The sequence below is a fragment of the Calypte anna genome, chromosome 5A, assembly GCF_003957555.1.
Source record: "Calypte anna isolate BGI_N300 chromosome 5A, bCalAnn1_v1.p, whole genome shotgun sequence".
In the NCBI taxonomy this organism is placed as follows: Eukaryota; Metazoa; Chordata; class Aves; order Apodiformes; family Trochilidae; genus Calypte; species Calypte anna.
Genome location: NC_044251.1, coordinates 42,478,180 through 42,766,537, shown reverse-complemented (window position 1 = coordinate 42,766,537; position 288,358 = coordinate 42,478,180). Strand labels below are relative to the sequence as shown.

General features: G+C 46.6%; 1 protein-coding gene across 1 annotated transcript; it reads right to left on the bottom strand.

The window, feature by feature from the left end:
- Window positions 1-66,727: 66,727 nt before the first annotated feature.
- MDGA2 (MAM domain containing glycosylphosphatidylinositol anchor 2) lies at window positions 66,728-282,180 on the bottom strand (the record flags this gene model as incomplete). The annotated part of the gene is made up of 16 exons (XM_030452508.1): window positions 66,728-67,222; window positions 68,018-68,123; window positions 72,854-72,984; window positions 79,953-80,111; window positions 81,630-81,785; window positions 86,601-86,621; window positions 94,786-94,963; window positions 117,602-117,750; window positions 140,549-140,818; window positions 176,476-176,769; window positions 185,495-185,824; window positions 206,404-206,673; window positions 222,124-222,256; window positions 226,223-226,419; window positions 257,555-257,729; window positions 282,034-282,180. Coding segments are annotated over 16 exons (2,805 nt in total), but the record flags the coding sequence as incomplete, so codon positions are not given.
- Window positions 282,181-288,358: the final 6,178 nt, after the last annotated feature.

Genomic DNA, 288,358 nt, shown 5'->3' with positions numbered 1-288,358 from the left:
GTTTGTGGTTTTTGTTAACTCCCACCTCTCTTAATTTAATCATTTTTCCATTTTAAAAAGTCTCCCAGTTCAAGGCATAACCACCTCAGCCTCCACTTAGATGGTTACACAGCTCTGCCATATTAAATTATTTTCACAGCCATTAAAGATGAAAGGAAAAGGAGCAGTGAGGAGCAGGGGCTGTGGCAGGACAGCACCAACCTCCCAGAAGGGATGACAAGCCCCACCAGGTCCTTTGCAATTCCCCAGCCCTAATGAAGTTCTTCTCAGGGTTAGCAGCTGAAAAAGCCATTCAGGAGGAGTTTGTGTCCCAGCTTTGCTCAGTACAGAACTGGCTGTGCAGGGGGGAAGGAACAAATAATGTGCAAGGGGAAATTCCTGAGAACGATGTGAACGGGAGCTAAAGAAAAGAAAATCAGGGAATAATTTGGTATTTCAGGTCCCTCTGCAGGTCCCAACCCCCCTGCAGTATCAGGGACACCCTCACCTAGATCAGGTTGCTCAGAGCCTCCTCAAGCCTCACCTTGAATATCTCCAGGGATGAGACCTCAACCCCCTCCCTGGGCACCCTGTGCCATTGTGCCACTGCCCTCAGGGGACACAACTTGTTCCTCACATCCAACCTAAAGCTGCTGTAATGTCAATATTATCATATATTATTATATAATAATATAATGATTCCTTTTTGTGTTGCTTAACAGGTTTCCTATGGGCAAAATACCCTTGGCAGTGCCAGCTGAGGGCACCTGACAGAGCCAAACCAACTTGTGTCCTGTTCCACTCCTGAAGGGCTCTGAGAGGAGATTTACACCCAGCTCCTGGTGTGCTCCTGGAACCCCAGTCTGATGCTGAGGTAAACCAACAAAAATCAAGTTTTTAATGCTGGTTGTGTGCACACACAAAGTAATTTCCATCCCTACATCCTGCTGCCTTTGAATGCATGAATATACTTTGGGAAAATGTATAGGTAACTCCAGAGCAGTGGGAATATTAAAACTGAGCTGAACAGTGGGGAGACCAGGCTGCACATCTAATCCACTATAACAACACCCTAAAGTTTAATTCCCTTCTTATGCTCTGCTCCTGGCAGATACAAAGAATAATTTTCTTTGACTGAGAGCTTTTTTTTTCACAGACATTTCATTTCAGTTGCATGAAAAAAATGTTTCTCCAGAACTGAAATTGTCTTTGGGAATGTTACCCTTCTCCTAATAAAAAAGATGATCTTATGGAGATACTTACTTTCAGGTCATTGAGAACTGAAATAAAATATTTTTACTTTTTTTTTTTTTTTTTTTTTTTTTTCAGCCCAGTTGTGGTTTCTGCACTGTTTCTTCTATGCAAAATCCCCAAAGTCTCACTGGATTCCCAAGCCTTTGATTTTTTTTTCCTGTATTTCTCTGGCAGTTTCCCAGCCCTTGGAGTGATTCCTGCCTCTGGTGAGCTTGGTATTCCGAGCCCATCCCCAGGGCAGGCCTGGAGCCAGCAGCCTGCTCACACACAGGTCACCTCCATCAATTTATCCAGGGATAAATTTCTCCATCTCAGTAGACAGTGTCAGGATATTCAGCATGGAAATGCCAGGGATTCAGAACTTTGCTTGGTTTTACACAAGACAGAAAATTAAATGTTTCTCTGCCTGGGAAAAGAAATAAATAGAAGCTCAATAACTTGTCCAGAGTATTTCCCCTCTTAGCATGGGAAGGATGCTGCAGAGGAGCCCAAATCCAGCTGTGCTTTGAAGTCAGTGGATGTTTTAACTCCTATGATTGTTCAGGTTGAGGGGAGAATAAGGAATGGGGAAAGCACAGAGACTAAGGAATATGCTAAGGAATTATTAATCAGATTCTGACCCATGAAAATTACAGTTTTAGACCTGGTGTCCAGAACCAGCCTTTCTGTAATGACTTACCAAAAATGCTCTAAAAATGAACAACTGGGGTTTGGGGTTTGTTTGTTTGTGTTTTGTTCTCTTTCATTAGTGACCATTGATCATATTTTCCATCAGGAGGTTCTGCCTGCAGCTCTTGGTCCCCTCTGACAGAATTTGCTGTAGCATTTGTGAGCTCAGTGGAGCAGAGAAGCTTCACATTGCCTGAGCCTCCCACTCCCAGAGTTTTGGGAAGCTGGATCGATGGTTCTGGTGGCTTTTCAGCCATCTGAATGCTCAAACAGCTGCAGCAGCTGGAAAATGGCAACCCCAGGGATACAATTTTGAGTTATTCAGGAGATGCTCCTCAAGCAGCTGCCAGGGCTCCATCAGCAGAAGTTCTGCAGCAGTGCCCAGGCTGCTCACCAAGCTGCTGCTCACGTCTTGGGGCAGAAACCCTCTCTGTGAGATTGTCCTTACAGCAGGTATTGAGAACAATTTCTCCCTGGAAAGGGTTGTCAAGGGTTGGAGTGTTGGTCCTGGAGCAGAGGAGGCTGAGGGGAGACCTTGTGGCTCTCTGCAACCCCGAGAGGAGGTTGGAGCCAGGGGGGGTCGGGCTCTGCTCCCAAGGAACAAGGGATGGGACAAGAGGAACTTTTGGCCCTAAGTTGTGCCAGGGGAGGTTTAGGTTGGAGCTGGGGAACAATTTCTCCCTGGAAAGGGTTGTCAGGGCCTGGACATCCCTGTAGTGAAATGAGGCAACCAGGTGCCACTAATTGGCAGGGAGTGAGCATGAGCTTGTGTCAAGCCCACCTGTGCCTAACTAGGGTGGGCCCCCACTGCCCATGAGCAGAACCAGGGGGCCACACTAATTAAGCACAGGTGGGCTTGACACAAGCTCATGCTCACTCCCTGGCAATTAGTGGCACCTGGTCGCCTCATTTCACTACACATCCCCAATCCCCATCCCCATCACTTTGCCCATCCCCATTCCCATCTCTTTCTCATCCCAATCCCTTTCCCCATCCCTTTAGTGGTGGCCTTGGCAGTGCTGGGTGAACAGTTGGACCTAATGATCTTAAAAGGTTTTTTCCAACCAAAATGATTCCATTATTCCAGTCCAGGAATGGAAACTTCAGGGGAGGCTTTGGTTGGAGCTTAGGAACAATTTCTTCCAGGCTGCCCAGGGCAGGGCTGGAGTCCCCATCATCCCTGGAGGGGTTTCAGAGCCCTGGAGATGTGGGGATAAGGGACATGGGGCAGGGTTGGCCTGGGCACTGCTGGGTTATGGTGGGACTGGATGATGTCAAAGCTCTTTTCCAACCAAAATGATTCCCTAGTCTGTGATCCCCTGAAACCCCAGCCCTGTGTGCAGAGCTCTCTGGGTCCTGCATCACCTCACTGGCAGGGAGGATACTCTTGGGGACGTGTGGGCTAAAAGGGAACTGTTTGGTGTTAAAACATCACTTTCCCATTTTCCTGGGATCTCATTCTTGACAGTGTACAACAGGCTTTGCTGCTCACCTGATTTCCTAACCTCTTGGAGCTGCTGAGCAAAAAAACCCCCAGTTTGTTGAACACTCCTATGGCCTCAGAGAGGCAGCAGCCAGGTGAGATGAATACCATGGGTGATAGAAGGAAAACAGCTCCTGTCCTAACCTGCCCTCCCCCTCTTACATCCCTGGCTTCACAAGGAGCTTCAGATGCCATTTTCACCTTCAAATGAGTAAGCAGGCTGTAGAAATTTTAAAATCAAGGTTACTGCCTTGCATGCATAGCTGGCATCAGCACTGGCATCTTCCACAGGGAGTATTTCTTTTCTCCCAGGTATGAATAAGCTGGAACTGGTGAGCATCAGGCCCTGAGGGATGCTCTTTGCTCCCAGCCCTGGTCCCATCCCACACGAGTGCATGAGAGCACCCAGCAGTGTGGGTAATGAACAGAGAGCTCATTAAGAATTAAAAGGAAATGACCCTGATAGAGCCCTGAGGTTTGTCAGCCCCTTGCAGCAAGTGTGAGGGGCTTTTGTACCCCTGTCATCACACTGTCTGTCTGGGGACATTCATGAGGCTCCTCCAGGAAGGTTGAATCTGTCTGAAATCCTGTTGAAAAATCACAGAATCATCAAATCCCAGACTGGTTTGGGTTGGGAGGGACCTTAAAGCTCCTCCATCGCCACCCCTGCCATGGTCAGGGACACCTCCCACCAGCCCAGGTTGCTCCAAGCCCCATCCAACCTGGGCTGAGACACTGCCAGGGATGGGGCAGCCACAGCTTCTCTGGGAAACCTGGCACAGGGGCTCAGCACCCTCACAACAAACTATTTCCTCCTAAGCTCTCATTTAAATCCACCTTCTTCCAATTTAAAACCATTGCCTCTTGTCCTCTCACCACAAGCCCTGCTCATTGATATTGCAACAGATCCAGGTGAGTGGGAAGGGGAGAGGTAGAGCACCAAATCCAAGAGGATTCCTGGCACTGCCATAAAGTGCTTCCAGTTTCCATAGTGTCAATGTGTAGGGCTGGAAGAGCAGCAGGAAACTCCTCTGGATTCTGCCCCAGCTCTGTGCTGTGGTTCCCAGCAGGGAAGGGATTTACAGTTCTGTTAGGAAGAGTTGGAGGGTTTATGGTGATGTGAGAAGAGAGAAGAGAGAAGAGAGAAGAGAGAAGAGAGAAGAGACAAGAGACAAGAGACAAGAGAAGAGAAGAGACAAGAGAAGAGAAGAGAGAAGAGAGAAGAGAAGAGAAGAGAGAAGAAGAGAAGAGAATCATAGAATCATAGAATCATAGAATTAGCCGGGTTGGAAGGGACCTCAGAGATCATCTAGTCCAACCCTTGACCCACCGGAGCAGTTGCTAGACCATGGCACTGAGTGCCACATCCAGTCTTTTTTTAAATGTCTCCAGGGACGGAGAATCTACCACCTCACCGGGCAGTCCATTCCATAGCCTGATCACCCTCTCCGTGAAGAAATTCTTTCTAATATCTAACCTAAACCTCCCCTGGCACAACTTAAGACTGTGTCCTCTTGTCTTGTTGAAGGTCGTCTGTGAAAAGAGCCCAACCCCCCCCTGGCTCCAACCTCCTTTCAGGGAGTTGTAGAGAGCAATGAGGTCTCCCCTGAGCCTCCTCTTCTTCAGGCTGAACAGCCCCAGCTCCCTCAGCCTCTCCTCATAGGGCCTGTGCTCGAGTCCCTTCACCAGCCTGGTTGCCCTCCTTTGGACCTGTTCCAGGACCTCTACATCCTTCTTAAACTGAGGGGCCCAGAACTGGACACAGTACTCGAGGTGTGGCCTCACCAGCGCTGAGTACAGGGGCAGAATCCCTTCCCTGGACCTGCTGGCCACGCTGTTTCTGATCCAGGCCAGGATGCCATTGGCCTTCTTGGCCACCTGGGCACACTGCTGGCTCCTGTTCAGCTTCCTGGCAATCCAGACTCCCAGGTCCCTTTCTGCCACTCTGTGCCCAGCCTGGAGCTCCCCATGGGGTTGTTGTGGCCAAAGTGCAGGACCCGGCACTTGGCCTTGTTGAACCTCATCCCGTTGGAATCGGCCCAGCTCTCCAATCTGTCCAGGTCCCTCTGCAGAGCCCTCCTGCCTTCGAGTTGGTCCACACTTCCTCCCAGCTTGGTGTCATCTGTGAATTTGCTGATGATGGACTCAATCCCTTCGTCTAAGTCGTCGATAAAGATATTAAACAGAACTGGGCCCAACACTGATCCCTGGGGGACACCACTAGTGACCGGCTGCCAACTGGATGCAGCCCCGTTCACCCCCACTCTCTGGGCCCGGCCCTCCAGCCAGTTCCTAACCCAGCACAGAGTGCTCCTGTCCAAGCTGTGGGCTGACAGCTTTTTCAGGAGAATGCTATGGGGGACGGTGTCAAAGGCTTTGCTGAAATCCAGGCAGACCACATCCACAGCCTTCCCCTCATCCACCAGTCGGGTCACCTGATGATAAAAGGAGCTCAGGTTGGTCAGACAGGACCTGCCCTTCCTAACCCCGTGCTGGCTGGGTCTGATCCCTTGCCCATCCTGCAGGTGCTGTGTGATTGCACTGAGGATGATCTGCTCCATAACCCTGCCAGGCACTGAGGTCAGGCTGACGGGCCTGGAGTTTCCCGGGTCCTCCTTCCGGCCCTTTTTGTGGATTGGCGTGACATTCCCCAACTTCCAGTCATCTGGGATGTCCCCAGTGAGCCAGGACTGTTGGTAGATGATAGAGAGAGGCTTGGCGAGCTCTTCTGCCAGCTCCCTCATCACTCTTGGGTGGATCCCATCCGGTCCCATAGACTTGTGTGGGTCCAAGGAGCTCAAGAGGTCACTGACTGTGTCCTTCAATATTACAGGGGGGCTGTTTAGATTTTTATCACCTTCTATAGGCTCCAGAAGCCTGCTGTCAACAGGATAACCTGTCTTTATGTTGAAAACTGAGGTAAAGAAGGTGTTAAATACCTCAGCCTTTTCTTCATCTTTGATAACTTGAGAAGAGAAGAGAAGAGAAGAGAAGAGAAGAGAAGAGAAGAGAAGAGAAGAGAAGAGAAGAGAAGAGAAGAGGGCAAGAGAAGAGAAGAGAAGAGAAGAGAGAAGAAGAGAAGAGAGAAGAAGAGAAGAGAGAAGAAGAGAAGAGACGAGAGAAGAGAAAGAGAAGAGAAGAGAAGAGAGACAAGAGGAGAGGAGAGGAGAGGAGAGGAGAGGAGAGGAGAGGAGAGGAGAGGAGAGGAGAGGAGAGGAGAGGAGAGGAGAGGAGAGGAGAGGAGAGGAGAGGAGAGGAGAGGAGAGGAGAGGAGAGAAGAGAGAAGAGAGGAGAGGAGAGAGAAGAGAGGAGAGAGAAGAGAAGAGAAAAGAGAAGAGAAGAGAAGAGAAGAGAAGAGAAGAGAAGAGAAGAGAAGAGAAGAGAAGAGAAGAGAAGAGAGACAAGAGAAGAGGAGAAGAGAAGAGGGCAAGAGAAGAGAAGAGAGAAGAGAGAGGGCAAGAGAAGAGAAGAGGACAAGAGAAGAGAAGAGACAAGAGAAAAGAGACGAGAAGAGAAGAGAGAAGAGAAGAAGAGAAGAGAAGAGAGAAGAGAGGAGAAGAGAAGAGAAAAGAGGAGAAGAGAAGAGAAGAGAAGAGAAGAGAAGAGGAGAAGAGGACAAGAGAAGAGAAAAGAGAAGAGACAAGAGAAGAGACGAGAGGAGAGGAGAGGAGAGGAGAGGAGAGGAGAGGAGAGGAGAGGAGAGGAGAGGAGAGGAGAGGAGAGGAGAGGAGAGGAGAGGAGAGGAGAGGAGAGGAGAGGAGAGGAGAGGAGAGGAGAGGAGAGGAGAGGAGAGGAGAGGAGAGGAGAGGAGAGAAAAAATAAAATAAAAGTCACTAAAGTTGTCAGCTGCAGCAAAAAAACTTTCAGTTGTTCTGCACCTGAAATGAGTGAGGAAAGCAAGGGGCTAGCTCCTGGCTTGACTCCAAGGTTTCTTGTGGCCTGCTTTGGCAAAACCAAGGCATAAATAGGTGAGGTTGCTGAAACTCTGCAGTTTTATACCCACAAGGGCTCTGGGTTGGTACCATCAGGCAGGCAGAGTCACACAGCTCCTGGTGCTTACTCTGAGCACTGAATCCAGGATCCACTCTGCATTACATGCCAGACAGGCTTGTTTGGACCCCAACTCTGTGCTTTGTGTACAGCCTAATCTCTTGTCACCCAGCCTCTGGCTACCTCTGTTTGAGGGGTTTGACAAGGGACAGGGTCACCAGCGAGGGCAGAAGCCCAGCAGCTTTCCTGTCCCTTTGCTTAGCTCAGCAGTTCCTGACTTTGCATGAGACCCCCCCCCCTCTTTCCTGCCCTCACCCCAATCCTCTGGAGCTGGCAGGGACCCCACTGCCCCCTCTTAGCATCTCCTGTCCATGAGAGGCTTGGCTACCATGTGCTGCACCCCCCTGAAAAAGCTGAGCTTTCAAATAAAGCAGAAATGGAGCCCTATAAATCTGTTGAGGGGAAGGGAGAGGGATGGGCTTGGCACGTGGTTCGGGTGTAGAATCAGTGGTTCAGGCACAAATTATTATTTTATTTTTTTTTTCTTCTGAGAAGAATAAAGCCCCCAAAGGCAGCAGGTGATGTGCAGCAAGTCAGCATCCTGCAGGAGCACAACTGCAGCTTCTTTGCTGCTTGGTGCTGCTGGCTCAGGGCCACAGAACCTGTCCCTGCCCCTGTCCCTGTCCCTGCCCCCCAGCCCTGCTCCCCAGCACCCTGGGGACCAAGCAGCCCCAGCCAGACCCCAGCTCTCAGCCTCAATTCCCAACCTCTTCTGTTCCACTCCTTACTCCACTTGTTCCTTCCCGTGCTCGTTTATTACAAATTCACATCGTGCCTTGGAGGTGATTTTCTCAGCCATTCATCATTCCTGATAATCCTTTGCTTTGCTTTCCCTGCCTGAATCTGGCTGAATTGTTTCTCTTCCCTTCTCCCCTTCACTTTTAGCTGCAGTTTCTCACCCAGGCCATGCCCCAGTGCCTGAGCTCAGGGCTGTGCAGCAAAGGACAAGAGAGCTTGAAGCTCTCCCATCATCCAACACTGAGCTGAAAAGCTGCATTTATGTCTCTGCACAAGTCTCATTTTCTGCCTCTAGTTTTTCTTTTTTTTTAAATGCAGTATCTTCAGGAGAAAAATGCTCTTTTCAGCTGGTCAATCAAGAGTTATAGCTTCTTGCCTTACCTGAGTGTTCTTTTTTTTTATACTTCTTGCTGTTTATTCCTCCCCTCGGAGGATGGATAGAGCAGATGTTCATCCAGTAAAACACTTGCCCCAGGAAACTGTAATGTTAGCCCCAAGGGTTCTGCATTCAGCCCCAGCAATACCTTCCCCCTCTGAGAGGCAAATCTCCCCAGGGCTCACAGCAGAGCAGCTTGCAGAGGACATTCAGCCCCTTTCCTGCCCAAACCAAGGATGCTGGAAATGGTTCAGCTCTTCCCAAGTAGTGGGAGGGCCCAGAGAAGCTGTGGCTGCCCCATCCCTGGCAGTGTTGAAGGTTGGATGGGGCTTGGAGCACCCTGGGCTGGTGGGATGGATGAGCTTTAAGGTCCCTGCACACCCAAAGCAGTTTGTAATTCAGTGTTTCTATGAAAATGTCCACATAAATGTCCCTAGTGCTGCCCAAACAGCAAATACAGCTCTATTTTAGAGAAGAAAATGCCCAGGAAAGAAACTAGAAATCTCCCAGGCTGCTGATCTCCATCCTCCTGCGTTCTGCTCAGCTTCTGGCAGGAGTCAGGCTGCTGCAGCTCTTGCTGGGAGCTTTTTGGGCTGCTGGCAGAGCTCATCCAGACAATTGGTTTCCATTCTAAATGTGTCTGGTCAGAATAGCTGGTGTGTAAAAACCAGCCAATAAAACCACCACCAAAACCACTTTAAAAACTCTCAGTATCTAAACCATGAAAGTCATCACCACAGTCACTTGGTTTAGATTGGAGAGCAGTCTAATGAGCTTTTTCCCCCTCTTTTATCAATTTCTATCCTGCACTCTCCAGCAAGGAAGTAGTTGCAGGGAGACATAAATCATTTTAAAAGTGTCATTTTGTCTGACTTTTTTCTTTTTTTGTTGTTTTACTTTATTTTAGATGTGATGGCTCTGAGGTTGAACAAGCAAGTTGAGTCCATTGAAACCAAAATCACCAACTGCAATGAGAACTATGCTGGTGTTGGGCTGTGGTCTTTTAGTGCCAGTTCTGGATTAATATCAAATTAAATCTGAAATTTGCCCATTCTGTCCAGGTTTGCCTGCAGGTCCCCAACCCCCCAGCATCAGCATCTTTCCTCAGCATTACCTTGCAACCCTCATATGTGTGGGAATTACTCTGAAATAAGAATAGGCTTGGGCTTGTTCCCTCACCTGCTGTTTTCAAGATGAAAACACATAGGAAAGCAATTTAGAGTGACAGAACACTTTTTAACTCAAAAAGAAAAAAATAAAAATAAAAAACTTGCTCTTATGGAAGCCTAGAGCATCAGCTGAATTGTGAAGCACAGAAGCAACATCATGTTTTAGCCTTCCTAACATCTCCTCTACAGCACAACACTGGTAAATACCTCAGAGTCCACCTGGAATCTCAAATTCTCCAATCAATTAAAGTAAACTCATTCAAGGCAGCAGCAAATGTCAGGGGTTTGGGGTTTTTTTTTATAGATATATAAATGTTTCAGTGATTTAGACCTTTTAGTAGGCTGTAGCTAAATTGTCAAACATTTCCAAGCTCTCTTTGCTTCCCTGTTGTGACTTCTGTTTCCCCACAGACTTCCCAAGACTTTTTCCTGTGACTGGAAAAGGGCAGGGTTTGGACTTGCCCCCAGCCTCTTGGAAGTTTCCAGGGTTCAGGATTTCCTTTGTATGTTTAAAAAAAACCCCAACCCTACTGTTGGGCTAGAGAGGGGCTTATCACTCCCAGTAGAGTGATTACAAGGGCACAGATTTTCCACAGCCACTCTGACTGCCCTGGCTTCCCACCACCTCTGGCAAAAATACAGATATTTTCCCATCCATCCTATGGGAAGGACTTGGAGGGGACATCTTGGAGCCTTACCTCTCCAGGGGTGACATCCTCTTCAGATGGACACCAACAACCTCTAAGCAAGCTGTAGCTCTTTTTTTGCAGCCTTTTGTGTCTTCTGGAAGGTCTTGTTGGCATTCACCATCACTTCTGCTCCCTGAATCCCCCCTCTCTGGGTCAGCAGGTCCCACAGCTCTGTCCATCCTCTCCAAACTGACCTGATCCATGGAAACCCAGCCCCTGCCTGGCATCAGGCAAGGATCTGAGCCATGTCCCGTGGTTTATCTGCCAGGAAGGATGTCAGGAGCTGCTGAAAAGCAAAACATTGAAATATCAGGACCCCTCAGACTGTACCATTGCTGCCCACACCCCCTGCTCCCACCTGGACCTGCAGGATCATCTCTGTGCTTCCCCCACCCATCCCAGTTTCCCAGTTTGTGCTTCCTGAACTCAAAGCACCTGTGGAACAAATGTCCTGAAGTGGAAATGTGACACGAGAAGGTGACATGCTGGGGAAGGGCTTGCTCAGGAGCTTCTGAGGTTGGGGAGATTGGGAGGGGATGGAAAATGTTCCCAACCCCACTGATGGATGGGACAATGTGCTTGTGTCAGCTGCTGCTGGTGGGCAGTTGTCCTCCTGGGGGTTAATTAAAGCAATCAAAGGAGATATGGTCAGTTTTTTAATTATCTTTTTTCTGTTGGAAGACAAGGAAGCCAGCACACAAGGATGAAGTGAATTTGTCTTTTTATCTTCTGGTTCAAGCTGACTGCTCCAATGTCTAGTAGAACAGGAGAAAAAAAACACAAAAAGCCCAAACAAAACACCCCAAAATAACATTAATATTTCAATTTAAAGACATAATTTCCAGTCTGCTGCAAACACACATGGAATGGTGTTTCCCTTCTTTGCCTGTGCTCTGTTCCAAACCAGGCAAGATGTAAATCCCAGCTTGTCCTGGGCAGCCCAGCTCCCATCCCCATCCATCTGCTTTCCCTGGGCACTGCAGCCCCCCCTGCATCCATCTGGGAAACCACAGGAAATATTTCCAGCTGTGACCTTGCACCAAATCCCATCCTGAGGCCGGGAAGGATTCCCAGGCATGGGCATTCAGCAGACCTGGGCAGCTGGAGGGGTACAATTAATCTCTGAGTTGTAGGAAGGCAACCCAAGAGCTCTGTTAGTGCTGAGGCTGCTTGGAGTGGGAAGGATCAATACCACTTCTTTGTAAGTGTTTAGAGCACATTATTTGCATTTGTGAAGGTAATGAAAAAAAAAACTATTGAATTTTAATTAGCACTTGCTGGCTCTTCTGGGAGCATCCAGAGGCACTCTCAGTGTATTCCAAGACAATATCGTGGGCAAAATGCAGAATAAATTCTGATGTTCTACCTTTACAGAAAGCTTAGCTGTCCATGAACTACCCACTGTCACAAGTTATTACAGCAGCATAATAATGGGTCTATTGTACAATAAATTGTTTTGTCATTTTAAATTTCTGGTAACTGCTGAGAAGTAAAATTAAATAAATAAAATGACCGATTTTCTTTTATGAAACCAGGCTTCAGCTGGGAAAAAGAATCATTTTTTTTTTTTACTGCACACAATAACGTTTAGATAAATAGCTCAGCCTTTTCTCTACATACTCTAGAATAAATAGTTGTCCATGTAAATGTTTTAGATAGAAAAGCACACAATGGGAAGTTACAAATACTCTAAGTCAGAATGGTCACATCAGGTAGGATTGCAATTCATCTGATGAGAATGGGTGTACCCTGAAGAGGCTTTTCAGATAAGAAAGGCAGGCAGAATAATACACAGATATTTTAAGACAAATATCCTGCAAGGTTGTGTTCACAGATAAATGCCTCAAGAGCAGTGAATGGCACTGGTGCATGGAGAGACCTGAGACATTCAGATCCTAAGCTGTCACTTTCCATCTTTCCATCCATTGATAACTTGTACTGGTGTTGCCTCTACACTTCAAGTAGCTTTTAAATTATGTTATTTATACATATATATATGTTTCTAGATGAGGAGCAAGTAAGAAAACTCTACTGGTCATCATTCCTTCACTAATGAGAGTGAAACAAGAATTTATCATCTCACCTCTGGCAGGAAAGTCGTGACCCAAGTGAATGTTCATCCCAGCATCTCTCGTGGCCTTTCTCCCAAAAGGAAGAGCTTCAATAACATTGATGTGGTCCTGATCCAATCCTTATCTTAGGAGATCAAACCCCTTTCAGCCTGGCCTGGATGGTGATCCTGAAGCTGGCAGAAATAACTGAAGTTCTGTTCCTCAAGGCTCAGCAAATCCATTCCTGGGGGGAGGCTCCACCAGAAGAAAGAGTGATGCAGCCTTGGCCATACACGGGGCAGGCTGAGTAACACCCAGCTGAGCAATGACCCAAACTGGAGTCCAGCAGAGCATCAGAACTGCAGGAACAAAGTAATGAAAACCATGAAGTCAGCTGCAGATGAGGTAGGAGTGAGAGGGGATGGCCAAAGGTGAAGCCAGCAGAAGCCAAGAGCTTTTCCTCCAACAGCTGATTTTTGTAGGCAAAAAAACCACCCAAACCCCAAACCATGGGGCCAGATGTTTGGGGATTTGGTGTAACTTTCCCTGTGGTGTCACATTCTTAGTCACAGAGATCACAGGGTAAATTCAAGAAGGGGTGAGTGTAAAGAACACAGGGACACCATGGCCATGGGAAGGGACCTCAAGCTGTGTCTGGAACCAGAGCATCCCTGGGGTCACACACCTGATGGTCCTCGCATGGGGTAGGGATGTTCTCAGCATCCCCCTGGGCTGGCCTGAAGCCTGGTAAAGCCTGAACCCTGAGAGAAAACAGCTCAGCAAAGGCATGCCCAACACCAGAGCTCCTTTTTTCCCAGCACAACTCCACAAAGAGGTGTCTGGAGGGACCTTACCTGTTCACCACGTGCTGTGTGGGTCCCAAAGATGAGCACAGATGGTTCATGGCATTTACTGGGGTGCTGGGGGGGGGGTGTTAGCAAGTGCAGTAAAGGAGTTGGCAGGTCTGGAATGGACAAGAAGAAACCCCCCCCACCCCTACCAAAAAAAAAAAAAAAAAAAAAAAAAAAAAAAAAAAAAAAAGTCTTGGTTTTGCAGAACTTCCACAACTTACTCAAGCTCCTGCAGTTCTCTGTCAGCATCTTGACTGGGTCTTATCCATCACCTGCATCACACGAGGTTGGAGCTGATGATCTCTAAGGTCCCTTCCCACCTCAGCCTTTCTGTGATGCTGGGATGTGAACCATCACTCAGCACCAGATTAAACTGGGAGAACTTTGCTACAGAGCTGGAAATGAAGTGGCTGTCGGGACTCTGAAACAGATCACTCCTGCTCTGCCTGCCAGGAAGATGATCTTGAATCATCTCTGCTCCCTGCTAAGGTGGTTGTTGGTTTGTTTTTTTTTTTTTAATTCTTCCATTGAAATTCTGCCCCAGCTCCAGCCCCTGCCTGGTGAGCAGCCCATTCATCAGCTCCTTCTCGCTGCTTCAATTAAATCCCAGTGCCTTTGGAGGCGATGGAGCATCCACCCAGGAGAAGGATTTCAGTTCAGGAAACAACCCTGTAAATATGCTGCTGGGGATAAATTGGCCATCAGAGTGAAAGAGGGAAGAAAAGTGAAATGTGTGATTACAGCTCGGGGTGGTTTTTTTGGTGGTAATTTTTTTTTTTTCTATGTGCTAGGAACCTGCTCAGACATTACTGAGAGCAGGAACAATGCTTTCTGCACCCTGTGCTTATCTGGCAGTTTTGTACCTATTTTATATTAGCTATTTTCAGGCAAATGTTCTATGGCTGATACTTCTCACTTGGAAAGCTGCTTTTAAAATAATCTTGACCTAGATAGTTTTTTTTTTTTTTCCTGTGTAATGAAAAGCAGCAGACAGCACCAGGAAATGTTGTGCTGCGAGTGCCATTTCATCTCCCTGCCTTAAACACAGCTCGTTTGTAAGACAGGCATTTAATCCAGGGCTGAAGGCTGATGGACAAGCACCTGGGATTTGGGCTGGTGTGGATTTCAGGCAGAACCTTGGCTGCAGTGTTGTTGAGACTGGAGGAGAGGGCTCTGTCTCCTTTGGCAAACTTTCTGGTTGCCTCCTTGCTTGGTTTTGGAGGCCCAGGGCAGGCAGTAGCCATGCAAAAGGCTTTGGCCATCACTCAGGAGGTCAGGGCAGAACTCCCTGCCCAACTCTCTCCTTCTAAAACTGATCCCAGAGCCTCAGGGAAAAGGAAAAGCTCTTTATTCCCATTCACTGGCCAGGGGAACCTTTGGGCTGGGGATTGGAGCTGCTGCCTCAGCCTGAGAAAACTGGGGCTGTTCAGCCTAGAGAAGAGAAGGTTTGGGGGGGACCTCCTGCCCATGATCCAGGACTTAAAGGGGCACCACATTCCTCCAAGCCCCGTCCCACCTGGCCTTGAACCCTTCCAGGAATGTTGAGCTCCCTTGGCACGTTGTGGTGTCAGTTCTAGTTGTTGACATCACAATTCAACCCTCACAACTGAGCTTTTTCCTTTTTTTCTTTTTTTTTTTTTTTTTTCCCTGGCACATCAGGATCCATAAACTCATTGCTGAATAAGAGAGTGGTGGCATCTCACCCAGCCTGCTCTGCACTGAACCCCATACTAGCCTCAAGGCCCCTCTGCTCCAACCCTTCTCATCTTCTTGTTTCTCTGAGATGTCTCAGCACCCCCTGGAGCTGAGACTTCCAACTTTCCAGAGTGGGGGAATCCACCCCTTCCCCTGGGAGACCATTCCAAGCTCTGACTGTCCTCATGGGGAAACATTTTCCTCTGGTGTCCAATGGGAATCTGCCCAGGAGCAACTTGTGCCCATTGCCCCTTGTCTTGTCCATGGGACTCCTTGTCCATAGGGAGTCTCCAGCTGCTCTGGACCCCCCTTTGCTGATTCAGAGTTTGGGAGCCCCTCACTCACCCTCCTGCTCTGCTCTGCACCCTGGCACTGGTGGCTGAGCACCAGGATTACCAGCCAGCCCCATAAGTGTCAAACTGGTGTGACACATTCTGCTTGTTTTAGAGAATCTGCCACTCTAATTAGGACTTAAATCAAGTTATGACTCAGAGCCCAATAAACAACCCAATGTGGCTTACATACCTGTACATTTAATTTACTCACCCATAAGCTGAACATCCTCCTGAATGGAAGAAAGGCAGCGAAACCAATATTCTAATTAAAAGGGAAGATTTGGTTAAGGTAATTTACATTTTAGCCCAGTCTGAGCCACATCACACTCACTCACCAACCTGTCAACTAAGAGAGAAAATCAAAGTGGTTAAATTGAATTAGGGGTTAGGATCTTCTTGACAAAATCCAGAGAGCAAGAGCCTGACAGAAAGAGGCAGAAAAGCAGAAAAACAGTCTGGGGGCAAAACCAGAAGAGTTTCCAAGTCCCTTGGCACACGTACAGATGTCCAGGCTGTAACCCTGGGGTGAGCATTGAAATCCTGGGGTTTGTCCAAGACTGCTGGAGCTTGAATGAGCAGAGGTAGAGTGAACCCAGGCTGGAAAACCAAAGCAAGAGCCTGGGCAGTGCCTTTGGGGGGGCTTTTGTTAAACTGTGATGGATTGACTTCCAGGGCAGCAAGGAGCTGCATCCTGCAAGCAGCCTGGGCATCAGCTCCAGAGCTTCAGAGGAGCAAATGATGGTGATGCTGGGGAGGCAAAGCAGAGACCCCAGCACCTGGGGGAGATGGAGAGGGAAACCCTGCCCAGAGGTTGGGCTGGATGGAGCATCCCCCAGCCAGAACCTCAGGGCATGGAGACAGACACCCCCAGCCTGCTGGGGATGCTTTGCCTCCTGCTCTGGCTGTCAGTGATTTATCTGCTGCCACCAGCCTGAACAATGACAGAGGTTTGCTTTTTGCTTTCTGGTTTGTTTTTTTTTTTTTCCACGTATGAGAAAGAGCAGCACAAATCATACCTGAGTGCTCTGGAGCTGAATGATCACCAGGGACATGGGGACAGTGATGGAGGGAGCTCGGCTGAGGTGGAGACATCCAGAGAAATGTGCAGACCTGGAATTAAAGCTCCCAGCACCCAGGCTGGGGTGGGCATAAGGAGCAAGGCAAGGATCATCCCTGTGCTGGGCACCCCAAATCCTGGGGTCAGTTCTGGGGTCCTCAGGAACAGAAGGACATTGAGGGGCTGGAGTGTGTCCAGAGAAGGGAATGGAGCTGGGGAAGGGTCTGGAGCAGAAGTCTGCCCAGGAGCAGCTGAGGGAGCTGGGGGTGTTGATCCTGGAGCAGAGGAGGCTGAGGGGAGACCTTCTGGCTCTCTGCAACCCCCTGAGAGGAGGCTGGAGCCAGGGGGGGTCGGGCTCTGCTCCCAAGGAACAAGGGATGGGCCAAGAGGAAAGAACCTCAAGTTGTGCCAGGGGAGGTTTAGGTTGGAGCTGGGGAAGAATTTCTCCATGGAAAGGGTTGTCAGGGCCTGGCCCAGGCTGCCCAGGGCAGGGCTGGAGTCCCCATCATCCCTGGAGGGGTTTCAGAGCCCTGGAGATGTGGGGATGAGGGACAAGGGGCAGGGGTGGCCTGGGCAGGGATGGGTTATGGTGGGACTTGAGGATCTCAAAGCTCTTTTCCAACCCAAATGATTCCATGATTCTGTGACCTGGTAAGGGTAGGGTGGGGTCCATCAAAATCTGCTGTCCTGAATTTTTGTGATCTGACTTATTTTGCCCCTATTTAATATGGAATTTCCTATCTAGTTCTTATCAAGAGGTCACACGGGGCTGCTCTTACTCAGTCCCTTGGCAACCAAGGGAGAAAGATCCAACGGGCAATAGAGAGCAACACTGCCAAGGAGAGCTCCTGCTTCTCCCAAGGAAAAACATTTTCATTTGGATGTTAGATTTCATAATTGTGTTAAAAATTAAATTGCATCAAACCAATTTTGGAAAACAATCACGAGGTTCTTTTCTACAAGATTTATATATTCATTTAAGTTACAAAGAAAAATTTATTCTTTCCACTGCAAGTAAAATAATAAAATATATTTATATATTTAAATAGAATTATATAGATATTTATATAAATATAATATTTATATATTTAAATATTTATATATTTAAATATATATAAAAAATAAGAAGTCTTACTTGTTGTCTTCTGTCTTTACGAAGGACTCTCTCTTCCCATCCACATGACAGACTCCTTCCCAGTTTCCTAATAAAAAAGGGAAAGCATTTTGGTTTAAGCTTTATTTTTTCAGGTTTAGAAACAGCAGGAAAAGTGTTGGAGGCCTGGGAAGCTCTCAGTGGGATCTGGAGCTGCTGAGCTGCTGAGTTAGTGCCCACTGAGACTACAGCAGAACCTTTATTCTTTTACCAAATACTTTTGACCACAGAATTCCAAATTCCTGAAAGTGAAATAGTGAAAAACCAATAACCCACACCTGCATTAAAAGCAAATGACTACTTAACAGCTTATGTCAAAATTCAAGGTGCTGTAATTGGCAGTAAATGAAACGTTTGCACTGATCTGCACACACCCAGTCTCCTTCTTGTGGGTTTTTTCATTGCTGTTTGCAATACGTTTCAAGCTCTTGTTTGTTGGCTTTTTTTTTTCCTCCTGAATACGTTTTTTCCTCCTTTAAATGCAGAAGTTTATTATAAACAGGACAAACATTTAGTGCCCAGCAGTAACTAAAAAGCCTTCAGGCACCCTTGGGAGGGTTGAGCTCAGCTCTCAGGGCACACTCAGTCTCCTCCCACCTTCTAGATGATGCAAACTGAGAAATAAATGCTAAAAATCATTCCCACTCTGTTTCAGACATCCTTAAATCCAGCATAGCTGGAGGGGAAGATTATTTTTTTTTCCCCTTTCCCTGTGATTGATAACAGAATAGTATGCACAGCAGAGAGCCTCTGCTTTGCTTTGTGTTCAATTTCTATGAGATTGAAAGAAAATAGAGGAGCCCTACCTGAGTGTCACGAACACACCGAGGAGAAGAGCTGAACCCTGTGTCCTCTCATCTGACTGCACCAGGGTCCTGGCTTTCGTTTGTTCCCAGCCAGGGTTTTCATTCTGCTGAGGTATGTTGGGGGGCTGGGGGACCCCATCCCCTCCCTGAGCCCCAGGGAAACAACAGCAAAGCCAACAGGGACCTGAAAAGCTGCAGGTGTTGCCCTGTGAGCAGATGAAGAGAAGGGCTGGGGATAAAGGAGGTGAACACAGAGTCATGGAATCATCACCAGCTCCTGCCAAAGGGCTAAGGGGAAATCTGCATTGAGAGCAGCACAGGAGCAGCACAGCTGGAAAAGGCCTCGAAGATCATCCTGTCAACATAACCCACCCCAAACAAAAAGAAAATAAAATAAATACATAAATAAATAATAATAATAATAATAATAATAATAATAATTATATATATATATATATATATATATATATCAGTATCTTATCACCCACCAGAGCATGTCCTGAAGTGCCTCATCTCTGGGGTTTTTGAATCCCCCCAGGGCTGGTGACTCCATCACCTCCTGGACAGCCCTTTCCAATGTCTGACTGCTCTCTCAGTACAGGAATTCTTCCTCACATTGAGTCCAAACCTCCCCTGGGGCAGCTCCAGCCCATTTCCTCTGGTCCCATCCCATCCAAACCCATCCCATCCCTGCCAGCCTTCCATGGCCACACCAGCTGAGGAATCACTGCAGTCTCTGAAGGATGCCTTGCAAGACTCTATGGACAACCCCACCAAAAAGCTGTGGGAAGAACCAGAATTCCAAATAAGCAGCAAAACTGGTGCTGGGTTTGGGTTTGGTTTTCTTTTGTTTTTTAAACTTCTTGCTATTGGTTTTAAATATCCCCATTTCCTTCAAGATTGTGCCACCACTGGGATGTTCATTACATTGTCCCAGTGACCAAAAAAGCCCTGGAGAGAAAACCAGAGGATGTCCTGGTAAGTGAAGAGACCATCAGCACAGCACATTCAGTGTCAATAGTTTGTGTTTTTCCAAATCCTGCTCTAACTGAAGGAGAGATAAAAGCAGAAGAATTTTAAACTCCTGGAATTCCCTCTCAGGCTGAGGTTCAGAGCTGTGAACACACATGAAGATGCCCTGAAAGAACTCCCACTCTGCAACCTTAGCTTTTCTGAGAGATGGCATTATCTGACAGGAAAGACATTTCAGCTGAGGATAAAAGGGAATAAAAGCTGATGTTGTTTTTAATAAAAAACCTTTACATTCATATTGCATCACATTAAGTTTTACTGCAGGCTTGCACAAAGCCTGATACAAGTGGCTTTCACACTCTGCAGTGATTTGCAAGTGCTGCTGTAGTAAAGAGATAATAAACCCACTGCTTTTCTAATATTGACAGGAAATGATAGCCTTTTCTCCTTGATTTGACTGCACAATTTTGCTTAAAATGCTACTGGAACCATTACTTAAAAAACGATTCTTAAGAATACCATATCCATAACTACATTATACTGACCTGTACCACAGTTTCCCTCAGCACAGGGACTGAGATCCCTGTTAGGTCTCTGCTAAATGGAAAGAATTATTTTACCCCAGTTTTGCAGAACCAAAGCAATGGTGATCTCTTCAGAAATACTTTTTCCTTTTTCAGTAAATCTAACAATGGATCAGAAAGGTAAGCATATGCAGCACAAGTACAACGAAAAAAAATACCCTGTTATTTTCATTTTTCATGTAAATGCCATAAAGAAACCACCAGATACCCTCAGGGGAGTTGCTTTTTTTGTTGTTTCGTTTTCCCTATTATTTCTCCCTCTGCTTTTGGAAGGAGGCTGTACTTGGGTGAGCTCTGACACTGCTGCAGGGATATTGCAGTCTATCAAACTGCATGATTTACTTCCAGCCATTCCTGGGGACCTGCCTTTATAGCCATAATTCTTTGCTGCTTCCTCCCACACCTCGGTGATGCTGATAAGATGGGACAAACACTCAGCATTTCCAGCTGCAAGACACAGTGCCTGGGAGCATCCAGCTGCCAGAAATAAACCCAAAGCTGCTCCCCTGGCCAGTGTTTACAGCTGATTTTCTTTCTGGTGCAAGCTGGGATCAATCACTTCCAGGATGTTTTCTCTCCAGGCTCTGGAATACCTGGGCAGATGGATTTACTCACAAATAATCAGATTTTTGCCTTCTTTTTTCCACTCTTTCTTGCTTTTTATGGGGCAGCATCTCCAAAGGTGCAGGAAGGTTGGGGCTGGAGGAGCTCCCTGACTCAAATCACTGGAGTTTGCTTGAGTGTCAGGCAGAGGAAAGTCACCAGACACAATTTCATCCTCACTTATTTCAGTGACAATTTGGAAACAGAGAAAAATCCCCAGAGCTGCTTTGGGAACTCTGCCTGCTGACTGCTCAAAGCCCTCAGAGCTCTGGCCAGAGGCTCTGTGCTTTTCCCAGGAGAAAATCCACCAGCCTATATTTTTTTTTTTTTTCCTCTCTCTCATCTCTCCTCTCTCCACCTTTGTCATCTATTTTTCTTTTTAGCAGCCTCTGCCAGGCCCCTGGCAGCCACTCCTGAGCAGTCATTAAGTGGGAGCAGTGGGAAGCTCAGCACTCAGCCAAACCCTCTCTGCTCTGGGCTGAAACTCTGCAAAGAATCCTTGCTAAAATAGACTTGGGGACTTCAGAGGTGAACTGAACTGGGGCTGCTCCTTGTGGTTTTTATTCTGTGCCACCAGCTAACATCCCACTGGAAGGTTGGTTTTTTTTTTCTTCCCATTTTACAGATGAAGTCTTGCCAATGTGTTCTCCCTTGTCATGCAGCAGTTCCCCCTGGACCACATTCCTCCCCTTCCCTTACACAAGTATCATGAAAGTCAGGGTCAAAAAGCCTTGCTAAATCAAAATAAAAGCTGTTCCTACTGCTCCCCATCCACTTCACTGCCATAGAAAGGAATCAGATCAGTGTGACATGATCTGGAAAATCCATGCTGGCCCTTCCTGCCTTCCTTGACATCTCCTACATCTTTATCAATGCCTCATTCAGGACCTGCTCCACTATTTCTGCAGGAATTACACTTGGTAGAGACTGAACTATAAAACAACCCATCACAAATGTTGACTTTTTCTGCATTGTCAGATGATAAATTTCCACACTTCCATTGCTGGAGGACCAGGATGCTTTTATCTGACTCTTCCCCTACCCACCAGAGCCATTCCTTGGTGTTTCTCTGCAGCATCTCACCTGGCACTTCCAACCTCCTGATGCTGCTCCATCACCTCGTTGCTCTTTTTTCCCACTCCTTTGCAATGGGGCAAAACAATTTTTAATTTCTGTGGCCTTGGTGCTCCCCTTGGTCCCTGCTAGGATGTGCTGCTGGGTTCCTGGTGCTGGAGATGCTGTTGGATGCTTTCATCTACCCATCCCTTCCAGACAGTCCTGATTTTTCTCTTTGGCTTTTTTTTTTTTTTTTTGTAATTATTCTCATTTAATTTTAACACACAGTTTAGAGTGGAGAAAAATAGATCCTTGTGTCATTATATTCAGCTGGTAAATGTATGTTTGGCAGCTAGTGTGAAAAAGGTGTAAAATGGGAAAGAGTCTTGCTTACTTCTCTGACCAAAAGAGAGAAAACTTACTGGAGGTGTAGGGTTTACAGGATTTTTTCTTAAAAAAAAAAACCCCAAAAACCCCACAAACAAAAAAATGACACAACCACATTATCACTTTAAGTAGCAGGAGAAAATGTGAGGTTTTGGTTTTTTTTTTTTTTAATTGAAGAAAAAGTAACTCAGCTGTTTGAATCAGAAGTGGCTGAAATTACAGCTTTAGGAGGGTTTTTTAAACTTCACTTTCTATTTAATCAGTTGGCTCCATCAATCAACAAGGCTGATTTCTGATTGCTTAAGGTATTTAAAACACAAAGTGAGAATATTGCAAGCATTTACTCTTCAGGTGGAATGATGGTGGTATTTTCATGGAAATGCAGACACTGGTTGTGTTTGACTGACACAAACATTTCTTGGACAGATTTTTACAATTTTTTCTAAACAGTTTCAGTACATTACATTACTTTATCACCATCTTAATGGCTTTTTAAAAAGCCTACTGAGTTATTATTTTTTTTAAAGCACAACTTCCTGCTTTTGGTTTTACTAGGAAAAGATAAAGGGGTGTGGAGGCTGAGTCAGAAGAAGAAAAGAAAGCAAGAAAAGTTCAGCTGTGTGAAGCCCGAGGTCAAACCCAAGAGGTTGTGGAGCCAACCCACCTGTCAGGCCCCAGCACTTCAGGGGAGATGTGTTCTTCAGAGGATGCTGCTCAAACACCTGGAATCAGATGGGGAAGGAGGCTCCTGCCAGCCCAGAAGGAAGAGCTGGACCCTGGATCTGTGGCTCTGTCCCTTCCTGGAGATCCTGGCAGCATCCAAACATCCTGCAGGGAAACATGGACAAATAGGAGCCAAATTAATTTCTTCACATCCTAGCAGACACCTGGGGCATCTCTGAGCTGCTGAACCACACCAGTGCCAAGGGGACATGGGGACTGTGGCTCACAGCAGAGCAGAAACTTTCTCTCTTTTGCTGTTCTGATCAAACAAGATGAATACAGAATGCCCAGAGAAGCTGTGGCTGCCCCATCCCTGGCAGTGTCTCAGCCCAGGTTGGATGGGGCTTGGAGCAACCTGGGCTGGTGGGAGGTGTCCCTGACCATGGCAGGGGGTGGTATTAGGTGATCTTTAAGGTGTTTTCCAAGACAAACCCTTCTGTGGCTCTGTGATATATAGGAGACTCTCCTGTTCTCTACTATCTACTGACACTGCTTGAACTGAAGCCCTAAAAAGGACTTCTGCCTTTTCCCTGTGTGTTTTAACTTCTCTTATTTCTCTTCTGATCATCCTTTATCTTCTTTTTCCTTGCTCTTGTAGATTTATTTGATGAAGAGCTTGGTCCTGAGCCATGAAATCCAAATCAATTCTTGGGTATTTTGTTGCTGAGGCAGTGATTTGAATCCCACACAAAGCCAGGAGGCAGAACTATTGCAAAGTGCCTCATACTGAGAGGCTCCTTGGTCCTGTATTTATGGGGCACTTTTGTCATTGTTTGCTGGATGGAGAAATCCGTGTGGCTTTGGGCAGCAGAGGGAATGAGGAAGAATTATCCATCTATTTTCTATTCACCATCTGTTTATTTGCTCAGAGTCTGGTGTGGGGAGAGTGGAGTGATGTGGAAAGGCTACAAATTCAGAGTCTAATGAACTGAACACAGCTTAGCCTTAGGAACCCTGCAAAAGGATGAGGAAAGTCACAGGGACATAGAGGAAAAAGCACATTTCTCCTGCCTGGGCTTCCTTGTGCTGCTCTTAAGCCCTGGTGCTGAAGTCATCATCTGGCTGAATTAACTGCATGATTTTATCCCCTTCTTTTGATTTTAAACTTAAATCTAAGGGGAGTAAAAAAGAGACATTAAAAAAAAAATTACATTCCCTCCTGTTTTATTTCTGAGGGATGCAATTCCTGCTGATCCACATGGATATGTTCCTCCCCAGCCTCAGCCCCATTTGCTCTCCTCAGTGTCTATAGATAAGCTGCTCATTAAAACACTTCTGCTGAGTCCCCCTGAAAGTTGTCTCAACATTGTCTTCTGCTTTTAGCAAATTCTTTAGGGAATTAGAAGTAAGGAGGGGAAAATGCTGCAATACCTCAAGCCCACAACCAGCAGCTTCCAAGAAAGGCTTTAAAAGTCTTAACCCTGAGCTGGCTGCTCTATTCATCCATGTGCTGCACAGATTTCCTAGATGGAAGATGAAAAGCTCTGGACATTCTCTTTTCCTCCTTTGTGAAGAGGAATTAGATGGAATCACAGGCACTAAGAGCTCCTCTCAGCACCTCCAGCTCCATCTATTTCTAGGGACATTTCTTTAAGACCTCACCTGCAGCTGGCTCTGCTCTCTTCATCCCACATCTTTAAGTTTGTACAAATAACTAAATAAACCCATTTTATCTTTATCATCGCTTATTTTTCTGGGGAAAACCCACTCAAAACAGATCCAAAGGTCACACCTAGGGGGATGTTTTGCCTTGACACTGAGCACAACAAAAGTTGTGCTGGTGGGGATGCTGCCTGGTACTGAGCTGGGTGTCTGGAGCAGCTCTGGCAGGAGGAGAGGCTGAGGAGCTGGGATTGTTCAGCCTGGAGAAGAGAAGACTCCAGGGGGACCTTAGAGCTGCCTTCCAGTACCTGAAGGGAACCTCCAGGAAGGCTGCAGAGGGACTTTTCCTCAGTGTCCAGGGAGAGGAGAAGGGGAAAGGGATGGAAAGTGCAGGAGAAGAGGTCCAGGCTGGAGCTGAGGAAGAAGTTCTTCAGCAGGAGGGTGCTGAGACTCTGGAACAGATTGCCCAGAGAAGCTGTGGCTGCCCCCTCCCTGGAGGTGTTCAAGGCCAGGTTGGATGAGGCTTGGAGCAACCTGGGCTGGATGAGAGGTGTCCCTGGGCATGGCAGGGAGCTTGGAGGAGATGAGCTCTCAGCTCCCTCCCAACATCACCCATTCTGGGGTTGTGCTGTTTCTTTCTCCTGCTGAAGAGGAGAGAGAGCTCCTGGCACACCTGTAAGTTCAGGGCTCCTCTCCTTCATGCAGGTCAGACTCTGATGGGAATGACTTCTGAGCATGGAGTAGAAGGTTTTCTTTGTTTGGTTGTTTTTTTCCAGGAAAAGATGGATCTCTTCCTTACCTGAAGGCTTTCCAAAGAAAGAAAAGAATGGAGCAGCAATTCAAGTTCCCAGGCTATGACAGAGTCAAAACCTTGTCCCTCTCCTCCTTCTCATGGGCATTGCATATCCTCTTGGTATTAGTAATGACCCAGAAGTAATGCTTCCAGTTACCAAGCTACTGGAAATATCTCACAATATTCCCTTCCCTCATTCTCTCCTGATGTGGGTATCCAATTTCAGAGAAGAGAGGAGATGTGACCCCAAACTAAGAAATTCCTGGAGGAGGCTTTGGGCAGGACTTACAGGGATTCTCCTGTTCATCTGAGGGAAAGGAGATCCATCCACAAATGGTTCTTGGGCTGCTGAAGTTGGAGCCAGCAGAACAGGGAATTTTCTCCATTCAGAAATCCATCCCTGCTTTGTTCATGCCCTGGTTTAAAAGAACACAACAGAAGAATCTGACCAAAGCTGTCTCCTATTAAACTGTTGGCTAAACATGAATTAATTCCTAATTATAATGATATAAACTATAATATATATTCATCATTATTAATAATTCCTTATTAAGACCAACCTTGCTGATCTCAGGATAGAAAAATTACCAAAAACCCCAACCAAACCCAACCCAAACCACAACCCCAGCCTTTCCCATTATTGCCCATGCTGGCTTCTCTCTTTTCCTTTGGATCATCTCTCCATCTTTTTTAAAGCATTAGGACATAACTGGAAAACCAGCTAATCATTAAGCATTAACCCAGCTTTGCTTCAAAGTAAAGCAGTGGTTCCCAAACTCCTTGCTCTTTTCCTTTGGGATGTTTGTACCCTTTCATCTGAGCTGTTTGATTTCAGCAGATCCCCTCTCACCTCTCTCTTGCTGACAAAGATAAAAACTCTCATTCCAGCTACAACAGCAAAAAGATACCTGCTGGATACTCCTGCATTTCCCAGGTGATCTGCCCCCCTCTAAGGTCTCATCTCCCATTTTTAGGGAATTCTACAGCTCCCCATTGGGCACTGCCCCATCCTTGCTCCATTCAGCATCCCTTGGCAGTCACTCCCAGGACATTTTGCCCTCTCCCACTTTTATGGCATCTGGGAGGTTTTATTGTGTCTGAGCACACATCCTTCAGTATCTCCAAGTGCCACAGATATTCCCTGGCAGGGCAGGGCAAATCACACCCAAGCTGCCCCGAGCTTTTGGGAGCAAAGGTTTGATTTTCCATGCCCTGCTCCCTGGTGTCTGTTGTGTCAAACACTCCCCAGGAACCAGAGGGAACACCCAAGCCCACCCCAACTCTCCTAAGGTCCACAGCCCCTCTCTCCCTGCAGCACTGCAAGGGTTAAGGAGTTGAGGAACTTTTCTGGACTCTGAGCTGAGTGTCTTGGGGTGTGTAGGGTTCTGCTCCCCTTTAGGATCCTCCTGGGGAGCTGGAAGGTCCCATAGCCTGGTGTCACCCTGACAAATGTCTGAGCTCTGCAGAGCCCTCCAACTGGAAATGAGAAATCATTGCACCAGGAGCACCTTGATGGATTTGGAGAAAATCACTTTCTGTCCAGAAAGTCAGCAAAACAAATGAATGGGAAGGTTGCTGGGGTGATAATCATCTGTAAAAGCATATGTTGTGAGCAGCTAATAATGTCCCTTCTCTGCTGGAAGTGATTATTTTTCATTAAGCTAAATAACTTGCATCTTTCCTCATTCCCTTCCTCAGTACCAAATTACAGTACAAAGAGTGAAGTTATCCTAAGGGTAAAAAGAAAATAGAACAATATATTAGACCCGAGTTGTAAGTAATCCTCTGTTTTCTTAAATGGGCCTTTTAAAAATTACATTTTCTCAAACCCATGAATTATGCAGTGTATTCAAAACATGAAAGCAGCCACAGCTTACATGCTCTGAACAAATACCTGCTATTTTGGTGCCAATCTTTACATCAGTGGGACAAAAGAGACACTTACAAATATCTGAGAGTAAAATTTACAGGTCTGAATTCAGATGAACCAGAAATGGATTATTAGCTCCCAAGAACCAGCAGTTTGCACAGAATGTCAGTGCACAGTGATTGCTGTTAATGGATTTGGGGTATCAAAGTTATCATTACATTGAAGTTTTTATTGCTTGTTTTCTTGTTGTGTGCTGAAGAAAAGGAACAGCACTGGGCACCCTGTTATGTGGCCAAAGCCTGGAAATATTCACATTAATTGGCAGAGCTCTGCTCTACTTGTGTTTGCAATGATGCTCTCACTGCTTCTCACCACCAGTCCCTGGCTGCTGGCAGCACCCCATGTCAGATGGGATTTAATTGTCCATTCCCAATGTCAGATGGGATTTAATTGTCCATTCCCAATGTCAGATGGGATTTAATTGTCCATTCCCAATGTCAGGTGGGATTTAATTGTCCATTCCCATTATCATCACCCCCTCTCCCTGTTTTAGGAATAAGAGAGTCAGCTTCAACTTTGAGGGGATGTATGTGAGGGATGGGGAGCTTGTGATGTATGTGATGTATGTGAGGGATGGGGAGCTTGTGATGTATGTGATGTATGTGAGGGATGGGGAGCTTGACGTTGGAAAGGGAAATTCTAGGGCAAAATGAGGGTTTTCCATAGAATAATTTTATAATAAAAAGTTAATTATGGTTTTATAATTACAATTCTGGTTGATCTTGGCAAAAGAGATCTGAACAGAAACATCTTCTTCCTATTGACTGGCCCCCAAACCTCTGTTTCTGGGTGGGCAGAGAGAGGTTTTCTCACCTTTAGGACATGATAACTTCCATAGGATCAGTTTGGACTTTTCTTCCTTCTGGACACCAGGACAAATTCTTCCTTCCTTGGGGACCCTCAGCAAGGTCTGTGATGCTTCAGTGAAAAACCACAAAACCCCTCAGGAAGCGCAGTGGGAGGTGTCTGACAGATTGGGGCCATCTCCTCCTGCCAGCCAGGTGACTGCTGCACCAAGTTAACATGAAACACACAGAATTAAACACAGGTCAAAACGTGGTCACACACAGACAAACATTTAACTTGGATAATGTGAAAGTCCATCTAAGCTTTCTGGCTCTATGTTTCCTTCACCTTAAAAGGTCCCCAGTTCCATTGCCATGAACATTTCAGCCTTCTTGCAGCTCCCCAGGCATCTGAGAGGAGAAGTGTTTTGTCTCCCTGTTCCAGGAGAATTCCTATCTCCTTCCCTAAATCACCAGCTGCATGAAGGGCATTGTGAGAAACAGACAAACAAACAAACAAACAGCAATTTTTCCTGCTGCAGAGCACACTAAATTTCACTTAACCCTAACAAAGTCCAATTAGGTACCAATTCCCAGTCACTCCTCTGGATGATCCATCATTTTCAGAACAACCTTGCTCAAAGAAAGGAAAGAATTCCCACTCTTCCCCCTGCCAAAGCTTCCAGATCCCTTGCAGTGGCACTTTAATAGGTGAATGCCTGCAGGGTATGAAAAATACTCATCCCTTAAACATTAAAGCACACCAACCAAGGTGTATTACACATAATAACTCCTCCACCATCTCCTGAGCATTACAGTGCAGAGAAGATTTATGCAAAGAATGGCACTGCTAATATGGCTGAGATTAGTGAGCAACACCCAGGGTTTGGGTTGAACTGGATTTTAATATCATGCAGGCTTGGCAAGAGCAGCACAACTCTCTCCCAAGCAAGTCTTAGGAGCCCTGGTTTTCAAAACCCCCCCCAGAGGAAAACCAGGGTTTCTTGGTTATCTTGGATAATGAATCCTTGGAAGCTATGAGCCCTTTTGTCTGAATTTTGAGTACCTTTGGCTGTAGGAACCTTTCAGAGGGAAAGAGAAATGCTTGTTGGGCAGTGCTGGCAGCCAGACTCGTTCTGCTGGAAAAGCATCTGCTGCTGGAGCTGAGTCTGGATGAGGCTGTGAGAAGCCAAGTGAGGGTCTAAAGCCAAATTCATGGGCTCTGAGAATGGGAAAACAATGGAAAAAAACATTACTATTGGCTTTGTATAAAGGAGGTATCCTAATTAATCAATCATGGAAAGGAAAGGGAGAAAGGGGGAATGAAAGATGCTGAGAACAGTGTACAAAGTCCTCTTCATCTTGAGAGACTTAGACAAGATTAATAAGCAAAGTTTCCTCAGGAAATGAGTGCCCAAACACTATCCCCCCAAAACATACATGTTTGAAGAGCTTTCTGCCATGTGGGAGGCTGGTCCTGCCCTAAGGATCTCCCCATGAGATGTGTGGATGGCAAGGGACAGGCTCCAGGTCTGAGCCCTGGGCTGCTGGGGGATGCTTGGAATTGCTCAGCTCTGCCAAGGGCTCTTCACAGCTCCAGGACAAGGACAGAGGGAGAGAACAGGGAGGAATGAGGAGCAAAAAGAGTTACAGCTGGAAGGAACAGAAGATAAAGTGGCAGTAAGTGACTGGAAGTAATGGGAGACAGAGAAATGTCATTTTGCTGTTCCGTGGGCAAGAAGAAACAACAAACAAGGAGGCGGTTTGAATACTTAAAGCCCATTTTTCTCAATCTTCATGGAAAACAAAATATCTGAATACTAATTAGGTTCTCCCGAGGATTAATATTAATGTAGCTAACAGCAACACAACGCAGAATCAGTGCAACATTATTTGTCTGAGTTATAAATATTCAGCTCATCAAGACCTGGTGAAATCCATCTGAGCACTTAGGGAACTAAACAGAGCAATTTCTCAGCCATTAGTGATTACCTTGGAAAGCTCAGCCAGGGCTGGTGTGGGCCCCAAGGCAGAGGAAAGAGCAAATGCAGGACCTCTCTTTAAGGAGAGAAGAGATAAGGAGACAAAACTATGGCCTTATCAGCATAACCTCTGTAAGAAGGACACTTAAACATTGTTTAGGGATCTATTTATAAGTGCTAGGAGCAGAGCAAGATGATAACACATCCACCATGGTTTCCTCAAAGGCAGCAGCATCCAGCTGACACGTTTCCTGTTCCCTAAAGGGTAATTAGAAAACAGTCACTATTTCTGGTCCTGTTCTTACATGGTTGGACCTGACATTCCCATAAATGAAGCACAATGAAGGTGGAATCATCAGAGTGTTGATGGGCCAGCAGCAGGAATGCTCTGAGCTCAGTGATCAGTGCAGGTGAAATGTGCCTTGCCAAGGGCTGCCCTGGGTTTACTCCTCTTAAATATTTTCCTTCACATGCAGGTGATGAAGCAGAGGAACTGGGACATGCTAATGCGTGCCTGGGAAACCATTGTCAGTGGCAATGCTAAAGAATTGTTGTTTTTTTTAATATGTTTGACAAAAATATCCTGCAGGTTGCTTAGAAGCTTGGGATGCTGCTGGGGAGCAGGGAGGTGGAAGAGGTGACACCCAAGGTCACTTTGAGATCTGCTTTCCAGCAGCCTGATCACTCTCAGACTTTGATAGGTTATTGAAGTGCTTGGAAAAAACCTGCCTGGTCCTTACACTGCTGGGGTTTGGGAAGATTGTTGTTTGTATTTAGAGAAATGATGATGTTAAGCAGTAACACTGCTGCTGCCAGCACCCTGCTAGACATGCTGAGAATATCACAGCTCCAAAGTTACTAATGTCCAAAGTGACTAATAAATATCAGGGAAAAGAAGCCAGGGCAAGACACAGCAACACTTCAAGCCAAAATCGAGTGGTCAAAGTGAGGGGAAAATCACTAAAATAACTAAAACTAAACTCTTCTCTTTTCTCAAGCCATCTGCCAGAGGTTCTGACTTCACTCTGAATTGTCACTGCCTGGTTTTAGTAGCACAGACCAAAAGGGGGTGAAGAAATGGTGCTGCCAGGGGAAACTCAGCACCTCTGCTCAGGGAGGAGCTTTGGGACTCAGGTGAATCCCAACAGCAGCTCTCCTGGTGCTCCAGGACATCAGCAAGTCTGGGTGGTCCCTGCTCCATCAGCATCCTCCTCCTGGGCTAAAGGTCCTGGCTCAGCATCAGCACTGCAGGAAGAACCCAGGGAAGAAGGAGGCATCTGTAGAGCTGCAGTAATAATAATTATCAATATTAATCTGTAAAACATTGCTGTTTAGCACAAATGGAAACAAATTCTGAAGCATGACATTTCAGCTCAGGGTGCTGAACTACATTGCCATTTTTGTAACTCCTTGGAATTCGTTTCATCATTTATTTTCCTTATTTTGTTTGTCTTACATACAAAGTGTTTTGTGTTCACAGAATCATTTGCAGGGGACGAGTGGAGTTCTTGGCCTTTTATAAATTACTATTATAGAATATTGCCTACTTCTCTCAGTCTCAAGCAGCAGCCCTCATGATTTATGACATTTAATGACACTTGATGGCATAACACACTTATTTATTTTAAAATCTCTGCCACACAAAGCACAGCACAATGAAAAATGTCATTTTTTTACAATACCTAGGAGATTCAGGAAGAAAATGTAGAAAGCTGCACTTTATTTCCATTCTGGCAGTCACATTCATTAGAGCAATTAAATGAAATTGAAATTAACTTCAGATCTTCCACATGCTTAAAGCAGCATATTTCCCTGCAGTCTTTTGTTGCTATTATTCTTCTGACATTTCTGCCTGATCAGTTAAGAAATTATGATTAATGACACTTAAGAAACGAGCTTGATTGCCCTGGATTCTTGAACCCATTCTTTATGAAAATATTGGGATGTTAAACATAGGTTATTGATCTCCTTTCAGCCCCATTCCCATCCCAGGGCTTCTCACTTCACTGCCACAATAAATAAAAATCCCCCTAAGGTTCCCTCATCACATCTCAGAGCACTCCCCAGACATCACTGCATCTCCTCATGCTTACAGCTGAAGGAAAAGGAGTTAAACATTCTTAAACCAAGAGCACTTTTGCTCCACTGTTATGCCTGACCCAACAACTTAAGATAAAGGGGAAAATCCCCACAGATCCTTCATCTCCACAGTTCTGCCAGGATCATTTACCAATAGATTTTTTTTTTCCTGCTGGCTGGATAGCTGAATTTTATTGTTTTTTTAAATTTTTTAAGTCTTCTGATTAGGAGGTGAACATCTGGGGTCAGAGAAATGTGTGGGGAAACTCAGCAGAGATTTAACCACTAACTCCAGCAACAATAAAAGTGATCCTTAGCAGTGATAGAATCTTTATAGCTGCTTTGCTATCTCAAGTGTTTGCAATATCTGGGACAAATGTTATCAACACTGGAAGTAATGAAAGGATGGGCAGTAACAGATGCCCAGATCTCAACAGTTCTCCCAGTACAAATATTAATTAAAACAGAGGATCAGAATTTCCTTTTTATTGCCTATCAGCTGCAGAGTACAGCTCCAGTTATGTTTTTAGCTCTGTAGCAGCTACAGGCTGAAGGTTTTGGTGCAGGGAATTTGTAGATATTATTTCTATCCACAGCCATAAAGGTGAAAAAGATGAAAAGGCAAAGCTCTGGGTACCAAGGGGTTGAATGGCAGAGGCTGCAATAGCTACCAGGCTGCCAACCAGAAATCCAGCAGCAAACTAATGATGGGAAATTCAAGGTCCTGGTTTGGCCCTAATAAGCCTTGGGGTGTTTGTGGGTCACTGCCCAGGGGTGCAGTTCCCCTCTGCTCTGGGGCATCTCTGGCAGCATTTCAGCTCAGGGATGTGAAAGGTGGTTGTGACCCCAGTTATGGAGCCAGGAGGTCTGGAAGACTCTGTACAAATGGAATTCTCATTATTAATTACTGCACATCTCAGCCTTTAAGGGTGAAAACCTCACGTCCAAAAATAAAGGAGGTTTGGGGGTGGATCAGCACGATGGGCAGAGCTGCCTCAGCCTCCAAGCCACGGGCTGTGCCTCCCCTCCTCAGGTTTCCAAAGCAACAGTAAATAGTCCCCCTGTTGAGACAACACAGATTGCACTCCTGCTGAGAGGAATTTGCATTTCATTTGCAGATTATTAGACCCGAGGCTTCGTCTAAACTGCTTTCAGATTTCCTTTGCTCCTCTTCACCTCCGCATCTCCATAGAATACAGACCCTGGGAATGATGCCCACATCACGTACCAGCCCTTCTGTTTCACCTTAAGAAGCTTGAAGGGAGAAATATCCCTCGGTTTGCACAGCTAGCCAGTGTCAAATGGACAGATGAATAAAGCCAGGAAGAGCCACATTTTCCTTCATCAACACAGACACAATTCCTGTGGAGCCCAGCGGAGCCACAGAAACTAACTGGCCATAAAACTTACAAGTTGAGCTGGATTTGGTTTGGAAAAAAAAAACATTTCACAGCTAGATACAAGATCAGGGACTTGGTGAGGTTGGTGGCAGCTCTGAAGATGGTTTTGCCCAGGGGACAGTGAGAGCAGGTTGTTCAGTGGTGTGTCCCCAGGCTGTCACTGTCTGCAGGGATGGGGACTCCCCAACCTCTCTGGGCAATCTGCTCCAGTGTCCAAACACTCTCATGCTAAAGAAGGTTTTTCATCTGATTAAGTGGAATCTCTTGAGCTGTTTAATTAGTACTATCACTGGGCACCACTGAGATAACCCTCACTCCATCTCCATTACTTCCTCAGATCTCCCTCCAAGCCTTCTCCTCCCCAGGCTGAGCATTCCCAGGTCCCTCAGCTGCTCCTGTCCCTTCATCATGAGCTCATGAAGTTCCATAAGGACAACTCTGGAGTCCTCCATCTGGGTAGGAATAACTCCAGACACCAGTACAGATTAGGGGTCATCCTGTTGGAAAGCAGCTCCATGGAGAGAGACTTTTGGAGTTCTAGTTGTCAGGAATTTCTCAGTGGGACAGCAACATGTCCTGGTGGCCAAGAGATGCCATGATCATCCCATGGACAGAACTGTGGTAATATTTGCTCCTTAAGATGCCCAGGGTGTGCAGTGAGTTCAGCATCCAAATAATTTCCATTATATTTCTAATGACCCTTTGGCCTCCTGTACATTTGGCATGGACACTGCTGTCCTCTGCCACCTCCCCACCTGGACACAAGGTACATTTGCAGGCCTGGGAAACCATTGCTTCCTCTGTCCTTCCTAAGTTCTTGTTGCCCATCTCACTTTTTGGTAGCCCACGGGATGCCAGCTGTGTGAGAGCTACACAGAGGAATCCCCAGCTTTGGGAAGAGCTCCTGCTCAGGGGTACTGGAGAAAATGTTGGAAGTCCTAGAATTAAAAAAACCAAAACTAAACCAAACCAAACCAAAAAACCACCAAAAAACAAAAAAACACCCCCCTCCCCACAAAAAAAAACCCCAAACCCAAACCAAACAACCCCCAACAACAACAAAAAACCCAAACAAAACCCACACCCCCCAATAATAAGAAAAACACCTAAAATACATTTTCTCACTCCTCTCTGCAAGCTGCTGCCTTATTTCCTAAGCAAGGTAGGTTTATGTCCCTTCCCAAAGTAATGCCAGGCCATATAAAGCCATTAAATAATTGAAAGATCATTGAACACCTTACAAATGAAATACAGAGATCTAAATAAATTTGCAGGAGCATTATTCTAATGTCCTTCAAACGTGTGTCAGACACTTCTGCTCTGCCTCCTGTTCCACTCCCCAGCCATTAAGCAGGTTTTATCTTTGGAAGGAAAAGCAGAGATTAATGGTCCCAGCCAAAATGATGGATTCACTGTGCCAGCTGAGGTAGAGTCCTGAACAAGCCAGCAAACAGAGAGAAGAAATATTAAAACTTAATAAATAATAGAAGAAGAGAGTTGGAGAAGGAGAAATTAGGAAGCTGTTATTTTAAATTATTCCAATTCCATACCCTACACTTTAAAGTAGCAACCAGCTAAATACACATTTATATTTTCCTCTGGGCTGACTTTCATCTGCAAGGAATCACAGAATCATCAAATGCTTTAAGAGACTGCAAAAAGGAGTTTCATGGAGATGATGGATCCATAGAAAGGCTGGGCTGGAAGGGACCTTCAGGATCATCCCAGATCCAACCCCCTGCACGGGCAGGGACATCTCCCACCAGCCCAGGCTGCACAAGGGATGGGGCATGGAAGTGGAGGGAATTTCTCCCTTTCAGAGTGTTTTGCCACAGTGACACCAATATTTCAGCTGAACTGAGGTTGTTTTGGAGGAGAGCTGTGAGCAGAGCTCCTTGTTTGATGGAGCTGGGCTGCTCGTGGGGCTGCTGAGCCAGGGACCCTCTGCATCACGAGTCCCCTCTGCTGCTGCCAGAGTGGGAAATCCAGTGAAGTCCTTCCCAGTATTCACACTTTGCTACTTCAGTCTCCTCCGTATGGCTCACATGAATCACAGTGGCTGAAATGGCAATTAGTTACATAAAGGATATTAATGTGGTTAATAAGACAAGCAATCGCCCACCGGTGGCCCTAGACACATGCAATAAGTTTTTAATGATCTTCCCTTTATTGTTGCAATTTGCTGCTATAAAACCACCAGGCCAATTTATGGGCTGTTTCAGCTTTAACAGGAGGATTTCTGATGTGAGCACTTTTAAATATTGGCATCTCTTTCCCACCCCCCTAACATTTGGGCATGCAATTCCCTGAGGCAGCAGTGACCATTTGCAGGACCAGTTTGCTCCAGTATCCAGCTGGAGGATCCAGTATCCAGCTGGAGCTCAGAGGAACTGCTCTGCAGTTATTTTGGGGAGGATGCACTGAGCAGGCTGGAAGGCCCCTGGATGCATAAAGCTGAAGCAGTCAGTGCAGGAGGAGCTGTCAGGACAGGATGGGAAGGCAGCAGTGTGCAGGGAAAGGCTTCTGGGAGCAGGCTGGACCTGTTCCTTACACTGGTTCTTCCAATGGATTCAGGGATGGTCCAAGAGGAGGTAACCTCAAGTTGTGGCAGGGGAGGTTTAGGTTGGATATTAGGAACAATTTCTCCCTGGCAAGGGTTGTCAGGGCCTGGCCCAGGCTGCCCAGGGCAGGGCTGGAGTCCCCATCATCCCTCGAGGAGTTTCAGAGCCCTGGAGATGTGGGGATGAGGGACATGGGGCAGGGGTGGCCTGGGCACTGCTGGGACTGGATCATCTCAAACGTCTTCTCCAGGCAACATGATTTGATGATTCTATGACAAAGCAAGAAAGTTTTCTACCCTCTTCTGCCAGCAAGGATGGATAAACTCATCCAGTGATTATTGCTGTAGCTCAAGTGCACGGCTTGCAGCAGAGAGAGGAAAGCCACGAGTTTGTTCCCTGCCTGGGAACTGCAGCTAGGAGGAGCAGATATCAGGAGAACAGAAAGAAATGGGTATAAAGAAGAAGCCCTTAGCCCATGGTGTGCTGGGGACAGAGACCAGCAGGGAGCAGGGGCTGCTGCAGGGACCTGGTGCTGGTCCCAGGTTTGGGATGGGATCCCAGCTCTGAGCTGCCTGGGGGGCAGAAGAGCAGGAGAGCAAAGCTCCCAGGGATCAGATCTGCTCCTGAAAAGGAAAACGATTGTTAGGGAGGAGAGAGTGCTCAGCAGGAATGTCACTGGAGACTGAACCTGCTGCACCAAGAAAGAAAGCAGAAAAATATCATCCTGAAACTCAGGAAAAGGAGGTGCTCAAGGTAAGGAGTGCTCCACAAGTGAGTAATGCTAACTGAGAATAACATGAATAACACTAACTGCAGCAGCCTGGTGCTGCCTTTAGGGTATTTAAAAGACACACACATCTAAAGTACACACACATATGTATTTTTCTTCTGGGCTATGGACTCAAGTTCATGAGCTCTCTACTAGTTCATGAACTAGTGAGCTTTCTTTCTGTTTTTCCAGGACCTCTTTGGTCTTCCTCAGAACAATAGATATGGTTCCTAACATTGCTAACAATCAAAGCAATTGTTCACCAGGAATCTGAGGTGAACAGGATTGAGGAATTAAACTGAAATCTGTCAGCACTTTCTGTGCTGTAACATGTACCCATCCTCAGCTTCTGTCCCCCAGGAGGACAGAAATTCACCCAAGGGAAGTCTACCTGCCTGAGAGCAGAACAGTCCCTAAAAAAGGGAACAGTCCAGGGAACTAAACCTGGAAACAACTCCATGGAGGAAGCAGTGTGTCACAGAGAGAGAAGTGGGTAACAGAACCTGCTGCTGACCCATTCTGAACCTTCTGGGCCCCTGGCCCTTTGTCTGCCACCTCCCCAGCCCAGGGGACATGAAACCACACCAGGTTACAGCTGGAGGTCCATGCTTTAGGGCACTGCTCACTTCCCATGGGATGCAGTGTCCCACTCAGCAATTACACTACTTGGAAGAAAAACATGGGTTTCTAACAACAGGGGAAGGTTAGAGAATGGTAGAATCAGAGAATCATTCTATGATTCTGTGCTTTATTACAAGCTTCTGTTTTCTGTCATTTCCTCTTCAATAACAACATCCAACAATTAATTTCCCTGTTGGGAATCCCTCCAGCTTTCCCCAGCAGCTCCTCTGGGACACTGCAGGAGCCTGCCTGACTTTCTTCTCTCCCTGCTGCTCCACCTAAATGATCTGTTCTTTTCTCCATCAGTGTCTGGATGGATGTCCCTGATAGCCAGAGATAAGATGTTATCTCTGCCCTGATGAGGGGAATCCACCCTGTAATCCATCCTGCTCCTCAGTCACCTCCACTTTTCTGTGCTGTCACTCCCCAGCCTGGCAGTGCTGCTCCAAATTGCTTCTAATAACCCTTGGACCTCAACCACTCCCACCCCCTCTGGGCTCTGCCATCACAAATCCTCTGGGATTTACAGGGACCTGGCTCCCAGGGTAACAGAGGTGGGAGAAAGGGACCTGCAGGAATATGGGAAGAGCAGCAGTGGGGCACAGGAGGGTTGACTCAGGTTATCCCCTCTGTTCTGGGTTAGAGGCTGAGAAAACTGTAAAATAAACAATAATATCAGAAGAGTTGGGACCAGCTGGTCCTTGAGGTCCCTCCCAACCTGACATTCTGTGGTTCTTTGAGATAAGGAGAGAGAATCCTTTCAACTTTGAAGAAGTAAAATAGTTAATTTAGCTGGAAGATATTTATAGTTGTTGGGTACTGCAACTTAAAGGCTTTTTTAACAAGTGCTTTAAGAGTTGGTCCATTAAAAATAATGTGAATTTCCAGAGGAAAAGAGTAAGAGGCAGGGATCAGCCCCTCAATATTTACGTTTCTGCTCGTGTCTCTCAGCACTCATTGGGGAATCACAAAGGAAATGGTGTTAAACCCAGTGGTGAAGTGCCAGGTTCTGCAGATAAACAAAGAACCTCAGGGCTGTCCCTGTCTCCGTCCCCAACCTTCACACATCAGGAAGGCATGAAATGACTTTCAGATTCCAGATCCCCTTGCAGTGAGACTGAGGAAGGAAGGTACCTGACATACTTGCCCATGATGTTTCAATAAGAAAATTCTCCCTACCAAACCATTAATTCCTTGATGGATTCTGCCAGCAGTACAACGTGCTTTAGACCACCCCAAAAACACCTTCCTGAACTTGTGCTGCTGCTCGACTCTTCTGCATTTCAGTATTCTTTTCACCCAAGAGGCATTTCCCAGGCTCCCTTCAGCATCACAGAGGTGATGGCTGTTTCATTTTATGGTTTTGAAGCACATTTAGATTCAGAACCAGTCAAGAGCAAGGTGCTACCCAGGGCAAAGCTGGGCAGAAAGAGCAGGAGCCCTGCAGTGCCCAGCCCTCCTTTCTCCTCCTGACAGCTCCATGGGGCTGCAGGGAGGACTCCGTGAGCTGAAAGTTTTAGGGAAATTTTATCTGAAGTCCTGAGCTTTTAATTAGGGGAGAATTCAGCTCTCAGGCAGGCTGAGTGCCTTCCAAGTATCCAAATTTTACAGCTAGGCTGACAGGATCTGCTTCACTCCTCACTACACCTCCTGGCTGCCCCCAGCATCAGCATTCACCCACCCCAGCTCCTTCTGTATTTAACAGGGCACAGCTCAAACCAGAGAAGCCCCCGTGATGTCAGGAGGCCTGGAGATGGTGGCAGGGCTGAGATAAGGCTCTAAAACTTCCTAAAGCTCAAGTGGTGTCAGGGAGGCACTGACACATCCAGCTCATCAGGGGTGTTCGAGCATCATGTTCCCACTGAGGATACAAAGCAAGCTCTCAGGTCTCAAACTGCTACCCAGTGCTGGAAAACAGGAACTCTAAAGGCTCAAAAATCAGAAAATTAAAAGGCAGGCTTATTTTAGTGGGGGAGAAGTGCTGGAAAGACTCCATCATTTGAATGTGGGATGAGGAATGCAAATTAAGGATGGTTGCTGAGTAAGAACTGATGGTCAGATATTTATCTGGCATGTCCATGACAATAAATATCTTTATTTTCTCAGCTCTAACAAGCACTCTGGCACTTCAGACTGGCTTCCTGGGTAAGCTGTTGCCTCTAGTGTTGTGCGAATCTTGACTATCACAAACCTTATCTGATCTCAGCACTAAGTGCAGCCACAGGGAGCTGCCAGCTGGAGCTGGGACACGAGTGGTCCCTCAGCCTCGGGGTATCCAGAGCAGAGCAGGCAAGTGCTGTGCTGCTCTCTGCCCTGTCTGCTCCTGAGGCTGCCCAGCCATGAGCTGGACATCACCCCTGGGATGATGCAGGAGCAGCAAATGCAATGCCCCAGGTGGGAACTGCATCCAGCAGGCAGCTCCTGAACTGCTCCATGATCCCAGGATCACCTACTCTGGAGCATCTGCCCCTGGCAGGCTGTTCCCAGCACTGCTGTGTTTCAGACTGGAACAGAAGAGTCTCCAGAATAAAGATTTTTTTTTAAAATAAAAAGCCCTAAGGTAAGGAAATAGCAAACAACATTTGGTCAGGACAGTCCAGAGCAAGTGCCAGAACCCAGCTGGCACAGCAGCCTTGGGATCTTTTCCAGGGAAACATCCCCCAGTGTAGCAGGTGACTTTCCCTGAGATGAGCACCTAGCAAGGACAACAGGAGGAGTCTGTAAGTTCCCCTCCTTGAGAAGAAGGTTGTGCAGAAGAGGGAGGAGAAGGGGCAGGATGGTGACAACTGCCCTGAGGACTGTGTCATCCCCCCAGAAGGAATCATTGCTGAGCTGGATGATTTCTGCAGCAGTTTATCTCCCCAAAGCTGTTCTTTTTGAGGATTCCTTTCAGCTTGAGACAAGATCTCAGCCTTGAAGGAGCTGACTGATAGAGATGGGGATGGAGCTATTGTGCTTTGGCTCCACACTTCACAGTCCCTGCTCAACCATGGAGCTGGAAGAGTGCTCTCCAGGAAAGAGAGATATGACCAGGCTTCAGCAGACCTGGGGTACAGCTGATAAAAATGAAAGAAAAATAAATCTGGAAGAACTCAACAATTTCTGGAGCTGCAGGATGTCACCTTGCTGATCAGGGCAGGCTCGTGGTGGCAAATCCATTTGTGCCCTGACAGAATCTTAAGCAGGACCTGCATCTCCCCCCATCCTGCAGAAATACAGAAGAAAAATCCCACCAGTCTCTGTGCCAGCCACCTGCCAAGCTGCTTTGGGAGGGATTAAGCAGAAGGATCAGATACTGATGGTTTGTTCATGCACCCTGCCCCATCATGCAGTAGCCTGGGGGGAAGCAGCACCCCAAGTTTCTTCTCACCTCGAGGTTTCTGCCAAGAGAAGGATCTGAATGAGCATGAGGTTCAATGAGGCCAAGTGGAAGGTTCTGCACCTGGGTGGAGGGATTGCCCAAACCAGGACAGGCTGGGAGATGCATTGCTTGAGAAAACCACCCCTGAGAGAAAAACCTGGGGACACTGGGAGCTGAAGAACTGGATCTGAGCTGGCAAGGTGTGCTCACAGCCCTTAGAGACAGGCAAGGGAGGTGATTCCCCTCTTCCTCTGCTCTGCTGAGACCCCACCTGGGTGTGGGACCATGCCCAGTCTGGGATGCCCAGTACAAGAAGGTCTCAGACCTGTGGGAATAGTCCTGAAGGAATCACAAAACCAACCACAGAGCTGGAACAACTCTAGGAAAAGTGGGAGAGTTGGGAGTGTTCATCCTGGAGAAGAGCAGGAATCCTGGTCATTCATACATCTGGGGCTTTGAAGATGGAGAAAGAATTGTTAGCAAGGCCTGTAAGCCAAGGATCAGTGGTTTTGAGAGGAAAGATTTCAATTTAGGGTAGATTTAGATTGGGTAAAGGGAAGAGGGGGCTGGTGAGACCCTGGAGCAGGTTGCTCAGGGAAATCATGGATGTCCCATCCCTGGAAATGTTCACAGTCAGTGGGATGGGGCTTGGAGCAGCCTGGCTGAGGGAAAGGGGTCCCTGCCTGGGGCAGTGGGATTGCATTACAGGATCCTGAAGGACTTTTTCAACCCAAACCACGCCGTGATTCTATGGCAAAAGTCAAAATAACATCTGACAGCAAACAGAGCAGCCTGGCTTTGATCTGAGTCCTGCCCAGTCCTGGCAGGTCTGCCAGCCCAGCTATGCAGAGAGCTATTAGTTCATTTATTCTCTGAATCATGCCCACCAACTCTGCTAATAACAGAAAAAAGACTAATGGATTCCTTGAGGGAAAATTTATATGCGGGGTCAACTATTTTTTCTTTTTCAAAAGACTGGCAATTATCAGTACTTTTATTTAATGATGCCTTCTTTGAATATGTGTCAGATTTCTTGGAATAAAAGGCTACAAACTCGAGCATTCACTTGAAATGGAATTATTGATTCCACCAGCATCAAATCTCCTGTCTCATAATTACAGACAATGAAAAGCTCCTCGTTTCCCCCTGACACTGCCAGGCTCCCAGTGCCAGCCAGCAATGCTGAGGAGCTTTGCACAGAGTGGGGAACACCAGGGGGATGCTCAGCCCCAGCTGCTGAATGGCCCCGGGACACACAGCAAATGTCACTGCTGTTCTCTGTGATCTGCAAAGCAAAATAACCCAAGTGTCTTGTAGGAAACACCAGTGTGTGTTGGGAGGGCAAGTAGAGCAGGGCCATGGATCTCCAGCTGATGTCAGCTGTGGACAGAAGATGTGTTTTTAAATACTTTTGACAGAGAATAGGTTTGGGTTTTTTCCAAGCACAAATTGAGGTTTGTTTTAATTTTTCCAAGCCCAAATTCAGGTTTGTTTGGGGTTATTTTTTGCCAAGCACAAATTCATCTTTGTTTGTTTTTTTTTTCCAAGCACATATTCAGGTTTGGTTTGGTTTTTTTCCAAGCCTAAATTCAGTTTTGTTTTTTTTTTTTTCCCCAAGTCCAAATTCAAGTTTGTTTGGGTTGGGTTAACCTCTTTTGTTGGGTTTTGTTAACCTTTTTTGTTGGGTTGGGTTAACCTCTTTTTTTCTGATTTATCCCTGGTGCATTTTGGAGCCAAGGCAGTGGCATCCTTCTCCCCATCCCTTCTCCCCATCCCTTCTTGGGGAGCAGCCTGGGCCATGTGTGCTCCTTCAGGATTGTTCCTGTTGGGATGAGTCCAGAGGAGGCCACAAAGCTGATCCAGGGGCTGAAGCAGCTCTGGCAGGAGGAGAGGCTGAGGAGCTGGGATTGTTCAGCCTGGAGAAGAGAAGACTCCAGGGGGACCTTAGAGCTGCCTTCCAGTACCTGAAGGGAACCTCCAGGAAGGCTGCAGAGGGACTTTTCCTCAGTGTCCAGGGAGAGGAGAAGGGGAAAGGGATGGAAAGTGCAGGAGAAGAGGTTCAGGCTGGAGCTGAGGAAGAAGTTCTTCAGCAGGAGGGTGCTGAGACTCTGGAACAGATTGCCCAGAGAAGCTGTGGCTGCCCCCTCCCTGGAGGTGTTCAAGGCCAGGTTGGATGAGGCTTGGAGCAACTGGGCTGGATGAGAGGTGTCCCTGGGCATGGCAGGGAGCTTGGAGGAGATGAGCTCTCAGCTCCCTCCCAACATCACCCATTCAATGATAATAACACTGCTGCTAATTTAACAGTAATACCAGCAGTGATCACAGTCCTATTAATAACCCTATAAATGACACAACAGCTGAGATTCCCACTGCTGGGCTCATGCCAACAGACTCTGCTTTAACAACTGAAATAAACTTCCCCCCAAATAAAGAGCTCACCAAGGTACGAGAGGTATGAGAGCTTTGCTCAGCCTGTGTCAGCTTGTTAGCCAGGTCACAAGAGGCTACAACAGGGGGTTATTAAACAGGGCAGAAAAAGCAGATATATCAAATGAGCATTGTCCAAGTATCTGTAAAGCTAATTTTTTGGAATGGTTGAGGTAATTAACACTGGAACAAATCCATACCCCCCATCTTATTTTTTTTTTTTTTAATTTGGCAGGAAAAGAGGAGGAATAAATGAAGCACAGGCCCTGATTGCTGCCTGGGTGTTTGCTAACAGCTTTTCTTTTCCTCCTGAATATGGATTATTTCTGTATGTTAAGGAACAGCACATGGCACAAAAGAACCTGGCCCTCAGCCTGCTCTCTGCAAGCAGGGAAAGCAAGGTCATGCTGCAGATTATCTGTTCCAGAGTGAATGGCTTTAAATGCTAATTCTGTGGGCTGGGGCTGCAGATTGAAATGTTTTACTGTTCAGCACACACGAGGCAAGGTTGGAGCACGATTATTTTGCATTGCTTTTTGTTTGGAGGTTGCATTACACAGGGAAAAAAAAAACCAATAACAAATGTGCTTCATTCCCTGCTTCCCCCCACTGGCTGCTACCAGAACCTCCTGCTCTAATTAATACTGGGAATGTTTATTTGGATTTTGCTGCTCCTGTTTTCAGTTTATTGGGTCTGGTTTTAATTGAAGCAGAATTATTTTTTTTTTTTTTTCAAGTCTAGCTGCAATTTTCCAGCAGCAAGAAATACAAAGCAAGTTTCCCTGGCTTTGTACCAAAGTGTTTGGGATTTTTTTTCACCAGGTGCATCTCACCCACTCCCTGGGGTAGCAAACCAAATCCTGGACTGGTGGAGCTGCCCATGGACCCTTCCAGGAGTTCTCCCTGAAACCTCCTCCTCTGCAGGCTGAACAAGCCCAACTCCCTCAGCTTGGCTCCATAGGGAAAATACCTTTAAAATAATAATTCAGGAACCCAAAGCTGACATCAGTGGGTGAGGATAAAAAAAAAAAAAAAAAAGTGAGCCCCATCCCAGGCACCATTAAGGGGAAAAAAAAAAAAAAAAGGCATTTTACTCTACATGGGACCACAGCCCAGACTGCTGAGGTCAGTGTGTTCCCTGCTGCAAACAGAGGATGCAGTGGTGGCAGAGGGATTTTTTTCTCTGTTAGTTCAGATTCTTTTTTACTTTCCATTGGCTTCTCCCCCCCTCAGTAAATCTGTCATTAGGTAAATTGGAGACTGTGTTAAAAGCTGCTCTAGGTACATGAGCAGAGCCAGCAAAGGCAACCAGGAAATAATGCTGAACACCTCCTCCAGCTGAGCCTGCCTGGAAAAGTGCAGGAAAGCATTCCAGGGGACAGGAATGGTGGAATCCCAGCACTGACACCAACCCCTGAGCTTGCTGCCATGCCAGCAGCAATGGCTTGAAGCTGAGAGAGGGGAGATGGAGCTTAGGAAAACAATTAGGAAAAAGATTCCTCATTGTGAGGGTGGTCAGACCCAGGAGGAGGTTGCCCAGGGGATGGTTGGTGATTCCCTGGACGTGTTGGAGGTCAGGTTGGACAAAGCCTTCTACAACCTAGGCTGGTGGGAGGCATCTCTGCTCGGATCTTGCTCATCTTGAATCACCTCGATCATCCTTTCCAACCCAACCATTCCAAGTTCCCCATCACCTCCATGAAACTCCTTCTGCTGCTGGAGCAGCTCAGAAGCAGCAGGAGCTGCAATCAATGTCTGGCACTCTTTAATTAAAGAATTTTCTGCTGCCCACAGTCAATGAGAAGAACATTTCAAAGGAATGGAGCTGGACACTGATATTGGGCCTTCTTTCAGTTCTCCTCATCTTGGTTTCCATTATAACTGAATATTTTTCACAGGGATTGATGTTGGGGTTGGTTGGTGTTTGTCTCCCAGCCCATGTGATGGTGGCCAAACTGGATCCCCAGACTGGGATGATGGAAATATCCCCGTTTCTTGGGGAGGCAGAAGGAAGTAGGGAGATGGAATCAGTTTGCATCGATAACAGGAAGAAAAAGAAAATATTTTTTCTTGCTATAATGAAAAAAAATCTGTCCTGTGAGATCAGATCAGGGACAGGAATGTGCCACTCAGTGAAGATGTCACCTGTCACCTCTGCCAGTCCACGTGGTCACTGCACAGACTGGCTGAATATTCCTCTGGTATCCAGTCTAAATTGCCATAAGTTTGCAAGGACAAAAATAACAGCTCCCCAAACACCACCTCTACCTGCAGGCTCATTTAAACTCCTCCATTGCAGGCCTATTTCTATCAAACTATGAGGTCAACAGGAGGGGACAAAAATGCATAAAGAAAGCCACAGGGACAAAGTAAGCTATGAACAGAGATAAAGAGCCTGAACTCAGCCTGGAAGGAAGGACAGTGCCAGAAGTCAATAAAATGGCCCAAGGAAAGCAGGCAGGGAGTTATTTTGTTAGTTTCTACTACAAGCTGCTGAGGACAACCTGTTAGGCATGAGAAATCCTCACTGTGGGCTCATGGAGCAGTTGGTGTCTTCTCAGTTTGGGGGAACCTCCTGCTGAGGGAGTGGTTTTGTTAAAAAAAAAAAGCCAACAGGTGATGGAAAAATTCATTTCCCTTTGCTACTGGTTTTGTGTGCCCTGTGGTCAGAACAGAGCTGGTGGCTCTGAAGGTCTGGGTGCCCCAGGGCTGTTCCCAGCAGACACAGCATCTGAGCCCAGAAACACAGAAGTCTGATAATTCTGTGTACTGCTCCCAGAAAACCTGTGGTTACCTTGCTGCTCAGATTAACACTGCCAGCTGGGAAGAGTAAACCAGCAGAAGCAACAGACAGATTAAAAGCTATTTAATTTGTAGCTAATAGACAGTTACATGCTTGAAGCTATTTCTTGCTTTCTGTTCTCAAGCTTTTAAATAAATAAACTGAAAAAAAAAAGCAAAAAAAAAAAACCTAACCAACCAAAAAAAGCCTAACCAACCAAACAAAAAGAAATACCCCAAACCAGATCTCATCTTTCCTGGTTTTCCTCTTTTTTTCTGTTGCTTTATCTTTTCCTCTCTCTCTATCTCCAGTTCTTGACCTGCACTACTTGAAGCTCAGTAGAACTTCCCCATTTTTGGGGGGTTCATGGATACATCCCCCAGGACATGGTGGAATGGTGTCCTGGTTTTAATGGCTGCATCATTAACTAAGGTTAATAATAATAAGGTTAACAACCAATTCCTCTCACAGTCCCATAACCTCAGCTGTGCCCTGCAGGAGGTCAGCAACACATTTAGCCAAGAATTAAATATATTAGGAAGAAATAGTTTGGTGTGAGGGTGCTGAGCCCCTGTGCCAGGTTTCCCAGAGAAGCTGTGGCTGCCCCATCCCTGGCAGTGTCTCAGCCCAGGTTGGATGGGGCTTGGAGCAACCTGGGCTGGTGGGAGGTGTCCCTGACCATGGCAGAGAGGGTGCAGCTGGGTGATCTTTAACCCAACCCAACTCCCAACCCAAACCAGTCTGAGAGTCCATGAAACCTTTTGAGTCTTGCAAGAGTGGTGCTTTGGACAAGGGCCTGGAGTCCAGAGGAGGCCCTGGAGCTGCTGGGAGGGCTGGAGCAGCTCTGCTCTGGAGCCAGGCTGAGAGAGTTGGGGGTGTTGAGGCTGGAGAAGAGAAGGCTGCAATGGGGAGACCTTAGAGCACCTTCCAGTGCCTGAAGGGGCTCCAGGAAAGCTGGGGAGGGACTGGGGACAAGGGCAGGGAGGGATGGGATGAGGGGGAAGGGTTTCCAGCTGGGAGAGGGGAGATGGAGAGGAGATGTGAGGGAGAAATAGTTTGTTGTGAGGATGCTGAGCCCCTGTGCCAGGTTTCCCAGAGAAGCTGTGGCTGCCCCATCCCTGGCAGTGTCTCAGCCCAGGTTGGATGGGGTTGGAGATGATTTTTAAGGTCCCTTCCAACCCAAACCATTCTGTGATATGCCAGGGTGCAACTGAATTCTTGTTGCAGAGTTTGTTGGGAGGTTTAGACACTTCTTCTGAATCAGGGAATTCCAGGATCAATGGAATTAATCCCAATGATCATGCAGCTGAGGGCTGGGGCTTCTTGTCAGGGATTATTAGGAGGTCTCTGCCCTCCAGGTGGGATTTAAATGGACTGCCACAACACCTGCATGGGCAAGTTAACAGCACAGCCTTCAGAATAGTTGGACTTTTTGCAGTCACTTCAACAATTTCCTTTTTTCCCTTGCTCCTGAGCTGCAGACTGTTAAATACATTACAAAGAAAGCAATTTCTACCTGTCTACTACAATATCAGGGAAAACAAAAGAGCAGAAAGCAAGATGCAGATCAGCTTCTGCTCTTGCTCTGCCCAGTGGGATGGAGATGAAGTTGCTGCCATTGCTGTAGCACCCTGCACATTCCTACTGGCACAGCCAAAAGCAGAGCTAAGCCTGAAGATTCTTTTTCATTGTTGTTATTTAACAGGGGAGCACAGCATTTAGAGACTCAGCAGACAGGCAAACCTCTCATCTTGAGTGAACTCAATTCCTGGGCAGAGTGAGCTGCTGTCCCATGACTGAGGTTCTGCTTTTCCTTTCTGCCATCCCAGGGACACAGCAAACAACCCAGGGGGAAAGTTATTTGTGCAGAGGAAAGCCCAGTGCTCAGCAAAGGATGGATGGTTGGGACAACAGTCCCCTTAAAGCACATCACCAGGCTATTTCCCTTCCTTGTCTCTAATTTCACATCAGTTTCAGACAATTGACTAAACAGAGCCACTGCATTTCATAAATAACCTGGGGAGGGGGAACACAGTAAAAAACTGAATAATTTCTTTGCATGCCACACAAAAACTTGCTACACTTCCACACAACCCCCACAGACCAAGAGTGCATCCTGCATCCTCCTTTGGAAAGTCAAACAAAGGGCATTTTATTTATTTTTTTTTTCCAGGTTCTGACCCAACCACACCCAGCACTTTTAGAACCAGGGAATGAATCCAGATGCAATGTACACATGGCACTGCTTGGCACAACAGAGGTAACTGGTGAGCTGGGACAGGAGCTGGGGTGTCCTTACCTCCCGAGAATATTTCCCTGCTCTGCTGCACAAATCCAGCTTGCCAGGAAAACTGTCAGTCATGAAATTATTTCCATCCAGAACAAGTTAAAATAAAAGTTTATTTAATTAATTTTAATTAAATAAATTGTTTATTATTTTATATATTTTAATTTAATTTTTATTATTAAATAATTTATTTAAAAGTTATAAAAGACTTCTACACCTTCCTCTTTCAGCCCATCGATGAAAAGCAGTTTGGAAAACTGTTCCTGCTGATCTCTACTTAGGAACAAACATATTTCAGAGACTAAACAGCAGAATATCTGGTTTCCCCATGGTAATTTTGTTGACTAATGTTCAGCAGCTCTGCTGCAGGAGACAGCAATGCCAGCTTGCACTGACATAACTGCAGGGTAAAGATGTGAATATTCCAATTCATTCAGTAAACAATCAAAGAAAGAGGGGAAAAAAAAAAGCATATAGGGCCTCAAGAATAAATATACCCCCAAACAGATTATCACATCCCCATTAGAGTCAGTAAACTGGATAAATCCCAATTACAGGCACCCAACTCCCTGACATTGCTCCAGGAGCAGAGAACAAATCCCTGGAGCATGTGCTGGGCTCCTGAAGGACCCAACTTTCACACAGGTCCCCAGTTTTATGCAGCTCTCACCAGCTCCAACAGGACTCAGTCCACTATTCACACACTTGTACCAGCAAGCAGAAAGAAAAATCAGAAAGAGCAAGGGAAAAGCTGGAGAGAAAGCTGAGGCAGAGTGAGCACACTCAGGAGAATAAAGTTTATGGAACCTGGTTGGATGGGATTGCTCATCTGATGTCTACAGGCTGCACTTTATTTACATAAGTGAAATTTATTCTCCTGATCTCCCATCAGATTCTGTATGAATAGGCAGGAAAGAGACACAAAAGCCCTGCCTGACACTGACAAAAGGTAAAAAGAAAAATGGAGTGAAAAAGCTACACAGAAATGCTCCATGGCATTTCTACGTGCAGTGGGATAGCAGAAGTGGGACAGAAGTGTAGAAATGGCAAATGTACTTTTCTTCTTAACAGAGAATGCTGGCAAGTTGTACAAACACCCCCTTACTGCAGCTCTTTCCCTTTCTGTCCTTAGGACTTCAGCTTCTTGTGGGCAACAGGGAGGGGTGAGAGCTGAGAAGGAAGACAAATGGATAGTGTCAGCTGCCTCTTCCAGGAAGAAGTGGCACCAGCTGATCCTGGTTTTAACATAATCTGTGCTTTAATGACACACTTGGGTTTCTTTAAAAAAAAAAAATAAATCCATATTACTTGATTTATGATGTCTTTTAAACACTAAAGCCTGCTGGTGCTGGGCAGGCATTGGTTATTTTGAGAGCATTAAAAACCCCAACTTTGCCAAGGTGCAAGTTAAAGCTTAAAAAAAAACCTAAATCAAGTTACCCAGCTTGCTAAATGGAATATAGTCAGGAAGAATCATAGAATCATAGAATCCCAGGGGTTGGAAGGGACCTCGAAAGATCATCTAGTCCAACCCCCCCTGCCAGAGCAGGGCCACCTAGAGCACTTCGCATAGGAACGTGTCCAGACGGGTTTTGAATGTCTCCAGTGAAGGAGACTCCACGACCCCCCTGGGCAGCCTGTTCCAGGGCTCTGTCACCCTTACAGGAAAAACATTTTTCCGGATATTCAACTTGAACCTCCTGTGCTCCAATTTACACCCATTACCCCTTGTCCTATCACTGGTCACCACTGAGAAGAGCCTAACTCCATCTCCCTGACACTCACCCCTTACATATTTGAAAACATTGATGAGGTCACCCCTCAGTCTCCTTTTCTCCAAACTAAAGAGACCCAGCTCCCTCAGCCTTTCCTCATAAGGGAGATGTTCCACTCCCTTCATCATCTTAGTAGCTCTGCGCTGGACTCTTTCAAGCACTTCCCTGTCCTTCTTGAACTGAGGGGCCCAGAACTGGACACAATACTCCAGGTGCGGCCTCACCAATGCAGAATAGAGGGGGAGGAGAACCTCTCTTGACCTACTAACCACCCCCTTTCTAATGCACCCCAGGATGCCATTGGCCTTCTTGGCCACAAGGGCACATTGCTGGCTCATGGTCATCCTCTTGTCTACCAGGACCCGGCTGCAAGTTACCACTGTTCAGAATTTGGAGAGGAGGAGATGACTACTTTCAAGTCAAATTGGTTTTTAGGTCATCTTCACCTTAGGAAGACAAATCAGAGAAGTGATACTGTTCAGCTGCCAGCCAGGAGCTGGGAGGCTGCATCAGGTGCCAGGGAGCAGGGCCCTGGGTCACCAACAATTCAGCTTTTCCCCAGCAGCAAACCCAACCCTGCCAGCACAGCCCAAACCCTCCTGGCAGGCTTGGGAGCAATTACTACAAACATTTTGCTGTCAGACCCCAAGGGACAACCCCAAAACATTTAATTAAATTGCAGGACTTTGCAAGGGAACAAGGATTTTTGTGTCTTAGGGCAGAATGGAAACACTGCCCCTGCCATTCCAACCCTTTGATAAAAGGGACATGAAATGCTCTCAGTACCATGAGAGTCCCCAGTGGGTTCTGTTTGGGGATGGAGCCCAACATACACAACACAGTTTCAAACAAAAATCCAAAATATGCTTCTCCAAGTTCTTACTGCAGAAACACTCAGGAGAGAAGGTTCCAGAGAGACCTCAAAGTGACTTTCCAGTGCCTGGAGGGGTTACAGGAAGGATGGGGAGGGACTGGGGAGGGATAGGATGAGGGAAAATGGGTTTAAATTAGAGAAGAGCAGCTTTAGGTTGGATGTGAGGAACAAGTTGTGTCCCATGAGGGCAGTGGCACAATGGCACAGGGTGCCCAGGGAGGGGGCTGAGATCTCATCCCTGGAGATATTCAAGGTGAGGCTTGAGGAGGCTCTGAGCAACCTGATCTAGGTGAGGGTGTCCCTGATACTGCAGGGGGGTTGGGACCTGCAGAGGGACCTGACAACCCCAATTATTCTGTGAAACACCCTCAAAAACACTTCCAAGTTATTCCTTAGGTCACCTCCTCATTGCTCTTGTCCCCTGTCCCCATGGCTGTGCTGGGGAACAGGAAAATGCTGAGCAAACATTTGCACTGCAGGTCTCTGATCTTCTCCAGCTGCCCCTGCCAGGCTGCAGCCCACAAAACCAGGTTAGAAACCTCTGCAACCTGCATTTTAGGGATTTTAAGGGCTCATTCAGTGCAGACATTGCAGTCTGAAACAGGCACAGCCTTTGGGAAAGGCTCCTCTGGTACATCAGGTTTTCAAGTCCCAAACTTGCACCAGGTGCTTTCAGCTTTCCAGAACTTTGTCCTCCTCTTTCTGCGTTACCTTACAAAGCACTGAAAAACTTTCAGGATTTGGAACCTGATCTCGACCAACTCTGCACCCACCTCAGCTTAACCCTTGTGCCTTTCTCTCTGCGCCTCCTCCAGTTTCCCACAGGGTATGAGACCAGGCAAGGCACAGTTCTTATACTCCAACAATAAATCAGATTATCACTTCAGGCTCACAAATCTGTAGTTTCTCACCAGAGGTGCACTGGGCACATGAAGTTACAGCTTTTTAATACCACCCAAACCTGATAGGGGCTGCCCAGCACTTATAGCCAGAACTTCACAAGATGCTTTTGTAGGAAAGGCAGCTTTCCCCTCAGCATTTTTGCTGCTTTTTAGCCAGGGCACACAGGAAAAGGAATTTATCTGCAGGTTAATAATCAAGAGCCTTGTCTGGGAGGCCAGCAATGATTTTCTTTACAATTCTGCAGATGCCCACAGCCCACTGGAGGCAGAAGTCACCCCAGCCAGGTTCCACCAAGCCAGTCTGGCTACATCAAAAAAGTCAAGGTGCAACAGCATCAATCTGGGTTACTACTGAGATACCCCTGCCCTGACACACCATAATTCCTACCACGGAGCTATAGGACAAGGAAAAAGACCCCGGATTTAACTGGTCAATGGTTCTTTAAACACAGAACAGTAAATAATTCAATTTCTTCTCATTTATAATACAGACTTTCAAAGCTTCATTTGCAAGCAGACTGAGCTACTTGGCTGGCAGACTCGGTTAGGGCCAAATCCTCCCCATCTCCATTAGGATTTGCCGGCTACTCAATCATTCCCCCTCTCAGATACTCTGTCCCTGCTCTCCCATGTGTTTATTTTATGACTGAGAGGCTCTTTGTGTTGCAGGGATAGAATAATTTTACCCTACCAAAGCCACCTTAAAATGACAAACTATGGTTTAGTTTGCCCAGAAATCATCTTGAAACAGAAGAAAACCCAAACATACCAAGATTTACATTTATGGGAAGTCAGAACATGCAACAAAAGTGACTTTTTTTAACATAGAGAAGATGAAACAGAGCAAAATATTCCCATCTGAATCTGACAAAATGAGCAATTAAGGAAATCAGCATTTTACTGGTGAGACACTTTAACCATAAAGATCAACTCCTAAGAAAACTGGTTCAACATCTTCAAACCTTCCAGCCTAAATGCCTTTCTAGAAGAGGTGTCTTAATCCCAATTTATAACGCAGAATTCAGAGGTAATACAAGAACAGGAGACCTCTGGCACAGAAGCTTTCAAATTAGAGCACTCGGAATTTCTGCTTCAAGTTACAAGATTTCTTATTAAAACTTACCCCACTTCCACTGAACCATCGCCCAAGGACAACTCCATCTTCCCTCAGCTCTCCTGAAACTGCAAGTACTTCCCCCAAAAAAGCTGCCTTGGTTTTGCACCTCAATTAAAGGGAAGTGATTGCAGGTGGGATCTGTCCCAGCTGGAGGGGATCAGTGCTCAGGTGAGGGAAATCACAGGGTGACTCCTGAGATCTCAGGACACAGGGGGGGTTTGAAGGAGGTTTTCTCCTTTTTGTTGACCACTAGTTCTTTCTGATTCTCAGGAAAGGAGACAAAGATGGAAAAGGAAGAACAGCTCTTCAGTTTCTAAGATAATTGCTGCTCCTCTGCCTGGCTGCTTCCCCATCCCTTTGGATCAGCACAAATCCATCAGCTCTCTCACGAGCTGCTGTGCCTGCTTGGCTCTCTGAGGGGCTCACAGGCCTTGAGAATGCTTCTCATTCTTCTTCCTTTGAGTAATGGGGAGGTTTTTACACCAGAAAGAGCCACCCTGATTTACCCAGAGGAAACCCCAACTGTTTCCATTCATGGGCCATATACCTGCTAGGATGTGGCCATCCAGCTCTTCATTAAAATCTGGTTATTTTGATGATTTATTACCAAACCTCCTAAAGAACTCTAAGCAAAGCTTAGAGAAGGCCATGGGGAAAATTTCCTTAAAGGACCTGGTTGGGAAACCTGGAAACTGACTTTGTGAAAAATAATCAGAACTGATGCAGCCCAAGGAATAATTCACTATTATTTCCCAGCATTTCCCAGCAACCTCCTCCCTTGGTGTCCCATCTCTTAGAAGACCCCTAACTAGATTTTATCACTGCAGACCCCTTCTGGGAAAGGGTCCTGCACTTCAGCAACATCAAACCAGTGAAAAATCCCCCTGAGATGAAAGGGACACGACCCAAGTTGGGTGGCAAACTCCTCCAGCACTCTGCCCTTGGCTGCATCTCCCACAGCAAACTGGGGCTGTGGCAGGGCTGGGAGGTTGAAGGCAGGTGGGGTTTTCAGCAGGAGATCCCCTTGGCTTTTCTCCTCAGTGAAATGAAATCTTAGATCTCAATTCCAATCCATTGGAACGAATTTTTCTAATAGAGCAATTGGAAAGAATTTAAAATACAAAAGATGAAAAAGGAACAGGCAAGACCTGCTGAGAGGAAGGATTACCCACCCAGACCCACTAAGTTCTGCTGGCCTCCGGTCCTGAAAACACCCAAGGGAAAGGCAAGAAAATGGGGGATACCTTAGGGTGCTGCTCCAGATGTCTTTGGAAAGGAGAGCAAAAGCATGGAGGCGTTGGATGGAATTTCTCAGCAAGGATTCACCTCCCAGCTGGAGGCACAGGGGTCTTGGGAGCAAAAGGCAGCCCTGGCAAGCAGCAGGATTTACTGACCCTGGGGACTGGGGAGAAAAACCTGCTTTTTTCTGCCTCCAGAGAGCAGCTCCAGTAAAGCTGCACGCCAGAGTATTTTCTGGACAGGTCAGGTCAGAGTTTGGATCTCTCTGAGCTCTGGTGTCTGCTGGATGTACCCTGGAGGTCCCAGAGGTTTGGGCTCATGAGCATCGTTACTGACTTGAGAAAACACTGAGCACATCCAGAAACTGGGCAGGGTGAGGAACTTCAGTTGCATTTTTCAAATGATTTCAAAGTGGAGCCTAATGTGTGTTGGTGGGGACTCTGAAGGCTCTTCCCAAGCTGGAATAATTAGAATTGACATGAGTTTTCTATTGGATTAAAGTAACCAAGATGAAAAGAGACCTGAGCAATACAGTCAGCACATGGAGGTGTGCCTAGAAAACTGATTTACATACATTAAACATACATTAAAAATATTTCCAGACGTGGCTGCTTATGAAGTCTTGTCTACTTTAAGGTTAATCAAAAAGAACCAATAAATCTAATACATTCTGACTAATGTCTACAACTCAAAGCAAAATGCAGAATTTAGTCTGGATCTGAATGTGATCACATTCCCTGAGGGATTAGAATTAAAGTTTATTAGAAAAAATAAATATACCATTTAAAAAGGGAAATGGAACATGTGCTTTTAGTAATGGAATGAAATTTCACTGCGTAGAGCAGCAGCAACAGCAGGAAGATTAGTTGTTCAATTAATTCATCTTAAATTAAAAAAAAATAATTATATTTACTGTGCCAGCTAGGTATATATGTCCCAGAATCCCAGAATGTCCGGGGTTGGGAGGGAGCTGTGGAGCTGCTCCAGTGCCAGCCCTGCCCCAGCAGGATCCCCCAGGGCAGGACACACAGAACACATCCAGGGGGGGTTGGAAAGGCTCCAGAGAAGGAGACTCCACAACCTCTCTGGGCAGCCTGGGCCAGGGCTCCCTCTCCAAAATAAAATTTCTCCTGCTGTTCCTATGGAACTTTGGAATCTTTGCACCAAAACCTCTTGCAGATGAAGCTCCTGAGCATCCAGCCACAACACCCTGACTGGAGCAGGGCAGAAGATGACAGCATTTGGTCTCATCCTGCTGTGGTTTAAGGCAGAGGTTTGTAACCTCACCTGGAGTCCCCTCGGGCTCCTCAGTGCTGTTGGTGCTCACCTGGGGACAGATCATCACCAGGTACCATCCCAGGACCCAAACACTGGCCAACCCTTTCCTTCCCTTCAGGGATCCATCATCTTATCAAACCTGGATCCCATCTCCAGGGCCCTTGTCCTGGGCTCCAGCCAACCCTTCCCATGTCAGTCTCCCAAAGATTGCCTGGAGTGTTTCCCAGACAGATTTCCCAGCCTCCATCCACTCCCAAAATGTCTCAATGCCTTCAGCTTCCTTTTTTCTTGAGCTTCAAACCTCATTTTTCCCACTCTTCAGGAAGGTGGAAAGGAAGTGGTAGCAGTGGATGGGACAAAGGAGTCTTTCAGGGAAGGAAAGGAGAAAGGAGGAGGAACACAGTGATGGGGCTGGTCCTCAAAAAGTCCCCAACCACTGCTGCATTCTCTAGAGTGTCCCTAAACTCAGCTGTGACCATGCTGTGAGATGCCATGGGGGTCATTAGATGACAGCAGCTCATGGAAACAGCTGAATTGCAGTCAGAAATCCTCCACACAACATGAATTAAATATTAGTATCCCCAAAACCAGATTCTCCCCACTCCTCTACAAACACCAGTCCCAGCTCTCTCCATTCCCAGAGCAGGATGAGGGATTTGTGGCCTTGGCCACACAGAGAAGTCCTAACTAGGTAGAAGCCCCCGGGTTACCCTCAGGAGACACCAGACACTGCCTGGCAATGGTTATGCCTTCAGCCCCATGACAGATCTGAAATCCTGCCTGGTTACTCACTTAAAAACCACACTTCTGCACTGAGGCCAGTGCCTGTGCTAAGGAAAACTTCACAGATTAATTTCTTAGATCATAAACTGAACACCACGGATCATTAAACTTCCTTGGGAAGCTCTCTCTCCATCTCCTGGCAGGAAGCAAATGGAAATCTTTCATCCTTTGCCCCAGGACAAGCTGTTCTTTGCCTCAGAAACCCAACACATCATGGATGGATGGGCAGGGAATCGAGGAGATGACCCATGCCAGACCTGGGGAGGAAAGCAGGAGAGAACAAAACAATCTCCATTAGTTCTGCCTGGTCAGAAACTCCTGTCTGACCTGCAGATCTGCCAGCTCCCCCTCCCAGTGGGGTTGGGATCCATCCTGCAGGCATCCAGAGCATCCCAACCGCCCCCTCCTTCTCCAGCTGTGGCCAATCTGCTCCTCAGACATCCCAGCAAACACACACAGCTGGAGGGAAGTTCCTTCCTGACACCTGCAAGCAGTTGTGTAAATTGTGTGAAGATTGATTCCAATCATCAGCTTCAGGTGTTCAGGGCACCCTTAGGGCCAGGCAGGTTTTGTCTCCTCTCCATGAAGGGTTGGGGAAAGGCTGAGAGATCCCCAAGTCAAAGATTGCCATACCCCCTGCCCGTGGCTGCCCTTCTCTCCCCAAGATCAAGCCAATCTTTTATGCTAAAATCTAATCACCAGGAACCTCTTATTTTCCCAATAAAATGCTAAGATTTACCATTCTTGCCAGCTTGCTGAGATTCCTAGGGGAGGGATGCTGGAGCCCACAAAAGATTTCTTTGTGCTCTCCACTTTTCCTCCCTGCCTCAATTTCTGCCATTCCAAGCAGGAAACTGAGTCACCATTTCCACAGACACCCAATCCAGGTATCCAAAGCCAGGCAAGTCTGGGGGAGGGAGCTCATCATGGGGGCTTGATCTGGGAATAAAACCCTCATAGACAAACCTGGAGGCTTTTTGAGGTTCCTGGTGTAGCTATCACTAGCACTCAACCCCCCCAACCCTGACATGTGTGGGACACATGGTTCTCACCAGTTTTTGCCCCAGATGGTTCTTTCACAGTTGGCTCCTGGCATCCAGATTTTCACACGTGGCTTTGGGACTCCAGGACCTACAGCCAGCCACCAGCCCACCCTTTTCCCAGCCCCTCTTTTAGGTCAGTCACCTCTTCAGAGATTTGCATCCAGCCACCAAACTCAGTGATGGGTAAATCACAGCATCCTCCTCCTTGCCTTTGTTTTTTGGACAGAGGATGAAGTCTTGGGTACCCAGCCCCCAACCTAACACAGGCAGCCCCTGCCCCTTCCTGGCAGCTCCTGTGTCCCACTGGGCACTGTCAGAGGCCACAGGCACTGCCAACAGCACCAATATCAATTTTGTGGATCCAGGACCCCCCCCTAGGCATCCCCAGGGACACATGGTCCCTGCCAGGCAAAGGGATGCTGTCCCAGACCTTCCCTGATGATCAGGGGGTGATCAGGATCAGTGCCCCTGTTAAATAAGCCTCTCTAATTAAAAAGAGCTATTGGTTTAAATTTTTTATTTTATCTTTTTTTCAGTCAAATCAAATACTTTCTGTTCCCTCAAGTGCTCACCCCTCCCTGTGCTGCCTCTGTGTTAGGATCTCACTGGGTTCAAACCCAGGAGGGAATGGGGCTGGGTGCTGAGTGAGCAGCTGGGCACAGAATGACAACCAGGAGGAGGTTTGGAGGCTGCTCAGGTCCCTCTCAGCCTCTCTCAGAGCCTTCACACTGGACACCACAATCATCTATTAGCAATGAAGAGAATTTCATTGAATAAATCATTGAATATTTCAACAACTTGGCTTGAAAGCAAAATAGAATTTGTGTTTGTCTTATTTCTCACTTTCTGTAAGGGAAGGTGAGGCTAAAGAGTTCATTCACCTCTTGGAAGAGTTTGTCCAAGGCTCATGAAGTGAGGCAGAGGCACAGGAGAGCATCAGTGATGTTTCCCAAGGGAACTGGATGGGAGGCACCAAAGGGAGAGCTGAACAACCAGAGGAAGAACCAGGAGGACATGAGGGTGGAAAAGCTTGGTTGTTGTCAGATGTTCACCTGCCTGAGGAGAAATTCTGAAGAAGTTTCTAAGCATGTAAGTCCTGGATCTGCATTTTAAGGAGTTCCTTCACCTCCCACCAGCCCAGGTTGCTCCAAGCCCCATCCAACCTGGGCTGAGACACTGCCAGGGATGGGGCAGCCACAGCTTCTCTGGGAAACCTGGCACAGGGGCTCAGCACCCTCACACCAAACAATTCCCTCCTAATATCTGATCTAAGTCTCCTCTCTTCATGTTTTAAACCATTGCCTTTTCTCCTCACAGGAGAGTGGGGGAAAAACAAAATAAAAAAACCCCCAACCTAACCTAGTCATAATCAATCCTCAGGAGATGCTCATCTCTCCATGCTCTATTCCTTAATGTACCTCCTGCCTTAGTCCAGCTGGAGCAGGATTGTGTCTGCTGGTATTTTCAGGTATTTCAGGATATTTTCTGGTATTTCAGGAACTCAACTTCCCCTGAAAAATCCCTGTGGACTTTGTGCTGGCCACAGAAAGCTTCCCCACACACTTCAGAACAGCAATAAAACATCCTTAACCTGCTCAGCCCTTCCCCAAAAAAACCCTCCCCCTCTTCAACTAAATGAAGTGTGACTGTGATCTCATCTTCCAGGCCATTCAAAATGGGACAAAAAATTCAGGATTCACTAAAATGAAAGGACAGAGAAGTCTTGTGTAAGCCTTGTTCCCTGAGGAGCCAGGCTGGAAATGTCAAGTATTATTGAGTACAGCAGAGCCACAAACTTTTGCTGCAACCCCAAATAAATTGGGATTTACATCCCTCCTCAGAATGTCACTTTTTATAGTTGTTGTTTTTTTTTTTAATTATTTCACTCTGTAATTAAAAACTTTCACTCTGTAATTAAGGAAAATGTGAGCAGCTTTGTGCTCTGATGGGATTAAAACAAATAATGGGATTGTGAAAGGCCCAGAATTGTTACAGTAATGCTCAAATCCTTAGAAATACACCCCTGTCCTGCTGCCATTGATACAAAAAAAAAAAAAAAAAAAAAAAGGGAAAAAGAAAAAAAAAGAATGGGAACATACTAAAATAAAAATAATAACAACCCTCTACAAAAAAATAAAAAAGCATTTCCAAAATAGACAGATCTGATAGTCCTGGCAGCTTGACGTGCTGGAACATGTCCAGAGCACCAGAGCATCAGATGGCTCCTGACCCCAGACTGGAACAAGAAACAGTACAAGTCCTGTCCTGGCTTCAGCAGGAAAGAGCCATCCAGCCCATGATGCTGAGGTCCAGATGTGCAACCTCTGCAGTGCCCCACGTAGCCACTCACCTTACAAACTGAGACCCATCATGCAGGAAGGTCCAGGTGGGCTCTGGAGATGCCACATCCCAGCACTACAAAAGGCAGGGATCCAGGGCAGAAGTAGCTGTGCCCATCACAAAGCCAAAGAAATGGATTTCATCCCTGAGCTGTCCTTGGGGCTGGGCCCCAAGCAAGGGAAGGAAATCCCCTGCAGAGAAGGTGACATGGCCTCTTTGTGGGCAAATCAAAGGCAAAGCAGGACCCAGCAAGCAGTGGAGAGGTGGGATGGGGAGAGCCACTCCTGCTCCATACATCCCTCAGGGATGCAGGGACACAGCCAGGGAGGAGCAGTCCCAGGAACCCCATCCCTCCCAACCACCACGGCAGATCCAGGGCAAGGAGCAAAAGCAGAAGGGAGTTAAAAAGACAGAAACTGCTGCTGGCAATTCAAATGTAACCAAAAAATACTGAGTGATTTTTTTTTTCTTTTCTTTCTTTATAAAATGTACGTAAAGAACATGTACCCTTTGAGGTAAAAGTGAGACCAGTTTGTAATTTAACCAGATACATTAACAACAATGACAAAAAATAAATCTACAGTGGGTGTGCTAGTAAAAGAAGAGACCAAGTTCGGGCTATGTACAAGACTTGAGATCGTTAAAATGTAATAATCATTATATATACATTAAATACATACAATTACAGTTATTTATAGAATATTTACACACACAAACACAGAGATTTTTTTTTTTAATCCCTTTGCAGTTGGTAGTGTGCAAGAAGAAGCACATCTGATCTTTCCTGAGAAGGTGCTGAAGCTGCTGAATCCTTCCTCGCAGTAATGGGTGGTTCTTCTCTCCCTTTTGTGGTCAGATCCATCCGAAACAATTCCATGGTCAGGGCTGTAGCAGTGTCCCTGTTTCCTCCCTTTGGGGGGAGGACTGCAAACCTCATTCATGGCATGCAAAGATCTCAAGGAATTGGCTGTGATTTTCCTCCAGTCCCCAGCCATGACCTCAGCTGGCACCAAAGCTCCCTTCATGGTCATTTGTCCAAGCACTTGCCAACATTCAAGTCTCTTTCTCAATGGAAAAAACCCCAAAGAAATTACATAGAAACAGAAGGAAATTGGTTGCAGGGCACCTGTCACAGGTCCTTGTCACTCCAATCAGGTGAATCCAACCTGAGCATCTCACACAGAGAGGCAGCTGGGAGAGCCCAGGTCTGGAGGGGCTGCAAGACAGCAGCAGAGGGAACACAAACACAATCACCCCATTTCTGCTTCAGTTTCTTGTAGCTGGCACAGACCTTATGGTTAAAGTCCTAGGGTTGCTCTCAGTGAGTTACAAACTGTGCTGAGAGGGATCAGGAGCTCAGTGCTGAGCTTGGGTGGCTCTGGGTGTTTGAGGAGATGGATGCAGAGAGGGAATCACTCCCCATGTGTACAGCATCACTGAGCTCCCCAAGGACTTGATCAATTGGTTCTCAGTTGAGTGGCTGTATTATAACCCAACTATTTCTCTGAGAAGTGTGAGATGATATGAGATGAGGGGTGAGATGGTATTTGATTAAAAGAAAGCCTTAGGCTCAGCACTGAAACCTTGGGAAGACTCAAGTTCCAGAAGCACTCGAGTGTAAGTGGGATGAGAAAGTCTTCAGAGGCTTTGGATGAGGTGTTCTGGGGAGAAAACACAGCATCCCTCTCATCATATAAAGCTCATACTACAAGCTCCCTAATCTGACAGATAGAATGAAAAACTGGGTCTTATTTCAGTAAGCCCCATCAGGATGTACTGTCCTGAGTATTCTGGATTTAGGTTCACAATAGCTCCTGTCCTTCAGACTCAGAGATCCAAACAGTGCAGTCTGCCCAAACACAGACAGAAGGTGACCTGAAGGTGGTTTTGGGGTGCAGATGGAGGGGAACTTAGCACCAAAAAGGGAGGAAAATAGGTTTAAACATTGCTGGCACAAGAGCAAATGAAGGACAGAGTGTCAGGTTGAAAAGGACCCCAAGGCCCCTCTGCTCCAACCCTTCTCATTTTATTGTTTCTCTGAGATGTCTCAGCACCCCACAGAGCTGAGACTTCCAACTTTCCAGAGTGGGAAAACTGTCCATGGACACATTTCTGCTGGCAACAAGAACAGGAGTGGTAAAGCTCCCAGCAGTGAGGTTTGGTAACAGCCTCCTGAGCAGCACAGAAGGGAAAAATCAATCCCTCTTCTGCCTTTTAATTGGTTTTTAGATTGATGGCTCTGGGAGCCAGGACACAGTGGGTGGTTCTTGGCAGGAGGTGAGGCCAAGTCCTGCAGAGCATCATTCCCTGCACCTGGCTGGGCACCTCCCCATGGGCTGACACTGGAATCAGGGGATTTGGGGAAAGATGGCATCAAACTTCCAAACTGGGAAGGTCTGGTGGCTGCAGGAATGTCTGAGCTGGGGGTGGCTAAGCTCCTCTGCACAAAGGAAAATCAAATGGATGGTACAAGCTGCTTTAATCCCTCCTCTGCTGCTGGGACTGCCACTGGCATGCTCCTGGGGTGGTGGGTTTTTGCCACAGAACAAAACAAAAATAAAATAAAAAAAAAAAGGGAGAGGAGAAAGAAAAAGTATGTGAAATGTAATAATAACCTTTTTTATAGCTTTTTATAGTTTTATGGGAAAATACAGGAATTAATCCAGATGGCACCCAATCTCTTTATTAGCATATATAGGCTGAGAGAGCTTATAATATCAAACTGTATCTCTTTTTATTGAACTACTCTAGAAAGCCATTCTTCTGATGGATCACAGGTCTTCTCGGGGAGGAAGAGACTTTCAATTATCCTTTAATATAAGAAAAAGCATTACTAGCAAGTATACCCTCTGAAAATAAAACCAAGTAAGGCTCCTCCACCAGGGGTGGAAAAGAAAAATCTGATCATTCTGACTAAACCCCTCCCTACAAGGGGATTTCAGTGACCTTTCAAGGCAGTAAAACGAAAACAAAACTCAACAATAAGCTGATGCTTTAGCTGATCTATTTTCTTTTGAAGCCTGGGGATCCTGGCTGCTCCTAAAGCTTTCCACATGAAATGATGCAAATCACACCAGTGAGTGCAGCAGAGATTCAGGTGCTGGGTGTCAGGAAGGAAACCACCCTGGCAGCAGCAGAGGGCAGGATGTGTGCATGGGGCTTCAGCTCTTCAGCTGCTGCTCCATCTTGCTTGGGTGGCTCAGCAGTTCCTTTCCCAAATTAAGAGGAAATGTCACATTTTCAAGCAGTTCTGTGTGTCTGAAAGCAGCACACCCTTAGATAACAGTCTCCAAAACCAGGCTGATACCAGATGGACTCTGTCCTCCACTAGTTAATGCCTTCATCACACAACCCAGTGTTATTTTGATGGGCTCCCAAGGGTCTGCTGTAGTGAAATGAGGCAACCAGGTGCCACTAATTACCAGGGAGCTCGTGTTAAGCCCACCTGTGCCTAATTAGGGTGGGTCCCCACTGCACACCAGCAGGATTAGGGGGCCAATAAAAGGTGAGGCTCAAACTCACAAGCTCATGCCCACTACCTGGTAATTAGTGGCACCTGGTTGCCTCATTTCACTACTGTCTGCTCCTGCTTTCCAAATCATAATTGTGCATTTTTAGTATGATTTCTAATGTAGAATCATAGCCTGATTTGGGTTGTTAGGTCCCTCTGCAGGTCCCAACCCCCCTGCAGTATCAGGGACACCCTCACCTAGATCAGGTTGCTCAGAGCCTCCTCAAGCCTCACCTTGAATATCTCCAGGGATGAGACCTCAACCCCCTCCCTGGGCAGCCTGTTTCACTACCAGTGGGCTTGCCTCACCTTAGCCCATGGGGTTTTAGCTCCCCTTGAGCCCCATCCAAGCCCCAGCCTGGCTGGAGAAGTGTGGGGTTGGTAGTGCAGTGAGCTCCAAGAGCTTCAGAGTTCTATTTGGGACTTCACATCCAAACCAGGTTCTTTGTGAAAGAAATGAACTCGTGTGGCTCTGCCTTATAATGTCCTTAATTCTCTCAACTGATCCTGAGAAAGAATTATGAAAAAGCTGCAGATTTTATCATGGCCCTCACCTCTCCCTGCCCTGGGAACAGCCAGCTAACTCCCACAGGAATCATGGTGCCTGATCCCAACAGCCAAGCATTGCACCTGCTGCAAAGTCCACATTCCCAGAGTTCTGTGTGTGATTTCCAATTTAAAACCACACCAGAAACATTCCTGCACTGGAAGCCCAAGAGCTGAATCAGAGGCTTTAGCAAACGTCATAGCAGAACCTGCAGTACCCACTCACACTGATTGTCAGCCCAAACATTTCACACTCATCTTTGCACCAAAATGAGTAAGACAAAACCCAAAGGAACCAAGACTAGGAAATACACAGCTCTGTTTGTACTCCTGAGGCATGGCCCCAAATAAAATCCCATTTCTTTCCAGTGCCTCGGGGCAGGAATGCAAAGGAAGACAAAGCTACCAAATCAAGATCTGAAAGGGAAACCCAACTTTTCTTTGCACCTTCACCCAAGCAGAGCAGAACTTCAACAGGCATGGGAAATAAAGTTCCTTTAACACAAAGACCTGGACTTTTCAGGACAAACAGATTATCCTGCCCCAAAAGAAGACATCTCTGGTCTTCAGCTGCCAATCAAAACCCACTGTCAAATAAATACCCAGTGGGGTCCTTGCCCATGGGTAGGAACCATCAGAACACAACAAAGACATGCAGATTTGGGGGATCTAAACCAGCAAGCACAAGCTTTTCATTCCCTTCAGGCTGTCTTGATCACAGCTGCCCAAGCAGAGGACACCCTGGGCACTTCCCAAATCCTCCCTTCCCCCCAAGTCCCCAGAGCTCTGAAGATGCTTCTGCCCCGTGCTGAGCAATGAGCATCCCAAATTTCTAGTTCTATGTTTGGAAGGGATAAATTCGAGGGAAAAATCAGGAAAATATTTTAAAGGAAATGGAATGCTTCATACTTGACTTCAGAATGATTGTCAGATTGCCACTCTTCTTCCCCCCCCCCCCCTCCCCTGCATCTTCCCCATTTCATCTGACCAGGACAGTGAAATTGGGAGATATAAAATCACCAAAGCCAGACCCTCAGCAGCACCCACACCAAAGCCTCTCCATGGTCCCCATCCTGGGGCTTTCCTGAGGAATCAGCAGGAAGATCCACGGGAAGGTTTCTTTCCCACAAATGATGAGACACACCAAGTTCCTGAGCAAAACCTGCACCAGGGTCTCACCAAACCTGTCCCTTTCCTCTCTTCACAATTAAATCAAAAACCCAATGCTTGAAGGGGGATATTTGCCTTTTTTTTTTTTCTTTTTTTTTCTCTTTTTTTTCTTTTTTTTTTTTTTTTTAAGCATATCAAACCCCACAGCCCCTCCAGCCTCAGAGCTGCCCCCACCTCCAGAGCAGCTTTTTCCAGACCCCAGGAAAGCTCCAGCCCCCGAGCATCACCAGTATGGACCAGTGTCCCCAGCCAACACCAGTTATCAGAGGAGAAACCAAGAAACCAAAGCAGTTGGGGTGCTCAACAAACACACGTACCACTGGGCATACCTTACCTGGAAAGAGGCTTTATTGAACAGAGCTGTAAAATTATCTCTTCAGTTGAATTACTGAATTTGCACAAACATTTCTCTACAGAATAAAAAAAATCAAGCCTTGTCACTGTTTTACTGCATCTTCTTGTGCTTTTTATACTCGTATTTTGCAAATGTTATACTCATCTTTTGTTTTTTTGTACTCCAATTACTTGCCTATCAGGTTGGGGTTTTTTTTATAATCCTAGGGTGTCAAGAGAACACAGAATAATAATGATAATTATTAGAATAATATTCTTTAGACAAAAGTGTTTTTGTGTTTTGTTGTTTTGCTTTTTTTCCAATGACATTAAAAGCTGAGAGAATTTAAGGAAAAAAGTCTTCAAATTGTCAGAACCAACTGGAAGGGATCTTTACAATGCAGTGGAAAACTGGCTGGCTATCAGTATGTGTTCGGGTGGCTCAGAAACAATTTGTACACCTTGTCATTTTTTATCTTTTTTTTTTTTTTTGTTGCAAAAATGGATAATTATTATTATTATTACTTTTTTTTACTTTTTTTTTTTTTTTTTGTATAATTTTGCTACAATAACAAAATAATCTTTCATGATCTGCACAGAGTCTGGCTCCAGGGCAGAGAGCCCTGGGTGGGCAGAGAGCTCTGTGCTTTGCTGCCGTCCCCCCCCTTGTCCCCTCCTGTCCCACTGGTGCTGACCTGGCCTTGCAAATGGAGGTTAAGAGTAAGAAAATCACTCGTGTGTTTCACCACCTTCTGCACTAAGTGTACCTTAAACAACCTTTTCCTCTGGTTGACCCGCTTGATAACCTAAACCAAAACCAAATAATTAAAAAAAAACACCAACCAACCAAAAAACAAACCCCTAAAAAACCAGTAACAACAGAAAAAAAAATAAAATAAAAGTGTTGCTCCCATTTCCAGGACCAATGGAAGCGATTTTGTTGGGGTTTTTTTTTTGTTTGTTTGTTTCTAATGGATAAGAAGCTGAAAGGCCATGGCTGTCTGGAAGGTTGAACAACAAACATCTCATCCCAAGGGCTGAGGCAGCAGCTCAGGTCCATCATCCATCTCCAGAAGTGTCTTGGGCTCCTTGCCTGCAGTCTGCACACCCAGGCTCCGTGGGGTGGTGGAGAAAACACTTTGCACAAACCCCACGTGGAGCAGTGCAAGCTTCCTTCTTCAGAACTGCTCTCACCATTTCATTATTTATGCATTTCTTGGTATTTTTTTTTCTTCTTTTTTTCATTCGTTTGTTTCCTCTCTCTCTTTAACTCAGGCTTGTTTCATTGAAGGCACTTGGTTTCCATGGCAATTTATAAAAGAGGGTGGTTTGGTTTCTTCACTTCAGATGACTGGAGTTGGGGTGGGGAGAGGAGGGCTCGGGGTGGCTGCAAGCAAACCCGGGGATGCCTGTGAGATGTGTCAGCCCAGGTCACCCACCCTGGGGAGTGATGCATGCAAAAGGAGACAGCAGACAGGGATCAAGCAGAGCTGTGAGAAAATGAAACAGAAATGTCTTCAAACAGCTCGGATTGCGGGGTTTTCTCTAGGGGAGGTGACAGCCAAAGTAGAAAGGGCCTACAATTATTTAACTCTACACTAAAAACCTTCTGGAAGGGAAAATGAATGCCAGCTCTTCACGTACCCTGTTTACAGTGAGGTGTTTTATCTCTTGCTCTCTGTTTTTTGTTTTTATTTTCTCTCTCTCCTTTTTTTTTTTTTTTTTCTTCCTTTTCCTATTTTTTTTTTTTTTTGGCAGGCCATTAGGTTCCCATGGTAACAAGCAAACTATTCATTTGAAACAAAACCAGCCATGACTTTGTGCTTTGACAAGGGTTTCTATAGCTCTTTTCCAAGAGTTCAACCAGATGATGCTGTATTCAGTATTGACCACAAAAGCACCTGAAGGTCTCTTCCTTTCTTAGGCCAGATCTCGTTCTCACACGTGGTTCTTAGTGAGTGACACTCCTGTGATGCCTTGGATGTCCCCAGTGCTTTTTAATTAATTTTTTTTTTTAATTATTATTTATTTACGTATTTATTTAACTTTCGAGTCAGTCAGTGGAGGAATCTTTGGTAGTTTGTTTTTAAATGTCCGTTTTACAAAGACTCTTTCTTCATGCCAGTGCCTGGTGAATCTTTTGTAGCCTCTGCCAGGATAAGGTCACCTCTGATGACTTAAGACAGACATGAGGATGGGAACTGGGAGAAGTCGTATATGTGCTAATGTCCCAACAGCACCTGATCGTAAATCTACAAAAAGGGGGGAAAAAGGCAGAATTAAAGACCTGCCCAGACACACTCAGCATCACACCAAGGCTTCAGCCACCATGCCCTGACCTGCACACCAGCAGGGACAGGACACTGGGGTTGGATCCACCTGGGCTCTCCTTGTTTCAAAGAATCACAGAATCCTGATGCTTGGGAAGGACCTTTGGGATCATCGAGTCCAACCCCCAGCCCTACACCCCCTCAACCACTAAATCACCTCCTGAAGCACCACATCTGCCTGGGTTTTTAATACCTCCAGAGATGGTGACTCCACCACTCACACCAAGGGCCACCCCGTCCCCTGGCAGAGCCTCTGGAGGGACAGTGCCCTCCAAGGTCTCCTCCTCCAAAGAGGGATGAGAACTGTGCCCACCACAAGGCAGGAGACATCAGGATAAAAAAAAAACCCTGGCCATGTAGTTAAGGTCAATATTGTTGCATACACATGGGAATGGAGTGATGAAACAAGGTCCACAGTGCATAACAGCACTGACAGCCAGGAAATTCAGATTATTTGGACCCCTTGGATGTATTTTTAATGTTCTTTATCAGCAGAGCCCCTCTGCAAAACACCCATCAGCCTACCCCTTGGATCCCTGCTGAACAGACATTATCCCATCTGGACAAAGGTGTTTGGAGTCCAGAGCTTGCTTCCAGGGAAAACTTCTCAATTGAAGCCTCTTGAGCTGGACTGAACAACATAATGTTCTGAGACCCGTTTTAGAAGGTGCTTCAAATTGATGATGAGGCAGAAGCAATTCCCTGTCCCCCACTTACTGTTGGCTGGTTGGTCTGATTTCATACACTCTCCTTCCACAATGGATACATCATCAATAGCAATATCACCTTCAATGCCAGGGCCTCGGATCCCTTCAAATATCAGCTGCAAAAAAAAAAAGAAAAAGAAAGAACAAGGAGATCAGAGAGAGGGTGGCAACTGGGCAATGTTCAGGTGCCTTTTGCACGGCATGGAGCAACATTGGTGAGCTGGGAATTCCTCACAAACACTTCCTACAGCTCAGGAAAATGCAGCTGAGTTTGCAGGGACTGGTAAGGTGAGCAGGAGGGATGGATGAGGAGATCTGGAGGCTTTTATCCTTCAGAATGAGGTGAAAAAGCTGTTCATCATCTGCCATGTCATCAGCCTGGTGTCCCCAGGTCAGCTCCACCCCTGTGCTGACTGGGACGTGTGTTTCCATGGATGTAGAATATTCCTGGAGCAAAGAGCAGGATTAAACGGAGGTTTTAAAGAGATCTGAGGTGTTTTCTCCAAAAAGTCCTGCCACCTGAGAGGAGCAGCTTGAAGCATGGCCTCTGCAAGGGGCTGGGGTCTGAGCACCCACTTCACCACAGCCCACATGAAAATACAGGAGCCAGAAAAAATCCCAGTAAAATCCCAGTAAAACCAGGTTTCTGGCTCTCAAAGATGGCACAACCAGTCCCACCTCAGCTCCCACGCTGGGCTCAGTCACTCCTGTTGTCAGGAGGACATCTTCTTCTCCAGGGAGAATGTTTCCTGACCTCTGGAAATGCTGGAGAAGCCTCTCAGGAGCTGAGTCCCTTCACCCATAAAGCAAAGCTAACTTCATCACAAAATCATTCACTTTTGATTTGGATCCCCTGAGGTCCCACTGGCATCTCCTGGGATCCCCTCAGTGGATTTTAACCTCCTAGCTGCCCTGCTGAAGCAGGACTTGGGGACAGTGACAGCCCTGCTCCCCTCCTGCCCTGGGTACAGGACCCCCACCTCATCCAGGAGCTTTGATTCCTTCCAGGAATGGCTGCACATTCACCAGGGGATGCTGTGATGTGTCACAGAGAGAGTCAGGGTAGAGATTTCATTCCTCTTTAAGGCTGTAACCTCTACTAAACGGATCCTTGGGATTTCAAGGTCCTCTCAATCCCTTCCTGTCCAATATTCCAACTGGAAACCCCAGTTTCCCAACTGGGAAGCCAAATGGTGCCTGGCTGGAGTGGGGTGGCTTGCTGCAAGGTCAGCAGTGTTATTTGTCAGAGTGTTTGTCATTAGCTTGGGATTACTCTTGTCCTAAAGAAACAAAACTTCCCCTCTCCCTCCCTAAAGCCAGCGTGGGGCTGTCCTGTCCTGCCTTGCTGCACCAGGGTGGAAATTTGGAAATTTATTCCCTAGAAGACTTCAAAGCCTTTTTGAAGAGAGGAAGGAATTATGTAAGGAATACATTTCCCAGGCAGCACCATCTGCACAGAGCTCTCTCCCTTCCCTCCTCAGGCCTTTGAAATATTTTTGGTTGACTTGGATGACAAGTTTTTTTTTTAAACTTTAATCTGCAACAATATATGCATGAAATTCAATGAGTTTTCTAAGGGCGTGTGGTGGCACTAATGGAGACATTAACTCTTGGGGGTAGAGTCAATTTGAACAAAAAAATTTTTAATTCCATCCGGAGCAAAATACTTCAATTACTCCTCATAATGATCTGACTGCATTAGGGAGATGTCTGGGGCACTCGGATGGGCTCTCACTGTTGTCACCAATTCCAGCAGGACACAGATCTGAGCCTCTGCCTTTGGCAGCTGCTGACATTTATTTTCTTCATTAACACAGTTCAACCAGAGCTGCTCCTTTGAAACTAACACCTTCCATTAGAAACACTGAGCAAATACTCCAGGCAGTGGAAGATGATCCTGGAAATCACAGAGGCCCCATAAGAACTCCAGATGGATGAGTAGCACCCAAGGACCATATCAGAAGGTGCGTGATGCCACCAGACACAGCATGGCACAGCCAACCCTCCACTCAGCCTGTGGACACAGCTCATCCCTCCATCTCACCTCCAGTCACATCTCATCCCTTTGCCAAGCTGAGCATCCCCAGAAAGTGCCTGAGCCTGCAGGGAGAAGCTGGCAATGGAAGGCAGGGATTTACAGCCTGCCTGGGGTGTCCTAAGCCAGCTGGCAAAGTCTGTGCTGGGAGCACCAAACAAAGATGAGGGTGCTGAGCCCCTGTGCCAGGTTTCCCAGAGAAGCTGTGGCTGCCCCATCCCTGGCAGTGTCTCAGCCCAGGTTGGATGGGGCTTGGAGCAACCTGGGCTGGTGGGAGGTGTCCCTGACCATGGCAGGGGGTGGCAATGGAGGAGCTTTAAGGTCCCTTCCAACCCAAACCAGTCTGGGATTTGATGATTCTGTGATTTTTTCAGCAGGATTTCAGACAGATTCAACCTTCCTGGAGGAGCCTCATGAATGTCCCCAGACAGACAGTCTGATGACAAGGGTATAAAAGCCCCTCACAATTGTCAGCAAGGGGCTGACAAACCTCAGGGCTCTATCAGGGTCATTTCCTTCAGGGAAGATCAGTCCCTCTTGCGTCAAAAATGTCTTTGACTCATGAATGTGTCAAGGCAAGTGTAGCTGAAGGTGGTGACAGTGCTCCTGCTCAAGCCTGAACTAAACCTGACACCTTCCTAGATGCCAGCATGCAATGTACCACTGCCACATGCTCTCTTTTTTAAAAAAGAAAAACTTTCTAAGTGAGTATCTTACTGAGCTTGCCTCTATGCAGCACTTTTTCTGAGTCAAAGCACGGTAGTTCTCACAGTTCTTCATGGCAGAAGCTTTGTTATACATCACAGGGACTGGGAAGGTATAAAACAAATCTGGGCTGTGCTTTTACCCATATAAATTAAGCTATAAAATGTTTTAATTTCTGTGTCAGTGTACTGTTTTACTGCAAAGTTTCACTTCAATTCACTCCCCTTAAATTTAACTGGGAGGTTTATATTCTTTCCTACTTAGACTCCTAAATGGAAAATAAAGTTTGCTTGATGTAAGTGCTGCTAAAAAAGTAATTTAAGGTTCCCACCAGTCTGACATTTATTTGTTGTGTTTGTGCAGAGCTTCCTGGCCTCACATTCATTTTATGCTGAAGCCTTTAGACACAACTACGTAAAAGGTGAAAAATAACCAAGCAGACTTTGTGTACCAGCCCATGGCACCAGTGAACTTGGTTTTAAAGCTCTCCAAGCTGCTGAGATGACCCCAGGGTCAGGAAGTCATCATCCTCCCACTCCTGCTCCAGCCTGTCCCAGGTCTCAGGAATCCCTCTCAGACACAACCTCAGCCACTTTGGTTTCAGCTTTCCCACCATCTCTTCTCTCCCACTAGCCATCTATTTATTATGTTCAGATACTAAATCCCTTTCCTCTCCTTCCCTGTTTAGACTCCTTGGGTTTATCTGCACCCCCTCTGATCAGTTCCCTTCTGCTTGGCCCCATGCTCTGAGAGCACTCAGCTCTCCCTCCCCAGTCCTGCCACTTTGTTCCACTCAAACATCATACACTGCTATCCTTCATTCATCCCTTTCCTTCAGTTTTCCTGTAATATTCCCTTGGGAACCACAGAATCACCATGGCTGGAAAGGACCTTGATGATCGAGTCCAACCATCAGCCCTCAGCCACTGGCACCAGCACCACATCCACCTGGTGTTTTGAACAATCTCAGGGGCAGTGACTCCCCCACCTCCCTGGACAACCTGTTCCAGTGCTGCACCATCCCTGCAGGGAAGAAATTTTTCCTGATACCCACTCTGAACCTCCCCTGCTGCAACTGGACCGAGCCCATCGAGCAGGGACCAAACCCAAAGCCTTTTTGTCTTCAACCAAAGAGCTGCTGCTCTGCCATTAAAGATTTAAAGCAACTCTCTGCCCATAAAGCAGCTTCCAGAACCCAAAGCTGTCAAACCCTGTTTCAGAAGGGAAGGGTGAGCGTACACAGGAGTCCTGCTTTGGGCCAGGATAAAGGGGATTTTCTGTCTTGTACTTCTGCTTTCAGCTCAGTCTCTTGTAAGCAGCTGCACTGCTGAAATGAACAGCAAGTTTCTCAGGCAGTGGCTGCTGCTGGGACTGATCCCACTCAATATTTACAGGTACAGCCAGAGCCTGGGGTGCAGAACCAAGGGCACTGCTCAGCTCTGAGGAACATTTTGCCCTCTGGAAGGAGAAAAGGAGTCAAGAGCTCACACCTGGAACCTCCTTTGGGGAGGAACAGACAAGAGAAATGACCAAAACTGACCAAACAGAGGATTCCATCCCATACACCTCATCCTCAGCAGAAACTGGAGGGATCACCAGGGTCAAACCCCTTCCTGCTTCCCCTTCTTCCCCTCTCCCTCTTTGCTTCAGCATCCTGGGAGGATTCCATCCCTTCCTCTGCCTGTGCTCCTGATCCATCCCAGCCTGAATCTGTGTGTTCCTGCCTCCAGCTCCCAACTGCTCCTGACCCCAGGATTCCAGCCTGGACTTTCCCAGGGCTGCCCTGCAGCCTCACTGGGGATGTGAGAGTTATTGGGGGAGAGAGGGAGGAACCTGGGATCAATTTTCCTGTCTATTTGTATAGATTGAGTCATTTTTCCTGTTTCTCATTCCTGTTCCATTCAAGCTGTGTAGTTTAGTTCCCAACCCATCAGTCTCTCTCCCTTTTTCTCTCTCCTTCTTTTATCAGGGAGGGGATGGGGATGAACAGGGAGCATCTGGCATTGAGTTTCATTGCTGGGCAGTGTTAAACCCTGACAGACAACAGCTCTTCCCCTCCAAAACCTGAATATTCCGGGTCCTGGTGAGCAGTGCAGAAGCTCTTACCTGAAATGAAGTTGGGGGGTTGATATTAACCCGGGCTTGGTTCCAGTGCTGTCCCTTATTCCCACTCGAGGACCACAGGGGGTTCTCCATCGCCGTCTGACCCTTCAGCCGCAGGTAAACGTTGAGGCTTCCTGCAAGAGAGGTGGAGAAGTGCCCTGGGTCAGCCTGCTGATGGATGGGCCAGGGCTTTACTGCAAAAAAGGGCTTCAGAACCTCCCTACCCAAGGGCCAACAAGCAACTTGGTTGCTTTATGGTTAGCTCTGGCTGATGAGGACTGTTCAACTTCTTTACTCTGGACATCATGTAACCCATGGAGTGCCAGGAGAGCCTGGCTGGTCTCAGAGAGAGATGTGATGCCCTTAACCCTGCTTAGGAGAATTCTTGAAGGCCAACATAATCCTCTAAGGTAAAACAACCTCAGCAAAGTCCCTCACTGTGCAGAAAAGCCCCACAAGGTCATTCCCCACTGCTGACCATGAAGTGATGGGTGCAGCACAGACATTATTTGCAACAGGCAGCAGGATGTTGCAGGAGGAGCCTTTCTTGCTCCTGAGGCTCAACGAGCTGCTGACCTCTCCATTGCCTTGCACCAGAGTGAGCTGAGCTCTGTGGGTGTGTGTCCCACCTTTATTGGCCCCCTGGTAATAGGGGGTCTGCCCTAACCAGGCACAGGTGGACTCACACCCACTCTTTGGCAACTCGAGGCACCTGGTTTATCTTGTTTCTCTACAGCAGGAGGTCTGCATTCAGCAGCCTTTCTGGTTAACCTCACTCAGAGCATGAGCAGAAACAAACGTGTCCTGATTGCACCAAGAGGCAGCAAATGCTCATTTATCACTCCCAGAGTTTGGAGATGTTCTCCCTCCTTGCCCAGCACTGTTACCAGAGATGTGTGGGGCAGTGCTGTCTCTTTGTACCATATATAACATTGCATTTGCCTTGATTTGAGGAAGTTCAGCCAGTTGAGTTCACACCAGACTACTGGTTGGGGTTTTTTGTTTTTTAGGGCATTAGGCACAGCAGCTGGCAAGCTCACCCAAATTATATTTGTAAAAAAATGAAACCTCTCGGATCCAAGGCAGCTGCCCAGTGACTCAGCTCCTGCTAATAAAAAGTTCTTATTTCTTTAGGAACAGCAAAAACTCACTGCCTTGAAAAACATAAGGCTAAAGGCCTAATGGGCAGCAGCTATTCCCATCACGTCTGTTTCACCAGGGTGCCCAGAATGAGGCCATCCATCTTCTGTGAAGGAGGAGGGCAAAGCAATCCTGGCTGGAGCAACTGGGGGGCAGGGTGGCTCCCACCTGCTCCCCACCCCAGCCTTTTCTTTTTCCAAGTGCAGAGGCAGCACAGAGGAAGCAGAGCTTCCAAGGAGGATGCTCTGTCCCCACACCCACTGCTGGGCACACCACAAAGCCCTGAAAGGGCTCACAAGAAGGTGATCAGAGAGGTCCCTGAGACAGCCCAGCCCTGTAACCCATCTCAGGGCTGCTTCCAGCAAGCAGCTGCTCAGCCACAGCCCTCTCACAGACAGCAACATCAGCTCTTGGACAAGGGGGAGGTTATTCAGGAATATCTCCCTTCCCTCCCAGCTGCTTCTCTCCATGACTCTTCCCAACAGGTATGAAGGGTCTGTGGTCTGAAATGAAGGCAGGGTCTTAGCCAAGGATAATTACACCTATAAAAGAGTTATATAGATTCCTATTTTCCAAACAAGACAAAAAGCAATGCCTGTATCAGAATGAATCATAGAATCCCAGACTGGGTTGGGTAGGAAAAGACCTTAAATCTCCTCCATTGCCACCCCCTGCCATGGTCAGGGACACCTCCCACCAGCCCAGGTTGCTCCAAGCCCCATCCAACCTGGGCTGAGACACTGCCAGGGATGGGGCAGCCACAGCTTCTCTGGGAAACCTGGGCAACCAGAGGCTCACCATCCTCGTACTTAAGAATTTCCCCCTGATTTCTAACCTAAGTCTCCCTTCTTCAAGCTTCTTGTAGCCCCTTCAGATACTGGAAAGCTGCTCTTAGGTCACCTTGGAGCCTCCTTTTCTCCAGGCTGAACAGCCCTAAACCCTCAGCCTGGCTTCCCAGGGAGCTGCTCCAGCACTCTGATCGTATCAAGCAAAGCATGAATTCCTGGCTCTTTTTTCCAGCCACTGGTGCAGGCTGATGCAGCCCATGCCGCAGGGCTGTTGGTAATAACTGAATAATTTAGGTCTCAAAAGCATGTAATTCCATCACTCCTGAGGTTACAGATACTCAAGTCTGTTCACAGCACACTCAGGCTCTCTGCCTCATGTAAATTCCTCAAATTAACAGCAGAATGACAGCAGTTTCACTGGCTGTACAAAACAAGCACTGCTGTACAGAGGGGCTCAGTGGTTGTCCAGCAGGTTGGTTACTGTGGATGTTCCTGCCTCTCCCTCACTGCTGGAGCTGCTCTCACCTGCTCTCAAATGATAAGAAAAAATACTGCTCTTGGAGCATCCCTGAGAAATGCCCCTTTTTTGGGGGGGGGAGGGGGTGGAGATGGAAAAATTGAACAGAGAGATTGTTTTAAAAGCTGCTGACAGCTCTAATGGAACTCCAACCTCTTTCTGTCTCGACACAGACACAACAAGTGGAGCAACTCTTCATTTTGCTGTTCCCCAACAATACCTTATTGTTTGCTGCAAGTCAAGCAATGGGAACTTGTATTTCTCCTACTCTTCAGGAATAATCTGTCTTCTCCTTTTGAAGAGCAGCAGAGATGCTGGCCCTGGCAGGCAGTACTCTCTGAGTTAGCTCTGGGTGATCTGACAGCAATTACAACCTCACTTGTAAGGAAGAACCATTCATTTCAGGTAAAACACAAAACAAAAAAACCCAACCCAAACAGAACAAACCTCTACCTGTCTGAACGTAACCACCAAGGCTCCCTGGTTATCTCATCAGAGCCTGGCTGCAGCTCAAGTGCTCATCTCAGATCACTGCTCTGCTGCCTGCAGAGCCTCCCAGGTACCTCTCCTGATCACTGCAAAATGTTCAGCATCTTCTCCAGAGACCCCAAAGACCTGAACAGCACGCACAGGAGCTGAGCTGGATAAACTGGTCAGCTGTTTGTTTTCAGCAGAGCACAACAGCCAGATTCTCACACTGATGTCCCTGGGGTCACTCATTTTTAGGAATGTTGCCTGAAATATCTTTCCCCTAAGCCTCCAAGAGCAGTCCACACCAGCAACAGAACATTGGTCCAGATACGTTTCCCATTTTAATAAGGATTGTTCCAAATCTTGTCAGAAATTTAGAAAGATTTTTATAAGCACAGGAACTGATTTGGAAACAAAGTAGAGAATCATAGGATGGTTTGGGTTGGGAAGGACCTTAAAGCTCCTCTATTGCTACCCCCCTGCCATGGTCAGGGACACCTCCCACCAGCCCAGGTTGCTCCAAGCCCCATCCAACCTGGGCTGAGACACTGCCAGGGATGGGGCAGCCACAGCTTCTCTGGGAAACCTGGCACAGGGGCTCAGCACCCTCACAACAAACTATTTCTTCCTCACATCTCATCTCTCTTCCATCTGGAAACCCTTCCCCCTCATCCCATCCCTCCCTGCCCTTGTCCCCAGTCCCTCCCCAGCTTTCCTGGAGCCCCTTCAGGCACTGGAAGGTGCTCTAAGGTCTCCCCATTGCAGCCTTCTCTTCTCCAGCCTGAACAACCCCAACTCTCTCCCTGGCTCCAGAGCTACTCCAGCCACGAGTACTTTGCCCCTGAAATATGGGAAAAAACAACCCTAAACCAGGCTGGAAGTTGTATGGATATTGATAACTAGGAAGAATAAAGCAGCCCAGCAGAAATGCTGACTTGCAGCCCCAAGGTCTGCTGAACACTGCTGCAGCACTTGGGATGAAAAATCGAAGTTTAATGGCCAGGTCTCCTCTCCAAACACGGTGTTCAAAAGGAACAGGCTGGCATTTATTTAAGGCAAATTCCCCTGCAAGACACTTTACATTTGCAGTGAAGTCAGGTCAAGAATCAGCAGCTCAAGGTTATTCAGAAGAGAGAGTTTTCAGCCCAGGGATCACTTGGGAGGTCTCCAGCCAACAGCTCCCATCCTGCTCTGGTGAAGGAAGCCCTGAGCTGGCAGTGCACATCACAGCACCCATGCCCAGCCAGGGACCAGCAGCACCTTCCATAAATTGTCTGCAAATTCCAGCACAGGGGTGAAGGGTCAAAGCTTCTAACAGCTTGTGACAACAGAGTCACTCTGGTTTAGCAATGAGATTTGGAATTATCCACAGGAGATTAATCCTTAATAAAATGTAATTCTTCTGAAGGAAAACCTGTCGCCAATTAAATATTTCCCACAGAACTGCTGAGGTTGGAGGCACCCCTGGAGATTGGACTGCCCAAATATCCTGCCCAAAGCATGGCTGGTTGGAGCAGGTTCCCCAAGGTCCATGTGCAACCAGATGTTGGCTGGCTCTAAAAACACAACCTCTGGGCACCCTCTGCCAGTGTTTGGGCACATTTAGAGTAAAAAAAACCCAATCAATAATCCCCTCCTTGACCTGCTGGCCATGGTCTGCCCATGATAGCCCAGCCAGGAGGGCAGTGGCCATCCTGACCACAAGGATCCAGCATCCACCATGTTGTCTCATGAGTAGGTTTGGTTTGTCCGGGCAAATCCCTTTCCTAACTCCAACTAAATTCCAAGACCACAAACCTTTAAATATTGATCCAAGAAGTTAGCTCATCAATACCACTCACACAGCAGTCATGAGCTGTAAATCACAGAAGTCACAGCAAATCCTCACTCCTTGGGCTTTCCTTTTCAGTGGCCTCACGTGAGCAATGTCAGTGAGAGAGAGTTCACATCTGGGGAACCAAATGGTCTGAATCTGCTGATTCCAGCATTTATTCCTTCTATGCATTTGCATTCTCATGTGTTTCATAATATTTTGTCATCGTGAGGAATTAAAATGCTGGATTTAGCAGTAGATGTGCACGAGGGTGCACTCAAACACATCTGATGGTATTAGTTCACTATTTTGCTGTCAGCCTGCTCTTTCAAGGCAGAACAATAAGCAATTCTGTACCAAGCTCTTCAGAAGCAGATCCCTTGGAACAGCAGCTAAAAGGATGCTACCTCTGCTTTGGATCACTATAGGAGAAAAGTGACACTGAGCCATTTTGGTGTCCACACTGCCAGGAACAAATGCTCTGGGACTATGAGCCTTGCCCATCACTGTCACCACCTTCACCCCTGGGTCAGCTCCTTCATCAGCCAGCATCATACATGGTGATTCATGAATTTAAACCCAAACAAGACAGAGCAATCTCAGCCAAAAAGCTAAAGACACCAAACGTGCTGTAAATGTAGCCCAGAAAAAAAACCAGAATTGTCCCAGTGAGAGGTCACTTCTTTGTGGACAGACTTCAGCCTCTGTGTCTGCTTATTTTATATCCTTTATCCCAGACTTAAAGTATTCCAGACAAACTCTTTGACCCTTCATGTTTGTAACTTTGCTCTCTGCTATCTAATACCAGCAATACTCTTGCTACATGACCACACAGGGGAATTGATATTTTTTTCTCTAAGCATGGCACGGCTCAGTGGCTTCCTTCCAATAAACAGCCAAGCTCCTGAACCAGGAGGATTTAAACCTGAGGCTGTGTTCCCATGCTCAGCAGTGCAGTGACAACAAGCCAAAAACTAAGTGAACTTGTCTGCTCTGTTTAAAGCCTGAGCTCTGCCTGGAGGGATGAGCAGGTTTCCCAAAGCAGCCACCAGAATGCACTCTGAAGGTGTTCTTGCCTTTGAAAGAGAGATAAAAATACATCAAGTCAGGTCAGCTTGGCACTGGAAAGCTTCTTGTCACATTGGTGAGCACCAAGCACCCCATGAGGATTTCAAGGATTTAGGAAAATCAGGAGTTGTTTATATTTCTGTATTTTCCCACCTTTTTTTTTTAGTTTTTTGTTTTTAAACTATGCACAGAAATCAAATGCTTGTGTGGAAAGAGCTATGGTGGAAAACGGAGTTGCAGCTAAACCTTGAAAATCCACATTCCCACAGCTTGTGAGCAACTTGTTCCTGACTTTTCCCAGGGACCTGTGTGCTGTGCCATGGAGCTGCTTGATCCTCAGCCTGGCCAGGAGGGACTCAAAACACTGGGGCAGGATCAAGCTAAATCCTCAAAAATATCAGCTCCATGCTTTCTGTGCTCTAAGGTTTCCATGCTCAAGACTTCAGGAATGCACAAAATTTTTTTCCTGTAAGGGTGACAGAGCCCTGGAACAGGCTGCCCAGGGGGGTCGTGGAGTCTCCTTCACTGGAGACATTCAAAACCCGCTTGGACACGTTCCTGCATGATGTACTCCAGGTGGCCCTGCTCTGGCAGGGGGGGTTGGACTAGATGATCTTTCGAGGTCCCTTCCAACCCCAAGGATTCTATGATTCTATGATTCTATGAAAATACTCCCCAGGCTTAAGAGGGGCAATTGCTGGCAGGGCTGAGCAGTGGGAGACACAATTATGGTGCTCCCAGGCACCTCTCCTTGCTTTGTCTGCAGCTGGCCTTACAGGTGTTGGCAGTCCTGTGCTTCAACCACGTGGATATTTCTCCCACTATTTGGGAGAAAATCACTAAATTGTCACAGTTAAGAAAGACCTCTAAGATCACTGTGTCCAACTGTCAACATCCCCCCAAAGAAAATACATCTCAATATCTGTACCAGCCACCAGAGCACGTCCTGAAGTGCCTCATCTCTGGGGTTTTTGAATCCCCCCAGGGCTGGTGACTCCATCACCTCCTGGACAGCCCTTTCCAATGTCTGACTGCTCTCTCAGTACAGAAATTCTTCCTCAGATCTAACCTAAACCTCCCCTGGGGCAGCTCCAGCCCATTTCCTCTGGTCCTGTCATTGCTCCCAGGAGAGCAGAGCCCAGCACCCACCTCCCTGTACCCTCCTCTCAGGGAGCTGCAGAGGGCAATGAGCTCTCCTCTCATCCTCCTCTTCTCCAGACTGAACATTCCCAGGTCCCACACCCTCTCCTCACAGGAATTGTTCCCCAGGTTGGTTAAAAGCCCAAGTCATTGGCTTCCTCTCACCTATGTGCTGTCCATACATGTGATAGTAGAAGCTGAAGCAATAGGCTGTGTTGGTGGCTCCATAGGGGTTTTTTGGAGCGACGCTGAACACAGGACTGACCAGTCTGGCTTTCTCTCCTTCCAGCCTGGGCCGGGAGGTCTCGATGTACATGTAGAAACCTAGGAGGAGACCACCAGGAAATAGTTAACTTGCAAGTCTTTAAAACCCAACACATGTACCTGCAGGGAGAGACCAGGCTACAGAACACCTCGATTCTTTTTCCACACCCATCTGACTGCACCATGGACTTCATATCGTATCGTATCATATCGTATCGTATCATACCATATCGTATCGTATCATACCATATCATATCATATCATACCATATCATATCATATCATATCATACCATATCATACCTTATCATATCAAATCAGAATTGTTTGGGTTGGGAGGGGCCTTAAAGCTCCTCCATCCCCACCCCCTGCCATGGTCAGGGACACCTCCCACCAGCCCAGGTTGCTCCAAGCCCCATCCAACCTGGGCTGAGACACTGCCAGGGATGGGGCAGCCACAGCTTCTCTGGGAAACCTGGCACAGGTGCTCAGCACCCTCACAACAAACTATTTCTTCCTAATGTCCAACCTCAATCTCTCCTCTTCAAGTCTGAACCCATTTCCCCTCTCCTCTCACTACACACCAGTGTAAGAAGCCCTGCATTAATCCCATGTGTTTTTCACAGCTGTTTCAGACATGTTCTCTACCCAGAGTTAGAGCAGAGCTAGCAGGTCAGCACTCAAAACCATCATCAATTGATGTAACATTGGATATGCAGAAGAAAAGGAAAAAAATCTTTCTGGGAGGGTTCAGGCTTCAGTCTCAAGGTTGCAGTTTGCTCCCTATAGACAGTGAGCAAGGAGGACTTTTCACATAAAGGGAAAAATATTTGGATGGAAACCTCTCAAGGAACATTTGCAAGCACCCATGTCAATCACAGGGTAGAAAGCCCACTTTCACAATATTAATTTATTCTGATCAATATATTTATTTTATTAATTATTTCCTAATGATTTAAATGAGCTTATTCCCATCCCAGACTGTGTCACCAACAGAGAAAACTTAATCCAAGCAAGCAAATCCAATGCAGTATGACTTTCCCCTCCCCCTTTGGTATTGGAAGCAGGGAGCACACAATAAAATACCCTGAGTTACTGCAGTACTTGAGAAATTCAGCACAAGATGCCTGACTTTTCAAATACAAATACCCACTGCAGGCAAGGTGCCACACTTCTGTTCACTGGGGCAGCAGACTGAAAATTACACATTCTAGCAACACCCAGAGTGAAAACGGGGCCAAAAATAATAATAATAATAAAAAAACCCCATGAAACCTCTTTGTGATGGTCTGAGATAGAGTCTGAGTTAGAATTTAAATGAAGAACATTTCAAGATGTGCTGGAATATTTCCCCACTGTCAGGTGAAAGCCATCACTTTGAGCAGAAGCAGCACAAGGTGTTCCATGGCACTTGCAGGGGGCTGTGCCTGGGGACCAGCCATGCACAGTTTGTTTAGGAGCCCTTGCAATTTGCTGCTTCTGGGGCTGATGAGGACAACTGACATAGCTGGCTGTCCTGGAGATGTCCCCCACCCCCTGGAGCAGCAGAGATCCTTATGCCAGGATTGCATCCCTCTTACCTTCCTTGGAGCCCGTCCGGTCGGCGTTTGGCCCCGTGTTGGGGGTGTATTTTGTGTCCCTGGTGGCAGTGCTTTGTTTTGTCCAGTCAAAATTGTCCGTGTCATCTTGAGTGAAAAGGCAAATGTTACCATCCTCAAACCCACAGTGGAACTCTCCTGCCAAGGCACCAAAGGAGCAGAAATTTAGTGGATGAAGCTATCCCTCCTCTCTGTTCTTTGCCAAGGACTTGGCCATGGGCAACAAGCACACCCTGGGATGATGCTGACTGACAGCACTGCAAACCAGAGGTATCTGAATTAATCCTACAGTGTTCCTGTAGAGCTCCAACTCACTTTCCAGGTACTGCCCTTAGAGCCCCTGTCTCTCCTTACCCTGCTAGCATGCCTAAAAAGCTGACAAGAACAGACACCTGTCCATAAAACATGAACTATGGGGAAAAAAGAAAAAAAGTGAGAAGTGGGTTATTTTGGTTTTGGGGTAAGAATATCAGGGGAAAGAGGACAGCAGCTTTCCAAAACCTTAGCTTCAAGTGACACCTGAACTATGCTTGGCTTTCAGTAGGGCTGGGAGAGCAGATAATAGCTAAAATGAAAGCAAAGCAGCTTTAGACATGAAAAAAATCTCTAAAAGTCAGGAGAGGGAATCACATGAAGGGATTGCTGAGGAAGAGCATTGAGTCCCAGTCACTGGGCTACAATAACTCATCAGACAAACACCTGGGCTTAGGTGTCCCCAGACCTATATGGGCACAACAGGTGACTGCATCACAAAGATTTCTGCCACCTACTTGAGGTCAAGTGGTTAAAGCTTGGGTCTGAAGACTAAAAATGCCAAGAAGCCCACAGATGATTACTGGGATTCTCCCCTTTATGAAAGAATGGTCCAACAGACACACCAGTCCAGTGATCCTTCCTGCTGGGTTATAATGGGATGAGGAAGCCCTGCTGTCAGACACTTAGGAGCCCAAATAAAGCAGAGCCTCAAGGCTCAGTTTCCATCTCAGAACAGAAGTCCCCACCTTGTAAAAAAGTGCCAAAGTTTAATTTTATGCACATGAACAGTTCCTGCTGAGTTTACTCTTCCAAGTCAATTGATTTATCTAAAAAAAATGAGCAAATCTCTCTTCTCCAGGGAAAATGTAGCTGTCTGCAGACTGTGGCAGCTACAGCCTTCTTTCTAGGGCTGCAATTTATATTCATTGTTATGAGGAACTCTAACACCAGGCGTCGTGGGATTATTCATCTGTGTTAAATTGAGAAGGCATATAAATGTTTGCAGGTTTGGGGTTTGGGTGAACTATAAATCCACTTAAGCCACTGGAGCTTCACTCTAAATCAGTGAAGACAGAGGGACCTGGAGCTTAGCTTGGATATGTACCACTAAGCAAGGATGCTGCTCTGCAGCTTATTTAAAATCAGGTAATGCTGCAGGCTGAAAAAGCAGGCTTGAAAAATCCATCCCAAAGCACAGGGTGTATCAGGAGGGACTTCTGAGCCTTCCTCTTCTGCTTCTGCCCATCCACTGAGGAACACAACCTGCACCCCTTCCAGAACAAGCCTGGTCAAAGAGGTTCTCAGGAAACTGCAATCCACTGCACCTTGAGCAGATGGACTTGAGGGAAATCCATCCAGGAGATCCCTCAGAAGAATTAATTTCCTGAAAAACACTTCCTGAACTGGGAAAATGCCTGATCACCTTCAGCAGGATGAGGAGCTGATTTCAGGACCTTGCACCTTGGCTTGGGTCTGGCAGCAAGGTCTCTGCATCCTCAATGTTGCCCTGTAAAGAAGTGGCACTACAGAAACCCTGGGACAGCCCCATCCTGAGCCCTGCAGGGGAGGGACACAAGTAGAGGCCTGATTGTGGTTCTGTCTGAGATGAGCAGACCAAAGAATGAGGCACAAGGAACACACATGGGCAGATGACACCCAAAACCCTTGGAGAGAGAACAGATGTGGGGTGACATCTCCACCTTTACCCCAACGATGAGGAAGAGGACACAAAGACCCTGCCAAAGCTCTTGAAAGACAAAAGGACTCATGTGAAGCCCCCTGAACAGCATGTCACCTGCACCTCTCATCCCCAAGAACACCTTTTAGACACGTGGAGCTCCAAACTCACTTGGGTATCACTGTTGTGCATTTGGTTGCCACCCCTACTGATGCCAACCCTCCCTACAGTACAAAGGGTGCTGCTTCCCCACAGCATCATGGCAACAAAGGGCAAAAGAATTAAGTAAAAGACAAAAATTCTGACTGCCAGACCCAGTCCTGAAGCAAAGTGAATTAACACAAAGCGTTTTCAAGCATTCAGCAGTTTCTAACATTGCCCCTCCAGTTCCTCCATTTGCATATTGCACCATGCCCTCAGAGCTTCATTAAGAAACTCCACATCAGCAGAACAGTTAAAAAGAACATAAAATATTCAGGACAGATGAAAAAAGGTAAGTAAAAGCTGGCCATGTGTTTAAGAGGAAAACACTGGTTTTCTGTGGAACTCAGCCATTTGGAATACACTGGGAAAAGGTTAGAGCTAAGTATTCTTGGCACTAAACACTTCTAAAAACAAGACAAAAGGAATGAAAATGGGAAATCTTTCCTCGGGATTACCCCAATTCTTTTATTTATCAAGGAGGAGAAGCATTTAAACAGATCTGGGGAGTCCAGTCCTGTTCATTAATGGGGCACAAAAAGCCCTTTCCCAAGCACCCATGGGTGCTCCAGCTCATGCCACCACTCAGCCCATCATGGGGTAATCAAAATCAGAGATAGTGGTCACTTTTTGTCAGAGCACATGCCCACCTCTGGAAGTAAAGTCAGGTTATTAACAATTCAGATTATTAATAATTTCACTGCCAATTAAGACAAAACCTGGAACTGTTCTCAAGGTAAAACACTCTATTTCCAGAAAATTAATGTTGAATATGACTAACATCCAATCTCCTCCATTATTCAGGTGTAACTTCTAATTGCACTAATTGCTAGGAAATCCTTAAAGCTTATCTTAAATGGCTTATATGGTACAAAAGAAAATGTAGATCTAAGGCTGTATCTCAGTTTTTAAGTCATTTGAAACTACTTCCTTATGTGTGGCAGCAATTCCAGAAAAGGAAGGACTTATGCAATGGGATTATTCCAGAACTGAAGCAGGAAGACCATGACTTCAGTTTTGAACACAAATATCTTCTTCTCGTTGAACACAGCTCTTATTCTTTCACAACAGTGTAAATAAAATCCAAATTCATCCCAAAAGGAGTGGGAGGGAGGAGGAAAAAAAAGAACTTTAGAGGAAAGCATGGATAATGGCGAGATTGGGTTCATCATGGGAGACACAACCTCTCTCCTTAGAGGTTTGAACCCCTTTGCAAGCCACAATTTTCCCCCTGTCAATGGGTATCACTCAAGGAATCTTTGTGGATGAGAAGGAAAAGAAGGAAACCAAAATCCCTCCATCTCTTTGGTCACATGCTGGAAGCAGCTCCCTGGGCTGAGCAAACTTCCCCATCACCAGCAGTGCAGGGAGAGGCAGAGTGGGAAAGCAGAGGGAAAAGACATGGAGAAGACTCTGGGTTTGTCCTCCCTGCCTGGAGCTGCCATTCCCAGCACATCCCTGTGGCCATCCCAATGCCACCCACCCCCTGCCACCTGCCTCCTGGAGCTATAGAGAGGCTTTTAAACATGAGACAGCTTCAGGTCTTGGAATCAGAGAGGACTACAGTGTGAGGCACTTGGGATGGCAGTGCAGGGTTTTTTCTCCACATCAGAGAGTATGTATTTAATATATTAATTAGCAAAGGTCTCATCTACTGCTCATTTAAGTCAATGGGAGTGGTTCCTTTGGCTCCCATGAGCTTTGAACTAAGCCCTGCTTCACTATGAAAGCATTAATAATGCATCACTATCTTCTGCACAAGATCTTCTGCAAATAAGTTTAAAGTTTACAGAGGGGTTCAGCTGCCTTGTGAGAGATGGGGAGAGGAGCTGATGGCTCAGCCTGGGGCTGATTTCAGCAGCAAGAACCACAGCCCAAAATCCAGCAAGAACCACAGCCCAAAATCCTATTCCCCACCCAGGAATAATTTTCAGAGCTGTTATTCAAAACAACAGTAATGGCACAATATGTAGAGGCAGCAAAAGGTGCATTGACTGTGGTGTGGAGGAGAATAATGAAGTTGATAAATGTGGGGAACAGGGTGGGTTTCCTGGGGGATGCAAAAGCTCCTGCTGGTCTCCTGCCTTGTGGGGTTTTGGTGCCTTTTTGTCCCTTCCTGCCCTGCAACCTGCCCGAGCTCTGGCACATAAACCAGAGTCAGAGTTTGCAATTTGTCTGGAACATTTTCCCACCCCAGTAACTCCTTTTGGTGTCCCCATTTCTCTGCAGAACTGAGGTTTGTGACTCCTGTCTGCACGGCAGGAAAACACATCCTTCTTTGGGCTTGAGAGCTGGAGATGAGCTGCTGACTGCCTTTGGAAGTAGCAGAAGAACTCCTGAACATAGAGTTCCTGTGGCAGGAGAAATGGATTCAGGAAATGACACAAACTGACTCTTTCTTCACAATTCCTGCTGTGCCTGTCGAGGTGCAGACACAGTTCCTACCCTGCACTTGAACTTCCATCTACAGCCACAGCCAAACCCTGGCCTCATCCATACCTGCTGAGCACCAGTGCCCTCAGCTGTGAGTTAGTTTTAGAACATTCCTGTCTCCTGTAGCTGAACTGTTTGGGGCAGTGACAAAGAAAGAAGCTGGAGCTCTAAGGTTTCCTTCTCCCACCTACTCCTGGTTTAGCACCTTGGCAGAACAGGAGCAACAACCCCTTCAGCCCAGCTCACCCACTAAGGAGATCCCTGAAGTCCCCAGGCTGGGACTGGAAGGGATGAATTTGTCATTTACTTTTTAGCCATGAGAGACAACGAATGCAAGGACAGCTTTTCATACACATAAAAAGCTAGAAAGGTAAAGAAATACTTACGTAGATGTGGATTCACTGGAGCTGGAAGACAGAGCAAAAAGAAAATTAGCACAAAGAAGAACTTCTCAGTCATCAACATTCAAATTCCCCTCCATCTCTCATTGTTCCCTCCCTCTCAAGGCCTTGATCATGGCTCCTGCACTGACACAGCCAGAAAAAGTTCTTTTTTAAGTAAGTTTTGTGGCAAAGCAGGCCCAAACAGAGGCAGTGGTTTCAGGGAGAAACAACAGATTGTCCCATCCATCACCAGGACATACAGATGGGTACCACATGCTGCAGCTGAGCATCAGTCCTGGGTTCTTGGGGCAGATACTGTGGGGATGGGGACAAAACCTCAGGGCAGTGCCTTGGCATGGGATCCCATGGAAAACTACAGAGGGGCTGAGCTCCTCAGGAGCAGAGGTTCTGCTGCAGAACTTGCTCATCACTTAAAGTCTGATTTCAGCATTGCTCAGGAACACTTCACATAATGAATCCCCCTCTGCTCAGTGAGCAGCCCTTCACTGCCATTTCAGCTGCCTGTGTACACACAAGGCTTATCAAACAGGCAGCACTTGCATTCTTCTGAGAAATGCCAACTTTCCTTTTAAGGAAATTTTCCCTACTTAAAAGCAGGAGAAAACATAAGCACAGCAAGTTTGTGAGAAGAGGTTTGATCTCATTAGACCAAGAGGCGCGATCAAGAAGAACCCATGAGAGTCTTCTGGCACATAAACCCTCTTCTAGGCAGGATATAATTCAAAGAAATTAAACCCAAGAACCCAGGGAGGTGAAGTGTGCTGTCCTGGACAGCTGTGATGGTGCCAGCACAGGCTGTGCCTGCTGGGGAGGTCCCTTCCTGCCTGGGACAAGGAGCCACCACCACGGCTGCTCCTTGGTGCTGCTCTCCAGGCCAGAGGAGCAGCAGTGCAGAACCCCCTTCATCCTGCACCCCATCTCTCCACACCCCCCACCCCAGGGCAGAAGCAACCCACACTGATCCCTCACCTTGGGAGACATCAAAAATAACTTTGCCAACATTGCAGAGAAGCCTTGAGCCAACTCATCAGCTCCCATCCCAACCCTCTCCTGCTGCTCCTTGCAAGTTCATTCTGCATCTGCAGAAGGTGGAGAAGGGGAATGCCAGGGGCTGCCCACTCACTGATCCCAGGCTGACCCAACCAGCCCATGGCATGAGGAGGGAGATCTTCTCATTCTTATGCAGACAGGTCCAAGGCCACACAAGTCATGCTCTGCTCAGCCCTCCAGTACTCTGAGGGGGCTCCAGAAAAGCTGGAGAGGACTTTTTACAAAGTCTCATCAGCATGGAGTGATTGGATGAGGGGGAAGAGTTTCAAACTGAAAGAAGGTAGATCTAGATCAGGTATTAGGAAGGAAATCGTGAATTTGAGGGTGCTGAGCCCCTGTGCCAGGTTTCCCAGAGAAGCTGTGGCTGCCCCATCCCTGGCAGTGTCTCAGCCCAGGTTGGATGGGGCTTGGAGCAACCTGGGCTGGTGGGAGGTGTCCCTGACCATGGCAGGGGGTGGGGATGGAGGAGCTTTAAGGTCCCTCCCAACCCAAACCATTCTAGGATTCTATGAACTCTGCTGCAAAATGTTGTTTGGGTCTGGGCAATGCCCTCCCTGACACAGAGGCTCTGCTGGACTCTGGGAATCTTTGGGGAGGCTGATAAAGTGGGCACTCTCATTTCTCAGACCCTTGGCAAAACTACAAAACCCTCCCCATCTGTAATTCTTTAATATTGGGCTTCATTTCCTTATAACTTTAACAGACTGAAACAGGATGACAGCCAAACCCCAGCAGTGCCTGTGGGTATTTTAACCACAGGAGCAGCAACCCAGGCTCAGGTCCAGAGTAACCTGCACAATACTGGGGTTTGAACGAGGAATGAGCAGTTCTGTGCTCCCTGGCAGGGGGTGATCTGGAGGATGGGGATGGATGGCTCAGGGAACAGCCCTTCTGCTGCAAGCCCTTAGGTGTGTGAGAAGCAGCAGGATGCTAAGCTGGGTGTTGGAACTGTGTTACTAACAGAAAAGGTGAAATAACCTTTTCTCTCCCAATCCCATGTGCATCTGGTAATGCCAGACAGCACCACAAGGGTTGTTCCCTATTCTTCCCTGGTTGTTCCCTCTTGTTCCCTCTTGTTCCCTGGTTGTTCCCTATTGTTCCCTGGTTGTTCCCTATTGTTCCCTGGTTGTTCCCTGGTTTCTTGCTGCCCTTCCCATGCTGTGCTGTCAAAGGCTGGAATGGATCATAGAATCATAGAATTAGCCGGGTTGGAAGGGACCTCAGAGATCATCTAGTCCAACCCTTGACCCACCGGAGCAGTTGCTAGACCATGGCACTGAGTGCCACATCCAGTCTTTTTTTAAATGTCTCCAGGGACGGAGAATCTACCACCTCACCGGGCAGTCCATTCCAATGCCTGATCACCCTCTCCGTGAAGAAATTCTTTCTAATATCTAACCTAAACCTCCCCTGGCACAACTTAAGACTGTGTCCTCTTGTCTTGTTGAAGGTCGTCTGTGAAAAGAGTCCAGTTCCCACCTCGCTACAGCCTCCTTTCAGGGAGTTGTAGACAGCAATGAGGTCTCCCCTGAGCCTCCTCTTCTTCAGGCTGAACAGCCCCAGCTCCCTCAGCCTCTCCTCATAGGGCCTGTGCTCGAGTCCCTTCACCAGCCTGGTTGCCCTCCTTTGGACCTGCTCCAGGACCTCTACATCCTTCTTAAACTGAGGGGCCCAGAACTGGACACAGTACTCGAGGTGTGGCCTAACCAGCGCTGAGTACAGGGGAAGAATCACCTCCCATGGGTCTCCTCCAGCCACAGACATTCTGTGATTCTCTTTTCAAACGTGGGTTTGTGACCCCACCCAAGGACTCTGAGTGGTTCTAGATCCAGTCTGAAGTTCTCAAACCAGCTCTAACTCAGCAACTCTGCTGTTTGATTTTGCCTTCTCAGAAAGAAATGAGCAGAGATTTTTGCAATCTTCTGAAGAGCCTTGGGCATCACTACAGGTTAGATAAACCCATAGCTTTTGCCAGAAGAAATTACTTTGCATTCTCCAAGAAACATTCATTTTGTGAAATCCTGGAGTGATTGAACTTGGAATTAGCTGAAATCACTGGGATCTGCCTTTCCTGGTGCTTGAGGTGGAACTGAACATATGGCTTTCATGGAACCTGCCATCAGCACATCACCTTGAGTCACACTACTCAGATTATTCATAGAAGAACCAAAAAAAAAAAAAAAAAGCCTTTTTTCCCAAGCCTTTTTTTTTACCTGCTTGTCTAAAGCTGAAATACAGATGAAAGCAGTTAGGCTGAACTTATTTAGCATTAGAAACTAGGGTGAAAACCCCAGCACACCCAACCACCAAGCCCCAAAAAGCCCACTTTTTTAGCTACCCTAAGGCAAGGTGCAATGGCTCCAGCTCTCCCTGCAGCAAGGGAAGGTGCCTGGCAGCAAGTTCAATCAGCCTAAAGGGACATTAATGGGTGGCTGAGGGATTAAATTCCCAAAGCTGACTTTGGGAATGTCAGGAAAAATCTGTGTACCTCAGTACCTCTGCTCAGCTGCCCCTGGCTCCTGATGCCAGGAAAGTTTTGCTGGTGGAGGATCCCAGGAGGAGAGCAAAGTGTCTTGGTTAGAGGCAGGATGGAGGATTTTTCCCTGTGATCTGTGTTTGTGCAGGTCACAGCAGAAAAGTGTGGGCTGAATGGCTTTGCTACACACTGAGTGTGTTAGGTGTAACTACATTTATATAAAGGCAGAACTTCCCACACATCCTTCCCAACACTTGCTCAGCTTAGGAGTGAGGTGGCCTTCAGAGACTGCAAGGTTATATCCTTCCTTTAAAAAAACAGCTTTAAAAACCCATCAAAACATAAAGGCAGAAGTCAGCAGAAGCAATGCTGGGGGTGCAGCTGCTACGCTTGGAAACTGGTTATTTGTGGTCAGTACAGCCAGCACCTAAAACCTTTAATCAAGATCAAGAGTCTCTTGGTTTGCACAGAGCAATTATTCTGCACTGGAAATACTGTTACACTACAAGGACCAGGCTTCCTCCCTCTCATCAGAGCTATTAATCCTAACTTAATATTTACAACACTGGATAATACTGGAAATGTGTGGCTTGGCAAATGTATAGATCCTATTATTATAGATTTATTATACAAATCCTAGTTGGTGACAATTCTATTTTTGGGCAGCTTAAAATAATAATAACAACAATAATAAAAATAATACTAATACTACTAAAAAAATATGACCACAATTATATACCTTCTTCCCTATAGTATCTGGGGAGTGCCTAAACCTCCTCTGAGAACATACAAGCTGGACTATAAAGCCAGTGGCCACCATCATCTACCCACTGCTGATTTAACCTACCTGTGGTATTAATGTCAAGTCAGTGGCTTTCTCATAGGAAGGAGCTCAACTTGCTGCTTTAGTCACTGCTTAACTTCTAAAATATGTCCCCAGAAACCATAAAATTAAACCAGTGGAGTTGTAGTTAAGTGGTTGGAGGACTTTCCAGGCAGTTTCTATCAGACACAGATTTATGTCAAGCGATGGGGATAAAATTTAAACCATTACCCTGAGACATCTCTGCTGTTACTCTGACACATCTGTGTTTTGTATGAGCCCACAAAACTCTCATTAGTGCTATTAAACCACCCTGTGTGTAGTTACTCAGCAGGCTGTGTACACATGGATCCATCCCAGACTTTGGGGAGTGCTCTTGGCTGCAATTACCAGTGTCACTCCAACTCTGAGGGTTGCTCTTTTTTTTTTTTCTCCCAATCTTTTGGCTGCAGACAGAATAATTCAGTGCAGGGGAGGGATCTGCCTGTGAAATGCTTGCACTTTGGGTAGGTTTTTGATTCCTGGGATTGGCTGCTGCAGAATTTGTATTTTGCATTGCCAGGTCCCACTGTACAGAGCTCATCATGAGGGTTTCCTGCTTTAATACCCTCCTTATTTTGGATGTTCAGATGGCTACCAGTGGGCTAGCACTTCAGAAGCTGTTCTGTTTATACATTACCACGGTGATCTCCAGTTGGGGGCTTTCATTGAAAGGGGGATGTATCACATATAAGGAGAATAACCCAAACAGGGAGGATTAATGTGCTTAAGCTCTGGCCATCTAAAAGTTAAGACACCTCATTTAGAAGTGTCATTGGAGTGTCTCTTAAGTCACTGGAAAGATATGGGCATGTTCAGAGGGTGATTCATCCCCTGAAAGAAAGCTGGAAAAACCTTCTTCTCCCTAGACTGATCCTGACACATTTTATAACTCTCCTAGAGCATCAGTTCTGGGCAGTACCCAGCCAGGATGGTCCTGCTATCAAAGACAAACTTCAGCTCTCAAAGTAAAACCAAGGTAGTTCATGGCCTGCCTGCTCTCTGTGTGCACAAAAATGAAACTCAGCTGTAAAACCCAATGTATTTCTTAAAAGCAAAACCACTGCCACCATTTTTAGCCACTCTGCCATGCATCTGCTCTGCTCTGCTCTTCACACTGGCTGCATTCTTAAAAAAGGATGGAGTCCTACCAGCCTGCCTGAGGTTTAAACAGTAAGGGGAGGAATGTCTGCAATGGGAATCCTCAGCAGCAACACAACCACATCTGGGCAGTTTAAACCTCAGGAAAAAGCTTTTTTACCCCAAGGGTGACAGAGCATCAGACAGGTTGCTCCATCTCTGGAGAGATTCAAGACCTGAATGGACGTGGTCCTGGATCATGGCCCTCCAAAAAGAGTATTCCTAGGATTGTGGGAGGAGAATCCCAGAGTGCCAGGTGGAAGGGCCCCCAAGGCCCCTCTGCTCCAACCCTTCTCATCTTCTTGTTTCTCTGAGATGTTCAGCACCCCCTGGAGCTGAGACTTCCAAACTTCCAGAGTGGGGGAATCCACCCCTTCCCCTGGGAGACCATTTCCAAGCTCTGGACTGTCCTCATGGGGAAACATTTTCCTCTGGTGTCCAATGGGAATCTGCCCAGGAGCAACTTGTGCCCATTGCCCCTTGTCTTGTCCATGGGACTCCTTGTCCATAGGGAGTCTCCAGCTGCTCTGTGGCCACAAAAGAAAGAGGGAGAGAGAGAAGGGCTGGATGGGCTGACACTCCTGGAGGCAATGAGCTTCTGGGCTAGGGATCAAAGCTGAGCACACTGAGACACACACACACACAAAGCTCCACTGAAAATAGGAAAAGTCAAATCTTTTCCTCCTTGTCTGAGGTCTCACAATTAAACAAACAAACAAAAAAAAGTAAAAAGAGAAAAAAAAATTAAAAATCTCAGCTCTCCTTTCCAGAAGCATTTACATGATGGCTTTTATTTTCTGGGTAGTGTTTCTAATGATTTCTCGCATCACTGCCATCCTGCTGCTGTGTATCCTGCTAGCCCATTAACTGCTCTTCTAAGATTCCAGCATTTCAGGTTATAAGCATTGGCTTTGCCTTACAATAATGTCTTGTAGGTCATCATCATTTTCCAGCTGAAGCTGTAACAGCCTTAAAATGAGCCTGCTAATAGTTTGCTGACACTATAGCCACTGGATGAATGCTGAGATAAAAATGCAGATTCGAGCCACACAAAGCCCCAGCCGGTTCTGGGATCCCTCTTCAAAAGGAAGTCATTTTTTAGGTTTTTTTTTTCCTTCCTGATTAGCATACTGGCTCATGATCTCTGAAGCTGTGAAATTGGTTGGCGCCCGAGCGGCGGCACGAGCGCGGTTCCAGCGGCTCTGGCTCCATCTGGGCAGGAGGCAATGGCTCCCTCCCTCCTGGGAGCCTGGATTTCTGCATTGGCACCTCCCCAGCACCAAATGGGCATTTAGTCACATCTGTGCTCAATGGCAGATTCTAGCAGGGGACCAAAAAAAAATTGCACTAGACAAAATACTCCTTTTATGCTGCAACGGGTGCGTTCTTCCTGCCCAGGCAGGGGCTGGGAATGTAAATCACATTAGGTTCATTAAAAACCTCCAGCTCAGCAGGGTTGGGAGCCATAGGCAAGACCTTAATCAACCTCCTGGGACTTGCCAGGGTACAACCACCATGAAAAAAGGAGCAGCAGTGACTGAGTGACCTAAAGGGTGGAGGGTTTTTTTCTCCTCATAACAGCACTGGTCAGTAATAAAGTCATGGGATAAAATTTACATCGCATCATGGAATGGTTTGGGTTGGAAGGGACCTTAAAGGTCACCTAATCCCAACCCCTGCCATGGTCAGGGACACCTCCCACCAGCCCAGGTTTGCTCCAAGCCCCATCCAACCTGGGCTGAGACACTGCCAGGGATGGGGCAGCCACAGCTTCTGCTGGGAAACCTGCACAGGGTTAAAACCATCTTCCTGATATCCAGCCTGAATTCTCCTCGCCTTCTCAGTTCAAACCATCATCCCTTCTCCTGTAGCTAAGGCCCTGTTAAGAAGTCTGTTCCCTAGATAAGAAACCCCTATTTTCATGATTCCATGTTCAGAAATCAAATCTTCAGCTCAGGTTTCCCTTTTGAGTTACAAAACCTCAGCACCTCAGGTTCCCACTGCAAACCTCCCCAGGGTATCTCCAGGAGAGCTGCCCTCTCTCCAAGGTACCTCTTGCCCATTCACTGCCATCAGACAGAAGACAAACAAAATAATGTTTCATTAAACAACTGATTCACTCAACAAGTTATTCAGTGAATATTTTGATGAGTATTCATATCTCAATGAATTAATTGCTGGTAATGCTGGGAGGCTGAATGGAAGGAGGTAAAAATACTTTTCTTGTTGGATTAAAGTGGAGAACTCTTTGTCACAGCATGACCTTTTACAGGGAAATGTAGAAACGTCCCTTCCCACTTGCACAGGACTAGAAACAGTCATTTAAAAAAGAAAAAAAAGCATTGACATTCAAATATAAACTTCTCAAAAAGTGCTCATCCTGGGGAGAAAAAATGCATTCTAAGGATATCACAACACTGCTTTGACACCCTCAGAATCCTTCTTGTTCTGTGCATTCTCCTTCAACACCCATTGCCCCCCAACCTGTCAAAAGCTGAGAACAAACTCAAAGCTATTTCACTGAGCCAATCTTTTTTTTTTTTTTTTTTCCCTTTTTGTCCCCAGAATTCCCTTTCATTTCCCATGTTGTCTGCCCAGGGTCCCACAAGACATTTCCTTGTACACAAAGAACTTCTTACCACTATACTTGATGACCCGAATCGTTGAGTCCCCCTCCCCAAACCTGGTGATGGGCGTGAGACGGACTTCATATGCCTCGGGCTTGATCAGCTCTGTCAGGTTGTAGGTAATTAATTCTCCCTTTTGGATATTTCCATTCACTGTAATTTCCTGCTCCCACCAACGCTGTTGTCCAGCCTAAAAGCAAAAGAAGGATGCAAATGTCAGAGCTGTTGGGACAGTTGTGTTCACCTTAGGAATGCCCAGGAGCACCCATGGACTTGAGCTCCCCTGGGTGCCTCCTCCTTCAACCTTCTCTCCCAGGAAGGGTGAGAGACACAGCAGGACCCCAAACCGCCTGAGATAACCCCCCAGGGAGCAGTGTTGTACCAAACAGATGAAAGCAAACCCATTTCATCATGATTTATCACGATTGCAAACCCATTTTATCACGAGGACACCCCTGCCTCCCAGCTGCTTTTTTGGCCTCCTCTGCCCTCCTGGCCCTGCACCAAACCTTGGGGAGCCCAAAGGTTCTGGGAAGTTTGGTGCATGCAGGAAACCCCCTGATTTCACCCAGTTCAGGAGCATTTCTGGGGCTCACCAGGCAGGGACTGCAGCAAAGAGACAGGGTTGGGATGGTGTCTAAGCCCCTGAGCACTTTCTGCAGCCTTTTTTTCCAAAATCTCACTGGATTATTCCATCTTGAGGAGGCTAAATTGCTTTGCAAACCTGCCCACATGTCTCCAACCTACTTGTTCAAATGTTAAACAACCTTTTTCCTCCTTAAAAATTGAAAGGGAAAAAACCAAACAAAGCAAGGGAAAAATAGAAGTGTTTTAAATTTCAGTCATTTCATCACCTTACAGAGGCTGAATTTACTATTCTATCCCTCCAAACCCTCCAAACCTGAGCAGGTAAATTCTCTCCTCATGTCTAATGACCCCATTATCTCCATGATTTTAGAATAACATTGGCCAGATGTGTTTTCTGCCACCTTGCACATCAGATGAGGCTGCGCCAGCTCTGCCTCCCTGAGCTGGGTGCTGCCTCCTGGCTTGAGGCCCCAGGTGTCACCTCTGTCACCCGGGGCAGGGCTGGAATCTAAAGAGCATTCTGAAGAACTGAAATGCCACCTCATTGCCCTAACAGCCCTGGTGCATAATTATCAGCAAACCTTGTAGGCTCCAAGATGGATGGAGTTCAGATGGCAATAAAAGTCAATATGAGCAAACAAGAGGCTGTTTCATTAAAAAAAAAAAAAAAAAAAAGCATAGATTTTTGTGCTTTATAGATTGCACAGTGTTTTCAACATGAAAATCCATAGATTCCTTTGTTTATATGCCACAGCAAGAAACGAAGAAGGAAAAAGAAATTCTAATTGAGGAGGCATCACAAGAAGGAGTTGCCATGCTGGCTCTGAAATGAGTGTAACCAGCTTAGAGGTGAGAAGAAATCATCTCCAATTTGGGCAGCAGAGTGGCCTGGGACTGGCAGAGACTCTGCCTTATGCCAGACACAAGCTGCAGAAAACAAAGGAAAAAAACTGTTAAATATTTACCAGGGGTCCCAAGACAATTTTAGGGGTTCAGTGATGCCACCAGGAGATGTTCCACTGAGCTGCCCACATCTGTCTGGGTGCTGAAGCTCCTGCCTGGGACACCTCCACCAGGACAGCACTGAGGACAGAAAACCTTTAGTACCAAACCCTGGATCTACTGCTGCAATGAAACCATCCCCTGGTTGCTGACATCCAGCACTAAATCTCCCGAATTTCCCCCAAATCCATGAGGTCTGCAGCACCGTTTATGGTCTCCATGCCTGAAATGCAGAGCAGAGGGATGAAGAGGTCAATACTGCCACAGATCAAGTATGGCACAGCAGGACAGCCTCCTGCCCACTGAATGCAACTCAGACTGTGGAGAAAAAATAAAAATAAAAGCAAGAGGAAGCCTTGGGGTGATGGAACAGCTCGAGAAATCATCTTTGCTTTGCTTGCCCCCAAGTCAGTGTGTGTTTTACTCTGCTTTGAGCCTTGCAGAGCTTGAGTTGGACCACTGCAGAGTCCATCTGGGTTGTTATTTCAGGGTTTGCTGGCTGGGCCATGCTCCAGGCTCTGGGGGCTCTTCAGGGCTGACAGGGGTTAAGTCATGGATGGGGGAAAAAAATCTCAGATTGGGTTAGAAATGTAAAAGGAAGTGACAAAAAGGGAAAACCACTCAATGTGCAAGGCAGAGGGACCCCCTCTGATACAAACCCTGCCCGTGCATGGGGTGTCAGTCAGTGAGACCCAAACCTGGCACCAGAACCTCTCAGATGGACAGATGGGTGGGGAGCAGGACAAGAGGAGAGAGGAGCTGAGGAGCCTGGGTACCCCCGTTGACAGCCTAGAACTGTGGAGTATCCCTCTTTTAGTGGCTTCCCATGTGCTCCAAAGAATTGTTAAAGATAATAAAGAGGCTGAAAAGCTGTGCTTGTATATTTTGTCTTTAACAAAAAATCATCCCAGGGGAGCTGATGAAAAACTTCAGTTTGACAGAGCCTGTCAGATGCCACCTCTTTGTACCAAAGTACTGAGACCAACAAAACAGATAACAAAACCAAAAGTGCAGCTTGGTTAACATCAGTTCAGCCTTTTGGACAGCCCTGAATAAGATCCATGTCCCAGATCCCTGCTCACCCAGGAGCTGCAGGGAGTTTTTCTGACATCCCCCAGGTGGTGAAGCAAAGATCATCACAAATCAGGGCAACTGCTCCTCCTGCTCTGCCCACCCTGCACATCCCTCCTGCTCTGCCCACCCTGCACATCCCTCCTGCTCTGCTCACCTTGCACATCCCTCCTGCTCTGCCCACCCTGCACATCCCTCCTGCTCTGCCCACCCTGCACATCCCTCCTGCTCTGCCCACCTTGCACATCCCTCCTGCTCTGCCCACCCTGCACATCCCTCCTGCTCTGCCCATCCTGCACATCCCTCCTGCTCTCATCTCAAAGAAACCTCCCAGAAAATCCTGCAGCCTGAGAACTCTGGAAAGAAGTGACCAGCACTGAGGCTGGAAAAGAACAGGAAGGTGCCAAGAGGAGGCTCTGCTGCTCATCCAACACCAGGTAAAGCAGACATGGAATCCTGCCCTGCATTAAATGCTCCCAGGATATTCACAACATTGCAGAAAGAAGAAGAAGGGGCACCAGGACCTTTAAGAGAGGTTGAACAATGCATAAAGCACCATGAACCTGTCAGGGAGCCCTCCCAGTTCTGGATAAGCCTTGCCTGGAGCAGAGAATTGTCCTTGAGGGCAAAGTGAGGAGTGTGCTGCAGGGAAGGTATTGAAGTTGGTTATGGGAAGATCTGCAGTTGACTTTTAAAGTGGTAACACAAGGACTTTGCCCACATGGACCTTCTGGTTGGGCCCATGAGGAGGGATGCTCAGCACCCTGGGATGGATGTAGGACACGTGGATATGGTCCAGGTGGCTGGCCCAGAAAATGCTTCCAGAAACAGAAATGTGGCTGCCTGTCCATTTACTGAGTGATCTCACCAGGCAGAGAAAACAAGCTTGTATTTTAACATGCAAGTGTTTTGGGTTTGGGTTGGAAGGGACCTTTAAAGGTCACACAGAGCAACACTCCTGCCATGAGCAGGAACATCTTCTCAGGTTTCTAAATTCAACACAGCTATTTTAGCAAGTCCTTTGAGTACAGCTGAACATGCAGAAATAGCCAAGGGAAATGAGGATTGTTTTCTCAGAGGGATGCTGGTTTGTTCACACAGCCCTGCTCCCGCACTAGAAAAACCATAAAAACTACAATAAAAATAATTCTGAGAAACTTCATTCTACCCAGAACTTCTGACCACCCCAAACTGTGGCAGCAGCTGGAATCACCACTGTGGTTACAGCAACGTGCAGTTCCTGGCACAGTTTCTCAAAAAACCTTTATAATGAAGACTCTTTTATCTGACACATGCACCTGACTTAAAAATGAAAATGATAAACAGCAAATAACAGGGTCATAAGTGGGAAACAAATTTCTCTGCTACTAATTCAGCCCACAAGCAGAAGAAACCTAAAGTCTCTATATTTTTCTTTACTTTTCCTAAATAGCTTCCCCAAAAAGAGAAAGTGATGCCTCTCTGCTGGAACAGAAACTTCTCTGCAGACCTCACAAAAGCTGCTGGTCCTTTTAATGAAAAATCATCTCACTTGCACTGTGATTATTATGGTTTGTTCTTTGCAATGGATTGCAAGTTTTATTTTATTTAGAAAAAAACCCCAAAACAACGATGAAGTTGAAAGGAAGATTAAAATAATTGGTTCTGCCCCAAAAGTGAGTGGCACAGAACCAGACAGGATTTCATGGTTGTGTCTGTCCCTTTCACTAAAAATTAAGAACTAGAGAAACATCCAACTCTGCAGAAAATGAAATAATTGTCAACATAAAAAAAACCTAATTATTTTATTTGAAACAGCCCTCATTAGTGCTTTTTAAGCCACATGTTCTATGCCAGCATGTTCCTTGCCAACTCCATTTGTGAGTACTGTATTAACAGGACTGTGCTGCCAGTGAGTGAGCTAATAAGGACTTTCTGGCAGTTTTCTGGAAGTCATCCAGAGGTACTTCTGATTCCTTACACTGCTCTGCTGCAAAAATATTCCCCATTAGAGCCAGGGTTTTGATAAGGGAATACCCAAACAGAGACTCTGGCAAATATTTTTGATAATTAATACTTCATATTTACATTTTGCAGCTGCCAACACTACTCATGAATTTCCAACCAATTCTGTTGCTGCTTTGGAGCATCAGCCTTTTCCACAGCCACCCAAACACACCCACTACAGAAGCTCCATTATTTCAGTCCTTGTAAAGCAAACCAAGTTGATTTTTCATTTCATTTCCATGCAGCCTCAGCCAGTACTGGGTATTGCTATTACTCCAGAAGAAGCAACACACATTTCTGCCTTGCAATCAACACCAGTTCTAATTCTTATTTTTACCATGGAAACCAGAAAAAAAAAGAGAAAAAAAAAGAAAAAAAAGAAAAAAAAAGAAGAAAAAAAAAGAAAAAAAAAAAAAGAAAAAAAAAAAAAAAAAGAAAAAAAAAAAAAGAAAAAACCCAAAGAAAAAAACCCCAAAGAAACAACCCACAGCATCTCAACACTGTCACGAGGTTTGGTACCAAATGTCCCCCCTGCCTGATTGTTCAGCTCAGCTGTTGAAGAAATAAATAAAGGAAATCAGTCTGTGCTCAGTTTGTCCCCATCCAGTTCCCAGCTTTCTCTTTCCAGTAGGAAAATGAAACTGGTCAGAACTGGCACCTGGGCTGACACATCTGAAAACTGCTGAGAAGCAGCATAGAACCTGAGCTCCTGGACTTGCTGATGGGGTACAGGGAAAAATAAATAAATACAGGTGGGATCTGTAGGGAGCCAAAGGGTCATGCAACCAGCTGGAGGAACCAGGGTTTTCTGGTCCAATATTTTTAAAGATTGCCAGAATTCTGAGCCACATCACACCAAGACATCCAAACCCCAGGATTTAGATTCCTACCACCTTGAAACCCCTAGAATGAAAGTGGGGAGGCTCTGCAAAGCCAGAGCATGTAGAGGAGGAACCCAAAGCTCTTGGGCACTTGCTTGGCACTAAAGCACCAAGAACCATCCCACTTTGCTGCCCCTTTTCCTGCAGAGATCTGGGCATCTCCTCCATCTCCCTTGGGTGGGGAGAAGCATCTCCCATTTCCCTGAACTCCCCTGCACAGCCTCTCCCTGGCAGTCAGGCTTTGCCTTTTTATCTGAACAACTCAAGATTGATGCTTCAAAGAGAGAGTACACAGGCAAACACAACCACAACACATCTGCCTGCATGTCAGCTCGTGTGTCCTCAGCTTTCAGATCAGTGAGAATCAGGATTTGCTTGAAAAGAAAATTCTGAAGGAGAAAAAAAAAAAAAATCTTATCATCAAAGCCTTCCAAAAATAAGGATGAAAAACATCTTGGGAAATGCATTTTGACCAAGCTGAAACAAGAGTTTTCCACAGAACACTTGCAAAGCACTGAGGAAAAAAATCACATCAGTTGCTGGGGCATTTATCAGCACGGTCAGGTGTCTAACCTGGGATGAATTTAGCAGAACAAACCCATGTTCAGTCCATCCAGAGCACAGAAAGCTTCCCAGGGACTCCTTTTTAGTTTTGGCCACCTTTAAAAATGTAGAAATCTTTGTTTCCTCAAGCTAAATGTATTTCAGAGAAAGGGGACTGTGAGAGTGGGGCAGGGATTTGTTGTTGGGAACCACTCCATTCTCTAAAAGACTGGAACACAGAGATTTCCTGAGGAGTTAATCCTGTGAAACATTACTGCCTTTATGCAAAGTTATGTTTATAAAAAATAAACACATCCTTACTCCCTCCTGCTTGGCCTATTGATTTCAGCCACAGATTTCTTCATTGACTCAAAAGAAGTCAGACAAGGGTCCCTTTAATTAATGAGAAATCAATGAAATGGAAGTTAGTCCACTGTATCTTCTAGAAAAAAAAACCTGTGGTGGTCTTTAAAGTGGTGTTTTTACAATCTGTAACAGCAACAATTTCTTTTCCTTAATCTAAAAAGATACAAAAAGAACAACCAACAAAAAAAGAAACCAAACCCCAACAAAACACCCCAATTTTCTTTAGCAGCCATATGAATAAAACAGCACTGTCCAGTTCCTGGGCAGGTATTTCATTTATCTGCACAACACAGAGGGACAAATCCCACTCAGTGTTTCTCCCATTTCTGCTGTATGACCCCTGGGGCTTCTCTTCCACAGTTTTGCCCAGCAATACAATCAGAGCTATCTGGTTTTGAACACAAACCTTACCAGGCAGGTGGCTCCTGTGTCTCCTTCCTTCCCAAGGAGAGTCATGGCCCTGAAGTGACTCAGGGGGACAAATCTCTGTAAATTCAGGCAAAACCCAGCCCAGCTCCAAAGCTGCTCCTGCCTTTGGGCTCTTCTGCCAAGGAACGAGGGAGAGGAGGAGAGGAAATGGCCTCAGGTTGCTCCAGGGAGGTTCAGATTGGAGATGAGGAGAAAACTGTTGGCTGGAAGGGTCACCAAACACTGGCCCAGGTTGAATCCCCATCCCTGGAGGGATGTCAGAGCTGAGGGACAAGGGTCAGCATGGGACTGGCTAAAGTTTGGACTGGATGATCTTAAAGGTCTTTTCCAACCCAAATGGTCCCATGACCATGCAACACTGCCCTTGATGACATCTTCTTTTTATTATTTTCACAGCCAATCAGTAGCCCTGCCAAAACCTCCCGTGTGAGGTGACCTAACCTGCTGAGCTCTGTTCTGCCAACCTGGACACCAGCTGCTGGAGGCAAGAGGGACCTAGAGGCCAAGCCCAGCCCAGAGCAAGCAAGCCAAGGAGTTTCCTTGCCAGGAACATACCCTGAGCCCAAGTGCCCTGGGTGAGGTTGGACATGGTGATGGGGCTGGAGATGTTTGCTGGAGGAGAAAGTGCTGGGCAGGACCTGGAACCTGCTGGAACCCAGGGCTCAGCCTCACTTCAACACAAGGCACAAGGGAATAGCAGCTGTTTCCTCTTCTTTCTCTCTTTTTTGCCTGGAAGACCATGTATCTGAAGCTCATTTAGTGGTGGCTACCATCTTTTTCAACTAAGGAACTTCTAATCCCTAAGGCCAATCACAGGCACATCATTGACTTCAGTCTTACAGGATTATGTTGCCAATCATTCAGGTTTTCCTCCCACCATCCATTTTATTTTACTTGGTTTGTGTTCACCACATTGTGCCTCTTTATTTGTTTTCTTATTATTTTCTTTTTCTTTTTCTTTTTTTTTTTTTTTTGTGTGTCTTTTTGAAGAAACTGAGTCTTCAGCAATTACCAACTTTGAGTCCAATGATGCAGAGTGTTCCAGGCACCGTTTTTATGGGCTACAAATTGATGGATGAGTAATTCAGCTGTCAGAAACATCTGTCCATGAGCTGAATTTATGGCCTGATATTTGAAAAAGAAAGAGATGGGAACAATTTAAGGAAAGCTGCCATCTGAAAGCTGGAAGCGAGATGACCCAACAGTTCAGTCCACTTTACATATCTGTTACATCTCAAGTGCTAAGGGCAGGCTGGAAAATGATAACCCAGGGGAAAAAGAAAAAAAACCACAAAAGGAGCAGTCATTTTCATCAGAGCAAAACTGAAATACTGCACAACTATCTGCTAAAAACTTGTTAACTTGGAGATAAGACATACTGCTTTCTGTTCTTCCATACCAATGAATGCTAATGAAAACATCTTTTAAGGTATGAATTAGGACACCCCAGTCCATCTGATGAGTAAATTGTAATCAAGGATGTTTTGTAGCTAGAAGCTTCTTTCTTTGCTTTCAACAACCTTACACCCAGGGACAACGAGGCAACTCTATTTAGCTTTCTTTACTCAGAGAGGCACTAGAATTTATCCCCATTCACTTTTTTTTCCCCCCTTTCTGACAAGTTTAACACATCCCTGGATGTGCAGGGGATGAGAACTGCCCTCTGGCACTGACAGAAACTGAAATCCTCCATTGTGCAGCTCTGCAGAACCTTCCAGGAGCACACAGCCTGTGTTTGCATCCCCTGCCCCTTGCTCTGCAGAATGAAACCAGAAGTTCAGAACACAATAAAGCCAAGGGGTGACCAGAAGGAAGGGCACAGAGAAGTCACCTGCTCGGGGGGCTCTTTGAAGAGACTTTCTCATTATCAGTCGACTGAGCCCGCAGACATCTGTAGACTGAAAATAAAGGCAAGGCAGGAACTTTAATCTTTCAAATAACAAGCTTGAACAAGTTCCTCTCTGGTTTACAGCTGCTGGTTGACTTTTTATTACTTCTTGAAAGCGGAGTCGTTCCTTTTCTAGGTCACGGCGGCTGCGGCGCAGCCGGTGGCAAAGGGAAGGTGGCTGTCACCTGCTGAGGGGCAGAGCAGCCACCGTGGGGACCAGAGCATCACACCCCTCCTGTCTGCTCTAGGAAAGTCTTCTCACTTCTTTCATTTGTTTTCATCCTGCTGACAGTAAATATCAGAGAGCTGCGAGCGCTCGCTCATCGCCGCCCGACTGCTTGTGCAAGGTGGGACTCACTGGTACTGGTTGGAAAAACCCTACCTGAGTCTATCTGGGAAAAAAAACCAAATTATGGAATGGAAGCACCTCCATGGGATGTCCAGATGGCATCAGACCTGTCCTGAGCAGCAGCAGGCTGCTGGCATGGAGCTCTACCAGGATCTGCACAGGAACTTCAGGTGGAGCCACTGCTGCCACCACTTAGGAACTGGGATGAAAAGCACAAAAATTTCCCCAGCTGCCCAGTTGTGACCAGGTATGTGCCCAGGGAAGCAAGAGCTTGAAGGTGAGCTCCAGAATTTGGTTTGTTCTGGGTGGATAAACCTTCCACAGTGTAGAAACTCTCTGAATGATGCTTGGGAGCATCTCTGTACATATCCCCATGCCAGAAACTGTCAAGGCAGGCCAACATTCAGGGTTTCACGACTTGGTAGCCCCAAATCCTTGATTTCTTTTTCTTCCTAACTTGATGCATGCTACACATGCCAGACACCTACCAAGAATGTGTTCGATTTCAACCCCCTGGTGCCAGGCATTCCCAGAAGTTGGGTTGATTTTTAACCCATGGTAAAGCTGGTTTTCAGGGAGAGCTTTCTCCTTCCTTCTCAGAGATGGATCAGATTCAAAGTTTATGAATTGGGCAATGGTTACTTTTATCAGGGCAGCAAGAGGTCAAATTATCCAAGTGGGATCAAGCTTCACTTCCCACCTTTAAATAAAAACACTTCATGCTTACACCAACAACCCCATTTCCATCACAAAGAAACCATCTACCCCCAAGGAACATCTCATGTTTCAGTGGTGAGGACTCAGTGAGGATCCTAAAACACTACAACCTGCTCCAGATGGATCCCCCCAGCACAAAAAGGAGATGGAGGTGTTGGAGTGAGTCCAGAGGAGGTCCTGGAGCTTCTGGGAGGGCTGGAGCAGCTCTGGAACCAGGGAGAGAGTTGGGGGTGTTGAGGCTGGAGAAGAGAAGGCTGCAATGGGGAGACCTCAGAGCACCTTCCAGTGACTGAAGGGGCTCCAGGAAAGCTGGGGAGGGACTGGGGACAAGGGCAGGGAGGGATGGGATGAGGGGGTAGGGTTTCCAGATGGGAGAGGGGAGATGGAGAGGAGATGGAAGGGAGAAATAGTTTGGTGTGAGGGTGCTGAGCCCCTGTGCCAGGTTTCCCAGAGAAGCTGTGGCTGCCCCATCCCTGGCAGTGTCTCAGCCCAGGTTGGATGGGGCTTGGAGCAACCTGGGCTGGTGGGAGGTGTCCCTGACCATGGCAGGGGGTGGGGATGGAGGAGCTTTAAGGTCCCTCCCAACCCAAACCAGCCTGGGATGTGATGGTGATTCTATGATCTGAAATCACCCCCTGTGCAGTCCCAGGGAACAACCAGTGACCTAATTCATTTTCTGGTGGTGGTTTCGAAAATGACCATTTTTTTTTTTTTCCATCCAAAATAATTACCCAGTGACATAATTAATGACTGTAGCTGCAATCAAGATGACAAACCCAACCCTTTTAAAGCAGCTTCAGTGCTTAGTCAACTCTGCCAAGGAGCGAGGTTGTCCTGCTAAATGAACTGGAAAAACAAGGCTGCATTTTAAGCAACCTCCAGGAGTCTCTGCAAAAAGAGATCAAGGATTAATAATGCAACCAGACAAGCCCATGATGCTCAAGTGCATTGCTGAGGTAAAGGAACACACTGATTTTTGCTTAACTTTTCAAGGAAGAAGGAATTTTTTTTTTTTCCAGCAAATGACAGCTCAGCTGCCAGGTATGAATGCTTCACCAGACTGTGGCTTAAACACTGCAGACAATTCATGCACCAGAGGGAAGGAAATAGCCCCGAGATGGTTAATGAAGTTCTCCAAATGGAAATGGGAGGCTCTGAATCAGCTCAGGAACACAGATGGGTTGCAGTAGGGTTGCTCATTTGCTTACTGCAAGGCAATATGGTTTGTACTCAATTTAAACGTATGTATGGAGCAGAGAATAAAGGATTCTCTAACAGCAAAGAATGGGTGAAGCAGTTGTCTTCAGAGACAAATCCCTCTCAACCCAGAAATCTGTGATTTTTTGTAATGCACATTATTGGACACAAGCATTTCCTCTGTCTGTACACGGGCTACTATGTCCTGATTTAGCTACAAACATCCCTTAATGAGAAGAAAGCAAAATCTGTGTTTAAGGAACTGCCAACCTAATCTTGCTACTAGGGGAAAAAAAAAAAAAAAAAGAAAAAGGGATCATTCTCATTCACCATCTCTTTTCTCCAAAATGCCACTAAAATTTGGACAGGGCTTTCAGAAACAAAGCAATCCTTCCTGGCCTCAGGATGACCAGAGAGTCAATGACTCTCTGGGAGAGTCATTGGGAGTGGGAGAGAGTGGGAGAGAGTGGGAGAGAGTGGGAGAGAAAGAGAACCACAGAATTATCACAGTTGGAAAAGGCCTGCAAGATCACCACATCCAAATGTCAACATCCCCCTCAATAAAATATATTAATACCTATCACCCACTAGAACCTGTTCTGAAGTGCCTCAGTCACATGGTTTTTAAATGCTCCCAGGGATGGTGATGCCACCACCTCCCTGGGAAGCCCATTCCAAAGTCCCATTTCACAATGGCACTGCTCTTTTTTTGGGTTTTTTTTGTTTTTTTTTGTTTTTTTTTTTTTTTTTGTCAAAACATATTTTTCACACTGAATTATTGCCTAATTTACATATCTCTGTTTCAGTAAGGACAGGATTTATGGTGAGCCAGTAAAAAACAGCCAAGTGTCTTACAGACATCTGGGCCTCCTGTTCTATTACAGAGTCACGGAACCACAGACTGGGTTGGAAGGGACCTTCAAGTCCCAACCCCTTGCCATGGCCAGGGACACTTTCCACAAGACCAGGGTGCTCCAAGCCCCACCCAACCTGGCCTTAAACACCTTAAGATTGATACAAAGGTGAAAGGACACAAAGGCAGCAGCCGGGTTTGCAGAACCCTGGAGGCAGGAGCCAAGAGAGCATCCCAGGCAGGAGCATCCCTGGTCTGCAGAGCTCCCAGTGCCAGGGTCTGTCCTGCCCCTGCTGTCCCTTAGGGAGTCATTAAGGCTGCTCCCAGGGAGTGCTGTTGGTGAAGCTGTGGATCTGATCATTGGTAATTAGGCAATTCATCTCCTTTTTATTTGTTACCTCTGAAGCTCTGCAGTGCTCCGTTTGTAAATGGGCTCATTACCAGAGCTGGGGGAAATCCAGGAGGGCCTCAAACAGATTTAATACTTTCAGTTCATGCACTGTCTAGACATGCAGATACTTACTCAACCTGAGTGGCCTTAGAAACAGCTCAGGAAGCTCAGAAGATAAATATTCCCCTTCAAAGGTTGCCAGAATTGCTCAGCCCAGTGCAGAGGGGAGATGCTCAGAGACCTGACAGCTTTCTTTGCCACACAAAGGCACTTTTATCTGGTACCAAAGACCAGAAATCGTGTGAACACTCAATACTTGGCCAACAGAAAAAACACTAACTGGGCTTTTTTCAGGGTGCAATGGAACTCCAAGCTCTTGCTTGAGTTTGGTGAACACCATTGCCTCCACTGGAGTCTAAGTTATTTTGCTGTGCTCCTTATAACATTTCTACCAGGGGCAAAGCCTGTGGGAACAGAGAAATGTCACAGGAGGGTGGTGAGGGGGAATATTTCACAAAAAGCCCCAGTCTGAGGGTGACAGCATCTCCCACAGTAACAGGAGCATCTCCCACAGTAACAGGAGCATCATCTCCCACCAGAAACAGGAGGCATCCAGATCACAGCTGAAGGCCCTACAGGTTAGAACCATAAACTAAAAAAATCCCCTGCCCCAAATGAGCCCTACTTGCAATGAGTTATTTCTGACCTTTGTCCCTGCTTCAGTAACATAAAATTATCCCAGAGGATTGCTGTCAAAGTAAGTCCATGGCAGCCCATGGAAGGAGGCAGGGATGTACCCTGCTGAGAGAGGGAGAACCTTGGCAGCAACTCAAGCTTTGGAACAGGTCCTGGAGGTGGGAGGGCAAAGAAGATGTAAGGACACATATGAAATAGTCAGAGGGAAAGAGGTGAAGCTCCTTCACTGCACATCACTTACTCAGCAGTTCAAACAGCTCAGTTCTGGAATCATTTAGTTTTTAGGACACTTGAGGGTGTCAGAAGTAGCTCTCTGAAACTGTCTTCAACTAAAGAGGATGCATCCTGCATCAGAATTACAGCTCTGTAATGCAAAAAGGCCTTCTCAAATATTTATCTATGCTGTATTTTACTATGACAAAAAAACCAGCTGCATGCCAGCCACACAACTCCTGCCATGCTTTTGCCCAAGGACAGATGCCATCATTTTTATCATAGAATCATAGAATCATAGAATCCTTGGGGTTGGAAGGGACCTCGAAAGATCATCTAGTCCAACCCCCCCTGCCAGAGCAGGGCCACCTAGAGCACTTCGCATAGGAACGTGTCCAGACGGGTTTTGAATGTCTCCAGTGAAGGAGACTCCACAACCTCCCTGGGCAGCCTGTTCCAGGGCTCTGTCACCCTTACAGGAAAAAAATTTTTTCGAATTTTTATGTGGCTCTTCAGTTTTCCAAGTTTTCCAGCTCTGGCAGTTTTCATTTCTGCACCTCCTTCAGTATTTCTGAGCCCCAGGAGGACACCACCTGAAATCCACACCAACAAGGAAACCATTGCTGCCATTTAGGGGTTTTCTGTTCAACAGTTTTGCATGACAGGAGACACAGACAAAATAACAGCACACTGATAAATAATGACAAATTTTCCTAGGAAATCATCAGCAGCAAAGTAGCTGCTGTTTGCATTCACTGGAGAACTCCCCAGCAGCAAGGTCTAAAGCAGCCCTGAAAACACCCACCCCACCTTATCTCCTCTTCTGCTGTTTGCTCTGTAAGTGGAGCAGAACATCTCCATCCAGGGCCCAGCTCCTGCAGGAGGGATGCCCACACACAGCTCAATGATTTAAAGCTCAGCCTTCTTTGGATGGTGCAGATGGAACCAGAAATTCAGCTGTCCCACCTGAGGCTCTGCCTGCACCCCCAAAGCAGGAGCTGGGCACACACAGGTACAAACAGGAGCCTCAACCCTACCACCAGAGTTTAAATGTAGTTGTAAAGCAAATAACTCACTTACTAAAATAAATTCCTCCAACTCGAGTGATTTCTCTCACAAAATCACTCTTCAGTTCTATTTTCTCCTGTCTTCCCTAAGCCTTGCCTGATCCCCTGCATTTCTCAGCAGCCATCTGTTCTTCTTGCCAGTTTTTCTGCTGAGGCAGAATAAATAAAGCTGAGGTTGCTCAGAGTGCCCAGGCTGAGGCTGCAGCACACACCCTGATTTTCATAGAACCCCAGACTGGTTTGGGTTGGAAGGGACCTAACACATCATCTAAATCCAATCCCTTGCCACGGGCAGGGACACTTCCCACGGGACAAGTTTTGTCAGTGCTGAGTGAGAGAATAAGCTCCTGAGTGCCAATAAACCTGGATTTCCTGCCCCTGGAGGGACACATCCATGAAAACCTCAGGTTGTGCCACCATCAATCACTGCTGGAAGCAGGAGAGCTCCTCCTCACACTGCATTTGTCCTGTTAGAAACTCCTACCTGGCTGTGGTTGGAAAAGTCAGGAAGGAGAGATGACAATAGAGACCTCTGACTCCTCCACTCTGTAAATACAGACGTAAAGACCTTCAGAAATGGCCCCCAAATGCCAAAGACATCCCAGGAAGGGCTCCACTGAGCTTGCTGGGAAGCTGAGGAATTCACCAAGTCTGCCCCAGGTCCATGGTTTTATTATTTTTTTATTAATGCTACCCTACCCCTCACTTTTAATTGAATTGCACCTTTACCAGCCCCTGGTGGGACCCCCCCCCTTGCCTGCTGCACCTCTGCTGCCCCCAGCACTGACCAGAAATGCAGAGCTGGCTTCAGAAATAACAGGAGGGAACTTGAGCACCTTCCTCTGTGTCCTGTTTCCTGAAGAAACCAGACCAGAAAGTTATTATGAATTGGGCATTAAAATTAGGAAGGAAATAGCCAGGGTTTATGCTCAGATAATGAAACTGAAACCCAGGCAGTCCCAGCAGGCAGCAATTGCTTGGATGAAATGAATATGTTGAATGTTGCTTGTAAGGGTGGTTTGGGTTTTTTTCTTGTTATGAAGAAAGGGAATTTAGTTTTACAGCCCCCAGTCCATGGTGGTGTGAATGGGCACAGCTCAGCCTGAGCTGTTTTCTCTCTGCATCTCCAGAAGAGTCAGCCCAGCACCTCCAAACCAAGCAAACTGGTTATACTGGGAACACACAGCTCAATACCCTGACCAAGAACAGTGGTCACAGCCAAAAGCACATCTTTGGTCACTAAGATACCACAGGATCAAAGGCAGAATGTCAGGACCTGATAGAAAAACATGTATTTATGTCTATAACCTTTACCTCTGGATTTACTAAGATGCAATCCACAGGATTTTATTTTTTTCCCCTCCCTTTTTATTTATTTTTTTTAATATACAAGCACTTGCCTCATCCAGCCCAAGCTTGGGAGATGTAACCATTTCCACATGGCAATTCCAAGCATTTGGTACAAATCCCAGCCCACATTGCTCCTTTTGCTGGCCTTGCACTCAGTCTGGTGAAGAACGAGCAGAGGAGGGATCAGTATTGCAAATGGAAAACTGTAAAACAGAACCACTGCTTCCCTAATCCAATTTACCAAACCCAAGTAAATCAATAAGATCCATGCCTTTGCATGTTGCAATCTCTTATTTTTTATTGTTAATTTCTCTTTTTATTTTTGTCCAAGCTCTCTCTGGTCTCATTTCACAAGTGCAGAAATACCAAAGGAAAAAAGCAAATCCTTGCTTGGATTTGCACACTTCAGAACAGTTTCTATCCCTCTGTAGAAAGCAGGCTTAGAACCTTTATGAAACCAACATCAGAAATACTCCAACATCCGTGTGACTTTTCAGCTCTTTCTCACTTCCTCCCTGGGAATCACTTACTGCAGATGTCAGTAATTCTGAATGGTCCTGCCTGCAATGTTTTGTACCCAGGCTGATGTGCAGCTCTTTTACAGGCTCTATAGCAAACTCAATGAAAACCCTCTGCTTGCAAACACCTTTTCCTTTGCAGGCCATTCTGTGACACCACCACCACCATCCTGATGGAAGGAACATCTGGAGCATCACCACCCAGCAGGTGGAGGCCCTGAGTGTGCCAAAGGAAACAAATATCTCCTAAGTGACTCTGAGTCAAGCACAGGGCTTCAGAACATAAAGGTTTTCATTCCTCTAATTCCATTTGCCCTCCACAGGCAGAAAAATGACACTTTTCTCTTCCTGTGACTCCCTCTTCAGCTGACAGGACCTTCCCTTTCCCTTTTCTGGCTTTCTGACTTGCTGTCATTACACCAAGCTCCACTTTTTTTCCCAAATACCCTTCCTAACATTTGCTGGGGTGGTTTCTCTCAGCTTCTCCTTAACCAGTGCTTAGAATGCTGAACAAGTTTCTGCTTTGCCCTGATTTCCTTCCACTGAATCATTCTCCTCTGCCTGAGAGATGCCTTCATTTTAACTCCAGTGACAAAGGAGGTGACAAGAAGCAGAAATGTGTAACACTGCTCTGAAGATTCATAGGGGTTTACACAGTCTTAATATTCCAGAAACAGTGAGAAAATCAAAGCAAGACAGGCTGAACCTCTTGTCTTCAAGGGTTTCACCTCCTTTTGGGAAAGGGACCAACCACTTCAAATCCCTTGCCCCTGCCCCAGTTGTCTGGACTGGTCCAGACATTTGAACCACAAATCACACCAGGATCCTTGCTCTTATCTCATCAACTAAATTCCTTTTTTTTTTTTTTTTTTTTTTTTTTTCCCTGTGCAAAGAAGCCACAGATTTTCATGAGGAGAAGACCCCATCCACAACAAACCCTTGGAGGGGGAGGGTCTGGCTGCACAGTGCAGAGCTGTGCCACCTCCTCAAGGAATGCTTTATGGCTCTGAGGATGTCAAAGGCAGCTCCTGCACTGACTCAACAAGTGGCTCTATGGCCATTCAGTGCCTCAGTTTTTAAGTGTTATTTGGGACCACTGAGTTGGAGAGGAGCAGAACCCTCTGCTGATGCTCCCTCCCAGCAGCCTCAAAGCAGACTTAACCCCAGCCCTGGGAAACCAGTGCCCATGTGCTGCAGCAACTGGAGACAGACAGGAGCCCATGCTTGTTCCAAAATAACATTACCCATGGAATGAATCCCCAGAAGGGAACAGACAGGAGTGTCTGGGCTTAAGCAGAGAGCAAAGAGCTCTAAATAATTCCTGTTCCTCCCCAGGGTTCTCCCAGGAGGAAGCATCTGTCCCACACTAGCATGCAGCAGGATGAGCCTGACTGAACAACCTCTGCTCTTTGCAGCTTTAAACAGTGCTGGGGCAGAGCTAGACCACGATCTTACTGAGACACTGCACAGAAACAGCAATTCCTGTGGATTTTCCCTTCTTCCACAGATCAGGTCTCCTCTTCCAACCTGTATTTTCCCTCTTACAAAGCACCCACAGGATCCTGAGGCTCCCCAGAGCACGACAGCTGCTCCTGGTACCCACCATGAAACACCTTCTGCCTCCTGCTCCTTGACCACATTTATTTTCCTTGCAGCCACCTCCTTTCCCACTCAGCAGCTTTGCTCCTGCCTCTCCATTCCACCTGCTCTCTGCCTGCACATCACCTCTGGACATTTCTCCCCAATCATTTCTTTTGCCAGGAAAACTCCTCCAAACTCTTCCTGGCTGAGCTGCTCCAGGCAGAGGCAGCCCCAGCTCTGCAGGCTCACCCTGTGCCAACCAGAGGAGCTGTTTTCCTGCTCTAACAAAGCTGTACAATCTATTTACTCCGAGCAGAACAGGTTGGCTTTAAGGAAAAGCCCCATGATCAGCCTCCTTTGCCCTTTAAAAGTTAAATTATCAAGCACATCCTTTGCCTTGCTTTCTACAACCTCCCAAACCCCAACATGGAGCTCAACTGCTCTGTGTCTCCCACAAAGCTCTTGTTTTTATCAAATGACCTTAAAAAGACTGTCAAATTACAGACTTTAACAATCCCACAGAAAATTCAGCAAGCTACAAACTTGCTGTCAGCCCAATATTCCCCAAATCCTACCTGGATTCTGTCTCAAGTGAAGCAGCAATGTACAGACTGGGGGATGAGGAAGGGAGGCTTGGGCTGGGATATTGAGGTTCTTAACAAAAAAGCAATTTACTGATCAGATAAAGGGACAGGTGTTAATTGAATTACAGCAGATAACTCCACAGTGACCCACAACACAGCCCCCCCAGCACTGTTTTGGGAGGCATGAGGAGATTCAAACAGAGATGAAGAGCAGGGACTGGGTGCAAGGGGCTGCTCTTCACCTCCTCCTGGAAACCCTCCCACTCAATTTGTGCCCAGCTGTGAGGAGGGTTTCTTGCCACTCCCAAAGGATGCTCATTCCCACTTCTATTGTTAGCTAAAAAAACCCATTACAAAAAAAAAAAAAAAAAAACCCAACCAACCAAAAAAACAAACAAAAAAACCAAAACCAAAAAAAAAAACCCCAAAAAACCCCTCCAAAAATCCAACCAAAACCCAAACAAAGCATTGCTAAGTTGAATAAAGCATCTAAACACAAAGAGCTCAGAAGGCAATCTGCTGGTAGTAAGCCCTGGTAGGTGTCAAAAAATATAAGTTAGGAAGTTTAATTATTGCCTTTGTTTCAGGGGGAATTACTGCAACAAAAGGATAAGTGTGTTCCAGAGGGCTCACTGGAACACCCAAGATTTATGTGTGGCTTCTGATAGAGGAAAGGAAAACATTTTGATTAGCCTAAGAGGGAGTGTTGTCAGGGAAATTAGAGTAAAGTAACTTGAGATAATTTTATAAATAGATAATTAAAAGTAAATTAAAATGAAATGGAAAAAAACAAAAAAAAAGAAGGTAAACTACCTAATGCAATTAATTTCATGCTATATTCTTTTACTTCAGCAAATTCATTTTTTTTTTTAAGTTTAACAGTTCCTCTCGGGTCCTGGGAAGCCTGGAACTGATCTGAGCTCAGGGATGGAAACAGCTGCATAAACAGGTATTAAAATCACCCAGTTTCATTTCAAATCAGTCAGGCAAACCCTAAGTGAAGCCCAGCCAGCATCCCTAGGTACCAAAGCTGTAACCTGGCTGTATCCCAACCAACTCCTCAGCTACCACACAACTTCCACAAGCCAAACCCCCTCTGTTCACCATAAATAACACCCTCAAACTGCATATTTATTTTGCAGCTTCCAAAGCTCCTCCCAGCAGGAGGCCTGGGGGGGATAACAGAATACTTCCTGCACTCAGGTTTTCAAACACAGACATTGTCAAGAATCTGGCTTCATCTCCCACCTCTTTCTCCCTGCACAAACCAGGCACTGAATAACCAAACATACATTCCCTAAATCAATAATTGCAGCATTATGGAGAGGAAAGCAAGCTCAGCAGGAGAGTGTGAAACAAGACCAAAACAAGACCAGGTGAATTCTCCCAGGTAAGCAGCAAAATGCCTTCATTTCATGGCAGAAGGTCCAGGATGGGAGCAGGAACCAAGGGCATGTGCCCAGCTGCTGGGTAGTGGGAGCCCCATGAGCCTAACTGGGTACAGCACCAGCATGGCACAGACCAGGGCTGGCAGCCCAACTGGTGAGATGTGACTTGGGGATGGACATGGTGGCCAAGGAAGTGTTCATAGCAAGGAGAATTCTCTTCAGACCCTGTGTTTTCCCTTGGGAAAGCCAAATCCAGCTGCCAGCACCAACCTCTGGCACACTGGTTGTGTTCCAGGCTTGGGAAGGAGTGGTTTGGCACACCAATTTTCTGCCTTTAGAGCTTAAAATCAGGAGACTTTGCATGGAGTTTGCTGTGGGATGATGAGGGTGCCCTGTGAAGGGGAATTAAGCAGAGGTGATGCCATTTAATGGGAGTTTACACAGGGCACAGAGCAGTTCTTTAATTGACCATTAAACCCCAAGCTTTCAGCAATAACCTCCAGGGAAGACAGATGAGATTTTTCTTTGCTAAAGGGTAAAGGAGTGGGGATGAGTCTGTTGAATTAACAATGCCTCTGCAAGAGGCTCCAACCTCCCTTAACAGTGCCAGTTCCCAGTGGGAAGTTCCCTGTGAATCCCTGAAGATGCCTTTGAGGTGGTCAGGAAAGATGTCTCAGTTCTCCAGGATCCCCCTGGGTTTCCATAGAAGGCTGTTATCTTCACTTCCATGGCTGCAGTCATCAGAAGGTGGCATTTCAAGAACAAAGCTGCCTCTAACAGTATCAGCTTGCATATATTGGCAATTGCATATTGAAATGGAAGGCCCTGTGACACCCTGTCACAGGGTGTATCTTCTGACACCCTGGCTAGGATTCACAGTTTACTCAGTGATCTATAGTTAAAAATAAACTCATAGAATCATAGAATCATAGAATCATAGAATCATAGAATTAGCCGGGTTGGAAGGGACCTCAGAGATCATCTAGTCCAACCCTTGACCCACCGGAGCAGTTGCTAGACCATGGCACTGAGTGCCACATCCAGTCTTTTTTTAAATGTCTCCAGGGACGGAGAATCTCCCACCTCACCGGGCAGTCCATTCCATAGCCTGATCACCCTCTCCGTGAAGAAATTCTTTCTAATATCTAACCTAAACCTCCCCTGGCACAACTTAAGACTGTGTCCTCTTGTCTTGTTGAAGGTCGTCTGTGAAAAGAGTCCAGTTCCCACCTCGCTACAGCCTCCTTTCAGGTAGTTGTAGACAGCAATGAGGTCTCCCCTGAGCCTCCTCTTCTTCAGGCTGAACAGCCCCAGCTCTCTCAGCCTCTCCTCATAGGGCCTGTGCTCGAGTCCCTTCACCAGCCTGGTTGCCTCCTTTGGACCTGTTCCAGGACCTCTACATCCTTCTTAAACTGAGGGGCCCAGAACTGGACACAGGACTCAAGCTGTGGCCTCACCAGGGCTGAGCACAGGGGCAGAATCACCTCCCTGGACCTGCTGGTGACGCTGTTTCTGATACAGCCCAGGATGCCATTGGCCTTCTTGGCCACCTGGGCACACTGCTGGCTCATGTTCAGCTTCCTGTCAATCCAGACTCCCAGGTCCCTTTCTGCCTGGCTGCTCTCCAGCCACTCTGTGCCCAGCCTGTAGCGCTGCATAGGGTTAGCTCAGAACTGGCTGACTAAGAATTAAATGAAAGGTTACTGCAACATAGCTAAATTAGTCCAATATTGTTTAGCATAAAGTACAAGAAATTACCATAAAGTAAGGAGAGGACAGCCCAGCTTGCCATGGGGCCACAGCCTGAGTGCCCAACCCACCAAGAGACATCAAAATACCATCAACTCTGACATCAGACAACTGCAAATCAAAAAGGTGGAAGAGTGTTGTTGGTTTCATTAGCAGCCAGGAGAAAACCAGGGATGCTTTTTGTCAGAGAAGCACAGGAGGGACACGAGTTTTCAGCTCTGCTGTGGCCACATACAGCACAGGATTTCAGAACCTTTTGCATAAACAGGTGGGCACTTGGGTGCATCCTTAGGCAGGGTCCTGCTTCAGCTCCTTTTCCTTACACCCTCCAATGAAAGCAGGGAAAGAAAAGGAAGACAATTGTGTGCAGATGATAGGGGTAGCTACAGCTACCCCTGGATCTGTCTACATGGAAGAGCTAATAAAAATATACAGATACACAGAGAGAGGAAGGTTCATTTCATTGCAGGTTTCTTTCATGTAACCTTTCAAGCATATCTTGAGCACCAGGCTCTACAAAAGCCCCCGAGGAACAGCTCTGCAATCACACCACAAATGTGCAAAGGAGTTTTCAGCATCTAGAAGCAGCAGAGAAGTAGATGGCAGCCAGCCTGCCAGAGGGAGGAGAAACAACTCCAACTTAGAGGAAAAAAGAAGAGGGAGAAAAAAAAAGAAAAGAAATAAAGTAAGATAAAAAGAAAAGAATGAAATAAAATAGAGCGAAGTGAGAATAATATGTAAAATGAAGTGAAAAGTAAAATTAAGAAAGGAAAAAGGAGATGAAGTGCAATAACATGAAATAAATAAAATAAAAAATAAAATAACCATAAAGCAAATAGAATAGAATAAAATAGGGTAGAATAAAGTAAAAACGAAAATTAAAAAATGAAAATAAAATAAAAATGAAAATAAAAATAAAAATGAAAAGATAAAAATATAATAAAAAAAATATAATAAAATAAAATTAAAAATATAATAAAATAAAGGCCCTGAGGTCCCCCAGAGGTCATCCCTCCCCAGGCACACCCCACACAAAAGAACTCCTTTCCTCACCTGCCTCATCCCCAGGCAGTAGGCAAGGATTCTGTCCACAGCAAAAAAAAAAACGAAGGAAAGTAAGATGAAAAGAAAAGAATGAAATAAAATAGAGCAAAGTAAGAATAATATGTAAAATGAAGTAAGAAGTAAAATTAAGAAAGCAAAAAGGAAATGAAGTGCAATAACATAAAATAAATAAAGTAACCATAAAGCAAACAGAATAGAATAAAACAGGATAAAGTAAAAATGAAAATTGAAAAATGAAAATAAAACAAAAATGAAAATAAAATAAAAATGAAAATAAAATTAAAAATAATAAAACAAAAGGCCCTGAGGTCATCCCTCCCCAGGCACACCCCACACAAAGGAACTCCTTTCCTCACCTGCCTTATCCCCAGGCGGTAGGCAAGGATTCTGTCCACAGCGTTGGGGTTCATCTGGGTCCACTGGAGACTGTAGGAATAGACCCGGGGTCTGTTCTGCCACAGGGGGTTGTAGGTGTCGTAGTAGAACTCGGGAGCATAGGCTTTGCCTGCAGGAGGGGGAAGAAAAGCACAGAAAGCAGAGAGTCAGCAGCAGGCAGCTCAGGGGGGTGCTCATCCTGCAGCCACCCCTCTGGGAGAGCCTCCCTTCTCTCTCCCCTTCTGGTTTGAGGAGTTTGGTTCCCGATCTTCTTCCAGAAACACATTTGGGAATTAGCTGCTTGATCCTCCACAACTCCCTGCAAGGAGCCTGCAGGGAGCTGGGTTTGGGCTCTGCTCCCCAGTGACTGGGACAGGACAAGAGGGGATGGGCTCAGCTTGGACATCAGGAAAACTTTCTGCACCCAAAGAGTGGGGAAGCATTGGAAGAGGCTGCCCAGGGAGGTGGTGGAGTCACCAGCCCAGGGATGTTCAAGAAATACTGAGATGTGGTGCTTCAGGAGATGATTCAGTGGTTAAGGGGGTGTAGGACTCAATGACCTTGAAGGTCCTTTCCAACCATGAGGATTCTGTGATCCATTTTTTTAAAGGACTGGTGACAACAGCCTGGATTGTCACCTTGCTCCTCAGTGGCATCCTTGACCCAGGAGGGGAAAAATTCCCAGCTCTGTGAGCAGAGACAAGCTGTGGCCGTGGGAAATGCCCCTGGCACTGGTTTTTCCTGGCCCAGCTGGCAAAAAATAGAGATGTCCAAACAAGTGGTACCACACCAAGCAGAGAAAGACCCAGTGAGAGCTGCTGTACCTGGCACAAGTGACAGGAAGTGACATCCCTGAGCTGGAAAGACACAAGGGATATTTCCAGTGACTGCTGCCTTCGTCACACCTTCTCCTCCCCAGCTTCCCAGGCCACCCAGGCTGTCCTTCCTAACCCCACAGATGTCCCTGCTGTTCCAGGACATTATTTAGCAGAGAATAATAGGGAAATGACACCTCACAGTGCATCTTGGGTCCACCAGTGTGGCACCAGGATGTTACTGTAGCTTCATTCTTTAGAAATATATAAAAAAAAAACACCCTCAGGATGATTTCCCAGATGTGGGACACAACACTGCTTGAAGCTGCTCAGGTTGAGTTCCATTTGACTTTAACCCATGGATACTGGTGACACCTTCATGGGCAAATGTCCTTTGTGCCTCTAGAGCATCCCATAAAAAGTGATCCTTTAGAGCATCCCATAAAAAGTGATTCCTGGAGAAGAGGAAACATGACACAGAGTGCCCAGCCTGTCCCCCCAGCACCTGAGATGCAGTCAGAGAGCTGAACCACCCTGAGCAGGTGGAAGGTAGGACAAAAAGGAGACAAAACCTGGGAAACCTAAACATTTGCAGATGCTATCCTCCTGCAGAGGTCCAAAAGAGCCCTCTTTTAGACCTTTTTCTGTTGTTAGAGAAAGAAGACAAACAGAATAAGGTCTTCCCCCCCCCCCAAGTTTACACCTTGGACTTGCTTCGATTTCTGCCAGGATTTTGTCAGTGGGAGGATTTATGAAATGCAACAAAAACCACACCACAGCCTCATGGGAAGACACGTTCTACCTGCACGTGTTGACCTGTCAGAGCAATGTGTGTTCATCAGTCCCCTCCTTCCATGCAGACACGAGGAGCTTGTGCCAAAATGCACACTTGATTTGGGGAGTATCTCCTCCAAACTATTTTTATTGGCAGCTATAAAACCAGAGACGAGGCACCTTGACCTAAAAGCCTGAGAATAACAAACATCTGAAAGGTCGTGAGAAGAGAGGGAAAGCAAAAATAGATATAAAAAAAAAATAAAAAAAGGACAAAAGGAAAAATCATGTGAATGTGCACCTCCCACCTCGTGGTTATTGATCCAGCTTTTACCTTTGGGGGTGTCACCCCCTCCAGCCATGATTTCTTTTCAAAGGATTAAAAAGCCCTTTTAGCCAGGATCTTTCTGCCAGATTGCCCAATGAAAGGGCACACTCAATTAGAGCAGAGCAGAGCAGATCTGCTGGGGCTGAAGTAGCACACAACACAAGTCCAAGGGAAAGCAGCAAAGCAGAACAGCAGCTTTAAAAAATGGAAACGTGGGACAAAGGAAAAGAGGAGATCAGTGGTCGATAAGGTTTGTTTTCCTTATTTATGGGCAGTGGAAATAATGGAGAAAAGCCCATGCTGAATGCAAATTGTAATCTTCCCCCTTCTCCTGCAGGTGGGCATAATGGCATCTCGGGGGGGCTACAGAAAGGCTCCATAATTAGACATTTGTCACAACACGGGCACTTGAACAACATGGTCACCTTTAGAGAAATAATGAGGGCTCCTGAAGAGCTGCATTATCCTAAATCCCCCTGAACAGCAGAGCTTTCTGGGGTGAATGGAGATGCTGAAAATTTAACAACACAAGACCTGGTGAACTTCAAAAGTACAGGAAAGCTGGGCTGTGGTTTGGAGTACACAACAAGCAGCCAGTGCCTGGGGAGGTGCAGGAGCTGTGAGACACATCAGCACTCTGTCCCCTGTCACCACAACCATCTGTTCTGGCTCCAGACAAAACCCCCAAGCCTGCCAGCACCCAGCTGTGACACTGCCCAGCAAAGATTAACCTCCACCAGAGAGCTGAAGAGATGAAAAAAGAGCATTAGAGATGATAAAGAGCATCAGAGCCCCAGCTCTCAGCTAAGCACAACTTGATGGTGGGGAGGCTCCCTTGGAGGAAACCACCTGCAGAAGAGTTTCTCTCAGGAGCCACTTTCAGCCTCTGGTTGTGCTTGGAAGATGTTATCACACAGTCCCAACCTGCAGAGATGTCCCAAGCACACAGAATATGGAGCTGCTGCCCCTCATACCCCACTGGGTTTGGTGCTGCCACCCTAGAGCCATGCCAGCCTCCTCTCCCCAGAGCAAAGCCCCTTGCTCTGAACTGAGCAAAACACCATTTTGGCTCACACCATTTGCCTTTGCTAAGCAGAGGCAGCAAAAATGGCCTTAAAATAACAGAATCACAGAATGGTTTGGGTTGGAAGGGACTCTCCAACCCCCTGCAGTGAGCAGGGACATCTTCAACTAGACCAGGTTGTTCTGAGCCCCCTCCAACCTGACCTTCAATTTTTCCTGGACCAGGGCATTTCCCACCTCTCTGGGCAACCAAAGCTTTCCCCTTTCTCCCTTCAGCTTTTGCAGAATTCAAGGATTTATTAAATCCTTGGATTGCAGGACCCAATCTCCCCAGGCTTCAGCCAATGGAGGTTCCTGTGACCAAGTGACCACCCCTCTGCTGCCCAACCAAGGGGATTTTGGTGACCTGGGAAGGACCCCAGCTCTGTGCTGCTTCAGATACATGGAGAACAAGATTGCAACTCTTCTTGGTCCTCAGGAGGGTGGTGGTGAAGGGGGGCAATGTGCCATGGCCACTGCTCAAGGGGTTTAAGGCAGGGCCAAGGGCATCCCTGGAAAAGGCACCCACTTGCTGCTGGACTGCTCCAGCAGGTCCCGAGGGAGGGGACTTTAATTCCATCATAATTTTTGTGTCTGTTAAGGCCATCTAAGCCAGGTTTAGAGCTCCATTAACACGTAGTAATTTTAATTAATCCCTCCCTCCGTGCTGGCACTGCTGGACTCTGAGTAACTGTGCTGCTTGGGGCTCTGCCAGGGAGAGGACAAGTGACATGCTGCCAGGTGGAATGTATTCTTTGTTTTCCTTTCTATCACCAGTAAAACATTTCTGGTTTTCACCTTCTAAATATGCAGAATGAGGAAAAGCCAAGAGGGTCAGGAAGGTGTGTGCAGGGTGGGTGGGAGCCCCATAAGGAGAGGTAACAGCAGACACAATTTTGCCTGTGGCACCAGAGTAAAATGGGTAATCAGAGCCACCAAATATTTGTGTTTGAAGGCTACAGAGCTAAAACAAAGTGTGAATCCCTCCCCAGCACACTTACAGAGGTCACCTTGCATGAGCAGCACCATTACACCTCCTGCTGCATTGCTCACTGCAATTCCCAGCCATGGATAACTGCACCCCAGGGTTATTCAGCTTTTCAGCTATCTCCCTTCTCGGGTTAGCACAGAGGGAAGGAAAAAAAAAACAAGCAAAACAAACCCAGCACCCAGTCCTCTGCTCCCAGTCACCTGGATTCACAAGCACGTTCCAGCCCCACAAAGTTTCTGAGCTGCAGAACCACTGCAGAGCTCTGTGATTATAAGCAGTGAGCAGCAGTTTTTTCCTTCTTAACTCTTTAATTTTAAGAGCCAAATGGCTTTTTTATTTTTTTATTGGGCATGATTGGTGCATTTGCTTTCATCTCTCCTTAATGCCCAGCAGATAAGCAGCCTGGGGGAGCCCCCACAGCCCCCAGACCCTTCCCTCCAGGGCAGCAGCACAGGGTCACCAAGCAAGTCCCCTCTTGGTCCCCCATTTGCCAGTTTGTGGTTAAAATTTGCCACGTGTTAATTGCTGTGGAAGTCTGAAATAGGACTTCAGGGAGCCACGATACCAGGCCTCAGGAAATATTGATCTGAGGACGAGGCTGTGATTACCTAGTGTGGCCCAAAGGTCCCTGGGTCCTTTCTGAGCAGCAGTTTCCAAACACTGTTTATATACTGGATACTCAGTTCTGGGGTGTACTGAGTGTGAGGACTTAGTTGAAGAGCACTTCAAACAGTGTTCAACCTCCCCAGGCACTTGCTGAGGCACAAGCAGGTCCAGCTCACCTGAATACAACAGACATGATGCATTTATCCTTCCTTCCAAGCAATAATTCCCTTTTCACCTAATGTGCCCCAGCTGACCAAACCACAACCAGACAGACATCCAAGTTTTGCTGATGTCTGGACAAGGTGACAGCAGCTCACCAGGAATAAACACCATGCAACAGCAGAGAGTGTTAAAACATCATTATTTTCTGATGGATAAGAGTCACCAAGTTACAAGAATAGTTCTGAGAATTTCTCATCTCATTATGACCTGGAGGAGGAAGAGGAACAAGCATCATCTGTCATGGCCCCAGTGCTGCAGAACTCACCCAATGCTCCCCCCAAGCCCCTCTCCCTCCCACAGCCTTTCTGCAGCCCTCAGCATCTCTTGGGCAGCATTTGAATTCCTCCAGGTAGTTCCTCCAAATTAGTGTTTAATATTTTGCCTCTCTACTAGCATTAAGGTCAAAAATGGCAGGAAAGGCAGCACAGAGCTGATTCACAGAAAACAAACAAATTAGTAGAAAAGCCAATTCCCTGCTTACTGCCCAGTTCCTGCTCCCTCCCAATGCACCCCAGGGATCTCAGCAAATGCTGAAGAACTCTCCTGAACAGGAGAGGATTGATGCACCCTCCAATGGGTCCTAAACTTATATTTACAAGAGAAAAATCCCTAGACAGGCACTTGAGATCTGCTTGTGGCTCTTTTCAGATTGCTCAGCCATTTAGCCCTTAGAAACTTTGGGAAAAAAAAAACCAAAACCAAACTACGGGAACTGTTTCACTGCACTTGCCCAGACGTGGTTTCCAAAGGAACGCAAGAAACCAAGAGCACACACCACAGATTTACATTGCAGGAGCCCAAACCCAGCCCACTGCTTCCCAGCTCTGGCAAGACACTGAGCATCCCCCTTCCCTCCCTAACGAGACCAGCTGAGTGTAGAGCCCAGATGGAGTTTCTGAGGGCAGGGTTAGTCCTTCTGTTGGATTGCCAGGCAGGAAAAAACAGGAGAAACCCAGCAGGCACAGCACCAGGAGCAGTGACAGCTTCAGGAATTCCAGGCAGAGCACAAGAGGAATTGGTTCCTTGTGTTGTCTGAATCAGGGAATCCCAGAGTGCCAGGTGGGAAGGGCCCCCAAGGCCCATCTGCTCCAACCCTTCTCATCTTCTTCTTTCTCTGAGATGTCTCAGCACCCCCTGGAGCTGAGACTTCCAACTTTCCAGAGTGGGGGAATCCACCCCTTCCCCTGGGAGACCATTCCAAGCTCTGACTGTCCTCATGGGGAAACATTTTCCTCTGGTGTCCAATGGGAATCTGCCCAGGAACAACTTGTGCCCATTGCCCCTTGTCTTGTCCATGGGACTCCTTGTCCATAGGGAGTCTCCAGCTGCTCTGGACCCCTCTTGAAGTCCTGGGTCATGGGCAGGAGGTCTCCCCTCAGCCTTCTCTTCTCCAGGCTGAACAGACCCAGTTTTCCCATACTCTCCTCATGTGGAGGTGCTCCAGTCCCCTGATCATCCTCATGGCTCTTCTCTGGACCTTCTCCAGCCTGTCCACATCCTTTCTGTAGACTGAACATGTTTGTTGATGTTCCCTTCATCTTCCTATCTAGTCCTGCTCATTTCCTCAGCATTAGATGCTTTGCAAATGCAGCATCTTTGGAAGCTCAGCTCCATCCTGGGAGCACAAGTGCACTTAGCTTATCATGACAAAGAGGTCAGAATAAGTGATGATCAGGGTGCCTGGCACTTCATAACTGCAGCTATAAACGTTAAAGGGGAAAAGAAAATAAAATCTGAGATTTACAAATGCTTCTTCCACTTTGAGCAAACGCAGCTCCAGAGCTTTCTATCTTTAAAATGCATGAAGGGTATAAATCCTAAACAAAACGATACATTTAACTGTAAAATACTGGGAGAAACAGGGTTTATGAAAAATGCTGCCCATTACTGTGCTCTTTTTTATTAGAGGATATATATTTTAGGAATGATTTTCAGTAAGAAAGGGAAGATACTTTGTTCTTTATCTCTGTATGTAAAAGGAAACATACGTCTTCTCCTAGACCTTCTCTTCCTCCCAGCACAGCCTGGTCCTGCAGCCAAATCATCCTTGTCACCTCTCTACAGCTCTCTACATTCCAGTATTGACCCTCCTGCCCATGCCCATCCATCCCCAGGCCAGGCTGGGAGGTGGCTGACAGACCAGTGGTTCAGGAGACAGGGCCCAAGGAATGCCTTTCACCATTTGAAAAAGTCTCTACTTCTGATTTTTTTTTTTTTTTTTTTTGGCCAAAACTGCTCTTTGAGGTGAACATCTATCTCCACAGTCTCAGGCTCTTTGGAAACTCCCTCACATCAGGTGCCAGAACCCTCCACCCATCCTCCTAAACCCCAACTTTCACCACAATGTTAATAAAATGAGCTTCATCCCTCTTGAAAGCCTTTTGTCCTTCAGAGATCAGTCCCCTCTGTGGAGGACCCTCTGGTCTTCCACACTATTTAAAGGCTCCAGCTGTTCTGCATTTCATAAGCTACCAGCTTCACAACTTATCAGCACTTATCCTGCAGAACAGGCTGGCCCCAATCAAACTAAAAGCTTGGCTTGCTCCTATGCAGCTACAGATCCCCTCTTGCCCTGCAAGCACTGCCATCCTCACATTGCTTGCTTTTGGATGGTATTTTTCAGCTGGAACTACCTGTATGGTCTTAAGTCTTTCCATTTGGACTCTTGTACTGTGGGTTGCATCTGCCCAGCATCTCTGTGACAGTTATAGAATCATCATATGGTTTGGGTTGGAAGGAACCCTAAAGATTATCCAGTCCCAACCTTCCTGCCAAGGGCAGGGACACTTCTCACCAGGCCAGGCTGCTCCAAGCCCCATCCAACCCAGCCTTGAGCACTTCCAAGGATAGGGAATCCACAACTTCCCTGGGCAAGGTGCTCCAAAATTGACTGGCAGCAAAGAGCACAGGTGTGATCCTATTAAAAAGGGACTTCCAGGGACTCAAACAAATTGCTTGGAGTCAAATCCTGAGCCTGAGAGTGGCAGTTCCACAGCCTGGCCCTGAAAGCCCCACCTGTGAGACGCAGGGAAATCCTGAAATAGTCATTTATCCTGGCATGAGAAACTGAGTAGCAATACCTGCTGAAGAGACAGGAGAGAGTCCAGAGCACCAGAACATAGCCAGGGCTCCTGTCCTGCCATAAAGCAGCTTTGCCCATGGGAAGCTCTTTGGGATTTGGTTGCCAGGAAGGTCCAGGCTAAGCTGTGCCAGCCCCGTTGGGCTGGAGGAGGCATTTATTTAACTGCACACTGGTACTAAAGCTAAACAGGAGTGAAGGCTCATAATAAATAATCCCCAAATAACTAATCCCCACAACTTGGGGGGTGAGGCTGCTCTGCCAGGGAATTCTTCACTGCAGAAACAGATTCCCACAGCCCAGTTGCTTCCAACATGAGGATGATGCTCTCCCAATCTTGCCAGTTTAAGTCTCTTCCCAAGGGATACATGGAGTTGCTAGCATACCACAGTCTGCTGAGAATCAAACTGAACTTCCAAACACCTGATCAGAGCACAAATTAATATCCACCTGTACCCTGCCCAGACCAAATGACTGCAGTGGTTCCCATGCAGGGTACAGAGAACTCTGCTTTAAACCAGTAAAACCAGCATCCCAGTTAACCCTGAAACCAATACAACTCATCCCGCAGAGTACACCATGCATCTCATCCACCAGATGCCATCTCCAAGTGGCCTGGAATGATTTCTCTCCCTTTCCTTGTGGTTCTCCTGCATGATCCCTGTGCTCCTGCAGCTGCCACCCAATGCCTCACCAGTGATAACCAAATGTGACATCTGCTGGCTGAGCTGAGGAAGAGCTCACTCTGCTCTTCCCTGTAATTCCTCCTCCTTCCAACATGGGATTCACAGAAAAAAATAAAAACAAACAAACAAAACCCACACACACACAAAAAAACCACCAAAAAACCCCAACCCAAAACACACCACTGTTCCATTTCCCATCAAGAGCAGATCTTGCAAAAAAAAAAATCAAAACCCAAAAATAAAACCCCAACCCAAACATAATCACCCTGCCCACTTTCATTTCAATTCCTCTGGGCCCAGCACACCCAGGTTTGTTGATAAGAAGTTTCAGTAGAGTTTGGAATCAGGTTTATAGCATGGTCCAATGGATTTGGATTACCTTCCAATGGGTCACCATCAAACGTGACCTGTGTGGTGACATTTCCAGGGCTAAATAAATCCAGCTGAGAACAGTCTCTGGAGCTGCTCCACATACAGAGCCTCCCTTTTAGTGGTCAGCCTCCTGCAGGCTCCCATGTGTGTAGATATTTGCCATCATTGCATGGAATGATTTTTAGAGGGCCATCTGCTCACACATCCCCATACCCTCCATGTATGCTTGCAGCCACCTGCCTGTGCCTGAGAGCAGTTACCAAAGGCAGGTAAAACACAGCTTAAAAACCCCCAAAGCCTCTCTGCTCCAGGGGGAGGAAGCAATTTACCTGTCCCAGAAGTCAACTCTGGAAAAATCCCCCTGGGGAACTGGGGGCTTTGGGGGGGAAGCAGTGTCACTGGGCTGTAAGTGCTGGAGTGAAGGCTGGGTAGGGAAACCCAAGTGGTGTCACGCAGAGAGCAGGAGGCTGCTGTGAAATTGTGAATAACAACGTGTCACACCTGCACAGAACAGGAAAAGTGTGGCCTCAGGGGAGCTCTGCCAGTGCCTGGCAAAACACCTGTCTTGGGATCAGAGCGTGACACTGAGGCACGGCAGAAATATTTGGAGATGCTGTGGGTCTGTGCAACCCTTTGGGAGCATCCCAGGGAGCAGCTGCTGGGCTGGTCCATCCCATGGCCACCCTGCTCTCTTCCTGAGCATCCCTGGGCTGCCAGGTACCACACAGTCTCCAGCTCCATCCATCACTCCCAGCTCAAGCCCTTGCTCCTTGGCCAGGCTCCTCTGGTGCTTCCCAAGCTCAGGAGGACTTTGGAGGCAGCTTCAAGCTCTTCCCTCTTGGCATTCAGAGCCAGGCAGCTGCTTTACTCTGCTCACCCGTGGGCTCCCCAGTCCCCATGTAAACACAACAGCTTGTGGCTGCTCCAATCCACCCCAGAATCAACACAGGATCCCCTCACACCACAGAAGCAACCAAGCATTTCTGATGAAGAAGCTGAACACAAAGAACTGCCCCTCTTTCCCAGCAGCAAGACTGAAATTCAGGTTTTCCCTCCTCCCTGGGCTCTCCTCCATCAGCTTTGCAGTGATGCTCAGGGGATTCCTGTTCCCTGCTCCTCAGTGTGGGGTTTTTTTTCAGGTTCTGTGGGGCTGAAACTGCTGAAATTCTTTGCAGCAACCACAGGGGTCAGGTTTCTATATGGGGAGGGCCTGGTTCAGCCCCAGTATTAACTGGGGCATGTTCCTCACTCCCCAAAACCTCCAGGGCTGTCAGCACCAGAGCAGCCAGCTCATGGGAGGGGAAGTTCTTCTCATTCTTCTCATCCACATCACTGCTCATTATTCTGTTTAGCCAACACTGAGTAACTATGAAGAGCCCAAAGCATCACTTAAACATTTCCAATGTGCTCCCCAGCTCCTGAGGTCACTGATCTGGCCCCAGACATGGAGCTCTACCCTGCAGTTCAGCTACCAAGAGCTCTCTCCTTCCAACAGCTGCCCTCTTCATCTGTGTTACTGTCCCTCCAAGAAAGGGGATTAGGAAAAAAGGTGGGGACAAACTTTTTAGCAGGGCCTGGAGCAACAGGACAAGGGTTGTTGGTAGCAAACCAAAAGAGGGGAGATTCAGACCAGAAATAGCAAAGTAGTTTTATAAACTGAGACACTGACACAGGTTGTCCAGAGAAGTGGGAGATGCCCCATCCCTGGGAACATTCCAGGTCAGGAGGGATGGGGCTCTGAGCAACCTGGTCTGGTTGGAGATGTCCCTGCTGACTGCAGGCTTGGACTAGATGGTCCTTGAAATGTCCCTTCCCACCAAATCATTCTGTGATTCCATGCATATTCCAGCTGCCTAAGGAATCTTGTGGACAGCAAGAAGGAACCCTTCATCATCAGCATCCAGAGCTACTTAGGAATAGCCCAGGATAAAAGTGTCAAAGCAGAGACCCCTCAGTGACACTGCACCTGGGGACACCTGGCTGATGCTCAACTGCTTCACCTGGTCCCCAGCTTTAGGAACCTGAAACACTGCAACCCATGGAAGCCAAAAGGACACCAGAGGAAGGCGAGACACATCCAGGGAGGCCACATCCACCAGTGCATCCCCCTGGGATGGCAGCTCAGAGCCACCCATGGAGCTGGCAATGCCTCTGCTCTGGGATCCAGACAAGGTCTCTGACCCCAGGCTGGGTCAGCCAGACAGGTACCCAGGTCCTGGCTTACTCAGGTCCTTCTGAAGCTTTCAAGCAGCAAGACACAGGAACCCAAAACCCAAACAGCAGTTTCTCAAGTGGTGCAATCCACTGCTGCACTCCCAATCCTTCCTTCTCTGGGTAAATTAACTTTATTTTCCTTCTTCACATGGGGCAGACTTGCATTAAAAGTTATTAAGTCTGAAACACAGAGAAAAACCTCAGGTAACCCCTGCCTCCAGTTCTCAAATTAAACACCTCAGCCTCGGGATGGGATTAATTAACTGAATTTTTCTCTCCTTACTCAATGACAGGGAAAGCAGAGTTGAGATCCACTAACAACACCTTTTCCCCTTTGCTAAAAGGTCACATTTGGTCCTGCCTGCTCCACCTGTGAGAAGCAAATATCCCAAATTTCCAAACTCTGTCGAGTCTGGCAATTAATTGTCAAGAAGGCAACTCTCTGGCTGAGTCCACTGCTGTTCCTGGGGTTTGGACCAGAAGACTGGGGAAAAAAAAAACCCAACCCTATAAACACAGTAAGAACTTTATTCTCTGACCAGCCACAGGTTTGAACTGCTCTGGTCAAGTGTGGGGGCAGGGTTGGCAGATCCGCTGCTGGGGGGCTGCCAGAGCTCCTCTTTAATTCTTAATTCCAGCAGGGAACAATCAGCACCAGTCCCCTGCATGCCTTGGGAATGGTCTTTCCTGGGCTGTGTTTTTAGGAGATGCTCTGGGCTCCTCAGCACTGCTCTAATCTCCACGGCTTCCAAGGTCTTTAATTAAAATCCAATTCCTACTGTGCCTAGCAGATGAATGAAAAAGAGATGTATGTTTTTAATGGTAATGAGCCTTCTGCAGAAAGCTGAAGACCACTTGGGTTAGAATACAGGGAATGTGTGGTCTTTGACTATTTTGTCCATTTCTGACTGTTTTCACCCACCCATGTCTGGAAGTCATGAGAAATGGTTAAACAAGTGAAGGGATAAATTACCCGTGCTGACATTTTTCTGTGTGCTTCTGAATTAACCACTGACCAGAAAACATTCAACTACCTTAAAGCCCAACTTCTTGTTTCTAAGGCTTGAGAACAGAGCAGAGCCCTGGCAGCAGCTGGGAAAGCTGGGGTTGGACCCCCTAGGGTTCCCAAACTGGGGGATCACAGAATCACAGATGTGTAGGACAGATGTGTCCTGCTCACCAGAAGCACACCATGCTGCAAGAGACAAAAAAACCCAAAACCAACCAAAAAACCAACCAAATCTATAGAGTACATGTGCTGCTTCTCCTGGAAGAAGGGATGGTCCATGTCCCACTCCAGCTCCAGGATGGGTCTTCCATGGAGGTGACACTCAGAAGGGAAAAGATGTTTGTAGGAAAGCACTTTTCCAGACCAGAGACATCAAGTTAGAGGAAACAAACCAAACCAACACACTGCCAGCTTGACTCCAGACATGAAACTGGGATTTGAGACTCTTCTCATGGATGGCACAGTTAGAAATTCTCTCCTGTCCTTGGGAAAGATGGAAATGTTACTGCAACCATCATTAAGCTTTCCATGAGGGCCTGTAATTTATATGGACAGTTTATAGCCTCTAACATTCATTTAGACTCACTGGAAAGCTAATAACTTATAGTTAATAACTTACAGTCAGCTTGTCACCAAATCTTCCTGAGAGAAACAGCTCTAGAGGCAGCAAGGATGTGCAGGGGGTTTGGGTGGGTGTCTTCAGAAAGAAATAATCAATATTTAGACCAACCCAGGTCAGTTGCTCTCTCTGCATTTCAATGTAACAGTCCATGGGTGCTAAAGTGGTCTCCCAAGGTCCTGCCTCAAACTCACAATTCCTCACCACATCCAAGAGCTTCTTCCACAGGCAGGAAGGACCCATCCCGTGACTGATGGGTGTACTGGGAAAAGGGAAAACACCACACTGAGCTATCAGCCATCCCAAACACTTGGGTGTCTCCTTCAGCTTTCCCCATGACAGTTTTCCACCACTTCATTGAGGTTTTTCCAACCAAGACACTGCAATTCCCAGTTCCTTGCTAAGCTCTGCAGAGTCACTGGGACATCTTTGGGAAACCCAGCAAACTCTGCAGGCAGCACACAGACACAGGAGCCCATTTTAACAAAACCACCAATAAAAAAACCCCAAAAGAAATAGGTGGGCCAGGCACCAGTGATCCCATCTGTGCTTGGAGACCTCTCTGCAGAAATCAAGGACTTCTCTTGCTCCTGGCACTGTTGGGATCTGCAGCTCTGTCCCTGCTTGCTGCTCCCTCTGCACCTCAGCTTTAGCCAGGCATCCACTGGCTTAAGATGAACACTCCTGGGAAATGATAAATCATCTGCATGGAACACAAAACCTGAGCAGAACAGCAGCTGTGGACAAGTCTGCACACAGAGGTGTTGGAAAAAAAAAACAAAACTGAAAATGCAAATAATGGAAAAGCTTTAAGTTGGTTTTGGGGAGAAAATGTTCTCCTCTCTTGCTGATTTTGTTTTCTCCTTGGTATGGGGCACAGAGATATTTGGGGGTGCTCAAGCTCCCTCCATCACCCAAGCACCATACAGAGGTAGGGGAGCTCCATGGCCAAGTGCTCCCTAAAATGAGGCCATGAATCTGTTGATTGCCCTGATTATTTTCACTTCATCCTTTTTATAAATCTTCAAGCTTTTTCTGTATTTCAGGCTGATTTAACAAATAACTATGCCACTCATCCAATCTTCTGCTCCAGAAAGTACATTCCCACATCCAGAGGGCTCTTCCCAAAGTACACATATACTTTTATTACAGGCCACAAAATTGATGGAGGGGAAAAAAAAAATAACCTCCTTTGAAAAGCTTTGATGGGACCTCATTTCTGGATTCGTATCAATTATTTAGATTAGCACAAATAAGAATCCTGCAGTTGAGGAAAATAAAAACCAACCCAACCCTGTTGTGCTGCACTGAAGAAGCTGGTTTCATGTTGGATTAAGTTTTCTTTGAACTCAGCATTTTTTTTAAAAAAACATACTGCATTTTGCTGGCTTTAACCTCCCTGACTTAAACCTTTGTAGGTCTCCACTTCTTTCTCATTCTGCTAACAAGCCATTTCTGTTGTGTGCCACCTAAAGATTGCTGGGTTTATCTAAAAAAATTAAAATAAGTATTCTATTAATACTTTAAGTTTTTGAGGATAGTGGATATTCCATCTGGTGCAAGTGTGAAAGGCTTCTCACACAAAGCAGATACTGCCCCTCAGCTGGGAACAAAAGAGAAGCAGCAGCAGCAGATTTTGGTCTGAACTCCATCCTGACCCAGGGTGTCAGTTCTTTGGGACTCTGAGCTGAAGTGCTTTTCCTCTGAAAATTTGTGCAAGCTTTGGAAACAAATACTCATGGAAAAAATGTTCCTACAGTTCACCTGCAACACCCCCACCCCAACCTTCTGGCTAACCCACATCATTTAAACATCCTGCACCAGGGCTCTGCTGACAGCTCCACCAGCAAACAGCCCAAGGGATGAAAAGAAGGACTTGGCCTTGGTCTGTGCTCTGATGGCATCACAGAATCATGGAATCTCAGACCTTAAAGATCACCTAATTCCACCCCCCTGCCATGGTCAGGGACACCTCCCACCAGCCCAGGTTGCTCCAAGCCCCATCCAACCTGGGCTGAGACACTGCCAGGGATGGGGCAGCCACAGCTTCTCTGGGAAACCTGGCACAGGGGCTCAGCACCCTCACAACAAACTATTTCTCCCTCCCATCTCCTCTCCATCTCCCCTCTTCCATCTGGAAACCCTTCCCCCTCATCCCATCCCTCCCTGCCCTTGTCCCCAGTCCCTCCCCAGCTTTCCTGGAGCCCCTTCAGGCACTGGAAGGTGCTCTAAGGTCTCCCCATTGCAGCCTTCTCTTCTCCAGCCTCAACACCCCCAACTCTCTCAGCCTGGCTCCAGAGCTGCTCCAGCTCTCCAATCATATTTTAGCCTCCCCTGGACTCACTCCAATGTATCCTTCCTTTTTATTTGGCATTTTTAGACTACCCAAAGTCATTGCCCTAATTAATGTACAGATCAGCAATGAGTTAGGTTCTTGACAACAGACTCATTTACATTTGCTCTTCAAAGAAGAAGAAGAAAGCTTTTCTAGCTCTACTAACACAGCCTTTTCTCCAGAAAAAAACAGCTCATTTTTTATTTTATTTAATTGGATTTGATATTCTAATTCTGATTTCTGCAGAAATTGCCACCACTAAGTAGAGCTGAGCTTGCAGGAAAGATGCCCCCACAGTCACGTATTAGAACACCCAAACAGAGCAGTGTTGGTTTTTAACATTTGCCAAAACACAGCTGTGTCCCTGCAAGGAAAGAGGAGCGAAAACCTGGGCTGGTTTCATACCTGAAAGTCTATTTGTTCCACCCTGAAAAGTGGAAATGCCAATACCTGAGTTGGGGGATTCTGAATAACTCAGCATGGGCCTCAACCCTTTTTTTTTAACCTATCTCTAGAATTACTTTTTTTTCAGGAGCTCACAGATGTCAGATGTCAATTTACCCCATCAGTTTAGGAGGTCATGGGTTGGAAATGCTGCAGGGAAAGATCCCAAACTCTTGCAGAGTTCTGGGACCTGATTTTCTCAAGGACAGAGCCCACATGTGCCCAGGAAACTGGCAGAAAACTGGGCAGAACACAAAAGGGAGGCGTCCCTGCCCAAAAAGGGAGGTGGAACTAGATGATCTTTAAGGTCCCTTCCAATCCAAACCATTCCTTCATCCCTTCTCCTGTCAGCCATCCTGGCTCAGGTGTGCTTTGGCCATGCCCAGGACTTTCCTCTTTCAGTAAAGCACATGGAAGAAACCATCCCTCTGTCAGTAGGATGCTAATCACAGCAAATTTGCTTTCTGGGGAAAGGAAACACCCCAAAACCCATGCTGATAATCAGATGTGATCATTTCTTGGGATCCCTCACCTGAGCACAAGACCTGAACACAGCCTCCAGCTCAGCCATCTGGTGAGAAGAACTAAAGGGCACATGGGCATCTGCAAACCAGTGTCACACCAGTTTCTTCCAGGAAGACCCACTCAGGAGGAAGAGTTGGGCTGGACCAGCTGAGTGGCTTCACCTCCCCAAGCTGATGGGCACCTGAGCATCCCACTGAAGTCAGTGGGCTCTGCTTTTCCTGACAGCCAGGAAAATAAGCCAGCTGGTCTTGCTAGCATTGAATTCTTAAGAGAGAGGAAAAAAAAAGGATAGGACATAAAGGGAAGAAAAAAACAAGAAAAAAAAGAAGCACTATTCTCCACTTTTGCATGGTTTTAAAGCAATTTTCCCAAACAGACATCACTGTGATAGCATCTTTGTTCAGGCTGTAAATCAGCAGCAAGGAGATGAAAATTCAATCCAGGGCTCTCAATAACACTACCCAAGAGAAGAAGATAAAGAGCAAAGGGAATCAGCCCTTAGTCTCAGCCTTGCACTTGGGCAGATTTCAACAGGATAACCATCAGAAAATTGGCCATCAAAGGGAAGGAGCTGAGCTCCTGCTGACAGATGGGAACAACCCAGGGCCAAACTACCAGGAGTAGCTCAGCTGCTGAGGAAAATGTCAGGGCTCATCTCCAGGCAGCTGAAGTACCTAAAAGCAACTAAGTAGGTTAGAGCTCCGTGCTCTGGAGCCAGCAGGCACTCACAAAGAACCTGCAGAAATTCTGTCCACATGCAATGCTTTGGTTTCAGGAACATCCCCAGACCACGCAGACATGGCCCAGGAATATTCAGATGTCAAAGAGTGATGATTCTGAAGTGCTTTGTTTCAAGTCATCTTCATGACAGGCTTAAGAATTAGCAAAAGAAATCATTTGTCTCATGCTCAGAAAAGGCAAAACCAAGGATTTGGGAGCAGAGGACCATGAGGGGATACAGAAGGGTCAGAGAATCCTGGTACCTGACAGTGCAAGTCAGCTTTTCTAGAAGAGTTTTTGTGTCTATTGTTGATGTCTTTGTGTGGACATTCTTTGACCTTGTGTGATTTTTTTTTTCATCCATGTTCTGAAACCAGCCTGGGCCACGTGGAGAGAACAGAGTAGAAGGGGGGGAGGATGAGGTGGGTGACAGCAAGGAGGCAAAAAGAACGAATTCCCACACCCCCCCTCCTCTCCCCATTGTATGAGGACTAAATTTGCCTCAAGCTGGAGGGAAACCTATCAAGTGTCTAAGAAATACTTGGAGGGAGGAAATGGGTAAATTGAATTTCCCTGTAATGGGGCAGAACACTGGCAGGCCCCACGCTGCTGCCCCGGGGCACACGGCTGCAAAGACAAACCCTGCTCTGCCTTTGGATGGGGAAATGACAAAAACCAAACTCAGCAGGAAATAATGATAAAAAAACCCAAACAAACCCCACAACAAAACAACCCCACAAAACTGAAAATAAGAAGCAGGAATGATAACACCAAAGAGAGAGAGATCTTAAGATGACAAATGAGTGGCAGGCAGGAGCAGGCAACTGGAGCATCACTGCAGAGCTCCTGGAAACCCATGGAGCATCCTGCAAACCCACGTGGGGCTCTGCTCCAACAGAGAGGACACAGAAGAGAGAACCATGATGGCATTGGGGAGATAACACACTAGAAGTGAAGCAGGTAGCATCAACAGGGAAGATTATTATTAAAATAAAATAAATCTACCAACCCTCAAGCCCTCTGGTGCCAACTCTACATGAGAAATCTGGAGTTCACCAAAGTGAATCCCTTTTCTTCAGCCTTTCAGTCAAAGCAGGGTTTTGCTCTGCCAAAAATACTGATGGCAAATGGTTTAGAAGAAATAACGTCACATGTTAAAAGAAAAAAAATAAATATTCAAAAGAACAAAGCAAATATCATTCCTTAATTCCCACTGAGGGAAATGAGAAGATGAGGAACAGAAGTGTTTCTACCAAGGAGAGTATTTGACTTATTCTAAGAGAAGAAAATGTCTCTGTTTCCACCCAAAGTGCTTGCCTCTCCCACAAAGGCTTCCTAAAATACCAGCAGCTGTCACCAGCCTGTCCCAGTAACACCCCTGTGTCTCTCATTCACCATTCTGATCCCATTTCTGAAATTAAATGGACACTTCTGACTGAGATGCAGATATTTCTTTTGTCCCAGCCGAATGGGCTTTAATACTGCTGAGGCAAAATCACCTCCTGGTGCAGGAAGGGAAGAGAAAAAAGGAAAAATGTTTTTCTAGATTTCATTTTTCATCAGCACCTTGTGTTAATTAGCCCAGAAGAACCAGCTCTGCAGTCACTGTCCCTGTGCTCACTGAGGAGAGTGGAAAGCACACAGCTTTAAGCCTGAAAAACATAACTGGAAATCTTCCTGCTGATGAGAGTGAGTGACAGAGCTCAAGTCATGACATAATTCAGTGTATGAGTATATCCAGCCCTCAGTATATGAAATGATTGCAGTTTGGATCTTGACCCTGCTACAAGTCATGTACTTCATGCCTGGAAGTCCAGGCCAGGCAGCAGCTGATGTGGTGAGGTTAGGTCACAGGCTGGACTTGGTGATCTCAGGTCTTTTCCAGCTTTCAGAACTCTGTGATTCCATGGTGATCTCACTACTAGTGTGTTATCTGCCCAATGCCATCGTGGATCTCTCTTCTGTCTCCTCTCTGTTGGAGCAGAGCCCCACCTGGGTTTGCAGGAGCTCTGCAGTGATGCTCCAGTTGCCCACTCCTGGCTGCCGTTCATTTGTCAGCTTAAGACCCAAGGCTGGACTTGGTGATCTCAGGTCTTTTCCAGCCTCCAGAACTCTGTGATTCCATGGTGATTTCAGAGCTTGGGTGTTTTCAGCATAGGCAGGTGCATCCAACTTGGAGGATGCAGGGAATGGAGCAGGAATCCTGCCACCTCCCAGCTGAGGAAGCTACAGAGGCCATTGGGAAACACCAAACCTTTTTACATCTGCAGATCCACATCATTTCTTCCCAAGTCTCCAAGGAAAGAGGCAGGGATGTCACCTGCCAGCAGATCCTGGACTACAGGACCATGGCCACTGTCCTCCAAGAGGGGTAAGGAAGGGCTTTGACCAGTGGCAGGAGGGTACTGGCTAGCAAGGCTCCTTCCCTGGCTAAAATAACTGCATGATTACTGCAAGGCTCTCCAGACAAAGAACTGGAGCATAAAATCATATTATTACTCCCTACTTGCCCATGTTTGAGGCTCAGAGTTGACTTGGCAGAAGTTTTCCTGCTGGACCAGAGCACTGCAGCACATCATTGCCTGGTGAAGGCTGCAGTGCAGGGAGGAGGAGTCAGGAATGGGCTTTGCTTCAGTTCTGGGGGATATTTTGCTTAGAACTGAGGATAAAATGAGCTGGCACACACCTCAAATGGGTCCAGAGCTGAGTCAACATCCCCTGCCTCAAAGGGACCTGAGATATATTTTTAGAAAGTGTCCCTGGGGTGGCAGGAACCAGGATGAGACCCAGGGAGGGCTCCAGGTCCATTTCATTTCTGGAGTACCCACCATGCCAGATGCCTCTCCAGGGAGAGGGGACCTTCCTGTCCCTCCAGCACCCAAATCCTTCCTCCTGCATGGAGGCTTCTGGGCCATTCATAACATTTTGTACATCTTTTTTTTTGTTTTCTTTCTTCTTTTTTTTCTTTTTTTTTTTTTTTTTCTTTTTTTTTCTTTTTTTTTTTCTGTTTTTTTGTCTTTCCCATTTGCTTCCAGCCTTGCCAGGGTTTGAAGGACACCAGGAAGGTATTTTTTGTTGCTGTGTGGACATGATGTGCACGACCAGCCACAGAATAAAACACAGAGAGAGCAAAGCTGCAAGTGGTGTGAACTCAACTTTCCCTTCACACAAATACAGTTTCCCTTCTATGTTCTTGTTTGTTTTTCAGAGGATAGCAGGTTAAATCTGCCACCACTTGATATCAATCAAACCCCCTTTCCACCCTTGGCTTATTTTGCTTGCATCTTCTCAAATCTGGCTCAAAATACAACCCAGGTAAAACCAGGCTTTGTAAACCCTTGGGCAAGTATAAATCTTTACATCTTATAATACTGTACCAAAAAACCCTCTCAGAATACCAGTGCTTCCCTGCAGCTCCTGCAGCCTCAGCATTGCAGCAGATTGTAGCTGCTACATGAAAAAATGGAAATAAAACCAAGTAGAAAGGGGCTACAACCACTCCAGTTATCCCAACCACATGATAATATCTGCACCATCACCAGCTCCCTGCTCCTGAGTTATTTATTTGGCTTTTTGATCCACCTGTGTGCCAAAGGAGTGACCCATTCCCTTCCTGTGTCCACACTCCTGGGCCAATGGAAGTCTCCTTTTTAACTGCTTCATCGTTTTTACAGAATCAGAGAATAATTGGGGTTGGCAAACCCAGTCTTGAACCCAACCTTGTCCTGATGAGGCTTGGGACCAGAATACAGCTGAGAGCAGTTTCAGTGCCACATGTCAAAGCACATATTTACCAAATACTTGTTGGTTTTCACCTTAAAAAACTAAGGAAGGCACCAAAGTCATAACAGAAGTGTTACTTTCAGCATCTTCCACACAACCATTCAGAACAAATTCACAATAAACTAAGCCCAGGCAAAGCACGTGGAGGGGATGGGAGACAGAGTACATCACAGAACCATTCCAGGCCTAATTTTCAGTTATGTGTTTTGCTGGGCCATGGTAATAAATCACAGAGAGCCACTCAGATGGCCCCAATCTAGGCAAAATAATTGTCTTAGAATAGGCTTCCCCAGTCTGGGGCCAAAGCCTTATGAACAATACATTGAACTGCATTGACTCCTTAGAGGAAAAAGCCTTTTCCTCCCATTCCTTTCAGAGCCACCTTTTGGATTCAATTCCAAAGACCTGGAGAAGTCAGCAGCTGTGACAATACCTCCCAGGCAGTCTGGGAATGATGTCAGCCAAAGGTTTGGTTACATTTTGAAAGAAGCCAAACCACCACTCATGGGGATGCTCATGGTGCTCCCAGCACCTCTGGGCCCTGTGCTGCTGGCCCCATGACATCCCTGCCCAACAGATGCCACTCAACTAAGTTAAAAAAAAAAAAAATAACTTGAAGGCAGACCCACGTTTTTTCCCTTCAAAATCAAATTGAAAAGTACCAGGGAGCTGCACTCAATTGTTCCTTTTAAGCCCAGGAGAGGTGTGTAGGGAGGGGCTGCTCTGATATCCAGGGCTGAGGGCTGGGGTTCTGAGAGGAGCTCAGCAGCTTTTCCATTAAATCCATGCCTGCTTCCCACTTCCCTAAAATCCAGCAGGATTCAGGGACCTGCCAGGCTGCCAGTAACCCCAGTAGCAAAACCTCAATTGTTGATGGTGGCAACTTGGTTAAAAAAAAAGGATAAAAACCCAACTAGGATGGGATCCTTTTTAGCTTGCTCTCCTCAGAACATTCTGAGTTTCTTTTTTTGATGTTTTATTTTCACACCATCCCAGCTCAAGCAGCTGACTGGGGGGATTTTGAGCAGAAATGGGGCTACTGCTCCAAAATCCTAAGGCAGGCTGGGAATACTCATGCTGACCTACATGGGGCAGGCAGCTGGACACCCCTCTCAGCTGCTGCAGAGGAACAGGAGGGTCCTGACCTTGGGAAGAGATGCTTCAGAGGATAAAAATGCTTTTTTTCCCCTTCCATTAATTCTAAAAAAAAAAAAAAAGGCTGGAGAAGCAGGTGAGAGGGATGAGGAACATAGAGTTGATGTGACTCCAGCAACCTCAGCTTGGGCACAGCATCTGCTGCAGGATCAGCAGATCCTGATGGAGTCTTCAAGCCATGGTAACTAATTTCTAATCGAGGAATAATCAAGGCTTGCATCCTAAAAACCCAGTTTGGCATTCAGATCCAAGATCCAGAGATGAAAAAACAGGAAGTTTGTGTCTATCTAGCACAGGAATTACACAACAGATCCCTGCACACCCTCCCTGAGCCTCTGAGCTGGTGGAATAATGTCACAAAACCCTTTGCTTTTGGAGAAAAAGAACAAATTTCAACCCCACTCTGTACTTGGTAGCCTGGAAATCCACCCCAATTCTCTGAGCTTACTGTGTGGAATGGAAGAAAAGAGGGAAGCAGCCTCTTCTCCTTATAAAACTGGGATAAGACCGTCCCTGGCTGTGCTGATGGAAGCCAAATCCCAGAAGGAATGGATGGAAGCTGCCCCAGGGGAGCTTTAGGCTGATGTTAGGAAATGTTTTTTCACCTTGAGGGCTGTCAGGCATTGGGATGGCCCAGGACAGGGCTGGAGTCACCATCCCTGGAGGCACTGAAAAGGTTTGGACCTTAGGGATGTGGGTTATTAGTTGGCTGTGGTGTTGGTCCAAGGACTGGTGAGCTTGGAGGTCTCTTCCAACCTAAACATTCTGTGATTCTGTGAAACCAAAACACTGCAAACCTCACAAGGTGCCTGATGACTCTGCACCCAAAGCCTGCAGAGAAGTCACATTTCTTGATCACAAGACTTGATCACATTTCTTGATCATGTTTCTTGACCACAAGTCTTGATCATAAGTCTTAATCAGAAGTCTTGATCACAAGTCTTGATCAGAAACCTTGACCACAACTCTTGACCATAAGTCTTGATCACATTTCTTGATTTCCTACAACTCTTGATCCCCAAACCACTAACCCAATCCCCACCCCCTCTTTAATCCCCAGCCTCTCCAGAATCCAAACCAGACACCTCCAGCTCTGTCTCACAGAACTCCCAATCCCTCTGGTGATGCTTTCACCCGAGCAGAACCAACATCACCCAACGTCACCTCCAACTCGTCCCCCCCATCCTACCTGTCACCAGGAAGCTGCACCGTCCCGCGCCCGCCTCGTTGATGATGTTGCAGTTGTAGATGCCGTAGCTGTCCCTGGAGAGGCTGCTGAGGGTGTACTGGCTGGAGTCCTGGAGGTCGAACTGCCCGCTGCGCAGCACTTTGCCGCCCAGGCGCCACTCGTAGGTGAGGACACGGGTGGGATAGGCCCTGAGGACACGGCAGCTCATGGTGACACCGCGGCCCTGCCCTTGCCGGATCTCCAGGAAGGTCGGCTCCACGGCTGGGGGGTCTGGGGGAGGCAGAGCAGGAGATTCAGAAGGCACATTCCAGTGGGAGGGACGGAGTTAAGCAGCCCCCTCACCCCCCCTGGGAAAGGTGAAACCCCCCCTGGCATAACCCGAATCCCAAAGGGATGAAGTCTACAAGGAAGCTGGGAGAGGGGTTGTGACATGGGGGTAGTGAGAGGACATGGGGAAATGGTTTAAAACTTGAACAGGGGAAATTTAGGTTGGATGTTAGGAAAAAAATACTTTTTCTGAAAGATGGGTGGTGAGCTCCTGTCCCAGGTTGCCCAGAGAAGCTGTGGCTGCCCCATCCCTGCAATGAAAGCTGCAATGGGGAGACCTTAGAGCACCTTCCAGTGCCTGAAGGGGCTCCAGGAAAGCTGGGGAGGGACTGGGGACAAGGGCAGGGAGGGATGGGATGAGGGGGAAGGGTTTCCAGCTGCAAGAGGGGAGATGGAGAGGAGATGGGAGGGAGAAATAGTTTGTTGTGAGGGTGCTGAGCCCCTGTGCCAGGTTTCCCAGAGAAGCTGTGGCTGCCCCATCCCTGGCAGTGTCTCAGCCCAGGTTGGATGGGGCTTGGAGCAACCTGGGCTGGTGGGAGGTGTCCCTGACCATGGCAGGGGGTGGCAATGGAGGAGATTTAAGGTCCCTTCCAACCCAAACCATCCCATGATTCTGTGAACTCAGGAATGATCAGCACACAACCTCAGTGACTCCTCATCAGCTGGTGACAGGAATGTGCACAGCCAAAGCATCACTTGCTCCTTGTTTTCTGATGAGTACTTGAAGGTCTTTCCCAACCTTAGTGATTCTTTGATTCTATAAAATACCACAGCTGGGTGCCATCAGCTCTAAGCAATGATGTCTTTGCACCATGGTGTCCAAAGTCCCAGAGCTGCTTCACCCCTGTGATGTTTAACCCAATGTTATCCCTCAAGGGCTCCTTCACCCACACAGCCCAGGAGGCTCAGCCCCCCCTGAGCCTCTCACAGCACCCACACTCCAACACACTGGGCTTTCTGAATAAAGTTTAAAACAAACAAACAACAAAAAAGAACATATAAAAGCCTTGACTTGCTTTAGGTCCACTCATAAGGCAACAATGATGGGACAGAGCTTAAGCAGTGATGATGCTGTGTTGAATGAGGGACCTCACTTTCCTGTGGCAGGAGATGAAGTGCAGAGAACTCTGCACTCTCCATCCTGGCAGCTGCCATGAGGCTTTGACAAATATAAATAATCATATGTTAGTCTTTTTTATCCACTCAGGTGGTAGTTTTGCTGTTCCAGGAAGCATAAAATGGGCCATTTCCCCATAACTTGAATTAAACTGCACCTTAAATAACTTAGATTTGCAGCCACCAACTCTGACAGACTTTTGATTCCAGCAAAATACAAAATAAATAAGACATAGAATTGCATGCAGTGTTATGCAAAAACCTAACTTCACCCTCCTGTCTGCCTTTGGATAACAATCATTGCAGAAGCACAAGGGCAACCTGGGCAGGATAAGAGAATCATGTTGGCACTCAGCTCTTGTCAGCTCAGCTCTTTAGATCAGGGAAACGGTCTGAAAAACGTGTGTGTTTGCAATGGGATGCAAAGCAGTGAGTGACAAGACTGGGTGGCTCTTTAAAAGACACAATAGTTTGGTTTTTTTTTAATTTTTTTTTGAAAGAAAGAAATCCTGAAATAAATCCGTGAGAAAGAAATCCTGAAAAGTCTCCTGGGCCAGTAAGATACATGAAGTCTTTGAATCCCTACTAAAAGAGCTGCCTTACTGACAAAAGCCATAAAATTAGAAAATCCCTGATGGGCCCAGCAATAAACCCAATCTCCACAGAGTCCTCACCATGCTCCTCTCAGAGCTCTCTTCCCATTACCTCTCCAAGAGCATCTTGGTCTCAGGTTGGTTTTGGTGGCTCCATTATAAATATCAATCACCTTCAGCCTCTTTATATTTAATTTTCTACATAATAGAAGCTGTAAACAGATTCCTGGGGCTCCTGTAAATTAGGACCCAGAATTTCACATGTCCTGCTGCTCACCACCTCCTGCTTAGCCAAGAATCCAGCTAACCACAGAATACTTGAAGGAAAAAGTTTGGAGATCACAGTGCAAAGACATCATTGCTTAGAGCTGCTGACCCCCAGCTATGATATTTTATAGAAACAAAGCATCATTCAGGTTGGAAAAGACCTTCAAGATCATCAAGTCCAACCATAATCCACTTACCACAACCTCTCACCCAGCTCCTGAAGCACCACAACTAAATTCTGCTGGAACACCCCCAGGATGGTGACCCCACCACCTCCCTGGGCAGCCCCTTCCAATGCTTCACCACTCTTCCAGTAAAGAATTTTTTCCTGACATCCAGATACCTCCTGCTTAGACAAGAACCCAGATAACCACAGAATACTTGGAATTAAGGTAAATTTTGGAGACCATGATATGAAGGCAACACTGCTCAAAGCTCAGGACATCCACCTCTCACTTCTGTAGCTGATTGTGACAATCACCATGAATCTTGTCTCATGATCCAAGTTTGGGATTGCTGGGAGAGAACCCCCATGATTTGGCAGCAAAGGGAGCAGAGAGGTGGTGAAGAGCATCAGGAGTGGGATGCAGTGATGAGCAGAGTGGTGCAGGATGAGCAGATAATCTCCCAGGACAATTACCCAAGACAGGGATTCTCCATCAAACTATGAATAAGAGATGATGCAGAAGCTGCTGACTCAAAATCCCCTCACTCCCAGCCTGACCATTCCTCTCTGGAGGTCAAATCTCATATGGATTTCTGTAATCTTGATGCCAGATTCTTAACTGCTCCACAGTACAGCTGTGGTTAGCTGCCAAAAATGGGCCAGAAATCCTGAATCCTCATCACCACAAGCCTTATCCGTTGATAATATCCCCTAATTTTGTGTCACTGGAACATTTCATCACAGCACACCCATTCTTTGAGCCCAGACACAGAATAAATAAATACAAAAGAAGATAAATCTGTTATTAATGTCTCCAGCCTAAGCCATTCTGGGATCTTTGCCCTTCCAATACAACCCAGCAGCCCCTTCCTCTGCCCTCACTCTGCAATCTCCACACTATTCTGCTTCTCTGATAGTTACCCAAGGCAGCAGCTTTGCAGGGAATTGATGGTTTAAAGCTGAAGGCTTATTCTTGGGGAAGAAAAGATGTCAGATCCCAGCTTCCTTCTAAGGGAGAGCTCTTTAGCTCAGCAAGCCTGCTCTGCTTTCCACAGATTATCCTGTTTTCCTCTAAACAACCTGTCTAACCTGTCATACTTTCCAAATACCTTCTAAATCATGATATAAAAAAGCTATTGGAGAAACCACTAACCAAATTTACTAATATTTACCCACACTGAGTCATTTCTCCACCCTGAGAAGGAAGATCTCCAGTTTCCCTTTCCATTTCAGCCCTGACAGTTCCACATCCATAACCTCTTTATCCCTAAAACCTTCACCTTCCCAGCCAGCACCATAATAGACTTTTAAATCCAGGTAAATTTTCACCAGCTTTGATCTGGATGCAGGTTAGCATAGAGAAAATACAACCTGAGGATGGTTAAAACCCATCTGCCTGAGGAGCCTCTTGGCCCAGCATCCTCCCTGGGTCCTGGAGAGCAGAGAGGGCACTGGAGAGCTTTGAGACTTTCTGAAACTCCACCTGGGGTGTGTTAACCAGCCTTTAATGGAGGAGTTTGCTGTCATTTTCTCCCATTATTTAGAGGGACATTTAATGTTTAAACATCCCAAATTTGTCTCTGGTTTGTAATGATGTCCTCCCTCCCTCTTTGGTTTGTTTTGATGTTTCCATTTCTTGCACTGAGCTCAGTAATTCTCTGTTCACCTCTCCACAGCAGCTCTTCCTTAGTGACTTTTAGCATTTATTGGTATTCAGTCTCCCCTCCCTTCTTCCCCTGGTTTATTTACTTATAAGATACTTCAGACTTATAAATAGCTTTAAAATTAAAGTTTCCCTTGCCTTTAAGGTCAAAATAGTCTTTAAAATACAGAATTGCCATCTATCCACCACAAACAGATGATACCCAGTGACAGAAAAAGAAAATTAACTTTGGTTGCTCATTTCAGAGTTCCACTTTTGCAGGTAATAACTTTAATGGGAAAGGAAAGGGATGATAAACACTACAATAGTGTTGTAGCCAGAGTTTATTTTTCTAAGTTTTTTTTTTTTTATTTGTTTTACAAGGCAGTGACTCCACAGCCAGTGAAGGTGCTACTGTCTCAGCCATCTTCTGAGATGCTCAGAAGGAAACTTACTCCCTAGATGTTTGGAACCTCTATGTGTTTAATTCATTTGCATTACCTCTTCCTCAAGGCTTTAGCAATTTGATTTAATTTCCTTTGCTGTATTTATTCCTATCTTGCATAATTCCAGGAGTAGTTTTTGAAAAATATGTATGCAAAAGCCACAAAGAGAGTACACAGTTCATTCCCTTAAACAATTATCTCTGGGATGCAAACAGTCTGGAGTTGGAACAGGCTTCATATTAATGGTTCATGAATTTTTTAGCCTTAGCACATTCATGTCTTGGGGATTATTAAATGGAAAATGAAGGCTCCCCAGCTATCAAGAGGAATGAGAGTGAGGATGCTTGTTTGTTTTAGAGCAGACAGCTCCTCTTCACGGCACAGATCATATCATGGTCTTTATTGTAAGATTTGTTAAGGAGGAAACACACCATTCAGTCCATTTATTTTGTCTGTGTGGCCTTGAGCAGAGATGTTACCTGCTGATTTGCTCTCTCCAACTCACATTTTAGCCTAAGCAAATTAATTAGTTTTCCTCTCCCACCTCTAGCAACAGGAATGAGCACAAAAAACCCTGATGCCTCTGCTTCAGCTTCTCTTGCATTTGTTGCCACTTTCTGTTTGGTTCCTGAAATAGGAACTTGCTAACAAGAATCTATGGCAGCTATGGAGAAGGAGTAACCTTGGGGTAGGATTTGCACTACAGAAAACAAGACCAGTAAATGATAAAGCAGTAAATGATGAGTGAGAGCCTAAATGAGACCCCATCTTCTCAGGGGCTGAGGTGAAGCAGGGACCAGACCAGGTGCCTTGCAGACCAGGCTGGGATGGAGCAGGGAGGTGGGGACCCTGCCACCCAGCCAGAGACTGGTGCCAAAGTAAGACATATTTCAGATGCCAGTGAGGCTGAGACAATTTAAGCAAGTGCTGTTTCCAATAGCTGATTGAAACATATTGTAAGTTATTTTATTCCCTAAGGGATGGGGAGTGGAAATTCAGAGTCATTCTGGCTTAACAAGGCAGCCTTTCCTCTTCCCTTTCCTTAAGTTATTGAGGGCATGTTTGTCTGGGAGGGAAAGTTCCTTGCTAGGATTTGTATCCTGCCTGGTAATGAAGGCTTGGGCTAGGCACTCAATTTTATTTATTTGGGGTTTTTTTTTCTTTATTTTGTGCCTGTGCTTCTGCTCCATCGTGCCCAGGCTCTGAAGATTGCTCTCAGGAAAATGTGTGTGGCATTTCTATCCCTCCCAGCAGAGGCAGCACTTCATCTCCCAGGACACATCAACCAAGTCTTTCACAGGTTCCAAAGCAGATCTCAGATATTACACTGCTGGCAATGGAGCTTGTGTGCTTTTCTAAGCACAAAATGATTCATTAATACATCTGCTTACACACACCAGCATCAGTCTGCTGCCTGCTATGTGCTTCCATAGATCAACTGAGGCAAGAGAACATATATAATGTCTATGCAAATATTTTAATGGGTTTTACCTTCCTCTAGTACCATTTGTTCTCAACTTAAAAATCGGCTCCAGCTCTGCAGCCTTCCTCAGCACACAGCTCAGAGAAGCAGGCAGGCAGCAGCCCTGTCAGGACAGCTCTGGTTTTCCTATTTTTTCCCTATTTTTTCTATTTTTCATTTCTGATTGTAAAAGGCTCTTGAACAACCCCCCAGGCTGTCAGGGGTGAGGGTGCAGTGGTGTGGATGGAGGGGTTTGCTTCTCTGTTAGGGAAAGATCTGAAGCCCTGGAGATCCAGGGACAGAAGAGCTGCTGGGCTCCCCATCACTGGGTGGTGGGGGCTCACAAAGCCACTTAGTGCCACCCAATGGCACCCAAAGGTGCCTGCTGCTCACCTTCCTGGGCAGGACAGCACTTCTGGGGGCATTGCTGGGGACTGAAATCTGAATTTGTCTGAGAGCAGCAGCAGCAGAATGCAGCAAGATTGGATAAGATTGGCAACAAAACCTGCAAATGCCATGAATTCATCTGGTGCAAAGGAAAAGCCAGTTCCTAAGGAAGCCCAGTCCAACAGAGCCCAGTCAAGTGGTACCTGTCAGCAAGGAGACCCAGGAATGATGTGACCATTTCCCAGTGCTCAATATGGGTGCAGACAGGCAGGGATGTCCAGAGCTGGCTGAAGGGAAGAGAGCCAGGGAAGCCTCCATGCAGGGGGCTTGAGAAAAACATCAGGACCAAAGTCCTACAAGCAGTTTGGGACAACTCAAGGCCAGATTTGTAATTTTTTTTTTTTTTTTTTTTTTTTGCTCTGGAGGTTAAAGATAGAACAGAGCCAGACCCAATGTGCCTAGGAGGGGCTGTAAGAAGCAGTGGTGGGAATGCAGCCTCCAGCAGATCAAGGGATGCTGAAACATGATGACTTTATTCATCTGCTCTGCAGGACTCATTACCACGCTGGCAAAAGCCTTACACAATTTCCACCCCACCACAGTCCTTATTCCCACATCTCTCCATCCCCCCAGCAGCTCTTTCCATCTGCCTCCAGCTACTCTGAGGATTATTTTCATATGCAATTGCAAACTAAAATGAAATGGCTTTTTTTTTTTCTTTTTTTTTTTTTAAGCTTTCCAGCTCTTGACTTGGTTTTATTTAAGGCAGTAGGAAAGAGAACACCACCAAAAAAATGAAGACAAAAAAAAATCAGAGCAGCTTCCTGGCTAATGTGGAGAAGCAGCCAGGCTGATGGTAAGGTCTGGAGAGCATCTCCATAACCCCCAGTGCTCTCTTTTCCAAGGAATACCCAACTGGCACCACCAAACCACTCCCCAGAGCCCAGGACCCTTTCCCCAGGAGGCAGGAGAAGGAACAACATCCTCACCTCTCCATCTTTTCCATGGAGACCTGCCCTGGCTTCCCACCATCCCAACCCTTCTCCCAGTGCCATACCCAAAGCTCTCAGATAGGAGATGGGTGGAAACACTACACAAGTCTAGACTGGGAAATTATTTAGTATTTACAACTCTCCAGGGATGTATAGAGGCAGAGCATGATCGCCATGAAAATGCCTCCAGCAGCTTCCAGGAGCAGGTGGAGAGTGGGGCATCCCAGCTCCTGGAGCACCTGGAGCACCCTGGAGCATCTCCAGTCTGTGTCTTTTCAAAGTCAAATGAGCACTGTAGTTTTTCTAGATGAACAGAAACAAAAAATTCACACATTTAAAAAAAAAAAAAAAAAGGAAAAAAAAAGAAAAAAAAAAAGAAAAAAAAAAAAAAAGAAGAGAAAAAAAGAAAAAAGAAGAGAAAAAGAAGAAAAAGAAGAGAAAAGAAAAGAGAAAAAAAGAAGAAAAAAAAAGAAGAGAAAAAAAGAGAAAAAAAAGAAAAAAAAAGAAAAAAAAAAGAAAAAAAAAAAACAAAAGAAAAAAAAAAAAAACAAGAGCCCCATAGACTACAAAAAGGCAATATGGTTTCAAGCCAAGCAGTGTGGGGTTTGGTGGCAGAATAGAGATTGGGACCTAAGATTTCCTTGGTTCCCATAGTCCTGTGAAGAACAAGTGCATGGGTACTTAAAAAAAACCCCAAACCAACACAACAAAAGAAGTATAGGCTCTATTTTGTGAAGAAGTTGAGAGATGGTAATCATGCTGAGGAATTAGGCAAAAAAAGGATCATGAAAATCCCTTGGAGGCAAAGGGGATCTTCTTAGAATGCTGGCCATACAAATCTTGCTCAGTGTTTTAAGCAGACAGAAAATTCAATATTTACTGTTGACAACCTTGTGGTTTTACTGGGCTGGGTGTGGAGGTGACTGAGTGAAACCTGATGGTAGGACCCAGAGAAGACCAGACCAGAAGACCAGAACATTTTGGGAACGTGGAGCCCACAATTATTCTGAGCCCCATGGAAATGACAAGAGGAATTTTCCAGCCAAAGCCCAGACCCAGATATCATAACCTTGGGTAATGGATTTATTTCAGTGAAGTGAAAACATCAGGTCCAGAAATGGAAAAAAACCATCTGCACATCTCCTGGTAAGTGACACTAGAATTGCAGACCCAGCCTGGAACTGTGCATCACCAACCAGCCCTGTGCCATGTCCATGCACATTTGCTTTCCAGAGGCCACACCACCAATTTTTTCCCAACTTTTTGGGCCAAGGGACAACCACAGAGCTTTGGAGTTTCCCTTCAGTGTGGCCAGGCAGGAGCAGTGCTGGGGAAGGATGGGGACATCCTGCTGGGACCATCACCCCCAGGCAGGGCAGTGCTAAATGAGCCCTCTTCCTGAGGCACAGCTTTGGTAATTAGCACTGATTAGCATAGAATCATCATGGTTGGGAAGGACCTTCAAGATCAAGCCCGACCATCAGTCCTAGACCTTCTTAACCACTGAATCATCTCCTGAAGCTCCACATCCACCCGTTTTTTGGACATCCCTGGGATGGTGACTCCACCACCTCCCTGGGCAGCCTCTTCCAACGCTTCCCCACTATTAAAGGTGGCAACACCCAGCCCAAAAACTGGAGGAGGGAACACCCACCACATTCACAGTGCTTATCAACCACTGCTTTTACAACGTACTTGAAAAAGACCTTCACAAGAAACTTGGAAAAATCCACACCTACCACCAATTACTGCATTCCCATCAGTCTTTAAAAACCATTCCTTACTCAGGACTCAGGGCAGGTGCCAGGCTGGAGGGTTCATTAGAGCTACAGCTCCAGATGGCACCTGAATATCTGCCCCAACCTCCTGTTCAGTGTTATCTTTCCCAGATATCCTCATATTAGGAGGTAGCATAAAGGGGAGTATCTTTCAGAGTCTCTTTTCTTCTTAAACACTGTTGTAAGAGATTAAAAACCAAACCAAACCAAAGAAAGATATCTCTATTTGGAAACAAAGAAGGAAAAGGGACACAACTATTTCAGGTATATTTTCACTACAAGAAAATGTGACCAGAATCACAGCATTGTCATGGTTGGAGAAGTCCCCTGGGATCACTGCCTCCAGCTGTCACCATCACCTCCAATAAAATATTTTTATCAATATCTGCATCACCCACTAGAGCATGTCCTGAGGTGCCTCAGCTACATGGGTTTTAAGTATTTCCAGGGCTGGTGACTCCAGCACCTCCCTGGGCAGCCTCTTCCATGCTCCCTAGTAAAGAAATTCTCTTTAATATCTGATCTAAACCTCCCCTGGTGCAACTCGAGGCCATTTCCTCTGCTCCTATCATTATTCCCTTGGGAGCAGAGCCCAGCACCCACCTCCCTACACCCTCCTGCCAGGGAGTTGGAGAGAGGAGCTGCAGAGCCCCCCAGCAGCTTAGAGGTTTATTTTCAACCCAACAAATCCCCAAGATTTAAACATGAAAAAAAAAAACCCCAAAAAACCCCCAAAAAACCCTAGAAAAGCAAACAGGTAACATCTTCAGGAATTAACTCTACATCTTAACCCCTGCATTGCTGGCAGTGAAGAGGCATCAGCTGTGCCTGCAGTCTCCTGCTTTCCTGTCATTTCCCTCTCTCCAGGCATCCCAACCCATCTGCTTTCCCTCTCTTGGTCCCATTCCCAACTCTCTGGGGCAGGATCCGAGCCCTGCCACTGCTCACAGCCCAACCCATGAAATGTCACAGCACTGACCAGCACAAAAATATCCCCCTGCCAGCCCAGAAATGCTTGGTGTTGCCAGATCCAGTTTCTAAGTGGTAGAAGAAGAAGGAGGAAGGAGGAGCAGAGTATGGGGCATGCACAGAGCTCTGCCAGCCAGGAGGATGCTGCTGGGGATGATGCTGAGGAGGATGCTGTTGGGTTTTGGTTAGAGAGGTGAATTTCTCAGCCCTCCCCATGTACAAAGAGTCAGCCAACTAAAAATCTACTTGTATTCTCTAGTTTTTTAATAAAAAAATAATTTATAAATATTTATAATATTTTTTTTAAGTAAAAAATACCCTTTTCTCCCGATGAGGCTGAACATCTGCAGAGTATGTTTACTGCAGCTCCAGAGAATGCTTTATCTGACCAATAAATGAAACCTCTGAACCCTTCTGAAGCCTCTGAACCCTTCTGAAGCCTCTGCCCTTCCGGAATCAGAGAATGTCAGGTTGGAAGGGACCTCAAGGATCATCTGGTCCAACCCTTCTAACGTTTTCTGTGCTTCTCACAAGCCTGGAGGCAAAGGGGGTTCCTTAGGTCTCCCCCCAGAGGTGTAAGGAGCACATCCAGGCATCTCCTCACTGAGAACAAGGTGAGGAATGAGGGATGAGCAGAGCTCGGCCCAAGCTGCAGCTTCAGGGTGATGAGTGAGCCTCTGCCAGGCCCCTCCAGGGTGCCAGATAGAGAGAATTGGGGAGGGAATAAGATGTGAAAATGAGGAAGCTCCTGTATCTAACTCCTTTCAGAGAAACACAGTGGTGAGCAGATCATCTACTTTGGGTTTTTTTCCATCATAAACCAAGTTAAATAGCAGCTTTCATCAGTGGTGGTCAACAAGAACTGACAGCTGAATGGAAAATTGACTTTCTCTCAATAATTTCCTTGCTCATCCAGCTGCTATTTTCTTCTTAGAAAACCAGGATCAGTTGAAGCTCATCACTTTCTAATTAGTCTGCAGCTGATTTTGTTTAAAACCAATAGTGCTTTTCTATATTACTGAATGCTTGAACACTTCTGAGGAGGAGGTCTAACAACAGATTCTCCCAGAAAAAAAAAATAAAATGCAGTTTTCTGCTCCAGGACTCCTATTGCTGTGACTGAGCCAAGGCACCTGGGGCTGGAGTTCAGGGAGAACTGGAAAGGTGAGAGAAGAGGCCTGAATCAGCAGGAAAAAGGACACCTCTTCCATTTATCATTTTGTCCTGAGTGCCAGGCAGCATCCCAGAGGAGGAACCCTCCCAGGGACATCTGGCAGAGCTGGATGGCAGAAAGGAGTGAGCTTGGGCTCTCCAAAGCACCAGGGGATGCTCCCAACAGAGCTGGGAGCCAAAGCAGCACCAATCAGAGCCTCTGATACTGAGTCATGCCAGTGGGTAGAATGCCAGACTATGGTTTGGGTTGGGAGGGACCTTAAAGCTCCTCCATTGCCACCCCTGCCATGGTCAGGGACACCTCCCACCAGCCCAGGTTGCTCCAAGCCCCATCCAACCTGGGCTGAGACACTGCCAGGGATGGGGCAGCCACAGCTTCTCTGGAAAACCTGGGACAACCCAATCTTTCAAAGAAAATTTTTTTCCCAATTTCCAAGATAAATCTCCTCTCTTCAAGTTTTAACCCATTTTTAACCATTTCCCTTTGTCCTCTCACTACACACTCATGTAAACAAACCTACTCCAAGCTTTCTTGTAGCCCCTTCAGATTGCTCTGAGCTCACCTGGGAGCCTCCTCCAGGCTGAGCAGCCCAAAGCATAGAATAATATTAATTCCATTTAGTGCAGGGAGAAGGTGATCTCTCCCCTCCTGGATGCCCACACCAGCAGCCCTGCCACCAGGTGGTTTTTATTCCATGTTCCTTGCCCATCACCTTCTCCACAGGCTGGAGATGGACTCACAATTCACCCAGACAGGTGACAGCATGTGCCAGACTCAGCTTGTGATGGAGAATTCAGTTTTCCAGCTAATCTAAATTTCAGACCTAACAAGGTCTAAATTTGAAGTCAGATGGATTCTGAGCTGGATTTCAATGTAAAGTTTTTTCTTTTTTTCCAATTTGCATCCCCTGGCTACAGACATTTGCTGGGACTGTCCTGGCTGATGCTTCTTGTCCAGGTTTGGCTTTGTGACAGGACACTGGGTTTCCTGGGAATACTGAGCAAGCACAGCAAGCAGCACCCCTGCTAGCCTTGAGTTTTCAGATTAAACACTGGTGCTAAAGCACCTGGAACTTTTGCAAGTCAAAAACGTACCAATGAGTAAACAACCAATAACTTATGAGCAAAGCTGCACCATGAAATCTCCCCCCGTATCTGCAAATCATTATTTGCTTTATTTGACTACCTGCAGCAGGAATGGGATCACTGAATAATGATGAGCCCTTCTAAAAACCACAAAATGTATAAAATCCAAAGTCTTTCCAATAGCAACTCCTCTGCTGCTGATCTTCATTGGGCTGTGCTGCTGTTCCCTCTATTAGTATGAAAACTGTAATGCCTGGAAATATAAATCTGAACAATACCCTGGCAACACTTTTTAATCTTACCAGGCAGCAGGAAGGAAGCAGCATCTGAACTTTTCCCAGCTCTCCCTCCCTCTGCACAGCCAAGGTGTGGATCCCAAATTTCTCTCCCTCCTCCCCAGGATGGGAACGTCTGGAGAAGCAGGGACCCACCAGGGACACACCAGGGACATGAAGGCTTGGCAGAGAGCTTGGCAGGGTCACCATCCCCCTCTGCTGAGTTCAGTTTTGGTTCCTACTCCATAAAAAAGATGTGGACAGTCAGGAGAAGGTCCAGAGAAAAGCCCTGAGGATGATCAGAGGACTGGAGCACCTCCACATGAGGAGAGGCTGAGAAAACTGAGTCTGTGCAGCCTGGAGAAGAGAAGGCTGAGGGGAGACCTCCTGCCCATGATCCAGGACTTCAAGGGGGGTCCAGAGCAGCTGGAGACTCCCTATGGACAAGGAGTCCCATGGACAAGACAAGGGGCAATGGGCACAAGTTGCTCCTGGGCAGATTCCCATTGGACACCAGAGGAAAATGTTTCCCCATGAGGACAGTCAGAGCTTGGAATGGTCTCCCAGGGGAAGGGGTGGATTCCCCCACTCTGGAAAGTTGGAAGTCTCAGCTCCAGGGGGTGCTGAGACATCTCAGAGAAACAAGAAGATGAGAAGGGTTGGAGCAGAGGGGCCTTGGGGGCCCTTCCCACCTGACACTCTGGGATTTTAGGATTATTGTAAAGCCTTTTTCAGCTGAAGAGATATTTCACATGAACATTATCTGTCAGCTCTGCAGGAAGGACTGAGCTGTGATTAGCTTTTCTTTTAGTTTTGCTGGCCACACTCTTGGTCTCCAAGTGTTTTAGGGACCCAGCCATGAGACTGCAATCCCACAGCAATGTTGTGATGCCAGACAACAACTGGAGGTGTCTTCTCTTGGAGCCATCATGCTGGATGCTGCTGCAAGCCCTGGGAGATGCCTCCTCTTGGAGCTGCTCCCCACCAGCAGCTGATGGGCATCAACCCCTCTGTCTGTGTCAGGTGGGAATGAACACGTTGGGTAAAAAAAAAAATTGATCTGAAGATCTGATAAACCCCAGGGAGCTTGTTTTAAATTCAGATATGGGGAAAAGATTTCCATACCTGTCTCTTGTCCTCCCAGGAGCAGACACCAAAAGGCTTAATTATATGGAGATCAACTCAAAGCAACATCTGAAAGGACTCCTACCAGAACCTGCTTTCTATGGCACATCTATTGTCACATCTCATTCCTCCAGACCAGAACTACCCAAACTGCTGTTGATCAAATCATCCCCTTCCCTGCTGCTAAACCCACGTTTTTTCCTCTATTCAAATCTCCTCAGAAGCCTTCTGGTTATTTACTTCATGAATTCAACTTCTCAGTGGGAGACAAACTCAAGATGTGATTTTTACAGAATGTGTAAGCAGAACTACCTGCTCAGACCAGGGAACTGTTGTGAGAAGAATATTTAGGCACCAGACTTGCTCTGTCTCCTGTGCTCTATTTACTTTTTCTCCCTGCTCTACCAGATGTGCCCTTCCAGCTGTTGGGATGAACTCTCTCCTCAGATCACAAAAAAACCCCAAACCCTGCTGCCTGCCTTGCAAAGGCCTGAAAGGTCTCTGCTTCTCCTCCTTAGCTGAATTCATCATATTTCAGAAATGTGTTTTCAGCAGTTATTGCAGGAGAAGTCACAGAAATCCCAGAATGTCAGGGGCTGGAAGGGACCCCAAGAGATCACCCAGTCCAACCCCACTGCCCCAGCAGGATCCCCCAGGGCAGGACACACAGAACACATCCAGGGGGGGTTGGAAAGGCTCCAGAGAAGGAGACTCCAGCACCTCTCTGGGCAGCCTGGGCCAGGGCTCCCTCAGCCTCACAAGGAAAAAGCTTTTCCTTATGTTTACACAGAACCTGCCCTGCCCCAACCTGCACCCACTGCCCCTTGTCCTGTCCTGGGGCATCACTGAGCAGATCCTGGCTCCATCCTCCTGGCACTCACCCTTTACACAATTCTATCCATGAACGAGGTCACTCCTCATTCTCCTCTCCTCCAAGCTCTTCATCTCATTGGAATTTTTCAAAATGCCTTTTTGTACGACTTTTTCTTTTTTTTTTTTTTTTTTTTTTTTCCTAAAAAATACTGGACTCAATATCTCTCTTCTGGAATTTCTACAATGGAGAAACAAGCCCTGAAGATGCTGTAACAACAACAGCACTGGGGCTGAGGCCATCCCAGCAGGAGTGCAATGCCAGGGCACCATCCTGCACAAGGGACAGCACTGGATTTTTCCTATTTCTCCTGTGTCATCAAAACCAGAACAGAACCAGCAATGCCACATCTCTTACATCTGTCCCCCTGCCCACCTGAGCAGACAGAGAATTGTGGTGCTCATTCTCCCTTGAGTTTCTCCCTACCACCCTGGGCCAAAACAAGACCCAGCAAACCACCAGGCTATGGAGGAGGAAAAATGGTTCCTGCATCCTGGCCAAGACCCAGAAATATCAAATTGCCTCTGAGAGGTTCCTGTGCAGCTCAGCACCCAGACCCTGGAGGGATTCCTGCTGCTCACTGAGGACAGGGTGATGGCCCCAGACTTCAGTGCAACTTGCTGGCCTCAGGAAGCTTTTATGATTCTAGAACCATTCCCTGACTATGATTTGCTCAGTGAATGAGGCTTTAAAAACAGATCTGCCAAGAGAACTTTTATGCAGATGGTGATGAAGTTTTTTTTCAGCCTTAACAATCTATAAATATAAAGCCTTCCCGTTGGAACTATCATCACTTTTCAGATCTATTATTCTCCCAGGAGCTACATTTAAGCCTCGTTATTGCTCAGTTAAAGCCAGGAGTGCTGCAGAGCTCCACACCAGCCCAGGAAAAGCTCCACGAATCCAATGTTGCTTTGCATTTACTAAAAATACCTTGTGGCTCTTAATGCAAGATGCTAACATCTCCCAACAAGTGCCTTTTGTGCTTGGCTTTTGGATAAAAGTAAAAAGAAAGAAGATTTGAAAAGCAAAATAAGACAAGTAAATAGCATCAATTCTAGATATGTGTGATTTGGGAGGAAAAAAGAAAAAAAAAAAAGTTAAGTTCTGCCATTGGCCTCCAAGCCCTGGCAAACAAATAAAAGTTCAGGACTAAAGCAACAAATCATTCCCAACAGCATGTACTTTATAATGAAATCTTACAGAGCAATTTGCTGGTAATTTATGTCATGTGGCAGCCAGAATCAACCACTTATGCTTAATTTCCAACAAATTAGAAGTGTCCAGGGTAGTAATTGTACCTGTGAAGCAATTCCTTCCCATGTAATACATGTATGTGGGCATCAAGACACGCTCGCTGGAATCCAATTCCTACAGAAAACCCCCAGGCAGCACCAGGGTTTTATTTGTGCTTTGCCTAATAGATCCTCTCCAGTGAATGAAGATATGCAAATTTTTTGATCACTGGGAAGATACATTAGGAGAATTAAAATGCAATGCCTGCATGAAAATTAAATGGGGTATAAAAATAGCTGCGACGGGGCCTTTCTAATGACTTCCCTGGCAGATGCAGGCATGATGAATGAGGCCCCAATAATGCCTCAGATGAACTTCATCACCAACACATCAGTTCATACTGACAAAGAGGAAATGAATGCTCCTGAGACACCTCCACCCAGGACTAATTGAACACACACTGTATTAAGTTGCATCCTAAGCACTTTGGGGAGGCTTGGTGGAGGCAGAGGTGAAACAGCACCCAGACCATCCTGCCTGCTGGAGGAAGGGGAGTCCTGCTGAGCTCACCCCAACAGCCACCCCCATGGACACTTCTCAGTCAGCCAGTGGTTGGGTGACTCCCTGCCATGCCCAGGGACACCTCTGATCCAGCCCAGGTTGCTCCAAGCCTCATCCAACCTGGCCTTGAACACCTCCAGGGAGGGGGCAGCCACAGCTTCTCTGGGCAATCTGTTCCAGAGTCTCAGCACCCTCCTGCTGAAGAACTTCTTCCTCAGCTCCAGCCTGGACCTCTTCTCCTGCACTTTCCATCCATTTCCCCTTCTCCTCTCCCTGGACACTGAGGAAAAGTCCCTCTGCAGCCTTCCTGGAGGTTCCCTTCAGGTACTGGAAGGCAGCTCTAAGGTCCCCCTGGAGTCTTCTCTTCTCCAGGTTGAACAATCCCAGCTCCTCAGCCTCTCCTCCTGCCAGAGCTGCTCCAGCCCCTGGATCAGCTTTGTGGCCTCCTCTGGACTCATCCCAACAGGAACAATCCTGAAGGACCACACATGGCCCAGGCTGCTCCCCAAGAAGTGATGGGGAGAAGTGATGGGGAGAAGGATGCCACTGCCTTGGCTCCAAAATGCACCAGGGATAAATCAGAAAAAAAGAGGCAAAGGGGCAGAGCAGAGAGATGCCAAGGGAGGAGCAGAGGACACCTGCAAACACCTGGTAGCAGATTTCTCCATGATGTCTTGCAATAAAAATCATTTTTTTACCTGGACTGAGGAGGCAAACAGATGTTCTGAGGAGAGTGGAAAACATAGAACTGTGAACATAAAGCAAGTGTATGGACTTTAAACAGCTCAGAATAATGTTTTTTGCCCTACTGCTCTGGACAGTGTTTGCACCAGCCTTTATTTGGCTTGAAACAGGTATCAGTTTCTTCATTTATATTCTTTATTTCTCTTCTGGACAAGGTCACTTTATAACCAAATGGGGTTTTCTTTGTTGATCTGTAGCAAAGGCTTACAATAAGAAAACAAATTTCTTTTCTTTCTCTGCCAAGGCTGTCTCTGTCCTTGGGAGACTTTGGGTCATTTCATGTGCAAAATTACAGCATTAAACTACATTATGCTTGCACCTCTGGGCCAGGTTAGGCTTTCATCTCCTCTAGAGGTTGGGCCATGTAGCAAACATCAGAGAATAAAGTCACACTGAAGCAACTGAAGAGGAACTATTATTTTTTTAAGCAGTCAAGGCCAATGCTTTTAAATTCTGAGGTCAGGGATTTGAACCCTAGAGAGGGCTCAGACTGGGACTCTGTTACAGAGGTGGAAAATGAGGGGGAACAGGCTCCAGGCTGCAGCACAAATTGTCTTGCAGGTTACACAAGCAACTTCTGACAAGTTAAAAAGAAAAGAGAAGAGAACAATGAATGCCAAAACAGAAGAGCTCAGAGACACAGCCCCAGCAGGACAGGGCAGGGTGGGGATTGAGTGGAGTTGGGGTATTTCCAGCCCTGCCACTTCCCTGGACCACTCAGTGCCCCCTGAGCAGCAAGAGGCAGAGGAGTTACCCTCAGCTGAGGCTGGAAAAGCAGTTTTGGGCTTCTTTACCCTGAATGATTTGGTTGCCCTGTGTTCAGTAGACCTGAAATGGTGGCACACAAGTGAGAAGAGGTGGAGAAATGGTATGTTTGGTGCCTATAGCTTCTCCTCTGCAAGATGGACAGGATGCTGGTGGAGCAAACCCTGAGGAAGCCACAGAGATGATCAGAGGTTGGAGCAGCTCTGGAGCCAGGGAGAGAGTTGGGGGTGTTGAGGCTGGAGAAGAGAAGGATCCAAGGAGACCTTAGAGCACCTTCCAGTGCCTGAAGGGGCTGCAGGAAAGCTGGGGAGGGACTGGGGACAAGGGCAGGGAGGGATGGGATGAGGGGGAAGGGTTTCCAGATGGAAGAGGGGAGATGGAGAGGAGATGGGAGGGAGAAATAGTTTGGTGTGAGGGTGCTGAGCCCCTGTGCCAGGTTTCCCAGAGAAGCTGTGGCTGCCCCATCCCTGGCAGTGTCTCAGCCCAGGTTGGATGGGGCTTGGAGCAACCTGGGCTGGTGGGAGGTGTCCCTGACCATGGCAGGGGTGGCAATGGAGGAGCTTTAAGGTCCCTCCCAACCCAAACCATTCCATGATCCTATAAACATCAGATTGGCAGAGCCTACACCACTTTTCTAATTCCACCCATTCTCTTTGCTCTTTTTACTTGACCTGGAAGACACAGAACAGCTCAGCCTGGCTCAGCCTGCAGGAGATGAGAGAGAACCCTTCTGGGAGAAGGGATATCCAGATGATTCCATGGTTTTATTCTCTGTGAGAGGGATGGGGCCAACTGCCCAGGCTCAGTGCCCTGTCCAGTACTGAGCAAGCAAGGCAGAAAGGAACTGCCTCAAAGATATTAAGATCATACAATTTTAATGAAGAAAAAAACCCTGCAGCTTGAGAAAGTATCAAGATCCCATTAATGGCCTTGCTGATGGGAAGAGTGGAGCCCCAGCTTGGCTTTATTACCCCCAGGAGGGTGCAGAGGGCACACAGTGGGCTCAGCACTGAGCTCTAAGTGCTGGAAAACATCTTTATCAGAGAAAATAAAAGCTGGAGAAGAACCCAAAGGAAGCTGTGCTGCGTGTTTCCCTCCTTAGGAACTGCCTGGTGCTTTAATGTAACTCCTCACAGCCCAGCTTTTACTGATTCTGCTGTCCTCAGCCTCATTAGGAGCTTCCTAATGACAGCTCCTGAGTCCTCTGCCAGCTCCAGGGACCCAAAACCAGCCTGAGCCCTGCTCAATTAGCTCCATGCTCCTGGAAGGTCCCCACTAATTAATTTTTTTTACCACTGTGGCATCCCTGAAAAGGGGGGAACTCATCACCTGGAGGTCTCAGTGCATCATAGAGCTCCTTGGGGCAGTTTCTTCATGTAGCTGCATTTTCTTAAGGACAGAAAAACCCAAAACTTGGTGATGCCACTTCTTGGCTCTCTGAGAGGCTGTAATTTGGAGGTAGCACTTAATTAGTGAGCTTTTTGCTCTGTCAGGATGAAAAAGGATGGAAAATGGTGACCTTTGGACACTTGTGATAAAACTCATGGGGAAACGAACAAATAAACCAACTCTGAAGCTCTCAGGATGTTTCAATGTCTGTAATTCAGAGCAAAATCCAGGCATCTGCTTCTGAAGCTTTCTGAAGAAAACTTCAGTTGTTTCCACCTCCAGCACTTCAGGTTTGAACAGATCTTTTTTGCTTGGAAAGGACCTCACCAAAACAACCATTTAGGCTGTGCCACCACCTTTGATCCTACACATGAGGACCCCAAAAGCTCAGGTTGCCCAAGCCAGACACTGAACTGGAAACAGGATTTCCAGCTTGTATAAAAACTTACTCATGAAACAATTCAGAAATGGTGCCCAGCCAAGGGGATTTCTCTGTGAGGTCAAAGCCTCTCTCTAAGTCAAGTAAAATATGAGCTTTGAAATCCTGCTCTCTGATATTGCATGTAAATATCCTGGCCACTGTCCTGGGGTTTGGTCTGAGTCTTTCTGGAAGACTACTGAGAAAAAAGGAAAAAAAAAAAAAGGAAAAAATAGGGGAAAAAAAGGGAAATAGAGGAAATAAATAGAAGTTTAAAAAACAAGGAAAAATAGAAGTAAAAAAAAACGAAAAAAGAAAAAGGAAAAGAAAAAATGGAAAAAGTAGGAAAAAAGGAAAAAATAAAAGTAAAAAAAAGAAAAAAGAAAAAGGAAAAGAAAGAAAATGGAAAAATAGAAAAAAAGGAAATAAACAGAAGTAAAAAAAAAAGAAAAAAGAAAAAGGAAAAGAAAAAATAGGGAAAAAAAAAGCAACAAAACTACAAAACCAACCCAGAAATCAGTTTCTAAAGCTTTGGTGACACTTTAATCCAGTGCCAGTCTTTGCTTTGAGAAGGGAGCTGTCTGAAAGCATCCTGTTAGATCATCCAACGAGCTGGGGGCTACAACAGCTCTGCCTCTGATTTTGAACATCCCCATAATTCAGTGGAGAAACAAAACAACACAGACACTGAAGAACATTTCTCTGGTGCCCTCTCTGATGAAATCTGAGCTGCCTTAAAAAATGAAAACAAAGGAAATGAATCCCAAGACCTGCACTGGAGAGCCCTGAGAGCTGAGGTGGCCACTGGAGACCCCCAAGAGGAAATTAAATCAGTGGTGGGTGCTCTGTACAACAGGACTGCTCAGCACCAACCTGCTGGGACTGGGCTTTGGGTTTGCCTTGAGCTGACCTGAATAAATGTTTTGGGAAGAACAGACACGAGAGAAAGCAGGGATGCAACAACAAAACCTCCCCAGTTTCCTTCCCCTATCCACCTGAGGGTTTCAGAAAGGAGCAAACTATTTCCCAGCAAGAAACCTCAGCAGGGATGAAGGCAGGAGGTGAAGTGGAGACAGCAATGGGATAAAAATGGAGGGGAAAGCTGGAGATCTGGGAAAGGGCACATGGCAAATGGGGTGTGAAGCACCCAAGCAGCTGCCCCCATCTCCATCCCCATCTCCGTCAGCCCATCTCCATCAGCCCATATCCATCTCCATCAGCCCATCCCTATCTCCATCTCCATCAGCCCATCTCCATCAGCCCATCCCCATCTCCATCCCCATCCCCATCTCCATCCCCATCCCCATCTCCATCTCCATCAGCCCATCCCCATCTCCATCAGCCAATCCCCATCCCCATCTCCATCAGCCCATCCCCATCTCCATCAGCCAATCCCCATCCCCATCTCCATCAGCCCATCTCCATCTCCATCAGCCCATCTACATCTCCATCCCCATCCCCTTGGACACCATCCTGGGTCTCCCAGCTGGGACAGCTCAAGGTGGGGAAGCAGCAACTCCTAAATCCTGCAAACAAAGGTTTCTGCCCATCCAAGCCAACCGAGTCCTCAGTTCAAAGCCTGAGACTGAAAAAGAGACTTCAAACACTCCTGCACCTTTATTTAAAAAAAAACCTTTGCCTTGGTCTGCTCCTTGAAGGAGGCAAAGTTGTTGGCAGCAATCAGACCCCACAGGAGCTCAGTCCTTTATCTCCTCCTCCTCCCACATCCTTCCCACCCTCCTCATCTTCACACACAAAGGCAGCTGGGGAGCTGCTGCTGGAATTTTTTCCTCTTGTTCTGTTGGAGATGGTGGGATGAGTGCTTTGAGTTGGCTCAGCTGTTCCTGAGGATGCAAAATGTCCTTGCATCAAATCAAGGGCACAGTGTTTGGAGGATGTTGCCCCTTTCCATCATCCCCTTGTCTGAGTTGGCTCAATATGGGGAGAAAGGAGATTCCACTTCCTTCTGTGGCTCTCAGGTTGTGAAATACCAGGGAAAAAAACCCCAATCAGATGCCACATAGAAACAACACCATCACTGGAACCCAAATATTCCCATGGTGCAGCCAGGCAGGTACATGTCACCCCACTCCTGGGCCAGCATCTCCCCAAAAGGCTCAGCTCAGCTTCACACCCCTGGGCGGCCAGAGCAGGAGTTACAAGAGCTAAAAAACCAAAAAAAAGCCCAAAATATCCCATGGCTTCTCTGGGGCTGAGCCCAAAGGACTCTGTGCTTCAATGGGCAGCATGAGAACCCTCTGTGAGCACTTCTGCCACAACCCAACAGCACCAGAACCTGGTTCTGAGAGCTTGTTGGGGTTTTCCTAGTGCTGGGAATAACTGAATTCCCCTTGGGAAGGCTGCTAAAAAGACATCACCATCACCATCCCTGGACTGGGATGCAGATTCAGTTTCAAATAAATCAACAAATGCACAAATAAACCAACAAATGCTTAAAGAAAGAACATCACCTCTGTTTCTGGGGCTTTTTTGTGCAGCTAGATTTTGTCTTCTGTGTCCAGCAGTTTCAGGCAAGAAGGGAATAAAGTCCAGCATTTAATTGGTTTCCTCCTCTCACAGGATTCCATAAAATATTATGTTATTTCTTCTTAAGTCTAGGGTTTTTTTCCCAATGTTTTACAGCTGATTGCCTTTTGTTTTCAGTAAATCTCTGGATTGCTATTCTCTTTCTTCCAGCAGTTTCCTCCACTGTTCTAGTTCATCCACCCTCTCAACCAATTTTATCAAGCTCTGGTTTATCTCCAAAATTGAATTTTCAAGGTTAGTGAAGAAATATGTTTTTTTTTCTCTATTTTCCTTTTCCTCCCTTAACTCTGCCAGGGCTTCTGTTGGATGCATTTTGAAGCTCTCCATAGTTAATGGCAGTGCTGGGGTTATTCCACCTCATTGCTATGACAAATATCCTGGCACCTCCTTCCTGCATGCCCTGAGGTTTCTGCTCTTTTCCCACCATTCTCCTCCACAAATCTTGCCTCTCGTTTCAGCTACAGATGCACCACAAATCCATTCCAGAGATACCAACAAGATTTTTTTCACTGGGAGGGAAAACATCTCATTTCAACCCATCCCATTTGCAGCCAGCTGAGAGCCACGATCTGATGTTTGAAAGCTGAGAGAAGGTCCCATTCCAGTGAAAGTGGAGCAGGGACAATGAACTGCATCCTAACACCTGCCTTAGCACCCATGACTCAGAAAACCTCTGGACAAGATCAGAATGTGAGGATGGGCGTCCATCAAAAGTCAATATCTTAATAAAATAATCTTTATCTTAAATAATATCTTAAATATAAAATATAATATATCATGTCTGAAATATAAAATTATCTTAAATAATGCAAACAAACCTTACAACCTATCAGGTTGGATCACACTGACTCTTCACCACTACAAGTGTAAATGATTTCCAGGAAGGAAGCAGCTTTTTAGGTGCATTTTGACCTGTTGCACACCTGCAGAAGCAGAGAGGAACAGCATCTCTGATGCTCCTCATCATTTCCTCATTTCTTCCACCTTTTCCTAATGTAACATCCCATTTCAAGTGGTTTAAAAGCTTCTCCTCTGAGCAGCTCATCTCTTTGCAATTGAGAAAAAAAAGCTTGGACTGCTTTGAATCAGGCAGAGGCAGTGGTAATGAATAGGGCAGGGAGGGCTTAAAATCAATTGACCTTGCCATGGCAGCCAAATGTCTGGTTTTGGGAAGCAAAACAGCACCAGTGTCACCCAGAAGCTCTTCCCTCTGATCTGGAGAGCAAAAATCCAGCCCAGGTCTGCAGAGAGCACATGGAACACACATGAAGATGAGTTGGGGCTCCTCTGATTTCCCTGGTGGCACTTTGCAACACCACCAACCTCTCTCCACGTTTTCACTGAGTTGTAAAGTTACACCCCACAAAACCCAAGCTTTTTCATTCCTTTGGTGCAGCAGGGTTTGCTAGAAGAGCTGACCCTCACCAGAGGTCAGAAATAATTCACACCAGCAGGCAGAACCCAGCTTAGAAAAACCTAAAGAGTCCAAATGTATTCACACTGGAGGGGCCTGGACAAGCATCAGCCTGAAACCTCTCAGGAAAGGTTGTGGGGAAGCAGGAAAGTCCAAGCAAAAAAACCAGTGACAAACCCAACACCTCCCTTGAAATCAGGGTGGGAGGAGGAGCTGGGAACTACAGCCCAGACACCTGAATCTCAGTTCCCAGAAACATTCTGCAACAAACATCCCAATAATTTGTGAGAGCTTGGAAGATAACACTGAGATGAGTAACTGTCACTGGGGATTTGTCAGCAGCAAATCATGTCAAAACAACCTAATTTCCTTCTTTGAGAGTGTAAGAGAGACAGATGGCTGAAGAGAAAACACTGCAGCATCTGAAATCACTGAAATCCCTGCATCTTGGCCTGAGCCAAGCATCTTGGTGTTGCTTGCCATGAAATTGCCATAAGCCCTCTAGAGATGGGTGCCCTGGTATGGGATGGAAATGATGGGACAACCATGCTCACCTTGCCAGAAGCCCTGGGTCAGCTTCAAGGGTGGCATCACCAGAGTCCAGGCTCCATCCAAGCCAGATACTTGGACAAGGAAAAAGAGTTTGGGCAAAGACAGAATGGAGAACCACCAGGTGGGAAGGGGGGCTGCAAAATAACACCTTGGATTGACAAGGACCACAGCTGATTAACAACCTCATGATGCTGTGCATCAGGCTGGGGTGGAGGAAGGGGTCTACAGAGGTACCAAAGGGTACCAAAGAGAAGAGACATGAGATTGTTCAGTGACTGACAGCTTCTTCACTGGTGAAAGTGCTGGAACACCTCTCCCATGAGGACAGGCTGAGGCAGCTGGGGTTGTGCAGGCTGGAGAAGAGGAGGAGGCTCCATGGAGTCCTTCCAGTGACCTTCCAGTATCTGAGGGGCTACAGGAAGGTTACACAGGAAGGAGCCCCTGTGTGCAAGGGGCTGGAGGGATGGGATGAGGGAAAATGGGTTTAAATTAGAGAAAAGTAGGAACACTGTCAAAGTTTTCAGGTGATGGCACCTTCCCTCTGCATGGAGCAGAGGAGAGAGATGAAAAGGCTTTGAAAGATGAAAAAACATCAGTGCATGTGGAAAGAGGGAGGAAAGGGAAGGGAAAACATGGGTTAGATAGTTTGTATGGAGCTCTGGATTATCTGGAGATAACCTGGAGAAAGTGGAAAAAGAGTGGAGAAAGTGGGATGTTGTGTTGTGCCAGAATGGAAGTGACTTGAAAGAGCTTCAGTACCTGCAGGGTCCTACAGGAAGGTTGGGGATGGACTGTGTGCAAGGGGCTGGAGGGATGGGATGAGGGAAAATGGGTTTAAATTAGAGAAGAGCAGCTTTAAGTTGGATGTGAGGAACAAGTTGTGTCCCCTGAGGGCAGTGGCACAATGGCACAGGGTGCCCAGGGAGGGGGTTGAGGTCTCATCCCTGGAGATATTCAAGGTGAGGCTTGAGGAGGCTCTGAGCAACCTGATCTAGGTGAGGGTGTCCCTGATACTGCAGGGGGGTTGGGACCTGCAGAGGGCCCTGACAACCCAGATTATTCCCTGGTTTTCCATGAGGAGCCCAAACAACCAAATTGCCCTTAGAGAAAAATCTAAAGAAGCAGCTGCATCTACTGGCCTCCCCAGTGCAAACCAGAAGCTCCAAGAAACATGACCACCCCTTGTTGCATCATCTGGGTCACCTGAAGGAAAAGCAGCTTTGCTCCTGCCCCTCTCTGAGCCAGTCCTGCCACCAGCACCAAAGGACAGGCAGAGGCTGAGCAAAAAGGAGAAACTATGCCAGGAACAAATACCAGTGAAGAAAATAAATCTGAGGGAGCTGCTACACCTTGAAGGGAACAGTCAATTAAAACCAGAGATAAATGGCTTTATTGATAAGAATGTATATTAACAGGCATAGGAACTACAAAGCATCCTGGGGAACTGAGAAATATGTAGCAATGCTTTGAATGTATTTCCAAGTGTCTGGACTGCCTAGAAATACCAATTCCTCTTAAAAAAAAAAGAAAAACAAAGAAAACCAAGCCAAGCAGGATATGCCTCCTCTTTGTTTACTTTCCATGAGTTTTATTTACTGACCCAGTAATAAATGAAAGGTGTGAAATTTCCCATTTATTACGTGGAAAGCTTCTGAATAGAGTGTAAGAAATCCTGTTATCAGAACCTTTCCTCAAAAAAGCCCCTTGTGCAGCTCACTGCCCCTGCCACCAGCCTGCAGATGACACTGGTCCCCACACCTCCTGGCACCAAGCAGAATGAGGGTCCCCAGATAAGACAGCAGGAAAACTGCAGGGAGCATGAGGATAATAAAATCCAGACCCTGCCAAGCTGTTGGCACAGAATCACCTTGCCTGGGAGAGATCTCCCAGAGCATCAAGTCCAACCATCACCTAACACTGACAAATCCTTACCCAAACCCCATCCCCAAGCTCTGTGTCCATCCCACTCTGAAACCCCTCCAGGGATGATGGGGACTCTTGGGCAGCCTGGGCAATGCCTGAGAACCCTTCCAGTGATGAAATTCTTCCTGACATCCAATCTAAACCTCCCCTGGAGGGCATCCTGCATGTCCATGGCTCCTGGAAACCCTTCAGCCATCGATGCCACTGGCAAAACCTCAGTCACTGAACTCTCACCTTGGTTTCTTTGCTGGGAGGAGAAGAACACAAGAGGATCTCATGCTACATGACCAACACAGATCTATACAAAGCCTGATGGGAGGGACAAAAAGGCTCTCAAAAATAAAATAAAATTAAAAAAAAAAAAAAAAATCATCATTTCCCCAGAGCAGCCAAGCTCCTCCCAGCTCTCTCAGCATCTCTGTGGTTGCTGTAATGAGTCCAGCACCCTCTGGCCCAGCTGCTTAGAAGAACCTGATTCTGTAGCACCACAACTCTGGTCTGATTTCACTGCTGCTGCTGCTGAGTGAAAGGAATGTGCCTGCTGACACCATCTTTGTCTCCCCAGGTGAAATGACTTGCAAAACTCCATATTAAGCAGCAGTGGACAACAGGTCTGGATAAGAAAAATAAAAGCTGCCATGAAGGAGAGCAGAGAAAGTGGCAACCTCCCTTTAAATATGGATATTGCCTTAAAAACCTTCATTTTATGAGATGCTTACAGTTACAAAGTCAAACACCTGAAAGTTAGACAGAAAGATAATGATTTCTGGAGTAAAATAAATGGGGCTGTAACCAAGTAGAGGATGCAACACAGCAGCACTCAGACAGAATCCATTACGTGCTGATGTCAATCCAAATAACCTGAAACTTTCAATGCTTTGCTTCACAGCCCCATCTTTAGCTGAAATGTCTGTTTCTTTTCATGATGGGAATAAGTCTCCAGTGTGATACAGGACAATAAAAAGGAAATAGATTTATGTAGCATCTTCCTCAGTTCCAATGGCAAACCAAACTAAACCAGCTGAATGACCAACTTCATTATTCCAATGACCTTGCCATGAGCTGTTTGCTTCTTGACTTTGCTTCTCTTGGATCTCACCCTACAAGAAGGGCATTTCCATGGCCACCCCTCCCCAGCTACTCCTTTGGGAGCCCTGCAGCCCTTGCTGACCTCCTCTCTTCCAGCAGAGCTCCTGGGGTTGTTTCATGACATTTGCTGACCTCTGGAGGATTTTTTTTTCCCCTCCCTAACTCCTTTTTATCCTAACTGTGGCATTCCTTCTCATTTTGCTGTTTATCTCCTCCTCGTGGTAATTTCTGGGGAGCTCACTGAACACCACAAGCCCCAGGAAAGTCTCATTGATTGCTCTCAATCCTCAGCACTTGTAACTCCCTGTGCCCTTTGATTCCTATCTCTTCAGGAGTTATTAATTGTGAAGCTGCTCTCTCTGTTATCACAGCCCAGCACAGGCTCCTTTACAACAGGACATGGCCTGATACACAGCACAAAGCCAGAGGAAAACCTTTTACTCTGGCAAACACCACACGTAGGAAATAAAGCCCTGGGGAACTGTGTGGGCATCCCATTCACTCTAAAAAAAATGAAGGAAAAAAAAAAAAAGAGGGTTTTTTTGTTCTTTCCAGGAGATCCCAGATGCCTGGCAGCCCATGCTAACAAAGGTGGGTGCTATCAGATGTGGGCATGGTATCAGATATTCCTTTTATCAGATTAGCCAAGGGTCTAAGCCTGGCTGAGCTGGGAGCAGAGGGATGCCCCAGGAGGCAGGACCCAACCATTCCAACCTTTGCCCAGCACCTCCCCTCCCTGCTCCAGAACTGGAAGGAAAATTCCAGCACCAGTGAAGCCTCCTGGAATTCATGAAACCATCATCCTCTAAAGGAGAGGGAGCTCTGCAGCACTGCCATGAAGTGGGAGGGAACACCAAGGGAGCTCCTCACCCTCACCCCAAAAAAGCAGGAATCAGTTGGCAGAAGATGTCCTTGGATGTCCCAGACCTTCAGGGATACCAAATCTGCATTAAGGCCAGGGAATTATTTAAGGGTGTCCTCTGCAGGTTCTGGAGCTGGCTCCATCCCACCTCTCATGAATTTTCATCCATTTCCATAAGTTATAAAGCTATTAGAAAAGGTATCATCCAACAAATCTTTATGTAATGCTGAAATTCAGCCTGGAGAAGAGAAGGCTGCAATGGGGAGAGCTCAGAGCACCTTCCAGTGCCTGAAGGGGCTCCAGGAAAGCTGGGGAGGGACTGGGGACAAGGGCAGGGAGGGATGGGATGAGGGGGAAGGGTTTCCAGATGGAAGAGGGGAGATGGAGAGGAGATGGGAGGGAGAAATAGTTTGGTGTGAGGGTGCTGAGCCCCTGTGCCAGGTTTCCCAGAGAAGCTGTGGCTGCCCCATCCCTGGCAGTGTCTCAGCCCAGGTTGGATGGGGCTTGGAGCAACCTGGGCTGGTGGGAGGTGTCCCTGACCATGGCAGGGGGTGGCAATGGAGGAGCTTTAAGGTCCCTTCCAACCCAAACCATTCTCTGATTCAATATTTCCAAGACATTTGTACAGGGCTTGCTACCCAGCCTGCTGGTATTTAGGACCAGATCACCCCCATTTTCTCCCTGCAATTCAGGAAACAAGCCCAAACTCCACAGTTCATCCCATAGTTCAGGTGCCCTGAAGGTTTTGGACAGATCCTCCCTCTCCTGAGTGTGAAGGGAGAGCCCAGCTCCATCAGGTGGGATTAAAGCTGGGAGAACCAAGAGCTCTGCCAGCAAAAAGCTGCCACGGCCAGGAGAGGGCAAGGTTCTGTGAACAAACCTGAAAGGAATGGATGAAAGGAATGGAATCCTGATGGATTCTGCAGTGCCATTCTCCCAGGATTATCAGTCTGACTACTCAGATCCTGGATGCCATCTCCAGGAGAACTTTCAAAGACTCCCTGTTCTGATTCTTCCTATTTAAAATACAGATATGCAACATTTGCATCCACTCCCATCCCTCTTCTCATCATCACTTCTTAAAAAAAACAAAACCAAACACAAGAACAACTTCTGTTTTGTCTTTGGTCTTGCCCTCAGCCACTGCTGTGAACTGCTTGGTGGTGTAAAACTATCTTCTACACGACCAGTTGTCAAAAAGAAGCCACCATGAATAATTCAATTTCTTCCACTAACATCCCTGTTTATGCTTCAGGTTCTGGGGTACACATTGCTATGCTGCCTTTTGGAATTTCTAACAAGAGCAGATACCTCTCAGGAGGCTCTCCCAGCAACAGCAGTTTTAATATTGAATAAGAAAAAATTCAAATTATCTCCTTCTCATTTACAATTTTCCATGTTGCTGCTGTTTGCATATTCATTCCCTCTCCAGGTCACTAGACACACTCTGCCTTTGACCTTGCTAAATGTCAAAAAGCTCCTAATATTTTGTTTTGTGATCAAGCCATCAATTATTTCCAGATATTCTTCCTCCCTTGGTCTGTTCAGATAAGCTCAGTACAAAGCCATCATTGCTTCTGCACCGGGCTGGAATCTTTCTCTCTCATCTCTCACTGAGGATTTTACAGAAGAGTTTGTCACTCTTGTTTTACACAAATGCACTTGGAGTTTTCTGGAATATTTCTGGGTCTAAAAGCCCAGTGATGGAGTCCCCATCATCCCCAGAGGGCTTTACAAACCATGCAGATGTGGTGCTGGGGGACAGGGTTTAGTGGTGGCCTTGGTTAAACAGTTGGACTGAATGTTGCTAAAGGTTTTTTTTTTCAGCCAAAACGATTCTGTGATTCTATGAAAAGCCTACAGCCCAAGGATGGGGATAACTGGGGTTGTCAGGGCCCTCTGGAGGTCCCAACCCCCCTGCAGTATCAGGGACACCCTCACCTAGATCAGGTTGCTCAGAGCCTCCTCAAGCCTCACCTTGAATATCTCCAGGGATGAGGATGGAGAAAGCCCCAAAAAGCAGAACTGCAAAAGCAAAACGGGACCAACGTGGAGCTTGACATCTGAGACCTGTTTGAGTTATTGAGCTCCCATACTCCAAAAAGACAAGAAGAAGGGCTCAGAAATCTAAAAGTAGAAAGGCCCAGTCGTAGCCCTCCTTTTTGCCTGCCCTCTCTCATCACCACAAACTGCCTGAATCCAACCCAAATCCTTTCTGCAGGGAAGGAGGTCATTGAGAAAGCAATAAATCCCAGACCCCAGGGATGTATTGGCCTGTTCCACAGCTGCCCTGAATACTGATCAGCTGTTCCCACTGCAACCTTTAATTGAAAGGGAAAAAAAACAAACCCAAAAGTTGTAACTGTGATGTAAATGATATGAATGTAAAATAGAACATATTGATTTCCTTTATTGTTTCAACCTGCTGAAAAATAGATTTCAGTGATTATTTAAAAATAAAGACATTATCCCCGTGCAATTGCCAATGGAGATTTCATGTCCACCCCCTTTTAAATACATTTTCCTAGTTAAAAGTTCATAAGCAGATCTGGAAAACTAGAAGGTTTCACTCCCAGGGGGGTTTTCTTGATCCTCCCTTGGGAATCAACCCCACTGACCCATCCAGCTCTGCCCAGCAATGTGAAGTCTGCAAAAGTCTTCCCAAGTCATGAGTTGCTTTCACAGCCCTGGGAACCACAGGGCACCTTTCTCTGGAGCTGAAACTCACCGTGACCATCTCCAAACCAGAGTTCCCAGTCCCTGTCCCCCTTCCAGCCCTCCCAGCTTCAAAACCCCCGCTACCCATGGTCTCAGTCTGTACATCCCTGGCCAACTACTGCAGGCAGCAGGCACCCTACCTGGAAAAAAGTTCCTCCTCATCACTTTGCTAATTTTCCACGAGTTTTCAGATCATTACTGCAAGTTCTATTCTGGATGGAGAACACTAAATTCCTTCCTTTTGCAACAAGTTTTGCCTTCATTATTCCTATAGCAGATAATATGTACACCTAAATATTCCAACGTATTCAGACACTCACAGAACACATGTGGCAATTTCTCCCAGCTGCCAAATTGCCCCTCCAAAGCATGAAGATTATTTTTCCCCCCCTCCTCAGCTGCAAATAACACCTACAGCCCAGCAAACTGCCCCACCTCTCAACTCTGCCCAGCTCATTTGTGCCCCACTGCTGCGCTCCAGCTTCGCAAGGCTGCACCTGAGATCGTAACTCAGCCTCCTCTTTCTGACTAATTAGCTCTGTTCCATTTTCAAATCCAATCCCTGAAGAGCCTTCCCTTTCAGCATGGTTTCATTACTTGTTTAGAATTTATTGCCGAGGTGGAATGACACACATAAACTGGAGCTCAGGCTGCAAGGAAAATTCAGGAGGCTCACAATGTGGCCGAGTGTTCTTGCCAACCAGGCTACCATGAAACAACTGGGATGTTTTAAGAGGCTTTACAAGGACCTGGAGAGCAATGCATTTTGGAAAAGAGTTTATATTATAAACAACATTTTATGGGGCACCAAAGTTAAGCTCGAGCCTATAAACCACAACCCCACTACCCAGCCACGTCCACTGCAAAAAATGAGACTTGTCCCTCCTGCTGTCATCCCCTGATAAGGTACACGATGTAAACATTGGATTATATTGTCCCTCCTGGCATTTTTATGCCCTGAGCATGCTCTGCCAGCAGTAAAAGTGCAGCATTTGAATTATTCCCGCATGGCAGCCTGGCTGCCAACAGCAGGGTGTGCAGTTCTTTATCTATTTTAACTTTTATTGTACCCAAAATCCACACAACAAGAAACTGGTCAGCCCCGTGAGCAGGGGCAGAGCTCTGAGCACTGTCACTCCGGGTCATTCCCACTTCCCTCTTGGTGTCCCCTTCTCCTCAAAGTCCACTGGGACAAGGCACTAGCTAAGGGACCACTTGTCTAGAACAGCTTTTCCTTTCCAGATGTCAGATTCTGGACTCAAAGCAAGGAAACCACATCCTAGAGACCATCACTGAGCATGAGATTACAGGGATGCCAGGGGAAAAGAGAGGAGAGGAAAAGAAAAACTCTGTTCAAAATGTTCAGGTGAACTGAGATGGGGTCAAATTTAAAAATGCCTTGATCTTTGAATTTATCTTTCATTTTTGTTTTGTTTTAACCAAGAGATCTCTCAGACTGCCAGGTGGGAAGGGCCCCCAAGGCCCATCTGATCCAATCTTTCTCATCTTCTTGTTTCTCTGAGATGTCTCAGCACCCCCTGGAGCTGAGACTTCCAACTTTCCAGAGTGGGGGAATCCACCCCTTCCCCTGGGAGACCATTCCAAGCTCTGACTGTCCTCATGGGAAAAAAAATAGATTTAAAAAAAAAAAGCCCTAGAGCAGCAGGTTCTCGTGAAAGCTTTGCCCTGTGGAGCAAAAGAGAGCAACACTCTGCCTTGGTGAGCCAGACAGCCCCAATCCCACAAGCAGAAACTCTTCTGACACCCCAGGATGTACCCAGTAGCAACATCCTTGAGCAGACACCCACAGAACCTTACAGAAAGTGAAATGATTCCAGAAATCCAAGCATTTCATTAAATTCCGTTCCCTGTTTGTAACCAATCGAAGCATCCAAAGTAAATATTGCAAAACCACTGAAAAGAGCTGATTTTTAGGACAATTGAATAAATGCTATGCTCATTTCAGAGACGGTGCCAGAGTCGATGTGAGCACACGTTACTTTCCTCCCACAAGAGCAAAAAAAAACCTAAAGCATTACAGAATATCTGCTGCGTCCATTCGTCTCCTGATTGTCACTTGCTCAGATCTGAATAAAGGGAGTAGAAATCTAAGCAAGAAGAGAATAAAGAAAAATAAAATCGCTTGTAAATACCTGGTACACTCCTCCTTATTATAACCATTTTCAAGTCGTGTCCCTCATCCCTTTCAGAATTTGTCAAGTGCTGGATGTAATGCTGCATTAAAAAGACACAAACCCAGAGCTTTTATCTCCAGGAAGAGGCAGCAGAATAATGGAAACCAAACAACACATCCCCCAGCCCCTCCGTGCCTTTGGGGGGCAATCCCACTGGGGACACCAGGGACAGGCTCAGCTCCTGAGAAGTCCCCATCCTAGGAAACATTCCCTAACTCAGCTGTCCCTTCCACTAGGATGAAACACATGGTTACCTCCCTGCTGAAGGAAATAGCAGGGTCTGCTTGAAAAGCTTTAAAATGGAGAGCAGGATGAATGATGCAAAGCTCGCTGGAGGAAAAGAAGAGTTTCTGTGCCTGTGAAAAACTCAAAATAAAGTCTTCCAGGGCAAAATGTGGGACACATCACAGCTGTTAGACAGAGCCATGTCAGGAGTGCTGCTGAATGCTGCTTCTTCCAGCACCCCCCAGTGAATTGAACTTCTGAGAGGTTGGAAAAAAAAAAAAAAAAAAAAAAAAAAGAAAAGCCAAGAAAGCTGAAAATTACTTTTATTACTGAAAACACATGAAACAGCTCTTTCTGGGCTCATAATGCTCCCAAGGATTGAGACAAGAAAGTTGTAGCCCTGGGGATGGATTGGTCACCTTGCTCACTGAAGGTCTTTACCAGAAACACCCTCCTCACGTGTCGTGTCCATCACTCACACCCCTGTCCCTCCGGGGGGCAGAAAACACAATATTTTGGAGTTCTCACAGCAAATCAGTGACAGAAAAGGGGAAAGAAGCCACTTTCCTTCCTCCTTATTCATCAGGACCACTGCTCCAAGAGCAGCAGGCTGGGGAGCATCCCGGCCCTGATTTCCTTTCATTTACAACTCCATGGAACAACAGTTTTAGTGTTTGCCATGGGTAGCAAAGGTGTGTCCAAGGAAAGCCCAAACATCCCATGCTCAGAGCATCTACCTGACAGGCTGCAGGCACTGGCAAGCCCTGGGCTGGTTTTTTCCTGTGGTACCAGCACCTCCATCAGCCCTGCCCTGTGTCCTGGTGTCATGTCCACTCACAGGACACACCTGAGGGCCTGGCTGACCTCCTGTGGCTTTCACCTTCTACCTTTTCATGACATTTACCTTCTGTAAATCCCCCCTTTACCATTCTGTGGCCAGAATTAAACCCCTGTGGTGATGACAGCTTTTCACAGAATCCCAGACTGGTTTGGGTTGGGAGGGACCTTAAAGCTCCTCCATTGCCACCCCCTGCCATGGTCAGGGACACCTCCCACCAGCCCACGTTGCTCCAAGCCCCATCCAACCTGACCTTAAGCACTTCCAAGGATAGGGGAAGATCAACAACCTCCCTGGGAAACCTATTCCAGTGTCTTACTACCCTCATGGCAAATAATTTTTTGCTAATCTCTAACCTAAACCTCCTCCTTTCAGTTTGAATCCATCACCCCTTGTCCTGTCACTCCCCTCCCTGGTGAAAATCCCCTCCCCAGCTTTCCTGTAGGACCCCTCCATGGGCTGGAAGGAACCCTAAAGAGGACCTAAAGACAAACCACAAGTCATCAGGAGCAGTCCTAGTGATAATAACCACCAAAGCCCCCATCACCCATGATCCTGGTTCTACTGACATGGTCCTTTTTATGCTCCAGAAGGAACATCAGGGAGACTTCTCCAGGGGATGATCTGATCCATGCCATTTTCTGAAATGTCTAAAGAGGAGACCAAAACCACCTCTGCTCCCAGTTCAGATACATCAGTGCAGGTGGGATAAAGCCAGACCTGATGCAGGTGAACCCACAATTAGGAGAAGTCCAAGTAAGAAGGTTTCAGCCTGCCTGGGAGCATTAATCCACATGACTGCTTTGATAAAAAGCTCTGCCTGCACACCAGTGAATAGCTCTGCTGAAAGCACTGCAGATACCACAACATGTAATCAAGTGCAGAAATAATTTGTTATACAACAGACCTTGGGAAAAAAAGGAAAAAAAACAACACCAAAACCCAACCCAAATCAGTTGATTATTAGTAATAACCATGTACACTGCAGCATCTCATCCCCGAGGGCTCCAAAGGAGGTCAGCTGTGCTGAGCACAGAACACTCTCTAAAAAGCAAATCTGCAAAAGCATTTGGGCATCTGAAACTGGAATAAATGAGGGCTGCACAAATCAATTTCTACAAGAAGTGAAAATAAGTCCCAGCAATACAAGAGGTGCAGGGAAGTCATTTAGGGAATGTCTTGATCAGACACACAGCATCAACAAACAGCTCATTATTTCCCATACACCCTACCAAAGCAGACTTTTCATTTTCCAATAATAAAAGCTGAGCATTTCCAAAATAATTTCCTTCCCCTTATGTTTCCCTTCCCATTTCTGCAGCTGATGCCTCGCATCGAGTCAGAGCAGGCTGTGCAGATCTGCATGCAGAGCAGCTCAGATGGAACAGCTCTCGCTCTCATTTTCCCCTTGTTTTACACAGTATCAACAAATGAGATCAGTATCAGATTGCATTTGCAGAAATATGTCCTGCTATCTCATGTGCTTGTTCCCGTGTCAGGAGATTTCAAGCAAGGCCCTGGGAAAACAATGATCACCTCACACTTCTTACTTTTATTTTTTTTAAATATAAATGGCACTCCTAGGTCATTCTTACTTCTGTATTTACATTAAAATTACAGATTCAGGGGAACTACGGAGCCAAGCAGCACAGCACCCAGACCCTAACAACCACAAGACCCTGGCTGCTCTGTATTTAGTGGAGAAATAAATCATCTTTGTTTTTTTTTCTCGGCGCAGCCACGTGGAAAGAAAAGGCAAAAAAAGTCTCTACTCACACTGCACGATGAGCTGCACCAAAGCTTCTCTGGGCTTGACATTAAAGCCATTGTACTGGCTGGTCTGGCACCTGTAGGTCCCTGTCATCTCCCTGGTGACATTGACAATCCTCAGGATCCCATCGTAGCTCTCGGTCTGCATCGCCCCGTCCGGCATCGCCACCTCCTTGTCTGCTCGGGACCAGAGGATGATGGGCTTGGGCTTCCCTGTCACCTGGCACTGCAACTCAATGGTGTCCCCTTCCCGAGTGACCAGGGGGGACTTCTCTTGAGGAACAGTCAAATTGGGTGGGACTGGAGGAGAAAAAGGAAAAAAAAAAAAAAGAGGTGGCTCAACAATCAGCATTCCAGAAGCACCAAGTGATTTTTTTGCTTGTATGGTGACAGTTATACATAAAGAATTAATTTATATACAGCAATTAATATATAATATTAATTTATATACAGTGGCTACACACAATCCCAGAATGTCCGGGCTTGGGAGGGAGCTGTGGAGCTGCTCCAGTGCCAGCCCTGCCCCAGCAGGATCCCCCAGGGCAGGACACACAGAACACATCCAGGGGGGGTTGGAAAGGCTCCAGAGAAGGAGACTCCACAACCTCTCTGGGCAGCCTGGGCCAGGGCTCCCTCACCCTCCCAGCAGAGAAGTTTCTCCTCAGCTTCAGCTGGAACTTCCTCTCTTCTCCCTTCACCCCATTATTCCTTGTCCTACTCCTGGGCACCACTGAACAGAGATTGGCCCCTTCCTCTTGTCCCCCACCCCTCAGCTCTTGATGGACATTCAGAGATCCCCTCTCAGCCTTCTCTTCTCCAGGCTGAACAGCCCCAGGGCTCTCACTCTTTCTGCCCAGCAGAGATGCTCAAGTCCCTTCAGCATCCTCAGAGCTCTCCCTTGGCCTCTCTCCAGCAGATCCCTGTCTCTCTGCAACTGGGGAGCCCCAAACTGGATCCAGTATTCCAGGGGTGGTCTCACCAGTGCAGAGGTGATAGGGAGCAGAACTTCCCTGGGTCTGCTGGACACACTTTTGGTGATGTTCCCCAAGACACCACTGTAATTCCATTATATCCTATATATACCATTACTATGGCATCCTGTCTTCATTAATATTTCTGTTTCAGGAAGCAGTGAAGGAGGGAGGAGGGACACAGACACCTCTTCCAACAAACCAGCTCCTGGGCAGGCCCATGGATAAGAATCCTGGCTGCAGCCTTCATGGACTGAGAGTGCCCAGGACAGGGATTTCCCAAAGGGGATTTTTCTGCTCCCTCTCCACAGTGGTGGTGGCTGTGGGTGTCCCTCAGCTTGGATGCTGCTTCTCTGCTGTTTAATTAGGAAGAAGGACAGCCCTGAGGCTGAAATATAAAATCACTTAGAATATTTAATATAATTCTCAAATAATTTATTAGTATGTAAAAATTATTAGCCAATAATCTATTTGCAAGTGGTATGCTGGTATATTTCAAATAATATATTCCTGTATTTCAAATCATTTGAAATATAAAATAATTTTGAAGTATAAAAGAATTAAAAGTAACAATAATAATTGCTGAGGGTTTTGGTAACATTTCCCTTTTTATACCCAACTATTTATTTTCACAACTTTACAGGCACCTAATTATCTCTGAGATGTCTATTCTGCTGTCAAATTTGGCTTAAATTAGCTACAGGGTCAGAAAATATCAGGGGCTGGGGGGACTGTGACTCAATAACCAACAGGTACTGGCAGCCTGATCATGTTCAAAGCCAGAAAAGAAACTCAACTCAAAGCAATGCTCACAGAGAAATCAGGAAGATGAGGCATGGAGATCGAAAGTGGGAGAGAGAGAGAACTGAGAAGAAAAGAACCATTCCAGTCTGTCCTTCCATTGTGCTCCAAGATGATGGGAAGCCCCAGGAGCACCGAGACTGGTTGGACTGGTTGTGTCCAGGCAAGGCTGAGTGAGCAAGGGTTGGGAGTCACAGAATCAGATTTGGTTGGAAAATTCTCAAGATTGGATCAACAACTCCACTGCCAGAGCCACCCCTGCCCCATGTCCCTCAACCCCACATCCCCAGGGCTCTGAAACCCCTCCAGGGATGATGGGGACTCCAGCCCTGCCCTGGGCAGCCTGGGCCAGGCCCTGACAACCCTTGCCAGGGAGAAATTGTTCCTAACATCAGAGAATGGTTTGGGTGAGAAAGAAACCTAAAGCTCATCCCTTCCCACCCCTGCCATGGTCAGGGACACCTCCCACCAGCCCAGGTTGCTCCAAGCCCCATCCAACCTGGGCTGAGACACTGCCAGGGATGGGGCAGCCACAGCTTCTCTGGGAAACCTGGCACAGGGGCTCAGCACCCTCACACCAAACTATTCCTTCCTAATGCCAAACTTAAATCTCCCCTCTTGCAGATGGAAAACCTTCCCCTCATCCCATCCCTCCCTGCCCTTGTCCCCAGTCCCTCCCCAGCTTTCCTGGAGCCCCTTCAGGCACTGGAAGGTGCTCTGAGGTCTCCCCATTGCAGCCTTCTCTTCTCCAGCCTGAGCACCCCAACTCTCTCCCTGACTCCAGAGCTGCTCCAGCATTCTGAAGCAAATTCAACCCAAAGCTCCCCTGGGACAACTTGAGGCTGTTTCCTCTCATCCTCTCTCACTTGTTCCTAGAGGCAAAGATGCCCAGGGATGTCTGCAGACCCCAGGAATGAGCAGAGATGGGTGAACAAGGGTGCAGAGGTGCAAGGGTGAGGGAGCAAACGTGCACCCAGCAAGGTGTGCAGGGAAAGGTTCTGCTGGTGGGGTGAGCAGGGGGGGGTGTCAGACAAGACAAAGACTTTGCCAAGGAGGTGAGCAGGGAGCTGCCAGCCCAAAGGAAGGCAGGAGAGGGACTGTGTGCAAGGGGCTGGAGGGATGGGATGAGGGAAAATGGGTTTAAATTAGAGAAGAGCAGCTTTAGGTTGGATGTGAGGAACAAGTTGTGTCCCATGAGGGCAGTGGCACAATGGCACAGGGTGCCCAGGGAGGGGGTTGAGGTCTCATCCCTGGGGATATTCAAGGTGAGGCTTGAGGAGGCTCTGAGCAACCTGATCTAGGTGAGGGTGTCCCTGATACTGCAGGGGGGTTGGGACCTTCAGAGGGACCTGACAACCCCAATTATTCTACAATCCTATGATGCCAGGGTGCCAGCAGCTGCCTTGTGGGATTTCCAGCTGTGCCAGGGTGCCACCAGCTGTGCCAGCATCCCTCTCCCAGCAGGTGCTGCTGTGGCACAAGGTGTCCCAGAGGGGCTCAGCCAGGCTGAGGCATCAGCACATCTCCTGCAGCATCAGCTTTCAGAGCCTGCTGCAAATAAAGGTCAATTTTGCTCCTGCTCCTGCAGAATAATAAGTTACCTAAACCCAGTGTTTGAAACAACAAACATTAACTTATCCATGTGGTGAATAGCTTAAAAAATAAGTTAATACTCTCAGCTGGTAACTCTGTTTCCCTAAGGAATACCACTTGAAAACCAAAGGTGCTGGGAAAACTAAAGCAGCACAGATGCCAAAACCACCCAGGATTATCTGTTGAAAGAGGCAGGAGAGGGCTGACCCTCGATGTGTGTCCACTCTTGGCTCTTAAATAAAATGTTCTGAGACAACCTTTGCCTCCAAGAGTCACTGACTCACCAAAAGGTCAGATGGCAGAAGGTATCACCATACCCTGCTACTCTTTCTTTGCAGTCAATTGCTCCCCAGGCAGATATTTCTGTTGTAAAGACAGGAAACCAGCCCAGAGCCTCCTGTCTGATGCTCCAGGGTGAAAGCCCTTGGAGTCCTGGTGGACAGGGAATTCTCCATGGGTCAGCAATGTGTCCTGGTGGCCAAAAGGGACAATGAAATCCTGGGGAGCATGACCAAAAGTGTGTCCAGCAGATCCAGGGAGGTTCTCTTCCCCATCACCTCTGCACTGGTGAGAGCACCCCTGGAATACTGGATCCAGTTTGGGGCTCCCCAGTTGCAGAGAGACAGGGATCTGCTGGAGAGAGGCCAAGGGAGAGCTCTGAGGATGCTGAAGGGACCTGAGCATCTCTGCTGGGGAGAAAGAGTGAGAGCCCTGGGTCCCTTCTAACCCAAAGCATTCTATGATTCTGTGAAAACCATTCAGCCTTCAAAGGGGACTTGTATAATTATACAGCTTCTCCAGACAGTTTGGTAAAGGAGACCAAAACTGCTCAGTGTACCCTTAATGTGTGGGATTGTTTTTAGAAGTGTTGGGGAATACCAGGGAACATGTGCTGGAGGAGTCTGCAGAGGTGGGAAAAGAGCCCTGGGGCAAAGGGCTGATCCAGTTAAATGATTGGAAAAGCATCAGGAAATTGGCTTTAACCTTCCCGTGGCTTTTCATCGTCACCATGGAGGAGGATCCATCTAGTTAGTCCTGTGGAAGGTGCATTGAGCAAGCTGTAAGGAAATCATGTCTTGATTTCACAGTGGTTTCTGTTCCTTCATTGCCCTGGTGGCCTCTGTGCTGTCCTGCCCATAACAAAAAAGAAAAAGCACCATAGCCCAGGTTTGCCAAGGCACAAGCCACTTCTAGTTGGACCTGGATGAACATCAAGCACAGATTTCATGGTGGAGTCTTCAGTAAGTGATCTGCTTAGATAACCAAATAATCCCAGTATCAATTCTGATGCCTCCACATAGTTGTGGTCCCTCAAAACTCCACCTTCCCCTGCAGCCAGATTCTGAAGAGGCACATTTCAAACCCAGAACATAGAGATCCAGCAGCAAATCAGCCAAATGAGCTTTTCAGTGACCTCCCAGGGGTGATGCTGAGCAGCTCCATGAGCCACATCCCACACGAGATGCTGAGCTGACCCCACGGCCCTCTGGAGAAGAATAAAGAGACTCCACAATGCATGGCTGCTGAAGATGGGGTCTGCTCCCCAAAACCCAGCCAAAGGCAATCTGTGATGGATGACCAGACCCTGGGGAAACCTGATTTCCAGGAGAAAACCAGGGGCTGGAGAGGGAAGGGGCTGCAGGGCAGGACGTCACCCATCCTTATCCCTTCTCCAAGCTGGACCAGCCATGCCCCAAGCTGGGGGATGGGAAGGGACAACAGGTCCCATGGACAGAATTAAAAAAGAAAAACCTCTGCACATAGAGGACTAAGATAGAACTATAAAAGAAAAATGCTTCTTTTTTTTTAACCCTTCTGTTCACCAGTTCCTTTCACAGATAAACTCCAAAGATAAGGGCTCACAAAAATTAATTGGGTTACTGCAATAATGAAATGTCTGCTCTCTGGTGTCTCTCAGGGCTGTCCATGAATCATCACTCTGGACAGTGCTTAAGGTTTACAAATATCTTAATTGGAGCACTCAGGGGCTCACAAAGAGCATTTTCCATCCTGCAGAGGGGCAGCTCTGTGCTTTTCATGAACACTTACTGCCAGAATGAAGGTCTCTTTCATGCAGCATCAAAGGGGCAACAAGATGGCCAGAGGACATCACACACAGATCAAGGCCCCGTGTCCTAATACATCAGCCTGGATGTCTAATTAGCTGATTAGCGGAACAGGGAAGCCCTTTTATACAGCAGGGAGGATCCACAGCCTCCTATTTCCTTGTACTGTAGCAATTTCTCTCCCAGTCTCTGGCTGTGTTTCTGTAAAACCAAATCTATCTGTCCAGGACTATCAAATCTAAAACCAAATCTGTCTGTCACCAGGACTAACCTCAGAGGTGGAACAGGACAGATGGAGGCCACCAGCCCACCTCCTGCTCATGTCCCCCCCAAAGTCCTCAGGAGCAGGTGGCACACACTCAGCACACCTCCAGCTTCACCCAGAGATGGAGAATTTGATGTGCAAGCACATGGGTGATGTTTGGTTCTCACTTGACCCTTGAGTGCTCAGCTCTCAGATTTCCTCTCTGTCTTTTCAGATATCAGCTCATTTATGGTTCTCCCCCCCTGCTCTGCCCTTGTGAGCCCCCACCTCAAATCCTGCTCCCAGTTCTGGTGTCCCCAGCACAGGAAGGACACAGATCTGTTGGGATGAGTCCAGAGGAGGCCACAAAGCTGATCCAGGGGCTGGAGCAGCTCTGGCAGGAGGAGAGGCTGAGGAGCTGGGATTGTTCAGCCTGGAGAAGAGAAGACTCCAGGAGGACCTTAGAGCTGCCTTCCAGTACCTGAAGGGAACCTCCAGGAAGGCTGCAGAGGGACTTTTCCTCAGTGTCCAGGGAGAGGAGAAGGGGAAAGGGATGGAAAGTGCAGGAGAAGAGGTTCAGGCTGGAGCTGAGGAAGAAGTTCTTCAGCAGGAGGGTGCTGAGACTCTGGAACAGATTGCCCAGAGAAGCTGTGGCTGCCCCCTCCCTGGAGGTGTTCAAGGCCAGGTTGGATGAGGCTTGGAGCAACCTGGGCTGGATGAGAGGTGTCCCTGGGCATGGCAGGGAGCTTGGAGGAGAGGAGCTCTCAGCTCCCTCCCAGCCTCACCCATTCTGGGGTTCTCTGATGACATCTGACTGTGCTCTCTTACGAAAAGAAGGGTCAGCACCACCTGCAGCTCAAGAGCATCATCCTTCTCCTGGATCCAGCTCTTTCAGTGGAAATTCAGAGCAGAACAGCCAGAGAATAAGGGAAAGAGCAGACACCCCAGCCCCTGGAATCCCAACTCACTCCAGTGCGCATCACTGCCTCCAGCGGGAAGATGAAAAGAGAGGATGCCAGAAGTGACAGATGTTACAACTCTGACTGACCTGATCTTGATTTTAGGGGGATAAAGATAGCATCAGGATGCAGGCTGGGCAGAGGCCATACATCACCTCCAGCCTTTTTCTCCCTATTTGGAATACAATATTAAAGGCAGAGAAAAAACCTCTCACAAAGACTCCATGCTCTCCTGACCCACATCCCTGTCCTGCTCAGCACCAGCCCATTTCCCTGGCAGGGGTTGCTGCTGCTTTACCACCTCCTGCCTTCAGTTCCCCCTTGATCTGCACACACACACACACACACAAAACAACCATCACCTCTTTCAGCAGCATTTGCCCAGGGTTGGTTTTATGGCTGACAAGGCTTTTATAGGGTGAATATTCAACATTTAAGTTTTCATCACCACTCTTCACTGACCTACTTGGTGGAGATGGGGATGGGAGGGGCTGCTAAGGGATTACTTCAGGTCCATTTATGTAAGATACTCAGGCCATAAATATGCTCTCCCTGCTCAAAGTACAAAATGTCAAGGGAAAAAAAAAATATTCCTGCCAAACAAGTGCAAGGCCAAGAGGCTGGCACAGCCCTTCAGCTGCCACATGGCCTTGCCCCATCGGCTGGAGGGACAGAGGGGACCAGACCCTCTCCATCCTTCCCCAGGAGGTGACATAGCCCCTCCTTGCCTCTCTTGGTGACTCCACCAGGAACCTCGTGCATGTCAGCAAGAGAAAATTCTGTCCCAAGCCAGCAAACAGCCCCAGAGGGTGATATTAATCTATCTGTGCAGGTCCTGGCATTTGGAAAACACATTTGTGCTTGGGCCTTATGTTCAGCATCAGCAGAGCAGTAACCACCCCTGGTGAATCAGTAGTGACCTTCAAAAAGCACACGGCAACTATTTCAGCTTCCACTTCATCAGGATGAAGTCATACAAATAAGCAAAATTTCTTTTTAAGATGCTAAATATGGCTGATGCCAAACATTACTTTTTCTCCCCCCCTTGCTGATTTCCTTGCCTGTTACAGGACAGTAAATTTCAGAGCTGACAGAATTCATCAGTGCTGGCAGAAAATGTGACCAGCTCACAGGTATGGTCAGCAAGTGGAGGCTTCCAATAAATCCCATCCATTTCCCAAATGATTCCCCAGCAAGTACAGATAATATGGAATCCCAGAGAGCCAGGTGGGAAGGGCCCCCAAGGCCCCTCTGCTCCAACCCTTCTCATCTTCTTGTTTCTCTGAGATGTCTCAGCACCCCCTGGAGCTGAGACTTCCAACTTTCCAGAGTGGGGGAATCCACCCCTTCCCCTGGGAGACCATTCCAAGCTCTGACTGTCCTCATGGGGAAACATTTTCCTCTGGTGTCCAATGGGAATCTGCCCAGGAGCAACTTGTGCCCATTGCCCCTTGTCTTGTCCATGGGACTCCTTGTCCATAGGGAGTCTCCAGCTGCTCTGGACCCCCCTTGAAGTTCTGGAACATCAGGATAAAGTCTCCCCTCAGCCTTCTCCTCTCAATACATACAGAAGTCACTGTCTGCCACAGGACTGCCCAGACATCCCTGTCCACTTCTCCCTGGCAAACAGGTGACAAAGTTTGCACACAAGTGCCATCTCTCATGCCAAACTTGGCCCCTAGCCTGTAATAAATGCCTGGGTAATTCAGACATTTGTGATGCTGCTTATTCAGCTTTCTGTCCTTCCAACAGAGCAGCTCAGCCCCTGCTCTGGGATGGCAGTAAGACACTGGAAGAGGCTGCTGCTGCCCCATCCCTGGCAGTGTCTCAGCCCAGGTTGGATGGGGCTTGGAGCAACCTGGGCTGGTGGGAGGTGTCCCTGACCATGGCAGGGGGTGGAAAAGGAGGAGCTTTAAGGTCCCTTCCAACCCAAACCAGTCTGGGATTCTATGATGCTCCTTGAGGTCCCTTCTAGCCTGGTGGGGATCAACATCCATGTCTGCTCCTTCTGTCTGGGGACGGGGAAAGGTGGTGGTCAACAACTCATGGGCCAAACACAAGCTGGAGCCTCATGGTTTCTCCTCATGGCTCTGCCCTCTTGTCTCAGCAAAGAGAAGAGAGAGAAAAAGAGAAGGAGGAAAGGGTAATGAAGGCACCACAACCAAACCCCACAGAATAGGAGGGACAGCAAGCCCTGACCTAGGCTGCCCAGGCTTACTCAGAAGCTCTCTTCCAGATATTCTGAGCAAGCCCAAACCATTCTGTGATCCTATGATCTGCTTGGTGAGAAGCACTCTGCACATCCACCCTGTTTTCCCTTTGATCCAAGACAAGCCATTGTTGGGCTGCATGGAAGGAAAACCTGAAGATCATGGATAAAAGTCTCCTCACCTGTACTGCTGGAGATGTTGACATCAATGCTGATATCTGAGATGCCACCTCCCTTCAGGGATGCAACGCAGGTGTAGGTCCCAAAGTCAGTGAATTTCAAGTCAATGATGTCCAGGTTTGTGGTGCCAGGGGACACGTCAGGGTCAGTCTGGGTGATCACCATCCTCTCCGAGCTTCGCAAGGGGCGCCCGTTCTTGAACCAGCTGAATGTCAGCTCCTCAGAGGGGATGGCTTCCACCTGGCAGGAGATCTTCACTTCTCTCCCAATCTGGATGTTGTCATCTTTGTGGTAGGGGTCAGGAGTGATCCAAAACCGCCCTTTTTTTAAGGCTGAAATGTGAAAAAAAAAAAAAAAATCATTACAATAAATACTAATTTCCCACATTTGAGTGTTGCAAAGACTTAGGATGCTCCTGCTTCCCTTTATGCCTCTCTGGGATTTAATAAAGTCTGCAGAGATTGGACCAGGGGTGATGGCTTTAAACTGACAGAGAATAGATTGAGATTACATAACAGGAAGACATTAATTACCCTGAGGATGGTGAGGCACTGACCCAGAGAGGTGGGAGATGCCCCATCCTTGGAATCATCCCAGGTCAGGATGGATGGGGCTCTGAGCACCCTGATCTGGTTGGAGATGTCCCTGCTGACTGCAGGGGTTGGACTGGAGGGCCTGGAAATGTCCCTTCCAACCCAAATCAGATGCCTGTAGCCCTAGGAGGCTCAGGAAGTCACTGAAGCTTCCCATGCACACAGTTAATCTTTTGTAGGATCAAATCTTAATCAGGTATCATCACAGAGTACACATGGCTAATGTACTTGTCACTTGCAAAATGAAAAATAGGACTTCACAGCACTTAAAATGAGGCTGAGCTGCTAACAACTGCAGAGCAATCGAAATAATTCATGAAACTTCAGTGTTTGTCATCTGTCTCTGGAGGTATTTACAAGCCCTTCCTCACCCCCCCCTGCTTTCAGAGTAGATTCAGAGAAAATACAGATTTCAACCTCGCATCAACTAACCCAACCAGCAGTGTCATCTCCAATCTATCTGAAACAAACACGACCAAGCACAACAGCTTTGTGCCAGCTGGTGAAATGAGAAGAGGGAAGCACATGCCTGAGGCCACAGCCTGCCTTGCTTTCCATCCCTGCTCCTCAACCCAAGCCTCAGAGGTTCCCTCTGTGCCCCCCATGGATGCCTTCACCCCAAAAACCAGCAGAGCAGTGACAGCTCTGGTGGGGAAGCTGCTGTCACCTCTAAAAGGAAAAGGGGCTGCAAGTCCATCTGTAGGATGTAGCAAAGCTCAACAGGAAAAAGATGAATTTCTGAGGTACAACCATGTAGGAGAACCCATCAGGAGGACCAGATGGGGCTGGGCTGCATCACCAGCAGAGGTGAAGAAGTCCTCATCCCACTGTACCCAGTGCTGGCCAGGTGACATCTGGAATAAGGTCTGCAGTGCTGGTCCCTGTTACACAAATAGATGTGGAAAAGCTGGAGAGGGTCCAGAGAAAGGCCACAAAGGTGATCAAAGGATTGGGAAACCTCATGGGGAAAGGCTGAGAGGAGTGGGTTTGTTCAGCATGAAGGGGAGATGTCCTTTCCATCACCCAGCACTGAAAGGGTGGCTGACGTTGCTCCTGGGGAGATTCTAATAGGACACAAGAAGAAAAAATTGTCACAGTGAGAGCCATCAGTCATTGGAATCATCTCCCCAGGGAAGTGGGGACATTGGACACTTCCAAGGCTCAGCTGGACAGGGTGCTGGGCCACCTCATATAAACCATGCTTTTGCCAACAAAGGTCGGACCAGATGGTCCTTCAGGTCCTTTCCAACCTGGCATTCCGTGGCTGGATCTTCCCAGATGAGGAAAAACCCAACCCCATACTCCCAGGAGCAACCTGAGGCTGAAGTTTGCCCAGAGAACTGAGAGAGCCCCAGTGCATCCCCAGGATCTCTGTCCACATCCAGGACAACTCAAGCCTGCAGCACAAATCCATTTCATTCCCTAAGCCCACAGCACTGCAGAGACAAGTTAAGTCTTGCTGTTTCAGGTGGAAACCCAAAGGCAGAGAAATTTTTTGAGGCCAACTCAAGCCTCAGGAGTGCCCTGTGCTCCTCACCATCTTCCTGCCCAGCCCAGCAGCTTTCAGTACCATCCCCTCACTGCACAGGAGCAAACTAATCCTGCAACTGGCTTATCTGATTTATTTTTTTTTCTCTTGTCACTCTTTAAATGAGCATAAAAACTATCCAGAAACGATCATCATTTACATCAATAAAGTGATTGCTCTAAAGCACTGTTGGTACGATACTCATTTTTGGAAGAGTGCTTCAGAAGCAGCCATTAAGTCTTTCAAACACACATATCTTTTGATGCACTGCATATAAAATGCTACTTAGCCAGTCCCAAGATCCCCTCTCCCCCCAGATATTTCTCCATCCAGTACATCTGCACATTTATATCTGCTGTCTCCAACTGGAAAGTCCCACAATGAAAATACCACTTTGAAACCTTAGAAGTAAATACCCAGGTGGAATGCAGGAGCAGAAAGACAAATATTTCAATCCATCCATTTTTCTCATGCTGTTGACTTCCAGAGAACGTTCCAAGTCATCCTGTGGTCTGCTCTCACTCCCTCTGTCCCCCCCACATCCTCACACTGAGTCCCACATGGGGAGGGTTTGAGTAAAGGACCCATTTACAGCACTCTCCTGTCTGCCCTCAGATATTCCCATGCTTAGGAGGTTCTCCTCCCCCTCAGAGACCACCCCTGGAATACTGGATCCAGTTTGGGGCTCCCCAGTTGCAGAGAGACAGGGATCTGCTGGAGAGAGGCCAAGGGAGAGCTCTGAGGATGCTGAAGGGACTTGAGCATCTCTGCTGGGGAGAAAGTTTTTTTTTCAGTGTGGGAAAAAAAGCATAAAATCTGGTTACTTGTGGACAACCCCTCACACACAGTGTGAGAAACTTCTTCCCCTGGGGAAGCATTTTTAATCAGAGAATGAAAAAACCTGTTACATTTGTTGTGCTGGTCAGGCATGGCATGAAAGGTTTTTGTTTGTCTGCTCCTATTTAATGGCAACTCTGCTCAGGAATCCCAACCAAATGGGTGATGTTGGGGGGGAGCTGAGAGCTCCTCTCCTCCAAGCTCCCTGCCATGCCCAGGGACACCTCTCATCCAGCCCAGGTTGCTCCAAGCCTCATCCAACCTGGCCTTGAACACCTCCAGGGAGGGGGCAGCCACAGCTTCTCTGGGCAATCTGTTCCAGAGTCTCAGCACCCTCCTGCTGAAGAACTTCTTCCTCAGCTTCAGCCTGAACCTCTTCTCCTGCACTTTCCATCCATTTCCCCTTCTCCTTTCCCTGGACACTGAGGAAAAGTCCCTCTGCAGCCTTCCTGGAGGTTCCCTTCAGGTACTGGAAGGCAGCTCTAAGGTCCCCCTGGAGTCTTCTCTTCTCCAGGCTGAACAATCCCAGCTCCTCAGCCTCTCCTCCTGCCAGAGCTGCTCCAGCCCCTGGATCAGTTTTGTGGCCTCCTCTGGACTCATCCCAACAGGAACAATCCAGAAGGACCACACATGGCCCAGGCTGCAAGGTTTCAATCCATTTCCCCTTCTCCTATCCCTGGACACTCTTATAAAAAGTCCCTGTCCAGCCTCCAAATCCAAGCAGTTGATGTGCTTATAAGAATTTATTATTCTTTCATTTCTTTCAGGAAGTTTCACAACTTTTGTTAAGATGAAACTTGCACCCAAATGCACTCAGTTTGATGGGGAAGCAGAATGAACACCTTTCAGATTCAGGAGGAGGAACCACACAGCTGGGAACTGCCACAGCAAGGAACTTGGAAACCCGAGCTGAACTTTGGTTTTGTTTGAAAATGGAAGAACAAACAATGAAGAGAGACAAAACCCAGCAAGTGCATTATGCAAATGGCTGTCAGACAGGGGAAAAAAGGAAAAAAAGAGCTCACAATAGGCATGATGAGCAGCACCTTTCAACTAGAATTAGTTGCTAATAACCTCAATAAACTATTTTTATTTCTGAGTGTTTCTCCTTTCAGGGATCACATCAGCAGTGCCTCATCCCCACAGAGGGGGGACAAGGTCTAAGAGGAAAGTGACATTAAGGAGCTGAGGGGAAGGCTGGGATTCAGTGCACTGCATGGAAAAAAAGGAGCCTGGAGAAGAGGAGGTTGAGGGGAGAACTCATTGATCTCCACAGCTCCCTGCAAGGAGGCTGCAAGGACCTGGGTTTGGCCTCTGCTCCCCAGTGATGGGGCAAGACAAGAAGAAATAGGCTCAAGTTGCACCAGGGGAGGTTCAGGTTGGATATTAGGAAAAATCTCTTTATCAAAAGAGTGGGTAAGCATTGGAAGAGGCTGCTCAGGGAGGTGGTGGAGTCACCATCCCTGGGATGTTCAAAAAAGGGGCAGATGTAGTGTTTTGGGAGATGATTCAGTGGTTAAGGGGGTGTAGGACTGAGGGTTGGACTGGATGATCCTAAAGGTCCTTTCTAACCATGAGGATTCTGTGATTCTATGAAAAAGTTTAGGCAGTTGTTAGAAACTCTGAAATGAAGGGACAAGACTCTTTGCTCTGCTTCTTTCTTCCTCCCTTCCCTCAAATGCCTCTCAAGCCCAGCAAACACACACCTGGGATCCACCAGGAACAGCCACAAAAGCCCCACAGCAAACAAGCCAACAACTGGGTAACTACAGCCCATGGTGCAAAGTCAATGTCCTGTTTTCATAAACCCCTTCTCCCAGACTCCACAAACACCACAGCTACCAGAATTTGCTTCTGTCACCAACAAAATCAACAATAAAAAAAAAATTAAAATAGTATTTTAAAACCACAGCATCTTTCCAGAATTAACAAATGATTAAACACTTATCAGCAAATCTCAGCATCCAAATAAACACTGATCTCTACAGCTCACCTGCCCATCTTGGAATGTCTAGGAAGTCACCAAAGCCCAAGAAAATCACTCTCCAGACCTGGACAGTGGCCCCCCCAAAAAACACCTACAGGTGCCCAAAGATGTCTGAGAGCTGCAGATCTGTGGAGCTGGAGGACCTGGAGGACCTGGGAATAGGGCCAGAACTGTCCCAGATGTCACAGCTGCTCAGATTGTGAGCCAAGCTCCTTGGTATATGGCCCAGAGGCAACCCCAAAACTTGTGTGTTGGTTCTCAGAGCAGTGAAGCTCCTGGGGTTGTGCTCCCCCATTCATTTCTAGGGATGGAAAAGCACCAGAAGCTGCAGTACAACCTGCACAAACCCCCTGCCCCAAATCCTGACCAGGGGCAGCTTCAGTTCTCTGGAAGAAGAGGAAACTGAACCTGGATCTTCTGCTCCAGGCTGAAGAGATTCCACATCACTTCACATCCTGCAAACTTCCTGACTACCAGCTCACTGTCCACCTGAGGCAATATTTGAAGGGGTTTTCTGGGGTTAGACAAAAGGGGAACCAGCAAAATGTTGGGAGGTGATGCTGCAGACACCCTAACCAAAGCTGTGTCCCAGCAGATTTCAGACCAGAATCAACCCAACAGGGCTACAAAATAGAAGCAAATGGGTCTGGAACTTCACTCTGAGACTCAGGAAAGTGCCAATCTTTCTCCAAAGATGCCCTGAAGAACCATGATGTGATCAAATAGAGATGAAACAATTTTCAACCTCAAACTCCTGACAAACTGTCTTTGCCCTCCCTCCTTAATTACATTTCAAAGTCACAAACTGCACTGCAGGAGCTCAGGCAGGGTCTGTTTGCATTCAATGGGTGCAGTCAGATTTTTCCACCCTCATCCCCATCACCCCACACTTCTCCTTCAATGCAGCAAAATCTCCACTTCTTGACGTGCACATTTCAGCTGTATGAAAGGCATCAAACCCCATAAGTGAGCACATCACCTGCTACACAGAAATCCCAGAGTGTCAGGGGTTGGGAGGGAGCTGTGGAGCTGCTCCAGTGCCAGCCCTGCCCCAGCAGGATCCCCCAGGGCAGGACACACAGAACACATCCAGGGGGGGTTGGAAAGGCTCCAGAGAAGGAGACTCCACAACCTCTCCGGGCAGCCTGGGCCAGGGCTCCCTCAGCCTCCCAGCAGAGAAGTTTCTCCTCAGCTTCAGCTGGAACTTCCTCTCTTCTCCCTTCACCCCATTATTCCTTGTCCTACTCCTGGGCACCACTGAACAGAGATTGGCCCCTTCCTCTTGCCCCCCACCCCTCAGCTCTTGATGGACATTCAGAGATCCCCTCTCAGCCTTCTCTTCTCCAGGCTGAACACCCCCAGGGCTCTCACTCTTTCTCCCCAGCAGAGATGCTCAAGTCCCTTCAGCATCCTCAGAGCTCTCCCTTGGCCTCTCTCCAGCAGATCCCTGTCTCTCTGCAACTGGGGAGTCCCAAACTGGATCCAGTATTCCAGAGGTGGTCTCACCAGTGCAGAGGTGATGGGGAGCAGAACCTCCCTGGATCTGCTGGACACACTTTTGGTGATGCCCCCCAAGACACCACTGCCATAATATATTCCATAATTCCATTATATCCTATATATACCATTACTATGGCATTCTGTCTTCATTAATATTTCTGTTTCAGGAAGCAGTGAAGGAGGGAGGAGGGACACAGACACCTCTTCCTTGTCCTACTCCTGGGCACCACTGAGCAGATCCTGGCTCCATCCTCCTGGCACTCACCCTTTACACAATTCTATCCATGAATGAGGTCACTCCTCATTCTCCTCTCCTCCAAGCTCTTCATCTCACTGGAAATTTTCAAAACTGATTTTTTTTTTTTTTTCTCCTTAGGCAAAATTTCACGTTGGTGCAGTAGAAAGGGGAAAAAATATTTTTTTCTTAAGAGCTGTTCTGAATTAAACCCAAGTATTTCAGATCACTGAAGAACCCAAAGCATTGCCTTTGAAGTCACAGCCAACTTCAATTTCTTCCTTGGGAGTCTGGCAGGATTGCCAGATGCCATATTCCATTAACTGAATCTTCAAGCTGACTGGAACTATCTCTGCTTTGAATGCAAAAAAAAAGTATAACTTTTTCCCAATACAAAATTCCATAGAATCTGCCCAGTTGGAAGGGACCCCTGAGGATCCTGGAGCCCAACTCCTGTCCCTGTGTAGGGCACCCCCAGGATCACCCCATGTGCCTGAGAGCATCATCCAAACCCTTCTGGAACTCAGGCAAGTTTGGGGCTGTGACCACTCTCCTGGGGACCTTTTCCCATTGCTCAACTGCCCTCTGGGTGAAACCCCCCCCAAAATTTGTGAAGATACTTTTAAATACTTTTAAAAGTACTGCTGACAACCTGCTGCCCCTTTTTCTTTCCCTCTTCCAAGTTTTTTAAACCTCTGACAGCTTCATTCCTCCAAGGTTTATGGCAAATGCTGTACAGAGGACTTCCAGTGTTCTGCTAAGAATTTACCACCCAGCTTTCCACCTTCACTTGGAAACATCCATTTCTGCAGCTATTATTTGCAGGTATTTCCTGACAATTTCAGTTTGCAATATGCAAACCTTTTGCAGGCTTTGGCATCATAACCCTGAGGCAATGGATACTTCCTGAGCTGGGCAGCCCATGGGGGGATGCTCAGCTCCATGGTGATGTTTGTGCCCCTGTGAAGCCCCCATGACCACAGAGACATTAAAGAGCAGAAATGTGCAAATGATGGATTATAGCTTTGAGCAGTCGGCTGCACATGAGGCCCAAGCTCTGTGCACTCACCAGAAGTGGCTTTGGCTACTTTTGGTTGTTCCCCTTCACATTTTGCTAAGGGTCATGAGGGGTTTTGAAGGACACAAGGTGAGAACGTGACCTGATGGGCTGCCTGTGTCTGGGAGCACCACAAACACATTCTGGGGGTTTGGGGAACTCAGCAGCCAGCCTGACACTCCTTTCCAAGCACCCAGAACTGGCATTTCATGGAATCATAGAATGGCTTGGGTTGGGAGGGACCTTAAATCTCCTCCCTTCCCACCCCCTGCCATGGTCAGGGACACCTCCCACCAGCCCAGGTTGCTCCAAGCCCCATCCAACCTGGGCTGAGACACTGCCAGGGATGGGGCAGCCACAGCTTCTCTGGGCACCTTGTTCCAGCATCTCACCACCCTCAAATTCAAGAATTTCTTCCTCATGTCCAACCTCAATCTCCCCTTTCTCTCCAAGTTTTAACCTATTTCCCTTCTCCTCTCCCTACCCCCCGATGTCCAAAGCCCTCCCCCAGCTTTCTTGTAGCCCCTTCAGATATTAGAAGGTTGCTCTGAGCTCACCTGGGAGCCTCCTCTTCTCCAGACTGAACAACCCCAATCCCTCAGCCTGGCTTCCCAGGGAGCTGCTCCAGCACTCCAGGGCCTTTCCTTGACCAAGGAAACACCAAAGCTTCCACCTCCAGATGCAGCTCACTTCTAGGATCCTCCAAACCCATTGGGGGTTCTGTGTTCCAAGCAAGGCAGCAATCCTTCCCTAGTGCTCAGATGTTACCAACCCCTCAATATTTTTTTTGCACAGGCAGGAAAAGGTTTGTGGCACCTGGCCAGACTCTTTGACTGGAAGGCCAATGGCCAGCAGAGAGATAACCAGGAGAAGACCAAGGATCTGATCCAAAGTTGACGAGAGTGAGGGATGGTCCTTCCATAGCTTCTGTGCTTTGCATTAAGCCCTTTGCTTTGGCTTCTGTTCCACTTCAAGTCAAGAAGATACACTGGGGGGGTGGGGGTTTGAGCAGCTTGCTTAGAAGCTGAGCTCCAACCCCAGCTTCATTCTCTAGAAACTCCACTCTGTTCATCCAGACACAGGCTGCTTGCTTTAAAAGCCCAGAAAAACAACTCCCCAGGTTACTGCTGTGAGCTTTGGACCAAAAGATGATTCCTGGGCTGATTCATTGGCCCTTCAGAGAAAGATAGAAAGCAGGTGGGGAGTAAAGCAAGTCTTATCACCAGCTCCCCCACCTCCTCTGAGCCTCACAGATGGGCAAAGCAATCCTGCCTTCACCCAGCTGCAATTCCAAAGATTTACAGCCTCACAGCAAAGATTTTTAGATACTCCCTCAAAGATCTGTGAAGTGGGTTGGTAAAGCTGAGCCTTTTCTCCTGCTCTGTCAGGACATCTCCAGAACTCTGCTCACGGGGGCTCAGGCTCCTTGGCTCTGCTGGCTCCCCAGGCTTTGTAGAGGAAAAGAAAAACTCAACTTCTTTCCCCCAGTGCCCTGGTTGGGCTGACAGCTGCCCAGGTGTCAGTCACAGCTGTGCCTGTCCTGGTGGAAGGTGCCAGCCTTGAAATAGAGGATTTCAGGAACAAATAAATGCAGCAGGTGGTTAAGAACACAAGCTCAATGTACCAAATGGATGTATTTAATATGTAAGCACCTGGACCTGCTTTGGTGGCTTCTTTTGAACACCACAAGTATCCCATCACTGAGAATAAGGGGGATAAATATGAAATTACTCAGCTTGCTGTTGTTAAAGGCATGTAAAAATGTATAGAAGTACTTCACGTGAAGCTTTATTGCAGGAGTCCTGAATTATTTATGCTCCCTTGAAATCATCTGTTCCAAACCTCACACACCAAAAAAAAAAAGGCAAATTTCAACTTCTTCTCTCCTTACTCTGGGGCATCATCCCTGCCACCTGAGCCTTGCTGGATTACCATACCAAGAACCAAAGCAAAGGCACCAGAAACTTGGGCTAATGTGCTAAATCTCTTTTCACTCCCCCCAAAAATCTGTGTTTCAGCTGAAACAGATCAACATCTGACCAGGGGGGCTGCAACCCTGCTGTCCTGTGAGACAGAGCCCATCCTCACATCCTCCCTTGCAGTGCAGCCAAATAACAAATCCTAAAACCTCCTGATGCTTTCCTGGACACCTGCCTGTCATCCAGCATCTGCACAACTGGGCTGGGTTTCAGACCTGTTTGTCTGAACGATTTGCTGAATGAAATTATCAAATAAAGGAATCTGCTCCAGTTCCCCACCTTGGGAAGTGTGTATTATTTAGTTTTAGGTGACAGCCCAGCACAAATGGATCTCTGTGCTAAACAAAAAGCCATTCTCACTCAAGAACGACTCAAAAAAAAAATCTTTTTCTAATGTTTCTTCTTCATTAAAATGTCTACCAATATATCAAGAAAATCAATAGAAGTTTCTATCATAAGCTCCAAAGAAATAGGAACTCTTTTTTTATTTGAGCCATGGACTGCACTGCCTCCAGTACTCTCCAGGACCTTGCCCTAAATGACATTATCCATCAGCTAAGCTGAGCAGAGATAATTTAACAACTGTCCAAAGTATCTTTCTCACTGGTGAATATCACAGGGCAACCCAACGAGCTTCACTCTGTCACATTAAAATGCATTTTGACATTATTTTGTGCTCGAGGAACACTGAACACTCCAATTTACTTCTGTAAACCAGTAAAACATTTGAAAACAAACCAACAGAGAGAAACTCAGGCAGTTTTAGCTCAATTCTAAGCCAGAAGAGCAAAAGCCCACTCCATGCAATGAAGTTTGCAGATCTCAGCCCTCCACAGTGGTCTGGATGGTGCCATCTGTGTGGCCTGGACACCAGCTCTGGACACGGATATCTGGGGCTGCTCTGGAGCACCATGGCCTTCATCCCTCCATCCATCATCCTCAGCACTGCCAGGGCACCACAGATGGAACATTTCAGTGACAAACAGAAGAAGCAATTACAGACTGAACCCTTCGTCCTGCAAACACCATGGGCACATCCCCACCTGAAGAAAAGCTTCACATCCAAAGATACCTAAGATCCAACTCAGACATGTGCTTCAGCCAAACAATCTGCAGGCAAGGTAGGGGGGAAATTGGACCCTGTGGTGTCTTGGTGACTTTGGGTTTGGAGCAAGGTGTAACTTTTGGGTGAAAAATAAGAAGGAAAAAAAAGGCTACAGCTGTTGAAATATCTTATTCCATCCAACTGTTGCTCTTCTTGAGAACCACCCTGCAGCACAGACAAGAAGCCATCCTCTGCCAGGAGGGTTGAAACTGAGTCTCCAAAAGCAAATCCTGGGAGATGTGGCCTGGCAGGGTCTGCAAGCTCCACCACATGGACCAACCCAGTGCCCATTTCTGTCCCTTACAGTCACCCTCCCAGGTCATTCTTGAAACCAAAGCAAGAAACCACCTCAAAACACAAAATTCTGGAAATCTTCCAAGGTGTCCTTTGTTTTCCAGCCAGTTCACAGGACCTGGAAAATCAAGTCCTAGAGCAACCACCTCACATCCATCCATGGGTGTTACCTTTTCCTCTTACAGCAGTACAGAACTGGGTGGGAAGACATTGGATGGGACAATCTTTCAACATCTCCTGCCCACCACCATCCCCCAGTATGTTTTGAGTGAAATACTCCAAGTCTTGCCAGCAGTTGCATCTATTTGGTCCCCTGTTATTCAGATTGATTCCTGTCCTGGTGGGAGAACTCCACTCAGAACCACAGAAACATCCCCAGAGCCTTTGGGGAGACTGCTCAAAATCTTCTTGGGATCTTTTCAGAATTCCCATTTCTTGAGTCAGGGTATTTAGGCCTCTGCAAAAGAATTTTGACAAAATTCTGATGCCTGCACATTGCCTTTAGTCACCTGCCTATCCAAAGACAGACTTGAAGAGTCTTGCTAAAAAAAAGACAGATACTCTCAGCATTTTTACCAACAGTTCATTTTGCTTCTGTCAACATGGTTTGAGCTTAAAGGGTTTTTTTCTTAAAAACCTTAGCTCTGAGGAGCTATCAGAACAATTAAGTTGTCAAGCATCTTCTAGTAGAGCATCTCCAAACTTCTTAATATCAAGTAATTATTTGGCACTTACAAGGCCAGATGCATTCATGTTTCCAATTTAAATGCAAATACTGTGAAGAGATTTCAGGTTTTGCCTCTATTTTTATAAATTCTTCTAATTTCTGAAAGAAAAGGATTTATTATTCTGGAGATGCCGTGTGGCAGGTGTTGGTTTTTGGGTTTGGTTTTTTTTTCCATGTGTGCTCTGGTTAATTAGCTCCTATTTTTTCCCTGTTTTTCTCCTGGAGGAAGGGGAGCTGCAGACTTCTGTGTCATGATGAGGAACTGAGTTTACGAGTTGCTCAGAACCTGATCCATGAAACAAATGAAGCCAAGATCAAAGTGTGTGAAGCACAGCATGGGGTCTCCTTTCACTGCTTTTAGAAGAATTCAGGGGAAATAAGCATCACCAGGGAAGGTTCACAGAAATATTCAGGATGGAAAGGAGCTCAGGAGGAGCTTGGAGTAGGGCGAGGTGTGAGCTCAGCCCAGGTTGTTCAGGCCTTGAAACTCCCCAGGGATGGAGCCAGCACATCCTTCAGGCTCCTGGGAAACCCAGGAATGTCACACCAGGAGAAAGCTGACCTGGGGACAGACCCTGGAGTGTCCTGTCTCAGCTGCTTGCTGGAAAGCTGCTTTCATCTCTGCTCTTGGGGAGATGCAGATGGTGACTCCAGACAGCTCATCAAGGTGGGTACAGGGGGAGAAACTGGAGAAACTGAATGCAGGGTGATCAAGAAGCAGAGGTGACAAGCTGGCAGCTGGCATTTAGTTTTGAAGCTCCAAACAGAAGAAAAGGGGGGGAAAAAAAAAATTTCCTACAACATCCCAGCCCATCACATCTCCCCATGTCCTGTGGGTGATCCTGGCTGCCCTGTCCCCCTCCTGCCCCTCTCCCAGCAGCTCCACAACTTCCTCACCAAGCCAGGAAAGAATTGGGACATAAATTAAAGCCATCAGAGGAGCTGCCACAATCCCCAGTGGGCTGGGCACATGCCAAACAAATTATAAATCCTCTGAACATTACAGCTGGGTGTTTTCCAGGGCCAGTGCCTTTGTAAAGTTTAATTCTTCTGCCAAAGCTGTCAGAAATAAAATAAAATAAATAAATAAAAGCCCTGCCTTGCTGAAGCCTTTCCTGGCTGCTCAGAAGTAATTTATTGCAAATCTTCACCCTTCTCCGTGCCCACACACTGCAAATGAAACTCAGCACCCAGGAATTGTCTTTCTTCCAGCAAAGCCCCAGTTTCCAAGGTTTCCACAGGGGATTGGCCCCATCTCCTGCTGCAGGGTTCAGTCAGAGCCTGGCCTGGTTCCAACCTGGGATGCAGTTCCCTTCAGCACTTTGGGTTTGTTTTGCAGTTCAGGGACACAAAAATTAATTGGGATCCTATAAAACTTGATCTGTTGGATTGGGCAGAGCCCTACCAGTCTCATTCACAGCTGCCCAATGCAACATAAAAAGCCTTGAAACCCATTTCAAGGTCATCAGAGTATCTTGGAGGCACCAGAACCAAACACTGTGCACTGTTCTTTCTTCTCTCTTCTCTTTCTTTCCCTTCAGGATGAGAAAAAACTTTGAAAAACTCTTTTTTATTTTTTTTTTCCTGCCCAATTGATAATGTTGCTAAAGTTAAACAGACCTTCTCTTGCATTCATCAGCCAAGATCTAATCAAATATTAAACTATGACACCAAACCCCTGCCAAAAATATTTATCATGGATTCACAGACTGGTTTGGGTTGGGAGGGACCTTAAAGCTCCTCCATTGCCACCCCCTGCCATGGTCAGGGACACCTCCCACCAGCCCAGGTTGCTCCAAGCCCCATCCAACCTGGGCTGAGACACTGCCAGGGATGGGGCAGAGCAATAATGAATTAGTACTCCATGATTTCATGCCAACCAACAGTGATAACTTTTTTCCCTTGTCCACACTGAAAAAAAAAATAAGAATGTGGCAGCCACACTGCAAGGCTCAGAAGGATGGAGATCAAATGAGTATTTCCTCCTGAAATCCCTCCTGCTACATCCTTAGAGCTGTGTCATGCCCAGCAGGCACCATGGGGTGTTGTGCAGAGCAACAACAATATTTAAAAATAAAACTTCTCAACAGAAAAAAAAGAATTCTGGGAAGTCCTAATGGAAGGGCAGAAGAACCAATAAACCATCTACATTTTTCTGTGGAACCATTTTAGAACCTCACTGGTGATGCACCCCAGGCTGGGAGGCAGCACCTGTGCCTGGATTGCAGGAGATAAAAATAAATGGAGTTTCTAAACTCTGAAGCTCAACTTTTTTTTTTTACACGCTCATTTCTAGAGCTGTAAATTTTTAGGACAGCACACGGGTAACTTATGACTCAGGCAATAGGTGGGATGGCCCATGAGGATCAGGTTTTCTAGGAAGAAAACCTTCTCTCACTGAAATGCCACTTCCAGGGTGCTGAGCCAATCATTCTGCTGAATATAGAGAATTCCCAGAATACAGAGAGAGAGGAAAGAAGGATGGATGAGAAAAAAGATCCATCAGCTAGGAAAGTAAACCATTTTAGGCTTGGCATGCTGGAGCACGTGGCATCCCCAACCAGCACTCCCAGCATCACAAGGATGGACACCTGGGCAGCACCCAGCAGCTGGGGAGCTGCCACCCATGCAGCCAAACCCCAATTCCCAGCCTTGGGATAAAACCTGGCATCCTTGCCTCTGGTTCTGGCACCCAGCACCAGCCCCTGGGGGCCTTGCTCCCATTCCAATAAACAGCATTTGAGGATCTCTGAGGGGTGACAGCTGATGTGTCACCAGACAGATTCATTTCCATCCTTCAAGCAACTGCTCTAAGCCAACAAGGGGCAGTCCTGGGATAAACAGAAACATTATAGAAAAGCAGAGGGGTTAAAAGGTATGAAACAATGGACATCAAAAACACCACATTACAGGATTATCTGGTTTTCTTAAAAGCCTCCTACAAAAGCAACAAAAATGTCATTTATTTCACCATCTGCATCTTTTTTTTTGTCTTTAACCTTCTTTTTAGCAGTCACTGCTACAGAGTTCACATCCCTTTTTTAAAGGCATAATGGAGTAGGTACTTCCAAGCAATCTCAGCCTTAAAAATGCATTTCCCCAGCGTGCTTTTTGTTCAGCAAAAAGCTTTTGTGCTAATGTTGAGCAGAGGTCATTTAAGAATTATTATTTTATATTTAAGCTGACAGGGAATCCCACCCCTTTGAAAAATTAACACCAGGCACTGGGGTTCCTCTGCAGAGAAGGAAAAAGTTCACAGAGGCAGAGGCAGCTGGCACTAAAGAAAAAATGTTGCAGCAACATGGAAGAGACAAAGGGATTTACTTAGGGAAGGGAAGGAGTTGGTGGGGACATGGTGCCTGCTGACACCCTTACACCTCAGCCTCGTTTGGGGAGAGGCTGAGAAAACTGGGTCTGTTCAGCTGGAGAAGAGAAGGCTGAGGGGAGAGCTCCTGCCCATGATCCAGGACTTCAAGGGGGGTCCAGAGCAGCTGGAGACTCCCTATGGACAAGGAGTCCCATGGACAAGACAAGGGGCAATGGGCACAAGTTGCTCCTGGGCAGATTCCCATTGGACACCAGAGGAAAATGTTTCCCCATGAGGACAGTCAGAGCTTGGAATGGTCTCCCAGGGGAAGGGGTGGATTCCCCCACTCTGGAAAGTTGGAAGTCTCAGCTCCAGGGGGTGCTGAGACATCTCAGAGAAACAAGAAGATGAGAAGGGTTGGAGCAGATGGGCCTTGGGGGCCCTTCCCACCTGACACTCTGGGATTTTAGGATTATTGTAAAGCCTTTTTCAGCTGAAGAGATATTTCACATGAACATTATCTGTCAGCTCTGCAGGAAGGACTGAGCTGTGATTAGCTTTTCTTTTAGTTTTGCTGGCCACACTCTTGGTCTCCAAGTGTTTTAGGGACCCAGCCATGAGACTGCAATCCCACAGCAATGTTCTGATGCCAGACAACAACTGGAGGTGTCTTCTCTTGGAGCCATCATGCTGGATGCTGCTGCAAGCCCTGGAAGATGCCTCCTCTTGGAGCTGCTCCCTACCAGCAGCTGATGGGCATCAACCCCTCTGTCTGTGTCAGGTGGGAATGAACACGTTGGGTAAAAAAACAATTGATCTGAAGATCTGATAAACCCCAGGGAGCTTGTTTTAAATTCAGATACGGGGAAAAGATGTTTCAGGAGTTGTAGATTTCTCTGGCTCTCTGCTTCCCAGCCTGATGTCCTTCCAAGATGCTCCCCAGCATCTTTGCTTTCTTGCTGGATGGAGGATCCCCCTTACACTCTTCACCATCAAAAGCCTTTAATTCTTCCCTGATATACAGCAGCTAGAGAGAGATTTCATCTTCATTTTCTCCTTTGAAGCATTTGTTCCTCCATGCTCTCCTAATTCTGACTCATGTTGGAAATGTGTAATTTTCCAGAGGCCACAGACACAAGATTATTTTCATTCCTACCTCTTCTGACATCTCCAATTGCCACCCCAAATCTCTGTGCTCTCATCACCTTCCTGCTTTTATGCAGCCCCTGCAGGACACAACGAGCTCCTCACATTCTGCAGAATCCTCTCAGCAGAGCTGTGTCTGGATGGGACCTGAAGAAGTTCCCACATCTCCAAGTCTGGTGGCCCAAGGGCTGTGATTAAACAAGGGTTTGCATTTGATATGAAGGCAAAAGTGTGTGTGTGTGTGTTCACTTCTTATTTTAAGTATTCCCCTGGGGAGACTGATTATCATTTACCTCTAATTGGGGCCAACATAGGTAGAGAGGGACAAATTCAGGACAAATTGAAGCAAATTAACAAAAACATTTTGGACAGGAAAGAACCCTGAAATAAGTGCACCAGACTTCCCCCCTTCTGGCCTTTATGATGATTTATTTCCATTGCATCAGAGCAACATCTTTTTATCATTTTTTTTGCTTTGTTCCACCAGGGAAAAGTCAGAAAACCAGAACATCCCCCAAGCAAGCACAGCAGAAAATACACACATCAGGCCTGGGGGTTGTCAGGAGCTTTGTTTCTCCAGAGGCAGTGTGTTGGATTTGGTACTGGAGAGAGCTTTTTTTACATTATTATTATTTTAAAGAGGAGAAGAACATCAAGTCTTACTAGAAAAAGGGGAGTGAAGATTCCCTTAGAGCTGCTTCTGCTTTCTAATGGTTTTATCTAGAAATCTGTTATGGGAAGCTGTTCTAATCAGCAGTCTGAGAGCAGGATGTGAAGATGCCCCTGATGAGAACACTCAGCAACACTCTCAATGTGAGCAGACTTGCAATCATTTAAAGAACTCATTAATCTAAAGAAAATACTTAGAAAAAAACTTTCACAATTAGAACTGGGGAGCAGCCAGCTTTGCTGAGATGAGAGAGCAGCTCTTCTTGCTCTGCTTTGACCCAAGGCACCTTGATGAATGGAAATGCCTTGGCTGGAATGAAGTATTTTGCATCCCCTTAGCAGGGCAGCAAAACTTTCATCAGTGTTATCTGAGAGCTGAAAGGGACAAAGAGAGCAGAGCTTGCAGCTTACAACTGCTTCAGGAAAGGAGCATCCTTAAAGGAGGAGCCTTCATCTGCAGGTATAAGGAGGCAGAGTACAAGGAGTCTCCTCCTTTGTTCTGCAAAGGATCAGTGTTCATCCAAACCTGGTGTTGTTGGAAGGATTTACAATTAGTCTAAAGTTATACAGGTCAAAAGAGGGGGGGAAAAGACAAAGTGGGGTGGAAAAATCCAAATATGTTTCTGACTACATGGGCTCCTTGCAGCTTTAGTCTGTTTAGTTTTTATATTTTAAGAATAAACATTTCCTTCTGTGCCAGTGCTCAGTGGAGGAGGAGGAAACTGAGAGGAGGAAACCAAGTAACAGGAGAAGTCCAGAGAACATACTACACCCTCCTGCATTTTCCAGCTAAATCCTGGGAGCTACCAAATGGCAAACAAAGCACCAAAACCATTGGTGGCATCACCTGTCCCACCACTCCCTCCCATGGCAACTGCAGAAACCACTCACTTACAGCTTGGAGAAGCAAAGAACGAATATTACTAATTACTTACACCCTGGAGAAATGGAGAACACACATTACTCAGCACTTCCACATGGGCAGAGCTGGCACCATCTATCTCAGGTGATAGATATTCCCATATATATTTACTGGATTTATCCCCACCTCTGATTTCAGAGTCCTGGAGCAGTTTGCTGGAGGAGCACAGAGCTGACCTGAAGCCACCTCAGTGCCTGAACCTGCTCTTTAAACCCACTCATCCATTGCCTCTACTGCCTAAATCCTTTGATCCTGATAATTTCTGACTTTCAAAAAGGCTGAAATTAATTTTGCCACTCCTTTATTTATTTTTTATTTCTTTCCCCTCTGGTTTTAGATGATGCTCTGATGCTTGGCAGCAACACGGCATCACCTACAAGGGGTTTGAAGTCAGGAGGGGTGGGCTGGGAGCCACAAGGACAGGGCAGTGTCCAGGAAAAAAATTAAAAAAGAATAAAAAAAGAGCTGCAGGAGGTAAAGGAAGCATCAATGGGATGGATCCCATACAACCAAGTCAGGTTCAGATAGACACACTGAAATTTCAGGCAATTTTGACAGAATAAATTCCATCTCAGCCCTGCTGATGCCTTCAGACAATTTTACATTCTGGGTAAGATTAGGGGGATTATTGTCTAGTCCTGAGCCTGGTAGTCCACCTGACAGAAGATGTGAACTCCATTTATTAAATACTTCTCCTGCAAGGCTTTGTTGCTATTTCAAATAAACACTCCTTCCTCCTCAGCTGGTGGGAGAATCCTGCTACACACCAACAACAGCAAAGAGATGAGAGAAGGAATGAGCTACAGACACACGAAGTAAATTCAAACCCCTGGTAGGAATTTCTCTCAGATTTCACTGCTAAACTCAGCATCACTTGTAGGAAAGATAAATCAACCAAGACTGGAATAAAAATATCTTTTTTTTTTTTTTCTTTTTCCTGAAAATCAATTCTTTAACAGAAATAAGAGGAAAACCATAATAAGTAGCAAGGCTCTGGGGCTAGAAGGGAGCTGGGGCTTCTTTTATTTAATGGGTTGTTTCTCCTGGTGATCCCTGCTCAGAATTAACAGAGAAAAAGAAAAAAAAAAGACACCTCAAAACACTTTCATGCTATTGTGTTCAACAACTTGCAGCTCCCAGGCATCTCCTAGGCACAGCTTCTATAAATAAAAATGTGAGGGCATATTATTATTATTATTGTGCTGTGACTCATGAAATCTGTGTCTGCAGGGAGCCAGGGACTTTGGCTTTTTCTCTGGGCTTTCTGGTGCTGTCTGCTGGGTCAATGAAGATATTGAGGCTTCTCTGACACAAAACCTTCCCTCTCCCTGGCCTTATTCTGAGTGTTTCACTCGGGTCTCCCCTGCCCCACCTCATCCCCATCAGAAATCACAGCAAATCACCATTCCTCCAACTAGACTGCTTTTGCCTCTGGACAACAAAAAAAAAACAAACAAAAAAAACCCCAAACCCCTCAGCCAAGTGTCAGAAATTCAAATGGAATCCCAAGATTAGAAACAAACCTAATTTTATTAGTTTTATCTGCCATGCTCCTGCAGACCCAGGCTGATGCAATACCCTGACCCCCTGGAACAGAAATAGATTCAAATTCCTCATCCTGCTGCAGAGGATGAGATGCTGGGCAATAAGAAGTGGAGAGGGGTTACGGCTCTCATCAAATATCCACCCCACTGGCTCTTTGCACAGCCCTTCCTCCTGAGGGTGATCAATCACATGCTATTATTTCAAGTTCCCACAGCGTGGGGGTTTATGTTGCAGCTCCACTCCCCCATGAGATGATAAGAAAATTAGTTTCAGATGAACTGGTGGGTTCAGGTAGATGAATCCACTCTGAGGCTGCCTATCAGCCCATCCAGCTCTTCTCCAAACCAACCACGTGCCAGAAAGTGACAAACAACTGGGGAGGGAGAGCTCCTCTCCACCTGGCAGGGATTGCTCCTCCAGCCCTCTTCTCCTTCCTCCAGGACAGAAGTTTATCCTGCTATTAGGTGTAATTAAAGCCCAGGCACTAATCTAAAGCTCCTACCCAGGGAGCAGATTCACAGCATGCACAGTGCCCCTCAGGTCCCCTGCAGCTGAGGGGGGGGGAAGAAAAGGCTGAAGCAGGTACTGACATCTCCAGGAGCTCAGGATGCATCAGGCAGTGAGTGCAGGGGCTCAGCACAGGGGACACAGTGACATCTGGCCACCAGCATCCTGGCTTCAATTAGGAATGGTGTGGCCAGAGGGACCAGGGATGGAATTCACCCCTGGGGAGGCTTCACCTCCAGTGCTCTGAACAGTTCTGGGCCCCTCACTTGAAGAAGGAGATTGAGGGGCTTGAACCCACTTCAAGAGGGACACTGAGGGGGCACAGAGAGAGGGAGGGTCCAAGGAGGCTGTGAAGGGACCAGGGGGAAAGTCTGATGGGAAGAGGCTGAGGGACTGGGGGTGTTCACAGGAGACTCAGGGGGGATCTTCTCATTCTCCACACTTGCAGAGAGGTTGTGGTCAGGTGAGGGTTGGGCAATGAGTGACAGAGGAGAGCCCATGGCCTGAAGCTGCTCCAGGGGAGGTTTGGGTTGGATCTCAGGAAGCAATTCCTCATGGAGAGGGTGATCAGACCCTGGGATGGATGCCCAGGGCAGTGCTGGAGTCACCATCCCTGGAGGTGTTTCAGGAGAGGCTGATGTGGCACTGAGTGCCATGGGGTGGTGACAGGTCACAGGCTGGGCTTGGGGACCTCAGAGCTCCCTTCCAGCACCAATGATTCTGTGATTCAGTTGTCTCCAGCCTGGCTGGGAGAACTCCAAAGTACAGAATGGGACCAGGCAACCTTTATTCCAGGGTTTGAGCCCAGCAGAAGAGTCACTGCTTACCATAAGCCAAGAAGCCAACCCTAATTCACCTCACCCATCATTAGGAATGAGCAGGACACGGGTTTGGAAGCACAGGACCCCACACTACGCGGACACAGCGATTCCATCAGGTGAGAATTCAATTTCTCCTCCAAGGCAGAGCTTACCTCTCACGATGATGTTGGTGGACTTTTTTGCAGGGTTTCCCACGTTGTTGTTGGCAATGCAGCTGTAGGTGCCAGCATCTTCAGGCAGGATGGCAGGGATGGTCAGTGTGCCCCCATTCAGCACCGTCTTGTCGGGCAGGAGCCCAGCAGACCTCACCCAGGTCAGGCTGGGGGCTGGCTCCCCTCCTGTTGTCACACAGACCAAGGTGATGGCTTCTCCAGGGTTCACCACGATGGGGTCATCCACCAGAAGCTTTATTGAAGGGGATGCTGCAAAAGAGAAGGGGGAGATTGAGTGGGGCTATGGCTGGGGATTTATTGCTCAGTCTTGAGAAGCCAACTCAAGCCAACCGAGATCCAACAACTGCATCTTAACATGACCTCCAAGAAGGGTGCTCCCCACCCTGATGCTCCCCCCAACACCACTTTTCTCACCCTACTCATCACCATCTTTCACCTTGCTGTCAAACCACAGATGAGGGTTTCTGTACTGACAGCCCTGTGGCTGTGCCAGGGAGGTGACATCTGATGTGTGGGATGGGCTCCAGCATGCTGGGTTTTAAACCCTGGAAGGAAGGAAGAAGTCAAAATCTTCTGACTGGGCATGGAAATGATGTTCTTCTCCTCAATCCATCCTGATGAACTCCTTGGGACTCAGCTACCTGCTGAGGTGGGTTTGTAGAGTCTGAGCCAGGTCTGTTGAACCAGGGAGAGTCATCCCCCAGGGGACAACATCTCCTTGCACACCAAGAAAGTGACAGCTCCAGACAGATGCTTTTATCCCTTGTGCAACCTGCAGAGCTCAGCACCAGCACCAGGGTGGCCACAGCTCCATCTCCTCCCAGAGAGGCAGGAGAGGTGCAGACCTGGGTCCCTTCTGACTCCCAAACACCAGCCAGGGGCAGACACCTTGAGGGACCTTTGTGTGGGCAGGACCAGCCCAACCAAACACTGGAAAGATGCTCATGGAAAGATGCTGCTGCTGCTGCTCTCAGAAGGGAGAAGCAAATGATTCAATTACATTCTCTCTTCTTCCCTCTTTTCACAGAATCACCTTGGTTGGGAAAGATCTCCAAAATCATTAAGTCCAACCATAACCTGACAAGAATTTCCCTAAACCCCATCCCCACGCACTGTGTCCATCCCACTCTGAAACCCCTCCAGGGATGATGGGGACTCCTGGGCAGCCTGGGCAGTGCCTGAGATCCCTTTCAGTGATGGAATTCTTCCTGACATCCAATCTGAATCTTCCAATCATCCAATCTTTGCTTTTTTTTTTTCCCCATGAAATATCTGCATGTGATATAAAAGCAGAAGTGGTCACTATAAAGGGATAGGGCACAGCAATCTACTTGAGATGCTGGAATATATTAAAAAAAAAAATAATTGTAATCTGAGCTGTCATTCCTGGTGAGGGATCCACCCTTGCTGGGTTCAGGCTTTGCTGCAAAGCATACACCAAACCATGTAAGCAATAAGCCAATATTTAATTGCAGTTTGCTAGTACAGAAAAAGAAGAAATCCTAAATAAACAGGCATAAAGGAGAAGGATTAAAATGCTAGGCAAAGAAACCAGAAAATGTGATGATAAAAAATGAAAGGAAAAAACTGTTACATCCAAAAATCATATTCCTGCCCTCGTTATTACAGAGATAAATTCCTGCTTTAGAGATGAATCTTATTTCAATATGAAAGGCACACACACTAATCACTACAGGCAAATACAAGAGTATTTTATCAATGATAAAATAAGAGTTTCCTTTATTTGCAGTTCCCCCCAAGAGGAATTGGCTTTCTCTGCATTCAGAACCTGTCCTAGCATGGAAAAGAAGTGGTAACCAACCCCCAGCTGGGGAACCACTTTGAGAGACCAGAAGTTTACAAGCAAGGTCCCCTCTTCCAGCTCCTCCCAGCTCAGGACCCTGCTGATACTTCCCAGTATAAATTCCTGGGTTCCTGAAACCATCTTAAGGGGACAAAACTGGGTGTGTGGCCGAAAGCAGAGGGAGAAACCAAGCCAGCACTGCCCACTGGGTCTCTTTGCTCCTTATCCTGACCTCTTATCCTCCCATCAGCTGATGCATCATCCAGTTTAGGGACTAGAGGTGGGAAAGGGGACACTGAGTCCTGTTTCAGGATGGAATGATGTCCCATAAGTGGAGTTTGCTCAGGCCAAGGAAGCAGGAGGGGATCCAGAACTGAGCTCCAGACCTGTAGGGCATCACCAGCTGGGGGGGGGAGCACTCACCTGGCCCCTTTTCCTCTCTCCCTCCTGAGTGTAAATGATTTTTCCTGAACAGTTCAGCCTGGCACTGATCACCAAGCCAGGAGACAGGGAACAAGAGAACCACAAATAACACTTCAAAAACGTAGGACAAAAGATGAAAGCTCCAGCAACATCAACCTAACCTGGTGGTGCTGTCTCCCATAATGGCCTTCTAATCTTCCAGATGAAAGGGGCCCCTTTGCCACCCTTCAGGTAGAGACACAAAGGCAGCAGCTGATGGGATAAAAAGCCTGTGACACATCCTTTTCATCACAGCACTCAAAACAGTAAGCACATGAACATCAGTGTTTGTGCACAGCAGTTCCTCTTGGCTTACACCACACGTTTCACTTAAGCACAACCTATCCCACCAGGCAAACAAACCCAAATTCAGCAAGGCACTCACCCACCCCTATTAAAAGCCTGATTGAAAGCAAAGATGATGAAGACACTGAGACAGGGTGTTAAGGTTCCAGCAAATAAAACTCCGTGTACAATACAAAGGGTCAAATCCCTGTTGTGAATACAACAAGAACCAGCTATTATTTTGATATTTCTCTGCTGGAAGCTTAATTCATCCCCTGCACTGTATCTCAGTGCATCAGGAACTTGGAACCTCTGATTTTCACCTTCACAGTGCAACTGAAGATAAAATGGGTTCTACCTGATCCATTGGCACTTGGACACTTCCAGGTTCTGGCCTAGGAATGGAGTGATTGGAAGTTTCCTGGTGGACACTTGGAGTTTGCCCTTCATCTGTCACCCTCGTGCTCGCCCATCTCAGGGAGCACTCCCAGGGACATCACAGATTTAGGGAACACCAGGCTGGAAGGCACCTCAAGGATCACTTTAGTGTAAGAAACCTAGAAAGGTTGGACCTGATGATCCCTAAGTGCCTCAGCCCAGGTTGGATGGAGCCTTGTGCAACTTGATAAGGTGTCCCTGACCATGGCAGGGGATGGGGATGGAGGAGCTTTAAAGTCCCTCCCAACCCAAACCAGTCCGGGATTCTATAATGCTCCTTGAGGTCCCTTCTGTCTGGGGATGGGGAAAGGTGATGGTCAGCAACTCATGGGCCAAACACAAGCTGGAGCCTCATGGTTTCTCCTCATGGCTCTGCCCTCTTGTCTCAGCAAAGAGAAGAGAGAGAAAAAGAGAAGGAGGAAAGGGTAATGAAGGCACCACAACCAAACCCCACAGAATAGGAGGGACAGCAAGCCCTGACCTAGGCTGCCCAGGCTTACTCAGAAGCTCTCTTCCAGATGTTCTGAGCAAACATCTGCCCAAACCAGACACAATTTAGGCCTAGTTTGTATCTGAGCTAGGGAGATGGAGCTCACACTCCTGTTTCAATGACAAGAGGTACTGCCAAAGGATGAGTCCTCTGATCTTCCTTAAGCTATCTGCTAGCAAGAACCTTCCCCTTGCTACCTGTCCCTCCTTGCTGACCACAGACAGAGCCCCAAAATTAGTTCAGTCCTGACAGGCAAGATGTAGCTCAAGCCCAGCTTTAGGATGAGGATTTACAACTGCATCAGGTACCTACAGATGGGAATGGGCAGAAAGAGCCATTGCTAACAATATCCTTGTGTTGACCTCCCTTGGATCCCAGTTTCACAAATCCTCTTTGATCCTTCCACTTTGAGAAAACTGAAATATTGGTCTAACCCTCTTTCTAAAATGGATTTGTGGTCTCCTCTATTTATTTTTAAAACTCCTGGGGCTAAACACGATACCCAGTGTAAATCTGACTGGTGCAATCCACCACCACACAGTTTTATTTTGGTCCATCCTGATTAAAAAATGAGGCAGGCATTTGCAAAGATGACAAGATGATCCAGGGCAATTATGATAGTTGATGATGATTACACCAAAACATTGTTGAAGGATTATTGAAACCCATGCTTCAGGGCATCAAATGTTTTTTATGTCTGGAAGGGGAGGGCAGCCTATCAGAGATCTGTTGACTGCACTCTTTTTATGCACTCTACTAAAATGTTCCCCACTGGCTTTTGTTAAAGACAGGCATGAGATCTGATTCGGAAGGAGAATGGATGTGTTTATACATCCTTTGCATTTGTAAAGCATCTACCATGATTCAACTCCAGCCAGGAGCCCCACACTGCAGCCCCAGCTCAAGCTGGGATCTCTGCTCAGATAGAAGGAAATCACCAAATTAAGTCGGAAGGAAGAGGAGATAAAAGACTTCCCCAAAAAGCTCTGACTCTTATTAAAATGACACTTTCAGAAACTAGTACATCCAGCTGTGTATTCCTGACCCAAGTGTGACATGAGCCTTTACTGGCAATATTGCTCTAGGGAGTCTGGCTGCAGCCTCCAAGTTTCACCTAAAAGTTTCCACACTTACAGTGGGAGAAGAAATACAATCATGAGCCAAGCTCCTTCCCACTCCTCCAGCCCACTCTGCTCCCCCAAAACAAGGCTGGAGCCAGCACTGACATTCTGCACCTTCTGTCCTTGCAAGTCCCAGCAAGGCAACCCAAGCTTTGGGAGGCTTGAGAAGACCTTCCCATCCTTACATCAAAAACCTATCACGTGGTCTCAGCCATGGTCATTTGAAAACATTCCCATTGCAGTGTGTATATTCGTGCCTCTAATCTGGGTTTTATCAGGTTTTTTTTACAAACTTCAGATTCACCAAGCAAGGTCCTTGGCTGGTCACCACATTTACACAGGGCTGTTCTTGTGTGAAAGGCATTGAAAGTACAGGTGCTTGAAAGTCCCAGAACTCATCAGGTACACACGTGGTCAAAAGAAAAGTTGTGCACCTGCACCAGCCCTGAAAATTTCTCTGCTAAACAGAATTCCTGCACCAAGGACAGGCTCCTCAAAATCCCATTGAAAAGTAAGGATATGTTTTCTCTTCTGCATTCTTCTGTATTTGGTTTAACATCACATTGCCTAATTTATTTATTTCTGCTCTCTCCCCTCCTATTCATCTCTCCTCCAAACTAAATAGTCTGAATTTTTTCACTTTTTTCCTAATAGCCCCAAGAACTCCATCTGTTCACATCACAAAACCATCTCAGAGCTCAGGCCCTGCAGACACATGCACAGACACCCAGGACTGATGGCCTCAGCTTCACACAGAGCTGAAGAGTGATGGATTTTATAGTTTCAAATAATGTTCAGCACTGGTTTAGAAAGCTTAGCATCAGAACCAACACAACTGTTCCTTACCAAAACTGAGAGAGATACAGGAGGTGCCCAGGGGATGAAATTTATACCAAATTTCTAATGTAACAAAAACATCCCTGCCAAAAGGGGTCAATAGTAAATGGACTCTATTATTATCACCCTGAAAAGCTTCACCACGCCTGAGGTGTCTTATAAAAGACTACCAGCAATCAGGATTCATGAGATGAATCTGCAAGGAAAGGCTGAGGAGCTGGGATTGTTCAGCCTGGAGAAGAGAAGACTCCAGGGGGACCTTAGAGCTGCCTTCCAGTACCTGAAAGGAACCTCCAGGAAGGCTGCAGAGGGACTTTTCCTCAGTGTCCAGGGAGAGGAGAAGGGGAAATGGATGGAAAGTGCAGGAGAAGAGGTTCAGGCTGGAGCTGAGGAAGAAGTTCTTCAGCAGGAGGGTGCTGAGACTCTGGAACAGATTGCCCAGAGAAGCTGTGGCTGCCCTCTCCCTGGAGGTGTTCAAGGCCAGGTTGGATGAGGCTTGGAGCAACCTGGGCTGGATGAGAGGTGTCCCTGGGCATGGCAGGGAGCTTGGAGCAGATGAGCTCTCAGCTCCCTCCCAACATCACCCATTCTATGATCCTATAAATGCTGGGCTATCCACGTTTGGCAAGGAAAATATCTCCCAGGCAGAACCTCCACCCCAGCACCAGCAGAGACTCAACCCAACTTTCTCCCCACTCCCGATAGGAATAATAAAATTCACCAGAAAAAAAAAAACCAATAAATAAAATAACAAGCTTTGGTAAATATTTCCACGGATGAGTGCCTGGAAGAAGCTTTCCAAACATCATCTTTGCAACCCCTCAGTGTTCAAAAGAACCCTGCATCTTTGCTGCCCTTTAGAAATCAGGGTTTCTGAGCGCCAGGCCCACATTTCAAAGTCATGGTCGGTTTGCCAGGGGACAAAGCAAGCTGCAGTGCCACTGTGAGCTCTTCCCCACAAAGAACAAGGCACTACTCATGACGAGGGAAACTGTTCAGGTCCCCATTCACATTGCAGCTGCATCCTTTTTTTTTTAAAAAAAAAAAGTGACTTCAATTCTGAGGCTTCATGGTAAAGTAGTGCTGCTGCCTCCCCTGTATTTCAGAGCAGTGCAGAAGCCTGGCTGTCAGCTCAGCAGGACACATGAGGAAGTGCTGTTGGAAGTGAACAGGGTCACAACACACATCCCTGCTACTCAAGTCAAGACAGAGAATTTAAATCAGAACTGCAGCAGGTTTTTTTTCCACCCAGTTTTAACGTGGGCGCACGAGACGAGTTCGGCACCGACATCACAGGGATGGGAGATTAATCATAAACTGTGGCTACAACATACACCAATCCTCACAGAGCATGTAACACTCACTGGGTTTGATTAATGACCAGGGCAAAAGCTTCTCAGCACAAAGCTAGCAGGCACTGAGTCACCACTAAGACCTTAAGTTACACCCCTAACAAAATCAGTTCACTGAGCATCTTCGACATTCACAGCCTCGCTCTACACCAAAAGCTTCCAGTTTAATCAGAGCTGCCATGGGATCACAGGCAGGGACAGGGGAAACATCTTCTAATCAATGATCCAACACAGATGAGAAGCTCAACATGAGCCAGCAGTGCACTCAAGTTCAAGGGGCCAAATCTATCCTAGGAGGCATCAAGAGGAGTGTTGCCAGAAGAGCAAGAGAGGTGATGCTCCCCCCCTACTCTGCACTTGTGAGTCCCCTCCTCAAATCCTGCTCCCAGTTCCCCAGCACAGGAAGGACACAGATCTGTTGGGATGAGTCCAGAGGAGGCCACAAAGCTGATCCCTGATCCAGGGGCTGGAGCAGTTCTGGCAGAAGGAGAGGCTGAGGAGCTGGGATTGTTCAGCCTGGAGAAGAGAAGACTCCAGGGGGACCTTAGAGCTGCCTTCCAGTACCTGAAGGGAACCTCCAGGAAGGCTGCAGAGGGACTTTTCCTCAGTGTCCAGGGAAAGGAGAAGGGGAAATGGATGGAAAGTGCAGGAGAAGAGGTTCAGGCTGGAGCTGAGGAAGAAGTTCTTCAGCAGGAGGGTGCTGAGACTCTGGAACAGATTGCCCAGAGAAGCTGTGGCTGCCCCCTCCCTGGAGGTGTTCAAGGCCAGGTTGGATGAGGCTTGGAGCATGGAAGGGAGGTTGGAAGAGATGGTTTCTAAGGTCCCTTCCAAGCTCAGCCCTTCTATGATACTGAAGTTGAGAGCAGCAGAGGCTCCAGGGCTGCCTGGGGTGGGTGTCTGAGGCTGAGACTGCACTGGGAAGAGGAAGAGACGGCCGTGACACAGCACACAGGAAAAAAAAAAATCTGATGGCCATGAGTGTTATCATCACAGGGAGACAAATATATGTATTTAGACTGGGTATGTGAAAATGTCACAGCTGGCTTTAGGGATTACTGGAAATGCAAAAAGAAAACTAATACTTTAATAGCAATATCAAAATAGAGGCAGGAAGTCATGTCCTTGACAATGCACTCATCTGTGAGGAATAAAAATGAAAAGACATTATTTCCTCCAGTTTTCTGGATTATTTCATATGCAGGGCTGAAATAATGGAAGATAATTGAATTACATTTTCGTTTATACATGTGTGTGTGTGTGTGCATCCATTTAATTCACAGCCATGATTCCTCGATGGAATACAATGCATGTACTCCTCACTATCCACATTATGAATAGTCCCTTTCAAGTCAGAGCAGAAAAAGAGAACATCTGAGGCCCCTGTTGGGCTGGAAGCTTCATTATACTTATTTACTGAGTAAAGTTTAAAAAAAGAGAGATTATAATTCCCAGCTGAGGGCTGGATTTTAAATTACAGGGTAAAAAGAAACTTTTTATTGACCACACTGTTCCAGTGTGCAGCAGAATGGTGGGTCCTGTCTTTTCACCAATTGTCCCTAAAAATGGAAAGAGAAGAGAATAAAATAAAAGCAGCACCCCAGAAAAACTCAAAACAAAACAAACCTCAATGAGAATCAGTTTCAGAGACCCTTCTCTCTGCTTTTCCCTCCCTGCTGCTACTGACAGTGTCAGAACCTTCTGACAGTCCTATTTGTTGGTCTCACAAATCAGACAACTATTCTAGCCAGGAAAAGGTACTCCAGGGCAAGGCCTCCTGGAGCAGGTTCACTTTTGTCTTAGCAAGGAGTTCTCCAGCAAAGCCAAGGGAGAAAAATTCTGCACCACCCTCCAACATGAGCTCTCTGCAGGCTTAGCACCAGAATCTATCACAGGATGGTTGAGGTTGGAGGCACCTCTGGAGGAAACACAATGGTCACAGTTGGAAAAGTCCTCTAAGATCACCATGTCCACCTCTCACCATCTCCCCCAGTAAAATATATCTATATCTATATCTATATCTATATCTATATCTATATCTATATCTATATCTATATCTATATCTATATCTATATCTATATCTATATATCAGTACCTGTATCACCCACCAGAGCATGTCCTGAAGTGCCTCATCTGCACAGTTTTAAATCCCTGCAGGGCTGGTGACTCCATCACCTCCTGGGCAGCCCTTTCCAGCACTTGACTGCTCTCTCAGGAAAGAAATTCTCCCTAAAATCCAGTCTAAACCTCCCCTGGGGCAGCTTCAGGCCACCACCTCCAGTTCTTCGGGTCCAACCCCCTACTCAAACTGGGTTTCTTTGCCCAGAGTCATGTCCAGACAGTTTGTGAACATCTGGAGGTTCCACAACCTCTCAGGACAATCTGTGCCAGAGCTCAATCACCCTCCCTGTCCAAATGTCTTTCGGAAAAATGTCCAAATGCCCAGTAGCAACCAACCATGTAGAGCTCTGAACTTCAGTGGGGTCTCCTTCAGGTGCTGGATGTGAGCTGAACACAGAGTGCAGCATCACACTCCAACTGGAACAGCTTCCAGTGCTAAACCCCTTTGTGGTTTTAGGGACATAAAGCAGATGTGCTCACCACACCTATCAACCTTATGTGTTTCTGTTCCTTGGTCTTGTTCCCATGTTTCCATTGCCCTTGAAATTCCACCAATTGCAGGGGGGGAGAGAGAAAATAAAGGCAAAGGAGTTTACTTCTAATAATTTCAGGCATGTTTCCTTTCATTTTTTAACGAATTAATAGAATTTAAACCATGGCTCTGTGCATGGCTCTGATGTTAAAGGCTCAAGGTGCCCTTGCTCACTGCAGGGGGATGGATTAGATGACCTTTAAAGGTTCCTTCCCACCCAAACCACTCCGTGATTCTAGGGCTTACTGAAGTAACACAACCCCAGGGCAGATTTCAGTATTTCAAGTATATTTTAAGGTTCTCAGCTTCACAAAAGCACCTGGACCTGTCTAAATTCAGATGGGCATCTACCCAACCCAGGGCAGCTGTTTGGAGAGAGCCAGCAGCCTGTGTGCCTTGCCTTGAGGCTGGGGTGTCTGTGCCCCCAGGAGTCAGTCATTCATCTGAAGATGCTGCTTGGGAAGAGTTTTAAAAAAACACTTTTTTTCCCATTCTCCCCTAAATAAAAAAAGAAATAAAGAAGCTTAAAAGTTGAGTAAAGCACAAAGTTGGTTTGTCCAGGGGCACAGCTTTCAAACCAGAAAACCCTGAGGTTGCAGGGAAGCCCAGAGGGGAGGTGCAGGGCAGAAATAAAGCAGAGCATGGGATTAGATTTCAGATTTTTTCTCAGCTGGACACAGTCTTTGTATGTTCACACACATGAGCAAGCTGTGAACAACACAAGTGAGGTAATGATAGCTTACCCCCTGTGCTCCCCTCTACTACTATTTTTTTCCCCTCTTCCCCAATATTTTTTTTTCCAAAATCCTCTTTTTTCCTTTTTTTTTTTGCTTTCTTTTACCCAATGGGGCTGCAGCCCTGATGACTCATCCCTTTCTTCCCCCCATTTGCCTGCCTGCTTTTCATCCCCCAGCAGCAGCAGCAGCACTTTGATGCCTGGCACTTTGCTGGTGCTGCCCTTCCCTGCACAGATGTGGCATTGATAGCTGCACCAGGGAGGAAGGGAGGAGGAGGCGTTTGCTATTCACAGCACTTCCTCACTGGTTACACTCTGGAGATGACTACAATAGCTCCCAGCTCCCACACTCTATGAACTATTCATTCTCTGGACATTTTTTCAAGAGGGGATGAAGGGAAGGCAGCAGAGTGGTGGTAAATCAACCTAAAGCCCATCACGGAGCTGGGGTCCTATCCCCCCCACCCCATGTTTGACTAACCTCATAGCCTTCTATGAGGAAATTACTAGGTGGATAGATGATGGAAGAGCGGTAGATGTGGTTTATCTTGATTTCAGTAAAGCATTTGACACCGTCTCTCACAGCATCCTTGTAGATAAGTTGACCAAGTGTGGGTTTGGTGATCAGGTAGTGAGGTGGATCAGGAACTGGTTGAAAGGAAGGAGTCAGAGAGTTGTAGTCAATGGGGCAGAATCTGGTTGGAGGTGTGTGACTAGTGGAGTCCCTCAGGGGTCGGTACTGGGACCAGTGTTGTTCAATATCTTCATCAACGACTTGGATGAGGGTATAGAGTGTACCCTCAGCAAGTTTGCTGATGACACTAAGCTGGGAGGAGTGGCTGACACACCGGAAGGCCGTGCGGCCATTCAGAGAGACTTAGACAGGCTGGAGAGTTGGGCAGGGAGAAACATGATGAAGTTCAACAAGGGGAAGTGTAGAGTTTTGCATTTGGGGAAGAACAACACGATGTCCCAGTATAGGTTGGGGGCTGACCTGCTGGAGAGCAGTGTAGGTGAAAGAGACCTGGGGGTCCTGGTGGACAAGAGGATGACCATGAGCCAGCAATGTGCCCTTGTGGCCAAGAAGGCCAATGGCATCCTGGGGTGCATTAGGAAGGGTGTGGTTAGTAGGTCAAGAGAGGTTCTCCTCCCCCTCTATTCTGCATTGGTGAGGCCACACCTGGAGTATTGTGTCCAGTTCTGGGCCCCTCAGTTCAAGAAGGACAGGGAAGTGCTTGAAAGAGTCCAGCGCAGAGCTACGAAGATGATTAAGGGAGTGGAACATCTCCCTTATGAGGAAAGGCTGAGGGAGCTGGGTCTCTTTAGTTTGGAGAAAAGGAGACTGAGGGGTGACCTCATCAATGTTTTCAAATATGTAAGGAGCGAGTGTCAGGGAGATGGAGTTAGGCTTTTCTCAGTGATTACCAGTGATAGGACAAGGGGTAATGGGTGTAAATTGGAGCATAGGAGGTTTAAGTTGAATATTCGAAAAAATTTTTTTACTGTAAGGGTGACAGAGCCCTGGAACAGGCTGCCCAGGGAGGTTGTGGAGTCTCCTTCACTGGAGACATTCAAAACCCGCTTGGACACGTTCCTGCGCGATGTACTCTAGGTGGCCCTGCTCTGGCAGGGGGGGTTGGACTAGATGATCTTTCGAGGTCCCTTCCAACCCCTAGGATTCTATGATTCTATGATTCTATGATTCATCCCTGTTTTTTACACATGGAGCTTTTAATTCATCTCAGCTCATTTCAAGTGCAAGCTGAGCTCATGGATCTTCTGGAGCCAGAGGCACCTCTAAAGCACAATTCCTGCTCTCCACAAAAGGAAAAGATGGGGACAAGTTGCTCTTGGGAACAGGCTCACCCTCTCCTCCGAGTATGGTGCTCCCTGAGCAGCAAGTTTACTGCAGACACTGAACCTGTCAGGTTGTGAGGGAGATGAAACGAATCCTGTCCTGCAACAACAACAACAATCACCTGGAACTATCAGTGGGTCAGCAATGAAAAGTCTCTACCAGCAAAAAGGAGCGTCAGGGTGAGGGTGGATGGCAACTGGGAGAGGAGGCAAAGAGGAGCCCCAAAAAGGGAGTTCAGAGGAGAGAAGCAGAGGAAAGTTTTGGTTGGAAAAGTTCATCTAAGTCCAAGCATTAACCCAGCACTGCCAAGGCCACCAGGAATTTTCACAATGAGCTCCTCCTCACACCCTGTTTTCTGAAGGGAGGGAAATGGAGCAGGTTTGTCACTGCTGCTTTCTGCAGGCACTCAGAAGTGACTGAAGCCTTTTCAGTTTGTTTCCCATCACACGATGGTGTCTCCAAGGCTTGGACAGATGTGATGCAGACAGTGGTGATCAATATCCAAAGTGCACTGATGTTCATCCAACAGCATCAGCTTCATTCTCTCTCTAACTCCTCAAAAAGCAGGCAGAAAGTTCCCTTTGGATTGGTTCTGTCACAGATATTGATTGTTGCTCTGCTGATGTCCCAGCATGGTACCAATCAATCAGGTGGAGCAAGCACAGGAAACCCAAAGGTCACAGGGACAAGCTGGCAGGTGGCACTGAACCATAACCTGAACTACTCACCCAAAGACATGCTTGGTGTTCCTCAAACCAGTGCAGAGGTGGGAACAGAAATAGAGGTGGATAAAAGACCCTGTGGCATAAGTAGCAGCAGAGCACCTGGACCTGGAAGGCTGCCCTCTTGAGACAAGCATCAGTGGTCATGGACCCCATCACCTGCAGCTCTCAGTGAGGGAAGGGGGAAGGAGAACTGAATGTAGCAGAAAGCAAGAGGAAAAACCCCCTAGGTCATGTCCCTTTGTCATCATATTCTTCAACCATACAGAAAATCATCAAGCAGAAGGTTTAACAGGTGACTGACTATCACCTGAGAACCTTAGGGACCTCAACCTGCACCAGGGTACTAGGTTGGGTACTAGGACCAATTTCTCCCTGGCAAGGGTTGTCAGGGCCTGGCCCAGGCTGCCCAGGGCAGGGCTGGAGTCCCCATCATCCCTGGAGGGGTTTCAGAGCCCTGGAGATGTGGGGATGAGGGACATGGGACAGAGGTGGCCCTGGCAGTGCTGGGGTGAGGGTTGGACTCAAGGATCTAGAAGGTTTTTTCCAACCTAAAGGATTCTATGATTCTGGACACAGATCAGGCAGGGCAGGAGCAGGATACTACTCATAAATCTTACAAAGGTGTCAGCTCAGGCAGGAACTCCAGGAACACAGTAACAGCTCTGTGGGACTTTTTCCCACCTGCTGAGCACCCCTTCCTCAACCCCAGTCTCCCAAGAACCTTCATATGTGACAAACATGACTGCAGAGGTCCTGCTGTGCATCAGCATCAGGTGGCAATCGGTGAGGAGCAGCAGGGAGCCAAGGTGCTCCCTCAACCCAGCAGCTTGCTTGCTTCCTTCCCTCCATGCCATGTCAGTCCCTCGGGGTGACCAGAGAGCCACCAGGCACGGATAGTCCAAACACCTTGACAATTCCCACCTGGCTGCTGGGACAGCTGATGGCCCTGAGCAACCAAAGCTGGAGCACTCATTTCTGGCAAGGAAAAAAACTCTCCTCACTTTGCTCACAAGTCCATCAATCAAAGAGAACCCAACAGACCACAAATGAGTCATCTGCTAAAAGCCTGAGCCCAGTGAGGCAAATCAGGAGTGGAACAAGATGGGAACCCACAGCTGCTGTAAGCCTCAGCTTTTCTCTTTTTTTATTTTTTTTTCTTTTTAAACTGAAAGAGGAGAGATTTAGGTTACATATTAAGAAAACAATCTTCCCCATGAGGGTGGCAAGACACTGGAACAGGTTTCCTAGGGAGGGTGATGCTGCCCCATCCCTGGCAGTGTCTCAGCCCAGGTTGGATGGGGCTTGGAGCAACCTGGGCTGGTGGGAGGTGTCCCTGACCATTCAGGGGGGTGGGACCAAATCATTCTGAGATTCTGAGGGACAAACTGCACGTTAAGACACTTTTTTTTACCCCTGGCAAAATTTTTGAGAGAGTAACTTGAGGGCTTCCAGATCATTTTGCCAGACACCTTTGGAGTCGACTGCAATTCCCAACCTGCAGCTTTAAAGCTGAGCTGGGAGTTGGCTTTGTGACGGGTTGTGTAGACTAATGGTGCATATCCCAGAGCCTGAAGTGCCTGCTGTCAAATCAGAAATTCAGCAAAAAGCTGAAGGCAACCCCTTGGAATAAAGCCGTGAGGACAGAAATAATGTGCAATGTGCAGATCCAATTCCTCGCTCGTCCTGGATGCACTCAGCATGTCAATGTCTCAACTGGTTTGTTCATTTCCTACCTGTTTCCAATGCCCCAGGCATGTGCTATTATTAAAGGCCTAACCCAGCCTAATCTGACTCGAGGTCTTCAAACGTTACAAGACTTGCAGCAGAACAGTTCTCCTGAAAACACTTCTCTGAAACGGCTGCTGGTTTAGAAGTCTGAGCTGAAGGACCTTGCAGCTGGAAAAAGCATTTCAGACACATCCTCTGAGGATCCTGGACATGGAGGCTTTAGGGGAGTTAAAATCTCTGCTTTCCATCCTCCAATTCCCAATTCCACTGCCTGAGGTCAACCACTGGTGGGAGGATCTCAAGATGCACAGCAGTGACATAGACACCAAGAAAGAGAGACAGCTGAGCACTTGCTCTGCCAGGATCAAGTCAAAAGGAAAAGCAAGGGCCCAAGAAATGCCACAACATGGTTAGAGAGAGCTAAACACCCAGTTATCCTCCTGGAAAGCTTTTCACCACAACTGCTTGAGTATTTCGATTTGCACCAATTATTCCAAAAGAAAACATTTTTGTTTCTATCAATGGAAGAAATCCACGTGGAAGTCAATGTGAGATTACAGCAAATCCATCACACAAAATCAATCCCTTAAAGCAATGGAAGAATCTAAAAAGGTTGATTTTTTTTTTCCCCCTAAAATAGTTTGTTGACCAAAAATAATTCCCTTTCAAAAAAGCACCAGGTAGCTAAAAGTGGTTGGAGGGCTTGTGAAGCACTGGCCCAGGGGGGCCAATGTCCAGCCTTGACTGAGATGCTCCTTCCTCATACCTTCCTCAGAGTGGGGTTAGGGTTAGGGTTATCCATAAAAGTGAAACCCCTGACACTGGGGGAAGAGGCAAATCCTGCCCTGAAATCCAGGGAATGATAAATATTGAGGACAAGAAATCAAAACTCTTCTTCAAAACAGAACTTTGGTGAGAAAAAAGAAGAAAAGCCCTGAACATGGCTTCTACAACTTAAGCAGCTGCATATGGATGGCCATGTATAAAGCAAGAAAATGTCACTGAAACACCAAGCACCCAGGGAAGCTGTGGATGCTCCAACCTTGGAAGTGCTCAAAGCCAGGTTGGATGGGGCTTGGAGCAACCTGGGCTGGTGGGAGGTGTCCCTGGGCATGGCAGGGGGTGGCAATGGATGATTTTGAAGGTCCCTTCCAACCCAAAGCAGTCTGGGATTCTATGAAATGGCCAGAGAAGGTGACTGCTGGAGGCCCACCTGTTTTATTCGAGAGTCTGAAGGACACCATCTTGTCAGGGATGCTGCAGACATTCCTCACCGAGGCGATGCAGCTGTAATTGGCATAATCCTGAGGTCGGAGGTTCTTCAGCTTCAGGATCTTTGTTTCTCCCTGTGTGTGCAAGAGAGAGTGTTAGGAAGGGGCTGAAACAGAGGAACAAGGGCACCAAGGCTTTCAGGAGGCCAGAGAAAGGCACAGAGGGGCCTCATTAGAAGCAGGTATTGAAGCAGCTGAGAAAACATATTTTAATTCATTATCTGAAAGAATAACCTCAAACTGAAGCCCCACTTACATAGAAAAGGCAAAAGAAAAGAGAGCAGCGTGGGGGGAACTGGTCTGACAGAGTCTTTCAAGTTGCAGCATCATTTGGGATAATATATCTTAAAGTCCAATCTAATCTACATGATGAAAAAAAAATAAATCAGAAGCTACAGAAATCCTGCTGTTCTCCTTTGAAAATGGGCTGCTGATGGATTTTATTTTTAGCCAGCAGCATAAATACTAGAGCAGGGACCTGAATGGTATATGTAATGATGGAGTTCCACCAGACAGACTCAGAAGAAACCTGGAAAACCTGCAGACTTCCACTGCAGAACCAGAAACTCAGGAGAAAAAGCAAGCTGCTGAAGTATGTGAAATGTTACAGCACAGATAGCAACACCAGTAATAAAAAGCCAAAAGGAGTGTTAGGTAGGAGATCTAGAGATCAGGGAGATGTCATAGAGTCATGGAATGGTCTGGGTTGGAAGGAACCTTAAATCATCAAGATCCAGCCCCCTGCATGGGCAGGGACACCTCCCACCAGCCCAGGTTGCACAAAGCTTCATCCAACCTGGTGAAAAACTTCCAGGGTTGGGGCATCAGCCACCTAACCCAGTGTCTTACTACCCTCATGGTGAAGAATTTGTTCCTAATCTCTAACCTAAATCTCCTCTCTTTCAGTTTAAAACCATCACCCCTTTTCCTGTCACTCCCCTCCCTTGTCCCAAGCCCCTTCCCAGCTTTCCTGGAGCCTCTTCATGGACTGGAAGGGGCTCTAAGGTCTCCCCAGAGCTTTCTCTTCTCATGGGACAGAGCTGGGAGGAACAGGAGCACCTCAGGGTGCCAGGTGAAAACATCAGCTCCATCCACAGGTATCAATACCTGCACTTTATTCACTTGAACATGAAAATAACAAAGTGCCTCCGGCTTCCAGCTGCCCACCTGCATTTGCAGTGACAGCCTAAAAACGGATTAACCTCAGACAAGGCTGAGGCAGAAGCCCAGCCCTGGGAGGCAGACACTCTGCATAGCCTCACAAAGCTCCAAGAGAACAAATTGTGGACAAGTGTTCCTTACCAGGTGTCCTGGTTAATATTCCCACAGCCTGAGTCCCAGGTGGGATTTCTCTTCACAACATCACAGGCACTGATTGCCCATGGGCTACACAGAGCCCCACAAAATAAGGGAAGTCTGTGAAAATGCACGTAGGGATCCAGCAAAAAGCCCCCCCAAAAATCAGTCATGGCATCAAGTTTGGGAGCATGGGAAGTGAAGTGCTTTGGATGTGCAATCAGTCCCACCAATATGATTATGAGCTAATTAAGTACCTGCTGATTTAGTGATTGCAAGAGCAAGCAAGCCTGCTCCTAAAGACAAGGATCCTGCTTTAAGAAGTTGGATTCTCTGGGCCAGAGAATGTCCCCATCCAGGTGAACAGGAACACAGCTCCCAAAGTTGTTGGGCTCTGGAAAGGCAGAGCAGCTCCAGCCCCTCAGCTCAGTCCCAAGCTCTGGGCTCCAAGCTGACCCTGAACTCCCAACAGCATCTGGAACACATCCCCAGGGTGCAGAGATTCATAAAAACCTCTGGAGCTTCTGCACTGGTTTCAATAATTTGTCTAATTCCTGTCTAATTGCATAATTATTGTAAATAGAGGGAATTTCTTCTGCTGCTCAGGCTGTGCAGTTACAATATGCAATGAGGATGCTGCAAACTCTTAGGGGGAAAATTTGGCATGGAGATTTGGGGTTTGAAAAGTTCAGTATTTCCCAAATACTCCCACCACAGATGGGAATGGGCATGTTTGTTCCATCTTTTTTTTTCCCCGTGGCAGGTCAAGTGAGTAGATGACATTACCTGTCTCATAAAACCAAAATAAATCTGTCCAGAGTTCAATAATTCATTTATCTATGCCCAGTTTTCCAGGTGCCTTCTGGGATTTAATAAAACAACAAAACCTCTGGGGGAAAAAAAAAATCTAAAACCCAAACAACCAGCCTTTCTTGGGTACCATTCCTTAGAAAATCTGGGTTGTTACTTCTTTTCCTTTACATTTCCTTTACAAGGGTTGGACTTGATGATCTCTGAGGTCCCTTCCAACCCAGTCGATTCTATGATTCTATGATTTCACTTTCTTTTCAGATTAATAATCCACTTTTCAAGCAATTATCACAAAATGCCACCTCAGATTTCTCTCTCTAGATGTTCTGAAGCCCCATCCCTTCTCTCCCCCTTCACATCAGCCCTGACTGCTTGGTACCCACCACAAACTGAACCAGTGATGCAGGGATGGGGAGCAGACATTTACAGTTCTTGAACTTTTAATTACATCTTTTCCACTTATAAATAGAAATCAGATCTTGCAGACCCATTGGCAAGATAAAATAATTCAAACTGACCTCCAACAAATGTAAAAAAGTTGTGGAGAAGCTTTAAGCTATTGGTGTGACAAGCTGATTTAGTCATTAACTGAGTCCAGACAGAGCTTCTGGGAAGAATATTGCTAGTAACAGTATATATATATATATAAAATTTATTTTAAGTATTGAATGTATTAATTTAAAACAATGAATACTTAAAATATTATTTTTTAAAAATCTTGAATGTATAATGTCAATTTATTAGATAAAGTCTCATTAAACAATAGGGCAGATCCAGCCTTTCCATACTGAAATCGAAATGGAAAAGAAAAACAAAATCCCATGTCAAGGGATTCTCTCCCTTTTTAATTAAAACATTAAAAAAGCAGAGTTTACACTCTTGACTCGAATGAAACAAGCCACAGATTTGCTAAGCTGGGTCCCCACATGTTAAATTAAAAATAATCTCATCACATTTAGGAAACCAATAACTCGCCTATGTAATCTAATTCTCATCTCTGCAAGGTTCCAGGCGAGATGTTTCGCAGGAAAATACCAAGCCAGTGTAGCAATATAAAGCTGTCAAGTACAATAAAAAAGAAAAAAAATGAAGGTGCTTGCAAATCATTAGCTGAAAATTATTTCTGAAAGTTGCAGGTTGCTTTCCACCACAAAGAAAAAAATTACCAGGCAGTTTGCACCTCTGTCTTTACTCCTTATTGCTCAAGGCTTTCCACAATGTTGGTTTTTTTTCCTCTCCTTTTCTATTTTATTTATTTATTTCCCCTCGCAAACACTGTCACACACTTTTGTCCATGTACAATAGGATATGCCACCTTTTATTCTGAGACTGTGCAAACATGCTGAAAAGAAATTAATCTGATCTGATCTGACAGACTCTTTTGACAGCCCAGTCTGCCTCCACGGCTGGGAGGGAGAAGAGGAAAACCTAAAAAGAAAAAGAAAAAGGAACCCACTTCTTGCCATTTTCCTACCTCCTCTTTTAAATGTGTAATATTGGAACAAAAAAAACCCTATATTCAAAGATGTGAAAAGAGGAATAAAATGAAAAAAAAGAACAACAGAGGGAGCTGCCACAGAGTTTAGCCTTGAAAAGCTTTTTAGGCTGTGAGTTCCGTGCAGAATCACTTTGCATTGTATGGGGAAAGATTAGGGAAGAGCAGTCAAATCAGAGGTTTGGGCTGGCAGCACCCAAGCAAAGTGACTTCAAAGGGTAGCACTCACTGTGTTTCTTCCCAGAACTTCCTATTTCATGGTTTTATAAAAAATTAGAAGTTATATTTTATATCAGGAAGCCTTATAATAACACACAGATACACTCGTGCTGGGGTATCCTTATTTAAAGGCATCCCCATGTGCCCACAGCCCAAGCCCAGCAGGAAGATGCAAAAATCTGGTGCAAACAAGGAAAAAAAACACATATCTTGATTCCTACCTGGGTAAAGAAGGGCTCATAGATCTCCACTCCTTTATCAGAGCCCTGCAGCAACACCTCTTGGCCGCGTCGCCAGCTGTACCGGACAGGAGGGTTGGAGTTGGCAACACACCTGAGAAACACTGTTCTCTCATAGTAAAACTGCTCTTTTGCTTCCCCGATGCTCTGGTGGACTGTTACTATTGGATCATCCAAATCTGGAAAGACAGAGGGGAAAAAAAAAAACAACTAAACCCAAAGATAAAGTCAGGCTTCAGTTGACCCAATGCTGGTTTTCCGATGGGAAGCGCACGCGTCATGCCTTGGATACAGGGGAACAGCAGCTCCAGCAGCCACAAACATTCATTTTAGGGCTTCTGCAGCAGAATCCAGTTTTAGATTCCTGGACACCTGAGGAGCCCCTGGCACAAGTGGATCTTGATTTAAAACTCAGGCTTTTGGATAGACCAATTTATAGGATATCAGATATAATGATGTTGATCCCATTCGATGGGACACTGTGCCAGGTTTCCCAGAGAAGCTGTGGCTGCCCCATCCCTGGCAGTGTCTCAGCCCAGGTTGGATGGGGCTTGGAGCAACCTGGGCTGGTGGGAGGTGTCCCTGACCATGGCAGGGGGGTGGAACTGAATGATCTGGAAGGTCCTTTCCAATCTAAACCTTTCTACGACTCAGATTTCTGTGGTTTCCACCAAAATTACATTTCCCCTTCACTGCTTTAGCACTTGCTTCTTATGTGTGATTTTAATTTAAACACGGCTTAGACAAAATAGTTTATAAAGCTTTGGAAATAAACAGACAGACTAATTTGCATCCTAATGGGAGAATCCACCAGAACATAGATCATGTGCAGGCATCTGTATTCCTGTAAAGCAACAATTTAATACAGTAACTTAATGCATATTCTCTCTTCTTGCAGTTAGAGGCATTTCACTTTCAGGAGGTAAATCCATCACAGGCTTTAGAACACACTTCTCTTCATTAAAATATGGATATATTATAATTACTCCTACTGCATCAACTCCAAGTAAAGCAGATCCCCACAACAGAATTCATTCATCTTAAATAGAGAAGAACTAACAGCAGTCCTTGGAATGTGTGTACACCTAATTAATTCATCTGGGCTTTATACCATCAGGAAGAAGCAGATTCCTGCTTGCAAGGTTTTACGATGTGCTTAAAATCCATTGCTTATGATGAGCTTACTCTGAAGGTAGAAATACACCAAAAACTTGTTGAAAAAAATAAAACCAAAGGAGAAAAGCAGGAGCACAACTTGCTAAGTTCTGGTTAAAACCACTCAGCCTGCCAATGGGATGGGAAGAAATTCTCTGGTGAGCTTTACGGAGAAGTTGAACTATCCTGAAGGTCTTGAAGGTCCATGATGATTCTATTTAGTGATCAAGCATTGGAATGGGCTGCCCAGGGAAGTAGTGGATTCTCCGTGTCTGGAGATCTTTCCAAAGAGCCTGGATGTGGCACTGAGTGCCATGGGCTGGGAACTGCAGTGGGAGTGGATCAAGGGTTGGACTTGATGAGCTCTGAGGTCCCTTCCAACCCAGCCAATTCTATGATTCTATGATAATTCTATGGGGTGTGTCAGAGGCACATGGGATTATTCAAGGAAGCCCATCAACAGTCTGAATGGATTGGCATCTTTTAAGCATCCACACAGAAGAGCAGCTTGCACTTCAAAAATAATTCTTTAGATGCTTACATTTTGATTTGCATAACAAGAAGAAAGCCTGGGAGTCTCTTAACTGGAAACAAAACCTGTTCTAAAATTTGAAATAATTCAAGCAATAATGTCTTGTAACGGTGAATGGATTTTAAGTAAATGTTACCTTCGTTCTACTCTACAAAACATTTAATTTAATATCTCAGAAACAAATTAGGAAACGCTTGCTCCAAATTAAGGTGGCATTTTCTAATGAGATTTCATTTTTGTTTTAAAGGTTATCTGAAATCACAGCAGCATTTGAAAAGGGATGAGCCTGCTGAAACGTCCTGTCTTCTGCTCATGCAACAGAAAACAAAATGAAGGAAATTATCTTGCTTCAATTTCTAGGCCAAAACACCTGTTCTCTCTATTGCCATCAACTGCAGAACATGGGTTCAAATAATAATAATAATAATAATAATAATAATAATAATAATAATAATAATACAATAATAAACAATAACAACAACAACAATAATAATAATAAATAATAATAATAACAATAACAATATTTTAAACCCCAAGGCATTCTGCAGTTCTCACAACGGAAAAGGGCAGTTGCCAAATTCATTGCCTGGCCAAGGTATTTTCAAGACACCCAATCTCAGTGCATTAATTACAGAATGATTGGGGTTGTCAGGTCCCTCTGCAGGTCCCAACCCCCCTGCAGTATCAGGGACACCCTCACCTAGATCAGGTTGCTCAGAGCCTCCTCAAGCCTCACCTTGAATATCTCCAGGGATGAGACCTCAACCCCCTCCCTGGGCACCCTGTGCCATTGTGCCACTGCCCTCATGGGAAAAAAAAACCTTTTATTAATTTTATGAATACCCACCTGTCAAAGCTCTGCAGATCACTGGTTTCAATGTCTAATTAGACTGTTACTAATTGATATCCAAATTTCCAAAAGAGCCTTTAAAAAAAAAACAAAAAACCACAACAAACCCAAACCTGTTTCCATCTCTGTTCCTCTGTGTGAGTGTCTGTGGGAATTTGTTCCCTAAAAGCACTGGCAGAGTCAGGGGTTCAGAAGCCTGGGAGAAAAGCCACAAACTTTTGGTCTTGCACAGTAATTAACCTATGAAGTGGGAAGAGGGGGAATCACTCAAGAGGTCACAGGGAGATCCTACTGCAAAGGGGAAAGGTTTAGCATTGGAAAGCATTGATGTTGTTTAAGTGCTTTACAAGAGGAAAAAAATTAATAAAAAAAAACCCTGAAAATTTCCATTTTGGGGTTGATCAAATTACAAAGAGTTAACTGACTAATCATTCTTGAAATTAAACTGAAGTCGTGGATGTTGCTGTGTCATTAAAGCCTATTAATCAAAATGAAAATAATTACAGGAGCAGGTTTTCCACAGAGGTTTGCACCACCATTAGGTTCAATTTTTCAGTCTTTAATCTCTGAATTGAACCAAACAGGTTCCAAAACCCAGATGGCACGGGCATGCTAAACACTTGATTGGAAGAATTCCCTTCCTACAACCCTAAACCTCTCAAACAAAGAGATAACCCCAGTATCAGCTGCTCAAAATGGGTCTGACCCAAAACGCATTCAAACTGCATCGTGATGGTCAGAGATGAAGGGGAAGAAGGTGCAGAGAAGGGTGGGGGATCCTATTAACATCTTCCCCATCCTGGATTACAAAGCCCTGGAGGCATCACCTTCTGCATAGGAACCACAAACCATCTCCTGGGACCCTCACCTGAGCTCCAGGGAAGCTCCACACCAGCCAAGAGGAGAGCAGCATCACAGCCTCCATTTGCCAGAGCATCATTTTATTATTTTTTTTTTTCCAGCTGCTGGGACCAGGCAGCTTGCTGATTTCCTTTGTTGATTAGCTGCCTTGTCTTCAGATGTTCAAAGCAAGTGATGCTTGGGAGTCAGGATAATAATAAAACACACATCTGGTAAATTGACTGAAACTGCTTCATCAAGACAGGCAGAGAGGAGACAGCAGTGACGCACATGTTTAGCCTAACTCAGGAGTTATTCTTAAATGTAATACTACTACATCTTCTCATCCTCTTTGCCTTACTGTGGCCTCCTGGACCTAGCACAGGCTCTCAAGAATGAGGCAGGTTTGAAGGGCTTTGTGGCACTGTGCCAAAGCAGTCACACATCATTCAGAAAATGCAGAAAAATCCAACAAATCCAGATTTTTTGCTCTCCAATGGGAAGGATAGAATCACAGACTGGTTTGGGTTGGAAAGGACCTTAAAGCTCATCCAGTTCCAACCCCTGCCATGGGCAGGGACACCTCCCACTGGAGCTGGCTTGAGAGCCACCTCTGAGTACTCATGGTGTGGAGACCCAAGAGCACAGACCCTTTGAGGAGAGGCTGAGGGAGCTGGGGGTGTTGAGGCTGGAGAAGAGGAGGCTCAGGGGAGACCTCATCACTCTCTACAACTCCCTGAAAGGAGGTTGGAGCCAGGGGGGGGTTGGGCTCTTTTCCCAGGCAACTCTCAGCAAGACAAGAGGGCAGGGTCTCAAGTTGTGCCAGGGGAGGTTTAGGTTGGAGATTAGAAAGAATTTCTTTCTGGAGAGGGTGATCAGGCATTGGAATGGGCTGCCCAGGGAAGTAGTGGATTCTCCGTGTCTGGAGATCTTTCCAAAGAGCCTGGATGTGGCACTGAGTGCCATGGGCTGGGAACTGCAGTGGGAGTGGATCAAGGGTTGGACTTGATGATCTCTGAGGTCCCTTCCAACCCAGCCAATTCTATGATTCTTTGATCCAAACCAGCTGGAAACAGGGGTGGTCAAGTTACCTGGAGCTCCCCAGAGGACATTTCTCCCTCTACACCCCTTTAAAAGAGATTTATGAGGTACCTGCAGTGCAGCAGAAAGCAAGCATCCCTTACAAAGCCAGCTCCTAGAAGCAAGGAAACTTTCTGGTTTGCTCCCACAAGACTAAGTCTGTGACCCTGGGAGATCCCTGATGAGTCTGTGAATATTTCCCATATGATTTGGGGAAGACCAAACACATGCTAGAAGGCTGCTAACATTGTCAGCCATGAAGAGGCAAACAGAATGCCCTCTGTAGCCACCAATAATCCCTGCATCTCCCCCTTTGCCTCCCATGCTCCATCCTGGGTTGGAGTCCATCAACACAGAATCCCAGAGGAGAAATGCAAGGAGCTCTTGGTGATGTAAATTTTATTGAGTAAACAATTGCTTTTTTCTCTTGATGAGGTTCTAAATACACCTGACTGAGACCTATTTAAGCTGCACCCACTGGATGGACCTGCAATGTCCTAATGGGAGGGAGGGGATGGCACAAGAGAGCAGCAGCAGCTTTGCTTATGCAAAGACCCCAAATCCCACTCATTATTTATGAGCCCCAATTAGCACTGGAGTCCCTGGGCAGCAGATACTCTGGGGCCAAGGATTTTGCATTCAGAGCAAACCCAGCAGAAAACAGCAGGACTTACCCCAACACTGAATTTCTGCATGTGCATACAGGAACAAAGATCAGTGGAACTGGCAGACAACAAGGAGCTGGCCTCTCACACAGCTGGCTACACATCTGTAACCAGCAAAGACCTCTCAGAAAAATCCTGAAAAAGAGCTGCTGGGCTCACCTCATGTGCTAAGAGTAAGGACATCCTTTCCTTTCACACCTGGAACTGGTGACCTAAGTCCAGGATCTCAGCCTGGTGGCAGCCACTGTGAAGCAACATTAAGTAAAGGGCAAAGAAAAGAGCAACAGAAAATTGCTCAGACATTGGAGAAAGTACTTAGGGCTTCAGCTGCCAGTAAAAAATGTAAAGACTGAGAGGCATTTAATTCCTCAGAAAAGGAGACTGAGTGGCAACTTTATCAGAAGATGCCAGGACCTCCTGGTGGGAAAGCAGCAGGTACCACAGAGCTCTGCTGGCTCCAGGTAATGCATGCAACAAGCAACAATAGCTGGAAACTGCAAGAAAAATGAGGAAGAATCAGACTTATTTTGGTTTTGAAGATAAAGCAGTTGAGCAGAGAAACAGACCACCTGAACACACAGAGGGCTCCCCACCTCCTGACACCAAGACGCAATGCTTTTGAGGGAATTGCAAATTATTGCATTCACAGAGCCACTGTGAAAAAAAAACCAACAAGAAACCCAAGCAGATAGGGCTGTAAGTTAAAAGAGGTCAAACTTGACTGATGCCATGGTCAAGTCTAGTATTAAATTATAGGGAAAAGTGTAATTAAAGAGGGAGTTGATTAAAGAAATCCAGATCATTATCATTAAACCAAGTACACTTGAATCAAGAAATTGAGTTATTCAAACAAGTTCTTTTCATTCCACTTGCATCAGAGCACAGTGGAGCCTCAGCACACTCTGATTCCCCATCCTGCTGGATGTGGCTTAGAAGAATCCTGAGGAACCAGGACCCCGCCAAAACAAAAGAGCAGAAATGAGTTAAAGCCACTCTTGGGCTGCAGAGATTGAAAGGAGAGGAGTCACAAAAGTACTCCTGACGTCTGCCTCTGCTACAGGATTTTCATTTCCCAGCCATTTATCTTCCTTTTATGAACTGAGATCCAGATAACAGCTTCCAGGAGTTGGACAGTCTTCAGCAAACACAAATTCTTATCCAGATACACACAATTGCTAGAGGAGAAATACTGCAATACCTGCCCTTCTTCTTATCCTTGGTTGCTTTTGCTTTTTGGGGCTTTTTTTTGCACATGTAACCTTTTTTCTTTTTTTTTAAATTTCACCTGCAGGGTAAAGAACCAGAAGGTTTGGTTTAAAGAGAAACAAAAAGGATTTACCAACCAAACCAGGAGAAAGAGGCATTAATCCTAAAGGCCACCTGACATGTATGACACATCACTGGGAATAACTGCTACAAATAGGACTTTTTAATGTGAGTAAGTAATTACTGGTTGCATAATCACAAACCTAATTACTGCTTGGTACTTCGTTATTTTAAAGGAAAGAAACTTATTTTTTTAAGTAATGAACATCAGGCTGAGTTAAGAAAGTCCAGTTCTAAACCACATCCATCTCCTACCAATGGCCTCAGTAAAATTCCTCCAGGGACTCCTCACAAAGTTTAAATCCCTGTTAAAAACTTCATTCTGAACACACTGAGTGCCTGGGGGGGTCCTGATAACACTCCCCTGCTCTCTTTCTGCCTTTTTCTGGGCTTCACACATTCTGAAATGAGCACAAAACCATTTTACTACAGCAAAAAGGAAAAAAAAATATACAGACAGTCCATACCTATATAACAAAAAGTTTCCTTCTCCCCACCCCATATATGTTCCAAGATTCACATTTATTTTCCAGTCTTAAACTCTTTACCATTAAGGATGTCAGCAGAGGAATCTCAGCAGTGCTTTGCATACTTTCTGGCAATCTCCACTCTTAAAGACAACAGTATTTTTTCCCACTTTCACTGGAGCAGAATACAAATTAGGCATTTCAGGAGAAGAGAAATAAAAAGGAAGCCAGGACTAGAGGAAATAAATAACAGTGAGGGGATGATGGAAGAAGGAGGGCACATAAGAATCTCCTTGGAGGCAAATGAAGATGACAAATCAAACAAAACTTGTACAAAGAGGAAGAGGAAAATGAACCTGTCCAGAAGATTGAGTGCCCACACCTGATCCCAGACAAGTGAAGCCTTTTTGCTGACTTGAAAACAATTCCCCAACAGGTCCATGTCAGGACCATAGGCTAAAATCCCATCCAAGGACCCTTAGGAGGTCCCCTAGTCCCCAACTTGCTTCTCTCCATCCTGATCAAGCCCAGCAATTTTGCACCACCAACAAAAACTGACACCAAAACTTCTTTTATTACCATATGGAAATGCATCCAAATCCCAAAGAGCAGTTCCTTGGATAGCTGCATTTGTCTGCCCATCTGTCAGATCTCCCTTCCCCAAAACCTTCTGAGCTCTCTGTACCTTCCTTTAGCAAAATCTCAAGTGGGGACTGAGATCCCAAAGACAATTAACCCCCTGCTCATGATATAAAATCAGTGTTGTGTGCGTGGAGAGAAGTGGGCACTGGAAAAAAGCTGAGATGAGCTGAGGGAAACATGGAACTGGGGGCTCCTCCTGCCAGCAGGCAGCTGGGGGATACCCCAGGCACCCATGGGTGCCCCCTCCTCTGTCATCATGGGGCTGCCAGGATAAGGATGGGTGCTGTGGGTAAGGAACCAGTGGCAAGAAAGGACCTCGTGTCCTCTCTTCCCCATGCTGGGATGGGGAGGAGGAAATATAAGGCAAAGCTGGTGGGTCAAGAGAAGGAGAGGGAAGGGTTTGCTCACCAGTTATGGTCAGGGGCAAAACAGAGTTGGCTTGGGGGGGGGAAATCAATTTAATTTGGCACCAATGAAATCAATGAGAAAATAAACAAACAATCAGACCAACCAAAACAGGTCTCACAACCACCTTCCCCCATCCTCTCCCTACTTCCTTCACTCCTGATTTCTCTCCCTGATAGGAGCCATGGACCCTGTGGGCCACAGCTGCTACCAACCCCCCCTCCATCCCAAACACACCAGGGATGAGCAAGTCTTAGGGAGATGGAAGGGAGCTGGAGGGGTGGGGGGGAAGCACACAAATCCATCAGAACCTAAGTTTATTAACTGTACAAAACACTGCAGAGCTCTGCAGGTGGAAGAGCTGGGGCTGGCTGGTGAGATGCCTTCTGCAGAGCTCCTGGCAGCCCTGAGCCTTCCCCCTGCACCTTTTTCCTTCTCAGAGAAGGGGAATGGAGTCAAGGAATGAATTTCTGGCTAGAAGGAGACAAACCCCCCACACTAAATCTCTCCAGAACAGAACCTCACCTTCCCAAGCAGCTGCATCCATATGCCAGGAAGTTTTTCAGAGATGTGGAGCTGGCAGGAGGGGAAAGCTTCCAGTTAGCAACAGCAGATTTGAAAGACATCCTGAGCTATAAGCTCCATGTTTTACATCATCCAGGCCTGCTTCTATTCCAGCTCAAATCAGATTCCTCCAAAGAGGCTGAATATCTGAGCCATTAATACAGTCTCTCTTTCCACTCGAGGGATATTTACAGCATCAATTATCTTCAACCTCATCTGACACCTCCTCATCTCAGACTGATCTAACTACAGCTATTATCACGTGTTAGAGACAGTTTTAATTTAGAAAAGGAATGGCATAAAAGGCATTCAAATAACCTTACAGCACTCATACTCTTTTTTTTTTTAAGAGAAAAACAAAATTTGCATATGCAGCCAGGTAATACTATGGAATTAACACTCTGTAATTAATTGCAAGCTTTTTTTTTGTTTTTTTCCTTCAGTTAAAAATAATGATGTCTGGAGTATTATACTGAACAAATTCTGCAGGGTACTTCCACAGCAGTTATTCAGGGCTAATTAACCATCACTGAAATGAGCTCAACATGAAAATACAAATCTTCCTTGGCTGATCCTAATAGAAATCTTGCATTTCCATTCCTGCATGCCTGCATATTTAATCTTCCCTTCTTTAATTTTCACAAGCAAGGCTGCCAGTGTGTATCAGTCAGTTATTTCAGTGTGTTTACTGTAAAAGGTCTGTGTTTTTAGGCACCCAGGAGCAGCAAAGTGGGTGGGTGTGCTGTGGCTGCTCTCACTCCTGCTGACCAGCACCATTTCCATCATTCACTGCTTTGTCTATTTCTATTATCTCTCTTTTTCTTTTTTTTTTAATGCAAACTGCCTGTCAGTGTCCTGTGTTAACATATTCCCAGGTATCACAGCTGTAGTACCATCATAAAATCATATTTACCCACAACTGGCACAACCCCATGGACACACTTTAACCTAACAGCAAAACAAACCTACTCCAGAATCAAAATCTGCCCCTTTCAGGGCACCCCCTAACCCAGCAGCACCTTCAGCAGTACCCCAGACAGAAAAGCAGAACTCCAAAAGCCCCAAACTCCATGAAACAGCCCCAAAGCAAAGTGGTGAATGCAAGAGAAAGCAATGGCACAGCAAGAGCAACAGCTCCAGAGGGTGCTCACCAACTCCAGCTCCACTGCTCTGGTTTCAGCCTCCAGGCTTTTATCCTAAACAGGCATTTGAGTTAAATTTCCCAGGAGCAAACACAGGCTAAGATCAGGTAGAGGCTTTTCCCATCGCTGCTGATGCACACAGGGATGCTCAGGAGTTGGAGAGCATCCCCACCTCTGAGAGCCACCACAGGGACCCTGCAGAGGCTTTCAGGGATGCTGAGGCAATAAATTCATTTGGAGTGAACAAATCCCAGCGGTGTCACAAGGGCTGGAGATCAGCAAACAAGTTAATGTTACTTTTTCCAGCCTGCATTAAATCCTGGGCTCAGATGAATGCCTGGGACTCCAGGGAATTTGGTGGGCAAGGTGTCTGGCTCTCAAGCTCATGTTGCCACCTATTATGAAATAAATGGATCATACAACCAGGAAGGGTGGAAAAGACCTCAAAGATCAAGCCCAACCATCTGCCCTACAATGCCTAACATCTAAACCTCATTGCAGCACCCCATTTTCCCATCTTTTGGGCATCACCAGGCATAATGCTTCCATAACCTCTCTGGGCAGCCTCTTCCAATGTTTAACCACTCTTTCTCTTAATATTTTTTTCTAATATCCAACCTGAGCCTCCCCTGGCAGAACTGGATCCCATTTCCCTTTGTCCTCTACAGGATTCCCTCATCCCCAGAAACCTTGAGGAGCTTTGACCCTGGCATTCTCACCCTGCTTCAGCTGCAAAACCAAACAGGCATCTTGAGTTCTTCCCACATAAAGCCTAAAAAAAATTTTGGCCCCTTTGATCAGTTGGACCCTCCTGACACCCCCAGGCAGGGACAGAACCACCAGCCCATGCCTACTGACCTCATGCATCTCCTGCCATCTCCTCCTAACACTCTCAGAAGCTTTTGTCACCTGGAAGGGATCTCAAAGCATTTCTCTGTGTTGATGGGGACCTCAACAGACTCCAAACCTACAACAGCCCCTGGGGCTTGGCTAAATCTCCAGATCAGCTCCTTCTCCTGGGAGAAGCCTTGCTCCTGGTGCAGCCTCACTCCATCCTCCCACACTTGGGGCTTCCAGACCCCAGGAACCATTCCAGGTCAGGTTGGATGGGGCTCTGAGAACCTGGTCTAGATGATGATGCCCCTGCCCCCTTCAGGGAGGATGGACTAGATGACCTTTAGAGGTCCCTTCTAACCCAAACCATTCTATGATAACAAGAAGCTTCATCCCACCATTTTTTGGTGAGGTTTGAATTGAATCTGAAGCAATGGGCACAAGTCTCACGCATAGAAAATGCAGACAAATAAATGATAAACTTCATAAATGTGTCAGAAACACACTGGGATTTACTCAGTCTGATAAAAAGTTTGAGTAGAATAAAAAAAAAGTTTGAGAAGACTTTTGTGAAGCCAGAGGCTCCACCTTGCATTTGCTTTATTCATGGCTTGGTTTTATTGAAATTGCTGTCATTTTATTAAAATTTCCTGATTGTTCTGAATGTCTGCTCCTCCTGCTGGTTTCTCCCTTCTGTGTCTCTCCTGCTATCCATCACTTTGTAAGAAGGCCCAAGAGAACACCCAAGAACCCTTTTATAATCCCAAGTCCTGAGCCAGCCCTGGGCTCGGGTGATTATTTTGGGAGAGCAAAACTCTGGATCTGAAAAGTGCAGTGTGGGTTTTTTTTTTTGTCAAGATCAATGGTCAAGTCAAATCAGAGCCTTCTTTTGGATGGAGTGATTGGAAATGAAAGCAGGGAGAGCAAGCCCTGGACTGCAGACAAGTTATTTGGTGTAAGCCATCAGCAGAGTAACTACAGCTGACAGATGCAAGTCACATCGCTTAGCACCGGCCTGGAAAGCACCAAAAAACCCACAGCACTCACACAGGATGGAGCAAAAAAATCTCCCCTCTTTCCAGAAATACATGTGGAAGGATCCCAGAGTGGTGCTGGAAGAGTCCTCCTCCAGTTATGCCATGAGTGCTGAAAATAAGGAAGGAAATCCCCATTTCACTGCTCCATCCCATTCCTCTTAGCAAAAGGTGGAGAGGAGGGGAGGAGAAGATGTCAGAGTTTACAGGACAGGCTAAGGGTCACCTGAAGAATAATAAAAAATAAATCTTCTATTAAACCAGGATAAATCTTATAAAAATATATTAAAATCAAGATATTTGCTATACTAATCCCTGCTTTAGTTATGATTTTAAAGGGGAAAAAAAGTAATAAAGAAAACAACAGGAAAATATAAAGAATTTCTTCCTAGTGGTCAGATTCATTTTCCTGAACATCCAAGGATTGAAATCCAAACTTGCCAGAAAAAAAGGGAAATGACCAGGAAGGTTCTTGCTGTGCAAGGTGAATCCATGCCAGAAGCTGAGGCTGAATGAAGCCCAGAGCTGTCAGCTCCCTATGAATTTTTGGAAGGGATTCTTGGGGATGCCCTGCTAAACTAATACTGGTCACAGAGAAATTCTCTTTTGAGTTCCTGACTCCTCTCTTAGTAAAGAAATTACTGAAAATAAAGAAACATCTTCAGGTGTTTTCTCCTGATCCTTCAGGAACTTCAAAGGTAAACTGAGTCTGCTCATTCCTCATTATGAAGCTGCTAGGAAACCCTTCATGTCCCATGGGAACAGACACATTTCAAGCAAAATACAGCAGAGGATGAAGAAAAACACATATTCCAATCAGTGTACACCTTATTCTGAGATATCTGATTGCTTTATTAGTAGCAGGCTGGGTAAATCTGAGGTTTAATCATTCTGCCTCCATTTGTAACAACCAGCAAGATTTGCTAAGTAGGTTCCCAAGAATGACAAATCTTTCTGAAGTTCATTTAAAGCTCCTTGGGACAAAGAGAGAGTTAAAAATGGAGCAATTCCAACCTGAGCATTAGCAGCACTCTCTACACTGCTGTGAAGCCACCAAATCAATGCTAATTAGCCAAAAATCCTTCAGAAATAAAACTGAGCTTTTCTTTGCAAGGTGCTGCAAGGCAAGTGAATGAGATGAACTTGGAAAAATTATTCCACTGAAGCTACAGAAAAGCCAGCCTGGCATTCATGCTCCACTGGATGTTCCTCTTCCCAATCCCACCAGGGGGGATCTCACACTCTGCTCTCATTTCAGTTTAGCAACCCTTGACCTGACAGCTCCCCAAATCATGGAACCCCAGTCTGGGTGGGAAGATCCCCTCAAGCTCATCTGGTTTCACCCCCTGCCATGGTCAGGGACACCTCCCACCAGCCCAGGTTGCTCCAAGCCCCATCCAACCTGGGCTGAGACACTGCCAGGGATGGGGCAGCCACAGATGCTCTGGGAAACCTGGCACAGGGGCTCAGCACCCTCACAACAAACTATTTCTTCCCCATGTCCAACCTAAATCTTGCTTCTTCCATCTTGCTTGAGCACACTGTTTTCAGGAAAAGGGTTAATTATGGAAAATCCTACTGTTTTCCCAGTTGCATTAATATCCACCTTCTTGTAGTAATTCACTTAGAGCTCTGCTCCTCAGTGCAGTGCTGCCCAAGTCTCCTGCTCCAAACCTCAACTTTCATAGAGTCATAAAACCAAAGAGCCACAAACTGATTGGGGTTGGGAGGGACCTTCAAGCTTTCCCACCCCCTGCCATGGTCAGGGACACCTCCCACCAGCCCAGGTTGCTCCAAGCCCCATCCAACCTGGGCTGAGACACTGCCAGGGATGGGGCAGCCACAGCTTCTCTGGGAAACCTGGCACAGGGGCTCACCAAAGAACTTCCTCCTAGAAACTAACTTAAATCTCCCCTCTTTAAAGCCATTCCCCATCCCAAGCCATTACACCTGTGCCTCTAGAAATGAAGGAACTGTTAACAAAACAGCTATAAAAACCCCTCCACCACCCAGGAGCCTCCCAAAACCTACATGGGTGACTTTGCACCCTATGGGTCCTGTACAGAACTTCTGCAAAGGAAACCAAGACAGGGCCTGGTAAGTCCTACAGCATCAAAGCTTCTGACCCACACTCCTCCCATCAGCTCCAGGAGTCTCTCCTAACATTCCATCCCCATGGGAAGAGGCTGGGGGTTCCAACCCAAATTAATCTCTGATCCACACCCGTTTGTCCAGGCTTGCAGTGTGCATGTCAGGAAGGAGCCCTTGCTTCACAGGCTGCCTTTTCACCATGCTTCCCAGCAAGATATGATAAATGGGGGAAGTTTTCATGCAGAGTTTGTCAACTTCCATCCATTCACTTCCAAATCAAAGTCAACAACCATTGCCATCAGCAAGCTCAAGAGCTGTCTGCTCCAAATAGGAGGGACATGTATATTTTTAAAGTTGGTGAAGGTTTTTTTTTTCCACCAATTCCACTTCCAGGGCCCAAGAGCCGAGGCAGAGGATGGACACACTGCTTGATTACACTTCTGGGAAGATGGGAAGTCAGGATGTCAATTCCAGTTAATTCCATGCCTGACTCAGAGAAGGTCTCTCAGGCTGAACAGGGCACGTCAGGCGTGCAGAAGCCTTTTGGGCTGCAAGGCTGATTCTCTTTGATGTTGTTCAAAAAATAAAATAAAAAATCAGTGAATCTAGTCCATCAGATGCTTAATATACAGTCAGGTGACGGTGGTTAATGCAAAACCTGTAGCAGGAGGTTATATCTAAACCTTTTTGGTCTGCTGTGAAGAGCAATTTTCTTTTTTGAGAACTCCTGGGTTGTGAGCAGAGTTTGGATTTCATTGCTGCTCTCCTCTGCCCTGCTCACAGCCATTTCTCTTTCCTCCTATTCAAGGAAATTGGAGAGATCTGAGCAATCAGGGAAGGTAAAGATAGAGGCAAGATTTACAATCCAGTATATATCAACCCAGCAAGAAGAAAATCTTCTTATCTGCTATCTTCAAACCTCCAAAGACAGTACAATAATTTCTTTTTCCAATCTATAATTTAGCCCAGTTAAAATACAAAGTGCAACATAAATCTTGCAGTAACTCAGTAATTACAAGACATCTCAGAATGACCACTCAAGGTAGAAAAGACCTCTGGCACACAGCCCATCCACACTCCCTGCTCCAAGCCTGCTGAACTGGAAGCATTTTGTTCAGCCCTATGTCCAAGTTTTCCCAAGCCCCAAGCTCCAAGCAGTCCTTGAGAAAGAACAATACACTTGGATCCACATTTACTTGAGTAATGGTTCCTCTAATTAAATTAATCATGCAGTAAGCTAAAAATTATTTTTCCCCATCTGTTTAAAAAACCCAAGGAAATATGCTTAAATAATGCTTCACAAGTTCTCAGGGAATAACAAACTGTCTTTATAATGGGCTGCTCTGGAGCTTCCATGAAGTTATTGCATTATTTTGTTGGCATCTTGGTTTTATTCAGCATTTTTCTAAGTAAAAGCAGAGAGAAAAAGCAGAAGTGAAGCCACTAAGGAAACCTCAAGGATGGGAGGTGAGGGGGGAGACAGCAAAGGCTGAAGAAGCAGCCCTGAGAGCCACGGGTCCCTCTGTGCATTTAAATAAGAGGTTAATTCAAATGCACAGCCAGTCAAATCCTTCCAAAGTTTCCTTTCAAGGTACTGATTTCATTGAGTTATAGGGATTTAAAAAGCAACCCTGTGAAAACAGAGTATTTCTGCCTGGTATTGACTTCCCTCAAGGTGACTTTGCTTTCACCAAGTTCCTCCATAATTCAGCTACGGAAATGAATCAAATCATCCCCCCAAAACGTGGCTAATGGTTTTCATATCTATCATTTCACAGAATCTGAAACGTTGATAACAACACAATCTTTCTGTCTGCTTGGTTTTGGGGGGGATGTTTGGGTTTGGTTGCTGGGGGTTGGGTTTTTTAGCAAGGATGAAGTGGTCCTGGAAGCCAAGGCAGTGTTGCCTTCAGAATATTACCAGCCTGTTATGCTTAGAATCCCAGCCCACTCTTCTGACAAAGCTTTCTAAGAGGACACACGTGTTTTCCTTGTGTTCCCCACCCACAAAACCCATAAAAAAGCAATACAGGTCATGCCTTGGTGCCAAGAAGACCCCAGTGAACTGATGAGCTCCAAACACATCATCACCTTCAGCTTCTCTTCCCACCTCCCCTGCCTGGAGCTGATGCATCACAGCTCATTTCAAAAGATTCATTCAAGACAGCCCAGAAAACCACCACCATATGGGTAAAAATCACCAAGCCACCCATATCCCAAACCAGGGGGAATCAGGCTGAAGGCTTTTGATGGGAATCCAAGCCCCTTGCTGATCTCCAGCTGGGGAGAGCCTGAAGCAGGGTATTAAAGCTCACCCCTTGCCCTTGTGACTCACACCCTGGAGGATTTCCTTAAGGAAAAAGATTCTGTGAATAATGGAATACACTGTGGGAGAGGGGGGGATGGAGCCTGAATTTCAGTTGGTACCCACTGAGGCATCTTTAGGATACAGGTTGTGATTTCCTTACTCAAAAGGCCAACCCACTGCTGTCATTTCTGGTTTTCCTTTAAAAACAAACAAACAAAAACCCCAATCTTTCCCTAATAATGGATTTCCTGGAGATCTTTACATGTTAGGGTGGTTATTTGTCTCCTTCTGCTCAGTGTTTCACATTCTTAGCACAAATTTCACTGAGAGATCAAGCCTGAAAAATTCTCTTTCTCTGGTTTGAGGTTGAGTTGTTGGTTTGTTCTTTTTTTTAATTTCCCCCATTCTGGTGAGTTACTTCCCAAAAAGTTAACCCAAAGTTTCCACAACTAGAAAAAAACCCCTTAGGCAAAGCACCCACCCCTGAGGTTTGTCCATCCTGCCCAGGATTTTATTTTCCAACTCAACACCTCCCCTTCCCAGGGCCTGCCCAAAGCTGGGAGGCAGCACTCTCCCAAAATGACTGCATCTGCCAGAAAATAATCCAATATCAAGTCACCCCCAGAGAGGTGACAGACAGAGAGACTGATGGACATTCAGAGATCCCCTCTCAGCCTTCTCTTCTCCAGGCTGAACAGCCCCAGGGCTCTCACTCTTTCTCCCCAGCAGAGATGCTCAAGTCCCTTCAGCATCCTCAGAGCTCTCCCTTGGCCTCTCTCCAGCAGATCCCTGTCTCTCTGCAACTGGGGAGCCCCAAACTGGATCCAGGATTCCAGGGGTGGTCTCACCAGTGCAGAGGTGATGGGGAGCAGAACCTCCCTGGATCTGCTGGACACACTTTTGGTGATGCCCCCCAGGATCTCATTCTGGACACATTGCTGACCCATGGAGAATTCCCTGTCCACCAGGACTCCAAGGGCTTTCTCCCTGGAGCTGTTTTCCAGCAGGACATTCCCTGATCTCTCCTGGTACTTGGGGTTATTCCTCCCCAGCTCAGGACCCTGCACTTCTCCTTATTGAACCTTGTCAGAAAGCAGCAGATGTGCTCATCACAAGGTCCACCCCATGCTGCTCCAGGACCTCTCCATTTCAGCACCCAGATTTGTTTACAGCTGGAAATGATGGGCTAAAGCTTATTTTAATTCCCTGTCCTTCAGATTCTTTATTTTGTAAGGGGGAGAAGGGTAATGAATGCCTTTAGTCCTTTAGCCTGACACTCCAGCCCAGGGCACAGCCTGGCTGGGTTATTAGGATGGCAAACAAGCCTCCTTCTTGAAACCCAACCTGCCTCCTGGATTGTTGATTCAAATGTTTCAACTTCAAGTGCCTTAATGAAAACGTCAGTGGTCAATATTTCCTTGAAAGCATCTCCAGAAGTTGTTTTTTTTGTTTTTTTAATTGGGGTGTAATTGCTTTGCAGATAATGCCAGAGGGAAACAATCAAACAGCTGGGAACCAGCCCTCTGCTGGGATATTTTCACACATTCCATGCTCAGCTGGTTTGTTGCAAAGCAGCTGGGTTGGTTCAGGGACACACTTGGTCCAAGCTCAACTTGAATTTATATTATTTTTTTTTTCCCAGTAGATCTCCTGGATCCAGCAGCACATGAGCACTGGAAGCACAGGGGAGTTCCAGGCTGAAGGAACTTGCCCAGACTCCTCTTCAGCACTGAGGAATTTACCCAAAGCTGAAGCCAGTCACAGCCTCTGAGCTGGTTTGCATTTTCTGCTTTGAGAAGAGGCTAATTATTATTTCACTCACACAATAACAGCTATCTGCAGCTGTATTTTAAAAACCATAATACTGATTATAATACCCAAGATGAAGCATGCTTGTGTTTTATAGGGGCTGGGGATTTGGGGTCGGGGTTCTTTTGGGTGTTCTGTTTTTCTTCTTCCCCTTGGTTCAGCTATTTGATTACTCAATGTCTGTATGTTCCACTGGTTATACTGCATTTTTTCTTGCAGAAATGGCACCACAACCTCTGATGGTCTTGTGAGGAAAGCACATCCCAGCCCTGATCAGGAGAGAGGTTGGGAACACAAAAAACATGGGGAAAAGAAAAAAAAGAGGAAGAAAAAAAAATTGAAGAAAAAAAAGGGGGGAAAAAAGGAAAAAAAAAAAAGGAAAAAAAGGAAAAAAAAAAAAGGAAAAAAAAAGGGGAAAAAAAAAAAGGAAAAAAAAAAAGGAAAAAAAATTCAAAGGCCAGAAAAGCCCCTTTAAGCTCTGGCTCATCCCTTCTTTCCTGTGCCTGAAGGCAGGACCAGCTCTGCCAGTGCCAACATTAAGAGCTGCTCCTCCAGCCTGTCCCCCAGATGCTCCCTGCAAGAGATGCTCCCTGTCCCCTGGAGCTCCCCTTTCAGGCTCTGCCCATCTTCACCCAACAGCTTTTCCTGCTCTCTAACCTAGAGCTCTCACTGCAATTGAAGCCTCTTCCTGTCTGCCTGACCCTTTGGGGATCTAAAAAACCAAATTTCCCCTTTTCTTTTGCCCATCTGAAGGCTCCTGTTACCTGCACCCCTCCCTGGCCACCTTCTCCTCCCACCCAGGAGCAATCCTCAGGAATCATTTCACTCCAGCTTCAGACACCTCTCCTGTTCCCCAGTCACTCCTCTGACCTTTTCCATTGATTCCCAGCTTCTCCAAGGTGCCATGCATCACTCCCCACACCAGAAAGCCCTGGAGCAGAAGGAAAGTTCCCATTCCTTACATCAGGACCTCCCCTCATCCCTTTCCCAGGGCACTATTTCTGCTTTTCCAAAACTGCAGGGCAGGGTTAGGGCATGATCAGTCTCCCTGCACCTCTCAGCCCCTCCTTCCTGGTTATTTTAAGACAATCAGAGAATAATTTGGGTTGGAAGAGACCTCTAAAGATCCCCCAGTCCAACCCCCTGCAGGGACACCCTCAGCTGGATCAGGGTGCTCAGAACCTCACCTTGAATAAGGGATTTGCAGAAGCTCAATGCTTCATCACTCTATCACTGAGGAAATTTTTCCTAATATCCCCTCTGAACCTCCCCTGGTGCAACTTGAGCCCAATTCTTGTCCTGGGAAGCTCCAACCACCTTTGTGAATGGAGCTTGATAGGGTGAAGAAGGCAAAACCCAAGGGAGGGTGAAAAGGAGGGAAGCAGGGTGAATAGATTTCCTGAAAACCATAAAGCAGTATGCAACCAGGCTCCAGCTTAACTGGGAAATGCAGATCAGAGGAAAGCCTGAATTAATGCTGAAAGGCTATTTAAAAATCCATCAGAACACCATGCTGCTGGGGACACTGCAGTCCCCAAAATCCCTGCCCCAAAATCCCAGAGCTTTCAAGCAAACCAACAGCATTTCAGACCAGGCCACCAGCAGGATGCCAGCTCTTAAACCAGAGGCTGCAATTTCAATTCCATTTCAACAGGAGAAGAGGGAAATTCAGCTCTGGTGATAGCCAGCACTTGGCCTCCAAAGGTGACCACAAAATATTTCATTGCTTGGGAGCACCCAGGATTCAGATGAGCACCCTAAGGGAACTCTCTGCACCCACACACACCCTTTCTGTCTTTATACCAGGACATGGGAAGTGCACAGAGTGCTCTGTGTTAGGAAATCAGACACCCAGCCCTCCCTCACTTCAGGAAAACAAGGTCTTATGTCACTACACTTCAAATTACTGTCTATCAAACGACCTAAAGCAAAACACACTGAAAAAAACAAGCCCAACCCAGCTTCCAACCCCAGGGAAGGGGAACCCAATGAGATGGGGCAAACCAACATCCTCTTCTTTTCCCTTTGGGATGGGGCTCAAAGATACCCCAAAGGGACAGGACGTGGTGCCTGGGGTGGCAGCCAGGTCCCCAGCCACGGCTCAGGGTTCTTTCCCAGCACCCAAATTCTCAATAGGATTCAAAGATAAATTTATTAGGATCAGTAAATCACAACAGGTCCTTGTGCAGAGGTGCCAGGAGAGGCAGTAAAATAGCACCAAGGGGCTTAAGGGGTTTAGGAGAAGGCTGCATGTATTTTCAGACTCTTCTGCATGTTCAGGGATTACCAGACAGAGCTGAAAATCAGTCATGGAACTCAAAGAAAAATACAAAATTCAGCCAAAAGGAAGGAAAGGTTAAAAAAAAGAAGGAAGGACTTTGTATCCCCTGTACTCAGCACTGGTTAGGCCACACCTCGAGTACTGTGTCCAGTTCTGGGCCCCTCAGTTTAAGAAGGATGTAGAGGTCCTGGAACAGGTCCAAAGGAGGCAACCAGGCTGGTGAAGGGACTCGAGCACAGGCCCTATGAGGAGAGGCTGAGAGAGCTGGGGCTGTTCAGCCTGAAGAAGAGGAGGCTCAGGGGAGACCTCATTGCTGTCTACAACTCCCTGAAAGGAGGCTGTAGCGAGGTGGGAACTGGACTCTTTTCACAGACGACCTTCAACAAGACAAGAGGACACAGTCTTAAGTTGTGCCAGGGGAGGTTTAGGTTAGATATTAGAAAGAATTTCTTCACGGAGAGGGTGATCAGGCTATGGAATGGACTGCCCGGTGAGGTGGGAGATTCTCCGTCCCTGGAGACATTTAAAAACAGACTGGATGTGGCACTCAGTGCCATGGTCTAGCAACTGCTCCGGTGGGTCAAGGGTTGGACTCGATGATCTCTGAGGTCCCTTCCAACCCGGCTAATTCTATGATTCTATGATTCTATGATTCCAGGAGGAGAACCCAGCTGCTCACTCCACCCCAGTCATCTCCTCAACCACAAAACTCCTCCCCAGCCCCAGCAAACTTTGAGCTGACTTACACCAAGAAATTTCAGCCTGAAAATTCTGACTGACAGTGTACCAGAAAGCAGGAATTCTGCAGCTCATGAAGCCCACAGAGCATTTAATCATTCCAGCTCCATTCCGAATGTACAAGTGTTTTGTTGGCATTCTACAAGCATTAAATACAACCTTTCAGCAGGGTGAACAACATCAGGCTTTTCTCTCTCTTTTTTTTTTTTTTTTTTTTTTGTCCCTTTCTTGCTTGTATAAAAGATTTTCATTGTAGAAAATAAAACTAATAACACTACCCACAAGCTAGGAAGGAACTGATAACATTTAACAGTTGCTGCAAAGCTATTTAATTCAGGCAGAATAGTGTGTGGGGGATGTAAAAAGGGACTGAAATCACTGCAAGTGCTCCCCATTTGCATTCAGACTTCATGCCCCAGCTCTGTCACCATGCACACCCCTCCTCACATCTTCCAGACTGTTCCTACAGTGGTGAATAAAATCCATGGCTTTTCCTGACCCTCCTGAACATCCTTGCTCTCAGCTCCTGACAGGAAAACCTTCTTCACAGCCAGGATGAGCAGAGGAGATGGAAGGGGAATTTCTACCAGTACCAAATTCAAACCATCCCCACCAGGAGCATCACCACTAAGGGCAGCCACAGGGACACCAGGAATACCCCATCCACAACTCTTCCAGGGAATTTATTTTAGGCAGTAATCAATGCCTCCAACAAGCCCTGTCTGACCAGCTCTGCTGTTGCCTCCAAAATCAAAACCACTGAATTTAGAACTGGGTCTGTTCAGCCTGGAGAAGGCTGAGGGGAGACCTCCTGCCCATGATCCAGGACTTCAAGGGGGGTCCAGAGCAGCTGGAGACTCCCTATGGACAAGGAGTCCCATGGACAAGACAAGGGGCAATGGGCACAAGTTGCTCCTGGGCAGATTCCCATTGGACACCAGAGGAAAATGTTTCCCCATGAGGACAGTCAGAGCTTGGAATGGTCTCCCAGGGGAAGGGGGGGATTCCCCCACTCTGGAAAGTTGGAAGTCTCAGCTCCAGGGGGTGCTGAGACATCTCAGAGAAACAAGAAGATGAGAAGGGTTGGAGCAGAGGGGCCTTGGGGGCCCTTCCCACCTGATGTTCTGGGATTTTATGAATTTGCCCCAGTCCAAAATCCACTGGTACAATCACCTACCATAAAATTCCTCACTCACTTGGTCAAATCATGACTCCCAGGATTTTGGTGCCCAATTTCCAAATGAGAAGTACAGACAATAAGAATAAAAATCCAAATGTACATGGAAACAGCTCTGACATCAGAGGTTCTCAGGAAATATATTAACACCATTTATATTTCATTTTTTTCTTTTAAGGAGAGGGGGTTGGCTCAGCTCTAGTGGCATCTCTCAAGTGCCCAGTGAGACCTTGGTTCACAACAGCTCCATGAGAGCAGCAGAGAACCCACCCTGCCCTCCTACACCAGGGATCCAGACCTCAACTGGAAGCAGCCCCAGCACCACCCCAAACAACACAACTCCTCATTCAGGGGAAGCAGAAACCTCTGTACTTGAAAGAATCATAGAATCATAGAATCCTTGGGGTTGGAAAGGGTGAGAACTGTTTAAAAAGAAGGAATAAACCTGGTCCTGTGCAAGTCACAGTCTCCTATCTTTAGAGAAATTCTTTTCCATCACAAAAAAAAAAAAAAAAAGGGATGAAAACTTACAGAACATTTCCTGAAATAAATACATGCACTGAAATAAAAAAAAATATTTTAAAAAGGAGGAAAAAAGAAACTGAATGAAATAAAATAAGCAGAAACCTCAAAGACAAATCTTTACAAAAGGCAATCCTGCTGTATGCCTGAGGCAAAGCTCTTTTTGGCTAACAAAAGGGGAGCTCACTGATTTTTCAGCACCCTCTGAAATTCTGCAACACCTCCAAGCCCTGTTTGGGCTCTTATTACCCTCACTGATGATGTGAGTGTGCACAGGAGGACACAAATCTCAGCCAAATCCTGGGAAGCAGCCTCTGATGTTTGGGAACCTCCACCCTCTGCCCTTCAGCATCCTCCCTCTTATCCCCTGCCATCCTGTACCTCCTCAGCTCCTCATGATGAAACCAGGCTGAGGGATTGGGGTTGTTCAGCCTGGAGAAGAGGAGGCTCCCAGGGGAGCTCAGAGCAACCTTCCAATATCTGAAGGGGCTACAAGAAAGCTGGGGGAGGGCTTTGGACTTGGAGGGGTAGGGAGAGGAGAAGGGAAATGGGTTAAAACTTGGAGAGAGAAGGGAGACTGAGGTTGGACATGAGGAGGAAATTCTTTAATTTGAGGGTGGTGAGATGCTGGAACAAGGTGCCCAGAGAAGCTGTGGCTGCCCCATCCCTGGCAGTGTCTCAGCCCAGGTTGGATGGGGCTTGGAGCAACCTGGGCTGGTGGGAGGTGTCCCTGACCATGGCAGGGGGTGGCAATGGAGGAGCTTTAAGGTCCCTTCCCACTCAAACCACTCTATGATCATTCTATGATTCTAATTAGGGAGAGTAATTCCCTGTGGCCCAAGTGCCCAGCCAAAGGATTTCTCAGAAACAGCAAAGAAGCAGCAGAAACTCACAGAGTGATGGAAAAGGCACAAGAAATGACCACAGTGATGATCAGGAGAGGAAATTTACCCCTTTTACATTTCATTTTTTAAAAAGACACAATTTCCTCAAGATGTTTGCTGAAGAGCCTCCCTTGGCAGCACCAAAGCTCAGTCCTTTTCATTCTCTCCATCCCTTTCTTCCTGCACCTCTGGTCAAGCTGTGGCTGTGTGGTGGTACCCAACCTGTGCCATGGTACCACTGAGCATCCCTGGCTGCTGCTGCTGCATCCATGGCCCCAGGCACTGCACAAACCCTTTTTTCTCTGCTGGAGCAGATGAGAGTTTCACAGCAGTGCTGGCAATACCAAGAGATGGATCAGAAAAGAGCAGGGAGGAGGTGTGGGTATTGGGACATCTGAGCAGAGGCTGCATGACCACACGTCAATCCTGCTGGGGCTACATCCCAGCCAAGAGTGAAATTATTCCGAGTTTCATAAGGACACAACAACCTACAGATGTTCAGATGTAGCCACAGAAAACCTGCAAATGCCCAGCCCTCCAGCAAGCCGTGATGAAATGGTTTGGTAACAAGCACTCCACACAAACATCCAACTTCCAGAGGCATTTCTGAGGCTCCCACAAAAAAGCCCCAGGTTCCTGCAAGAATAGCACTTCCAAAGCAGCTGCCTGCAGAGTGAATCCTTGAACCACAGAATGGGTTGGGTTGGGAGGGACATTTCAAAGCCATCTACTCCAAGACATCTCCAACCAGATCAGGTTGCCCAGAGCCCCATCCAACTTCACCTGGAATGTTTCCAGGATGGGGCATCTCCCACCTCCCTGGGCAACCTGGGCCAGGGTCTCACCAGATTCAGTGTAAATTATTTCTTCCTGATTTTTAGCCTGAATCTCCCTTTTTTCAGTTTAAAACCATCACCCCTTGTCCTATCACTACAGGCCCTGCTAAAAAGTCTGTCCTCATCTTGCTTATTCACCCCTTAAGTATTGACAGACCATGCCCAAAATCTTCCCAGAGTTTCCTTGCTCTTCTGTACTCCTCCCCTCTTCCCACAGGGAAACTTCCTCTCATTTTCCAAACTTCTCTGCAGCTCCAAAACCCAGACACTTCACAGAACCATCAAACCAGTTGGGTTTGAAAAGCCCTTTAAGATCACCCAGTCCAACCAGTAACCCAGCACTGCCAAGGCCACCACTGTCCCATGGCCCCCAGCAAGGGAGAAATGACCCCAAATCTTGAGGGTTCTGCAAGCCAGGGAATGGGCTGGGGTTTCATTCCCCAGCACCTTGTTCTGGGATGCAGAGGGATGGTCCCTCCTCCAGAAAACCCCAAGCACAGCCCCAGGTTGTAATGCAGAAATCTGACCCCGTGGAGAGGAAATAATCAGGAGCATGCAAATTAAATTTCTGTTTCTCTCCTGCTGAAAGATCACAGCTCTCAGTACTGGGAGCCTTTTGAATGCTTCCCATCTGCATAATATCTCATTTCAGAGTGTCCTCTTTTGCTGTATCGTGAAAAAAAGGAAAAAAAAAAAGTGATGAAAGCTGAATATATTTGCTTTCCTTACATGCCAGTGCTTCTGCCATGGCTTTTTAGTAATTTTCCTTTTTTATTTATAAATTTGCACTCGTTATTTCTGGTCTTTCATCCAACCATGTGAATGGGGGTTTAAGCATGTCACTGGGCTTCTGATGAATGAAAGGCCAGAAAAGAAGATCAAAAAGACAAATAAATGATTATCAGTAGATCCCAGAGATGGAAACACTGCCAGGGATGGGGCAGCCACAGTTTCTCTTGAGCAGATGTCTGAACCCAGTGTCACCCCTGAACCCCCAGGGCAGCATTTCCAGCCTGGAGCTCCAGATCTGTTGAACACACAGAGCTTTCAGCATGAGGATTTTATGAGAATAAACTCTTGATGTATCTCTGCAGGAAATGTGCCTCAGAAAGAGTTTTTACCCTGCTTTCCAAACTCATTTCAGAACACTTTTACCATGACCCTGACCTTTGGCTCCATCAACCTTTGTTCAAGCTGTGCTGCCTGTCCCCCTTTCCAGATGCATCCGTGAAGCAAAAAGATATAAAAATCCATTCTCAAGGAAAGAACTGGGACTTTTTTTGTCCAAAATCTGATAAATTGTCCCTTGGGAACAAGCACAAAAGCATTTCTTTTTTGTAGGAGCTCTGCTTTTTTAAATAAAAATTCTTAATGTATACCATAAGTTTCCTTCCTACTAAAAGGAGAAAGAGTCCTCCACAAGTCAAGCAGAAATTTTCCTAAGAGTCAAGTACAAAAGCTTTGACTTCAAAGAGGAAAGATGAGATGGACTTTAAAGAAATACTCCCAGAGAAAGAAGAAAAAGAGTTCAAGCCTAGAATGAATACAGCTTGGATACAGGAGGCAGGTTCTGCTCCTGTGGCTCAGCAGGGATGGAAATCTCCCTCCTGAGAACATCCTCCCAAGGGGACTGAGTGCATTTCAGTGTGATGGGAGAGAGGAGGACTTTTAGCTGGGAGAGCAAAAACTGCTGGTTTAGATACGTAAAATAAGGACAGAAAATTCTCTTCTGAAGAAGAGATTGTTCCCAGTCTAATAAAAGAAAAAAAAAGAAAAGAAAAGAAAAAGAAAGAATAAAAGAAAAAAAGAAAAAAAGAAAAAAGAAAGAAAAATAAGAGAAAAAAAGAAGAGTAAAAGAAAAAAAGAAAAAGAGAAAAAAAGAAAGAGAAAAGAAAGAAAAATAAGAGAAAAAAAGAAGAGTAAAAGAAAAAAAGAAAAAAGAGAAAAAAAGAAAGAGAAAAGAAAGAAAAATAAGAGAAAAAAAAAGAAAAAAGAAAAGTAAAAGAAAAAAAGAAAAAAGAGAAAAAAAGAAAGAAAAAAAGAAAAATAAGAGAAAAAAAGGAAGAAAAGAGAAAGAAAAATGAAAGAAAAAAAGAAAAAAAGAAAAAAGAAAAAAGGAAAAAAAAAAGAAAAAAAGAAAAAAGAAAGAAAAATGAAAGAAAAATAAAAGAAAAAATAAAAAATAAAGAAAAAGAAAAAGAAAAAAAAAAAAAAAGGAGGGGGGATTAATTTTCTAAGAACAAATACTGAAGAACACCAAGAAGATGAGAGGCAAAGTGCTTGAAGTTGGCTCTGTGCCTGCCTAGGACCAGGGATAGACTCTTTGCTCTTCTCAAGAGTTGCTGTAGAGGAAGCAAGACCTTGAGCAACACTAAAACACCTTGTATGTTTTTGGGGGGTTTTTTTTTGCATTCAAGTATTCAGAAGGGACTGCTGGTTTTCACAGGTCTGGCTCAAGCCTCCACATGCTCAAGACAAAGACAAGGTTGCAGCCTGGATTAGCATAACCCACGTAACCCATACTGGCTGTAAATCAAGCAGAAATGGTGCCACCACCTCCAAAAGTGCCCACAAAACCCCCCCTCATCTTTGGGGCCTCCCTAAAACCAGCACCATGACTGAAGAAAGGAACATTAAACCCACAACAGACTCAGTGAAACACTTATATGTTGTTTTACAAATACTTGCCAATATGGAATATATATATATATATTATATAATATATAATATGGAATATATATATATGTTTGGAATATATATATTTGTAAGGAGAGGTTTGGATTGGAGACTGGGAACAATTTTTTCCTGGAAAGGGTCATCAGGGCCTGGCCCAAGAGTCCCCATCATCCCTGGAGGGGTTTCAGAGCCCTGGGGATGTGGGGATGAGGGACATGGGGCAGGGGTGGGATGGGTAGGGCTGGGGGAAGGGTTGGATGGAATGACCTGAGAGGTTTTTCCCAAAATAATTCTGTGCTGCTGTGTCCTGGTTTGGGCCAGGATAAAGGTGATTTTCTGTCTTGTACTTTTTGCTTTCAGCTCAGTCTCTTGTAAGTAGTTGCACTTGCTGAAATGAACAGCAAGTTTCTCAGACAGTGTGTGCTTCTAGGGCTGATAACACTTGATGTTTATAGTTACTGCTAGAGACTGGTGTGCAGAGCCAAGGACACTGCTCAGCTCTGAGGAAAACATTTTTACCCTCCAGAAGGATAAAGAGGTCCCACCTGAACCTTCCTTTGGGGAGGAACAGACAAGAGAGATGCCAGAATTGACCAAACAGAGGATTCCATCCCATATACATCACACTCAGTATAAATTTGAGGCATCACGAGGGCCAAGCCAGATCTCTTCCGGATTTCCAGATTTCCTGCTTCCCTTCCTTCACTCGGCATCCTGGAAGGATCCCGTCCGTTCCTCTGCCTGTGCTCCTGATCCATCCCAGCCTGAATCTGTGTGTTCCTGCCTCCGGTTCCCGACTGCTGCCGACTCCAGGAGTCCAGCCTGGACTTTCCCAGGGCTGCCCTGCAGCCTCGGTGGTGACCTGAGAGTTATTGGGGGAAAGGAGGGAGGAATGTGGTTTCCATTTTCCTGTATATTTGTATAGATTGAGTCATTTTACCTATTTATCATTACTGTTTCATTAAAGCTGTGTAGTTTAGTTTCCAACCCATCAGTCTCTCTCCCTTATTCTCTCTCCTTTCTTTATCAAGGAGAGAGAGATTAACAGAGAGCGTCTGTTATTCGGTTTAATTGCCGGGCCAGTGTTAAACCCTGACATGCTGTAATTCTGCAAATGCACCTGATGGGAATTGCTGCACCTGAAGGATTTTTCAGAGATTTCCCCACCTGGCAGACACATCTGATGGGAGCCAAGCAAAGCTCTCCAGGAGCTACACAGCTCCTTCTGCACCCAGTGCTTTCACCCTTCAATCCAGCAGGATTTAACCCCCCTGGTTATTTCCAAAATGATCCCCTGTGTTCAGCCTAACCCCTTACCTGTGCTCCTTGCCCCTGAGTAGAGGTATTCAACATTCCAGGTTTTGTTTAACTTCTTAGAGTAGGAAAAAATTCTATGCCCTCAAGCAGGATATAATTCAGACCAATGGCCAGGCAGGTTAGAAAGTGGTTCATCAGAATTAAAGGGCACATAAAAATAATATCAAGTAACTTTTAGGGCTGCACTGAAGTTGCAGAGGTAGAACAGGAAGGAATTAAGATGCACCCACCTCTGGACACTGATATTAATTACTCCCAAATACTGAATGAAGCTTCCATCTGCATCCTGCTGCACAGTGTGGCAACTGAGAGCCTTTGGAGATGGTTCCAAACAGAAAGGGAACACTGGGGGAGGCCAGGATGGAGATGTTCTTCACTCATTGCCCAAAAATCATGGGGAAGACCCAAACCAACCCCAGGAACCACCCTGGGCAGGTTCCTATGAGCACCAGCATCACCAGAGGTTCCACACAGCCAAACCCAAAGCTTTAGTTGAGATTTGCATTAGAGAAGAAAAATTAAGTGCCTTCCAAACACCAAGGAGCAAGTGGGCAGAAGATGTGGTTGGAGTCATGGAAAACTGAATATATTTTTTGACTTTTTTTAAAGGATTTGCCCAGATCTGTGCAAAGCATATGGCAGCTTCTCCAAACACAAACCTAAGGGCATTTTCAAGCCTGTATAAAGTCTCTAAAAATAATGTTCTCACTCCTCTCCCCTCACAGAGTCCAATGTCAGGCTTGGCCATCACTGAGACCTCTGTCCCCCATCACAGCAGTGAGAGCCAAGGTGCTTCCAAATCTTCCTGAGTTAACTGGAGAATGAAAGCCAGGACATCACTGCAGAGTGGCATTTCCCACCCAAATGGTGATGTTAAAACTTCCCAACCAGCCAGCAAGTCAACAATGGAGATAAATGAGGACGTGAGGAGGAACAAAATATTTTCTGTGGGTTTTTGTCAACGCTTCATTTTCAGGCTGCAGGGATAAGGGGCCTTTCACATTTTAAAGGAGCCCTTGGGAAGTGCTCTTGAGCCAAAACTAATCCAGAACACAACTTCAATGTTGTTTTCTTTCTATACCTTCACAAGCCAAGACACTTCCAAAGAGATTTTTCAGCCTTACAGCTTTTAAGAAATGTAAATATTTTACCTGTTTCCTTAAATGCACTGGAGGGCTGCATCAAAAAACTAAAAACCTTTCTTGCTTGCTTTAATGATTTACTTGCAAAAGGGAGTAGCATCTGGTTCCTATGGCTTTGTTTATGACACTTAACTACATTTGCATGAAAACTTTATTTAATTTTCCTTAACATGTGTTCACTTATAACAAACAAACCAAAAAACCCAACACCACCACATTTTGATAGGAAATGGTGGCCAAGCACTTCTGCTCCTGCCAATTTCTTTACTGATCTCTGAGGAAAAGCATCCCATGGGCAGCTCCCCAGGACACCACACTTGCCCTCAATCCATATTCCTGCTCAGTCCTGCCCTAAACTCTCAAGGTGGCACAAACAGCAAATCATCTCCAAAGTAAATACTCAACACACATAAAATTTCAACTAAAAAAAAAAAAAAAAGGTACAAAACACACAAAAAAAAACCCCAAACAAACCACAACATTATTTTAAACTGCTGGGAAATTCGGAGATGAAGATTTCAATTTCCTATACTTTGATTTCTTCTGAGCTTTTCTTTTTTTCTCCTCTTTTTCACAGCCAGATCCAATCTTCTCTGGCACCTTCAGCAGCCCTGTCTGCCTGCAAATATTTGATCATTAACAGACGAAAACACCCAGCAAAACAGCAGCCTGAGTATGATGGGAAATCACCTAGGATTTAACCACAGCTGGAAGCTGAAGCTTGTCATCATCCAGAAAGACATAATCTGTATTTAAGGCATATTAAGAAGCAGCATATTGTGTTAAAAACAAAATTAGATCCTTCATAAACCCCAGACAGCAAATGCAAGAATGAATATTAATAGCTAAACAAGATATGATGGAAGGAAAAAGACATTCTAGAAAGAAATCTCAATGAAATCAAAGAAAAAAACAACATTTCTGGGCAATCTCTTGCAGACTCTCACCACCCTCATACTAAAAAACTTCTTGAGAATGCTTTTCCCCACACCATCAGTTTCCCAGCCATAGGATTAAGATTTAGGGAAAGTCTAATATATGGATGATGTTGGAGGAAGAGACAAGTGTCCTAATGGCACCCAGAAGCTGACACCTAAATGTTTGTTTGCTTTGGGATTTTTTGCTGAGCAGACCTGACCTGCAGAATGCAGCAAAACATCTGTGTGACTCTGGGGCTCCCTGGAGCATCCCAAGCCTGGCACAACCAGAATGCTGGGACCCCAACCTGCCCCAGGACCAGGGCTCCTGTTCACCCCCTCTCTGGGATCCTCAGGCCACCCACATCCCAAACACTGATGCTCTCCTTTGCATGGGGTGCTTATATGCAATTATTAAGGTTCAGTTCTCAGACTCCAGCATGTAAATGAGCAATTAATTCCTCATTCACTTATTGTTCATAAAGCAGTTGCAAATTTAGCATGGGGATGTTCTAGCTCGTTAAGTGCATCCCAAAGCTCAGTGCACACACCAGGCAAGAAAACCCCTGAGCAGGCAGGGGCTCCTCTTCATCAGTTCCACAACCAACCCACAGAAATTGCCACCTCCTGGGGCTCTGAAATAACACAATTAGGATCACAGAATAATTGGGGTTGGAAGTGACCTCTGGAGGTCCCAACCCCCCTGCAGTATCAGGGACACCCTCACCTAGATCAGGTTGCTCAGAGCCTCCTCAAGCCTCACCTTGAATATCTCCAGGGATGAGACCTCAACCCCCTCCCTGGGCACCCTGTGCCATTGTGCCACTGCCCTCATGGGACACAACTTGTTCCTCACACCCAACCTAAATCTTCTCTAATTTAAACCCAGTGTGATTAAAGATATTTTCACCAGGGAGCAGCCAAAAACCTCCTGACCATAAACACTGCCCAGAGCAGCAGAGTCTGCCCTTCAGTACTGTGCCAAATGGGGCTCCACAAAGAGCTGGTCACTTCTTAGTAACTCCAGATATTGTAAATAAATAAAAAGGAGAGTAAGGAGTTCCCATGAGGTTTACTTACAGTAGACATCCACTCTTATGGACTTTATGGCTGGGGACCCCAAGCCGTTCTCAGCCTTGCAGTAGTAGCGTCCCCCTTGGTGTCTCTGGATGTTGGATATCCTCAGGGTTTCATTGAAGACACTCGAGTCTTGAAATCTGTCAGAGGCACTTCCTGCTGTTTTGGTCCACCTGATCTGAGCAAGCACCAAACAAGATTGTTACTTTCAGTCTGCCCAAGTCAGCAGAGTCAAGACCTTTCCCCCCCCTAGCTAAGAACCACGTTGAGTAGGGACCAAGGTTTCCTGTTGGAGAACTCTGGGAACTTCTCCAGGAAACTGAACAGCTCATGTTGACACTTTAACACTTCATCCAAAAGTCCCTGAATAGTAATATCACAGAAACAGATGATTACTTTTGATGGAAACACCCCATAAAAACCAGATGCCACTAGCAGAGAGCATCTCAAGCCAACATCTGGGACACAGCGCTGGCACATCTGTCCCCATCAGAAAAGGTGGCTGTGCTGAAGAGGTACTTCTCCTTAAAATTACATCTGGGAAAGACAATGACACGCTGGAAAGCACCCAATGGGTTCCATTCAGCAGAATTAAATCCAGTTTTAAGGAGTCAGATGATCAGCTGCTTCAAACTACAACATCAACCACTAACATCAATTTAATAAGTGGCTTGGTTGTTGTAGGGGTTTTTAAGTTCCTTTACTGCAATTAGAGACTACTTCACTCAAGCAGTTATTTTCCAAACCTGAAGACTTTTTTTTAAGCTGAATTTTTTAATCTCACAACCCCAAAAATGCCACTAAGAGCTCAGTACAACCAGCACAGGTGTGGATATACATGATGCTACCACTCATGCTTGATGACCCAAGCCCTTGTTTCATGACTCAGTGAACTAAGAAATCTCATAAAATGCACCAACCAAACCTTCAGAGTCCCCCAGGTTCCTCTTTCTCTTTCAGCTCCCACTAATTCAATGACCAGGACAAGCAACATTGAGATCCAGATCAAGTCTGCTTTTTAAATGTTAAGTTTTTCTTGCCCCAAGTGACAAACATGACATCGCTTCTGAAGCTCCTCCAAGCTGTCACTCCTCCTCCCATGTACTAATTCTGTGTCTTGATGAAAAACAAAAATTCTGCAGTCATTGATTAAAAAAGGTGATGAACACAAGATGCTAATATTTGGCTAAGAGTTCACAGGTTATGACCCTCAAAGATTTTCCAAAAGCAGTCTGTGAAGCTGACATCTACAGACCAGCATTTGGACACTCAGCTGCTGGCCCATCATCACCAAACCTCTGTCCCCATGCCCTGAGGAGGAGATGCTGTGCTTCCAACCCTCTCTGAAGGGTTGGGTCCATGAAGGGTTGGGTCCCAGCTGGGCTGGGTGGCCCTTGGGGACCCCTGAGCTGGGTCCTCCTTTGCTGGAGGGAGATGATTGCACCAAGGTTTGGAGACACTGGAGTTCCACCATTCCCAGTCCCGCCCTGGGTTGAAATCCCAGTATCCTGACCATGAGCACAAGGACAGGGCTCTGCCTTCCTCTTTCTGAGAGCTTCTCCTGGGCGAGAGAGATCTACAAAAGGCTCCAAAATGAAAAATTCATGACCAGCTGGAGCTCATGGAAATTCTCCTCCCCTTGAAAGAAGAGCAGGAATGGGCTTCAGAGGCTGAAATTACAGCAAGTAACACATCCAAAAAGATTTCATCTCCTTGCTTGGTGAATTCATAAACCCCAGAGGCTTTACCCTCTTGACCTGCGTAACTCCCACAGGGTCTGTTCTGCTCTGGGATCAAAGCAAAGATGCCAAACTCCCCAGCTCCAGGAGTTGGTCTGCACATGAAGAAGAGCCTGTGGCACAGCTATATTTACCCCTCCCAATCTGTCTCTGCTTCTATTCTAAACTCTTGGCTCTGGGGCTTTTTAAATCATCCACAGAAATGTGCTGCAGGATAATTTGGGAACACAGACTCAGCTTCTGCATGCTGCACAACACGAGTTCAGCATGGAACAGAAGCACAGAACCAGGCTGGGTTTGGGAAAGGCACCAAGTTCACCAAATCCACCCCTGCCCCATCTCCCTCATCCCCACATCCCCAGGGTTTGCTCTGAAACCCCTCCAGGGATGATGGGGACTCCAGTCCTGCCCTGGGCAGCCTGGGCCAGGCCCTGACAACCCTTGCCAGGGAGAAATTGTTCCCAGTCCTCAGTCTAAATTCCTCTTATATATATATATATATTCAAAATACTTGGGAAGTATTTAAAAAATAATATTGAAGATGTTCTCAGAATCTGTTGTGTGCTTTATTTCTTTCTTTATTTAATTGGAGTGGTAAGAACAGCTCTTCCTGATTTTTAAGTGGAAAAAAGATTAAAAGTTCCCTCTCTCTTCCTCCCCTTTCCTCTCCCACAAAACGTTTCTAGTGGAGGGAACTCTGCCCTCTCCAAAGAACACTTAAATTAAATAACCTGGGTATCAGCAACACCCATACAGCTGGTAATGCTGCCTAACTTATAGAAAAAATATAGCCAAGTTTATTTAGGTTCTGTCAGTCTTTCATCACGTTGGTGAATGCAAAAGACTTCACACTCCATTGCTTCTTTATGTTGATGTGTCCATCTTCCCATCCCTGGCAGTCTCTCAGCCCAGGTTGGATGGGGCTTGGAGCAACCTGGGCTGGTGGGAGGTGTCCCTGACCATGGGAAGGGGTTGGAACTGGATCAGCTTTAACCCAAACCATTCTGTTTGATTCTCTTCATTATAAGGAACTTTAAGAGGATGCTGTTTGGCTCTCAACAAAAGTAGATTTTTCAGATAAAAATGAAAAAAACAAAAAACCCCAACCACAAAACAAAAAACCCCACCCATATAACCATGCTTTAAAGGGAAGAGGAGCAATTTTAATAAATTTACTATTCCCAAGTTAAAAAATAAATAAATATTGTCAACCAGATTCCCCTCTGTAAAGAAATCCTCCAGAAATGTCACTGGTCAGATTTAACATCAGGTCACTATTTAATTTAACCCATCATACCCCCAGAAACACACTGATCAATACAGCACTGCAATTCATTGATCCTGCTGTGAAGAAAGATGGCTCAAACATGATGCTAACGCAGTAATAAAAAAACCTGGGCACAAGAAAGCCACAGGTCTGGGGAAACCACACTCCCTGGTTTCTAAGGACCCAAAATATTCACTGCTCCTCCCATGCATTTGGGAATCCCACCAAGGTTTGTCACTGAGTGCTCTTTGGATAGGAAAATCTTTCTTTTCTTTTTCCTTCCCCCCCCTTTTTTATTTTTTTTCTTGCAGAAGTTCAAAGTGATTGATGAACAAATCAAATAAAAATTGAAATCCAGCTTTTAAAAATCAGTATCTTATGACCCATCCAGCCATATCATAACCTATGTACCCATCTGATTCAGACATGCCCATGAATTCTCTGACCATCAATATCTGACAGTATTTTATTCCCTTAACAAGACCCCCAGAGTCCCACAGTCATATTTCACCCTTCGGTTCCTTCAGGGAGCTTTCCAGCAACTTCAGTAGGAGCCAGACTTTACATTTTCAGACTAAAATTAAAATTAAAAACAAACAAACAAAAAAAGATGCTATTTTGCCCAACTTCTCTCAATTTAACAATCTTCTCATGAGGAGAGCAGCAGAATCAGGAAAAGCATTGAATTTCTGACAGGACCAACATTAACAACTTCTGTCTAAAACACTGTCTGGGTCAAAGACAATAAACATTAAAATACCCTTACTCTGAACCCAGAATATTTTACTTGGTTCAAAACAATAACTATCCCCCAAAGAAACCAACTCTCAGCCATTTTAACACTGAGACCTTTCTTTTCTTCCATGGAAACAGTGGGTGGAGAATGAGGTTTTTGACTATCTAGAGTTTGGACTCAATTTGAGGAAGAATTTAAGAATTTCTTTACTGGGATCTGTCAGGTGCTGGGATGGGCTGACCAGGAGGTGATGGAGTCACCGTCCCTGTGGGATTTAAACCCACAGATGCAGATGAGTGCAGATGAGGCACTTCAGGAGATGCTCTGGTGGGGGATAAGATCTTGGTACCTGTATTTTATTTGGGGGGATGTTGTCAGTGGGATGTGATCATCTCTGAGGTCTCTTCCAACTGTGGGGATTTTGTGATTCTGTGACACATTTCCCCTAGGAAAGCTCCCACATCTTCCCCAGGTTATCCTCATCATTCCTGAAAGGGGAGTTTATACATGTCTAAATGATGGGACTGGTTACATATTGCTAAAGAAAACGGGATGGGGGGATCTTGCTCCTGGATTTTTGGCAAAGCAGAGGCAGCAGGATGCAGCACTCCCACTGGGATGGAGGGCAGGAAACACCTCTTGTCCCTGGATGAGGTGTTGATCCAGGTTATCAATACACAACCTTATTTCAGTTGGTATTTCCTGAAATGCTGGGCTTGAAAACAGCTTCAGGTAAAAGCACTGCTCATTGCTCAATAGTTCTTAGGTGGAATATTAGAGTGGCAGAGCAGCCAAACCCAAGCAAGCCCTGCTGAGTGCCCAGAATGAGGAACTTCAGTCTGGGACAGAGCTGGAAAGCTGTGATCACTGCAAACAAGTTCCTTCCATTCCTAAATGTACTTTTTAAGTTTTCAGTAGCCAAGATGCAACCACCTGGGAGGATTTGGCTTCACTGCTCAAACTTCATGTTAAAAATGGAAAAAATGAGCAGTGTCCCCAGGTCTGGCACATGAGGGATGCTGCTGCCTGTCTGGGACAACTCCTCTGCTTCTGTTCCCACCCATCCTAGAGCTTCAGCAGGCTGGCAGGAAGAGCACAAATCTTCCCTCATCTCACTGAAAGCAGTCAGTGATAGGCACTGCTAACATGCAGGACAGGAGCAGCTCTGATTCCGTGCCAGAGATCACAGGGAAATGGTTATTTGCCAGCTTGGCTGCTCTAACACTTATATTAAAAAAAAAAAAAAAAAAAAAAAAAGACTTTCTTTAAAAAAAAAAAAAAAAAGTTATTAATTACAGAGAAAATCAGCTTAAATCCACCAAGTTCTAAATTAACAAATCCTATCAGAACTGCAGTGTGCTGTTCATGGTTCACTTTAGCCCCAAACATCCCATCCTAGCAATGCTGGGACTGGGGTCTAAGGGTCAAGACCGTGGTCCTGGGGCTCCAAAACAGCAACTTGCAATAATTTAAAGGGTGAAGAAGAGAAACTGAGGAGCTCAACATCTGACTAGCTCTGAAAAGCTGTATCTAAGCTGATTATTCCTTCATCTCCCAACTCCTCCAAGACAAACGACTCCTATTTTATTCCTAACTCCAAGCTACCCAAGAGTTACCCAAACCCAACAGTGTAACCTGGCAGCCCAAAGCCAGGAGTTCTGTAGGAAGTGACACCTGTGCCACCTCTCATGGGTACAATGGGCAAAAGGTAAAGAGAACAACAGGTTTGCATCCTGTTTTTAAGTCTGAAGACAGAAAATAATCTAAGGTGAAGAAAACAACAGGTTTGCATTCCGTATTTAAGTCTGAAGACAGAAAGCAATCTCACGTGTAACCATGGGATAGATAGATTTATATATATATAATATATATAGTATGTATATAATATATAATAGCATAGTATCTATATTATATATAGATATATATACATATATATACATATTTTTTTAAATTTCTTTGTTAAGCAGACAAATTTGGTTTAATTTGGTTCCCAAATAGGGAACTCCTGGATGTGAAGGAGCAGAAATATTGCTAAAAAACCAAAACCCATTTCAAGGCAGCAAAGGTCACTCCAATGTTGTTAAATTTGAAAGGCTCAGGTTTTGGTTGTTCCACCCAAGACTTGTACGTGTTATCAGCAAAACTCTTGACTCTCAGGGCCAACCCAGATCCAAGATGTTTGAGCATCAGGAATTCAGGATTGGGCTTTGAAAGTGCAGAGGAAGGTTTCTTACACACAGGGGCTGAAAACAAAGATTAACTGGACACAAGTGAAGAAATTTCAAGTTATCACTGAAGAATTCAAGGGGAAATTAATGAAGTGGCTCCTAAAGAAAAGAATATCACAGCCATAAGGAAAAGGAGTAAATACTCCTCATCTAGAGCCTCCTGGCAGCATCCTGCTTCCTTCAGTCTGTGTCTGATCATCTACACTTTTTCTCAAACCCTCTTTGAGCAACCAGCTAAATGATTAATTGCAGCAATTTATCTCAGTTTGACTACAATCTTTTTCCCTCACAACTTTAAGGTGTTTCCCTGCTTCAAAAGAATTAGCACTCTAAAAGAGAATAATCAATAGGCATTTTACTATTAATAGCTCACTGAAGGCTGGAACTTTTTTCCTTTAGGACAATCCCTCTTCTGGCAGTAATTGGGAAGGGCTGAGCTCACTGAATTTCAGAGCTTGTTTCTACTGAGGTCACTATCATTTTAAAATTGTCAACAGGACTTACAAGGGCCTTGCATGGTTATTCCTCTTGATGAGGAACTACTTAATGCCCAACAATTAGGTTATTCAATGAGTTTCATCAAACAATACAAACATTTATGATTGGTGTATTTTATTATTCTCTTAGATATTTTTTTTTTTTACTCAGCAGCATTAATTTCTTTCAAAATGAAATACAACTTTTTACCTAATCTGAGGGCAGACTGAAGCAGACACAGAACCATTTGAGTTCCTACTTTTAATTCTTATGGTGGCCTTCCAAGTTTGGCATTCCAGGTAAAACCACCCCAGTCATAAACACATCCTCATCATTACATGGGAATTCATTCACTACAGTCCTCAAAGGGTTTAAAGGCAAATGAAGATATTTTGTATTTTGTCAGTCTGGAGTTTTACACTGTCTCTCCCTGAAGCTTCTAAAATGGTCCTTGGAACAGATTCTAAAGGAATGGTCCCACTCAGGAAGATACTGAGGAACTGGCAAGGGCAGAGAGAAAAGTGCTGCTTAAAATGATAGAAATGTGCTCCAGAGTGCAGGGGATAAGCTCAGCAAACGTGCAGTAGCAAAAGAAAAATTAAAGAGATCAACATCTTTAAAATGTACAGGAGGGGCCCAAATTCAACAGATCAGTTTCCAACATAAGAGACAATATTAAAGCAGTAATAAAAAGGATTGGAAAACACTTTCCCTTTGCTCAGCCTGAGATGTTTATGCAAAGCATCTTCCACCACTGAGTTCCTCTAAATCAAAGCCAGCAGTACTGAAGGACTTTTTTTCCTGGAGGTTTAGGAACAGATCCAGGGATGTGAAACCCTTCTCTTGGGCTCACCCCCAGGAACCAGCTCCACAGCCCAACCCAGCACCTGGGACTGGGTTTCCACCACCAGCACTTTGCAACCAAGACACCATCCTCAGTGTCTAGAGATGCAAAAAAAAAAAAAAAAAAAAAAATAATAATAATAAAAAAACAATCCTTACCCTAAATACTTCTTTTACTTCTTACTAGTCCAACTTTTGGAAGGCAAGTGCCTCACACAGCTGATGGTCTTCCCTGCAGAACCCTTCAAAGTGCTGTTTTCCCCAAATTCCTGACTCCTGGCCATCAGGGGTGATGCTTTCACCCAGCCTGGAGATGGAGATGTGGGGAGGTGACAGAGGAGGATTTGAGGAGGTTTGAGGAGCTGTTGCTCACCCACAGCATCAGCAGCAGTGGGAAAGCAGAAGCCATCAGCTCCCCTGTCCCCAGACATCCTTCTCTCCACATGAAGAGCAAAAAGGCATTAAAAAATGTTCCTCATTGCACTCAGATGACTGGAGTCAAAACAGAGAGAGGAAAAAGTGGCTGCTAAACAGGATTTTGTCTCCTTTCAAGTCACCCTTTGTAACAGAATCACAGTCCAAAGTGACAAAACCTTCTAGAAATCCAGGCAGTTAAAACTGATTCTTTTCCCCTTTTATAACAGCCCTTCCAGGTATTACTTCTGCTGCTTCTTCTCTCCATCTCTCCCCATTTCACTCCCCTGCAAGATCCCTGGCAGAGCCAAATCGTTCAAGAGAAAAGAAAAAAAAACACTACAGAGCACACCCAAAATGCTGCCAGGGACTTGGAATGAGTGAAATGATCAAAGACAGAAGAAAATGTTTCTATTCTGACCTCCCAGTAACACAAATCCGGACTCCCTCCTGCAGCAATCATTAGGGGAGATATTTTGGGGCAGACACACAGCTTTTAAACTGACTGACAAGTGTCACAAATAAACAGATCTGTGAGAGAGGAGAGGGAAGCAGCAGCCACTGATGCCAGCAGGGCTGCACGTGTGGGGAAAATAGAATTACAAGGGGAAGCTATTTCCATGCTGGTGGTGAATGCTCCCAGGCAGAGCCCTACATCCTCTTAGCACGGGGGAGCCAGCAATGGAAAGAAAAATCCACTTGTTCTCCTTCTGTGTGAACACTGAAAAACACCAAACCAAAAAAAAACACCAAACCAAACCTCACACTTTGTTTCCAAAAACCACTTGTAACTCCAAGGGCTCCGATGCAAAGATTTGGGCATCCTCAATTCTCTGCTCCTACAAATCCCTGCCTTCCCTTGGGGACACCTCAGAGCATCCTCCCAATCCATGGAGGGGCTCTAGAAAGGTGGGGAGAGATTTGGACAAGGGCATGATGGAGTCACAGGACAAGAGGGAAGGGCTGTAAGATGGAAGAAGCAAGATTTAGGTTGGACATTGGGAAGAAATAGTTTGGTGTGAGGGTGCTGAGCCCCTGTGCCAGGTTTCCCAGAGAAGCTGTGGCTGCCCCATCCCTGGCAGTGTCTCAGCCCAGGTTGGATGGGGCTTGGAGCAACCTGGGCTGGTGGGAGGTGTCCCTGACCATGGCAGGGGTGGCACTGGAGGAGCTTTAAGGTCCCTCCCAACCCAAACCACCCCAAGTTTCTATGATTCCCTCCCACAACTCTGTGCACTCAACAAGAACTCAGCCCCGTTCCTGGCCACCTCTGCTGGAACAAATTAAATCCACTTAAGTGAACATCATAAAACGCCAGGTTTTAAATGGCTCTTTTTCCAGAACATTGTCTTCTGCAAATAGCACCGAGGTTATTGATTTCCTGCACTGCAATATCAGTCTGTTTACTCAAACTAGTTCCCATTTTAAAAACTTCATAAAACATAATCCGGAAAAATCACTCCCTGCCTCCAACACCTCTGCCAGCAGGCTTGGTGCACTGAGAGACCCTGAGAAAAATCCCTTCTGAATATTCTAAAATATTCTAAAAATTGAAAGCTGACAACCAACTGATGATCTTTCTGTTTGTGTCAAAACTCATCAGCAATTCACAGAACCATAACCTGTCAGGTTGGAAGGGAGCTCCAGGACCTCCAGGAGCTGATTGGAGCTGTTCCCCTGTGCAGCTCCCACCCCCTCTCTGTTCCTCTCCCTGCACTCACTGGGGGTTCCTCTCAGCCTCCTCACTCCCTTATCCCAAACTTGGGTTTCCATCCATCCATGGGCAAGTTCACAGGAACTTCTGACCTGCTGTGTGAGCCTGGGCCCTGCCCAGTCTGTGCCTTGGGAATGGTCCCATGATGGATGCACAGAGAGATTGTTGGGTTTGTGTTGCTGCTGGAGCAGGACCCTCAGCAGTGGCTGAGCATCAACATCTTCCTGGCAGCTTGAAGCAAGGAGCAGCAGAGCCTGAGGTTCCAGTCCCTGTACCTGGGGTGTGGAGCAGACTGGTTTGAGTCCTGGAAAAAAACCCAACTTGTCCTGGGGCTGCACTGCTGGGATGCTGCTTGTGTGCTTTAGTTACCCAGAGAAATACAAATCAAGTTTTAAAGCACTTGGTACCTGGAAAAGGCTCTTTCAGGCCTGGCAATCAGGAAGGGATATTTTTTTATTTCTTTGGTTGGGTTTTAGCCCTTTATTCCCTTGGTGTCCATGGCATTTCCTGCAGGTATTGTTTGGTTTTCCCAGTTAATCACTTGGCAGATGGTCCTGGTCCATGGCAACTTGTACGTGCCATGAGTTTGAGCCTTGAGCTGAGAATGCTGGAGGTAACAAGTGGGAATCCTGGAATTCCCAGAGTGTCAGGTGGGAAGGGCCCCCAAGGCCCCTCTGCTCCAACCCTTCTCATCTTCTTGTTTCTCTGAGATGTCTCAGCACCCCCTGGAGCTGAGACTTCCAACTTTCCAGAGTGGGGGAATCCACCCCTTCCCCTGGGAGACCATTCCAAGCTCTGACTGTCCTCATGGGGAAACATTTTCCTCTGGTGTCCAATGGGAATCTGCCCAGGAGCAACTTGTGCCCATTGCCCCTTGTCTTGTCCATGGGACTCCTTGTCCATAGGGAGTCTCCAGCTGCTCTGGACCCCCCTTGAAGTCCTGGGTCATGGGCAGGAGGTCTCCCCTCAGCCTTCTCTTCTCCAGCTGAACAGACCCAGTTTTCTCAGCCTCATTTCCTACAACACACCCTGGGTTCCATCCCTGTGAGACTCAAGATTCCTCCCTGCCTTATTTGCCATCTCTATTTTTGGATTGAATCTGACATCTGGAACACTGGCTGTGCTTTTCCTTGCTTCCACAAGAATCAATGCCCCTTCCTGCTGGATTACACCTTGGAGCCTCACGGAGCTAAAAATGTCAGTGAGATGCTGGGATTTAACCAGTTTCAGCTGTGATGGCAAAGGAAGGAAATGACATTTTAGTTTGTTTGAAAGGTGGGAGAATGGGGTAGCAGCGAGAAAACAGGAAAAAAAAATCTTGACAAAGAGAGTTGGCAGCTCAGCTGAGAAGACAGCTTGGTATGAAATGTACCAGCAGAACTTCGGGCCAGAGTCACAGATCCTGCAGCAAGCTCATCACTTCTTCTGTCAGAGGAATTCAGAAGCATTGACTGAAATTATCAAACCAGCAATTTTTAATTATTTTTTTTATCCAAAGGAAACTTTTCTTCTTTCAAAATACACAAATAATGGTGTGGTGTAACAGCCCCAAATTGCCAAGCAACATGATGACATGAGGTCCAGGGCTCTGAAGTGATTCCAGAAGACAGAATATTCATTCATGGGAATGCAATCCATCCATCCCTGGTTACCACAGTCATCACCTGCTACCTTTTCATCAGCCAACCCCAAACCATCAGACATCTAGAGGCTGGAAGTTTCAGCACATCCTACCCCCAACCCCAGGGGACAGGCCACAGGACATCTGGGCTCAGCCAGAACTGAAATTCTCAGGTTTCTGCTTTAAAGTGCCAGCAAGAGACACCAAAACACATCCCTGCCATCATGCTTTTTGCTTCTCTGTACACTTGGTTTGGTTCTTTCTGAGGACGAAGCAGTGGCAAAGCCTCCTTCAGAAAGTTAGGAAGTCTGAGGATCATTAAGGTTGGAAAAAACCTCCAAGATCATCAAGTCCAACCAGGAAGCCAACACCACCAAGCCAACTAAACCATGTCCTTCAGTGCCACATCTTCACCAAACAACCCTGGGGATGGGATGGGATGGGATGGATGGGCTGGGCTGGGCTGAGCCTACCCTGCCCTGGACCTGGCACAGCTGAGGATGTTCTGCAAGACTTTGTTCAGGAAAAAAAATTATTAAGGACGTGTTTGAATCCTCAAGAATTTAGCTTTTTAATTGAGAAGCCAGCAAGAAAAGTTATGTAAAATCCAGTCATCACAAATACCATCATTCAGCTCTCATCATCTCAGCTTGTTGAGCTTTCCTGGCATAGGTTGAGATGACTCCCACGAGTGCCAAGGAAAGGGATCTGGAAACAGTTCCCACATCTCAAGAGCATTGCAAATAGAGAGTAAAGAACCTGGTTTAGCTTGCAAAGAGAAATAAAAGGATGAGGCATAAGTGAAAGAAATAAAAGGCTGAGAAAATCATCACAGTATTAAGCAAAAATGAACTGAGATGATTTTCAAAAGGAAATTAAGATACCTTTGAATCAGCAAATATTAAAAAAAAAATGGAAAATTTATGACACAGGGAAGAGGGGAGACAGCCACTGATTCAGCACCACCTGATACCCAGTAAAGATCCATCCCCAGGCACTGGGAGTTTTCTGAGGCTCTGGACATGTCTCTACACAGGAGCTTTTAACAAGTTTTGGCAATCTGGGGCACCAGAGGAAAGAGCATCCCATTTAATGAGCCCCCATCCCACTGCCCCAGGGGGTCACCACCACCCCCATCACCCTGTTCCTGGCACATTACAGTTCCACTGCTGCATTAAAATACAACCAAGTTCCCAGGATCAAGAAACCACAACTGTAAAGGCTGCTGCCCATCCCCACCCCTAAAAAATCTCCACAAAGTGACCAAAATCCATGCTAGGGAGGTCAGAAAATCCTTGCCAATGACCAAGGCAAACAACTAAAGCTTTTAGCCTGCATTTTTACCTTTTTTTTACATGGGGATTAACAAAACAGAGGCAGCTGAGCTCACTTTTGTCCAAGCAGAAGCTGAAGGGCCAGGGCTCCTCCAGCCACACACCCCTGGATGGCTCTGGGAGTTCTCAGACTGGAAGGGTGACTTGTGGTTTTTTTATTGCAATGTTACTTTCTTTGGCTGTTGTGCAAATTTCCTTGATTTTCCAAGAGATTTTTAGATAATTATGTATTTACCTAGTTAGCATAATTGTCTTCAATTATGTAATTAGTGTTCATATGTGTAATCATTTTGAACATGTAATTATATCTAATTACACCATTAAAACGTGCAAGTCATAAATATCTTTATCATTTTGATTGATAGACATACAGGGAGGGGTGAGGGGGAAATATCTCATTTGTTATTTTTATCTCCTGGATCCTGAAATCTGCAAGAGTCAGAGGATCCAGCTTATCATGTTGCTGTAATTATTTATAAGGACTTCTCAAGACTCCACCAAGGTTACACCTCTCAAGCAGAGGTAAAATGACTCAAAACCACTCAAAACTCAGGAGCTAAGAAAGAGTGCAATTTTTTTTTTCTATAAAAAGAATGCTAATAAGAATAACCTGGGAAATATTTATTGCTTTGTGTCTAAGTATGCACTTGTGAAGTTATTTATGCACAGCTCTAGAGAAAACCAAAACCCAACCTGCACAAGATCATAGAATCACAGAATCATAGAATTAGCCGGGTTGGAAGGGACCTCAGAGATCATCTAGTCCAACCCTTGACCCACCGGAGCAGTTGCTAGACCATGGCACTGAGTGCCACATCCAGTCTTTTTTTAAATGTCTCCAGGGACGGAGAATCTACCACCTCACCGGGCAGTCCATTCCATAGCCTAATCACCCTCTCCGTGAAGAAATTCTTTCTAATATCTAACCTAAACCTCCCCTGGCACAACTTAAGACTGTGTCCTCTTGTCTTGTTGAAGGTCGTCTGTGAAAAGAGTCCAGTTCCCACCTCGCTACAGCCTCCTTTCAGGGAGTTGTAGACAGCAATGAGGTCTCCCCTGAGCCTCCTCTTCTTCAGGCTGAACAGCCCCAGCTCTCTCAGCCTCTCCTCATAGGGTCTGTGCTCGAGTCCCTTCACCAGCCTGGTTGCCCTCCTTTGGACCTGCTCCAGGACCTCTACATCCTTCTTAAACTGAGGGGCCCAGAACTGGACACAGGACTCAAGGTGTGGTCTCACCAGGGCTGAGTACAGGGGCAGAATCCCTTCCCTGGACCTGCTGGCCACGCTGTTCCTGACACAGCCCAGGATGCCATTGGCCTTCTTGGCCACCTGGGCACACTGCTGGCTCCTGTTCAGCTTCCTGGCAATCCAGACTCCCAGGTCCCTTTCTGCCACTCTGTGCCCAGCCTGGAGCTCCCCATGGGGTTGTTGTGGCCAAAGTGCAGGACCCGGCACTTGGAATGTTGAACCTCATCCCGTTGGAATCAGCCCAACTCTCCAGTCTGTCCAGGTCCCTCTGCAGAGCCCTCCTGCCTTCCAGTTGGTCCACACTCCCCCCCAGCTTGGTGTCATCTGCGAATTTGCTGATGATGGACTCAATCCCTTCGTCTAAGTCGTCGATAAAGATATTAAACAGAACTGGGCCCAATACTGATCCCTGGGGGACACCACTAGTGACCGGCCGCCAACTGGATGCAGCCCCGTTCAGCACCACTCTCTGGGCCCAGCCCAAGATGTTCCTACGTGTTCTAACAGAAGATGCTGTTGCACCCAGGAAAGGGGTTTGGAAGCTCCTTGTACTTTTTGGATGCCAAGATGACCAACAGCCAAATCTGCCAGGACAGGAGCATCTTTCAGTGCTTTGCTTTGCTTTATTTCAGCATCTGCACCCAGGAGCACTCAAATACCTGGTGCACACCAAATGAATCAGGGCAGCAACAGTTGAGTTTTGCCTTTAATTGCCTTTGGGCTTGGGAGGCAAACATTTACACACAAATTAAACACCTAAGCTTATTTAAAGTTCAACTTCTCCTCTTCAGGTTTAGATATTTTATTTATTAGGGGCTGGGGGGCTTTATTAACATACAGAAGAGTCTACACACCAAAAGAAACAAGCCAACCCACATGGGCCTGAGCTGGCTCCAAGTCCTGGGGGTGGAGGGGGAAGCCTAACACACATCCCCCAACACAACCAGAGCTCCTCAGAACCCCTTGGGGACAAACCTCAGGCACAGAGCATCCCTCAGCATGGATGCTCAGCATCCCTCCCTTGCTCTGCCAGCCTGAAAAGCTCCTCATGTTCTGCAGAGCATCCAAGTGCTCAGGTGGATGGCAGCAAAAATAAAGCCAATATTTCCCCAGCTACCAGGGGGTAAAGGAGAACTGGGTCATTATTTCATCTAAGAGGTGGCAGCAAAGAGAATTAAAACACTGAGAAGGATCAGAGAGGGGTTAATGGTCAGACCAGACAAAGAACCCACTTTGTTCCAACTCTGCCACCATCAGACAGGTCAAACTGGGTTGGGGGATTAGCATTTCTTTCCTTAAAATGCCCAACCAAGCATCTCAAAAGCCACCAGGTTATTGCTGTGAAAGCACTGTCCTCAGCACCACATGAAGCAAGGTAGTAAACAGTAAGTTCAGAGTATGTAGTGCTACAGAACCATCTTCCTTCTGCCCCCTGAATTTAGTGGGATATAAAAAAAGGGCTCTGAAGAGCAATCAAGCCTCTAAAGTTCACCAAAGGAGCTGCCAGCCATGGAGGAGCACACTGATAATATAAATCAACCCTTGAGGAGCATCAGCTCTATAGACAAACCCTGGAGACAAGCACTGAAGGCATCAGCATCCAGGTTGTAGTCACCTCAGAGACCCTAACATAGCCTTGGGCTTTGGGATCCAACACATCTCATCGTTGGAGAACTCAAATGGGCAGGAAAAAAATGGGGTTTCCATCCATGAACTTCTTGCTGCTATGGGGAGATGTAGGAGGAGGTAACTGCTCTGAGGTTTGACTCACAGATGTAGGAGAACATGTCTGTCCCCATGCCCACAGAACCAGGAAGGATTCCTCAGTCTGCTCCAGAAAAAGCATCTTTTTCAGGTCTCTTTTCCCAGCCCAGCTACCAAACTACTTCTGCTTCAGCCACAGCAGATCTGCAGATGCTTCTGGTTTCCCTGGGTTACTGAATTCTCTCATTACTCATCAAATAAATCCTTTTGCAGTGAGGAAGACTTCATGGCAACAGAGCTCAATTCAAAACCACCCACTGATGTATTCAACACCCAGGGAAAACAGGGCCTTCCCCAGCAGCCCAGAGCTGCCTCTCCATCCTTTCAGACCTTGTAAGAGCCACCAAGAAAAAGGAAACTAAAAGCTGAGAAAACAGAGACAGAAACCAAAGCCTGCAGAGCACAATTTGGGGAGGAACCTGCAGGAAAAGGGGAGAAGAGAGATGCAATCCCTTCAGAGGACAAGTGGGGGCATTCTGGTGGGGATTTCTGGCAGCTTTCAAACTTCAAACTTGATATGAAACTGGGATGCTCAAAAATCCCCAGGCTGGAAGTCATTTCCAGCTCCGTGGGATTCTCTGATGCTTTTGGGTGATTCCTGATGCTTTACAAGCCAAGGCTCAACATTCTCCTTGAGAGAGTGTGACTGAAACCCCCCCTTCACTTGCCCTGCTGTTACATCTCTCTTGATTTAAGGTGTGACCTCTTCCCAACACCACTCCCAAGCCTTGTTTAGAAACCTGCAAAAATACTTCTTGCTGAGGGACAGAGAACGAGGAGAATCAGCAGGATACAGCTGGTCAGGTATTCAGGATAAAAGCACCAAGGAGATCAATTTCTTTACCAAACCATGTACTTTTCAGTCCAGCTTCCTGCAAGTGTTGGGGTCAAGCTTTACACTGCTTCCAGGGGCATCTTCCCAAAACAGGCAGTGGGACTGTGGGATCACCTGCTCCAACCATGCCCTAAAAAGGGGGAGTGATTAAAGGTGATCCCTACTCCAACCATACCCTAAAAAGGGTGAGTGATTAAAGGTGATCCCTACTCCAACCATACCCTAAAAAGGGTGATTAAAGGTGATCACCTGCTCCAACCATACCCTAAAAAGGGTGAGTGATTAAAGGTGATCCCTGCTCCAACCATACCCTAAAAAGGGTGATTAAAGGTGATCCCTGCTCCAACCATACCCTAAAAAGGGTGATTAAAGGTGATCCCTGCTCCAATCATACCCTAAAAAGGGTGATTAAAGGTGATCACCTGCTCCAACCATACCCTAACTCTACCAACCACTAACCCAGCTCCAGCTGACCCTCAGCATCACACCTCCATGGCTTTAAACACCCCCAGGGAGGGAAATGCAACCCCTCCTTCCCTGGGCAGCCTGTGCCAGGGTTTGGTTATATTTTCAGTGAAGAAGTTGCTTCAAATATCCAACCTAAACCTTCCCTGGGCACAGCTTGGGAGCATTTGCTGCCCCAAAGGTTCTGGGATCCATGGTGAGGAAGCAGCTACACAACTCCCACCTCACAGAGACAACTCCACCATTCATTAGTTACAGCTTTACAAGAGGTTTTTTCACTCTTAGATTGTCACTAGGCAAGGACCTCAGGTCCAAAACTGATTTTGAGGGGAAATAGCTTCTTTAGTGGATTGATTTTTTTCTCCTGGGTTGCTTTTTGGGCAGTCTAAATCCTTACAGCCTTCACCATCAACTTCCCAAGCAACACAGAAAGCTGGGGCTGAGAACCTCTGGATCTCCCTCCTTCTTCCACCACCTCTCCCTGCTCATACTTCAAGGTTCCCACAGGCATCCTCATCACAGAGCCTACCCCTGGGACAAGATAAAGCAGCATCAAACCAGAAATACCAGTAAATGAGGTCTAGAAGCAAGGAAAAGCCACTTTCCAAAGACCCATGGTACATCAGGACATCCCCCTGCATTGCAAGACCCCAGACCCAGAGTGTCTGGAGCTGGTGGGCTCCACACCATTCCTCAGTCACCTCTCACAGCCAACCAAACCACTTCTCCACCAACACACACATTACCATGGTAAAACAGAGAAAGGATTTGGTTATTTAAAGTGCATCCCATCTTAATTACCCACTGTGATTAGCACAGCCACCTCTAATGGCTCAGAGCAGAGTCCCCACCTTCACCTCCTCAGCCTGCAAGGAAAGAACTGACATTTCCTGGCACTTCAGCCATGAAGATGTAAAATGCAACATTTCAGAAAACCAAAACAAAACCAGAAGAAAAAAAAACACCTCATCTGACAGTCTCTTTGATCAGCTGCAAGGGAAACATAAAAGTCTCCTTTGAGGGAAAGTGGAGGCTACAATTTCTATTTTAATTGAGAGGTCTTCTCATTAAGTGCTGACGTGGCCAAGGAAAGCAATTTGTGGGGTGTGGGGGGGGTTCCTTTCAGTGGAACAGCTGCTTCCCTATGGCATTCTGCACACCCTTATTAAGGTAATTGTACTCTTGTTAGGGAAATTGATGATGATTTCACACGACACTCCTCAGTTCATGGGAAGGCTTTAGAAATATTCAGTGAACACCTGACAAAACCCAGCCTGACTCATGACTAAATTAGCCTGCATTTTATGCTGGCAAAACCCTTTTTAAGAGTTCTGCTCAGTAAAGCTCACATCCAGCTACAGAGGGTTTGTATTAAGTAATGTGTGACTAAAAAATGATAATTAAAAAACCAGTCATTTTTGCAGTTGAGGCTCTGAACAGCTTATTTGATGCTTTTTCCCTCAAGCACAGCACCTCTGCAGAGCAGGGCAGGTACAGTGCTCACTACAAACCTCTGACAAGAGAAGGAAGTGTTAAATGTGGAGGACAAAAAAGAAAAAAAAAAGGCTGACAAAAATCACAACTTGACTGAGGGACAGCACTGAGCAAGGAGGTGACTCTTGGAGTTGCACCAAGCACCTTAGGACTGGGACACTTGTGCACCCACAAACACACGGGGACCCACCAAACACTTCTGTAACTCATAAAGCAGTTTTCTTGATTCCAACCACTCGTTTGAGACAGGAAAACAATTCCCAGTAAGCAAGTGAGAGGCCTGGTCTTACTCAGGCTTTTGGGATGTGCTTTTTTTTCCTTCCATATCCAAATTTAGACGGCTGAGCAAAAGCAGCTGCTGCCTTGGGTCCCACTGGGCTGGGACCTTTCTGTCCCTCAGCACCAGGGTTTGGCCATGGCAGTGCTGGGTTTATGGCTGGACTGGGTCATCTCAAAGGACTTTCCCAAACCCAAGTGATTCTGTAATTATCTGGGGGCACACCCAGAGAAGGGCCACGAGGATGATCAGAGGGCTGGAGAAGCTCTCCTGTGACTGAGAGAGTTGGGGTTGTTCAGTCTGGAGAGGAGAAGGCTCCAAGGAGACCTCACTGTGGCCTTCCAGTACCTAAAGGGGCTCCAGGAAAGCTGGGCAGGGACTTTTTAGGATGTCAGGGAGTGATGGGATGTTAGGAAGAAGTTCTTCCCCATGAGGGTGCTGAGCCCCTGTGCCAGGTTTCCCAGAGAAGCTGTGGCTGCCCCATCCCTGGCAGTGTCTCAGCCCAGGTTGGATGGGGCTTGGAGCAACCTGGGCTGGTGGGAGGTGTCCCTGCCCATGGCAGGGGTGGCACTGGAGGAGCTTTAAGGTCCCTCCCAACCCTGAAAATTCTCTGATTCCATGTACACCCTCACATGTCACTCATGGAGCTGACTGTCAGGAACAGCACAACACTCAGTTCCTGGGATAACACCTGGAAAACAGATGGATCTAAAAGGATGACCCTGAAGCCCCTTCCCTGCAGGACACAAAATCAGCCCAGCAAGTTCATCAGAACTCCTGGGTTCACCTCAACCTCCCCAAGGCTGCCCCAAACCTTCCTCCTGCCCAGACAGCAAAGGGCTCAGCAGAATTTTGTCCAAACCCAACACAATCCTGAAAGCAGTAATTAAGGGAAAAAGAAAAAAAAAAAAAAAAAGGGCTGCATATGCCCACCCACAGTTATCCTCACCTGAGCCTGGATGTGGCATCAGAAAAAATTAATCAAGGAAAATGAGTTCCTATGGCAACTGATGGCACATTTAATAGATGAAGTGATGAGAGCTGGGGATGAGCAGGCTGCAAATTCTGAGCAGCACTGACACCTCAAATGCTGCCACTGCACAGCCAGCATGTGGACATCTCAGGATGTTTTGGGGGGTGCTCAGAGCTTCCTGTGTAATCCAGACTGAGGCTAAATTTTGGGGAACTGCAGTGTGCAAGCCTCTGTAATTCTCTTCCCTTGCAATAACTCCTGCAGCCCTACATTATTCTCCCCTCAAGCCTCAGCAGTGCCAATCAGCCCTACAAAAACCTTCCAAGTTTTCAAACACTTTCCAGCTTGGGACTGCAGCCAATGTTCTGGGCATCTCGAGCATCCCCATCTCCATCTCCACCTGCCCTGCCACTGCTGCCCATGAGCCAAAAATGGGTTCTGGTGGCCAAGAAAGCCAAAGGCACCTGGAGGGCATTAGAAGGGGGTGGTTTTTAGGTCCAGGGAGGTTCTACTCTGCCCTGGTGAGACCACCCCTGGAATACTGGATCCAGTTTGGGGCTCCCCAGTTGCAGAGAGACAGGGATCTGCTGGAGAGAGGCCAAGGGAGAGCTCTGAGGATGCTGAAGGGACTTGAGCATCTCTGCTGGGCAGAAAGAGTGAGAGCCCTGGGGCTGTTCAGCCTGGAGAAGAGAAGGCTGAGAGGGGATCTCTGAATGTCCATCAAGAGCTGAGGGGTGGGGGGCAAGAGGAAGGGGCCAATCTCTGTTCAGTGGTGCCCAGGAGTAGGACAAGGAATAATGGGGTGAAGGGAGAAGAGAGGAAGTTCCAGCTGAAGCTGAGGAGAAACTTCTCTGCTGGGAGGCTGAGGGAGCCCTGGCCCAGGCTGCCCAGAGAGGTTGTGGAGGCTCCTTCTCTGGAGCCTTTCCAACCCCCCCTGGATGTGTTCTGTGTGTCCTGCCCTGGGGGATCCTGCTGGGGCAGGGCTGGCACTGGAGCAGCTCCACAGCTCCCTTCCAACCCCTGTTGTTCTGGGATTTCTCTGATTTTTAAGGAGAGTTTCTGCAGCACGTGGTGGGAAGCCAAGCAGAGGAAACCTGAACCACATATTTTCCAAGAGCCCCCAGCAGAGCATCCTTTGCTTAAGCCTGAGCTGGAGCAGATCCCAGAGGAGCCCACGAGAGCCATCAGCCTGCAGCAGAGCTACATCCCGTGATGGAGAAGTTAAAAGCAACTCCTGGAAAGACAAACCAGCTCCAATGTACTCTTTGGTAAAGCAGGTGGGAGCACTGACAGGATGCAGTGACATGAAAAAAGAGAAAAAAAAAAACAAAAAAAACCACCAAAAGAAATATTCATTCCTTCTTCTCCCAGACTCCCACCCCCAGCAGATGCCCACCCACCACGGGCAGCCTCAAAGCAAGGAGATGCCACGAGAAAGGTAAAGAGGCAGCAGGGTGGGTGGCATGATGGGGTCCTCACCCCCACCAGCCCTGGTTTGAAAGCCCTGGGAGAGAACCCTAAGAGAAGAACCCCACAAGCAGCAGTGTTCTCTTTGCCTTTTCCAATCCTCTGAGGGAAGAGGAGAAAAGGAGGGGTGAGAGTGGAGGAGAAAGGTGGTCAGTGCACAGAGAGGAGACTTTGGGACTCCAGGAGGATCATGTCCAGCAATTGAGAGCTCACTTGTAGGCACCTCTTTTTACTGTAGGTACTTGTAGGCACCTTCTTCTATTCTATTGACTGAATATCAGACAAGCTCTGATGTCCTCTACAGCCAGGCAGAGCATCACTTAGCCCTCCTCAGGGCTCAGCTTCCCCATTCCTGTAGTGCAGGGATCTGCTCCAGCCCATTGCCAGGTCTGGCACACACCTGCCTGCCCTCTGCTTGAGACCATAAGAGGTCCTAGAGGAGGAAAAATCACAAGAGAGTTTCCTCTATCAACCCAGAAGGACTTGGCTTTCTAACTGCCTCTCAGTAGCTGTGGAGCTCAGAGCCAGGAAAGCAGGTGAATGCAGCTAATTAGCCCCAAAACCAGCAACAAAAATTCTTTTTTTAAAGTAGAGTGCATGATTTTAAAGATATTTTAATTTGGTGAGTGTAATTACCTGTGGCACCCCCAGCTATCAGGGTGCTGAATTCCCAAGCTCAGCTTTTGAATCAGGATGGGGACTTCACACCTGCTCTTAAATGCTCTTCAAAACATGCAGGCTTGCAGAAACTGTTTCTACACTTTTGTTTAGGGACAACAGTGTGACATTTCTACTCCACAACCCATCTCACAGCCCTGCCACCAGGCAGAAATTCCTAAATGTCCCTCAGCCACTTTCCACTGATGTGGAAGGAGCACCCCAGGCCAAGACTTGGGTTTCCTGCAGAAAACAGGGGATGTACAAATAGAATCACAGAATCATTTTGGTTGGAAAAGACCCCTAAGATCACCAAGTCCAACTTTAAACTCAGCAGTGCCCCGGCCACCCCTGTCCCATGTCCCTCATCCACACAATCCCAGGGCTCTGAAACCCCTCCAGGGATGATGGGGACTCCAGCCCTGCCCTCGGCAGCCTGGGCCAGGCCCTGACAGCCCTTTCCAGGGAGAAATTGTTCCTAATACCCAATCTGAACATCTCCTGGCACAAATGAAAATGAAAAAAGGCTTAAAAATAAATTCCCTATCACCTTTTCCAGCCACAGCATCCTGTCACAGCAGAAACACCCTGCTAATGAACCAGGTCCATAAGATGTAACTTAAAGAAGCAAAACAACTAAAAACCTTACAGTATCCATATTTAAAATACTCAAGAGAAGTTACTGGTGGGTAGGAGACAGCTGGAAGCAGTCAGCATCACCTTGCTGGTTCTATCATCCCCTGCCTGGCCCTGACCAGTTCTTTTCCCCAGCAATTCCATTGATAAAACCAACACAAACCTTGGTGAGATCCCCAGCAGACCTGGCTTTGGAGGAGTCAGATACCAATGGGCAATGAGCCTGAGATCAAATATACCAAAGCCAAAAATGATGCTGTCTTAGGCTTTTAATTATTATTACTCTTTTTTTTTTTTTTCCCCTCTACTTTGTGGGGCACTGAAACTGAATTGCAATTTAATAGGAAGGTGGTAAAAAGGCTCAGGCTTAAAGCCAGTCCTGCCAAACCTCCTGTATTTCACTCCAGAATCACCCATCTGAGACTGCCCACGCTGTCCCCTTGCTCTCAGGTAATTAATCTGCAACAAATACTCAGAGTCTCAGAGCCAGGAAGGCTGGGTGAGCACCCGAGAGCAGCCAGAGGTGCTGCCTGACAAAGAAAATCCATAAATGGGTAAAACAAAGAGAAATCAATTTTCCATCCTGGCTCCCCAGTGAGAAAATTGACATTTTTATGGAAAAGCAGCAGCCGTGTTGGTGCTTTCTTGATGAGACATTTTAGTTCAATGCCATTAAAAAAAAAACCAAACCCAAAAAACTAAAATTCAGCAGCATTTGAGCTTTGTTACTGCTTGAGACAGCCCCTTCCAGAGCATTTCCTGATGAGTAACAGCCCTTCCCTTGCTTTGAAGCTCCCTCAAACCTCCAAGGCAGGCAGGACTGAGGAGGAACTTTGATTTTGGCTGCTTTGCTGGAGCAGATGGAGGAGATGATCTGAGAAAGAAACATTCTCCAAGGAAGTACATCAGAAGTGGCATTCTACCCTTATTCTCCTCTTGTCTGCCTCCACAGGAATGGGCAACTCACCACCCCCTAAACCCACAGCACATCCAGAGCTGCTGCATCCACACACACAGCTTTGGATCTTAAAATTGGTAAATAAACCTGGGTGAGAAAAGTTTGGGAAGGTGAAATGAATCCAGTGTTACTGACAGGGACTGAGAGACCTGCACTTGCTTCAGAGGTGGCTGGAGAAAGCAGATCCCAGCTTCCCCACCTTGAGGAGCCCCTGGTGCCCCAGAACATCCCCTGCTGTCCTGAGCTGCAGCTTTAAAGGAAATTTTGTGCAGCTCCCCTGCACTAACAGAGACATCTTAAACTTGCCCAGAGTCCTGCCCTACTTGAGTCCTGCTTTGGGCCAGGATAAAGGGGATTTTCTGTCTTGTAATTTTACTTTCAGCTGCACTGCTGAAATGAACAGCAAGTTTCTCAGGCAGTGGCTGCTGCTGGGACTGATCCCACTCAATATTTACAGGTACAGCCAGAGCCTGGGGTGCAGAACCAAGGGCACTGCTCAGCTCTGAGGAACATTTTGCCCTCTGGAAGGAGAAAAGGAGTCAAGAGGTCACACCTGGAACCTCCTTTGGGGAGGAACAGACAAGAGAAATGACCAAAACTGACCAAACAGAGGATTCCATCCCATACACCTCATCCTCAGCATAAACTGGAGGGATCACCAGGGTCAAACCCCTTCCTGCTTCCCCTTCTTCCCCTCTCCCTCTTTGCTTCAGCATCCTGGGAGGATTCCATCCCTTCCTCTGCCTGTGCTCCTGATCCATCCCAGCCTGAATCTGTGTGTTCCTGCCTCCAGCTCCCAACTGCTCCTGACCCCAGGATTCCAGCCTGGACTTTCCCAGGGCTGCCCTGCAGCCTCAGTGGGGATGTGAGAGTTATTGGGGGAAAGGGGGGGGAACCTGGGATCAATTTTCCTGTCTATTTGTATAGATTGAGTCATTTTTCCTGTTTCTCATTCCTGTTCCATTCAAGCTGTGTAGTTTAGTTCCCAACCCATCAGTCTCTCTCCCTTTTTCTCTCTCCTTCCTTTACCAGGGAGGGGATGGGGATGAACAGGGAGCATCTGACATTGGGTTTCATTGCTGGGCAGTGTTAAACCCTGACACCAAAAGCCTTCATCCAACAACAAAAACCACTTTTCTGCCATTGATATTTCCTCTCCAACACCAAACCAACAGCCTGGACAATTCTCCCCCTGGGATTCTGACACATCCACCTCTACCTCCCCTCCAACCCTTCTGGTTCTGCAGCCAGAAGATGAAACCCAGCTGCAGGGGTTCTGAGACAGAGAGGGCAGAGGACAGACGTGGTGCTCGAGCCAGGGGGCAGGGTTTGGGCTCACCTGTGGCCGTGGATGGCCAGTGACCAGGCAGGTCAGCTCCAGGGTCTCTCCCTCCCGGATGGTGTAGACCCTCTCGGAGTAGCGCTCCTCCTCGATGTTGCACGCCAGACCCGAGTGCACGATCCTCACTGTGGGGGGGGGCTGCAAGACCCAGAGAGAGAAACCAAGTCAGCACCATCACCTGTACCTCTGGAACTCTTTGTTTGCCTCCTTGCACCTGTTTGTACCCCTGGACCTCTTTGTACCTCTGGACCTGTTTGTTTGCACCCCTGGACCTGTTTGTTTCCACCCCTGGACCTTTTTTTTTCCCACCCCTGGACCTCTTTGCATCTGTGGACCTGTTTGCTTGCACACCTGGACCTGTTTGAACCCCTGGACCTTTTTTTTTGCACTCCTGGACCTGTTTGAACCCCTGGACCTGTTTTTTTGCACTCCTGGATCTGTTTGTTTGTACCCCTGGACCTGTTTTTTTGCACTCCTGGACTTGTTTGTCTGCATGCCTAGACCTGTTTGCATCCCTGGACCTGTTTGCACCCCTGGGCTTGTTTGTTTGCAGTCCTGGACCTGTTTGTCTGCACCTCTGGACCTGTTTGCTTGCACTCCTGGACCTGTTTCTTTGCACCCCTGGACCTCTTTGCACCCCTGGACCTGTTTCCATCAGAGCTACCTGGGCTCCATCCCCTCAGCAGGGAGCAGAGCATCTTCACCTCCTGTCCCCTCCCTCAGCACCCAGACATTTGGTGCCAGGAGCCAGGGTGTTTAAAACAAAACCTTTGCAAGCTCATTTGCATGCCACTTATTTTGGGCTTCAAGTTGCAAATGAACCCTGTGCTATTGTTCTTTTTTTTTATTGCCTATCTTCCTAAATGTATTATCACACTCATTATGCAAATGAGAAGCCTTAATTAAACCATTAAAATTAAGCAGGAGAAACAGGGGGACTGACTCTGCTTCCTTCCCCTGTTGCTGTCAGAGGGATCAGGGTTTGGAGCAGAGGTTTGGGTCAAGCAGAGCCCCTCCTTCCATTTTCTTGTCCAGACAACCTGAACTCCAGCAGATGACACGCAGGAAAATGCCAAAGTTGTTGCTAACACCAGCCCTACAAATTACAGCTCTTGCAGCTCTGTGTCTTCAAAGCACATTCCTGGCCCTCCAACTCTCTTGGTTTCTGAGCCACAAAATTCACAACTATTAAATATTCCCGAGAGCAGATCCACAGGGTAAGAAAGTTGAGTTACAGCCCCACTGACAAATAAAGACACAAACTAACCAGCAGGGAAGGTAAAACGTAATTCTGGGGAGTTTTACAGACCCAGTATTTCACCCTCTCTGCTCAGCACTGCCCTGCTCCTCTTCAGTGCAAGTGGATAAACCCTCGAAACCCAAAGGAAACCTTAAATCAGTACCAGCAAGAGGAACAAGTAGAGCTGAGCCCAACAGGACCCGAAGCCATCAAGCTCCTGGCTCCATTTCCCAAGGACAAAACCTGGGACAGCATCAGTGCACCCTCCCCAGGTCCCTTGCAATAGCTCTAACCCCCTTCCCAAGCCTGCAGCTCCATTTGGGGGGGGCTCTGGGTTGCACAAGGTCTCTCCCTTCCCACCAGGTTCCCTGATCACTCCCCCTGGCTTGGCTGGCACCCTGGTGGGATCAGCAGGGCACCCTCTGCATACCCAACCCATCACCTCCCCATGCCTGGGGTCACAGCCCCTGCTGTCACCTGCTGTCACCAACACCCCAGCTGGACACCAGCCTGCTAATAATTCATCTGCAGAATCATTTCTAAGTCTCCAGAAGCTGAAGGAAATCAGACCTGAGCAAAGGACCCTGAAGAGGACAGTGTCAGGTCAACTAAAGGATGACAGTAATTACTGCAGGCTCCAAGGACTAAGCCTGACATTCCCAGCCACCTCAGTCTGCTGGATTTACCTCCTTTTTCCATGTGCTTGGCCTAGGTTGGCTAGAGAGTTTAACAAATCTGTCCTCAGGGGAGCCTCTCTGCAGGGCAGGGGCAGGAGCAGAAATGCTGGTGCAGGGGACAAATGTTTCCTGCATCCCTGGTGTGCTCACAAGTCCAACAGCACCAGGGTGCAGATGCTTCCTGTATCACTGGTGTGCTCACAAGTCTAAGAGCACCAGGGTGCAGGCGTTTCCAGCACCCCTGGTGTGCTCACAAGTCTTAAAGCACCAGGGGACAGATTTTCCTGCATCCCTGGTGTGCTCACAAGTCCAACAGCACCAGGGTGCAGATGCTTCCTGTATCACTGGTGTGCTCACAAGTCCAACAGCACCAGGGTGCAGATGCTTCCTGTATCACTGGTGTGCTCACAAGTCTAAAAGCACCAGGGTACAGATGTTTCCAGCACCCTGGTGTGCTCACAAGTCTAAGAGCACCAGGGTACAGATGTTTCCAGCATCCCTGGTGTGCTCACAAGTCTTAAAGCACCAGGGGACAGATTTTCCTGCATCCCTGGTGTGCTCACAAGTCTTAAAGCACCAGGGTGCAGATTTTCCTGCATCCCTGGTGTGCTCACAAGTCCAACAGCACCAGGTGGCAGAGACCTGGAAGATCATGAGCTCAGCAAAGGCAACACCTGGAGGGAGCCTCAAGCCTGACCAAGTGGGGCCAAGAGCCCAAAACCCCTCTGGATCAGGCAGTGCTGGCCCAGAGGTTCCAGCTCTGACCCTGGCAGAAAGTTCCTGCTGATCCCAGGCAGCTCTGCCCCTCAGCTCCAGTCACCCAGCAGCTGGTCCTCTCCACAGCCCCAGCTCAGCAAGGGTGAAACAGGTTCAGGCCCTCTGTGTCCCTGCTCTGGGCAGCTCTGTGAGGCCAGGAAGAGTTGCTCCTCAGCATCAGTTATTTCCAAGTGCAACACAACACCTGAACACATGCACAGTGCTCAACCTATGGCTGCATTTAGTCAGCCAAGTACCTCCATCTCCCTCAGCTTTGCTTTCCTGCTGCTCAGGAGAACTCAAGCTCCCTCCCTGTACCATTCTGTGGCCTTTGCAAGGTTGCAGATTTACTATTAATTACAGTTTTTACTGATCAGAATGAACCAGTTGGGTTTTTCCAGCCTTTGGTTCCATCAGCCTGTGATGCTCTTCCCATGGAGCTCACAGCAAGGACAGAGGTGCCTCCCATGTGTCACCCTGAAAGCATCTGTTGATCCTGCATTATTTTTTAAGTAGAAGAGCAGCACTGATGCTCAGGGTCCTGCAGTGCAAGGAGAGCTGCTCCCCCTCCACACACCTCAGGAATTCCATGTCCTGGGACATGGAGCATCCTCCTCCCTCTGCCACGCAGCAGGGCCCTGGGCCACAGCTGGGGCTTCTGTCATCTCCCAAAATAGGAATAATATGAAATGCTAGAGCAGAGCCACAGAGCAGAAAGGTTCAGCATAGATCATGAGACTTCTGATAAAATTAGAAGAGTCAGCAACATTATGCCAACATCCTGCTGCCTTTTAAATCCATATTACATTAATATTACATATTCACTCATATTATATTCACATAACTTCAAATTACATCTGAAGTGTCCTTCATTTTAGTGTCTGGGCCACTATACCCATTAAGTTGGGGAAGGTAATCCAGCAAAGAGAAAATACCCCCTTGTGTATTATTATGGCAAAAGAATATGCTGCTTTGGGAGGAGATCAAACCAATAAAGGAAAGTAAAAAATATTCTTACTTCTTGAAGTTTTCAAGTCTTATGGTTCAGAAGACATTGCATAATTATGAAATGTCACCCCCCCCCCCACCACCTCCTGCAGGAATATTCATTACAGCTCCTTCTGAAATGGCCCTCTGAGGATTTAATACCAGGCAAGGCATTAAAGTAATATATACTTGGCATTTCTTTTGTTTGTGGCATTTTGGAAGGATTTGTCTTGTAAGTGTACCAGTAAATACAGCAGGGAAGGATCCATCCTGGTGCCCTGACCAACCACACACAGGATGCAAGGAAAAGCCAGAGAAAAGCCAAGAAGAACCCTGAATGAAGCTGTGGTGCCAGCAGACACATCCTGGCACATGGAACACGGTGCCAGGGAGACCTTTCCCTGCTCCCAGTCCATGGGATGCTGCAAAGGGCCCTTCAGTGGCTGCTCTTGGCCAGCAGCTCCTGAAATTCCCTTAATTCCCTTCTCTGCCTCTTCCAGACACACACACACACACACACACACACACAGAGACCAAAATTGGGTTTGGAAAGGGAAAAAAAAAAAACAAAAGAAAAGGAGAAAAGGAGAAAAGAAAGGGGGGAAAGAAAGGGAGGAAAGAAAAGGAGGAAAGAAAAGCAGAACAGAAAAGGAGAAAAGAAAAGGAGAAAAGGAGGAAAGAAAAGGAGAAAAAAAGGAAAGAAAAGGACAAGAGGGACAAAAAGGGGCAAAAGGGACAAAAAGGGACAAAAGGGACAAAGGGGACAAAAGGGACAAAAGGAAAAAAAGGGGGAAAAAGGAAAAAAAGGAAAAAAGGAAAAAAAGGGGAGAAAGGGCGAAAAAAGGGGAAAGAGAGGAAAAAAGGGGAAAAAAAGGAAAAAAAAGGGGAAAAAAGGGGGAAAAAGGGGGAAAAAGGGGAAAAAAGGGGAAAAAAGTAGAAAAAAGAAGAAAAAGGGGAAAAAAGGGAAAAAAAGGGAAAAAAAGGGGAAAAAAGGGGAAAAAAGGGAAAAAGGGGTAAAAAGGGGAAAAAAGGGAAAAAGAGGGAAAAAAGGGAAAAAAGAGGAAAAAAAAGGAAAAAAGGAAAAAAAAGGAAAAAAAGGAAAAAAAGGGGAAAATGGGGAAAATGGGGGAAAAGGGGGAAAAAGGGAAAAAAAGGGAAAAAGGAAAAAAGGGAAAAAGGGGAAAAAGGGGGAAAGGAAAGGGGGAAAAGGGAAACAGGGGAAGGAAAAAGGGGAAAAAGGAAGGGGAAAAAAGGGGAAAAAAGGGGGAAAAAGGGAAAAAGGGAACAAAAGGGAAAAAGGGGAAAAAGGGGAAAAAGGGGAAAAAGGGGAAAAGGGGGGAAAAGGGGGAAAAGGGGGAAAAGGGGGGGGAAAGGGGAAAAAAGGAAAAAAGGGGAAAAGGAAAAAAGGAAAAAAAGGGGGAAAAGGGGGAAAAGGGGGAAAAGGGGGAAAAAAGGGGGAAAAGGGGGTCCTAAAAATGCCCTTTTTGCATTCTGAAGGCGAAATGAGAAGTGTCCTACACTGAACATGGTGCAGGTTCTCTGGACACACTTAATGAAAAGCAGAGAGAGGACAAAGCAGACCCGGTGATGAATGCCAGCTGACTTCAGAGGGAAACATGCAGAATACAATTTATTTTCTAAAGCAGTGCAGGAATAAATAGGTTGGGTTTTTTTTTTCAAACCAAGCTTGTCAGGCAGGAAAAGCAAACAAAGAAGTGAGAGGCAGCACAGGGCTCAGGAAGGAGATAACTTTGTGGTGCAAATAGGAGACCCTGGGTGCCTGGGGAGCTCCAGGCTGTCTTTCCACTGAACATGTGGGTAACTCCTGGCTCTGCCCACAGCCTTTCCAGTAAATGGTGTTTTTCTAAAAAAGATCAACTGCTGTAATCTTATTAATAATGACCACGTCATCTGCTACAGAAAAAAAAAGATTGTACTGCTTCCTGACAGCTGAAAGCAGAAGACAAGCAGAATCTTTTTAGATATTTATCCTATTTATTCACAGCTTTAAAGTTAATCTCAAAAGCTTCCACTTTAAGTGTGGACTTTGTGACATGGGCAAGTTAAAAACAGACCAAAAAGTAAAGGGATTTTTTTATAAGGGGGCTGAACCCCCCCCAAAAAAAAGCATCCTCAGCTTCTCAGTCTCCCAGTGACAGCTGGAGATGAAGCCTTTCTCTTGCTCCTCTTCCATGCATCCCTAGACAGTTCCATAATAAGTATTTTTCATCCTGGATCTAAACACCTGCTATTGCATACAGCAGATCAACAACAACTAAAAAAACAGCTGAAAATATTTCCAGGATTTTGCTCTCATGCAACCCCAACACAAACGGGAGTCCCTGCCAGCTTCAGGTGCCTTTCAGCAGGAGAGCAAAGAATCCCTGACTGCGCAGGAGATGCAAGTGACCACTTGATTACTTCAAATCTCTTTCAATAAGAAGTCCTTCAAGGAGATGAGGATCTCAGCCCACATTCATCTCTGATGAGTTATCTTTGCCTTTTCCCAAGCCCTCTCTGACCTGGAGCAGACCTACAGCTCCTGAAACCAACAGCAGAGAGACCCCATGCCTCATTTTTATACTGTCCAGGAAGAATTTCAGACTGCTTTGGGTTGGGAGGGACCTTAAAGCTCCTCCATTGCCACCCCTGCCATGGGCAG